Below are 270120 nucleotides of genomic sequence, written 5' to 3'. Positions count from 1 at the left end.
CGCCAAACAAAGCGGCAGGGCTGGAAGGAGGGGCAGACTGGATGCTACAAAAGGGGATTATCCTTCCAATGGAAATGCCGGGTTGGCCCCTCGATAAAGAGGATGCATCCCGTCCTCAGAGTCCGAAAGGAGCAGAGCAAAGCCATTGGCCTCTGCCAATCAAGGATGGAGGCAAATCCCGTCTGAAGGCTGGGGCATGACAAGGCTGATGGGATGAGAGGGCCTTGGCATTGTGTGCCACTCTGGGTGGCTCCCTCGCTACTGAAAGTATCCTTGTTTCCCAGCCAAAGGATTGATAAGTGCCTGGATGCATTTTAGGTAGAGAAGGAAGGAAGGAGGGGGGTTTCATCCTCCTTTGGGAGCGAGCTGATGGATGGCAAGAGGCTACGTATTGGGTTTCTTTGGAGATGGCCTCATTCCTCCAAACAAAGGCAAGTCGGAGGTCAGGGAATGGTTTAGAGAGGGAGTTCTCTGCAGCCTGGGAAAGGACGGCAAGGGGAAATATCAGAGGGACAGACGCCCCAGATGACCGAGGAGGAGGGAACAACGGCAGGGGGAGAAGAAAGGCCTTGTTGAATAGGCAAAGGCAGGCCGGGCACTTAGAAAAGCAATGCACTTGCCTCAAAAGAGGGGGGGAAGGGGTGACCTCTCCCTGGTGCCATGGGAGGAAATAGAAAGAGGCGACCAAGCAGAACCAAACTAGCCCTCCTCTGTTCAGAGATGGGGAGAAAGGCCAGCAAATAGAAAGGAGTCATTTGGATTGGAAGAATTATCTACGTGGATGATTCATTCAAATTGCCAGCTCTTAAGAATCTCTCTGGGTGCATCTACACTGTCAAATGAATGGAGTTTGATACCGTTTTAACCACTACGGATTGATACTATGGAATGCTGGAAGTTGCACTTCTGCGTCATCTTTTGCCTTCTCTGCCCAAGAGTTTTGGTGCCTCACCAAATTATACATCCCAGGATCCCAAGCAATTTTCCAAATGCATCATTTTGCACCACACCAGGAGGAAACAGAGCATCCTTAGTTGGAAAGACAAATGCACCTGGAAACCAATATCCTGTGGCTCTATTTTAGTCCATCCTTGTGGCAAAGTGAGAGGATAGTCTCCATGGTAAGGACAAAATGAGGCCGAATGCATGCATAGAAACTGATAGCAAAGGGCCTAGGGTGCGTTATCAACTGCTGCCTAGGAGTCGGAGATAGACGTCACAAATAGGATGCAGGAATAATGAGCAAACAACCTCCTCTTAAAGGTCTAAAGGCTCTTACTGATCATAATAATGTATTATTATTATTATTATTATTATTATTATTATTATTATTATTTAGCCAGCCCTCTGTATCCACACATTCTGCCACTCTTTATCCACAACTTGAAAATATTCAAAACAAAAAGTCTCAAAAGCAAACTTTGATTGTGCCATTTTATACAACGAATGCCATTTTACTATAATGTACATAATGGGGATTTGGGGATCCAAATCACAAGAGATCCTGGAAGCAAACTCCAGCAGATATCAAGGACTTTATTGTGATCGAATAATGCAATATAATATCACGTCTAATCTGAACATATATGTTATCAATGTGTATCAGAGACAGGCATCATGCAAGCCCAAATGTTGGGTAGTTTGCAGAGGCCTTTGCAGAGCTCAAAAGTAATGTATTTCCAGTTCTCACCCCATTTTGGGGCTCACATGTCAATGAAATAGGACACCTGAGCACCATTTGCAATGGGGCACACAGCTGGCTACTGCTCAGATGTTGATGGCATCAACATATATGTCCAGAGGTAGAGAGCTCTCTGTTGTAATAAGGCATTTTAGAGAACTTTTCCTTTTGCATTCATGACCGAAGTGGTTCCTGCAGATCAGAGGTAGCCTGCAATCCATATACAGTACTTCCTACTTTCCTTCTGCAACATTATCCACATTGAAAGCCTTCCAAGATACATTATCCACATTTCATTCCCAACAGTGGAAGAAGGGAGCCCTCTCCTGGAGAGATGGACCCTTGCTTTATGAACCTATCTAATAAAAGCAAAGGCGAGCCACTGCGGTGCTGCAAGTGATCATGAACTGGAGGACCTAAAAAGTCCTAGAGAATCTTTCAACATAACTATAGTAACTTCCAGCAAAAATGTTATTTCAATAGGTTTTGCTATTATAATCAGTTTACCCCAAGGTTTGAAGTATATTATTTGTATTGAGCTGACGGCCATTGGCATTACAGCAAATGCAAGACAATTTGTGTCATTTGCAAACCAAATGCAATCCAATCCAACATAAAGACTTCCTGATTCTCATACTATAAAAACGGATTTGTTTGTAAAGTGCCTAAAACATCGCTAGTGAGTCTTAATTTTGGTATTTTCTGCACTTTGCCCAGGATCTATGAATTTAGTCCTCCGATTTTAATATTGCATGATTCATGCTCATTTTAATGATTGTTTTTATTGATGTTGATGTTTTTATTGGGTTAATTGCGTTATGGCTTTGTGATTGGTTTTTTTATTGTTGTATCGGGCATGGCCCCATGTGAGCCGCCCCGAGTCCCTTCGGGGAGAGGGGCGGGGTATAAAAATAAAGTTATTATTATTATTATTATTATTATTATTATTATTAATTCATCTGGGAATATTGGCGGTTAGCTGGGCTCACCAGACACAAACTTTCAGTATCTGCAGTCCTTAGATTTTTAAACTTCAGCCATAGCTCAAAGCTATGGAAACAAGATGGTTTTAGTTTGGTGAGTCACCAGTACTCTTTGGCAAAGAAGGCAAAAAAATCTGGTCAAACTTCAGCCTCTATGATTCCACTGCATTGAATGAAATTGGAGTCAAACTGCATTAATTTGACAGTGTAGATACACCCTAAAAGCTCTCCCGTTGTCAAACCATTTGTTTGTTTTTTGTAGGCCAATGGGATAAGATTAGCTGCTGTTTGTTTCTTAAGTGGATCACAAAAGGAAAGTGACATAAAAGGCACACAATGGAGGAATGGTGGCCAAAGTTATAAGAGATGACTAGTTTTATTGGGTCTCTGAAATCAGGTTATTGGGTGCCGCAAAGGGGATTTAACCAGCCCAGCTTTGTGCCTAAGATAAAAGAGCCACAGATAACCTTCGGATCGTCCCAGGAAGGAAACAAGAGCAACTGGAAAAACAAGAAAGACATCCAAAGAACAATGATGAGCGACAAACAGCAATGTCAACCCGGCTCCATGTGAGAAACACTGATAAAGAAGAGAGCATATTTACTGAGAAAAGACCAATGCCAAAGGCATTCAATCCTCCTTGGCAGAAAATGCGCTCATCTCCGAATGGCGGAACTGAGGGTATAAAATGAAATTTTAAGGTGATCCACCGAGAGCAGAAACATAAAATATATGCTAACTTTCGTATGCTGTAGTAGTTTAGATAAGGAGTCTGGGAGGTTTTGAAGAAGAAGTTGGATGGCCATCTGTCGGGAGGGTTTTAATTGTATTTTCCTGCATAGCAGAAAGTTGTATTGGATTGGGGGTCTCTTCCAACTCTAGGATTCTATGAATCCCCACTCAGCCCTTATTGTTGTTGTTGTTATTATTATTTATATGCCACTTTTTCTCCTTAACGGCGACTCAAAGCTGTGAAGTGATAAAAGCAATACATTAAAAATATAAATCTGAAAGACTCCAAGCACTAAAATAGAATTAAACTAGATATTATTATAATATTTATGTATATTATTATTATAATGATTAATTGCTTTTTAACATGTACATACAGTTAATTTGTAATCATGTTTCTTGTCAATGTTGTGATGTGTATTCTGGGGAGAGGATGAGCATAAAATATATTCATAATCTCTGGAAAGTGATACAGGCTAGGCTGAATTCTATTTAGGGGATTGCATCTACACTGTCAAATTAGTCCAGTTTGACACTACTATGGAATCATGGGAGTTGTAGTTTGACAAGGAATCCCACTGTTCCCATTCAGATCATAGGGTTTGTTGTCCAACGTTTATGGAACGTGTCAGGATGGGTTAAGCCACTGAAAAACTACATGAAAAAGCACTTCTGAAGGAATTGAGAAAAATATTACACTAGAGGGCAACAGTGGCAACCCAATAGGCCAGTCTCTGCAATGCTATAATTTGCTCAAATATTAAATGTTTAATTAAGAAATTCAGACCAACACAACCAATTAAATCTCCTTGAGACAAAGGACATTAGCAATGTTATTCTCCATCAGATCATAATATGGCTCCACTTCCTTTGTGGTTAAAATTGCCAGATCTCAGAGCCGTTTTCAGGCTCGAGATCAGGGTGCGAATTATGCAATTCGAGGAGCCTCAGCTTCAGAACAGAGCAAATCTCAATTTCAGCTATTAGCACAGCAGCTTTGCTAGAATTGACTGATCTGTTGCTGCAATTTGCAAAGAGACTTTTCAGGAGGAGTGTCTTTCTATTTATTTAGGTAGCTTTCTCCATTACTCCATCACTGTGATGCCAGGACTCACCCTCCACTCTTCTCTGCATCTGGCTAGAAACAAAAGGACAAATGGTGTGTTTACACTGTAGAATTAGTGGCGTTTGACCCCACTTTAACTGCTTCGGCTCAATGCTACGGAATCAGCACACTTGGGAATATAAGGCTCTAGACTTGGTAAAACTACAATTCCTATGATCCCAGAGCATTGAAGCATGGCAGTTCAAGTGGGTCAATCTGCATTCATTTGACAATGTAGATCAGTCAAATATTCCCAATTAAATGAGACATAATAAAATTATTTTTTTATTTTGCACCTAGATCTTGATCTGGCTTAATGCTATTTTAGTGTTTATATGTTACAGGTTTTTAATTGTATTGTTTTTAGCATTGTGAGCCACTTTTGAGTGTCTTTTTAAGAGAGGAAAGTGGGATATAAATATGATGAGAATAGATCTGAAAATACCCACTTCTGCTAACATTTCTCACTTACTTTCCACAGAGGAAAACATGATATTGTGTATCACTCATGTAGATAGATATTTTCAATACATATGTATCTGTGTTTAATACTTAAGATATAGTAAAGTAATTAATGACATAACAAGGAGTCATTGCTATTGCCTAGTGTTTGGCCTGGAAACCTAAGGCATAGGTATCTATATCTATTATAATTTATGAGCAAAACTCATGGCAGTGAATGCCAGTAATTCCATGTACTTTGGTGCCCAGGCTGACTAAATCTCCTGTTTATTCCCATCCTAGCAACAAAACAAAGCCCTCCCCTTTGCCAAAATAATACCTAAAATAGAGCAATCCCTCTCTGCAGATAGATTGAAGGGCTCCAGGCCAGCCTTGCTCTTGTTTATTTCCACTTTTGACGCTCAACGTTACCATCTATGGTAAAGAAGACCAAAGTGGGCAGGAAGTGGTGGTTAAACAACAAGCCAGGCAGCCTCTCCGCTGTCTCCTCCTTCCTGCAGGAAAGAAAAAAAATAGAATTTTCTCCACTCCTTATTTGCTTAAAAAAAATGTCTGTCTTCAAAGGTTGGGAGATTAGGAAGGAAAGGGACAGCAAAGGAATGCAGCCGTGGCGCCTGGAAGGCAAGGAGCAAAGATTGTGATCAAAGCCTCCCAGGCTGGATCCACACTGCCATTTAATGCAGTTTCAGCATGCAAATTGACTGCACTGGACTGTATTCTATGCTAGACTCCTATCATCCAGGTCAACGCATTCAGAAATTGCATCATATGGCAGTGTAGATGGGATCCCAATGTAGGTTTTCAAAACTTATTTTGGAGACAAAGAACAGACTTCTTAGAAGATTGCGTCCACACGGTGGAATGAATGCAGTTTGACCCCCCACTTTGACTGCCATGAAATCCTGGGAGTTGTAGTTTCCCAAGCTTATTGACACCCCCCTGTCAAATTATATTACATTCTCTTATATTATTATTATTATTATTATTATTATTATTATTATTATATTTTGATATTTTATTATATAGTATTATATATAATATAGTGAGATATATATAGTATACATATATAGCATAGTAATATTTATATAGTAATATAATACAATATTATTATATTATATTTTAATATTTAATATTTTTATTTTTATTATAGCCATACCAAGAAATTATATAATAGTAATATAATTATTATATAATTGTTATATTTATATTGTTATCATTATATAATAGTGACATAATTTTATACTTTATTATTTTTATCTTCCAGCCAAGAAATTATACAGTACAATATGATATATATATTATATCTTTTATTACTATATAATTGTAATATATTACATTATAGTATTATTATATAATAATATATATTATTTTATAATGTAATATTATAATACTAATATATTACAGTATGTTAGTATTATATAATAGTAATATAATATATTGCATTATATTATTATTATATAATAGCAATATAATATTAATATTATTATAGTAATATAATAGTAATATAATATTACATTATATTATAGTGCAACTATTATATACAGTAGAGTCTCACTTATCCAACATAAACGGCCGGCAGAATGTTGGATAAGCGAATATGTTGGATAATAAGGAGGCATTAAGGAAATGCCTATTAAACATCAAATTAGATTATGATTTTACAAATTAAGCACCAAAACATCATGTTATACAACAAATTTGACAGAAAAAGCAGTTCAACATGCACTAATGCTATGTAGGAATTACTGTATTTATGAATTTAGCACCAAAATATCATGATGTATTGAAAACATTGACTACAAAAATGCGTTGGATAATCCAGGACGTTGGATAAGTGAGACTCTACTGTATATATCTTTTATTAGTATATAATTGTAATATATTACATTATAGTATTATATAATAATATATCATTATATTATAATAATGTAATGTTATAATACTAATATATTAGATTATTAGTAATATATTAATATTACTATTACGGTAATATAATATTACATTATATTATAATGCAACTATTATATATTACCATTCTGTTTTGTGATGTTGTTGTTATTATTCTCATGCCAAGAAAGACTGCGGCATTGAAGCTGCAGCCTGACCTCCTTGGTGACCGTTTTTACCGTTGCTGCCTGTCAATCATCTTTTTCAAAGATGGCCACGCCCCTTTCGGGCGAGGCTTGCCCCAACCCAGAAGCCACACCCCCCTCGGCCTTTCCAAGGGCTCTGAAGCGCCTCAGCCAATCCCAAACAGCAAGGGGCGTGGCTACGTTGTCGCCCCGCCCCTTTCTCCTCGGGCGCCTTCTCCTTCCCCGTCTCTCGCTCACCCGAGCTTATTTCCGGTGCCAGGCCGGAAGTGGAGCGGGGAGGGTTGCTGGGCGTCTCCAGGCGGAAGTGGAGGAGGCGAGAGCTGGGCGAGAGGTGAGGCGGCCACTCCCGTGAGGCTCCGGCTGAGGTGAGGCCCAGGCGGGGGAGGGAGGGGGCTGCACGCCTGAAGGGTGAGGAGGGAAGGCGGCCGGAGCAAGGGGAGACCTCCGCGGGGTTGACATGGAAACACCATTCACGTTCTCACTCAGGAATGGTGCAGGTTGGACATCCCTGACTAGAAATCCTCCCAAACCAACCACATGGGTGGCTGAGTCTACACTGGAGAATAAAGACAGTTTGACTCTTACTCCAATTGCCATGGCTCAATGGTATGCCATCCTGGGCTTTGCACTTTGCCGAGGCACTTGTACTCTTTGGCTTGGAAGACTACAAATCCCATCATCCCACAGCATTGAGCCTTGGCAGTTCAAATGCCAAACTGTATTCCCTCCACAGTGTAGATCAGGCATGGGCCAACTTCAGCCCTCCAGGTGTTTTGGACTTCAACTCCCACAATTCCTAACAGCCGGTAGTCCAAAACATCTGGAGGGCCTAAGTTGGCCCATGCCTGGTCTCGATGCACCCTGCGGCAGTAGTATGCCAGACTGGGCTTTGCACTTTGCCGAGGCACTTGTACTCTTCGGCTTGGAAGACTACAAATCCCATCATCCCACAGCATTGAGCCTTGGCAGTTCAAATGCCAAACTGTATTCCCTCCACAGTGTAGATCAGGCATGGGCCAACTTCAGCCCTCCAGGTGTTTTGGACTTCAACTCCCACAATTCCTAACAGCCGGTAGTCCAAAACATCTGGAGGGCCTAAGTTGGCCCATGCCTGGTCTCGATGCACCCTGCGGCAGTAGTATGCCAGACTGGGCTTTGCACTTTGCCGAGGCACTTGTACTCTTTGGCTTGGAAGACTACAAATCCCATCATCCCACAGCATTGAGCCATGGCAGTTCAAATGCCAAACTGTATTCCCTCCACAGTGTAGATCAGGCATGGGTCAACTTCAGCCCTCCAGGTGTTTTTGGACTTCAACTCCCACAATTCCTAACAGCCGGTAGTCCAAAACATCTGGAGGGCCTAAGTTGGCCCACGCCTGGTCTCGATGCACCCTGGGGCAGTAGTATGCCAGACTGGGTTTTGCACTTTGCTGAGGCACTTGTTCTCTTTGGCTTGGAAGACTACAAATCCCATCATCCCACAGCATTGAGCCTTGGCAGTTCAAATGCCAAACTGTATTCCCTCCACAGTGTAGATCAGGCATGGGCCAACTTCAGCCCTCCAGGTGTTTTGGACTTCAACTCCCACAATTCCTAACAGCCTGTAGTCCAAAACATCTGGAGGCACTAAGTTGGCCCATGCCTGGTCTCGATGCACCCTGGGGCAGTCCTACCTTTGCTTTTTGAGGGTTTCAATGTATACCAACGTTTGCTTCATACACAGAGTTATTATTTAAATAAATTGTTCATTGAGTCACCTGGTTATGTGTACAATAAGGTGTCTTATGACATATTTTGATATATTTAATATTAATGTGTGTGTTAAATTTGAGTCCCATCTCCAAGATATCTCAGTCTGTATATGCAGATACAGCAGAGTCTCACTTATCCAACATAAACGGGCTGGCAGAATGTTGGATAAGCATATATGTTGGATAATAAGGAGGCATTAAGGAAAAGCCTATTAAACATCAAATTAGGTTATGATTTTACAAAATAAGCACCAAAACATCGTGTTATAAAACAAATTTGAAAGAAAAAGTAGTTCAATACGTAGTAATTCTATGTAGTAATTCCTGTATTTACGAATTTAGTATCAAAATATCACGATGTATTGAAAACATTGACTACAAAAATGCGTTGGATAATCCAGAATGTTGGATAAGTGAGTGTTGGATAAGTGAGACTTTACTGTATTTCAGAATAGGGCCAAGTCACTAGTAAAGGCTTGGCTGCAGATGCGGAGGGACATTTAACATTTTTTTCTCCATGATTTTTCTTTATTTGAAAGAGAATCAGATAAGCACATAGTGATCAATTGAGAGATTGCATGTGTCTTCAGTTTTTATGCATAATCTTTTCAAAGCTAGGACCTTCGTTTAAGATTGAAAATATACATGTACACCTTTAGGCGTGTTAATATAGGGTAGTCAGTAAAATTGGTACCCTGATACAGTTGGGTGGCAAATATTTAAAAAGTTTTATTCCACAAACAATATATAGCTCATCAATTGTGCCTAGTAAGGTGTTTAATAATTTCATGTTGAGACTTGGCTCTCATCTGCAAGGTATTTAATTGTGTATGTACAGATATTAAAAAACCGAAAGAAAATCCATAATTGAAAACACTTCTGTTCCCAAGAATTTGGATAAGGCAGACTCTTACAGTATCCCTCCCCACCATCATTCTTGATAGTCTTATTTGTCCTCGCAAGGGACAAGACACGGCTTGACTGCAGGTGGGGAGGGATATTTAATATTTCCAGGTGCTTATCTGACCATGGGGCGTGCATACTCCGGAGCAGGTACCCATTGCACTTGTTGGGGCTCTCACTGCAGCCTTAGAATTGCTGTGTCAGGAGCCTCCTTGACATGGCAAGTCTCCAAGTTGTGCAGAACGCTTCTTTTTCTCTGGTGTAGTTGGGTGTCCTTTCTCGTGCGTTCTGGACCAGTTGGCAATAAGGTTATCTAAACACTGCAAGGATTTCAGATTAGCATGCCATTGGTATGGCAAAAAATGTGGACAGAGGCTTTAAAAATAAATTTTCTGGCAATATATAAGGCTTTCTCTGAGGAAAAATTACCTTGCTTTGTAAGAACTGCAGATATTTTCCTGTCTGCGCTGTGCATTCTTTTTATACATTAAGACCAAAATCCATTGCCACTGCTTACAAATGGTGTGGCTAGAGTTAAGTAGTTTTTGTATGTATGCCTTAGGGTGCCTGTGGATGTTTAGGTCATATATATTGCCACGTTTGTGCTGATAGGATGGAAGCATGGAAGACAATACATGAGATTCTATTGGAGAGAAACCCTTTTGGGTAAAGAGCATCTTTAGAGACCTTTTTCAGAAACTCATATTAGGATGGTTACCTTATATACTAAGTAGATTGAAGGTTTATAAATATACAGTATATTACATTAAAAACGAGATTTTATGTCCTGGGAGAGGAATGCAGATCTTACAGCCGGTATTGTACTAGTAATTATCAACTGCTGACAAACATAGACATCTAAAAATAGCCAAGTATAGGCATTTAAGATTAATCTTTGGATCTGGTTTCCTTTACTGTTATGCAGTTGTCAAAGTGAATAGAAGAGAAGGTGATAGTGGATGGGTAGGTCAGTTTTGGCAATAGTGACACAAAGGAAGGTCTTTATCCTTTCCAAATAAAAATTTGGTTGCCGTTTGTATGTATTAGTGATATGACAGTCTACACCAGTGTTTCTCAAATTGTGCTCCTCCAGATATTTGGACTTCATCTCCCACAGTTCTGATCAGCTGGTAAGCTGGTTGGGATTTCTGGGAGCTGAAGTCCAAAACACTGGAGGAGCACAGTTTGAGAAACACTGGTCTACCCAGAACCGGGATAGGATTGGGTTGATTTGGATATAGTGGCACTTTGGACATTGAATGGGAAATAGTTCCTTATGATCGTGGTGGTTATGTGGGATGGCTCTGAACTCAGTTGCCTTGAAGGGATGTGTTTGCCTGTATGTGTATGTGAGGTGACTAATGACTACATGAGAGAAATCTGCAGGCTCCTCATGGTTTGCATATCATTAAATTATCCATTTCTGTTACTGAAGAGCATAAGATGTATTTGCTAGCATTAGCGTAATAGTATTGCTAATCTGACTAATAAGAATTAGTTGTACACTCCAGAAGCCTACCTTCACCCCCTCCTGAGCTTTAGGGACCTGTGTAATGTTCTAGCTGCCATATCTGTAATTGTAAAGAATGTTCATTTATAATGTTTGTGTAGATAAAGGAAGAAAGTGCACCATTCGACTTGAACTTACTGATGGAAAAGCAACAATGGAAATATAAAGAATACTGTTAAGTTATATTCATTTTGCTGTGGACATAAAGTATAGTTAGAAGACACTGTAGCACATGTTAACTGTTTTCCCTGTAGTCCAAAGGTACAAAAATCTATAATATTTTATATAGGGAAGTCAGCAGGATGATGTATATTTTATCTGCCAGTCTGCTTGGCAGATAAAATATATTGAATGTGATTTCCTGCTTCTTGGCAGGGGCTGGGACTGATGGCCCATGAGGTCTCTTCCAACTCTACTATTCTATGATTCTATGTATCAGTCATACAGGAAGGGAAAACACTTCTCCAAGAGGACAGATCTGTATTCAACTAATGGAAGAGTGAACATAATGAGCTCTCCCTCATTTCCCACTTTACATACTATAAGCTGATTTTTATCATAGTCTATTGCAGAGTGTTTCAGATGGACCCAATTTCAAAGTTGTATATTTTCCGATGGCAATATGTAACAATTACACAAATAATTAGAAAACGATTAATATGTTATCAAGTTTTACTAAATAATGTTGAGCCAGAAACAATTTTAGAATTTCTTTGCAAGTTTGTCATATGGAAAGGAGCTAGGTGGTTGCCAAGTCAGTTTTTTCAAAGGTTACTAACCTTTATTGCTGTGTTTATGAGGCTAGTGTGATTAATTTATGAAAATTCCTTCCACAAGATTTAGTGATAGATAATAATCTTAATAGTTTTGACTGTGTGGAGTCTGTGGTCTGTTAACTGTGATAAGTGTATGGGCCTTAGATGCCCAGGGATAGTACTTTGTACTTGAAGATTGGATACTGAAAGCAAAAGGGGAGAGGATAATGATTTCAGTCGTAGCCTACTTGTGAAATTCCTGATGCCATATGCTTTCTCTCTGATGAAATAGAATTCTGGATTACCTGGCTCTAGGTCTGGTCCAGTGTAATTGTTATTAGATTATCTGCTCTCAAACAGGCACCATGTCCCTACAGATGTGCCTTCTACTTCTTACTATACAGCATTTTGGCACTTTGCTTCTCAAGCACTTTTTGTCCCAGTTACTTTGGAGCTATGAGAAGAGGGCCGTTTCTACTGAGTCATGAGTTGAATGAGACAGATGTTCCAACATTTGAGCATGAAAGGGTGAAAGAAGGAGGCAGTATTTGTTTCTCTTTCTTGCCTAGACATAACAACCAAATAAAAGCAGGTAGCAGAAATGCCTAAGAAGCAGTAACTATTCCCAAGTGAGCTTATCCTGCTGAACCTCGGAGTTTTGCATCCAGATGTGCTCCATTAAACAGGAAATGGCCCCCAACTCTATTCTGACAACTTCCTGAATTAATGTTTGGCAGTAAGCAATAAAATGTTTTTGCAATGCGTCAGAGTGGAATATTTTAATGTGAATGTTTCTGCACTCTCTTCGTAGAGGGAATGCTCATTAGAGCACAAGTTAAACTTGGGTAACCTCTGTTCAGCGATCCACAGCATCAAGAGATTGGCTGGGGGCAAAATCAATTCTGCTGTTTGTGAAAACTTGGGCTTTCTTTATAGCAGCTGCCCACATTGGATCTCACCCCTCAGGCAGGCACATCTGGGCAGCTCTTTCCAAAATCGCAGGAATCTTTCAGCTTTGGAGCAGCTGAAATGTTTCATGCATAGCCTGCATGAAATCTGCTTTTGATTTGTTTTGAAGTCTATGTGTGTGCGATTTAAATTTGCATGCTACCGCAAGGGAATTTTGACTGAGCTCGTTCTCCATTCGTATCCCACAAACATGAACCTTTTAAAGCGATCTTGTACCCATTGCTTCCTCTTAGTGTGGCTTACCTCACAGGGCTGTTAGGAGAAAATGAAAGAGTGTTCTGCTGCTTCTTGAGGAGAGGATGTAACAAATAGCAGTGCCAGTATTGTAAGACTACTTTTTATCTTCTACAGAACAGGACAGTTTCTTTGGAATTCTGTAGACCCCATCCGCTAAAACCATTAATGCCTTCCTGAAATCATTTATCTTTCTTTGTGTGCTTGGAAACTCTCTCCTACAACTGCAATCTCCTTCGTTTCTCTTCACATCTACTATGAAAACATTCCTTTTCCATGAAGAAATTGACTGACATTCTCAGATTCTATCCCTAGTTGAAACCTGTCCAGAGGATTTAGAACTAGAGTTAGCTCTACACTGTATTTCCTCATATATATGCCGTACATCTCCCTCTCCATCTCTTACTATGTTCGAATATCACAATAAGCCACAGTACTTGGGGGTAGGTTCCCTTCACAGCCAGGAGGATTTGTTTCCATTTTGTGTTGGCTATAGCTTGTTGAGTCATTCAAGTTGTGTCGAACCATTAACCAAATTATGGCTTGTTAAGTATAACCAAACTTCAGATTGTAGCTTGTGGAACTGGCTCAAGAAACCAAAATTAAGATTAGCTGCCCTCTGAGGTTCAAGCATAATAATGAGAATAAATTGCCCAGTCACCCGACAGTCTCATGACACAGTGAAGAAACTGGTTTATCATGATGTCTGAACACAACCACTGTTTTTGCCATGTTTAAAGTTTAGGCTGTAAGTTCCTGAGAGCAAGGAATTTTCTTTTTTAAAGTGTAAAGCACCAGAGGCGCATTGATGAGAAGCGTGTTGAATGAACATCTCAAGCAAATTGAAGTTATAATGAGAGAGGCTAGTTTGTCTCATTTAGATACTGAATCTTGGCTCCAGTTGCAGATCCGGTAAAACACATGGCTTTCACACCGAAGAGACAAAAGGAAGGCTCAAGTAATACCAATACTTATACCATTCAGATGTTCCCATCCCACCTCCCTCTGAGTTTTAGTTTCATCTTACCATTCTCCTGTTTCTCCATTATTCCTTCTTGCTGCCAGTCACATCTTCATCAAATAAGCATGTTTTTAGTTTATGTTTTTGGACCAAAGTATATACAATAGTCTTCCCCAAAGGGGTTATGTCTGAAGGGGGGGGGGGGGTAGTCTAATGGGTTTAGGTCCCATTAGGTATTGTGTTGATAGCTTATTCCAGAGAAAGAAGGACCAAGCTTGTTTCACTGGTCTGTTAGGATAAAAGTGATAGTTCCTGTCAGATCTTGAGATCTAAAATACTTCTGAGCATCTCTTTATGTGCCATGGTTGTGTATTTGAGAGATTTAGCTGTACAACTTGGATGTTATTAAACATTTCTTCTAAAAGTTGCAGTATGACCAAAAATACCAAAACAAACCCCAACTTGTTTGACCACCTCCTTGCCCTGTGGCGCTTAAATTCCTTCCTGAGACATTGCTAGTCTACGTTGCAGTAGCTTTTGCAACAAAATGTACCAGAATTTGAGTTCTTTTTTTAAAAAAGATCTTGTTTGCTGTCTCTTGTAATCAGTACTTGAAGAACATTTAAGTGTTTGAATACTCCATATCTGAGAACCACTTAGCAGTTACTAGATATAGAAATGAAAAGTAATTCTTAGCAAAGGACTGACATGAAAAGTTGCTGAGAAAGAATGAAATAGATCAACTCTACATCAAACCACTTGGTCCATGCATGTATGCAGATATATTTAACAGGGTTTGTTTTGTTTAATTGTTTTTGTCAGAGGGGAATTTTTTGCCTAAGTCATCATTTGGGAATGTCCTCAAATGAGCATAAAAATATTGTCTTGAAGTGTTTGAAAAAAATGGCATGTCTTAACCACTGCTAAGGTAATTCCTGTAGCCCTCGACTTACATGTCTCATGGCTGTCTATGTTTACTTTCTATGCTGCCATGAAACTAAACTCTAATTTCCTTGTGCTTTCGAGATCTTAACCATGATCTGTTGTCTTGATATGGATGAGTGCAAACCATGGTTCTATGACACTAGATATAAGGGTGCATGGCTATGCCCTTGCAAGCTGGTTGACTTCCTACTAGTGCTTGCATTAAATTGGTTGTTACTGTCCTTTAAACATAAGGAGGCCCTTCTTAATTATCCATAGCTATAGTCTGAGAACTGGCCTCTGATTCTGTCGGTGTGCGTGTGTTACAAACTGCCTCTGTCAAACCACGAGAGGAAACTAGGGAAGTCTGGCATTCTGCAGGCCGGCATGGGCTTCCTGGTGTTCAGGAACTATCTCCATAGCAGCTCACAGCTAAAGAGGCTCCATGTTCCACTGCAGGCAGGCTTGCAACAGCTTGTCAGATTCCTCGGGGTTGGAAGGCGCTCTGTGCCTGAGCTTTCAAATTGCAAATAATCCCTGTATCTGAAACTCAATCAAGTCAGAGGGCAATGGGGCTCTAATCCGATCAGTCCCATATGGAATGCAGCGGGGCTCACTAGGGGCGAATGGCACCTCTGGTCTGCTCCATTAACCAGAATCCACTTAGGAATTGGTTTGATGAAATGCACATAGAGACTTTGAGTAAGAACAGGAAAGACCCAGAGCAAAGGAGTATGCTTTCTGTTGTCATCATATTCACAAAGGTGATGAGGAATATGAAGGATTGTCACCTTGATTCTAAAATTCTCCCTTATTGCATGTTTTAATAAGATTATTCTTAGAGTAGAAATTTCAGCTACTGCACTAGTTCATGACATGTAGATATGAAACCCCTTGAGCCTGTAAATATGAAATGCCTTTATCAGCATCTGAGTTTGCATCTCTAGATATGGATCTTGGTTGTCATGTTTTGTTGAAAGCAAGAATGGATTAACCCTGCCTTTGATGCTCACGTTTACATGTGCTTTTGTGCCATCTTGCATGCAAACAGTCCAGATCACTGAAGCCTCTTCCAAAAACAAGGAAACCTTTCTGCTTCTAGATTTGACACAGCCCCGGCCTTTGAGAAAATTCTTATTGCACTGCCTGCCCACACATAACTATTTTAAACTTTTGCGGTCTAAAATGATAGGGTTAGAAGCCTTATTTGCTCACTCACTACAGGAAATCAGGTGGGAGGAAAACCTGATCCTTTGTCTTTCCAGCACTCCCACGAGTAACTGGATTCTAAGAGAATGAATGTTGCAAAACCACCTATCTAAGTCATCATGGAATTGGGTTCCTTGCAGTATTGTGACAAGAAGTAGGGAAAAGGACTGGGTGAGTGGACCAAGGTCTTACTTGATAGCTTGCCGTCTTCAGGGTGACACGAAGCCTTTGTCCATCTAGCAGAAAGATGGCTAGGATGAGAAACTATGGCCTTTATGCTGTTTGCGAGTATTTAAACAGCAGCTTGCCATGTGACTTCAATGTGCTTGGCTGTCCAGCATATGAACAGGCAGAAATAAACTAAAAGGCAATTGGTTGTATGTTTCAGGCCGTTCAAGTAGAAATGAGCTAGCAAAGATTTTTGTGGCTGGGATTGGAAATCCTTGCTCTGAACAAGTGTTCTGCAGGCCTTCCAAGTGAGTGTGGAAGACTACTTACTTTCAGAAAAGATTCTCCCCTTCAAATTGTTGATAATTTGGCCTTTCCGTACTTCATTCTTGTACTCATACAACTCTGATGGGCAACTTTTCCTCTTTTGTATGAACAACTCAGGAGAATGTGGAAGCTAAGGCTTATTGACATGAGGTAGTATCACCTTTGAGTTTGTTAAGTCTTTCTGCAAAGGCTGCTCACCTTCCTGCAAAGAAGAAGTTAAGAATTGCTGTGTCTGTTCCAGGAAGGAAGTTGTCTTTTTCTTCTTGAATTTCTGGGCATGTGATAAGGGGAAGCAGCACATTGCATCAGGTTGTGGTTGTCTCTTTACTGGCTTTTGTGGTGCTTCTTAAGTGGCAGAAAAAAGTGGGGAGTAATTTTGCTTGTCTACCTTTCAATTTTGTGTGAAACATAAATTCTTGGTGCAAACTGCAGTCAAGTTATCATGCTTTCTCGTCTCTACTGGTCTTTCCTCATTGGTCTTAGCCATGTGGCACTACTTATAAGAGGTAGGGATTTGCATCCCAACGCATTGCTGCTCCACTGACATGACAGGTCAGAGCAGATCACCCTAAACCTCACCCCATCTGTGTTATTGAGCCAGTGGTTGCTGGACTATTTGCTTGAATGTTTGAAATGGGATTGCATGGTGCAATGATTTGAATGTTGGACTAGAATTCTGGTTCAAACCCTTCTCAGTCATAGCAACCCATGGGTATTCTTCGTTAAACTATAATTTTGCAGCTTTCAAAAGGAAAGCAGTGACAAACCTCTGAATAAATGTTTCCAAGAAAACCTGGTGATAGGATCACTGTAAGTAAGAGTTGATTTGAAATTAAATTACTGGGGAAGCACAACCCACACTCAGACTATGACTTTTTTGCTGTGCAGTTAATTTTTTTCCCTCTAGAATCTGTGGTGCAAGAGAGCCTGAAGCATTGCTCCATATGCTGCCTTTTTCCTCTTCAGGCTCCACGTCTTTTACATTTCCTGGTTTCGCCTTAGACTTTCAAGGCAATATAAGGGAGTTTTGCTCTCAGCCTGGAGTTGTGATTCATGCTCCAAATGACGGGCCATGATTCATTGTGCAAATGATTTAACTGATTAGAAAGTCGCTGGCCAGTGGCTCCTGGCATTCTCCTAGCATTTGCTCGAAGGGTGGTGAGGGGGCAGGCGAACTGTAAATGACTTCCCTTTTAGTGGGCTCAGGGCAGGCTTTGTGCTCCTCTGAGGGAGGCAGCGAACAAAACTTGTGTGTGGAGATCTGTTCTTTGGCATTCCTTGGAAAACGAGATCCTGTGCAAAAGCGTGAACAGGAGTGCCATTGTCCGTCGTCTTGGGCAGCTGCTTTTCCTTGGCAAGTGTAGTAAGACTGGCATGCGAATTTGGCCTGTGCAGGGCTGAGCGAATTAGCTGGTATGGCAATTGCTTTTGGAAAATTTGGTCTCAGGTAAGTTAAATGTCTCTCTTTGGCTGTTCCTGGAGAAGCATAAGAAATACTGGGAGGAGTCATAATAATTTGAAGACAGGGATCTGGGCGGGAATAGCCCTCCAGATGTTGTTGGGCTGCATTTCCATCAGACCAGCCAACATTGCCAGTGGTGAAGGTAGTAGGAGCTAGTCCAGCCCTGTTCTAGGATTAGATTTAAATTTTAATGATCTCTATGGAAGTGCTTCTCATAGGTCTGGTCCATGGCCAGTGTCAGACCTTAAGCCATTGGCTGCCAGTCTCTGACATATGGAGGCAGGATAATGACAATGCATAAGGCACTTGAGAGACTCCTCTATTATTCTTGGGGGTTTAAATTGTCTTTCTCTTGCAATGTCATCTTTGTCATTTGCTTGCCCATTGTATAGCAGAAGAATAGAAGACACTTGTTAGTAGAAGTCAGTATAGAAGTGGACACGTTGCTTTACAGGATGTATAATAAATGTTTGGGAATCACTACCATGAACTGATGGATGCTTACTCAGTTAGCTGTGAAAGAGAGCTAGATGTGGTAGTTAGCTAATGTTGTAGTTACATTAACCTGCTGTGTTGTTCTGATATGTGGCATAAACAACTCTGAAGAACATAGAGGGACAAACCATAAAGGAGACCTGTTTCTTTCATATTCTAGTATAGGTTCCTAAACATCAGCCACAAATGGAAGTTGGATGCTGAGTTAGAGGGATCATGCTCTCGTTCCCCTAGAAATAGCATTATCTTGACCCGCGTGTCCAAAATAATAAGCATTTGCTTATGCCTCTTTGGCTGATGATGATTTGCAGACTTGATATAAGTTTCTCAGATGAAACAGTCATTATTAGAGCAGCTATGACTGAAACTGGTTTACTTGTCCAGGGATGTGCATCATCCTTATAGAATGCAAACCATTGTGATGTTGGGATCAGGACCTTTATAGACTGAACACTCATTTGGCAGCAGTATTTTCCTTGTGGCGCTCTGAACAAAATAATGACACAAAGTGAACAAAGCAGAGCAATTCCTTTATTTATTGTTGTTGCGTGGTATACATTTGCTTTCTGGCTGGGATCATTTTTTTTGTAGCAGAAAGCTCTTGCCAAAATACAGTCAAGAATCTGTAAATAGTCCTGGTTTCGGTCATCCACTCTCATTTCAATCATCACCTTACTTTTTGATTATTATACGATTGTCTGTAGATTAAGTCTGTTGGAGTATTGGTTGCACTTGCTGTCTTTTTAATATGTGGTCACACTTAACAGGTGCTGAGAGATGACAGAGCTGCAGAACTTAGTCGAACGGTTGGAGAGAGCAGTAGGACACTTGGAGATGATGTCTTATAGTCCCGGTGGACACGGCGGCTGTGGGGATAACCCCCAGAAAGGTAAGATCCCTGCATTCATTATGAAGTATTTTCGAATATTTAATCATGTCTCTCATGTCCCTTCTTAACCATCTCTTCTTCAAGCTAAACATCCCCAGCTCTGTAAGCCACTCCTCATAGGGATTCATGGTTTCCAGAACTTCGACCATTTCTCTGAACATGTTCCAGCTTGTTCATATACTTTTTATCACTGTACTTCTTGCAGTTACTGCCATCCAAATGCATCTGCCACCTCTGGAATCCCATCCTCTACTTTCTGTCTTCCCCTTGCAGGACTAGCTGCATATGTACAAGCCTTCGACGAGCTTTTGGCAGGTCCAGTAACGGAATACATGAAGATAAGCAAAGAGATTGGTGGTGATGTCCAAACGCACGTAAGGCTCCGACTTCCTGATTCCTATTTTTGCCAAACATGCAGTCCTGGCACTTAAACCCTGGAGTTTGGAGAACTGCCACATGAGTCTGTTAGCGTCCCCCAAAAGAGTTGGAACAAATACAGTGATGCTGCAATAAAGAACGAATTGTGTGCCTATTTCCTCCCCAAAAAGTCTCCATTCATGCATTTTGCAAGTTTTTTTTTTTAATATGTGTGTTTGGGAGGTTTTTTGGCAGTGCCTGAAAGATCTTGTAAATCTTATTTGTCCAGAGACTGTAGTGAGAGAGCGGAAACATGAACTTGCCACGGGCACGATGACTTGGATATACTACTTTGAGGATGGGGAGAGTATATTTCCAAGCTCGGAAGTACAGTTTGACCCCCCTTATGCGTGGATTTATATCCATGGTTTCACTTAACCGTATTCCAAACAATATCCTGCCAGTTCAGATGTGTTTGTGGGCCTCTCTAGTTCGTCGGCAATGCAATTTTGTGGTATGCTTCAATGACATTCCCACCACATTCTCCATTTGTTTTGCAAGAGCACTTCGGAGGCCCCTGCACCTGCCTTCCCTTCCACAACAAGGCTCCTGACCCTTGTACTTCTTTTTCTCAGACACATGCCCCAGTCTTTGTCACTTTGATCCCATTCAGCCCTTATCTCTACCTCTTTAAATGTGTCTCCGTGTGATGGATAACTTAAGCTGATAGCTGTGCAGGAGCGGATCATTCTTAGCCATTTATGTAGCATTGGAGAATATTCAAAAGATTTCACATAGGTACACAATCTCACTAACCTTTTGAAAAAACTCAAAGTCACACAGCGCTGAGTATATTGGCTTTCCTAAAACCAGCCAATGAACTTGTGGCTGTCTTTGGGTGAAAACAGTACTATATATTGTCTTTTACTTATGTTAATATCTGGAGAGGTTTTTTGATAATACGATATGGGCCAGTCATATGTAACATTGTTCCTTTGCTATTTGTGAAATACAATACATGTATAATGCTTTACCTTTCCTTTCCCTGCCTCCCATTTTCAAGGCTGAGATGGTCCATGCAGGCTTGATGACCGAAAGAGCTCTTCTGGTGACCGCATCACAGTGCCAGCAACCTGCAGCAGTAAGTGCGCAAAACCCTTTAGTATTTCAGCAGTGGAGCTCAAGAGCCAGCTGTAAAAGACATTCCTTTTCCTAGAAGATGCCTCCCATATTATAAGTGCTTCTGCAAAGTTGCTGTTCTTGTTTGGCTGTCCTGATTGAAGGAAAGTTGGCCTGGAAAAATTATTCATACAGAGTTGTGATGGATTCTTGGGCTTCTGTGTCCCAGTCTACATAATCCTGATACAAACAGAAGATGAGGGTTTGGGGAAGAGAATTGTGTATATCATTATTAGCTCCTTGGAAGAAGACAATTGAATGAACATGGCTGTCACCTCTTTAGAACTCCATTATATGGGTGCACTGCTGGGCAAATGAATACTAAGTAGACAATTTAATGAAAATGAAAGGAAGAGGGACAAGGGACAATCTTGTGTGTAGGTTACTCAGGCATTGTTGAACTTCCTTTGCTCTTGCAGAACAACTTCTCATCCCTACTGAAGCCAATATCCGACCAGATCCAAGTAGTCCAGAACTTCCGTGAGAAGAACCGTGGCAGCAAACTCTTCAACCATCTCTCGGCGGTTGGGGAGAGCATCCCTGCACTAGGTTGGGTTGCCATGGTAAGGGCTCCTGGACGCTTCCCTATCCAAGTTATTGATACTTTTCCATCCAAGACAATTCTGTACTTTTAAAGCAATGTGTGAGAAAGAGGTCCGTCCTGAAAATGGGTTGGAACTTTAAATGGAGCTGCCCTTTACCCTCTGTGGATATACTAACTGGGTACGGGTAGATACTATTGTGGATATACACATCCTGTATGCAGTAGTATCTACTGACAGGATTGCCCAGCCTTTTTAAATCTCCATGTTTCTGCAGGAAACAAGAAGTATAATTCAGTGCAATAAACAAAAAACTTCCTTTACCATCCAATTCTTTAAGGCAACAGACTTCAACTCGCCAAAAAATTTTAGGCTCTTCCCTTAACCACTTTTGAGAAGGATGATGGGAGTTGATGTAAGTCCATTAACAACTGGATGGCAGATCATTATGAGAGTTAAAATAATGCAAAGCCAAGCCAAATTCCAGTGTGTTTTTAACATGTTTTGAATTTCCTGACAGTTCATTCAGTCCTGCTTCAGGTGGAACTAAAGACCTTCCTTGCTCTTTTCTAAGGAACTTTCAGATTATATTGCAACATGATCATAAACTTAAATTCAAGAGATCTTCTTCCAGACTTTGCTAACAGACTGTGAGTTTGTAATCTGATGTGCATTCTCTTCTTGCAGGCCCCCAAACCAGTCCCCTACGTGAAGGAAATGACAGATGCCGCCATGTTCTATAGCAACCGAGTCCTCAAGGAATACAAAGACGTGTAGGTTGTGTTTGACTCTGCAAATCTATGGGGCGGGCTGCAGAGGGGTGTGACTTACTCTGATGCTTAGTAACAGTAGTAAATAAAAGTTTATTTGTATACCGCCCTCTCTCCCGAAAGGGACTCAGGGCGGTTTCCAATATAAAGACCTAGCCAGCATTTTCTATGTTCTCTAAGGTTACTTAGGTTTTACTGCTGAAGGATATGGGAACAAGCCTCAAATATGTCGGAAGTAAAAAGAATCGGCAATTACCAGAGACAGAAAGTCAAGCTCTGTAAATAGATGCTGAATGCATTGTGGGGCTGCCGTGGCCTGCAGTGCCATTTGTCCACCTTGGGTTTAGTAATACAGGAATAATTCTACTGAGCAGTGATATTGTTCCGCTTTGTAAAGTAAATGCTGGGGTGAGGGTGCAAAGAATGTAGTATTGCGAAGATATAATACAATATTATACTTATAATATAATATAATAATATTAATTATATAATATATATTCAATGTAATATTACTAATAATATTACCATATAATGATATAGTACAATATAGTAATTTAATGCTTATATTGTGCTATGCTAATAATATATTGTATGTACATTTGATTTGTAAGCCGCTCTGAGTCCCCTCCAGGGTGAGAAGAGCGGGATATAAATGTAGTAAGTAAATAAATAAATGGGAATACTAGGAACTGCATCATAGATAGATGGGAGCAGAATGGAGGTTTCATAGAGAAAGGAAGAAGTGGAATACAGCAAGCAGAGAGAGGGAATGTTGGGTTTCTTTTTAGGGAAGCTTGAGTAATCAACTTTTGTAAAATTTTACCTGGAAACTGGAGGGGGGACGGGTAGGACGTCTAGGGCTCCCGTTTCAGCCATCGTTTCAAATATCTCCCTTGCCTCGACCAACGAGTCTGCCCGGCTCCTCTTTCTCCTAGTGATAAGAAGCATGTGGACTGGGTGAAAGCTTACCTGAGCATCTGGACAGAGCTGCAGGCATACATCAAGGAATATCACACCACGGGCCTGTCTTGGAGCAAAACGGTGAGTGCAGGCTGGGCCTCCATCCTCAGGGTATCCCAACGCTCTTGATTTTGTTGGTTCTCGGAGTATGCTTTTCCTCCCTAAATATATATTTTCTCTCTCTTTCCCCTCAGGGACCAATGCCCTCCGATAAGGCAAATGGATCTCAAGCCCCTTCTCCCGCTTTCTGTGGGGGCCCTCCGCCACCGCCCCCTGGACCCCCGCCTCCTCCGGCTCCAGCCCCCGCCGGCTCCGTTTCCGATGACCCTGCATCCCGCTCGGCTCTTTTCGCTCAGATCAACCAGGGAGAAGGCATCACTTCTGGTAGGTGAACGCAACAGGCAGGAGACCAAGTAGCGCCCCCAGGAACATGAATTTTGCTTTGAAATTAGTAATCAAGGACATTATGGTAATGTCTTTGCTGGTTCATGTAGTGCAGGGGTCCCCAAACTAAGGCCCGCAGTCCAGATCCAGCTCTTTTCCCTAGCCTTCGCATGCTCCTGCCCCCCACTACTGCCCCTGCTGTGTTTGCTCTGTTGCGCATACCAGCCCTGAAATTGATGACCTTTCCAAAAATTTCTAGAAGAAGGCACATTCCCCCTTATGTCTGCTGTAGTGTCTTCCTTGCCTTACTTACCTATTCCTGACTATTAGAACAAGGACATTTTGGAGCGAGTGTGAATACAGCCCTGCAATGGATGCACTGCATGTCCTGCAATGCAGTAAGCCAGTGTTGAGTTGTCACTGGCAGCAGCTACTTGGAATGCCTGCCAAACTGTTAGGAACTTGAATCTGCTTCAAAAGATTTTGTATTAGACGCTCTGTTGGCTTGTATCGCACAGCATCCATAGCAGGCTTGACAAAAGACTTATGACCTGTCATGTGCCATTTGAAGCACTGTTTCTCCTTCTTGCCATCTGAGGAAAGACTTTTATATTGAGGACACTATTTCAGGAATGTCTTGTCTCTAATGCAACTGGATTTGATCCTTAAAATGTAGCGATCCTTCCCACTCCGTCATTGCCTTCTTGCTGGCTGCCTGCCTAGTTTAGCAGCAGGTGAAGGGGCGGGAGCCAGTCTTTGCATCGTGAGACAGCTTGACTTTTGTGTTTAAATTGTACTCGGTTCTCCATCAAACCAAAGGCATAATTAGAGAGAGCTTGCAGTCGCATTCTATTCATGCGAGAGCTCTGTGGCATGCCAGAAGCTGAGAGCGACTTGGGAGTGAGGTTAGCAACAATGGCAAGTGGCATTTGAACTCAGCTTTCCCTGTTCCCAGTCTTTGCTCACTGGGACTATCCCACACGTTCTGAAGATCTTAGGAGTGGAAGTCCCAAGGAGGAACGGCTGGTGCTGTAAGAAGGAAGGATTGAGGCCAAAGAGTTCTCTTTGTCAAGATTCAGAAGACCCCTGAAAGCCCCCATCCCTTCATTCTGTTTGAGAGACCTGGACACTTTAGTTCTGGCCAGAGCTGGAGGATGAGCACTACAACTCAGCCAGACTATGCTGATGATTATGATAATGATAATGATGATGATAATAATAATAATCAACAACAACAACTTTATTTTATTATTCCGGTGCGCTTTTGAATCACCTAGTCCCCATGATCAAAATCCTAAAAATTAATGCACCATATTTCGCACTTTTCCACTCTCTCCTAGATTTAACTGGCCGTTCTACCTCACCCCAGTGTTGAGATTGCTCACACTTTGTCTCCTTCGCCCCAAAGCACCTTATAATACATCATTGCACCTTAGTTTAATTGCCCTCCCTGTCACTCCTCCCTTTAAATTGGTGGTCCTTTTTATCTCATCATTTTATGTTCCAAATTGGTTTTACTGTTATTGTCTTGCATTTGCATTGGTGCCTGATTTTATTGTGTCTTATGTGTTTGAGTATTCTGTTTTATCTGTTTTATTGTTCTTGGGCATTGCCCTGTGTTAGCCGCCCCGAGTCCCTACGGGGAGATGGAGGCGGGATAGAAAAATAAAATTATTATTGTTGTTGTTGTTGTTGTTGTTGTTGTATGACACAGCAAACAAGATAGATATGCTGGATTTCGTATCACAAAATCACAAGTCGAACACTTCCCAAGTGTCTAGGACTGTGTGATGTATTTTCGGATGATGCGCGCAGATCCCAGTAGGGTGACCTTTTGCAGTTGGCAGATCGTGATTTTGTCAATGTCTATTGTTTCCAAATGCCGGCTGAGATCTTTTGGCACGGCACCCAATGTGCCCATCACCACCGGGACCACCTGTACTGGTTTCTGCCAGAGTCTTTGAAGTTCGATCTTGAGGTCCTGATAGCGGCTGAGTTTTTCCTGATGTTTTTCCTCAGTGCGACTGTCACTGGGATGGCGACATCAATGATCCAAACCTTTTTCTTTTCCACAACTGTGGTGTCTGGTGTGTTGTGTTCCAGAACTTTGTCAGTCTGGATTCGGAAGTCCCACAGTATCTTTGCATGTTCATTTTCCATTACCTTTGTGATCCCACCAGTTCTTTAATGCTGAGAGGTGATACTTGAGGCATCATCATTGTTATTATTTATAACTCACTTCCATCTCTCCAAGGGCACTCGGAGTGGTTCACATTGGGTCCAAGCCCAATCAACAGATAAAACAATACGACAACAGCATATGCAATTAAAAAAAAACAGTAAAATATCATTCATAAATTACATAGCAAGCATCATGCCTAAATGGCGGGGCTATTAAGAACTGCTTTTTGGAATAGTCTTTGGAGTTGTAGTAAAAGAAAACGATATTCCTGGTTTCTCTAATTTGTAATGCTCTCCCCCCCCATCCCAGTCTTGCAAATAATCTCCCTAACGCTACCCTTCCAATGTTTCATCAAGCAAGACTTGGAGCTGTGTTTAACAGTAGGAATGTTCTGAAATGCTTCCAATTGTGTGGGGGTGTTCTTTTAGTTCCCTGGTATTACTTGCTGTATAAAAATAGTGCTAACTTGAGGTGATTCTAAGCCTGTTGGGTAAAATCAACCTAAGTGGTACCAGGCTGAATAAGCGTACAAACGTACCAAGAGCCAAGAAGTGTGTTGTTGCCTGACCTGGAGAGATTAGTTCAGGACAAGCCGTTGGGGAGACGACTTGCAACAATGAGCCCTTGTAGTCTGATCCTGACGCTGCTTTTGGGGTCAGGGAGGAAATATGGAACTGCTGGAGTCATACTAGATCAGGCGTGGGCAAACTTGGGCCCTCCAGGTGTTTTGGACTCCAACTCCCACCATTACTAACAGCCTCTAACGGCATCTTCAAGAGGAAAGTTAATGTCTTGTCCCCCTCCTAGGCCTAAAGCACGTGTCCGATGACATGAAAACCCACAAGAACCCCTCGCTGAAGAACCAAGGAGGCCCAATGCGGACGGGACCAAAGCCCTTCACCGCCCCAAAGCCTGCAGGTGATCGGAACACTTTCCAGAAGCCTCCTGCAAGGAAGGAGCCCCCAATTCTGGAGCTGGAGGGAAAGAAATGGAGAGTGGTGAGTGTTGAGAGCATGAGGGTCAGAAGCTGAAAGCTGAGATCCTGCATCGTCTCAGCCTGGCATGGATATCTCTTGCTGGAGTTACACTCTTAGATGTTGGCAATACTAGATAGCAGTGTAGTCAGACCCCCACATTTGTGAATATAAGTTTTGCAGATTTGAGTAATATGTTCTCTCTAAGAATCTGTAGCTCCTCCAGCAGGATTCTATGATCCAGTTCCCTTGCACATGCGCATGGACACATTCCCTAGGAGCATTATTGTATGTCCAGCTTAGTTTCCCAAATGGAGCACTGCTTCTGCCTCTTTTAATTTGAAATGTCCATGCTGCTGAACCAAAAGATTCATTCTGTATGATTTGCAGTTTATGCCTGTATATGTCACTGGATTCAGACCATTAACGTTTCAGACTAACCATTCTAGCTAGTGGATTCTGGGGGTTATAGTCAAAACTCCAAGCTTTCCTTGAGTACCAGTTTCTAGAAAGGAATCATGTTATAAATAAAGTGTCCAATAAGGCACTTGCCATAAAGAAATTCTCAGCTCGTCATTCACGAAATGGTCAAATAATTGGCAATATTTCAGGATGAGTGTAGAATACTTTTGAAGCAAGTGGCGTGTTTGGGTTAGCTAAAGAGCCCTTTCTGTTGCAGTTTTTAGAAGTACAGTAGAGTCTCACTTATCCAACACTCGCTTATCCAACGTTCTGGATTATCCAACGCATTTTTGTAATCAATGTTTTCAATATATCGTGATATTTTGGTGCTAAATTCATAAATACAGTAATTACTACATAGCATTACTGCGTATTGAACTACTTTTTCTGCCAAATTTGTTGTCTAACATGATGTTTTGGTGCTTCATTTGTAAAATCATAACCTAATTTGATGTTTAATAGGCTTTTCCTTAATGTCTCCTTATTATCCAACATATTCGCTTATCCAACATTCTGCCGGCCCGTTTATGTTGGATAAGTGAGACTCTACTGTACTTTGTCTTGCTTCCCTGATCATTGGAGCACTTCTGCAGTGTATGAAATATTTTAAGAAAGGTTAAGTATTGCAGTCCTGGAAGGAGAAGGAGGGATGCAGGATGGCTGCTCTAATATCAGTGCAGTTGCTCATCTTTATCTGCTGTTTCTGATGGACTCTGCAAACAGCGAGAATGAGCAGCTCTTTCTCCCCTCTTTTAGGAGAACCATGAGAACGCCTCCAACTTGATGATCAGCGACACAGAGCTGAAGCAGGTGGCCTATATCTACAAGTGTGTGAACAGTACGCTCCATATCAAGGGCAAGATCAACTCCGTCACGCTGGGTAGGTTTCACTTGGCTTGCCATGGATGCTCTCTTACGACTTCCCCCCTAAAAGCAGGAATCCATTGTGTTGGCACTTTCAAATTATAATCTCTACATATCAGTGGGGACTGCTCTAGTAATTCGCTTAAAAACATTAAGTGAATTAATAGCAGAAATAAGAGGTACTTAGCTTTCCTTTCTGAATAGCCGTGCTCAAGGTTGCAAGGTGGAAACACTTTTGGTTCCCTCTTTTCTGTTAGATAACTGCAAGAAGGTTGGCCTGGTGTTTGATGATGTGGTGGGAATCGTGGAGATCATAAACAGCCGAGACGTTCAAGTTCAGGTAACAGGCTCTCGTTCTCTGCAGCATTGTAACAACCATCAACTTGCCTTGACTTTTTCAAAGGGTGAGAGCAATATGAAAGCAATATGTAAGAGATTTTTCCATTCTTGAAATCCCTTCATTAGGGAAATGGTGTATCTCCATATAGTGTGAGACTATAGTTCTCATCCTCTTATTGCTCAAATTGCTGGTCGTTGCAGTGTCATAATATCTATAGCGCTTCATGTTCACCATCTGTGCTGCAACAGGAAGTCTTGGTTATGATTCTGTCCTGCTTTCCAGTCCTACCTCCCAGAGGTAATTTAGAAGTGTCCACTTCAACAGTCACCCAAAATGTAAAAGAGGAAGAGGCCATTATCAGATTGGGATGGAGGTTTAATACCAGACCCAATAGGATAAAATGCACGCCAATAACAGCAAAAAAGCATGGACAGATCAAAGGTTCTTCGTGTGGTTCTCAAAACATATATATTAATCTGTACCAGATAGGGAATGCATTCCAAAAAAATGACTACTTGCGACTTTAAAGACCAGCACTTCAAATGATACCTGAAATTTGTTGTTTCTGAATTGGCACAATCCCAGTCAGCAAAGTAGCAGTAATATTTTGTATTTGTTCACTTCCTGATCCAAGTCCGTTGCATTTAGAACATGGAAAATCAATATTTTTTAGTTTATCATGGTCTGACACCTTTGCCTTTATTTCCAGGTAATGGGTAAAGTGCCAACCATTTCTATCAACAAGACAGACGGTTGTCATGTCTACCTGAGCAAGGACTCCTTAAACTGCGAGATTGTCAGTGCCAAGTCCTCAGAGATGAACGTCCTCATTCCCACGGAGAGCGGTGACTTTGTAAGTGTTTTTCTGGTCACTTGAGAAGGTGATACATACAGAGGTGGGGGTGGTCATGAGGCAGGCAGTTGGAAAGAATTCTTGGAGTCGCCAATCTCTTGCTGAAACTGGGTTGGAGGGCTGTGTTGCCAACAGGTCCTGAGCTTGTTTTCAAATACATTTGGTCTGTTGTGAGCAAACAAGGATGCAGAGTTCTTGCTCTAACCCACCACAGCTCTTCCTGTGCTGCTATAAGACATTTAAGGTGTAATTCTTACTGTTAACATTTCTGAGACTAAAGCAGTTTAAAGGCTACCTAACTATCTCCAAATGCCTAAGAGCAGTGCTGATTCTGGCGTTTTCTTCCCCCAGAACGAGTTCCCCATCCCAGAACAGTTCAAGACGCTGTGGAACGGGAAGAAGTTAGTCACCACCGTGACGGAAATTGCCGGATAAGCTGACCTGGCAACCCAGTCGCCCTCCTTTCGCCCCACTGTCACAGTGGGACACAAATCTGCTTTCTTGGGGATGATTTTTAGATTTCCTGTACCTTTTCCGCTCTCCGTCTGCTTCTGTCTTTTTGAAAGACTCGCCTACCTTCCTTCACTGAAAATACCTCAGGCTGGGATTTGGGGTAGGGTGACAGGATCTTTTCCTTCACTCTGTGGAACAGCAGGAAGGTGTGTGTTTTCCTCGCGGTCGGACAAAACCACATCACCAATCACGTTTTGTCAGACCCGTTTGTGCTGATTGGAGCCAGGATCAGTGGCTGGCTTCTAAGTGTTCTCTTTTTTTCCCCTTCTCTTTGTTTAAGCAAAAAAAAAACCCCCTCTCTCCCCTCTTGAAACAAGTATCAGGGTATGGAGTCCCCAGTCATGTGTGTGTGAAAGTGTCTATGGCAGGTATGGATTGGGGAAGTACAAGGGAATTCACTAATTCTGCTAAACTAATTAACCAGGAGTGTTTAAAAGGAAAAGGTTAAACTGTTTCCAGGAATGGCTTTGCTGGACCAAAGGCTGAAGACTGGGATGTGTTCGCATTCCTCCTTCTCCCCCATAATTATATTCCTTCCTGTGTGCTCAGTGTAAAATTCTGTGTTGTGCCATGATGTTGGGGGAGACATCATCTCTGTTACAGGTGCCACAAGACAACCATGGGACAGACCTCTCCCTCTTTCCAGGGAGTCCTTCCAGCGGCTTAGGAAGCTGCCACTCGCCCACTTCCATTTAAGGCCTCCTTTAAAGGGAAAGTTGTGCCCAAAGGGTCCCTCTTCTGAGCAACTGAACATTGTTCGGTCTTCCAGGACAGTTTGTTTTCCCCCTCGGAACCCATCCCTTGTTTTTTCCAGGGAGGGATGAGTTCTCCATTCCAAGTCCAGTATTTAGTTCTCCGTAAGCACAAGTTCATTGCAGTTGGTTTGGTCATTTCATCCAAGCTTGTTGGCGTTGTGTAATAGAGGCTGGGGTGCGTTCCTTCTCTGGCTGTCCCTTTCCCTTGTTGCTTGGCTTCTTCTCTGCTGAAAGTCTGGTGTGCGTTCACCTGGCGCCACAGTGGTTGCGTCAAAGCCAAAAGGCATGGTACTGTACTGACCCACCAAAGGGAGCTGCCTGTGCGCCTGAATAGTAGTGTCTCGGATAGCATACACATATCTTACTTCCCTCTTTGCCACAGTTAATGAGGTTTCCTTCCACTAAAAAAAGAAACGTAACAGAAAATATGCAATTCCTCTTTTTATTTTGAAACTGTCCTGTGACTTGTACTTCTCTCCTGAGGCTTGTGGAAATAAAACCTTTCTTATGTACTTAAAATTATACTGAAGATAGAATAAAGTTAATGCCAAGTTGCTCATTAAGGAGGTGCTCCTTTGTTAATCCCCTCCGTGTCTTCAGAAACCTTTCTTTGCTTCAGCCAAACAAGAATCTTTACAGTAACCATCAATCCTCTGATCTCACTCTGTAGCCCAAGGCTCACGTCATTTGTCATATTCAAGATATTTTGTCTTGAAGGATTAGGGCAAGTGCATACACGCTGCTTGAACATATTGGTGCATGCCACAGTAGGGGGAATTATATAATTATTGCTTTAGAAGTGTGCTATCCTATTCAAGGCTATCACTAATGGATTCAAGTGATAAGAAAAGATGCCCCCCTAAGCATTAGGAAGGAATTCTTTATTGTAAGAACCATATTTGGCCATGGAATGGACTGCCTTGGAAGGCGGTGAGATCTCATCCTTTAAACTGAGATTGGATCGGTTTCTTTCAGGAATGCTTTAGCCATGTGTTTCTGTGTAGCAGAGGGTTGGACAAGTCTATAATTCTGCAAGTCCTGGAAGTTCATCCCCTACAACAAACGACACATCCTGCTTTCTGAGTGCAGATTCTACAGTCACACTCCTAATCATTCGTTGACTGGGAAGAAGATTCAATTAAATGTCTAAAATCCTCTGAAGGTGTCTTAAGACAAATTATGATACCAACACCATGATCCAAAGTTTTTTACTGGAATGTGTCAAGTGGCAACACGTTCATATGGTGCTCCTTGTTAAAACATAATACAGAAAAGTTAAAACTACAACATCTGAACAGTATACCCCACCGTTTTCCACACACTGCTCTAAGTAGCTTTTGCACCTAAGATAGAGCTCTAGTTTAACTTTGTCTTTCCTGCATATTTAATCAAATGCTTCATGTCTCAACCTTTTATGTCCTGCTTTCAAGTTACTCTCCGTATCACCTAAGGTAATGTATACTAACCACCCAAGGCTCAGTGCAATTCTCCTCCCTCGAAAGAGATACTAGCTATCTCATCCCCGAGTATTCTACAAGATTTAGCAGGCTACATTAGATTCACTCTGCTCAGCCTAAGTGTTTGGATTTCTTTTTGCTGACAAAACAATGGAAGTCACACCAAAAAGCACCACATAAGGATTTTTCCTCTGCAGCAAATTAATTGGGCCTTGTTTTTGGCACACAGGGCAGAAGTGCCCTCAAACAAATACTGAGATGAAGCTTAAAGGGTAATATTAGCTGGTGCCTCATTTAAAGTTTATCACTTTGGTGCCTTATGCAGGCAGTAGGATTAACAACTACAATCCAAAAGGAAGGTTTATGGCCTAGGAAACCTCTGGATGAGGGAGGGGAATATAGAACTTTCCAAAAGCTGGACTGCAGCTGATAAGATCCTGCCTCACAGGTTATGCTGGCTAAGGTTAATGACAACTGCAGTCCAAAGCCATCCAGAAGCCACTCATAATTCACTATTCTAAAAGTAAGATCGTTTTGTGTTAAAGCAGTCGTGGTGCGTAGTTTAAGTAAAAATGTGTTAATGCTTAAACCAGCATCTAGCAAGTTAGTGGCAATGCTTTCTCCCTCTAGGCAAGACAAGATGAAATGCCAGCTAGGCCCAAGATGCCACAAAAATTGCTGCCAACAAGTGACTTTCTTAGAAAATCCTAGATTCCGTCAGCAGTCCATCAGCTTCACTGTAGAAATGGCAGAATGTTTTTGTAGAACCAATCTTTCGAAAAGTGAAGGTGGTCGCCTTCCACTCCCAGGAACACCAGCTTTCCTGCCTGGTCCATTTCCATCAGGCCCAAGCGATCCTAAGGAAAGGAACATGGAAGTGTAAGTAACAAAGGAATCTTGTCAAAAAAAATCACACAAAAATGTCAGACTAGTACCAAACGTTGCTACTTAGTAAGTTTGCAATTGGGAGCATTTTGGAGTAAATTTTTAATACCAGATTACAACTCACTTCACATTTCTATCTACAGAAAACCTTTGCCTTAAAAATAAGTGACTTGTAACACTCCTTCCACAGATCTTGGGCCACTGTTACTTTGCCATCATAAATTTTTTTTAAAAAGCTTTACTGTCAGACAATGTATTAACTGAGGTGTGCCTGGAATCTCCTGCATGTATATGCTGCTTCCCAACCTGGCTGCTTCTAAATGTGTTAGATTTACAGTCTGAGCCACCCCACGCATGCAATAGTCATGGATAATGGAAGTGGCACCCTGGCATTGAGAAGCTACAGCTTCCCCATTCCTATTGTAAAGAATGCACTCAGTTTTCCATTCAAAAATGAGAGAATATTAAATCCATGCTTCAGACAGCAAAGTGAGGCCTTCCCCAGTACCATGAAACCTGTCTGGCTTCTTTTCTAAGTTATAGGAAGTAGTGCTTAGACTTCCCTTCTTTCTGGTTTCTTATAGTCAGCTCTGATCAGTGGAAACAGGTTCTCTGATTACACTAAACATACACATAGATGAAGAGATATAAAACTTTTTTTTAAAGAAGCTAGGTTCTGCTTTGTAGGAAAAACACTGTGCAGGATTGTTACTTACCTCTGTGTAGAGTAATGTCTCATTCAGGGGGATGGTTTCTGTAGCCTGGTTGCTCCGATAGTACCCAAACCACTGTGGAAAGAGGAGGGGGGAAAAAGAAATGATTGAGAGTCTCCATCTCTGTAGTCAGGGCACAAGGCCAAACAGCATGTTGTGTGTGGATCCAGGATTGTTTTTCCTCATGAGTCGCTCGGGGTGAGAAAGACTCAAGCATACACATTTGAGCTGATTATCAAAGGATCAAGTAATGCATACCCCACTGACATGACCCTGCCTTCCTTTAGGCTGGGATCACCTTCCTGGCACAATACCAGGCATTAAGAACTAAAAAATGGTTGAAAAAGAGGATCGTTGAAAAAGACAACATATTTATTTTTTCTGAGTGCATGGAGTTATCCAGAAAAGAAGCGCAGAGGAATGTGTTTCTTTTTCCCTTTTATTATTTTAACAGATTGGCCAGATCAATTCTTTTTTTCAGCAGATTCCTTAGGGGTTTTTAAAATTGCTTTTTCCTTTTAACATAGAGATGCACCAACATACTGTGTTGCTTACCTCTGAGGCAGGAGGGTCAACCATAGTGTCATTCAGGAACTTCACCATCACAAACTTGTTCAAAGACATCAGGTTTTTCTTGTAGGTTGTGTTGACAAACTGAGAAGAGTAGAAGGGTAGAGAGAAGGAAACAGTAATAAAACTCCAGATGAATCCATGTGAAATCTTGTTCCAAGACTGCATCAACAGCTCTTCTTAGGTTTGAGCAGTGGAGTAAAAGCCTCGCCCCAAACCAAAACGACCAAAAAAATGGACTTACTCGCTCCTGATTGATGTCAGCCAAGAAAAGGCTCTTCTTTCTGTATTCCTCTTCATTCAGTGGATCATGCCAATACTGAGCTTGTACTAGACTGTAGCAGAGAGGAGGGAAAGGAGCGTTTGAAACACAGCAAAAAGAGGCCCATCCCAGTCACATCTCTTTGAACCATTTGTCTCTTTCAAAAGCTGAACTCACCGGTCCTGGACCTCCTTGGTGTAGGCCCCAAGATCAAGCATCTTTCGGATCCAATCACAGATGTGTGAACTCTCACCAGGACAGCGTGGAAACCCATACACACCTGTGGCAGTAAGGTGTCCATTAAGTCCCTTCCATTTTCAGCTTGGCACCAAGTGTCTTGGTAGAAATAGTCCGCTGATAACACAGGTGAACTATTTTTGCTTGCCTGTTTAGGTTACCCAGGTACCTGGAAGCAATCATTGCCCCTCACAAACCAGGGGCTACCTTTTGGCTATGCCCTGAATTGGAGTTACTACACACAGGGAAGGAGAAGCCTCACACTGGGGATGGAGGCTCTTCCCAAGATATGTGAGAGTGTGCTCTGCAGCTGAGCAGTGGCCGAGAGTGAGGGTAGCTGTGACCAGGAATACACATCTTAGCTACTGTTGTATAGTAAGGAGAGGGGAAAAAGAAGCAACCCCACACACTCCCAAGAATGGCACAATTACACTAGGCAGAGACTTCTACTGGGCTTTGGTCAGTGCATGTAAAAGAAAACACTGACACTATTCACACTGCAGAGTGACAATAAGTACTTGGATTGCAATAAGCATCTGATTGTTATTTTGTTATTGCACCAAAGAAGTGTGCTTAAACCCATTATCTGTAACATCCAAGCCAAGCTCCACTTTAATCATATCCTTTCCAGTTTACTGTATATTCATTTCCATTCTTCCTTGGATAAAGACTGGGTAGGTCAGGCAGCACCTCACCCAACCGCTTACACCTACTCTATCTGGGGAAATGATCAGGTATGCCAAGAAGCCACTTCATTAGCTTATGCTGCAGAGGAACAAATCACGCCATCCATCCTATTGAGAGTTTAAGAGTCAAGCTGAATTTGAAGCACAATGGAATCAAGCAGCATAGTGGCCAAAAAGGGATAAAGCAAAGGGACGAGGCTCCAAAGGAGAAATGTGAAGGTAGGCCAAAAGCACCCCACCACAAACATATGAAAACAAGTGGGATTTCATGTGGAATACATCACTCCTAGACAATGTGGTTACTGGCATGCTGATTTGGGGTGATGGGATTTGCAATTCAACACTTTTGGCAAACCCTGAGTCTGAAATTATAGAGCTAAACTAACACTACAGAATAATGCAGCAACGAGAGATTACAGCAGACCACAGTATGAATAAAATACCATTAAAAGTTTACAGCCAAAATTTGAAAAATGAAAGCACTGAGGACTAGAAAAGGTATGGGGGAACCTCCCCCGCCCCCAATACTGGATGAATTTTGACAAGAAAGAAGTATGTGCACCCAAGTTAAATCCATGCTCCTGTGATGGCATCACTTGCCTAAATTTCACCGGCCAAGAATGTTTCAGATGTCTCACCTTGATGCTGACCTCCCACAGAAATCAGATTGATTATTGGGGGAGTTGGACATCTCTGTACCACGGCCCGCCTGGGAACGGGATGAAGAAAAAGCAATCACTAGCAAAATCCACATGGACAGAATAGTAAATCCCCCTCTGTCCTACTCTGACTGGCAATGCTCTCCAAGGGGCTTTTGCCAGTACCCTGCTGTGACTAGAGTCTAGAAATACTTTTTGGGCTATAACTCTCAGATACTGCAGCCAGGACAATCTTTTTGGCTAGGGTTGCTGGTAATTTGAAAAATAGACCTTCTGCGTGTGAAGTGGGGGCTCTATTACAGTCCCATCCAAGATGCCTCCCCTCTCATACTTTCAACCCCAAATCATTCCCCACCTTGAAACACTTACAGGAATTGTCCTCCCTGGGAGAAGCCCATGGCATTGTAGCCGCCTTTCAGTTTGGGGTCTTTTGCGAGCATATCACACACAAGTGTCACCTGGTCATTGACATTCTTAAAGAAGCTGTTCTCCATGTCCTGCGAAGGGTAAGGGGGAATGGAGGTGACAAGAGAGTTTTTCAATTGTAAACATTTTAGTAAGCACACAGGCCTTCGCCTCTTCCCTTGTTTTGCAGAAGGTATACATAAAAGAGAAGTCACCTTGTGCCTATGTGCAGACTTTTTTCTTTCAATAAACATGGATCTCTTAGTAACTCCATTTTATCACTAAGGCTAAACAAACACGAAGGCTGTCCTTCTGGCTTCCCCATATCCTTTACCCACATAATATTATGGAATCAAGTAGGTCAGTGTTACTCCTCACTTCACTGTTTGGAGAACGAAGAGAGAGCATCAATGTGGCCAGAGTGGGAAATGGATCTTAACTGCAAGTTCCACCACACAATCAAAACCACAAGAGTGGAAGAGAATGAGCTCCCTTATCAATCTCAGGACTAATGACAGCAGCTTGTGCACAGACTAGGCTTAAAGGAAGCCTAGCCAGATGCAATCATGGTTTCAAATAGCTTATAAGCAGATCTGTGTCTAAATCCAATTATTGTTTAGGCTTTAGCAAATCCCTTGGGGTTACTCCACTGTATCACGGAACGAGCTGTCAAACCCAACCCATTACTTATGTAGTTGTTGTTTTCAGTAAGTGTATAGTATACCCTGTCATGTTCCTCTCAACACATAACTGCCCCTCACACCACGTATGCCAGGAGTGGGAACAAATTTGTTATGCCTGAAAAAGAAGAAATGTTTAGTTTGTCACCAGCCACCTGTTTGTTTACCTTGCTAAATCCAGCCAAGGCATGTGAGGAGGATGAATTCCACCCAAATTGGGCTCTGGGCATCAACACTGGATTTGTGTGCCTCCTTCCTCAACATCCCAGCCCACTGGGGACAAAAGAACTACTGCTTACTTCCACAACATGTATCGGGAGCAACCCGTGATCTTTTAAATGTTGCCAGGCTACAACTTCCATCAGTTCCAGTCAGTACAGACAATGATCAGGGGTGATGGAAGGTGTAGCCCAAAAACATTGGAAGGATCATATGCTCTCCAGCTCAATTCTAATTTATATCCCGATGCACAGTTTTAGAAAAACGCCAAACAGCAACCTCTCCTGTTTTCTTCTGGTGGTGCTGGATCTGTGGCCCTGTCCACTCCTTTCAATAGCTGCAACCAGCTATCAATTCACTACTAAATGCTAGAATCTGCATGTTCTACTTTAGAAGGGAGGGTTCCCATTCACATAGTTCCTTTCAAGGTATTCATGTTGACCTACAAAGCCCTATAAGGATGGAATCCAGATAACTAAAAGACTACCTCCTACTTCATAAGCCTGCCTGGTATGTGAAATATTCAGTGGAGGCCCTGTTGAATGTTCACCTATCCATGAAACTGAGTTGGTGAAAACACAACACAGGGTTTTCCATAGTTGCACCCGGAGTATAGCAGTCCTTTCCAAGTGAAGTCACTCTAGCTGCATCCGTGTTGAACTTCTGACAAGTAGTGAAAACCAGATTATTTCACCTGGCTTTGATTAGTTTTTTTTTAAAAAAAATTCATCTTACAATACATGACTTTGGTGGGCAGAGAAGTAATGTATAAATCCTAGTTTAACAGATACTACATAAAATTTGATGAACACCAGGTCAACTTCTCCACATAGTGAACACATGAATAATAAAAATAAAGTCACCTCAATCAAAGTACTGCCAATCTTCAGAGAAAGAACATAAATCCCTGGGATTTTCTTCTCCACTATTTTTTTAATGTAACCCATGCTTTCGGGATTGCAACAGCTATCACCTACAATTTAAGAAAAAATAAAGGGCAAGAAGATTATTAATCATGAAATCAGTCCCCTTTGGACAATTCTGACAGCCTAACATTTTATTTCAGAAGGGATAAAAGTTTTCATACAGCCAACATAAATAATGAATGTAGACACAATTCAATTCATGTACAATTGGGATGCAAGGCAGTCCCGTTTCTGAATTCCAACTTCTGATAGTAACCAATCTGATCAGAGAATGAACTTTTGGTTGCTCTTTCTTACAACATCAAATGTTTAGATTGAAATGAAACCTTGATGTCAGAAAGCACCCTCATAGATGCCTTCATGAGATACTTAAGGAGTTGCTGCAAAGAAAAAAAGGGAAATTATGCCCAACATCTTCAGCTCCTTGGAGGAAAGACAAGGATATGAAAGTAAGAAACACAGCAGAAGACGTTCTGGCCTCTAGACCAGAATATGGAGAATGGAAGACTTTGGAAAGAAACTCAAATACTATCTTTATTTCCTATAGGTTTGTCAATCATCTTAGTCATAAAGATCCTGGGGCAATTTAGATGGAAACTAAAGCATTATCTAAGTGGAAAAAGCCACTTTGGATATAAAATAAAACAAACAAATAAAATTCATGAGTATAATTTCCACTGTATGACACAGCCAAACTTTTTTTTATACTTTATATCAATGGCTTTGGAAAAGAACCAGAAAGTCTGCTGCCTCCACTTTCTGCATTGCTAATACTATGCGCATGACATGAATTTCAATCACCAGCTACAGAATATTAATGGCAGCAGAGAAAGTATCTCCCTAAATCTAAATTCCTGAGAATTTACCAGGAAGATTCAACTAAAGCTAGCAACAAGTATCCTATGCAGAAATATGCTGCCAGTCAGAATTCGTAGCCCTGAGATAGGCAGACAAATGATCTGACTCATTATAGCCAGCCCTCCACATTTGCAGGTTTCATTTTTGCAGATTTGATTAATATGTTCTCTATAAGAATCTCTAGGTTCTCCAACAAGACTCTATGGCCAAATTCCAACATGAAGTTGTGTGTTAAGACCTAGAGCTTTCTTGACAAATCATTTCTCTAGGCATTTGTTAGGACTTCAGCATGATTCTATGGTCAACATCTAGAAGAGATGTTATCTCCAGTTCAAAAAATCTGATTTTTTGTGGTTTTCCCACATCTATGGGTATCTTGTATCCCAAATGCCAGCAAATATGGAGGGCTGCCTGTATATGGCAGCTTTCTATATCTGTACATACCTGATCGTTTGTGTCTGCATTTTCAGCAGCAAGTGGGTGTACTCAAGTGCATCTGCATCTTAACATTAAAGTGTTTGGAATACTTTAGATGGGTCTTGAACACCCAGTTTCATCCCACTGCAATGATTCAATTTTCCCCCTTCATGATCCAATTATAGTGAGTCAGGTGTAAAGGGCAGACTGACGCCAGTTCAGGTTTCAAGAAGCCTCTTCCTGTTTTTCACCACCTAAAATATTCTTCCCAATTAGCTTAAGTCCAGGAAGAGGAGCATGGGAATTATTTTCACTTTAAAATTATAGTCTTTGCTCCTGCTCTTCTAATACTTTCAAGTGTCCCTTCAAAATACTGCCTTACTACTGCTAATAAGAGCACTGATTTTCTATTTATTTATTTATTATCTTCTAGAATTTTTATTATGTATACAGATGTGCCTTCAGGTTGCCTGTCAACTTATGGCAATTCCATGAATTTCATAGAAGAATCTTCAGAAGTGGTTTTGCCAGTTTCTTCATCTGTAATGCAGCTGGTAATTCATTGGCAGCCTCAGTTCAAATCCTAACCAGAGTTGACCCTTCTTAGCTTCCAAGATATATTGAGAAACAAAGGAGTTTATGAGTTCAGTTGTAGTACAGATCTTGCACTTCGAGATATTTGATCACATGATAAGAGACCATATGTTCCTTAATTCTCATGGACAGCTACCAGCCTGTCCCACTATTTTGCTCCTGAAGATTTCACAAGCCTGAAGTAGACCTAACTTCACTCTAGACTGCAACAAAAGCAACGAGAGACTGACTTGGTAGGAAGAAAGTTATGTAAATGTCATACATCTTGTCACTTCCATTCTGATAACAATACAGTATCTACTTTGGAAATGGGGAACCGAGAAACAAGAATAATAAATTTTATTTATATCCCGCCCCCTCTCCAGGAAGGGATTTAGGGTGGCTTACAGCAAGTAATAGTTAAAACAATACAAAAAAAGTACATAGGTCAAATTAACATAACTTAAAATAGGAGTGGTTGATGTTGAAACTCTTTGTTATAATGCTATTTGTCTGTATAACTCAGTGTGATTTAGTTATTTTATTGTTGTAATTATATGCCTTCAGGTCGTTCCCGACTTACAGCAATCCTGCCACTGGGTTTTCTGAGGCTGAGAATGTATGACTTGCCTAGGGTTACCCAGTGGGTTTCTGTTCGCTGAGGTGCAAACTGAATCTTGATCTCTCAGAATCATTATCAAAGCACTATGCCACACTTGCCTCAGGCAGACAAGAGTTCTTTCTCCCACCCTGAACATTGTACAGATATATAAACTCCACTTGCCTCGTTTCCAACATCTCACAACCTCTGAGGATGCCTGCCATAGATGTGAGCAAAGCGTCAAGAGAGAATGCTTCTGGAACATGGCCATACAGCCCAGAAAACTCACAGCAACCCAGTGATTCCGGCCATGAAAGTCTTCGACAACACATTATTATTATTTGCCTGCCAGAAGGCTGGTGACAAGAAATAAAAACCTGAAAAACCAACTGTTATTGTGCCAGCGTTGTGCAGGGACAACTATAAATATAAATATGTAACCAATTATTAATGTAATAATAAACCGCATAACCGGTAATTATAAAGATGCTTATGGTAAGAATTTCTGAGATGTTAAGTGTCTCAAAATGTTGTGGGGATTTGGGGGGGGGATCTTTTTTAACTCAAATGTTATATACAGCATGGTTCAACTCTGGAGTCACCCACCAAGGATAAATTTACCTTGTAGAATTAATGCAGTTTAGCACCACATTTAAGGAGCCCCGGTGGTGAAGTGCGTTAAAGCACTGAGCTGCTGAACTTGCAGACCGAAAGGTCGCAGGTTCAAATCCCGGGAGCGGCTTGAGCACCCGCTGTTAGCTCCAGCTTCTGCCAACCTAGCAGTTCGAAAACATGCCAATGTGAGTAGATCGATAGGTACCGCTCCGGCGGGAAGGTAACGGCGCTCCATGCAGTCATGCCAGCCACATGACCTTGGAGGTGTCTACAGACAACCCCGGCTCTTTGGCTTAGAAATGGAGATGAGCACCAACTCTCAAGACTTAAACGTCAGGGGAAACCTTTACCTTTACTTAGCACCACATTTACTGGGGTTACTGGATTCTGGGAGATGTGGTCTTGTGGGGCTCCATCCCTCTTGGGCAGAGAATGCTCCAGACCTTGTAAAACTGCAATTCCAACAATTCAAGAGCACTGAGCTATAGCAATTAAAATTGTGACAAACGACGTCCATGCTACAGCAGGCATGGGCAAACTTGGGCCCTCCAGGTATTTTGGACTTCAACTCCCACCATTCCTAACAGCCTCAGGCCTCTTCCTTTTCCCCCTCAGCCGCTTAAGCGGCTGAGGGGGAAAAGGAAGAGGCCTGAGGCTGTTAGGAATGGTGGGAGTTGAAGTCCAAAACATCTGGAGGGCCCAAGTTTGCCTATGTCTGTTCTACACCAAGTTTACCAGACTGGTCAAACTCTCAGAGCTGTCTCACAGGTTACAGAGTAAAGCGGTTTCCTGTATTTTAATTTCTAAAACAAATACTCCTGCAGAGGACAAAACGTGATATAGAGCCGTTGGCACTCACCCATGCCGTGCCAAATCACCAGAGGCACCGGCTCCATCCGGCAAAAGGCTCCTGAGAGCAGCACAAAAGACACAAACAGCCTGATCGACGCCATCTTGGGTGTATCACATGACCCACGCCTCAAGCCCGGGAGGACAGGGCGTCACGTGACCTCGTGGCTTCCAAAAAGGCTGTGCTTTGAAAGAGGCTGCAAGACTGCAATGTTTATGTCTGGCATTCTGGGCCCAAGAAGCAGAGGCAATAGGAATGGAGGAAGAAATGCAATGTCTTTGCAGGACTAAAGGCTTCCCATCCCTCTTTTTGCAGCCAGGCATTGCCAGATGGCCAGCTGGAGGAAAGGAAAGGGGGAAAGATATGGTGAGAAGGAAGGAAGGAAAGAAAAAGGGAAAAGGAAGGAAGGGAGAAGAGAGAAGAGAAAAGAAAGAAGAGGAAGGAAGGGGAATTCCAGACATGAAACAATCAGGACCAGCTAACACCTCCCAACAAAGGTGTCCCCCAGGCAGGAGTCAGCCAGGCTTTAAAGCTGCAATAATAATAATAATAATAATAATAATAATAATAAAAACAACAACAACAACAACTGCTTAAAAGTTCAAAAGACAAAGAGTGAATACCATAAAAACGCAATCCAGAGCAGAAGAGAAAACTGGCGAAAGAAGGCTCTCCATGGACAGTTCCTGGAAAAAATCGAGAGCCAAATTGACAAAGAAAAAACATGGCTGTGGCTCACAAATGGAACTTGGAAAAAGGAGACGGAGGGCCTGATCCTGGCAGCCCAAGAACAAGCCATTAGAACCAATGCCATCAAAGCCAAAATTGAAAAGTCGACGACAGATCCCAAATGTAGACTCTGCAAGGAAGCAGATGAAACAATAGATCCCATCCTCAGCTGCTGCAAGAAGATTGCACTACAGACTACAAGCAGAGGCATAACACCGTTGCTCAGGTGATTCATTGGAACATGGCCCACAAATACCATTTGCCTGCAATAAAGAACTGGTGGGATCACAAACCGGAAAAAGTTACAAAGAATGAACATGTCAAGCTACTCTGGGACTTCCGAATTCAGACTTCCGTTTTGGAGCACAAGACTCCTGATCTCACGATCGTGCCAAAAAACAAAGTATGGATTGTCGATGTTGCAATTCCAGGTGATGGCAGGATTGAGGAGAAACAACTGGAAAAGCTGACATGATATGAGGATTTAAAGATCGAACTGCAAAGACTCTGGCACAAGCCAATCAAGGTGGTCCCAGTGGTGATCGGCACACTGGGTGCAGTGCCTAAAGGCCTTGGCCTGCACTTAAACACAGTCGGCGCTGACAAAATCCCCACCTGTCACCTGCAGAAATAAAACCATCCGACTGGGATCTGCACGCATTATTCGCAGATATATCACACAATCCTAGACACTTGGGAAGTGTCTGATGTGTGATCCAATACAACAGCCAGCAGAGTATCTGCTGTGGACTCATCTTACTGTGTTTCTAATAATAATAATAATAGTAATAATAATAATAATAATTTATTCCTGTATCCTGCCACCATCTCCCTGAAGGGACTCAGGGTGGCTTACAACAGGGATGTGCCCAGCATAACAACATAACATCATAAATAAATACAGTAGAGTCTCACTTATCTAAGACTCGCTTATCCAAGGTTCTGGATTATCCAAGGCATTTTTGTAGTCAATGTTTTCAATATATCATGATATTTTGGTGCTAAATTCGTAAATACAGCAATTACAACATAGCATTACTGCGTATTGAACTACTTTTTCTGTCAAATTTGGTGTATAACATGATGTTTTGGTGCTTAATTTGTAAAATCATAACCTAATTTGATGTTTAATAGGCTTTTCCTTAATCCCTCCTTATTATCCAACATATTCACTTATCCAACGTTCTGCTGGCCCGTTTATGTTGGATAAGTGAGACTACTGTATTTGCCTCAGAGTTTGTGTGTGTAGGGAAATATTATCAATGGCATTTTAACATTCATATTACAGCTATATTTTTTAGTTTTGAATGGCGAAATAAGGACTCCAAGACCAGTCTTTCAATTGTTGCTCAGTCCTCGGTGCCTCAGAGTTTGTGTGTGAACGGAAATATTACTGGCATTTATATTACAGCTATGTTTTGGAGTTTTGAATGGCAAAATAAGGACTCAAAGATCAGACTTTGCTCAGGCAGGAATGAAGCTTGCAAGGCCATTAATGCTAATGAAAGGGATTAATTACAAACATTCACACTGGTCTGCAACTCACAAGAGTTCTTTCTCCCACCCTGGACCTTCCACAGATATATTATAAATCTCCCTTGCTTAGTTTTATATGCCTGCCATAGATGTGGGCGAAACGTCAGGAGAGAGTGCTTCTGGAACATGACCAGAATGCACAACAACCCAGACTTTGTTTGGTCCTCAAATCCCAATAAATATCACCAAGGAAGGCAACTATAATAGAATGGGTTCGTTATCACAACCTAGACCACCATGTTGTGAGGTGATTTGAGAAGAAATCCGGGCCTACATGGCCGTAGAAAGCCACAAAGGGCAAGTTACATTCAGGCAACAACAACAACAACAACAACAACAATAATAATAATAATAATAATAATAATAATAATAATAATAATAATAATAATACTTTATTCTTATATCCCACCCCATCTCTCCAAGGGGACTCGGGGCGGCTTACAAAAGGACCATGCCCAAACAATATAAAAATACAACAGTAAAAACAAATTCAAACACAGCAATAAATACATCAAAAAAGCATACAACAACAACAATTTTAAAACAGTTAAAACATGATCAATGCCCTGGCTAGAAACCCTTTTGAGAGGATTGCCAAAAACTGATTTTTTTGCACGTGACAAAGGAAAAGAGAAGCCCATGGCAAACCCCAATAAAGGCAACCATCATGGATTCATTATCACAATTTAGGCCACCATGTTGTGAGGTGATTTGAGAAGAAATCCGGGCCTACATGGCCGTAGAAAGCCACAATGGGCAAGTTACGTTCAGGTAATGGCTAACGTCGTTTGAGGAAACGTTTCTGAGAAACCCTTTTGAGAAGATCGCCATAAACTGAGTATTTGCACATAACAAAGGATAAGAGAAGCCATTTTATGAGGCACCACAGAGGAAGGAAGAAGGACCTCTCGTTGTTGTTTAAAGATGGCGGAGGGAGAAAAAAGAAAGGGCCCGAGGCTGTTAGGAATGGTGGGAGTTGAAGTCCAAAACACCCAGAAGGCCCAGGTTTGCCCATGCCTGATTTAATAACTGAATATAAGTTACATTATGGCACCATGAACCTTTTGCCTCACAATTGTGTCCGTTTTGGCAGTTGGAAATTTGAATATTACCTCAGAAATTAACACTGCAGACAATTCAATGCAGAGTTTTCAGTTTCTGGGGACAACTTACTCGGATCACATTAACTTCTTTGGCAAAAATATTGGCAAGTCTTACATCTGTATGAATGAGGGTGTTGTGGTTTGAACGTGGGGACGACAGCTCTGGAAACCATGGTTCGAATCCCCATTGCTCAGCCTGGAGGGAGTCACACTCTCTCAACCTCCAAGGAAGGCAAAGGCAAAGCCCGTCGGAACAAATCTTGCCGGGAAAGCCTCATAGGCTACCAAGAGGATCAAGTTCTCTTTCATTGACAGATAACCAGGGAAGATGTCCACCTCACTGATGGATGTCACAACATGCGAGCCGGCCGTTCTCTCTCCAGGTCCCTCTCGGGCCAGAAGTGCTGGATCTCATAGATGCCACAACGGGAAAGTCAGCCATTCTCTCTCCAGGTCCCTCTCGGGCCAGAAACACTGGATCCCATAGATGCCACAACGGGAAAGTCAGCCATTCTCTCTCCAGGTCCCTCTCAGACCAGAAACACTGGATCCCATAGATGCCACAACGGACAAGCCAGCCGTTCTCTCTCCAGGTCCCTCTCAGACCAGAAGCACTGGATTTCATAGATGCCACAATGGGCAAGCAAGCCGTTCTTTCTCCAGATCCCTCTTGGACCAGAGGCACTTGAACCTAATGGATGCTATGACAGGCAAGCCAGCCGTTCTCTCTCCAGGTCCCTCTCGGGCCAGAAGCTCCAGATCTCATAGATGCCACAACAGGCAAGCCAGCCGTTCTCTCTCCAGGTTCCTCTCGGATCAGAAGCACCGGATCTCATGGATACCACAACGGGAGAGCCAGCCCTTCTCTCTCCAGGTCCCTCTTGGATCAGAAGCACCGGATCTCATGGATACCACAACGGGAGAGCCAGCTGTTCTCTCTCCAGGTCCCCCTCGGACCAGAAGCTCTGGATCTCATAGATGCCACAACAGACTAGCCACCCGTTCTCTCTCCAGGTCCCTCTCGGACCAGATGCACTGAACCTGATGGATGCTATGACAGGCAAGCCATCCGTTCTCTCTCCAGGTCCCTCTCGGGCCAGAAGCTCCAGATCTCATAGATGCCACAACAGGCAAGCCAGCCGTTCTCTCTCCAGGTCCCTCTCGGGCCAGAAGATCCGGATCACATAGATGCCACAACAGGCAAGCCACCCGTTCTCTCTCCAGGTCTCTCTCGGATCAGAGGCACTGAACCTGATGGATGCTATGACAGACAAGCCAGCCATTGTCTCTCCAGGTCCCTCTCGGACCAGAAACACTGGATTTCATAGATGACAGAACGGACAAGCCAGATGTTCTCTCTCCAGGTCCCTCTTGGACAGAAGCACTGGATTTCATAGAAGCCACAACAGGCAAGTCAGCCATTCTCTCTCCAGGTCCCTCTCGAACCAGAAGCACTGGATTTCATAGATGCCACAACAGACAAGCCAGCTGTTCTCTCTCCAGGTCCCTCTCAGACCAGAAGCTCCGGATCTCATAGATGCCACAACAGGCAAGCCAGCCGTTCTCTCTCCAGGTCCCTCTCGGGCCAGAAGCACTAGATCTCATAGATGACACAACGGACAAGCCAGACGTTCTCTCTCCAGATCTCTCTTGAACCAGAAGCACCGGATCTCATAGATGCTACAACGGAAGAGCCAGCTGTTCTCTCTCCAGGTCCCTCTCGGACCAGAAGCACCGAATCTGATAGACGCCACAACAGGCAAGCCAGCCGTTCTCTCTCCAGGTCCCTCTTGGGCCAGAAGCATTAGATCTCATGGATGACACAACGGACAAGCCAGCTGTTCTCTCTCCAGGTCCCTCTCGGATCAGAAGCACTGAACCTGATAGAAGCCACAACAGGCAAGCCAGCCGTTCTCTCTCCAGGTCCCTCTCGGGCCAGAAGCTCTGGATCTCATAGATGACACAACGGACAAGCCAGCCTTTCTCTCTCCAGGTCCCTCTCGGGCCAGAAGTGCTGGATTTCATAGATGCCACAACGGACAAGCCAGATGTTCTCTCTCCAGGTCCCTCTCGGATCAGAAGCACTGAACCTGATAGAAGCCACAACAGGCAAGCCAGCCGTTCTCTCTCCAGGTCCCTCTCGGGCCAGAAGCATTAGATCTCATGGATGACACAATGGACAAGCCAGCTGTTCTCTCTCCAGGTCCCTCTCGGACCAGAAGCTCTGGATCTCATAGATGCCACAACGGGCAAGCCAGCCGTTCTCTCTCCAGGTCCCTCTCAGGCCAGAAGCACTAGATTTCATAGATGCCACAACGGACAAGCCAGACGTTCTCTCTCCAGGTCCCTCTCGGACCAGAAGCTCCGGATCTCATAGATGCCACAACGGACAAGCCAGCTGTTCTCTCTCCAGATCCCTCTCGGACCAGAAGCTCCGGATCTCATAGATGCCACAACGGGCAAGCCAGCCGTTCTCTCTCCAGGTCCCTCTCGGGCCAGAAGCACTGAATCTGGACAACCAGCAACGACGAAAGCTGTGCTTCCTCTTTGCCTACTTTCCACTTTCTTGTTTTTCATGATGACCTTGCCATTCTGGGGTGACCATTTCAGAGGGAATATTTGGTGCCCATTAGTTTTATTTGTTCAATATGGGTAAGTTCAATATGCTGCTGGTGGGAGAGAGGATTTACCCAGCAGTGCTACCCCAAGAGCTGTACTGCATGGTAGTGAGGCTCCTCAATTTGCGCAGCTATTGCTTGAACCATGAGAACAGTTGCTGCGGAAAGGAACTACAAGAGCGATAGGCACCATAGTAACATCTGGGGCTGAACTTTTCTGTGCAATACCTTATGAACAAGTGCCAACGAGAAAGATAATGGCTTCAGTTCTCTTTCAGCTACTGACAAACATGGCGTTCTCTCTCCAGGTCCCTCTCAGACCAGAAGCACTGAATTCAAACAACACTAAAACCTTGCTTCCTAACACAACACCTACCTTCCACCTTCTTGCTTTTTGTAGCCAAGGATGTGAACTTTTATTCACTGTTTGTTTATCCTGCACAGCAGCTCCTGCAGATAGGAAGAGTGCCATCCTCTGTCTCCACACTTCATGGAACTGAAGCATCTGCCTGTTCCCTATATCTTCATTGCCACCTTCTAAAGAATAAATGAAACCAAATGGCTGACAATCAATGTCAATCAGCAGCCTCCTAAGTAATAACAAACAAAACTGCAGTTGCCCTCCTCACTGAAGGATAGTTATCTCCTGCAACCTCACATCGTCTTGTTTCCTAGTGCAGCCTGGACAAACAATCCATTACCGCTGGTTTTCACTCTCACACTACAACCTGCGTCTTCCAGTCTTGGACTGTTGGAATGAAAGGACAAACAAAGCACCACCTCTACTTGTTCTAAGTCTCTTGGTGATCCTCAGAAGAAGTTACTGACGGCAGTAAAAGCCCCTTCCCAGACTTGAATTCCTGGTATCCGACTATTGGACTGCTACCTTGGCTACTGTTTATTCTTGCTCATGACTTGACACTGTAGTACTTAACTTGTCTGCATTAATGGGACATTTGATCTTGGCTTGTGTTCATCGTTACTCTGACTATATCCTGCAATTTTCTTTTGTTGGCCAGGCCTTGAAGGACTCTAGACTTTAGTTTTTTTTCATAAGTAAATATGATCTTGTATTACTTTGTGTTTGTTTGAATAAACCTCAGCCCTTGAGACCAGGTGAGCCCCGGCACACGACAACACCCTGAACAAGCTCAAGCAACATTTCTAGCAAGGCCAGTCTGGCAAGAATCCAGCAGAAATATTGCTCCAGCATGGCAATGCACACCCCCCACAAGTCTGAGAACCCAGGGACACATTGCCAAAATGAGCTGGATAACTCAAACACTCTACAGCCCAGATCTGGCATCGTCGGATTTCTACCCCTTTGGGTCTCTTAAAAATGCTTTGCAGGAAAGTCCTGATACAGTGAGAAAGTGGCAACATGCACACGGCAAAAGCTGGTGCCGACAACGAATACAGTAGTGTCTCACTTATCCAACGTTCTGGATTATCCAATGCATTTTTGTAGTCAACGTTTTCAATACATTGTGATATTTTGGTAATAAATTCGTAAATACAGTAATTACTACATAGCATTACTGTGCACTGAACTACTTTTTCTGTCAAATTTATTGTTAAACATGATGTTTTGTTGCTTAATTTGTAAAATCATAACCTATTTTGATGTTTAATAGGCTTTTTCTTAATCCCTCCTTATTATCCAACATATTTGCTTATCCAACGTTCTGCCGGCCCGTTTATGTTGGATTAGTGAGACTCTACTGTACATGCACTTGTTCCAAGCTGGTGTAAGACTGTACAAGCTGATGGAGGCAATGTAATACAATAGGACACATTTGTGACTTGGGGATTGCCTGTATATCCAATATGCATTTTTGATGCATGCTAGAATTTATCTGTGTGTAGTAGTGTAGCATCCTGTATGTAGTGTGTAGTATCCTATGAATTACCTATATGTAGCACACAGTTTTTGTTTAGGAGGTAGTGTTAAGATTGTCACCATGTTCACTCTCTCATACGTACATGTTGTGTTACTATTGTGTCTCTATTTTTGTACCTGCAGATAAAGAGCCATTTCAATATGTCTAATATTACTCCTAACCTGGTAGTCAGCAGCACAGCCTAGACACACCTTGGCTGCCATTGTGACATATTGGCAGCATCATCTTGCATTTCACTCATTTGCTTCTGACTTTGCCTATCACCCCAATTGAAAGTGCTAGACCTCTCTTTTGCTGTTCCATAGCAGAAAGAAAGCAGGTGCCCTGACCAGAATGAAGGTTTGGTTGCTGAGAAAGAAAGCCAAGAGGAGCATGAAGCAATACTAATGACCCCATTTTGGGAATGTATAGATATATCTTCTTAGGTTACAATCAGGGAACTTGCATGCATATCTCATTCTGCAGTAGTGGAATGCCAAGTCCCGCAAGGAGTGAAACAGGAGACAGTATGTGTCAATGTTTGATTTCCATTTTGAATACACATTCAGAATTGTAACAACTTTCAATTGTTACCAATTTTTGGCAGTCTTATGTTTTGTAATTTAATGTTGTGGAACACATTGTCTCGCTTTGTAACTTATCCTAAAAAAAAATAAACATGTTTGTTGACTAATGATGGAGTCATAATATTTTTGTTCTGCTGCTTCTGTATTGGGAAAGAGGCATTTTTTCACCAACCTCTGAGAATGGAGACTGATAAGGCTATACATGAAGCCCATAGCCAATGGGATGGAGTCACCGTGGCCCCTTCTACACTGCCATATAAAATCCTGATTATCTGCTTTGAACTGGATTATATGGCAGTGTACACTCATATAATCTAGTTAGTATAGTAGTGTAGAAGGGACCTCAAATTCCCCCCTTCTATTTACAGTGGCATTGATTCAGTATCTTCATTACAACAGGGAGGGGATAATAATAATAATAATAATAATAATAATAATAATAATAATAATAATAATAATAACTTTATTTTTATACCCCGCCCCATCTCCCCAGTGGGGACTCGGAGCGACTTACATGGGGACCAAGCCCGAAACATACAGCAATAAAACGATAAAACAATTATTCCAACAGTAAAACATCAATATCAATAAAACATCATAAAAATCATCATACAGCATAAAATGTTAAAAACAGGAGACTAAAACAAGGGGTTAGCATTAGCCCAAATTCATATAATGGGACAGATTAAAAGGACAATTGAGGTTGCTGTTCTTTTTTTTCCTAAAACGCATTTTCAAAGCATTTTTATACAGGTAAGTGCTTCACCCTTGAAGTTTTTTTCCTGCCAAAGTTTTGTCTGTACACTGTCATATAATGCAGTTTAAAAATGCAGATTAACTGCATTGAACTGTGTTATATGAGTCTACACTGCCATATAATCCAATTCAATGCAATTAATCTGCATTCTGAAACTGTACTGTAGATCGAACCTAATACATACAGAGGTTGGTGCAACCATAAGGTAGTGTTATAAGAAAGGGTCAACTTGTAAATAGGGACCTTTTCAGTCTGGGATGGAAAAGTATTAAATCCCAATATTCCTACTCCCTTGCTATCTGGTTGTTGGGACTTATACATGGGATGGACTGCAACACCCACCATCTTAGCATTTCTTACATTTAGCTGCGAAAGGCTCTCAATGGCAGGACGGTCTCTAATGGGTGATGCCAGGTCAAGAATGTTCACTCGCCGACATTCTAAGGAATCCTTTGAGCCCAACTGTTGAAAACGGGCAGTTGGTGAACAAGCACCAACCGCAGGCTTAGGTTACGGCAAAAGGAAAAGGTCTATGCTGGTTAATTTAAACCGGGATCATTTCAAACCAGAGCATCTAGAGCCGCCTCTCAGTTCCCTAGAAGTAGGTTCATTCAGTGGTAAGGTGTTTTTAAGAATAGTTCTTATACTAGTCCCCTAACATGGAGACTCCAAAATATACATCAAGACACTAATTATAGCAATTTGTATTATTAAGAGCAAGTCTAAAAGCAATGTTTGCCCACTGAAGACCCAGCCATGCCAAAATATTTGAGGATTTATTTTTAAAAATGCAATAATGTTTGGGAAATTCACATGAAGGTTTTCCAGGAATGAGATAGTTGAGGGAGCATAAAGGTGGTGCATTAATTCACAATCCCTTTTAATTCAAAAGTCTCCTCTTCCAGTGCATCATTATATTTAGTGGGACATGACTTTACCTTCACCATAATTCAACCATTTTGCATCTTTATGTTAACTTGCTATGGTGTTGAATTGAGTACAATAACACTACGTAACAACATTTGAACAAAAATGTTCCTGGTTTGAAAGTGTTATTTCCTATTTAATTGAGCTGTACTACTTACTCTGAAAGTAGTTGTTCTCCTCCAGAAACTTCATTTTGTGGCGTCCGCAAACTAGGTTGAATTGGTTAAGACTCAATGAGATATTCGCTGAAAAACTAGAGCAAAATGTGCTGCAAAATGTCCTACCAAAAAAAAAAAAACCCAAAGTTTTTGCAGTTTAATAAACTTTTCCGAAGTGTTTGTGATAGTGGTGAGACTCTGCCTTCAGATGTAATTGAATTGCATCATCCCTGTCCAGCAGAATTGATGCTAAGGAATGCTTAGAGATGCCGTTGAACACTATTTAGAAGAGTGCCCAATTCCCAGTCCTGCTATATATGGCCCTTTCCACACAGCTGAATAAATTCCCACATTATCTGCTTTGAACTGGCAATGTGGACTCATATAACTCAGTTCAAAGCAGATATTGTGGTAATTTTTGCCTTGATATTCTGGGATATACTGTGTCTGTGTAGAAAGGCCTTATTAAAAACTAGGTGCCCCTAACCATATCCTTTGTTCCTGCACTATTGTTCCTTTCTGAATGGCAAGGTGAGAAGCAACATCTGTTTATTTATTAATGTTTATTTCCATTTTAATGTGTGTGTGTGTGTGTGTGTGTGTGTATATAGAGTTTTAAATTGTGTTGGTTTTACTGCTTTGAGTCTCTTCTTTAGAGAGGAAACATGAGATATAAATAATAATAATAATAATAATAATAATAATAATAATAATAATAATAAAAAAAAAAATTTTCGTGTCAGGAGCGACTTGAGAAACTGCAAGTTGCTTCTAGAGTGAGAGAATTGGCCATCTGCAAGGACGTTGCCCAGGGGACGCCCGGATGTTTTGATGTTTTTACCATCCTTGTGGGAGGCTTCTCTCATGTCCCCGCATGGAGTTGGAGCTGATAGAGGGAGCTCATCCGTGCTCTCCCCAGGTGGGATTCGAACCTGGCAGCTTGCAGATCAGCAGCCCAACTTTCAAGTCACAAGCTTTTAACCCACTACTCCACCGGGGGCTCCTATAATAATAATAATAATAATAATCATCATCATCATCATCATCATCATCATCAGATTGACCCAGACATGTGGAATCCCAACTCCCATCATTCTGGAGGACATCAACCTGGAGATGTCTGGTTTCCAGTTCCTTGAGGCTCTGCATCAGTTTCCAAACTCGTCCTTCTGCTCTCTTCCAGATTCTATAGGAGTACAACCAGGCCCAGCCCCATCTTCTTCTTCTCCTTCTGCACCATGTCTGCCAAGAAGGCCAAGGAGATGGAGAAGTCCCCTTGGAGGAAGCCAAGCAAAGGGACCGACAAGAAGGAGATACACGATCGGCACACAACATGGTTGCCATCCAAAGAACCCACACAGGCAAATGTAGAAAATCCAGAGTGGCCACAGTTCCAAGTCCCCAAAACTCTGGTACATCCTCCAACTCCAGTCCCCTGGTCCAAATGGAGGGTAAAGAGGATGCAACAAGCTCCTGCAGGTAGACGCCTCCTGCTTTGGTTGATTCTCTTTGAAAATCATACCCTCCGCCGTACCAATTTGGCAAGGAGTGTTCTAGTTTCTCCTCTGCTATCCCACTTTCTCAGCCTCTTTTAAAATGTCCCAGTTTCTCTCTCCTCCTCCTCCTTTTCCCTGCCATCGTAGTTCATTTCAATTGCTGCAAATTGAGTTCAAACTGTGAAAGTAGTTTGCACTCAACTTGGGAGTGGAGAGGAGGGGGAGAGAATCCTTCCCAGTTGTGTAAAGAACTGATGGGACTTACTGAATTTTGGAGGAAAAAGAGAACCCCCTTTCACGGAGCGTGCAACAAACCCTGTCATGCTTCCAAAATGGCTTTCTTTTCCTGCAGGTGATGAGAAGGAGTCTTTATTCTCCACCTCTGCAAACATGTGTGAAGAAGCAAAGGCATCCACTGCAGCATCAATGGCAGGAGGAAGTGGAGACCACCGAACCTGGCCAACAGAGAGCAATACACAAGTCAAAAAGGAGGCCGCAGAGCTCCACTTAAACCCGGCATCAAATCGATTAGAGGCAGCCGATGTTCTTGAAACCTTTCTGGGTCAGCTTCTAACTTATTTGCACGAGTGCCCAGACAGACCCTATTTCAGCAACATGGAAGAACCAGCTCTTGGAAGCAGATACAGTCAGTATGAGTATGAGAAGGTAACAATCTGGTTGATGAATCTGTAAAAAAATATCTCTAGTGGTTGAACAGTGTCTTCCCAGTCTGAGTCGCACAGCTTCCAAAATCCCCTACTGTAATGGTCACCCTATTCTGCAACATTTCACAGATGAAAATCAGTATTTGTTTGGCCAGGCACCATCAGAGTGTGGTCAAAATGGGGAAGGTTGTTAATGAGAAAAACACACAAACTAGAAGAGTTGCAGCAGTTTGCCTTTGCCTGATTCTCCTGAGTTAACTGAGTGAACTCAATTTGCAGCAAACTGAGGATGAACTGGGGAGAAAGCAAGATGGAGACATTTTGATAGGAACTCAAAAACTGGGACGGCAGAGAATTAATCATTACTGATTGGGATAGAGTATGGACCTTTAGGCACACTGGTTGAAGGATTTTGGGACCTTAGTCCAAAGGTCTCTGATTGGTTGCATCTCAATCTCAATTCTCCTCTTGATGAAAGTGTATTGGGAAAATATAATACTTGTATTGAAAAATATATATTGAATGTAATCATGTTAAAAAAAACTAGAAATAAGAAAATATGTAATCACCAGCAGATTGTGTGTGAAGCCTTAAAAATACACTCTGCTCAGCAAAATAACTGTCTACCCATAGCAAGACCAAAGTTCACTGAGACATATGTTAAGTATCAACCAGAATAGATAAGCTAATGGACAAGAGACAAATTAAGGCTTTTTGGGATGTCAAGGTAAGACCTGGCACCATGAGGGGAGTGCTAATGGGTCTCTGACAGCTAAGATAAGTGGGAACTCCTTAATTAATGAGAACCCCTAATGGATGAGATGAGAATTCCAAAGATAAGGCTAATGGAGGATCAGGGGTCTTGAAAGTAGTCTATATTTTAGGAAAATGCAAAGATAGCTTTTTAGTTAAGTGCCCAGTAAGACTTTTTTGACACTAATTGGTGATTGATAATACCTGTGTGACATAGATAGAGGCAGACCAAAATAGTATATAAGGATCTGTGTTTCTTTGTAATTTTACCCTTTTTCCTGGAGACAGAAGGGTCTATATTCTCATTGCCCATTGAGAATAAAAACGTCATTTTTTCTACAGCCACCGGAACTCTCTTTGTCTCATTTCCTCAAACCTTTGTCTGCCATTTCACTCTCCCTCTTTTCTCTCTCAACTGTGTTGTTGGTTTGCCTTCAGATCCTCCATCCAGGCGAGTTCGAGGTGATGCTGAGTATTTCCCTTCCGGAATGCATTCAGTACACCGAAGTGGAGGGATACAACGGTCTCTTTTACACCCTGAATTTCCTGAAAAAGTCCCGCAGCTTCCCAGCGGCCCTTCTTCTGGAAGACGGGAGGACCATATCCCCAAGGAACGTCATGGAGGAATTCTGGAAGCACGTGGACCAGTTTGTGAAAACGTTTTATTCGGGTGAGGAAGTCTTTCTTTCTCTTCTTTTTTTCTCTTTCCTCCCTCCCTTCATCCCTTTGTGGTACTGGCAAACAAAGATACATACATACATATTAAATAGAAAGAGATTAAGCAGGTTGATTCTGTTCTTTTCGGTCTCTCAGTGCCTCTTCCTGGCTGGCAGGTGAAGCTGGAGAAGAAGAAGCCCAACTGTCCGGCCGTGGGCCTCCTGATGCTGGATCCCCAAGGGGTCAAGTTCATGTCGGTCAGCCTTATCCCTGCCTTGGAGATGGCCGGTCAATGGCCCTGCTTGAAGAAAGCCAAGGATATCCTAGAAGAGAGAGAAATGCTGCCCCTCATGAGGGTCTTTTATTTTGTGGCCAAACAATCTCCTGGAAGGCTCAACAAAGGTAACCCAGTTCTTCTCATCTGGGTTGCTGGACCACAGAGAGATCTTCTCCATCTGTGCAGTGCAATAATAATAACAATACTAATACTACTACTACTACTACTACTACTAATAATAATAATAATAATAAGACTCTGGCAGAAACCAGTGCAGGTGGTCCCGGTGGTGATGGACACACTGGGTGCCATGCCAAAAGATCTCAGCCAGCATTTAGAAACAATAGACAAAGGAACCATATTTCACAGTGTAAAAGATATATATTTCACAGTGTAAATGACATGTATCTCTAAAGAGAACAAGTGTTAAGTTTGGAACCATGTTAATATTTGGCAATGGATGATGTTTTATGGATATATTTTGTTATTTATGTTAGTGTACGTAACTATTTTCAGACCACCAGTGGAAGGCCTTATGCGGGGCCAAAACCGGTCGTGGCGGACTTATTCTTCTCGGCATTAGAATACACAACGCCGACTGCATTTCAATGTATATTGGACAATCCATTTGACGTTGTTTGTTATTACTGTGAATTTAAACAGTATAACTAATTTGCCAGACATATTGTTTTCTGAACTGGTTTATTTCCAATTGTGTATAGAGTAGGTCATTTGTGTTGAGTTGACTCAGGAACCCATTTAGATTGTTAAATAAGGATTGCCATGTATGCGTTAGATATTGCTCATACACAATATCTAATGTATATTGCTCTGAAGTTCTATAAAATACCGATGCTTGGCATAAACCCAGCTAGTTCTGTGAGTAGGTTGGACTTAAAGCAGTGCTGAGGCTTGGTGGATCCTTTGGCCAAAGTTATTGGCTGTGCTTAACTGTGTCTTTCAGAGACCTGGAGGATTTCTTTCTCGCACATAGAGAAAGAGATCCTGAACCGGCATAGCAGCTCCCAAGCCTGTCGTAAGTACCACAAGGAGGACTGCTGCAGGTAGGTATTTTGAAAAGTCACGTTCCTTATATTTCACGCCCTTTAGACCATGGCATCTTAAACATTTTCCATTCGCAACCTCTTTCCGCCTGAGAAATTTTGACATGACCCCTGGTATATAGGTCCATAAAATAGGTATAAAAGCCAAACATTTACTGATAACAAATCAGCATTTGCAAGGTTTGCTAAACAATATGTTTTTTGCTTTTTCTGAAGTACATCTGAAGCATCTTCGGCCGAATCTACTGTAAACACCAAACATTATTGCTAACTGATTTGTGCAAATGGATGGCACACATTTTTACAGACACTTTTTACCATTGCCATTTTTTTTAGGACCCCAATAATAAGCAAATATGCATCGCATTAGGGTCCGGGACCTACAGTTTAAGAAGCAGTACTTTCAGTCATAAGCCTGAGCTAAGATAATGGCCAAATTAACAATTTGCAAGGTGCTTTGGTAAACTTTCAATAAAATATGGGGTCACAAATGCAATACACACATATACATACAGGGCCCACAATGGGTCACACTTTCTCCATCACCACTTAAAATACTGTATATACTCAAGTATAAGCCTAGTTTTTCCGCCCTTTTTTAGGCCTGAAAAAGCTTCCCTCGGCTTATACTCGAGTGAGGGTCCTGGTCGGCTTCTATTCAGGTCGGCTTATACTTGAGTATAAAGGTATTTAGAATTGGACAGTCTTATCTTATTAAAGTATTATCTTAAATTACAGTTTTATATAAATATTCAAAAACATTTAACCTACTGATGCCTCAAATAATGCAATTTTATTAATATATATTTTTATTTTTGAATTTGACCGTAGCTGCTGCATTTCCCACCCTCATCTTATACTCGAGTCAATAAGTTTTCCCAGTTTTTGTGGTAAAATTAGGTGCCTCGGCTTATATTCGGGCCAGCTTATACTCGAGTATATACGGCAATTACAATGAACCCCACTAATATGGCGACAGACCTGGCGGAGTAAGTCTCTTTTTTGGTAAATAATTTTTATGAAGCATTTCCAAATAATAATAAAATAATTTCACTCTTCCAAGGGGAACTCTTCCAAGCTCTGCATGTCCATGCCAAACAAATAGATAGACAGATACAGTAGAGTCTCACTTATCCAACATTCGCTTATCCAACGGTCTGGATTATCCAACAAATTTTTGTAGTCAATGTTTTCAATACATCGTGATATTTTGGTGCTAAATTCGTAAATACAGTAATTACTACGTAGCATTACTGCCTATTGAACTACTTTTTCTGCCAAATTTGTTGTATAACATGATGTTTTGGTGCTTAATTTGTAAAATCATAACCTAATTTGGTGTTTAATAGGCTTCTCCTTAATCTTGCCTTATTATCCAGCATATTTGCTTATTCAACTTTCTGCCGGCCCATTTATGTTGGATAAGTGAGACTCTACTGTTGGTAGATAGATAGATAGATAGATAGATAGATAGATAGATAGATAGATAGATAGATAGATAGAGTTTGCCTGAGATGCTTGCATCAGTTGAAGGACTTGTGTTCTAGGAGGGAGTGTCTGAAGATGCTGGAGGACCTGGTGGCCGCTCTCAAGGCAGAATACCCCCAGATGCTGGCCCACCTGAGTTGTTATCACGCCCGGACCTCCTTCCTGCATTCGCTTTGGGAGTCGAAGGCTGACACCGACTGGCAGCCTGGCGAGATGGCTTCATGCTTTGAGCGGGTCTTGTCCAACTTCCTTCACGAAGTGGCTACAGCTCAACTGCCCCACTTCTTTCTGCCCAAATGCAACCTCTTTGGGGCCAAGTTCTTCCCTCCCACAAAGCTGAAGTTCCTGTGGTCCCACCTGAAAGAGAAGGAAGGGACGGCGAAGACCTTCACCGTGTCCCGCAAGAGGAGCTACCCCACTCCACTGTTGGGTCCTGACATGACCTGGCCTCTCATGGTCACCCTCGGCCTCATTGGTTTGTTCTCCCTAGTTCTCCCTCATATGACAACTTAACTCCATTGACATGGTTAAACTAGCCTCTCATTTCAACTCATTGTCATGGCTCCATCCTACAGAATCAGGGGGTCTGTAGCTTGGAGCAGTACTTAGAATTTTCTGATCGATAACTGTTGTCTGAACTCTGTTTCTCAAAGCGTTCCAATTCTATTCCTTCTAAAGGAATCTTGGATGGCATAGATCTGGGGAATCCACAACAGCCATCCAGCAGAGGGATCTTAAGTACCTTCCTAAACTAGAGATCCCAGAATCCCAATGACAATTAAATTAATACCATACCCATTTTGTAGAAGTTACTATACTTGCTGTGTTTACACTGAGAAGGAAATATTGCTAAGCACTTCCATCTAGTGGCCAAGAAAGTCCTGATGTGACTTGATGTAACTTTTTACATCTGCAAGGACTGATTTCCTCCGAAGAAAACATTTGAGAAAATGGAACCCAGGATTGGAAAATCCATACAAAATGTATGCAAAATATCTATATCTATATCACAGTTCCCATTACCTCTGATGACTGGCCTTGCTGGTTGGGGCTGATAGGAGCTGTAGTCAGGAAGGACTGGAGATCCAGAACATGAAACATGGCACACGTTTATTCCTTTTTGCTTTGATTATATTTTCCTAATGGATTTGGGGTGGTCTTGAGAGCACATCTACATTTTGGCTTCTAATACCATGTCCTTTTCAAGCTGTTTACAATTTTTCTTAGTCTCTGCTGAGTCTATCCCTAACATCTTACCTGTAGCCTTCCCCACATCATCTTACTTCCCAGTGTTGGACTACAACTCCCACGATCTCGCTGCCAAATAGAATGGGAATTATAGTCCAATACATTTAATTTTGCTTTGGGGCTGTTTTGCTATTTCGCTTCCATTGTTTAAACCCTCCACATCTCTCGAAGGTCCTGTTCTCACAATCTGAACATTTTCTTCTTCCATGTGTTGGATTTGGAGTGGGAATGGGAATTATTTGCCCTTCGTTTTTTCATTGTTGTGTTGTTTGATGAGTTGTGACATTGTGAGTTTTCTTGTTTCTGAAAAAGAAAGAAAATAAACATACTTCAAAGATGGATCTGATGTCTCTTTTGCTTGTTGGCTTTTACATTTTGCCCATTCACTAAGGCATATGTGTGTGTATGTTACTTATTTATTTATTTATTTATTATTAGCGACATTTATATCCCGCCCTTCTCACCTCGAAGGGGACTCTGGGCGGCTTACAAATTATATATACATACAATATATTATATTATTAGTATAGCACAATATAAGCACTATATAAGCATTATATATTAATATATTGTACTATACGACTATATTGCAATATTATTAGTAATATTGCATGTAATATAAATATACAATTATAATCGTGTATTATTATTATTACATTGTATTACATCATAATATTATTATCAATATTATATGTATATACAATATATTATAATAGTATAGTATATTATGAGTATTATATATTATTATATTGTTAAATTGATACAGGAAACATCGTGGAAAGATGTCTTCCTAGCCCCTTGGGACTCTTTCTCTGTCTCTCTCTCTATATATATGTGTGTGTGTGTGTGTGTATAATCCCACTTTTCCTCCAGTATGTAGACTCAAGGCTGCTATATAGGGGCTAGATATAATGTAATTTAATTAAAATACAGTACATTTGCAAAATGACACAAAGTATTGCCTGTTTTTGTGGCTCCCAGTGGGCAATATCTATATACAAACACATCTGGGTGACCCAAATTCTAAAATCCCAGACAGATTATTATTATTATTATTATTATTATTGTTGTTGTTGTTGTTGTTGTTGTTGTTGTTGTTATTATTATTATTATTATTATTATATACATTTATATCCTGCTCTTCTCACCCCAAAGAGACTCAGAGGGGCTTACAAATCAAATGAAGATACAATATATCATTATCATAGCACAATATAAGCATTAAATTACTATATTTACTATATCATTATATGGTAATATTATTAGTAATATTACATTTACTATATAATATATAATTAATATTATTATATTGTATTATTAGTAGTATAATATTGTATTCCATTATAATATTATTATCAATACACAATATATTATCTATATATATAAAAGGGTAATGAAATTTCGGCCTAGGACAAAACAACAAAACTACACATCCCAGAAACACTAAACTTGGCAGCACAACCCCTCATCCATGCCTCTACGTTCATACAACAAAAAGCTCCAGCTACTCCAGAAAACGGCCAGGCTTTGAGACTGCAAGGCTATTCAGTGCTATTCCATCTGGCCAACAAAGGATTCCCATAAGCCACAGCAACGCGTGGCTGGGCAAAGGTAGTAGATTTATAAATACCAATAAATACCATGTATAAATGCCCAAACATGCATTGGCTATCTATCAATCTAATCTATCAGTCTAATCTAATCTATCTAATCTATCTAATCTATCTAATCTATCTTATCTATCTGTCTGTCTGTCTGTCTGTCTGTCTGTCTGTCTATCTATCTATCTATCTATCTATCTATCTATCTATCTATCTATCTATCTATCTATCTATCTATCTATCTATCTATCTATCTATCTATCTATCTATCTATCTATCTATCTATCTCTATCATGAGGACAGTGAGAACTCGCCTTGCAATGCGCCCCTCCTGCCTCCAGGGGGCAGCGGTATTCTCCTTTGGCCCTCTTTATTTCCTTCATCTCTATTGGCCGCCCGGCACGACTGGCCGCACAAGATCCCGTTCCGGACCTCTCGCGATCTTTTCCACGGCTCCAACATGGCGGTGAGTAGCGGCCTCCAGAAGGGCTCCACCGGGGGGAGGCCGGGAATCTGCCGCCATCCTGCCGCCACCGGGTCTCTTTCGGCAGGGTTTTCCTTCGGAGGGACGGGAAGGCGCCGGGAGAAGGGCGGGCGACCTTTAGTAGCGGGGGAGAGCCATATTGGCCAAGGATGGCGCCGGGAAAACACTCAGGCCTTGTGGGGCCTTTCAGCCATTGCTGTCCAGGCTCAGTAGTCGAGCTCCAATCTCTCCATTTGGGATCCCACACCTCAGTTTCCATGCATTCTGTATCTTTGGGGAGTCCCGTCCGTATGGGTGGCACAGGGGGTATCTACACTGTAGAATTGATGCTGTTTGATCCCACTTTAACTTCCCTGGCTCAGTGCTTATGGGATCCTGGAGTTAGGAGAAGGATCAAGACCTTGCTAAACTACAAATTCCATGATGCCAAACATGTCTAGAACAGGCATGGGCAAACTTGGGGCCCTCCAGGTGTTTTGGACTTCAACTCCCACAATTCCTAACAGCCGGTAGGCTGTTAGGAATTGTGGGAGTTGAAGTCCAAAACACCTGGAGGGCCCAAGTTTGCTGATACCTGGTCTAGAATTATTTCTTTAAGGCAGAACTGCAGAACCTGTGACCCTCCAGGTGTTTGGGCCTTCAACTCCCAAAAGCCATATCCAGTTTGTCCAGTGGTCAGGAATTTTTTAGACTCTGAACGCACCAATCAGCATATTTCTAAGTGTATTTTTATTTTACTGGTGGTGGCGCAGTGTGTTAAAAGCGCTGAGCTGCTGAACTTGCAGACCGAAAGGTCCCAGGTTCAAATCCCGGGAGCGGAATGAGCGCCCGCTGTTAGCCCCAGCTCCTGCCAACCTAGCAGTTCGAAAACATGCAAATGTGAGTAGATAAATAGGTACTGCTCCGGCGGGAAGTTAACAGCGCTCCATGCAGTCATGCCGGCCACATGACCTTGGAGGTGTCTATGGACAACGCTGGCTCTTCAGCTTAGAAATGGAGATGAGCACCAACCCCCGGAGTCGGTCACGACTGGACTTAACGTCAGGGGAAAACCTTTTTTTTTACCTACCTATTTTTATGAATGTCTAATGTAATTAATTTTAATTGAATTGCAGTATATTGTATTATTTTTATATATGTGCTTTTATTGTAAGCCGCCCTGAGTCCCCTCTTGGGTGAGAAGGGCGGGATACAAATGCTGTAATAAATAAAATAAATAAATTCTGGGAGCTGGAGAGCCATAGGTTGTGGAGGCCTGCTTTTTAAGGTATGAAGTTTTATGTTGACATGATGTGAATCTCAAACAGGTGCTAGTTAAGGAGTAGCCCCATACGTAGTTCCTCCATGTCATAAACCAGGGGTCCCCAAACTAAGGCCTGTGGACTGGATGTGGCCCTCCAAGGTCATTTGTCCGGCCCTTAGTTTTAGACTTAGGCTCGCCCTAAGTCTAAAATGACTTGAAGGCACACTACAACAATCCTAATTAACTTGACTATCTCATCAGCAAGAAGCAGGCCCACACTTCCCGTTGAAATCCTGGTATGTTTATGTTGGTTAAAATGGTTCTTATTTACAATATTGTATTGTTCTTTCATTGATTTTTTTTTTTGCACTACAAATAAGACATATGCAGTGGGCATAGGAATTTGTTTGTATTTTTTTATTTAAAAAAAGTCCACCCCGCCAACACTCTGAGGGACCGTGGACTGGCCCTCTGCTTTAAATGTTTGAGGATCCCTATCATAGACTGTGTACAATGTTATGTTATCTCTGTATCAACGGTACTTTGTTGCTTCATTTTTGTGCAGCAACAGGAGCAGGTTGAGAAGGAGAACCCCATGCGGGAGCTGCGCATCCGCAAACTCTGCCTGAACATCTGCGTTGGGGAGAGTGGGGACAGGCTCACCCGAGCTGCCAAAGTCCTGGAGCAGCTCACGGGGCAGACCCCTGTGTTCTCCAAAGGTAAACCCGTCAGGAAACTATCACGAAAGCTTCTAGTGAATTTCAATGCCAGGGATGCAAGAGTTTCATTAAAGTTCCTCAGAATTCACTCTCTCTCAAGCTCCATGTTCCATTTCAGGTGTTACATATTGCTTTCCAGTTTTTGTGACTTTCAAAGTAACAGGAGATTATAAGCAGAAAAATTGAGTGTCCATAAATATATTTTTTAGGAAATCATTTTTTTTTGCGGTTAAGGTAGAATATAAGATAGAAAAAAGATAGAGAGCCACTCTTCTAGAAAAGAGAGTGAAATGCTATTTATTAATTTCAATAACCTGGATCTTAGTTGTGTCTAATTTATGTTTTGAATTGGTGTTATCTTGTCTGCATATGATTTGTATCCAAATGTAGACCTTCTCTTTGCATGCTGCTGTCTCTTGCTTTGGGCTGACTGTTAGGGAGACTTTTTATCTGTTTCAGAATACAGCAATGTAATCCTCCTCCTGCAACTTCATTCAAACTGACTAAAATTTTGCATGTCTTGCAGCTCGATACACTGTCCGCTCCTTTGGGATCAGGAGAAACGAAAAGATTGCTGTCCACTGCACTGTGCGCGGGGCTAAAGCTGAGGAGATCTTAGAGAAAGGCTTGAAGGTGAGCTCGTCCCTTCTGGACAAGTTCCTCACAGAACTTGCCATCATTTGAAAGGAGGGCAAGCCATAAAGCTGATGTCTCTGTTTCAGGTGCGGGAATACGAGCTAAGGAAGAATAATTTCTCCGACACCGGCAATTTTGGTTTTGGAATTCAAGAACATATTGATTTGGGTATAAAATACGATCCCAGTATTGGTATCTACGGCTTGGACTTCTATGTGGTTAGTATTCTCAGTTTATCTTTTTGCATTGTTGACGGTAATCTGGGGTCTTACCTAGTTATGGCAAAGGGGGGCAGAGTACAGGCCTGGTCTCCTGAAGGCTTTTTACACTCCTCAGCCTCTCCATATCCCCCACTCCAATTTCTATCCCCCTCTTTGTTGTTAGTTTCCGTGCCATAGCCTGTTTAGTTTGATATTAGGTAATAGTGGGTTTTTTAATCTCCGTTTTTATTAAAAAGTCATCTCTTCTTGGAGATCATCAGGCATAAAGTCAGTTGTTGTTGTGTGTTTTTATGTATTTTATTTCACTGTTTGTGTGTGTGTGTGTGTGTAGAGGCAGGTAATAAATAAAATGTATTATTACTACAGTCTGTAGATTTTGCACATAATATGGGGGATTTGTATGTGGCTTCGCTTGCTTATGGGATTCCAGTGGCCTTGTTCATTTTGCTTTATATTTTGATATCCATCTGAAAGACAAGGATTTGCAATGGGGGACTTGCTGATGGTTGCATCAGCTTCTTCCTGAAGGAGAAGGTAGAAGCATCTGCTTTGTGTTCCAGTCAGAATCTAAATGGACCTCCTTCACCTCATCCAGGGGTTGGCTCTTAGTGGATTTAGGGCACGGGGAGGTGCTGGCTGTTAAGGTGGCCTGTGTTACCATAGGATCTGTGTATACAGAGCAGTCATAAATGACAAATTTTAGAGAATTTTAGTAGAGAGTATAAACCAAGTTATTTATTCTTGGAGTTGCACTACATCTAAATTTAATAGTAGTTGCTATGGTATACTGGTTGTCTCCGTGAGAAATTGTATCATCTACTACTTGTCACCTACCATATCAAACACTCAGTTCTCTCTTAAGCTCTTCTAGTGCCTTCTCGATTACCACTTTGACATATGAGAGAATATAGCTGGAAAGGTTTAATAAAATGGACTTCCAGTAGTAAATAATAATTATTGTTAACTGCTGTAGGTTCTGGGCAGGCCTGGTTTCAGCATTGCTGACAAGAAGCGCCGAACTGGGAGCATTGGGGCCAAGCACAGAATCAGCAAAGAGGAAGCTATGCGGTGGTTTCAACAGAAGGTAAGTCCTGTTGGAAAGAAAGATTTTGCTCAGCTTTGATGAGCTGCATCTTAGTAAAGCATGTCTAAAGATGAATTCTTCACTTCTCCAGCAATGCTGTGATCACTCAGGAACATTTCCTTAAGCGTGTTAGAATTCCAGTAAAGATAGCAAGGAATTCCTGAAGTTGTCTGTAAAACAGAAGTGTATTTCCAATGGCCTTCCAGATGTTTTTGGACTACTCCGTTACCTGTCTGAGGCCATGACTGTGTTGGTTGGTTTTTGGGACAAATTTTCCCTACCCCTAGTTGTTTAAACCATATATAAGATAGGTTTCTACTGAAGTAAAGAGTTTTGAGCCACTTTCTGGGGCTAAATTCACATGAATTTTTGTTGTGATGTCTCATGAGATGTAGATAATATTTGAAAGGCTACTCAGCACATTAAGAGTGGCATTTATAAACATCTCTTCTCTAACCATCCTGTAGTATAAGCAAGCCTGCTTTTGGGGGGCACAAAAAGCCTGTTTTAACAGTTGAGGTAGTAAAACTACATCCATGCTTCCCACCTTCCCTGTTCTATGCACAAAACATCATTCTTCACACTACTTTGCCCTTCTATTGCTTATAGGGATTGGATGTGAAGATATTTACACACTTTATTACTTACCTCTGGTATCTTTCCTCTCTTGCAGTATGATGGCATCATCCTTCCTGGTAAATAAATGGTTTCCTCTATTCAAAAAGAGCCAATAAACTTTTTCCACTGTTTCACTAGTTTGCTGTTGTGCGTTTTGTACAAAAACCGGTGCCTTTCCCTGAAATAGCCTGCTTTTTCCTAGGGAGTCCTGTTGTGCATTTAACAGGCACTGCCTCTCCAATTACACAAGTATTAAATCCCCTGAGTTTGAACCAAATAATTGCGAACATGTTCAAGCATATATCTCCCTTGTTTGCAGTAGTGGGGATAACTGCTATCAAGCACCCTGCAATTACCTGGCTTTCGTTCACCTCTCAGTGATTTTACCCCCAGGGAAGAAAGTGTGAAGTGGAAACTCAATGTATATAGATGATACATAAAATAATATTGCCTTATTGTGTAGTATGTCCTGGTGCAGGTTGTAGAAATTTGGGAGAAGTATTGCTGTGAAACACAGCATGAGGTCTATGACTTTAGGAATCAAATTTTGAAGAGTAAAGCTGGCAAGGACTGGGACCTGCCTTTATTACCAGCTATACAGACTTGTGTCAGAATGAAGACCTTGCTCTATCATCCTATGGCTTTTCATTCATCAAAGGTATGCCTACAGTGCTAAGACATGAACTAAATAAGGAAAAAGCTAATGCAGGTTCACCAGAAATGGGAGGTGTTAAGATTTGCTTAGGTACAGTATTCAAATCTCTTTTATTTGTTTTGAACGTTTGAGAGTCTCAGTAGGTTTAGTTAATAAACCAGTAATTGCTTAGCTTTCCCTTGCGGATTCTTCTCGCATATGGCACGTTTCTGGTTTTTTCCCGGTTGGGTTCTACTAATGTTGCTGAAGTGATATTATACAAAGTGGCTTCTTAATACATTTTATGGAGCACATTGATATTGAATAAAGGGAAACCGCAATTTGCATTGCCCAAAAAACTACTGCCATGGGTGTAAGCATTATTTTTATTTATTCAGAGTATTGCCTAGTTTTGTAGTTGGATGCGATCTAGACTGACTGAAACAGTTTGTATAATCAAGAGTTCTCAGAATACTGCAGAACATGCATTAAAATGCAGCAAACTATGTTCCAAGGCCTGATGACAGTTTTGGAACTCATCTCTGATTCTTTGGTGTTAACCAACTTAGCTCTGAAGAATCCCATTATTTTACAATAGGAAATAATTATATCTAGTAAAAGATATATACATACCGATATACAGCATGACCTCTGCCCCTGCATCCGAGAAAGCAGTGGCTGTCAAACTTAAAAACAGATCATGAAATTGCGTGACTTGATGGAAAAGACAATAATGCTGGTTAAAATGAAAAGCAGGAAAGAAAGAAGACTGGATTGATATGGAATAGTGGTTTGAGTGTTGGACTACAACTCGAGACCAGGTTCAATTCCCCGGTTGACCGTGGAAGCCTACTGTCTTATCTTAGGCAGGTCAAGTACTCTTAGCCCTGTTGTAAGGCTGCCATAAGTCAGAACTCATGCGTTTCACCACTACTAGGAGATTTTTTTCCTTTTTGATAAGAGGTACAGTACGTACATTGAACCATGGATAAGTGACTTGTTTTAGGGGCTCAATGTTTTGACTAGAATGTCGAGACTTATGCAGGAGTATAGCAGCTGGTTAGATACAATTAGAATGCCTTATTTCCTCAAAGCACTAGAAACTGACAAAAACGCACCTCTCTATATTCTTGTAAACCACCTTGGGGTAGTTATGAATGCTCCAACCCACCCTTAGATACTGACGGCTGCTGATCCAACAGAGCTGGCCCGGGACCCTCTGGTGCTGGTGTGCGGAAGGGCGATGGTGCAGCAAGAGACCCCCACGGTCCCTTCCAAAAGTTCGCCGTCCTCGATCCATTCATTCAGGTCGGGGTTATAGGCCTGGATGCCCTTCTGGTATTTCTTCATGCTCTCATTCCAGCCCCCCACGAGCAGGATTTGCCCATTGAGGGTGGCCACCCCAGCCATGCTCAAGCCAATGGGCAGCGGGGCCACGTGACTCCACTGGTTGGTGGAAGGGTTGTAACACTCCACCGGGATGACGTCCACCCTCTCCCCTCGGGGCCCCAGCTGGCTGCCCCCCAGGACGTACCCACGATCCCTTAACGTGGCACCACCGTGCCACCCTCTTGGAGTGCTGAGCCAGGTACAGTCCCTCCAAGTGTCTGTGGCTGGGTTGTAGCTGCACACAGTGCGGGAGTAGGCATTGTTTACGTAGCCGCCTGTCACCAGGATCTCGCCTCCCAGGATCATGCTGGCATGGCAGCAGCGTGGGAGCTCCATGTTGGTCTTGGCTTGCCAGCTGTTGGTGGATGGGATATAGCATTCGATGGAGGTGAGGGTCCCCTTGGCATTGCGTCCCCCTATGGCATAAAGGTGCCCGTTGAAGGTGCTGAGGCTGAAGTGAGTTCTTTTGTGGGCCATGCTGGCCAAGTGGAGCCAGGTGCCAAAACGTGGGTCGTACCTGGGGAGAGAACACAGTTGTCATTCAAGATTTCACCACATTGACATGAAACCTGATTTCAGCTTGTGCATTTCAGAAAGGCTATGATGGAGAAAAAGGGAGAGAGAAATTCTAGTGCTAGTATGTGTTTATACATTCAACCCTCTGCATTTGGGTTATCATGATTGGCAAGTTGTAAAGCTACACAATCTTTCCCCCCGCCCCCCGAAATGATGCATATTCGAATTTTCAGAGAATGAGAATAGTTCCCATTTAGAGCAATACATATGTTAGTGTCCAGCACCAAATGAATTATTTGGGAGGTCTAGAATACTATTTTCCCCAAAACACTCATCCTTAAAGCCTTGCTTTGTATTCGCATTACCTGCACAGATTGTTAATGGCGTGCTTGGCTTGGTTGCGGGCATCGTTTTGATCTTCTCCTCCCGCCACATAGAGGAATCCATCCATGACTGCCACACATTGGTTGAAGCACTTGGTTGGCATCTCTGTCAGCTTGTTCCAATTCCCATCCTGATCTCTGTGACTCACGTCTTTACTAATGGCCTTATCTGCGGCGCATGGGCGCCCGCCAACCACCAGCAAGACCTTCTGGCTCCCTCGAATCTTGGTCCTTCTGGACTGGAGGTCATTCTGCTGGAAAGGCAGCAGGTGGTAATTCATGGCGTCGACCAGCAGCCTGTGGCATTCTGGGTTTTGCATCATACACGGCACAGGCTGGACATAGTTGATCAAGTCATGCGCTGGGATGGTGCCGAACCGGACGTTGTTCAGGAGGTCGGCAGCATGTTGGACTCGCTTAGGGTCAGATTCAAGCCACTTCATGGCAATCTGGAAAACCACTACCTCACTGGGGAACTGAAGGTCATCGTCCATCAGCAATTCGTTGAGTTGGTCAAAGGTGAGCTTCATGAACTGCTCGGTCTCCGAGAACTCAAGGAAATGTTCCCGGATGAACTTCTTGGCAGCATTCTTTGTCTGGTTGAGACTGTAGGTCTCGGCCAGGTTGGCCACATACGTCCAGTTCTCCACATTCATCTCCTGGATGAGAAAGTCTGTGCATATGTTGAGCAGGGCAGGCATCTGCAGGTAGCTGGCAGTGGAAATGGTGCTTCCAATGGTGTACAGAGAGAGACTCACTCTCCCTGTGTAGGCGTAGGTTATGATGGTGGCCAGGCCCAAAGGAGAAATGTCTACAAGGTCCACTTGTTGAAGGCTGGGGTTCTTCTTCAACAGGCTTCTGAAGTAGTCACTACAAGAGGACATCACCAGCTTATGGACATTGAAGGTCTTTGTTTTTGTGGCAACGGTGAGATCGCAAAGGAAGTGCTCCTTCTGCATACGGTGCGCCTCCTCCAGGGTGTTCGCTCCGTGCCTTGGGTCTAAAACCTCGTTGGCTGTGCAGAGGAACCCATCGGAGCCGTTTTCAAAGAATTCATCCAGCTGTTGATGATGGTCGATGTCAAGGGAAGGCTCTTCTACCATTGTGAGGTTGGCAGGACCATCTTTCTTCAAAGGCTTGATCTTCTTGGGGGCTTTCTTTTTGGGGGCCATTGGGGCAGAGGGACACCTGCAAGGACATATGAAGGGAGAAGTTCCTTGTTAGGGCATCCCGTAGGATAGCATATAACAATCTGCACAAAATCAAAAGAGATTTGAAAGAGATGAGCAAGATCTCCAGAAAAGTATTTTTGGGATATGATCCTAATTTGTGCATAATTCCTTTGAGGATTAATCATTGCAGGTTTGATCTATCTGCCCACTCAATAATAGGATGCCTGGCCATTATTACCTTGCACTTTATTGACTTTTTTAGCTATGAAACTACCTCTCCCATGTTGAAGTTTTCTGCACTTTGGCCAGATCTGTGTTTTAGCCTCTCGTTTTTAACATTTTATGCTGTATGCTGATTTTTATGATTGTTTTACTGATGTTGATGTTTTATTGATGCGATATTTGTTTTATTGTTTTTTATTGTTTTATTGCTGTTATTGTATTGTTGTGTCGGGACTCCGAGTCCCTCCGGGGAGAATGGGGCGGGGTATAAAAATAAAGTTGTTGTTATTATTATTATTATTATTATTATTATTATTATTATTATTATTATTATTCCAATACCAGTGCCAGTTTTGCAAGCATACAGCCCTAATTCCATCCATCTGCTCATCCATCCATCAATTTTCTCAATCTGTCAAGACAGAGCTTATGGTACGGTACAGTATGGTGTATAGTATCAATTAGGCCCGTTTTAATAATAACTCTCAAGCAACCAAAAGTACACTTAACCAGGATCTATTACTCCCTATGGATGCCATGGGTTAACGACTGTAATGGGAATCTGCACCAACTGTATATCTGGTCAAGGCAGGTCACTAGCTAGTATATCTACAGAGATAATACATCCAAATATTCTTCAATAAGAAACGTTGGGTCCACTGCAGTCTGCCACGTGTGGGCTTCCAGGCCTGGACACATGTCATGCCTGCGGACAAGGCCCCGACGGGGGTCCCAGCTGCTCCTCAGCTGTTTCTGTCCACCTCCCTTTTGCTGTGGCGGAAAGAGATCCGAGTCAGCCGGCCACAAACCTGTTTGCAGCAGACCAAAAATAGCCACTCAAATGCCTCCATCTTCCATCGCTCTGAGTGAGATGCAAATATCATGTTTCTGGAAGGTTAAGCAATTGGTAATTCTAAGAATAGGAGAGGAAGGGGGTAAGGGATGAACGTGGAGCAGGTTATCAATGCCAGTCCAGCTGAAGGTTGACAATGGCATTAGATTCTCAATTCACCGGAACACAAGCAGATACTAAAACTGCATCTTGCATTAACAAAGCCGTTTTTAATAACAGTACATTAAATTACTTTACATTTGTCTTAATTTGCTTTTAACTGCTGTATTCCAATATTCCTATCTATTCAGTCTATTATTAACTTGTGTTTTAATTATGTTATTAAGTTTGCTATTTTACCTGTATGTGTAATGTCTGTTTTTATAATTGTACATGTCTCTGTACATTTGATGTGTTTTATATTGTTACTGTTTTTATCTGGGTTTGACCCTTGTAAGCAGCCCCGGGTCCCTCCAGGGAGATGGAGGCGGGGTATAAATAAACTATTATTATTATTATTATTATTATTATTATTATTATTATTATTATTATTACAGTAGAGTCTCACTTATCCAAGCCTCGCTTATCCAAGCCTCTGGATTATCCAAGCCATTTTTGTAGTAAATGTTTTCAATATATCGTGATATTTTGGTGCTAAATTCATAAATACAGTAATTACAACATAACATTACTGCGTATTGAACTACTTTTTCTGTCAAATTTGTTGTATAACATGATGTTTTGGTGCTTAATTTGTAAAATCATAACCTAATTTGATGTTTAACAGGCTTTTTCTTAATCCCTCCTTATTATCCAAGATATTCACTTATCCAAGCTTCTGTCGGCCCGTTTAGCTTGGATAAGTGAGACTCTACTGTATTATTATTATTATTATTATTATTATTATTATTATTATTATTATTAAAATCAATATAGAGTTTTTGGGTTGCTGTGAGTTTTCCGTGCTATATGGCCATTTTCCAGAAGCATTATTTCCTGATGTTTCGCCCACAAGTGCCATAGATGTGGGCAAAATGTCAGGAGAGAATGCTTCTGGAACGTGGCCATACAGCCCGGAAAACACACAACAATCCTGTGATTCTGGCCATGAAAGCTTTCGACAGTCTATTGTATTTTGTAGTTAATAAATAATAATAAAACTTTATTTATACCCCGCCACGGGGACTCGGGGCGGCTCACATGGGACAAGGCCTGGTCAACATAGTTCACAAAAGTAACAACATGAATACATTAGCACAATATACACAGGTTAAAACACAATAAGTTAATAAAACAAGAGGTAATACATCAGTAATAATATCAATAGTTGTGCCCTTAACGGGAACTGGAAATACAAAGACAGCTACAACACGGCAAATTGAGTCTAATGGGCTCCTGGGCATGAGTTCTATAATCTTTGGTACCAGAAATAAGGTGAAAAGAATACGGATTGTTTTTTCTAGATCACAGAAAAAAGGAGCAATTCAATATATCACAACAAGCGTTTTATCCGTAGAATCGTTTTTAGCTTCGGGTCCTCTTTGGAGCCGATGCCCTAAAACACAGCTGCAGACTCATAGGATTCCAGTGTTATTTATAGCATTCATTTATGTGTGTAAATAACTGCGGGGAACTTACAGAGGTACACGGTCCTTGGCAAGCAGCTCTCAATTATAAAACCAATTACGACTTAACTAAACGCCGGTATGGTAGGATGGCCTCTTTGTGATCCACAGGAGATACGTTACGGAGTTCATGCAGATAGTTGTAACCACCCATAGCATTGAGATTTCCTCCTAAGCCTTCTGTGTATCGTGTATGGCTTGCAGTGCTTTCCAAAGAAATAGCCGTATGATAAGAGAGTTCAAAGCAGGCATGGGCAAACCTTGGCCCTCCAGGTGTTTTGGACTTCAACTCCCACCATTCCTAACAGCCTCAGGCCCCTTCCTTTTCCCCCTCAGCCGCTTAAGCGGCTGAGGGGGAAAAGGAAAGGGCCTGAGGCTGTTAGGAATGGTGGGAGTTGAAGTCCAAAACACTGGAGTGAGGGCCCAAGTTTGCCCATGCCTGCTTTATAGTGTTGTTTTTCTTTATTGATGCTTTAGTCTGTTAAAAGTGTATTATTATTATCATCATCATCATCATTATTATTATTATGACATAATGCAGCTGTTTGCTTTTGCCAGCTCTGGTGAGAGCGAACGGCTGCGTTGTGTCCCAGCTAAGTCGGAAACCTGAGTCTTATGCCATCTGTTCCCGGTCCTTTCCCCGGCTTGATGTCCATAAGAAAGACCTGCTTTGTTCGGTCCTGGATCCGAAAGGCTCAAGTGAACTGGAAACTGCTCTGCAAATATTGACATTGGAAAGATCCTGGGAAAGGTAGAAGGCTTACCTTTGTGCCGGGGGTTTAATCCAATGGGGGGGAAAAGGTGTCCGAAGCAAAGCCTGGGAGGCAAAGAGGGAATCCAAACACAGCAGCAGTTCCCTTGCCCTCCTTCTCTCCCTTCTTCCCAAAGCGGACTGGGCAGCTGACCCTCCTTGTCACATTGAGCCCAATGACGCAGAGAGATGCCTTGACAGCTCTGGAAATGGAGCCCATGCAGGACGCAGAGAAGGTCAAGAGCTGCCAGGGTTGCAGCCCAAGGAAAAGTGCTGCCTGAGGAGGAAAGAAGAAGGAAAGTGTGAGGTCCTTAATAATGTGTCATACTATGTCTTAATGTCAATAATAATAATAATAATAAACTTTATTTATACCCCATCAACATCTCCCCACGGGAACTAGGGGCGGCTTACATGGGGCAAAGGCCTGAACAACATTGACGAAATAAACAATTTATACAATTCACAGTATAAAAGATAAAAACAGTAATACAATGTAAAACAAGAATAAAACTGTTGATAGTATCAGTCAACCACCAGTTCCTTCAGCCATCGCAAAGATTCTATGCCATTTTTCTCACCTTGAGACTTACAAGAACAGCTTGCATTCAGCCCCAAGGCAAGGCCAGCCCTGATGATTAGTTAATAATAATTCATGGAAATTACCTTTAATTAAGGTAAAGGTAAAGGTTTCCCCTGACGTTAATTCCAGTAATGTCTGACTCTGGGGATTGGAGCTCATCTCCATTTCTAAGCCGAAGAGCCGGCGTTGTCCGTAGACACCTTCAAGGTTATGTGGCCACTGGCATGACTGCATGGAGCGCCGTTACCTTCCCGCCGGAGCGGTACCTATTGATCTACTCACATTGGCATGTTTTTGAACTGCTAGGTTGGCAGGAGCTGGAGCTAACAGCGGCTGCTCATGCTGCTCCCAGGGCTTGAACCTGGGACCTTTCGGTCTGCAGCTCAGTGCTTTAACGCACTTTGCTACCGGGGCTAAATAACTAAATAACATTATTTAATAATGAATATTATTTAAGCCCCGGTGGCAAAGTGTGTTAAAGCACTGAGCTGCTGAACTTGAAGACCGAAAGGTCGCAGGTTCAAATCCCGGGAGGGGAGTGAGCGCCCGCTGTTAGCTCCAGCTTCTGCCAACCTAGCAGTTCAAAAACATGCCAATGTGAGTAGATCAATAGGTACTGCTCTGGCGGGAAGGTAACGGCGCTCCATGCCGTTATGCCGGCCACATGACCTTGGAGGTGTCTATGGACAACACTGGCTCTTCGGCTTAGAAATGGAGATGAGCACCAACCCCCAGAGTCGGACACGACTGGACTTAACGTCAGGGGAAACCTTTACTTTAAAAATGTAAATATACAATAATATAAACAGCAATACATCGAAGGACACACAAATACAAATAAAAATACACAAACACAATTACACGCCAATAGTAACACACACAGACAATAATAGACAAAAATCAAAATGCTCAAAAATTCAGCCTGCTTCATTTGATTAGCCCAACAAACTACTATTGAATGACTAATGAGAGTAGTCTTTTGCCCACAGTCAAAATGGCAGCCAGGGGGTTGTTGCCCTTCTTCAAGATGGGAACGCTCCAAACGCCTGTTTTCCTCCAGCTGTTTGTGAGCTGTTCCCCCCTCCCACCTTCCACCTTGCCCTCTTCCAAAATGACAGCCGTTAGCCTCCGCTGCGAAGCCTTTTCCAGCTTTCAAGATGGAGGACGAGGCTCTCTTCGGAAAAACGGTGCGGGGGTTACCTCTGTTTCCGTGCTTCCTGGGTTTTTGCCCGGAACAAACATGGCGCCGGAGGAGGAGCAAGAAGAGAGAGGAAAGTGGGCGGGGCGAAGAAGGAGCAGAGCCGTTGGGAAGGAGAGGGAGCCGCGAGGGCTGTCGGGTAGAGGCGTTGAAGCCGCGGGCCCACTTCCGTCGTGAAAGCGGCCTCGCCAGCAGTCAAAATGGCGGAGTCGGTGCTCGAAGTTGTGGGGAAGCTGCAGTCGCGGCTCTCGGGCGGCGCGGAGCCCAAGAAGGTAAGGAGGCGCCTGGAGCGAGGAGAGGGAAGGAGGGAAGCCGGAGAGGGAGCGGGATCGCCGGGGAAGAGGGCCTTGGAGGGGAGGGGAGGCGGGGGAGGCCCTTTGGGTCCCAGGGAGGGCGCCCCAGAGGCCATCCAGGCCCACCCCCTTCTGCCAAAGCACAATCAAAGCCCTCCCGACAGATGACCATCGAGACTCTGCTTAAAAACCTCCAGAGGAGACTCCACCACAATCAAATAGCTCTTGTATAAAATACTAAGTGTTGGAAGGGTCCCTAAAGGCCATCCAGTCCAATAGATCAGTTAAAACACATTGCAATACAAACACAGTAAAATCAGCAGTTATACAAAACAGTTACCTTAACCAAAACAATACAGTAAATCATAAAAACTAAGTTAACATATAAATCAGTTAAAAATAAAATAAAATAAAATGGGCTACCAGGTTGGTGGAGGAGAAGACACAGTCAAAGCCCTCCCGACAGATGGCTATCCAGTTGGAAGGGAGACCCAAAGGTCCTCCAGTCCAACTCCCTTCTGCCATATAGGAATAAACCATCTAACCCCCTCTGACAGATGGCCATCCAGTCTCAACTTACTTGGATTCCCAATTAGCAGCATATTACACACTCCGCAAAATCAAGGCAAAATTAGGTACAATAGAGTCTCACTTATCCAAGCTAAATGGGCCGGCAGAACCTTGGATAAGCGAATATCTTGGATAATAAGGAGGGATTAAGGAAAAGCCTATTAAACATCAAATTAGGTTATGATTTTACAAATTAAGCACCAAACCATAAGTTTGAAGGAACTTAAAGGCACACAACAACAATTCATGGCTCTTTGAATAATGGACGGAAAGACTGAGCTTCTAGAAGGCTTCCCTCCAATTCCTTGCAAGTCAATTACTGTAACATTTTGCAACTTCTGAATGCTTTGTCGTGTCCTTTTCATTGGACTGATTTGAAGGAAAGATAGGAAGAGTGAACAGATGTGCCATGCTTTGTTTATTACTTGAACATATATTAGTGCCGGGAAGAAAGCACCTTATCTCTGGCACACTTCCTTGTGATATCAAATCAGTCAACAAAGAGACTCAGTTGCTGAAAGTGTGGTTGCTTCCTGTTTTTAATGGGGATTTGGTTTTATGCAGCTTTCACGGAATGATTCTATGTTGCTTCTGCCACCTCAACACCTTCAAAATCAGATGATACTGTATATTCTTCTGGAATTCTTGAAATTCTAATACCATTGTTACAATAATTTGGAAGAATACAGTGTTATAATTTGGTATCACTGTCTGTGCTTTATGGAGTTTGTAGTTTGGTGAATATTTTGAGAAGTGCCCTGAAAAGCGAGGTACTGTGAATTTATGATGGTGTATTGACTGCTTATTGCCTGTTTTGTTTTGCACTTGTTGTATTTTGTGTCAAACCTTGAGTGTTTCGTGAGCCGCCCTGAGTCCCTCTGGGAGATGGTGGTTGGATATAAATAAATTATTATTATTATTATTATTATTATTATTATTATTATTATTTTATTATGACACAGCAAACAAGATAGATGTGCTGGATTTTGTATCACAAAATCACAAGTCGAACACTTCCCAAGTGTCTAAGACTGTGTGATGTATTTTCGGATGATGAGTGCAGATCCCAGCAGGGTGACCTTTTGCAGTTGTTGTTATTATTATTATTATTATTATTATTATTATTATTATTATTATTATTACAGTAGAATCTCACTTATCCAAGACTCGCTTATCCAAGGTTCTGAATTATCCAAGGCATTTTTCTAGTCAATGTTTTCAATATATCATGATATTTTGGTGCTAAATTCGTAAATACAGTAAATACACCTTTTATATTTTGGATTTATTTATTTTGGATTTTGGGGTACTGTGTTTACATTTACTTGTGTAATCTTGGAGATGGGACTCGAGTCTTAAGTATGGAATTAGTTGATGTCTCACCTGTACCTTGTACACCTGTCCATCTACAGTATCTATCAATCAATCAGCCAACTATATATAGAAGTAGTTTCTATAGTGTCTGTCTGTTATACTTACCTATTTACTGTAACTATGTGTCTATCTCTTCACCTAGCTACAGTACTTACCATCTATCTACAACCCCATCTATTTACAGTATCAATCTATCTATATACAGTAGAGTCTCACTTATCCAAGACTCGCTTTTCCAAGGTTCTGGATTATCCAAGGCATTTTTGTAGTCAATCTTTTCAATATATATATATATATAGGTGCTAAATTCGTAAATACAATAATTACAACATAACATTACTGCGTATTGAACTACTTTTTCTGTCAAATTTGTTGTATCACATGATGTTTTGGTGCTTAATTTGTAAAATCATAACCTAATTTGATGTTTAATAGGCTTTTCCTTAATCCTTCCTTATTATCCAAGATATTCGCTTATCCAAGGTTCTGCCGGCCCATTTAACTTGGATAAGTGAGACTCTATTGTATTATTATTATTGTGGTTGGTGGGTGATGGAGATTCCACCTCCTTCACCAAACTACAAATCCCAAGATTCCACAGGGCTGAGGCATAGCAGTTAAAACCCACCTGTGATCTTACTTGGGAGAACAGCTGCTTTTTTCATTTGGTGCCGGAAAGACCAGTGCTCATATCTGCCGGGTTTCCAAGAAGTGAGCTGAGAAATCCCTCTTGAATCTCCATGTGTTACACTTTTAGATCTCAGTGGTCAGGTAAATGGACATGGAAGTGCTAAGTGCCGGTCGGATATAACAAGTATGTATGCCGCCTTTCCAGAATGCCAATTCTTGCAGCAGCTTACTGGGGAGAAACTGTGACTGCATGAAAAATCCCAGCTCTCCCATCCTGTTAACTGCATGTCCGGCAATTCATTCTTGGGTTGTAATCTGTGTGTATTTGGGAGAAGGAAGTAGAGGATGCTTGGTGTGCTTAGTTTGAACTGGCTGTTTGCTCCAGGAAATCGTAACCTGTGACACATCAGCCAGATGTGGCCCTCAGCCCAATGCTATTCCTTCATCCGTCACTTCTGCCACCAATACAACTGGATAACTGAACATTGGAGATGGCTGCAGGGTATCTGAAGAACTGTTTGCACGTTTAGAATTGTGCTTCCTTGGGATATTTACCCTAGGAAAGCTCTAATGATAACTTTGAATTTGCCTGGGGTAAGTGGTAGTGTATCTAGTTGTTATTTCAGACATCTTATGGCACAGTGCATTTTAGCAGTGGAAACCATTCAGTGGAAAAAAATTAGTAGCAGATCAGAAAAATCCCAATTGAAGAAAATATTCCGCTCACAATCGTGTGGGTGGAGGCGTAGCTGGTGTAGAGCACAGAGAGAAGACTGGTTGGATTTGCAAAATGAAAGCAATCCCAAGGCTTGTAGAATCATTACAAGATATTCTGAGTTTTTCCTTTGCTTTGGATTTTTAAAGATTCCTCCTTTTTGGATTGTACCTCCCAAAATCCACTTTTACCTACTTGGCTCAGCGTATTCGAGCCAGCGTGCCTTATCTTTGACCTGACTAGACTTGATCACTAGCGTGATTTCAGGTGCCAATGTTATTGATTCTGGATCAGGCAACTGCTTGAGTTGGGCTGCCAGTTGTGTCACAGCCCTACAAATATACAGGTGAGGAATCTTTAGCTTTCCATATATTTTGGACCACAGTTCCCCCCTTCCCTTATCATTGGTTGTTCTCCGGTAGGTCTTATGAGAGTTGTAGTGCTCTGTGACTAGCAGCCTGATGGGTTTGAATCCACCTCTTGTATTGTAAAGAAAACACCCTTCACTTAGCAAACATCACAATTCTGTGTCCTTTCATTTTTGCAGTTGATGAAGAATTTGAAGAGGCTATCCGAGTTACCCATCACTGTTGATATTCTTCTGGTAAGAGCAATTTTGTCATGCTAATCTTCCTGTTTAGTTGCTGTGGTAATTCTGAGGATCACCGAGAAGATGGCAATCCTGTGGGTTGGGAACGCTGCACACCTGGACAGAGGTATGCAACTTGTTATGATATAGAACTGCGGTCTCCTGAAAAAGTCAGGTATGCAGTTTGTGGGTGCTCTTGGACTTGGCCATTTCAGGGGACTAGTCAAGAGGTTACATGCATAGAAATATGACAGCAGCCAAATCCTTGTCATTGACTGTGCTGGCTAGGACTTCTAGGAGTTGTAGTCCCTTTTGGACTACTGCAGGATTCCCGACTCCTGAAGGACAGCTCCTGTCAGAACCTGAGAATGATGGGAGTCATAGTCTAGAAATATCTAAATCAGAGATTGGAAAAATTACTCTGCCAGCCACCAGGTCAAAGGTTTGGAGAGCCATCGTTTTTAAAAAATAACTTTTCCAAGTTCTCATCTGAAGGGACACAGGTTTGTTCCACTTGATTGAAGGCACAATACTGGCTTGACAATTCCTGTCATATTTCTATGCACATAACCTTTTGAGCCATGCTTGTCGAGCTTTCCTTGCCCATAGTGTACACACAGCCTTTCTTACCTGGTCTCTAGTTAAACCAGTTTTGCATATCTTCATGGCATTTGCCAACAGAAAAACGGTCCAAATCCTTCAATCTTGTAGCAAACCCTATGGCACGCAAGAGGTGAATTTTTTTAGCACGCCTATTAGATATCACCTATGGAAAGAAACCTCTCCTTTCCCTTTCGCATTTACTCGTGTGTTGATTCTGCTCTTCCATGTACAGATATTATTTCAGTCCTCCACTGTAGTTTTCTTTATCCCATTATCTATTATTTACTATCTATTATAATATCTATATATCTTTGTTTTTATGTTTTTGATTAAATTGCATTTTGAAACTGTAATTTTGACAACTTTCTGCTGTATCACTCGAGCCTTTATAGGGATGAAGGGTGGACTACAAGCCAATAAATAAGCAAGGGATTTTTTTAAAAAAGTAAATAATTGGTTTTTTTTTAATTGGGTGGGGGATAATGTTATCTACTTTTCAGTATAAGACGTGATACATGCATACTTAAAGGAGATCTGATGCCATCTGATTTGGGTTTCTGCAGGAAACTGGGGTAGGGAAGACGGTGAACGGTTTACGGAAACACGAGCAGGTTGGTGATTTTGCCAAGAACTTGGTGGCGAGGTGGAAGAAGCTGGTGCCCGTCCCACCAGAGGCCGAGCGGTGAGCCCCTTTTCACCCTTGGTGGAATCTGAGTGCTGGGTTGGTGGCTTTTGTCCACACAAAACTGTAGACATGTCTGTGAATTGATGCACAGTTCCTCAAACCTGTCACTGAAGGCTGGGATATTGCATAGATATGTTGATAACAAGATGGCTATATCTTCAGTCCTAAAGACTAGGACTTTTGTCTTCAAATTTAAATGCAGGTTGAGCATCCACTACCTAAAATGTTTGGTACCAGAAGTATTTTGAATTTCAGATTATGTTTTTCAGATTCTGGAATATCTACAAAAAGTGGTATTTGGTGTGAATCCACATGTCCGTCATATCATAGATCCTTATATCTCTCTCTAGCCTTGTGCCTCTTTCCAGCTTTTCATCTTTTCCATTCACTATTTGGGTTGTGCTTGGGACAAGAGGCTGGAGAGAGACTGAGGATCTGAAAGATTATGGATATAAGGGACTTGATACCTGTATTCAGGTCAACAAATACAATGCATTATGTACAGGTGACTTTGCAAATGAACGATTAAGAATACTGCAGCTGCCGTCTTGAAAGTGGAAACAGCCAGCATAGGTGGCAAAAAGTTTTGCATTTCTGGATTAGAGGCGCTCAACTTGAATAGACTATGTGAAAACTCAGGAGTCAGTGTTGCATTCTGGTTCTGCCTTATTCCTTGAATTGTATAGTTGGAAAAGATCGCAAGGGCCATCCAGTCTAACTCAAGGGGCTAGAAATGCCCAGCCTCAGTAGGAGTAAGATTTTCTTTCCATCATACATAAGTTAGACTACTCTTTCTTTCTTTAAGGCACAATCATGAGCCTGCAGACCGCAGCTATGACCGAAGCATCCAGAGGAAGCGGCAACGTGATCCTTCCCCCAAAGAGGAGGAAGAAGTTGAGCAGGACTACACAGAAGCCTACCAGCCCTCTTGCAGCCAGTCCTACCACCTGGAACATGGGGCAAAGAAGACCAAGAGATACTCAGAGCCTGAGAGAGCCCATGAAACTGTAAGCTATGACATCCCGGAGGACAGGACGTGGGACCGAGAGTCCCCGGTGCTCTCCGACCAGGAGGGCTCTGATTACGGACAAACGGCCTCCCCTGAGCCAAGCGACGTCCCTCAGGAACTGTACGTGGACTTCTGTAGAACTGAGGAAGAGGAAAGGGAGCAGAAATCTCTTCATAGGAAGGCCGCTAAGGGCCACAGCTTTCAGGATAGGCAGGAGGGGAACCACAGTAGGAATTTCAGTGATGCCCAGGACAAAACCGGCTCGGGTCGGAGCAAGGAACACAAGTCTTCTCACAAGGAGAAGCAGCGGCTAGAAGCCAAGGGCGAGGACAGGGCGCCTGCTTTTGGCCTTGAGCGGATGCACAAGAGTTCCTCCAAAGAGTCCGCTTTGATGGGCAGCAGCAAGGAGAGGCCCAAGGCCTTGGATAGCTCCAAGCGAGAGAAGAAAAGAGAAGGTGGCAGCGCCAAGAAGGAGAAACTGCACCTGGACTCGGAGGAGGCGCTGGACGATCACGTGAAGAAGCCAAAGCACCCAGATTCAGATAGAGCCAAACCCGAGAAAGTGAAGCTCGGAGACCGGGAGAAGGTGAAACCCGAGGGGGATTCCTCTACTAAGAGCAAAGAGAAGAAGTCTTCTGGCAGCTTAAAAAGCTCGGAGGGCAAACCCAAAGCCCCCGATTCGCACAAACGAACAGCCGCCTTCTCGCCTCCAAATCCTGGGGAGGGAGAAGTGGAGGACGTGTATGAGCGACCCACTATGTCTTTTGAGTCCTACCTGAGCTATGACCAGCCCCAGAAGAAGAAGAAGAAGGTGGTCAAGCCTCCACCTCCTGTCGTCGAGAAGGAGAAGGACAGAGGACACGGCAAACAGAACGGTTCCAAGGCAAGTGCCAAGAGCAGTGACACCAGCCAAAAGCCCCAGAAGCAGAGCAGTGAAAAGAAGGCACCGGGGGTGTCCAAAGCAAAAAAGGTGAGTCTGACGCCATGGGGCTGCCTCCATTTGAAAAATAAATACAGCTACTTGTCCAGAATTTGGAAATATTTACAATATGAGGAGTAAAACTGTCAGCTCAGCAGGATTAGTGACCGTATTGGCTACTGAATTCTAAGCCCAAGCTTTCCAAGCTTTGGTGCCATTGGGATACTACAACACTCAAATGGGGAGCTGGAAACTAATTGTTGTTGGTCCTCTGGTGTCAAGATGTTGGGTTTCCTTTTTGAAACTCCGGAGACGTTTAGGCTTTGCTTGACTACCACATAAGGGAGTTTTCTCCTGCATCACTCCCACATTGTGGTATGAACGGCCAGAGAGGGCTAATCCCTCTTTCTGCTTTTAGGACCTCTTACCCTGGTACTTGAAATGGTTTGAGCTGTATTGTTTTTACTATTGCATTCCTATTGTTTATATCTGGGGGGATGGGAAAATACAATATTTGTAAATCTCCTCTCTTTCAAGAGCGTTCTCAAGTCTCTGGGGCTCCCACAGCTTCACCCCTTTTAACTTTTTAGTGCATTAATGAAGTTTTCTCCATGCCTTTGAAGGGAACGAGGGGAAGTTTTGCCTCATGAGAGAAATAAACCCAGAAGCAGATATGATTCCTTGTTAGTCTTGCAACTCTTGGTCCCCTTTTGCCTCTGTTTCTTTCTCTTTCTCATTTTTTTCTTCCCACTCCATGAAAGGTACGTTTTGAACTCCTTGAGTAAGAGACTCTTTTGCTCATGTGACCAGAGCAGATTTTACAAACTGAAAAGAACTTGCACTACTTTTCTCTCCCTTCCTTTTAGGCCATCCATGGGCCACATAAAAGTAGCTGCAATATGTGCAGTAAATATGTAGTATGTGCTCACTTCTTCTTTCCTTTCCTCTAGATTCCCATTGACGTGGTGCCAACGCTTCCCGACATCCCTTTGCCTCCAATCCAGGCCAACTATCGCCCTCTTCCTTCGCTTGAATCAATTCCCCTTGCCCAGCCAAAGAGGAAAGGTAGGTCAGAAGCCAACTGCGCCAAATTCGCTTGGAAATGTCCCTAATTCTTGTTGATATTGTATAGACTCTGGCAGAACATTTTTTCCTGTGTGACAGATATCCAGCACTAAATGAATTCTGTGAATTCATTGTCATTCAGCCCCTTGCACCAATGTTCACCTGGCTGCTTTCTGCCTGGGGTCATTGTTTGTCGGGAGGTGTTAGCCGGCCCTGATTGTTTCTTGTCTGGAATTCCCCTGTCTTCTGAGTGTTGTTTATTTACTACCAGGCTTTGAAACTGCAAGGCTATTTAATACTAATCAAGCTTGCTAATTGCAACATTCACACTTACCGCAAACATACTAGAATTCTTTCTCCCACCCTGGACATCATTCCACAGATATATCAACCCCACTTGTCTAGTTTCCAACAGACCTCACAACCTCTGAGGATGCCTGGCATCGTTGTGGGCGAAACATCAGGAGAGAATATTTCTGAAACATGGCCATACAGCTTGAGAAAATCACAGCAGTCCATTGAAAATTTATTTATTTTATTTACAGTATTTATATATTGTAATACAATATAATAATAATGCAATAGAGTAATGTTAATTATATATTATATATTACATGTAGTATTAATAATAATATTACAATATATTGATATAGTACAATATAGTAATTTATTGCCAGTGTTGTGCTATGCTAATAATATAATATTGTAAAGTTAATTTGTAAGCTGCTCCGAGTCCCCTTCGTGGTGAGAATGGTGGGATATAAATGTATTAAATAAATAAATAAATACATACATATTCCACTCTTCTCACCTCAAAGGGGACTCAGGGCAGATTACAATGAACATATATATGGCAAACATTCAATGCCTTCAGGCAAACTACATACAGTATAGACACACACAGAGGCATTTAACATTTCCAGCTTCATGAGGGTATGCTCGATTCCAGCCACAGGGGGAGCTGTTGCTTCACCGTCCACTAGTGACACCGAGTGCTGTACTTCCTCATTCCTTTCTGCTTGGTGCTGGCAGTTTTATGGTGTTGTAAATTAGTTAAATTAACCTCCCGCATAAAGCATGCCTAAATTTCCTAGTTGACAGATGCAACTGTCTTTCGGGCTGCTTAGGTAAACAGCAAGCCGGGCTATTTAATGGTCGGGGGCTTAACCCGACCCGGGCTTCGAATTCATGACCTCTTGGTCAGTAGTGATTTATTGCAGCTCGTCACTAGCCAGCTGCGCCACAGCCCGGCCCAAACAAACATTTAAAATCCCTAAAACTGATTAAAAACATATTCAGAACTAAAACCACAGAACCAGCTGACTTGATCTTAAAAACCTTCTTTTTTAAAAGCCTGTCTGAATAAAAATGATAAAAGGGGTAGGGCCGTTCTAGCTTCCCTGGGAAGAAGGGTCCTGGAGTATGTAGTCATCGTTAATAGTTTAGTCTTTGAGTTTTTCCCCTCTAATCCTTTCTTAGTAAAGATAAAGGTTTCCCCTGATGTTAAGTCCAGTCGTGACCGACTCTGGGGGTTGATACTCATCTCCATTTCTAAGCCGAAGAGCCGGCGTTGTCCGTAGACCCCTCCAAGGTCATGTGGCCGGCATGACCGCCACTACATCTCTGAGTAACAAGCATCACCGTTGAATTCTGTCCCTTTTGTCTCCCTGAATCTCTGCCATAGAGACCTCACCTTGGCGCCCTTCTCTCTCTGTTCTTTCCCTGGCTCTCTAGCCCTATCTTCGCCCATCGAGGAAGATGAGGCCGGCTTCACGGGACGCAGGCTGAATTCGAAGATGCAGGTCTACTCAGGCTCCAAGACCGCCTACCTTCCAAAGATGATGACTCTGCACGAGCAGTGCATCCGGGTCCTGAGCAATAATATCGACTGTGAGTCCTGTTTGACCACATTGAGCTATCTCTGGGGTGCTTTGTGGTTGTCCACTTCTGTTAGTTCTCACATTCTTAGAAAGAAATACAGTAGAATCTCACTTACCCAAGCTAAATGGGCCGGCAGAACCTTGGATAAGCAAATATCTTAGATAATAAGGAGGGATTAAGGAAAAGCCTATTAAAAATCAAATTAGGTTATGATTTTACAAATTAAGCACCAAAACATTTATTTATGTATTTATTTACAGTATTTATATTCTGCCCTTCTCACCCCGAAGGGGACTCAGGGCGGATCACATTATATACATATAGGGCAAACATTCAATGCCCATATACACATAGAACAGAGACAGACGCAGAGGCAATTTAACCTTCTCCTGAAGGGATGTTCGATTCTGCCCACAGGGGGAGCAGCTGCTTCATCATCCACTCTGACGGCACTTCCTCATTCCAACGTTGTAAATTAGTTAAATTTGCCTCCCCACTTTATAAGTGGTACCTTATTTCCTACTTGATAGATGCAACTATCTTTCAGGTTGCTAGGTTAGCAATGAGCAGGGGCTATTTTTTTTTTTAATTGACGGGTGCTCACCCCGCCACGGGCTGGCCTTGAACTCATGACCTCTTGGTCAGAGTGATTTATTGCAGCAGGCTGCTCACCAGCCTGCCCCACAGCCCGGCCCCCATCATGTTATACAACAAATTTGACAGAAAAAGTAGTTCAATACGCAGTAATATTATGTTTTAATTACTGTATTTACGAATTTAGCAACAAAATATCACGATATATTGAAAACATTGACTACATTGGATAATCTAGAACCTTGGATAAGTGAGTCTTGGATAAGTGAGACCCTATTGTACCAACTTTCCCCAACAGTAGCCTGTAAAATAAGTGTATATGTTACCCTCTCTTTTGAGATTGGAACTTGTAGGCATGAAGACAATATTTTGAACAATAGGTTCAAAAATCCGATATGATTTTAAACCCTGGCTCCTCTTTTCTCCCCTAACCTTTTCTTTCTCTCGTAGCAATCTATGAAGTGGGGGGTGTCCCTTACTCTGTCCTGGAACCTGTCTTGGAGCGTTGCACCCCAGAGCAGTTGTACCGCATTGAGGAGTGCAATCACGTGAGTGTCCTAAGAAGGGGAAAGAGGGAGGCAAAGGGCATTTCTGAATGTAATTTTGAGGATGTCAACAATCCTTTGTGATTGAAGCCTCAGTGTGAAGGAAAACTAGCGCCATAGATAGGCTTGGGTGTTCTGCCATATATGTCAATATGCCTCCCTACCACTTCTGTTTCATGCAGCTTTGCCAAGGCCCTAAGTTCAAATCTCACGTGTTTTGATATTAGGAGATGGCTTCAAACAGCCAGTTTTTAATTTTCAGGCTAAACTCACAGCAGAAAGTCACAAGATGCAAACTCTAAATATTAGATTACAAAACATAGCCTCATGATCACTAAGAGACAGAACCCATGACCCTCCAGATACTTTTGGACCATAATTATCAACATTTCTGACCATTGTCAGACATTGGGCCCCTGGTGGCACAGTGTGTTAAAAAGCTGAGCTGCTGAACTTTCGGACCGAAAGGTCCCAGGTTCAAATCCCGGGAACGGAATGAGTGTCCGCTGATAGCTCCAGCTCCTGCCAACCTAGCAGTTCGAAAACATGCAAATGTGAGTAGATCAATAGGTACTGCTCCGGCGGGAAGGTAACGGCGCTCCATGCAGTCATGCCGGCCACATGACTTTGGAGATGTCTATGGACAACACTGGCTCTTCGGCTTAGAAATGGAGATGAGCACCAACCCCCAGAGTCGGTCACGACTGGACTTAATGTCAGGGGAAATCTTTACCTTTACCTGACCATTAGGCTGTGGGTGATGGGGGTTGTAGTCCCACACTGCTCCTAAGGCACCAGGTTAATGAAAGCTGCCTAAAAATAAATACAAATGTTGCCTATATCTTCTGTTTTCCTGGAAATCTGAATCTTTTAGAACATGATAGGATAAGATTCCCAAGACTTTGAATGATAGGATACTGCATGCTAGTGATCAGCTATTGTTCTAAATGGGTCTCTGGAGTATAGAGGGGGGGGAAATAAGAACTTTAGTAAGCTTTCAGAACTGCATTATTTTTTGTTAAGCTCTTGGGGCTCAATCCTTTTTGCTCTTGCCTGCCAGGTTTTAATTGAGGACACGGATCGGTTGTGGCACATCCACTGCGTCCGCGACTTCAAGAAGGAGAAGCCGGAAGAGTTTGAGTCCTGGAGGGAGATGTACCTGCGCCTGCATGACGCCCGGGAGCAGCGGCTGCTCCTGCTGACCCAGAACATCCGATCAGCCCATGCAAATAAACCCAGAGGTAGAGGGGCAGATCGGGGGGGCTGGCTGGATAAAGAATGAGATTAGAGAACCCTTGTACTCTGTTTTTCAATCTGAATGTCCACCCTTTTCAGAGTCACAGCTCTTGTGTCTTAGCAAAGAACTAAGAGTGATATAGCCCCGGACTCTGCAAATATTTGGGTTATCCTGAAGCAAACAAGTCTCGCTTATCCAACGTAAACAGGCTGGCAGAACGTTGGATAAGCGAATATCTTGGATAATAAGGAGAGATTAAGGAAAAGCCTATTAAACATCAAATTAGGTTATGATTTTACAAATTAAGCACCAAAACATCATGTTATACAACAAATTTGACCGAAAAAGTAGTTCAATACACAGTAATGCTATGAAGTAATTATTGTATTTATGAATTTAGCACCAAAATATCACGATGTATTGAAAACATTGACTACAAAAATGCATTGGCTAATCCAAAACGTTGGATAAGCGAGTCTTGGATAAGTGAGACTACTGTATTTAATTCCATTTTCCAGGCTATTTGAAGCAGAGGTAGGCTGTTCCAGTGGGTTAAGAGTGCCATTTTGGGGTTTTATGTATGCCCATTGTTTTTCTGAAACTAGAAATGCTCACAATACTGCCTCTAGACCAATAATATCTGGGTGTCTTTTTGCAGAGTGCTGTGGCTGTAGAGGAAATCACAGGGATCATTCTGCAATTTTCTGTGGGGAAAGGGATGGTAGGACCATCTGCTGACTTCCTTCAGCAATTCCAAGAGGCCTTTGAGAGCAGGATATCTGGCAAGTTTCTCACATTGCCCCACTGGCCTCACCGACTTCTTTCCCTTGTTTCTCCTTTAGGCAGAGTAGCGAAGATGGCGTTTGTCAATTCAGCAGCCAAGCCGCCCAGGGATGTGAGGCGAAGGCAAGAGAAATTTGGGACTGGAGCAGCTGCTGTTCCAGAAAGGATCAAGTGAGTTTTCACACTATTTTCGCTCAGGTTTGTTATTGAAGGGGAGTGGGCACAGGCAAGCAGCAGGGAAAAGATATACCCGTATATACTTGAATATATGCTGACCCGAATATAAGCCAAGGCGCCTAATTTTACCACAAAAAAACTGGGAAAACATTGACTCAAGTATAAGCCAAGAGTGGTAAATTTCAGAAATAAAAACAGATACCAATAAAATTACATTAATTGAGGCATCAGTAGGTTAAATGTTTTTGAATATTTATATAAAGCTCAGATTTAAGATAAGACTGTCCAACTCTGATCAAATCATTATTCTCATCTTCAATGTAAATGTGCTTATGTATCCTTTTAATAATAGAGTAAAATAATACATGTAATAATAGAGTAGAATAATAAATATAATAATAATATCAGAGTGAAATAATAATGTATTAATAATAAAAAATAGAGTACAATAAATGTAATAGTAGCAACAATAATAGAGTAAAATAATAAATGTAATAATACCAATAATAGAGAAAAATAATAAATGTATCATATATTCTTGAGTGTAAGCTGACCCAAATATAAGCCAACCAGGATCCTCACCCGAATATAAACCGAGGAGGGCTTTTTTCAATCTTAAAAAAAGGGTTGAAAAACTAGGCTTATACTCGAGCATATACAGTAGTTTGGATTTTCCAGTCACCTGGACGAATTTTAGGATTCCCCTCCGCAATATGCAGTGACTGCTAATTATCAAATGAGATAGTAGTACCAACTCCAGGTTTAAAAGGAGCTCTCTGAAGTGCTGAACTGATGCAGGAATATGGTTCAGCATATTCCTGGAGAGTTTGTTTAAAGCTAGTCAAAACTAGGAATGGATCCACCATTCTTAGTGGTTGTTTTAATATCGCTGATATGGTGCAGGAGGGAGTATCCAGGCAGTGTGATGTAATTATTAGTGTTGGATTAGGACTGGAGAAAGGATTGAAGATTTCCTGTACGCATCCTAAGTGCAATTTGTCAACAGTTATGGCGACTCTTTTCTCTCCCCATTAGGATCAAGCCAGTATTGTACATGCCGATGAAAAGCAGCCATGTTCCTGCGGAAGAGGAGCAATCTTACGACGGACCCAGCACTAGCAGTGGACACTCCGGTCCATCCATGGGCAGCACCTCCTCAGTGAGCTACGACCCCAGGAAGCCCCCTGTAAAGAGTAAGTGAAGGAGATAATTTGGGGAAGGGGGCATCATCTGCTTGGTGTTACCTTTTCTGGGCCTAAAATTGGCAACAAAAATGTATATAGCATCTCAACAAGAGGGGGACAGAGAAGCACATCTATACCATACACACATCAGTTCATTAATGGGGCTGTGGATGCAAACTGTTCTATAATAATAATAATAATTTTTTATTTTTATATCCTGCTCCCATCTCCCCCAGGGCGACTCGGAGCAGCTCACATGGGGAACAAGCCCAATGTCACATATAATAAACAGTCATACAATAAAACCAATATAAACAATAAAACCAAATAACAGCATAAAACAGGATAAAACAGCATATCGGAACAATGAGTTTGAGCATAGAACAATATATAGAGAGAGGCAAAATTATACAGGCTCAATGTAAGGCTCAGGATAAAATATAGGGTGATCAGGAAGAGTAATTTCATTTAAAAATAAAATCAACAAGAGAGAAAAAAATGTTTTTTTGGTACAAAACTTGGAAATCTTAGGGTTCCCATAATTTCTGAGACCATTACGACTGACTGTGGGTGTTAGTCCAAAAAATAAATTTTTCCAAACTGGAACTTCAGAAGCTGAGTGATTCTGCAGTGAAGAAAGGAAGAGCAATAGCAGGGATCCCTGAAAGGTGGCACTGATTTTTCCTTGCATAGGTTGTTAAGGCTCAATACACCCTGGTTATGCAGAGTCCTGAATCTGAATAATGGTGCAAATCAAAGTGTCTGATTATTATCAAGAATGGGTTGCTGTGAGTTTTCTTGGCTGTATGGCCATGTTCCAGAAGCATTCTCTCCTGACGTTTCACCCACATCTGTGGCAGGCGTCCTCAGAAGTTGTGAGGTCTGTTGGAAACTAGGCAATTGGGGTTTATATATTTGTGGAATGTTCAGGGTGGGAGAAATAACTCTTGTCTGCCTGAGACAAGTGAATATTTCAGCTGGCCAGCTTGATTAGCATTGAATAGCCTTGCAGCTTCAAAGTGGGCGAAACGTCAGGCGAGAATGCTTCCGAAACATGGCCATACAGCCCAGAAAACTCACAGCAACCCAGTGATTCTGGCCATGAAAGCCTTCGATAACACATTATCAAGCCTGTTTCTCTGCAAATGGTTCAATGTTTCTGTTTCCTCTTTCAGAAATCGCACCAATGATGGCGAAGACTATTAAAGCCTTCAAGAACAGATTTTCTCGGAGATAAGGGCACCCTTCCTGGGAGCGCAAAGGGAGCTCTTCCCTCTTCGACAGCAACCAGTGCTAACAGGAAAATTAAGCGGGATGAAAAGGCGGCCTAGAATCTCCGAAACCCTATTTGAGGCCAACAGCACAGTATTGTTCAAAGCAGCCTTCCAGCCCCTTCCCTGACTCCCAGTGTTTTTAAAATGTGAAGTCTTGGCGTGTGCTGAGATCCGAAGGTCCGTAGACCATTACTCTTTCTTCAGCCCTTCCTCTCTGAACTATGGAATGAAAAGGAATGCCTCCTTCTCCCATCTGCAGTGTTTCGTCTTCAGTCTTTCTACATTAAAAAATACTATCCAGATTTCACTTCGTGTGGAGGATTCCCCCCCCCCTTTTTTTTTTTTTTTTTGCAAACACTGTTACAAAGACAAGTACTTTAAGGAGACTTTGGTGACTGTTTTTCAAGATTCTAGAGCACGGCTGAGGATTCCCATCCTTCTGTCCAGTCATCTCTGGAGCAGCGCTTCCTCCTCTTCTGCTATGCTTAAATCCCAACTTTCAGCTCTTTCTTCCATTCCTAAATTCCTCACACCAAACATACATCAACTTGGCGCTTCTGTGGGATGACACCAGAATCTTCTGAAGATGCTGTTTTGTTCTTCCTTCTGTCGGTTAGATGAAAACAACAGTAACAACTAGACAACCTCTGCTCAATTCTCCTTTTCTACAACTCATAGGAAAAATAAAACAGCACAGAAATGTGAAAGGAGAGGCACTCAGGAGGAGAGGGATACGTTTCACTTTGCACAGACCAAAATTTGTTTTCAATTGAAACCTGCCTCTATTATTTTTTAGGAATAGTCATAGTTTATCATTTTGAGGATTCGGGTTCGCTTCCCCTCGTCCTTTGTGAACAAGAGGCCTGCCGTATTGTTTTTTTTCCTCCTGGTTTCCAGCCCACTTTCAATCTCGGTGGAAGTCTTTCCTGGCTTTTGAAAACACAAACAAAACAAGTGGCACTTTAACTCACCAGGGCCCTGCAAAGAACGTCAGTGAGACGGAGTTGTTTTACAACCCGTTGTGAGTGTTGACGTCGAGCTGCTTGATAGGAAAAGGATGGTGCAAAGCCTATTTCTGTGTCTGTCTTTCTCTGAGTCCTGAGCACTACCTGCTCTTAGAAGAAAAATGGAGGCGGAGGCTTTTGTTTGTCTGAGAGCAGCATCTTGGGGAACTGAATGGGGTTTGGCAGAACTTTTCAACAAGAAGCACGGTGCCGTTGCAACTGTCTGAGCTGTCAGAGCAGACTTTTATGTCCCTGGATTTCTTTGTGTACTGCTGTTTAAGCACTACAAGGGTGGAGAGGAGAAAGGATACTACAAATACCATTTTTGTGATGATCCATTGTGAAGAGGAGGAGGAAATGGGTGTCGGGATGCTTGGATGAACCTTTGACATCGGGGAGGTTTTGAAGGAGTCCGGCCTATTTTTCCTCCTGACCACACAGAAGGGACATCCTGAGCCTCCGAAACAGACTTCCTATTACCACTCTTCCAATCTCTAGCCTTTCGTTGTTGCTCCACCAGCGCATGATGGGTGATAGTAGCCTTCACTGAACAGAACCTACTCCCTTTTTAATAAACTGGGAATCCCTCAAGACGTGGGGCTGGAGGGGAAACCGCAAAGTCTGTGCCATGCCGGGCATGAAAAACAAGAATGTCATCTGTCCAAACGGCGTTCCCTTGACGTTCCAACTCTCTTTTTAAATCTATATCTACACACAGAAACATGTAAACAGTTTTTTTTTAAAACAAGGATGGTGTTTGAAAGATGGGATTCTCCTTCCCTGTCACACTGTTTGGAGCTGATTCCCCGCGAGCTTTAATGACATCGTGTAGCAGTTCAAAGTGTGTTGTGATGTTGGGTTACAAACAAACAAACAAAAAAAAAGGAAATCATGCTCCTCTTTGTTTTTCTGTATTTAATTTTTTGCTGTATTGATGATTTAGTTAATTATATAAGTAACCTTCTGCCAACCGTTGTACTTAGTGTATTGTCTCCTTATATAAACGGGCGTAAGTGTTCAGACGGACGGGGAAGCGGGGATGGGAGAGCACTGAACCACTGAAGAAAGAGTATGGGAAGTCTCCAGAAAATTCCCGATAAATCTTGAGTGTCTGGCAATGGACTCTAGAAATGCTTTTCTACCCACATACAAAAGGGGAACACTATCCGATCCCTTCATCCCGTCTTTTCTCAGCCACGGAGCCATCAAATCCTTGCAACCCAAACTCAGCCTCTTGGTGATGGTTGTTTCATGCCAGCTTTCCCCAACTGGAGACAATATAGATGTGTTGGGCTATGTTTATCCCTAGCAACCTTGGTTCCTGATGGTACTGGATGAAGATGACTGTCACCCCACATATTTGGAGGTTCCTGGCTTGGGGAAAGACAGTGCAAATGCAATGTATCCCACTCTCATTTCACAATATAGTGACAATATGGGCTGGCGTATGAAATAGCTCATTTGCTTCTGAAAACAAGGCAGTTGGGTGGGTTTTTGCCCTAAAAACCCAGGTTGCTATCCCTATCACTGCTTCTATATTGGTTGGGGGTCAATGTGAGAGGATTGGGAAGGCTACCCAAGGCATTATTGGTACTGCATTCAAAAAGGCTGAGAATACTCCAGGATGCTTTACTTGACAATTCCCCCTCCATTTGTAGGCATTGTGGAATAATAATAATAGTCTTTCCAATTGAAGCTGCAGCGCCCAATGACTTGTAATTTCATGGTACTGGGAGACATGGCTTTCACTGGTAAAAAAAAGCGGCACGTGGCCCAAGCAATCCCAAGGCGTGTTGGGAACCTTTTTAAACATAATGTGGGCAGAGGAAAACTGATCCGGCTTCCGATCCCTCAATGAGCATTTTAAAGTCTCGCTCATTTTAAAACGGTGCAATTTTCAGTGCTACATACACTACTCACAAAGGAACCAAATGGAAGGGCCCCTTCCCATTTTTGTGTACATCGCAAGGTGATGGTGATGCCGAGTCGCCTCTGCCCTTGGGTCCCCTAATTTGTAAATAACAGTTTTCTATTTTCCTTTTTTTTTTGGGGTGGTAACTGTATGGAGATGAATATTTTAATTAGATAAGTTATATGAAAGGAAGAAATTTGTGTCTCAATAAAAGCCAAACACTGGAATTTGATCTCTCTGGTCCATTTGTTCCCCATTAAGGGATGCTTCTCTCAGGGCTGTGTAAGTCCTTATACCAAATTTTGGGTTTTTTTTACTCTGACACTAAACTAACCTCTTTCATAAATGACAAATGCATATTAATTAATAACAAAATCTATTGTATTAAAATGTAAAACAAAGCATTTCCTCACTATCATTAATAATTATTATTACTATATTTATTTATATTTATATCTTGCTTTTTCTCTCCATACGGAGACTCAAAGCAGCTCTCCAAACTATTAAAATTTATTTATTTACTACATTTATACCCCGCCCTCTCTCACCCCAAAGGGGATTCAGAGTAGCTTACAAGTTATATGTACATGCAATATATTATATCATTAGCATAGCGCAATATAAGCATTATATATTACTATATTGTACTATACTGTATTATTAGTAATATTACATTTAATAATTCTTTTTCTAAACCCACGTCCCTCTCAATATAATATATACTCAGTATATTATATTGTATTATTAATATTATATTGCACTACATTATAATCTTAGTATCAATATTATATGTATATACAATATATTATTACCATAGCACAATATTATTATATAGTACTATGTTGTTAGCATTATATATTAGTATATTGTTCTATACCACTATACTGTAATATTATTAATATTATATGTAATATATAACAAATATTATTATATTGTACTATTATTAGTATTATATTGCACTACATTATAATATTAATATCAATATTATATGTATATACATTATATTATATTACTACTATAGCACAATATTATATCGTATTATGCTGTTGTTAATCAATATATTATATTGTATTATTACTATTATATTGCATTACATTATAATACTAGTATCAATATTATATGTATATACAAGATATTATATTATTACCATAGCACAATACTATTATAGTACTATGTTGTTAATCGATATATTGTGTTATTATTAGTATTATATTGCATTACATTATAATACTAGTGTCAATATTATATGTATATACAATATATTATATTATTACCATAGCACAATATTATAATATATAGTACTATGTTGTTGTTAATCGATATATTGTATTATTATTAGTATTATATTGCATTACATTATAATACTAGTGTCAATATAATATGTATATACAAGATATATTATTACCATAGCACAATACTATTATAGTACTATGTTGTTAATCGATATATTGTATTATTATTAGTATTATATTGCATTACATTATAATACTAGTGTCAATATTATATGTATATACAATATATTATATTATTACCATAGCACAATATTATTAGTAGTATTATATTGCATTACATTATAATACTAGTACAGTAGAGTCTCACTTATCCAACACTCGCTTATCCAACGTTCTGGATTATCCAACGCATTTTTGTAGTCAATGTTTTCAATACATTATGATATTTTGGTGCTAAATTTGTAAATACAGTAATTACTACACAGCATTACTACATATTGAACAACTATTTCTGTCCAATTTGTTGTATAATATGATGTTTTGGTGCTTAATTTGTAAAATCATAACCTAATTTGATGTTTAATAGGCCTTTCCTTAATCTCTCCTTATTATCCAACATATTCACTTATCCAACATTCTGCCGGCCCGCTTATGTTGGATAAGTGAGACTCTACTGTATCAATATTATACGTATATACAATATATTATATTATTACCATAGCACAATATTATTAGTATTATATTGCATTACATTATAATACTAGTATCAATATTATACGCATATAACAATATATTATATTATTACCATAGCACAATATTATTAGTAGTATTATATTGCATTACATTATAATACTAGTGTCAATATAATATGTATATACAATATATTATATTTTTACCATAGCACAATATTATTATTCGCATTATATTGCATTGTATTATAATACTAGTATCAATATTATATGTATATACAAGATATTATATTATTACCATAGCACAATATTATTATTAGTATTATATTGCATTATATTATAATACTAGTATCAATATTATACGTATATACAAGATATTATATTATTACCATAGCACAATATTAGTATTAGTATTATATTGCATTACATTATAATACTAGTATCAATATTATACGTATATACAATATATTATGTTATTACCATAGCACAATATTATTAGTAGTATTATATTGCATTACATTATAATACTAGTATCAATATTATACGTATATACAAGATATTATATTATTACCATAGCACAATATTATTATTAGTATTATATTGCATTACATTATAATACTAGTATCAATATTATACATATATACAATATATTATATTTTTATCATAGCACAATATTATTATTAGTATTATATTGCATTACATTATAATACTAGTATCAATATTATATGTATATACAATATATTATATTTTTACCATAGCACAATTTTATTATTAGTATTATATTGCATTGTATTATAATACTAGTATCAATATTATACGTATATACAATATATTATATTATTACCATAGCACAATATTATTAGTAGTATTATATTGCATTACATTATAATACTAGTATCAATATTATATGTATATACAATATATTATATTTTTACCATAGCACAATATTATTATTAGTATTATATTGCATTACATTATAATACTAGTATCAATATTATACGTATATACAATATATTATGTTATTACCATAGCACAATATTATTAGTAGTATTATATTGCATTGTATTATAATACTAGTATCAATATTATATGTATATACAATATATTATATTTTTACCATAGCACAATATTATTATTAGTATTATATTGCATTGTATTATAATACTAGTATCAATATTATACGCATATAACAATATATTATATTATTACAGTTATATTATATTATTATTATATTATTAACGATATATTATATAAAATCACCTGGAGCATTGCAGCACAGCAAAACACCTGCAGGAAAGGCAAGGAGGCGTGCCCCGCCACGTGACTGGTATTGGTGCGGAGGAGGGCGAGAGCGCATGCGCCCCGCTCTTGTTGACATCCGGGCCTTCCAGGGAAGGCTCTCTCTCTCTCCTCCGAAGCGATGTCTCACGGGCACAGCCACGGCGGGGGCAGCTGTTGCCATGGCGACGACGACCACGAGGAGCCCGCCGAGCGGCGCGGACAGGCCTGGGGCCTTTACTTGCGCATCGACCGCCACCGCCTTGAATGCCTCAACGAGCGGCGGGAAGGCAGCGGGGCCCTCGTCTTCCGCGCCTGGGAGGACCGCGGGGACCGCCAGAAGGTTCGTATCGGAGGCCCCTGAACAGGGAGGCCTTCCCTTGGGCCTGCAGGATATATTGGAGGCCTGGGCCAACTTAGGCCCTCTCTTCAGCTGTTTTGGACTTCAACTCCCACCATTCCTAACCGCCTCAGGCCCTTTCCTTTTCCCCCTCAGCCGCTTAAGCGGAAAGGGCCTGAGGCGGTTAGGAATGGTGGGAGTTGAAGTCCAAAACACCTGGAGGGCCCAAGTTAGCCCAGGCCTGGCCTACACTGTCAAATGCTGTTCTTATGCCACTTTCCCTTCTTTGAGGCTCCCATTTGGTCCAATCCCATCAAAACACCTTTCCTGTTTGGACTGTCTTCCATCTGCGACTCTTGCCTTCACCTGTGCGCTTTATTTATTTATTTACTACATTTATATCCCGCTCTTCTCACCCCGAAGGGGACTCAGAGCGGCTTACAAATCAAATGAACATACAATATATTATTAGAATAGCACAATATATGCATTAAATTACTATATTGTACTATATCATCATATGGTAATATTATATAATATTATATATATATATATATATATATATATATATATATATATATATAAAATAATATTATACTATAATATATATATATATATATATATACTATATATATAATAATATTATACTATACTAATATTATAATACATTGTATATACATGTAATATTAATAATAATATTATGATGTAATACAATGTAATAATTATTATAATTCACTATTATAATTGTATATTTATATTACATGCAATATTACTAATAATATTGTGATATAGTTGTATAATATAATATATTGTATTTATATATACTTGTAAACCGCCCTGAGTCCCCTTCGGGGTGAGAAGGGCGGTATATAAATGTCGCAAATAAATAAATAAATAAATAAATATTAGTAATATTACATCTATATATATAAAAGAGTGATGGAATCCCGGCGACCGACTAAACAACAAAACTACAGACCCCCCAACCTCGAAATTTGACAACACAACCCATCATCTACGCCTCCAGGTTGATACAACAAAAAGAAAAGAAAAATAAAGTCCTAATTAGAGAGAGAGGAATAATTGCTTTTATCCAATTGCTGCCAGTTAGAAGGCTAAGCTCCTCCAACTTGGTCTCCTAGCAACCCAATAAAAAATAATAAAAAACACTAAAAAATAATTAAAAACATTAAAAAATTAATACAATAAAATACTATAATAACAGAAAATAACTAAAAATAATACAAGAATATAATAAATAAAAGGATAACTTACAATAAAATTAATTAAAAAAATACAAATAACATCAAATAAAAATTACACAACAATTTTTAACCAATACCACCACCACTTTGCCACAGCAACACGTGGCCGGGCACAGCTAGTCTATATATATAAAAGGTTAATGAAATTTTGCCTAGGATAAAACAACAAAACTACACATCCCAGAAACACTAAACTTGGCAGCACAACCCAAGGTGCTCATCTCCATTTCTAAGCCAAAGAGCCGGCATTGTCCGTAGACACCTCCAAGGTTATGTGGCTGGCATGACTGCATGGAGTGCCGTTACCTTCCCGCCGGAGTGATACCTATTTATCTACTCACGTTTGCATGTTTTCAAACTGCTAGGTTGTCAGAAGCTGGGGCTAACAGTGGGCGCTTACTCCGCTCCCTGGATGCAAACCTGCGACCTTTTGGTCCACAAGTTCAGCAGCTCAGCAGTTTAACACGTTTTGCCACCGAGGGCTCCTAAGCATATTAAACGTTAAATTACGTTATGATTTTACAAATCAAGCACCAAAATATCATGTTTTACAACAAATCGACAGAAAAAGCAGTTCAATACACAGTAACCTTATGTAGTGATTACTGTATTTACGAATTTAACATTAAAACATCGCAATGTATTGAAAACATTGACTACAAAAATATTTTGACAACTAAAAGGCAGACTGCGTTGGATAATAGAAGGTTGGATAAGTGAGACTACTGTACTTTATAACTTTATTTTGCTACTTTTATTAATCGTAAGGCAAATATCTGATATGCAGGGTGTATTTTCATTCACTGGATGGAATGTAAAAACTTGCTGTATTGAATCCAGTTTTATTTTATTGTTTTCTTTTCCAGTTCGTAGAAAGCGACGATGATGACGAAGAACTTTTATTTAATATCCCGTAAGTGTCCCATCCTGCACACATTTGTGATTGGTTGGCATTTAGGATTCCACTCTTTTCTGATTTGTAAATACTGAGGCGTATAGGGGAGGACCTGGTTGGAACTCAAGTGGTGGCAGGTGATTTCATAGAATCATAGAATAATAGCATTGGAAGAGACCACATAGGCCATCTCGTCCAACCCTGTCATGCAGGAAAGCACAATCAAAGTATCCTGACAGATGGCCATCCAGCCTCTGTCTAAAATTTCCAAGGAAGGAGCTTCCACCACACCCTGAGGCAGAGAGTTCCACTGTTGAACAGCTCTTAGAGTCAGGAAGTTCTTCCTCATATTTAGGTGGAATTTCCTTTCCTGTAATTTGAATCCATTGATCCGAATCCTGGTTTCAAGGGCAGCAGAAAACAATACTGCTCTCTCTTCCTTATGACACCCTTTCACATATCTATACGTGGCTATTATGTCTCCTCTCAACCTTCTCTTCTTCAGGTTAAGCATACCCAGTTCTTTAAGGTGCTCCTCATGGGGATTTCTGTGACTTTTCATTCTATCCGAGTTTAGCCACCGTTTATTCCCATTGGAAGCCAACAAAAACAACAAAAGCTAATATATATAGATATTTGGCTGGAGTTGCACTTAAAAAAATGGGGATGGCCTGTATAGCGTTTCCTAAGTATGTCAGCCCACAGAAAAAGCCATGTTGATTTCCAGAGTCTCCTGATCCAGAAATACATGTTCAGAGTAACCCAGCCACCCGAAAACTCAGTGCTGTCTCTTCTGTTGCAGGTTTACCGGCAATGTGAAATTAAAAGGAATCATTGTGATGGGAGAGGATAGTGACACACATCCCTCAGAAATGAGGCTGTAAGTGGGCCTGAAGGAGAGGCCATTGGCTATTATTTACCATGTGTTATACTTGGTTTGTAATTACGATGAATATCTGTAAGCCGCCTTGAATCCCCTCGGGTGAGAAAGGCGGGGTAAAAATGCTATAAATAAATAAATATCTGAATGATTATTCTTCATGTTTGCCTAGTAGTGGTCATTGGGCCAATATGGAGTAGTCGGTGGGCTGTCTTTTAGTTAATTTGAAATAGTTACAGTCAAAAACATACTGGAACTCAACCACATTCTGCACAAGCTTGTAGTCCTCATTGAGGACTTCAATAGGCAGATGAATTAGTTGGCAGAAGGCTAATGCGATATTGTCCTCTTTGCAGTTTCTACATTACTGTTTCAGTCCTTGGCCTGTCTTCTCTTTCTCCCCAGGTTTAAGAACATTCCTCACATGTCTTTTGATGATGCTGCCAGAGAACCGGATCAGATGTTTAGTCTGAATCGTGATGTCACAGGAGAACTAGAATATGCCACCAAGTATGTCCCTGTTTGCTTAACCTTCACTGATGTGGAGAATTATCTTATTTTGAAGTTGATTGACTGCAACCCCCAATATATGTACATTATGACTTTATTGTAGTCTCAAACTATAGCAGTTTTGGAGACAGTGAAAAGTCCAAAGGAATCTGGTGTGATTCAAGTAGATTTAAAAAGAAATATACAGCAGAGCATTTCAAAAGTATAGATTCGGATCAGTGAGTCGTAGGACCCTCCCATAAAAGCAGTATTCTTATTTGTGGGCAGAATAGCTCTAAATTATTAAATGAGTTCTACAGTTCCGGAAGGCAAAGTATTTCAGGATTGGTCAGTTCTTGAAGATGCTTCTTGTTCACAATGATTTTAGATGCAACAAAACAGGATTTTCCTGGGGCCAAGTCATACTCATAATTATAGGGCTTTATTCCACTTTTAACTGCCAAATTTGCCTCCTGTGAAATGCTAGGATTTTTAGTTTGTTGAGGGACTGGCATGTGTTGGCTGAGAGTTCTTAATGTCCTCTCTAAAGTGCAAATATAAAACCATGGCAGCTAGAGTGAAATAATAGTAATAATAACATATTTGTTACCCACCTCCAAACACCTGGAGGGCCCAAGTTTGCCCATGCCTGCTTTAGTGTCTGGGAACTGGAATGTAATATATGTCTCTATAATGAATTTTACATATAGAATGCTGTTTTTCTCCCTCTTCCAGAATCGCTCGCTTCTCAAACGTTTATCATCTCTCCATCCATTTCTCCAAGAACTTTGGTGCTGAGAGAACAAAAATATTTTATATCGGCCTGAGAGGAGAATGGACAGAAGTAAGTGCACGAACTGAATCATCAGGCATTACTTTGGGTGATGCTGCTTTTAAAACTGATGTCCTAGATCCATGAAGCTGAAAAGGGCCACTGAATATGCTGCTCATACTCTTCAGTTTTGTTGCAAAGTCCATAGAAGTGGGAAAAGGGGGTGATATGGCTAAATACTGCGGGGGAGGGAGTATTAGGTGATTGTTCTGGTGTTTCAAGACATTAAATCTTACAGAATAATCCTCTTGTTTCTGCGCAGCCCCATCGGCACGAAGTGACCATCTGCAACTACGAAGCGGCCGCAAACCCGTCTGACCACAAAATCGATCAGATAACGCCGCAGACACATTTCATTTCCTAACTGCAAAAATCTCATGTGACGACCAGGATAGCAGGGTAGCTTCGGAAGGATGTGGATACTTAAGGCTACAAACGCCGTAGCTTTCTTCCTTTTTCTTTTTCTTGAGAATCAAAGCACCAAATGCCGGGCAATCATGGTTTGGGCCTTAGAAGTATCCCCAAAAGAGGCCATGAAAATACTGCCTCAGCGTTGCCTGTCTTAACTCTTCAGATGTGTTTGGGGCAGGCACTTTCTGAACTGTTTAGTTGCTCCTTTTTGCTACTGATACGAATCTTTTAGGCAGCTTCATATGGGGTTGTTTGCAGAGTTCTGGCTTCCGAATGTAATTTGTATCAGGGAGAAAATAAGGAGACATTGATGTTCTAAGTGGGTTCTTGGCTAATATCCAAGTGTATTAATGGAACCTGCATACGGCATTTTGACTGTGCGCCAAAGTACTGCATGCCTTTCCACAAGCATCATTTTCTATGTTTATCTCTGATAATTTAACCTTCATATGTATGTCTAAAACCTGGAGACTTATTTTTGAAAAACTGGGCTTTGTCTCTTGTAGGCAACATTTCCTAACTAGTGTGGCTTAGCTTTTCCAATAAATACAGCAAAGAAAGTGGGTCTCCCTTGTTTACAACTTTTTTTTACCCTTCAATGGAATGCTGTCAATGTTAGGAAAGTTTAATGTTCTCACATTAGATTGTCTTTTAAAATTACATGTTTATCTCACGTTTTTCCCCCAAGAAGCTCAGGTCGGTGAATATGTTTTCCCGATTTTATACAAACCGCATTGAGGCAGGTTAGTTTGAACAATTGTAACCCATATAAAATCATTGAATAGGCTTCATTGGGAATTGAATCTGGATGTTGCTAACCATAGTAAGACCACCTCCACACTTTTTCACATAACAGTCAGCAACAAGGAAATCCCCCAGGCAGGAAGCAGCCAAGCTTTGAAGCTGCAAGGCCATTCAATGCTAATCAACGTGGCCATGTGCAACATTCACACTTACCTGAAACAGACAAAGAGTTCTTTCTCCCACCCTGGACATTCCATATACATATAAACCCCACTTGCCTAGTTTCCAGATATATAATAATATATTGTATATAAATATAATATTAATAATAATATTATACTATACTTATATTACAATATATTGTATATACATGTAATAATAATAATAATATGATGTAATCCAATGTAATAATAATTATAATTCACTATTATAATTGTATATTATTTTACATGCAATATTACTAATAATATTGCAATATAGTCGTATAGTACAATATAATAATATATCATGCTTATATAGTGCTTATATTGTGCTATACTAATAATATAATATATTTTATGTATATATAACTTGTAAGCCGCCCTGAGTCCCCTTTGAGGTGAGAAGAGTGGGATATTAATAATAATAATAAATAATATAATATAATATACAGTAGAGTCTCACTTATCCAACATAAACGGGGCGGCAGAATGTTGGATAAGCGAATATGTTGGATAATAAGGAGGCATTAAGGAAAAGCCTATTCAACATCAAATTAGGTTCTGATTTTACAAATGAAGCACCAAAACATCATGTTAGACAACAAATTTGGCAGGAAAAGTAGTTCAATACGCAGTAATGCTATGTAGTAATTACTGTATTTATGAATTTAGCACCAATATATCACGATATATTGAAAACATTGACTCCAAAAATGCGTTGGATAATCCAGAATGTTGGATAAGCGAGTGTTGGATAATATAATAACTGTAATATAAACCCCACTTGACTAGTTTCCAACAGACCTCAGAATTTCTGAGGATGCCTGCCATAAATGTGGGTGAGAATGCTTCTGGAACATATCCAGGCAGCCCAGAAAAGTCACAGCAATCCAGTGATGGCCTTCGACAGGGGTCCCCAAACTTTTTAAGCAGAGGGCCGGTCCACAATCTTTCAGACTGTGGAGGGGCCGAATTATCATTTGAAAAAAAAAATACAAACAAATTCCTATGCACACTGCACATGTCTTATTTGTAGTGCAACAACAACGAAAGAACAATACAATATTTAAAAATGAAAACAATTTTAACCAACATAAACCTATTAGGATTTCAATGGAAAGTGTGGGCCTGCTTCTGGCCAATGAGATAGTCAAGTTAATTAGGATTGTTGTTGTTGTGTGCCTTCAAGTCATGCCAGACTCTGGCCGAGCCTAAGTCTAAAATTATTTATTTATTTACTGCATTTATTTACTACATTTATATACCACCCTTCTCACCCCGATGGGGACTCAAGAGCAGCTGTATGTACATACAATATATTATATTATTAGCATAACACAATATTAGCATTATATATTACTATATTGAACTATACCACTATCTATATATATAAAAGAGTGATGGCATCACGGCAGCGGACAAAACAACAAAAGTAAACACCCCACAACCTCGAAAATTGACAGCACAACCCCTCATCCATGCCTCTAGGTTGATACAGCAAAAAGAAAAGAAAAATAAAGTCCTAATTAGAGGGAGAGGAATAATTGTTTTTATCCAATTGCTGCAAGTTAGAAGGCTAAGCTCTGTTCACTTGGTCCCCTAGCAACCCACTCAGCCCAGGGGACCCTTTACCTTAACTACCACCAATTCCTCAATACTTTATTTCCCATACCACCAGACTTCGCCACAGCAATGCGTGGCCGGGCACAGCTAGTACTATTATATAATACATAATATATAACATATAATTAATATTATTATATTGTATTATTATTAGTATTGTATAACATAATATTATTATCCATATTATATGTATATACAATATATTATATTATTAAAACTGATATAAAATATTATATTATGAAACTGAGGGCGGGGGCCAGGTAAATGACCTTGGAGGGCCGCATCCGGCCCCCGGGCCTTAGTTTGGTGACCCCCTGCTTTAAAACATTGAAACATGAAAACTTCCCAAGTTGGAAGCTTTGAAGATGGCGGCGCCCGCAAGGGCACCGTTTCCGGATTCCGTACAAAAGCCTCGTCTGTGCCGTACTTTGTGTGATGCGTCATTTCCGGCGGGAGGAGGCGGCTGCCTGGAGACGCCGCTCGCTCGCTCCGTCCCTCGCTCGCGGCCCCGCCCACCGCGCTGGCTGTGTCGGCAGCGGAAGTTCCGGAGCGGTTGGCTGAGCGCGAGCCGGGCTGAGTTCCTCTCAGTCTGAAGAGCAGAAGAAGCCGGGAAGGAAGGAAGGACGGAGGAGGTGAGGCCGAGGAATGAGGTAAGCCAGGCATGGGCCAACTTGGGCCTTCTCTTCAGGTGTTTTGGACTTCAACTCCCAGCATTCCTCACAGCCTCAGGCCCTTTCCTTTTCCCCCTCAGCCGCTTAAGCGGCTGAGGGGGAAAAGGAAGGGGCCTGAGGCTGTGAGGAATGCTGGGAGTTGAAGTCCAAAACACCTGAAGAGAAGGCCCAAGTTGGCCCATGCCTGTCTTAGAACGAAGGGCTCGACTTTATTTACAGCATTCATATTCTTATTTCTATTAATAACAACGGTTCGTGATTTTATTTCAATATTTTAAATTTTAATATATTATTATTTCATCCATATTACTTCTTTTAATAGGTTATTGCCTTACCTGTATTGATTTTTATCGTAGTCATATCTTATATTATTATTATTTATTTATTTCCCTCATTTCTATCCCTCCCTTCTCACCCGAAGGGACTCAGGGCGGCTCACAATCTGGCAAAGATTCAATGCCAATATACAATATTTATTTATTTATTTGCAACATTTATACCCCGCCCTTCTCACCCGAGGGGACTCGGGGCGGCTTACAAAAATTGGCAACATTTAATGCCCAAGTTGCAATCCTAAAAACCAAAACAATCTAAACAGATCTGTTAATAACATTGTTAAAACACATTATAAAAACCTTAAAAACGTATATATAATTAATTCCATTCATCCGAGATCCTCATGCTTCATCCTTAAATCAGGCCATGTCAACTTTGTCATTTACTCATCAAAAGCTTGGGCACATAACCATAGAAGATAAAACATAAGCAATTAAAACAATTGAATAATTTAACAAAATAAAATAAATACATTAAAAACCATACAGTATAAAATCCTTGAACCATTCGTCCGCAAAACCTTGTACGTAAACCTTAATCCAGACCGAGTCAAAGCCAACAGAATTCACTCATCAAACGCTTGCCCACAAAGCCAGGTCTTCACTTTTTTCCTAAAACTCAGAAGGGATTTTTACCTGTGTTATATCTTTTCATAGGTTATTATATATTTTTAAAAAATATATAATCTTTATTAAAGCTTTTTTTCAATATACAGCTTAAAAAGAAAATTATAAAGTATGTCTTAGAAAGATAGATAAAAGAAAGTGGATAGGGGAGGGGAGGGGGGCACGGGGTAGGTTATTACAATTTTATAATAGTAATAATAATTTTATTTCTTGGATTGAGGAGGGTCACAAAACAATAAAAATATATAAACACAGAAAAAACACTACAAACACACACACACTGAAACGTACTGCCATAAAAGTTACATACCAAAATGTATCTTTATTTTTATTTATCGTGTCAGAAGCGAATTGAGGGTACAGTTATCATGTAGAGTCTCACTTATCCAAGACTCGCTTATCCAAGATTCTGGATTATCCAAGGTATTTTTGTAGTCAGTGTTTTCAATATATCGTGATATTTTGGTTCTAAATTCCTAAATACAGTAATTACAGCATAAGATTACTGTGTATTGAACTACTTTTTCTGTCAAATTTGTTGTATAACATGATGTTTTGGTGCTTAATGTTTAATAGGCCTTTCCTTAATCTCTCCTTATTATCCAAGATATTTGCTTATCCAAGGTTCTGCCAGCCCGTTTAGCTTGGATAAGTGAGACTCTACTGTATTTAAAAGCAAAGTGAAAAACTTGGCATTGTACTACATGTCCTTTGATCAGAAGTTGGCCACTTGGGGTGCCTCTGGTGTCTGTAAGAAGGGTCCTCCATTGTGCATGTGGCAGGGCTCAGACTGCATTGTAGTAAGTGTAGCAAGTAACCACAAACTACAGAACATATCTCTATGAAATATACATATTAAAACAAGAGATTAAACAAAGGACATGCATTAAAACTCATGTTTATGTTTAAAGACTGTCTTTTATTTGTATTAATGTTACTGTATTCATTTTATTTATTTTATCTATTAAATATGTAATTATCTATTTTATTTTTAAATGTTATGTTGAAGGTTAATTGTGTTAGTCTGTTGGATAAAAATAATATAATGTCTTGTGATATTAACAGATTATTTTTACTATCATATATTTTGAACCAAGGGTAATTTTATTAGTGCTTTATTAGTTTTGGTGTATTTTGAGTGCCTTTATAAACAATTGGTAGCTGTTCGCTCACCTTGTGCTACATTTACTGTGAAGAAGCACATAGCATTGTTGTCAAACATAATGCACTGGGTACACTTGATATCATTTACTTATTTCATAAGCAACATCTCTTTCAAATGCAGACTATTTATTATTAAAAGCACATACATGCTGCCTTTTCATTGAGTAAAAATCCGTCTCTTGCAGCTAGCTCAATAAAATATCATAAGCGATAGAATAAATAAGCTTGGACAGCAAACGTGGGTGGCTGTATCATGTCTTAGCTGGGCCCAGTGGGTTTGAAACCAAATAGCTTTTGCAATATTATACACACTGTGAAGCATACTGGGACTTTTGCTATCACACATCCAAGTTGATCTCTGCATTAATAAAGAATAGAAAATGAATTGTATCTCATGAACTTGGATCCGCATTTCAGAGAGAGCAAGATGTTTGGTTGGATGCTGTTAACAGCTATGATGGTTGTAAGTCCTCAAAAGATCTCCCAATACTTCATTTATTTATGGTCTGGTCTTAAGCTTGTTGACTTGGAAACTCCCAGAAGTCATATTTTGCATCGGCATTTTGAGGAATGCTGCGAATTATGGCAGGAACATTATGGAAATTATATTCTGGGTTTTAGCCAATGGCATAATATTTACAACATGAGACGTGCAAGATCAGACCATAGTCTTCCCAGTCCAGTATTCTGTCTAAAGTAGCAGTCAATTAAACCCCATCTCAAGATTTGTGAATAGTGTATGAGAGCCACAGCCCTGATAATTTACATATATTTATCATTTGGTACTCAGTTACTTTACATAATGTAGATATTCCCATCATTTTGTGCCTCTCAGTATGAAGGTTCTTTTGAGCTGTTTTGACGAGCAGCTAATCTTAATCCAGTTTTCTTTGATTTTGTCTGGTCCGCTTTCAAAACCATAGTCAATTTTGAGAATTAATTGTGCCTTGAGCAGACAAAAGAGTGCTGCTATCCCAGGAATATTTAAAATCTATGAGAAAAATTTGAAGGAAAGAAATAATTTTCATTAATCTCAATGAAATAGTATACATAATTTCTTGGTATAAGGGTTAAATTCCAAATATCTTCCCACTTCTTAAATTAAATGCTTGTCAGAATTGTGTTCTATTGCTATTAAAAAGAAGGTATCTAGAAGAGAGAAAACTTAAAATCTGTGCTGTTTTTGGGGGGTGGGAGAGGGCTTGCAGCTAAAACATCAGTATTAAGAAAACATCAATTTATTTGTTTAGGGAAACAAATTGAATTGTTGCCCCCTGATTTTCAGCAAATATCTATGTATGATATTCTCTCTGGGAGATTTGAGAGCAGGGCTTCCCAGTCCTCAAAAGTTTGGGAAATTCTCTAGAGATACTTTTTGTATACCATCTGATAAAAATGGAAGCTACTTTTATTAGTACCAGCTAAAATGCACATAAGTACTTGACTAAGCTTTTGAATTGGAAAGAGTTAAAAGTTTGCTGACTCCCCATTTTTGTTCTGTTTTAATTTGCTGTAATGAAGAGTCTGCTGCTGTTGCTTTTTAACTCATGTGTTTTGGAGGCCAGTTGAGGCTGTATTGGTCTGCGACAGGCTCCTCTCTGAAAGTGCTGTCATTAATGTATAAGCATTATGATTAATATTGGATGACTTCCCTTTGTTTAATATGGAATGAGCAGAGAACATTGTTGAAATCTCATTCACCATCTGAATGCCATTCAACCAGCTCCCATTCCTTCTCTATTATTCGCTCAACCATGGATAGAAAATGGTTAATTTTTTCCAGTTTGTTTGATGTTGTCATTCTTATAAGGGAATGCAAAATGTCAGAATACAGCATTGTCTAACAGGATCTGTCCAAAATATATCGATGCTGTGCAGTGGGTCTGAGTCAATATAAGGTAGCATTTCTGTCCCTCTGTCCACAAAGATACGCTCTGTGCAGTCCTACATATATTTTGAACTGCTTTTCTCAGATTTGCTCATCATTGTTTAGGGTTGCTTAGATTTGCCATTCATCCCTCATTGACAATTCCTCGTGGCCCATAAATCTTATTGTCTTCCAGGAATAGCGTCTTTGTGATAGGTATGTGAGTATGGAGACCTTTTCTGGATTCGCATGGTTTTTCTTTCATAATGAGGACATCGATTTGAAGATGAAAGGTGGTCCGGAAAGGGTTTGCTTGACATGCTTCTTCCCCCATTTCTCCCTTTCTCTGTCCATTCATGCCTCTTTGGAATTCACAGCACTGTTGGTAACAGCTGACCTCCTGTTAGACACTTGAGTGCTAGGACTTCTCAGTTCCTAGTATTGATGCCATATTTTTTAAAGTTAGCTTTAAGCCCATCTTTATATCTCCTTTGCTGTCTAGCAACATTCTGTTTTCTGTTCTTGAGCTGAGAGTAAAGTAACTGCTTTGGGAAACAGTGATCTTTGGGCATTCAGACAACGTGACATTTGGTCCAGCAATGTTGATGGTAGAAGATGATCTCTTCAATGCTGGTGGTCTTTGCTTCTTCCAGAACGCTGACATTTGTCCGCCTGTCTTCCTAAGAGATTTGCAAGACTTTTTTTGAGGCAACACTGTTGGAATCTTTCCAGAAATCTAGAGTGATGTTTGTAGATGGTCCATGTTTTGCAGGCTATCAACAGAGTTAGAAGGATAATAGCTTTACAAACAAGCATTTTGGTGTTCTTACGAATGTCCCAATCCTACAAACACACTCTGCTTCATTCAGCCACATCTGTAGGAACTCACAGTTTCCATCCCTTGCTTTGGAAGCTCATAAGCAGGACATAGCAAGAGCTCTCTGGAGCAACTGCTGTGACCTCTTGGCATGGAAGTTCAAGTTAGCAATCATGGTTCAAAATTGATAGTCCAGTTCCTTTTTCTAAAACCCTCATAAATTATTTGGCTAAACACAAAATATAGCAATAAATTTCATGCAATTCATTAAGAGTGTTTTATTATGTTCTTTCTCTTTTCTAATTTTGTAATTCTAATTATGGCAGAATCCCTGGATAGTTGTAAAGGCATTGTAACGATGTGGTATTTCATTGTCAAACTCTTCCTTTAGGGTTTTACCATCTCAAGTACAGCAACATTCCTGTCACTGCCTCATTTGTTTGCCACGGCTCCAGATAATTAATGAATGGTTAAACAACAGAATCCAGAATTGGGCAGGGAGGTAGTTTATTTCCTGCCATTGTGAAAATTGGCAATGTGTTTCTACTGTCTTTCCTGTTTTAAAACTAGTGAACCTATCCACCAAAGGACCTGTCTGCATCTCATCACTACCCGGTTTTCCTCAGGAGCCTTTGTGTGGCATGTCCCTTCTTTTCCAGACCACACATTTGCCAGGGTGTCCATGGCTACACTAATAGCATCTTAATAATAGGCTGTGATTAACAACTTCGGCCTGTAATAAGCCTTTCAACCAGTGATAGGGTCAGCATTTTTCCTAATTAGTCTGTAATCTCAAATTAGTCAGCTTTTTTGATGGTTTTATATTGGCTACCTTCCAGTTCTCTGGTAAGAAACCTGATTTCCATGACACTATAAGTTTCAGAGCTGAGTGAGCTTAAATCTTAAATTCAAGTCAAACTCTCCCTTTTCTTGAAAGAGTCCATGACATATTCAGAGCTTAGTGTTGTGTAAAATGTCACCCCTTCTTCCAATTTTAGTTTTGACAGATTTGAAGTTTTGACTTAAGTATGGTAAGCCCTCCACAAAACAGCTACCACAGTTCCTTTTTAAGGGGAGATAGGATGTGATTCTGATCGGGCATAAAGTGCAAAATTGGAGAAAAAGCTAATGAAATAAAAGGTTTTTCATAATGTTGGACTATTAAGTCCTATCAGATATATTTCGTCTAGCTGCAACTGAAGGATGCTGAATGTTGTCATCTGGCAAATATAATTATAGGGATAATTGGTGAAGGAACACATAATTTCTTCCTTCTGCTGTAAAGAGGTGAAAATAAGTTCTGAGATGCCTTGTGTCTCGGTTTATTTCATTTCGACTATATATTCCTCCTGATTTTTTTTTGCATAAGATGACATCCATGAGACAGAGGTTTTGCCATGTTCTATTCAGCTTTGTATGCCCCTGTTTCCTGTATTCGGTTCACAGCCCAACTTTGTGTTCGTCTTCCTGAAGTCTATTATTTTTCATTGGATTGAAATACTCCTGTCTCTTGCGTAGTCTTGTGACCTTGATTTTTGACATTATTGATTTTTGGCCTTGAGTATCATATTGTGCAATCGCTTCCTTCTTACCGTTTGGTTAGACTCCAAAATGGTGGCTTGGAGTAAATGAACTTGGCAGATCCTACTCAGTTTCAGCTCAGATTGTTAATCAAACATTTATATGTACAATGTTGTAATAGGTATCCTTGTCAGAACCATCCAGTTTAAATGCAGCTTTGTCTGCAACTTCTTCCAAGTGGAGGAGAACTGGACTGATGAGCTCATCTCCTTCCAAATAAGTATTCAAATGCCAATAAATAACAGTGGTGCAAGGAAGGCTTAGCTGTTGTATGTTGCAGACACTTGCCTTGTAAGAGTTGTGTGGCTTTTCAGATCAGAGGACAGCTTAGTGTATCATTTGATGCACCTTTCTTTCTTTGTGTGTGCACTGACACTACAAACCACCCTTTGCTTCTTTACCATAGAGCAACATAAGCAAAGGAAGCCATGTGGTGACAGAATAAAACGACCCACAAGCAGTTTTGGGTTGCTCAGAGAGATATTTGACTTTTCTGCTGAGAGAAATAAAATCCTTGTGAGCAATAATCGTACACATTTGTACTTAACACAAATCTTGTGCAAACTGGCCATATGAAGGTTTTACTTTGTCTTATGAGTGCTTTGTGTTGAATTTCCTATAAGACCATAGGGATCACAAAAGAGCATATGCAAGAAACTCTAGGATGTGGCTGTTGTGTGTCTTCATGTTATTTCTGGAGGTTATTTCAAGGGTTTGTGATTTTCATTTTGCAGGTGGATATCTGAAAAGTCCAGTGTTTCTTGTTTGCCTGCTGTTGACCACTAAATGTCTGTTTGCAAAGCTGGCATGATGTGGAATATATGTGTACAAAGTGGGAGTGTGTCAGGGAGTTGTTTTCACAGTCAGATGTTTAAAAACCCTGTTTTGAAGCTGCAACTATGACCCCAGAAATGAGAGCTCCCATTTAGTATTGGGAATGTTTAAATTTCTGTGACTCCTTAGCTTTTTCAAGAAAAGTCACAATGAATATGTTGGACCACAAGGCTCCTTTGTTGCTTCTGCTGTAAGAGCCAGAACAGCCATTCCTCTGGAATTTTTCTCACCTGAGAATACATTTCTCATGCCAACTTTGTCGCTGTTTCAGGGCTGGAGGGAGGCCTCCAAGCTCCTAACTCTTCGGATGGGAAAAAGCAGGCGCCGGGAGGGAATGTCCTCCTCCATTGTTTGAGCTGAAAAGAATAGAAAGACAAAACAAACATTCCCGTCTGTAGCCCACTCCCTGCTCAGTCACTTTTGGCATAATGTGGGTCTAGGGGTTTTAATCTGTTTTGTACTAAGCCCTATTGTGAGGGCTGGCTAATTTGCACTTTGCGTTCAACATGAAAAATGCATTCGGCATGTTGTGGGAAATGACAGATAAAGCATTATTGAAGGAAAATACTTCAGAGTTGGGAGAGGGAAAACCTCTAATTTTGCCTGATTTGTTCTTATCATATTATTTCTTGGTACTTTTTGTACTGCTCCTCATCTCCAAAACCATTAGTGTTGGAATCACAAGGTCTTACTTTTTAAAAAAACTGAGGATTTTGTCAGTTCTCTAACTCCAGTGCTATTTCCAAAATGCTTTGAAGAACTCCATGCCGCCTATCTTTGCACTCCATGTTTCTGTCCCAGTGACCCTGTCTGCTCTTCTCTCGCCGGGCCATCTATTTCCTGTCAACATCACAAAGCCGTTCTTTTTGTCCTTGGGCTCTTCTGAGGCTTTTCTTATCACAACTGATCAGAACAAGGGTCTTCATCTTCATTCAGCTGATTTTATTCCATTTGGCACAGGGAAAATTCTTATGCCATTCTGACTGATGCCTCGCTAATCTTGTTCTCTTAAGACAACTTTTTCTCTCTTTGCAAGGGGCACCTTCACAAATCTATGCAGCAGTCTTTCCCTAATTATATAAGGAGAAAGCCATGCATATTAGTGTGAGAAATATGTCAAAAATTTACCACCATCCACTGCAGGGTCCAGATATAATACTTTTCTCAAATGGAAGTCCATCCTTCTGAGCGAGTCAAACGCAATGTGAAATGTTCCTATGTCCAGATTATTAAAATACCATTCTTAATCTGGAATATTCTGCATTACATTGCCTCCTCTGAATATTTTAACAAACATTTTAACCACTGGAGTAAACTCCTAGTCCTCATGTTTTTATTTGGTGCAGGGAGGAGAGAAACCTAGGAGAAGGTTTGTGAGAGGAGTATGAACATCTTGTATGGATTAGATGGGATGACTTTGCATGTCCTTAGCTTTGTTTGGTGACTTTTTCTTCCATGCCTCTCACTGCGGGTGGACCACAAGGACACCAGTCTTTGATGCTTGGTACACTGTAAACATAAATATATTTTCATTTTTCGCTTTGTTTCCTGCAGGCCTGAGCAGTTGAATCCTTCATTGGTGTATGTGCGGTAACAACATGTCTGTCCCCCTCCTTGCTGATGCCGTGACCATTTCAGGGGCAGAGCGGGAGACTGCAGCGGTAAGGCGGTCCTCTTTCCCTAGGTTTGCCATCTGTCAGGATCCAGGAAGATTAGGGGAATTAATGGTGTCTCTCTCTCTCCCTCCCCCCCCCCCCCCCATGCCCTCTGCCCTGCCGCTACATGCAGAGGCAGAAATGTCCCCTTGAAACCAACATTAGCAGGGGGGAAGGTGTCAAGAAGAGATCAAACCATGGTATTGTTCCTTGCCAGTAAACCCCACAAATGTTGTTTGTGTAGGACCTGCACACAGAGAGCTCCCTTTCCTCTGGCAGGTAATTATTAGTCCAAATTGTGTTGGCCTCACAGCTGATTCCCCTGCACTAACACGGTAATACATGGCCCAGGCTTGCTTTCCTCCTCCTGATGCAGAGACAGAGCCTGGCGGCCTTCTGCTGGCTCTGCAGAAATAGCACTTGACACCTCCCTCATGGGGCTTTGGAGCCCCGTTAATCCCCGACTCCTTGCCGGCCTTGGCTGTTTTCACACCATCAGTTAGTCCCAGTGGTTTATTCTTTGCCTCTGCAATGAACTGCATCTGCCCCACTTCACAGGATCCAAACTCTACACAGAAAATGCATTACAGGAGGCACACCTGCTTACCTAGATAAGACTAAGTCGTATCATTCTTCTTGAAGAACTTGGTCTCCCAAACAGTCAGAGATGGAAAGTGAGGCATAGGTGGAGTATTAGCAAGCAGACTTGGGCATTTTTTGTGATCTGATTGTTTTTTTAATCTTTGCCAAGACATCAGTTTGGGTTTATTCCTAAGGACCAGTAGCCTTTTAGAAAAAAAAAAAAACAAGGATTTGTATTTCATTCTGCAATATATATTATGTTATACTTTTTGTGGCTTTTAAACAGACTCCTTCTTTCCTGAGTTGTACTAGTCACTTCAAACTCAGCATTCAGAAGCCCCCTATTCCAGAACTGGAAAACCCCTGCATTTGTTCTGAGCTGCAATGCAAATGTGGACATGTGCTTAATTTTTAGCCGTGTTTTGACTCAACTCTTTCCCCCCTTTTTAAAGGGACACAATTTGTGTGTGTGACCTAAAATATTTCCTTTCTTACCTGAGGTTGGATTCTTCTTGCTTTTCACCTTCCTGCATAATCTGCCTTATTTATTCTTGCAACTAATTGGCCTCCCTGGCGGCTGCTTTTTCTTGGGATTCACCAACACTTTCTCAGTTGCTGTGCTGACTAATGGGTTTCTTTTCTGCTTGACTTCACAGGTCATTTTTTTACATGGGCTTGGAGACACAGGGTGAGTATTGGGATGTGCCATCAGATGCATGAGGGATACGGAGAGGAGGCATACTGAGGAAAGACTGAGCAATGCACACTGAAAATAGATATTATTTCTAATGGGAAGCATTAGAGAGCTGTGAGGTGTAAAGAGGAAGACGGCTGCAGGATAGGATTAGACAGAGTGAACATCTGCTGAGAGAAAGAGGCTATAAGTTGCCGATCCAAAATATGATGTCACATTGGAAGGAATCTGGGAAGGTGCCTTGCACAGAGCTATAGTCCATCCAACTCCTGTCAGCCTCTCTTGCCCAGGTAGTTGTTGCAGTCCATAAAAATGCGTGGAGAGCACTGTGCTACATGCAATTACTCTTCTGGACTCCTTAAAACGAAGTATTCCAGAGAAAGATTTTTAGTCATATGCCATTGCCAAGTTTGGCAGCTGTGGGCATGTCTTGCATACCTTTCCAGTAGAGAGGCTTCTTCAAAGGCAGATCAGATGGGCAGTGAGGAGGGCTTCATTGACGTGCTGCATCATGCAAATTCTGATCTGTATCCTCTCTCCCTTTCCAACTCCAGGCACAGCTGGGCTGAAGCCCTGTCTGCCATCCGGCTCCCTTATGTGAAGTACATCTGCCCTCATGCGTAAGTTTTTCTAGCACTAGACTGGAGCACTAGACTAGCATTATACCTGAAACATTTCTAAACTACCCTTTTCCCCTTGGACTCCAGGGCAGAGTAAAATTGACCGGTAATATTAAAATAAAAATGGTATCAAGCAAAACAAAAAGCAGTGAACACAATAAGCTTATGAAACAGTTCAGCCTTTAAAAACACCTAAGTAACATGAAAGTCTGCCAGTTGGTGTTTGGAAAAGAACTCCCTAGTTTTAAGTATAAGTACATTAAAACTAGGGAATTCTTTTTCAAACACCCTGTAATTTCTGAATTGGGGTACTACTGCATTAGCCAGTTAAAACTGAACTGTGGGTCTTCCCCTTTTAAAGCCTCCATCCTCACTTTTCCTTCCTTAGGATTCCTCCTAGTTACTGAATTCCTTTTTTTTTTTTTTTTTTTGACAGAGCTGCCTTCGCTTTAGCAGTTCTCAGCCTGCCCCGCAGTGCTGATTCCACCCAAGGAGGGTTTTTAATCCCATTCTGTTCACTCATGCAAAGTGGACTGTCAGCATTTTGACAGCGTTGCCCACAAGGGATTTGCAGCTTTCCATATCATACGCTGCTCCCAGGCTCAGAGGGAGTGTGACATTTTTAGGACCTACAGCGGTTTGCGGTTTGTCAGAGAAATTTTGCTCTTGGCAGAGAACCGCCAGTGATATGATTGTGGTTATTTCCATTCATGAAGCTGGAAAGAGCCCAGAAGTTGTGGCTAGCCATCCGCATGTTTAATATCTCAGTTCCCAACACCTCCCATAATATACTCAGCCGTCAGCAGCAAGGAGGAAGCCTGTGTACCAGGAGTAAAAATCTAGAACCAAGAAGGTATGATGTCCCATTTCAGAATGGCTTCAGAAATTCAGCCCAAAATTTGGGATACAAAGGGACACAGCTGCAGCTATTTATCCCCCACCTCAAAGTACGAGAAGGAATGTAATGTCTACTAAACATCTAAATATGAAACTAACGGTTTTTAGGGGTTGATTGCCTTGTACGATTGTCTTTCATCTTTGACATAGTTACAGTATGACTAAACAGGAACTTGGGTGCAAAATGAAGAGCAGAACTTGGAAGAAGTACCATTTAGAGCTCAAGTTCTCAGAAATCCACAGGCAGTATGGCTTCTAATTGTGCTGATTGGCAGTTTCTGGGAGTTGTAATCTAAATAAATAATAAAACATGTATACCTGCCGGATTTTTACAGCTTGCTTTGCCTCTTCCTTCGTAGGCCCAGGATCCCAGTCACTCTCAACATGAAGATGGTCATGCCATCCTGGTGAGTATAAAACCGTTAAAATAGTTCTTGAATCACCATCAGGTATGTGCTGTTTTTTGCAACAGACTGCACGTCTTGGAATATAGCCATTGGAGATGGAAGTGCAGTAGCCATGAGAAAAGATATGGATGAAAAAAACAATGAGGTGGGAGGGGCAGAGAAAAGGCCACATGTCTGTAGAACATGTTTGACAAGAGCAAGTTGTCTGGGACATATTACACAGAGCACATGCCATAGGTATGCCTGTTAGGGTTGGAGTATCCATTTAACTTTGCTGAAGAGAGAACCTGGGCCTTTTAAATAGGGATAGGCAGGTGATCTTGCACCCTCAAACGTTCTGTATTCTTCTGTAAGCAGTACTATTTGCTTTGCCAGCTGACTTTTGTGGCCCAAGGCATTTGGAGGGCAAGAGCACCAACTTGCCTTCTGAGCCATGGAGTGCCCACCTAATAAATAACAAGAGTGGTCCAGAATTCACAAATAACTGTTTTGTAAGACACTGATAGGTGCACATATCCTTTAAATGTCTCTTGGTGTCACTTAATTGTTTGGTATTATTTATTTATTTTATTTACCCCATGACTTTTCTCCTTTTTCCTTTCCTCCCAGGTTTGATCTGATGGGCCTCAGTCCAGATGCACCCGAAGATGAAACTGGGATTAAAAAAGCTGCTGACAACAGTAAGAGATACTTCACCGTTTGCGGGTGGCCTATATTTCTTCAAGTCATAGCTGCCACCATTTGATAATTTGGCAGAATTGATGAGTTTCCTTTTTCATTCAGCTCTAAACTTGTGAAGCAAGTAAAGCCAGGGAGCTGTTCAGGGAAAGTTAGCATTCTGAGGGCATGGAAGCATCAATCTGAGACGTTTCAGTCAGGTTGGCTCCCCTGTCTTTGGCATATCATGAGTTGCCTCCAGAACTTCCTACCTTCTGCTGCCTCTAAAATATTATTTGCTTTTTGTGTTAACCATAGTTCTGATATGCTCTGACACCAATAGTCGTTCCAATATCACATAGAAATGGAAATCAGCGGTGGCAGGAAAAACAAGGAAAGGAGTCATTTCAGTGGGAGGAGGAGGAGAATGAGTGTGTGCTCCCAGGGCTCACCTGCTGACATACAAACGCCTGACACTGTCACACTGTCTGCTTTCGTGTCACATTGAGTGAAGGCGCAGTCTATTCAGCTTGCAAGACTTATACCGGCTCTCTCTGGAGCTGGTGTGACACTGTGGCTGTGAACTGGAAGACTATCTTGAGAAAGAGGAGCAGGCTTGTTTTCTGCTGCCCTAGACCGCAGTGGAGCCATGGGTTCAAATGACAGAAAAGGAAATTCCACCTGAACATTAGGAAGAACATCTTGACAGTAAAAATTGATGTTCAACAGTGGATCTCACTGCCTTGCAGAGTCCAGTGGAGGCTCCTCCTCTGGAGGCTTTCAAGCAGAGGCTGGATGGCTATCTGTCATGTGGGCTTTGATTGTGCTTTTCCTGTATGGCAGAAGGATTGGACTAGATGGCCCCTATGGTCCTCTGTGATTTTATGAAAGGCTGTGGGCAAGGTGCAGATTCAGCACAGCAGCTATGTCGATCTGTTGCCACAAATCCCAGAGTGCCATGGCTCACGAGGACATTAGGACAGCATCAGTCTTGATATGGCAGAGTTGATCAGATGTAGGAGGAAGGCTCCAGGGCTCTCTGTTCCTTGCTGTGACATATTACCCACCGCCTCCTTTCATGTGCCAGTCCTTCCTCCTTGATCCCTGCCCCACAGGCCTTGCAGAGGTTTTAAAAAAACCCAAGCTTTTTTAAAAACATGGCATTGAGAAGCAGAGTCAACTGAGTTTGTTTTCATAATTTATTGCGCATGACTACATTGCATTCATAACCAAGTATGTAAGGCCTGTGATACTGTCTCGGTGAACAACTGGCTCCTCTCTCTTTCAGTTAAAGCAGTTATCGAGCATGAGATAAGGAACGGCATCCCAGCCAACCGCATCATCTTGGGGGGCTTTTCACAGGTGAGGGGGGAGCTGGCTGGCAGCGTTTTGCTTGAAAGGGGCTGTCCCTGGCTTTGTATACTTGTGTATGAACGACAGCATTAGGAGAGTGGGACATCAGCATAAGTGGCACATACAAAGGTAGCTGCTGCCGCCACCACCACTGTCTTTGCAGTGAATAGCCAAGAAAATGTCTCACTAGAGCCCTTGTGTTGGATTATGAGCAACGCTACTAAGACCAGGGAGGAAGCATCCCATTTGAAGACCTCACAGCACTGTTTCATTATTTATTTTATTTATTTATTTGCAACATTTATATCCCGCCCTTCTCACCCCGAAGGGGACTCAGGGCGGTTTACAAGTATATATACATACAATATATGATATTATACGACTATATTGCAATATTATTAGTAATACTGCATGTAATATATACAATTATAATAGTGACTTATAATTATTATTACATTGTCTTACATCATTATATTATTAATAATATTACATGTATATACAATATATTGTAATATTAATATAGTATAATATTATATATTATTATATCATTAAATTGATACAGGAGACATGGTGGAAAGATGTCTTCCTGGCCCCGCCTTCTTCATTCTGCTCCAGAATGGCCGTTAGACCTAATGATCTGCATTATGTGGCCTTTGAAGCTGTGATTTGACTTTTCCCTCTGTCAAACACATTTGTAGCCTTTATGGCTGGAGGAAATACAGTTATGGACTCTGAACACAGAATTTGAGATCTGGAGACTAATTGGTAAATACAGGACAAGACTTTGGACACAAATTGGCCTCATTTCTTTTGGGACGGTAGAGGAATCCATACATATGCATGCCATATGTTCAAGTGGTAGAATGCTGGGTATATTTTGCAAGTCAAGCAGTGGATTGGTGAGGGTGTCCTGTCGTTGTGTTTGGGGAGGATGTCGTCAGCACAAGATATCTCTTCTAAGAACCAGAAAGGACTGTTGTTTCATACATGGCGGGGAGGGAGGGCAGCTGAGGCCAAAGCAGTGAGGCTTCTGTGTGGCCCTCCTTGTGTGGAGGGCGCCTTGGAGCAGCCTCTGACCCGCTCTCATCTCTTTGGTGCTCCAGGGTGGTGCACTGTCCCTCTACACGGCACTCACTTGCCAACACCAACTGGCCGGCATCGTGGGCCTCAGCTGCTGGCTCCCCCTGCACAAGACTTTCCCTCAGGTACCGTGACATCCTTTCTTCCTAAATTGTCCTCTCCACAGGGTGGGGCAAGAGATGTGCTCTTCCTAAGTGGGAAAAGGACTACCTGATAGAAGGGCTATCTCCCAGCATGCAATGCAGTTCTGCCTGGATCGGCCACATCTTGGTGCTTGTGCCCTATTGCTACTCCTTTTCCCCTCCTTCTTGCAGGCGGCAAGTAACAGCATGAACAAAGACACCCCCATCCTGCAGTGCCATGGGGAGATGGACCCCATGATCCCAGTACGCTTCGGAGCCCTGACCTCCGAGAAGCTGAAGTGTATGGTGAATCCCAGCAAGATCCAGTTTAGAACCTACCCAGGAGTGATGCACAGCTCTTGCCCTCAGGTCAGTCAGTGTCTATCAAAATCCCTTCAGTTTCTCCCTAGTTGGTTTCCGCTTTTAGCATTTGGGGCCCAGGTGTTTTGTGTGTTGGCGCGGGAGCCCTTTTCCTAATGAACCCCCAAGTTGATGGTCTGGTGATGGTTTAGGGTCCCTTCTGACCCCTAAAAATGTTGGAAATAGCAATCTTCCAAGCCTTTCATTACTTGTTAATGTATGTATTTACTAAACCTGTATTCTACATGTATGTTGATTTGCCAATTTGACTTTCCTCTTTGGTGTGGGAGGGGTTATAGACATGTGATTGTACTGAGCATGTTCAGGCTCAGGACTCCATTTTGTATTCAGTGTGTGCTTTACACCTCAGTGGAGGTGGATCCATGTTTGCATCAGACCTAGTGGAGGTGGATGCATGTTGTTGTTTGGACTTCAATAGAGAAGTATGCTTATGGACTTCAGTAAGTACTTAAAGATTTTGGACTATGGACTATTGATAAAGAATTATGCCCTGTGCTCTCAACTTGGAGAGGAACTACAGCCTATCTATAACTGAACTTTTATAAGAAATGTGCACGTATGGTGAATTAATACAAGATGTTTGTGAGTAAACTAGATATGTTATTTTTCAAGTGCATATTTTAAACTAAGAGGTTTCGAGGGAGTGTATATCTTTTGGGCAATTGCAACTTCAAAATAACAACCATCTTCTGCTAAGCAAATATATTTTTGTATTGGCATGCCTTTATCTTTGGCAGTTTATAGACATGGTTCTTTAGTTTAACAGCTGAGTTACCTGTGTGCCATTACATGAATGCGTATGAGTATCACTTGTTCAAAGGGTTGACTTCTAACAAGATCATGCTTTCCTCGAGTAGTTTTCAAAAGGTGGTCTCCACATGTTTATGGAGATTCACATTGGCCAAACTGATATGACATCATTTGTACCTTTTCAGTAAGGTTATGGTTGCCATTTATTTCCAAAGGGATATATGCCCAGAGACTGGGTGCAGTTATTTCCAATAGTGATGAAGGTTTTGGGTCTCTTTTGACCCCTAAAAAGAGGAGAGAATGCCTTGTGGGTTTGTTGTAACCTCAGGCCACTACAACCATTCTCACTTTCAATCCGTGCAGGAAATGTTGGCTGTGAAAGAATTCATGGAGAAAGTCATCCCCAGGATTTGAATGGAACTCCTCAAGACTGTTGCAGGGAGAGATGGGGGCGGCCACCAACGACCTTTCACCCTTCACCTGGCGACAGCAACAACAGCAATGGAAAGCCATGGCAGCCACTTCCACTCAGCCGGTTTCCCTCCTCTGGCCTTGCCCCCTCCTCCTCTGTGCCCCTCCTGTGCCAAGCGAAGTGGGCGCCCCTCTCTTCTCTGCACAGGACGGTGGTACAGAGTGGCTTTAAGGTACAGCTGAGACCCCAAACATGGCTGCCTCCGTACAAATGAGTCTTTATGGTCATCTTGATTTCCGACTTTTCCTGCTCTCCCCTTTCCTCCCTTTTCTCCCCTTTTCCACCCCAGAAAAAAAAAATTGGCTGCTGCGAAATGAACTGGGTGGTAGCCAAAGGCTTCAAAACACAGGTGTTAGGAGACTGTTACAGTATTGGCAGGGAGAATCTCAGCAGCAGCCGAACTCCCTGATGAGCTTGCCATTCTACCCACCCAACACCACCCCTGCCCCCAGTGCCCTGCCTCCTTCCTCTGTGACCCACAATCCACTGGAATCGGCTGAGGGGCAGCGGCAAGATCAGAGCCCTGCCTTCAAGCCACTGCTTGGCTTTCTGGAGTCTGGAGGCAGGGGACCCTCTCCTGGCCAGACTGGGCACCCATTCCACTGAGCTCCCTCCCTTAAACCCTTGCTCTGAAGTCCAATCAGTCTGCCAGGCCCAAGGGAGCGTGTGCTGCCAGGGAGGGAGAGCAGAGGGGAGTTGGGTGCCAACCTGGTTGTCCTCCGCCGTCCCAGTCCACCTTGGGGCTGGCTCCTTCCCTGCACTGTTGGCGCACACACAACTCACAGGTTGTGCTGTTAATTGGGGCTAGTGAGGGGAAGACTCTCCCCAACCGCCTCTGCAGGATTCAATGCAATGTTGTGTGTGGTTTGTGTTGTTTTTCTTTTAAAGCAACCCTTTTGTTTCTTCTACCGTCCTCTCCGCTCCCCTTGTCTTCAGCCCGCTGGGTCTATCTTGGCCAGTGAGCATACGTCAATCTATCTTTTGGACGTCTGGCCCTCAGAATCTGCCCCATTGAGCGGGCAGTGGTTTGTCTGGCTCCAGGCTGCTGCTTTTGGACCTCCTCCAGAGCCCCTCCTTGTACCAGTTTCTGATCATATCGAGCGGCTTTCCTCCCTTTATGCATCCGAGCGCAGTCTGTCTTTGAGCCACCTCCCCATCTGTTCAGTCTGCCGAGCGCGGCGGCTCCTCTTAGCCCTGGTGGCTGGCATCCTCCCAAGTCCTCGTGCCTGCCTTCCCCCCTCCCTGCAAGGCTGCCCCATTCAGCAGGAGTTGGGCCCCACTCTCATTTCTAGCAACGGGGTTTGCTGTTGAACAGCAAATGTGCTCTGTAACCTCTCCTCCAGTATCAGCCTCCTGTGTGGACCGATACAAGAGCTTAATTCTCTTTCTTTTTCTTCCAGCGAATAGCTATTGTTGCTTCCCATATTCTGGCATCTCCTTCATTGTGTGGACTTGGTTGGTTTGCTTCCTGCCCACTTGAGGTTGCCAGTAGCAAGGAGAGGGATCCAGTCCCCTCCCAGAATTTCCTCTAATGGCAGGACTGGATGGCTGGCTGTCCAGATGTTGTTAGACTGCAGCTCCTATCAATCTTGCACCATTGGCTGTGCTATCTGGGGCTGATGGGAGTGGCAGCTCAGTGGCATCTGGAAGGCTGTGGCTGCCTACAGCTGGCTTACAGGATGCAGCTAATGCCCAGCAAACAGGATTAAGGCCAGATCCTAATGGAAGCAGGAAGGGCGCTTCCTTCATCCAGAACACAATGCCACCTTTGTGGAGCCCCATAGGCTCTCCTCTTCGTGCTTTCAAGGAAAAACTACCCTACTTGTTCCTCGTACAAGTCCTGCTGCTGCCTACGCTGCTGCTTCCTGCAATGCTCGCTACTCCTATCTGAAGCTTGAACTCGCAGGGAGAGTTGACTGTGAACAGGCATGGCTCCTATGCGAAGCCTTGCCCCTTTGTCCGCTTCTCCTGTTAGTAGCCGAGGACTCAGGACTAGTAGCCGAGGACTCCAGGAACTTTGCGAATCCCAGTGAGGCCAAATATCTAGTTTCAGGCCAGAGCTGCTCACATTCAAACAAGCAAAGGGAGAAGCAGTGTGGAAAGGGAGCAGATTAGAGTGTTTATTAGAGTTTCTTTGTCATCAGAGGAAAGCAATAATCATTCCATTAACTGACAGTCATTCTAAAGGAGAGGCTTTGACAACGAAGCCGTCTCTTGCTGGGAGGATTGCAATCCTTCATTTGCATTTCTGCGTTTGGACATCCCAGTAGGTGGGAGAACTCCGGCCTGGCCTCACTCAAGCAAGGAAGTAGTAAAATCCTGGATCAGATTAGTTATAGCACTTCATGACTTCACTGTGTGCATGTGTGATTTATGAGTATTGCTCTGTATTTAACAACAAACCGAAATCTTTGCAAGTAGTTCCATCCGGCCCCCAAGGAGTTTCGAGACTACTCTCCTCCATTTCCCACTAGCTTCCTAATTGCAAGTGGAGCGGGACACATTTATGTTGGACCTTTTTGGCACATAGTCAGAAGCTGTGCCCTTCTGCCACACCTATGGGCCAGGTCTCTGCTTCCTTACGCATTGAAGTAGGATAGGTGAGTAAGCAGGCACAAAGGACTGGCCTCCAGGAACATCTGGCTGGCTCTTGTGCCTCTCTTCTTCTTCAAGGTCTGTGGCTTAAACCACGAACTGGATTGTTCCACACAGTCGTGGCACAGAGAACTATTCTCTGGCCATCGCTGCACTTGCTGCCGCTTCCATCCCGGCTGGACCTTTTCCAAAGCAGTCCTCCAAATGGCTGGCACATCATCACGGGTCTCTCTGGGGGAAATGTGTCAAGACTAGAAGCCCGAGGAAGAAGGCGGCTTCTTTGTTTCTGCACATGCCCCTTCCCCCCGAGCCCCTCCCTGCCCCCTTTCCTTTTGTCTTCCTCATATGTCCTTTTTATTTTTTGTGTTCCACTGATGTATTAAAACAAACACAACCATCATGGTGTCACTTGGTTGTTTTGTTTTCTGTAGTCAATGCAGGCTGGCCTTTCCTGCAGTTGTGTGTGTGATGCTCTCGTGCAAAAAGCAAGCAAAGATGAATGGAAGCTTGTGTGGGAAGCAAAGGAGATTTCTCTTAAATGCTGGCTATTTGAGGAAAGAGTGTCCCTTCCATTGCCATTTCTGCACTCATACACGCTGGGATGTGGAGAGGGAGATTCCCAGCCCAGGAATGTGAATAAATGGAAATCTAATAAGTTGGATACAGGTTTTTGTTTTCTGTGACAGGAGGTTCGTCTCAAGGAGGAGGTCTCCGACCAATCCTCCGGTTACTCTCCCTTTCCTCAAAACCAACATGGCTCAATTCACAATTTTTCCTTGATTCTCCATGGAACGTTCTCAGAGAAAGGCTGTCTTAGGGAAGAGTGAGCACGAAGAAATAGAAAAGTCCGTTTTCACCATCCCAGATGTCCTTGGCTTTGTCTGGATTTGGCCCGTTCGCCTCTCTATAGAACAGCTTGCAACTGAAGGTGAGCTTTCCTTGTCTTTGGGAAGGAAGGACGTGGAATATGAGGCACACTTTTGCGTCTCTTTAGAGATCAAAACATTCTAGTCTTCATTTTTGCAAAAATGGAACTTTCCATAGTTTATATTAGCAAGAAAACATTTTGGAACCCAAGAAGAAAACTGGGTTTTGCTTGCATCAGTTGCAACAGTTTATGAGCTTGGGCATAATGACAGACTCTTCTGTTCAGGTAGAAAAAAAACCCCCCGGGAAGAGTTTTGTTTTTCCATCCATTTGCTTTAGTACTGGCTTCAACGTTTAGCTCTGTTTCCAGGGGTTGACCTGGGACGTTGCTTCTGTAACGGTTTCTCCTGAGGTGCCACCATGTCTGTCCAGCCATAATAATATACCTATTGCGATAGCTTTGACTATTGGTCCAATACATGAAGGTATTGAGAACTCAGCTAAAGTCTGGTTGAGTAATTGGAAGCAAAAAGTAGAACGCTCATGGTTATCAACAGCTTTTTTTCAAGAAACTGCTTTTGGGGGCAGTGGAGTACTAATCTCATGCTACTCTAGTTTGAGTGCATTAGCCAAGGCTATGGGGCAGGAAGTTGTAACATTCTTGTCCAAAAAGTCCCACTGAAGTCAACAAGCACTGCTTTTCTTTCCATGTTACTCCTGGTGCTGTAATAAAAGCTAGGAATTTCCTTGTGAAAATGCAGCACCATCCAACCATTTTATGCTATTAAGCTTTGAATTGCCCTTATGTCTTCTGGGAAATGTTTGAGTAAATGCAAACACATTGGTTCGACTGAGAAACGTCTGAGATTTGCAATAGTCTGAAAGGTGAAGTGGGAGAACTTCAAATCCTTAAGAGCCTTGGAATTTCCAGTTCTCCAAAGCCCTAGCCATAAAGGCCAGCGATGAAGGATTATGGGCGTGGCAGTTCAGTCATCTCAGAAGTCAAGATTCCCAACTTTTGGCATAAAAACAATTACAGTAGAGTCTCACTTATTCAATACTCACTTATCCAACGTTCTGGATTATCCAACGCATTTTTGTAGTCAATGTTTTCAATATATCATGATATTTTGGTGCTAAATTCGTTAATACAGTAATTATTACATAGCATTAATGTGTAATGAACTACTTTTTCTGTCAAATTTGTTGTATAACATGATGTTTTGGTGCTTAATTTGTAAAATCATAACCTATTTTGATGTTTAATAGGCTTTTTCTTAATCTCTCCTTATTATCCAACATATTCACTTATCCAACATTCTGCTGGTCCGTTTATGTTGGATAAGTGAGACTCTACTGTATTGACCTTCCCTTGGCTTGAAGACATAACCAGGAGCCACTTAGAAAGTAAATGATTTAATAAAATGTTTCATAATTGGAGGAGGGGACCGAAATGCTTCTGACCTTGAGGTTTACTATAGAACTAGGTGATGAATTTGATTTTTGGGAAATTTGGAAGGTCCAGTACCATACTCTCCTTGTTTTCTTGCAGTTCCCCAAGGGTCCTTCCAATTCATTTGAAAACCTGCCCATTCCAGAAAGAGCAGCTTCATTGTCCAAGGTTGTCGGTCTTCGTTTTAATGAAGGAAATAATAATGGCTGGAATTCAGCATGAGACTTGTCTCTTGATAGGTAGACTTAGATGGTTGGGATTGGACCTGAATAGTTTTGCAACATTTATATTTACCTGGAGACAGCAAAGTCCATTGCACAATGGTAGCCAGTAGAGTGCTTCCTATGCATCCAGGCACTGGGTGGGAATTTTTGGGGTGCATCATAAACTCCCGATGCAGATTGGGAAACCCTTGCCAGTGCCTGGATGTACATCTGGAATTTGGTGGAAATTTTAAGCAGGCTAGAGGGCCATCTTTTGGGAGTACTGTACTTTGCTTATGGGTTCCTGTCAGGCAGGAAGAGACCCTTGGGGTCTCTTCCTTATCTAGAGTTCTGTGATCTTTGCAGTTCATTAGTAGAGTTTTATTGCATTTCTGCTTCTATCTACAGGTTCATAAAGTTACAAAACATAGACCGCTGTGTAGAATTTCAGCCCACATTACTAGCTAAAGGGCAAGGTTAAGGTACCTTGTTTCAAATATTTAACCCAAGTCCATTTGAGGGCCCTTCTACACAGCCATATAATCCAGAATATTGAGGCAAACAATCCCACAATATCTGCTTTGAACTATGTTATTGGAGTCCACACTGTCATATATTCCAGTTCAAAGCAGAAAATGTGGGATTTTATTCAGCCTTTGCCCCTTTAGGATTCTAGCAGGACTTTCAGCTGCTTTCCAACTCCATGAGGAGTTGGATGTACTTCTCTCCCACTGTCATTTTACTTATTAATAATTTAGAAACAGGAAACTGAAAGGGTAATGATAAAGGGTCGAGGCCCAAGCTGCAACAGTCTACCCAGCCTACAGTCAGCATCTCCCAGTCCCCATTTTAGTAGCTGAGCTTCCAACTAAGCTATTTCCATCTCAGAGCTGCAAATGATAAAGAACCAGCTGTGGAAGTTGGGTTCCAAATAGTAACCGTCATAAAACCTTGGTCTACAAAGGATGCCATACAGGGCTGTCCTACTGTCATTTTTCATTTACACTTTGGTCCTTGTCCTGTACGAACCTGGCTGTCAGGAAAATGAGGGGAATGGACAATGCAGGAGGGCTATTGGTTCCACCTGTCAGCTGCATATCAATCATACAAAAGGGAGGGAGTGACAGAGGGACAAAAGCAGGAGCAATGGCCTTCCCTGAGTGAGAAGCTACCCAGTCCTTGGCCTGGCACTGGCGCAGCGAGGGCTGTGCTAACTTAGGAGCGGACACCCTCTTCCCGGGGCTAGTTCTTGCTGAAGCCTGAGGGGTTCTGTGACTGCCACCTCCACAAATCCTCACCTGAAAGGAGAAGAAAAGGAAGCAATGGGGACATTACTAGGAGAGGTGGTGGGTGTGTGGGGTCTTTCTTATGTTTCTCAAAAGGGGCTGCACAATTGGGGATGGACTAGCTGGAGGTCCTGCATTGAGCAGGGAAGACTCAATCGCCTCACTTCCAACTCTATGGGAGCAATGCAGTCTTCATTATTTTATGTCCATTCTCCAACTAGTTTCCTTTGGAGACTCAATACACAAGGCTGGAAGGGAAGGCGGATTGGGCCAGGGACTGTGTGGCTCTACTTACACATTCTGTCCAGGTCGAAGACCGCTTTCCAGCCCAGTTCCTCTTCTGCCAGGGCTGGGTTTGCAAAGCAGGAGGCAATGTCTCCTTCCCGCCGTGCGATGATCTTGTACTTTATCTAAAACAGAGGGGAAAACGGCCAAACTGTTCAGCTATTGGCAAATCTCATGAGATAGAGTCAAGTGACACAGGATGGGGCACATGAAGTGAATGCAGTCTGTGAGAACCATGAAGGCACTTGCATGCCTTAAATCAGGTGTAGCTGGGGATGATAGGATTTGCAATACAAGAAACCTGTCTTTGGTGTTTGGATGACTTAAACAGAGGTGGCCATGCCTTCATCTCCCCTTTCTGAAGACACCAGGATTAAAAATGGAGAGGGGTCAAAGTACCTTTTATAGGTTGCATAGAAGATGGAATTGCATTGTATGTTGCTTGTTACCAGGTTGCATCACAAGTTAGTCTGCTGAACCATGAAAAGTACAGCAGCCCTCTCCAATTTCCAATCTTAAGAACCCATTCCCACTCCCCATACCTCCATGGGCTTGTTACTATACCTCCTTTCCTGACGCCTTTTCCATGGCTTTCACCATCTGCAGGACTGAGTAGCCAGTACCTGTCCCCAGGTTGTAGATCTGTAAGAAAGCACATGCAGGCTGGCATTTCACTTGGGACTTCATAAATGGCCTTATACATGCACAGAATTGAACCAAGTAATTCTGCAAGTCCATATTCATGGATGTAGTACCTACAGTGCAATAGTAGTCCATGCAGTGAAGTACCCAAAACAAGGGTTCCTTGAAGAAAACCAGTGCTTGGAATCCAAGCAGGGCTTCCTACCTTGCAGCCACAATTCTCCTTGAGCTTCTTCAATGCTGCGATGTGTCCCTTGGCAAGATCCACCACATGGATGTAATCCCGAACGCCTGCCAGAGACAAGGAAGAGAGTCAACCAACATCATGTTCAATCTGTCTGAGCCATTCTTCACCCAAGTTCAACCAGCAGTGGCTTTATTTTCAAGCTAGAGCAATCACAGGCAACCCACCTGTCCCATCCACTGTACTGTAGTCATTCCCAAATACGTTCAGGTAGTCTCTGCGTCCCACAGCCACCTGGGGAGAAAATTAAAGATAGGCAAAAGAATGGAGTTAACAGAAATATCTCATCATTGTTGACTAGATGCTCTCAAGAGTGGACAAGTTTGGTACCTGGGCAACATAAGGCATCAGGTTGTTTGGAATCCCTTGGGGGTCCTCTCCAATTTTTCCTGATTTGTGAGCTCCGATGGGGTTGAAGTACCGCAAGAGGACAGCATTCCAGTCCTGAGAGAATGAGCACAGAGAGCAACACGCTTGTGTTCTATATGTTTATATTATATACAGAGTTATATAAAGCAGCTCTAAATACCCTAGAGGCACCAAGTCTACGTCTGATCTTGGACTGGTTAGCTCTGAATTTGTCAGACCTAGAAGTCTCTCATTCATAGGGTTAAGAAAGCCAGCTTGACAGCACATAACAGCAACTACAATTATATACAATCGGAGGAGGAAGGCACTGCAGGAATGCCGCTCTGCTTTCTTACGGGCTCTGCCTTGCACAAGTCTCGGATCATCTCTTCAATGAAATACTTGGATTTGCCGTAAGGGTTGGTACAGCCTCCAACTGGGTGCTTTTCGTCAAGGGGGAGGTAGGCCGGGTCTCCATAGACGGTGGCCGAACTGCTGAACACCAAGTTCTTGACTCCGTGCACTTTCATAGTCTTAGGAAGGCAAGGAAAAGAAGGAATAGCAAGGTTCAGTCTTCACTCTCAAGCATTCTCTCCCAGATGTGCCTCGGTCGCAAGCCACTCACCTCCAGCAGCCGGATGGTCCCAGTCAGATTCACCTTGTAGTATTCCAGCGGCATTTGGACCGACTCTCCCACAGCTTTGAGACCCGCAAAGTGTATCACTGCCGAGAAGCGATGCTGCAGGAAACAGGTGTTAAAAGGCATTGTCATCCTTGTCATGGCAATGCAGAGCCAGAAAGTGCATTTTGCATTCCCATTCCTTCCATAGTGTTCTCCCCGAAAGAAGTCAACATCCTATTAGGGACTTACACAGGGGTTAAATTGTATTGGGTGCACATAGCACTTTCCTTGGGCAATGCACAAGGTTAGCATCCAGATTACAATGACATGAGTAGGTGGGACCATTGTGGATACAGAAGCACATTAAAGTACATAGAAAAGTGTGTGAATGGATGTTGTGTTTGGGCACCACAATTGCTCAATGGGTTGTCAGCCACTGGTTCACACACATTGTGTTTTCTTGGTACTCGGCACAGGTGTTGCGTGGTAGAGGATCTCAGTTGAGAGTTGGTTTGGAAGTAGACAATGAACTATGGTTGTGTCCAGCTGCTTGGTGGTCAAAGTGAAGCTCCACTTGCAGAACTTCATGCGCAACAACACTATAACGTTCAGAGAGCAGTGTACGTGGGCACTGCATTAAGGCGACTGCTGGAGGCCAGTGTGCCTGGATGGACAATCTTGATGCACGATCCTGCTCCTTACCTTCTTGAACAGGTTCTGGAGGCCCGTCTCGTCAAGAATGTCCAGCTCATGGAATGGGATCTTTTTCCCGACGATTTCTTCCACCCGCCAAATGCTCTCGGGAACCGTGTTGCTCCCTGGGGAAAGAGCCTGCTTATGATGCTGCACCGAGGGGTCCTCATTCCCAACCACCTTGAGAAGGGCTCAGACTCCGAGGCCTTCTGTGGCTCCACAGAAAACTGGACAGTCCACTAGTGGCCTAGCAAGTGCTAGATGGACTTACCTCGAATGGCATTGTGGAAGTTGTCGATGACCACGGGGGCAAAGCCAGCCTCGACCAACTCCAGCACACAGTGGCTGCCTATGTATCCGGCTCCGCCCGTCACCAGGATTTCTTTGGCCATGGTCCCCTGAAAGGGAACAGAGAAACTGCTTGAGGAAAGAGGATTGGGCTGAAGCAGACTTTCTGAGAACCTCAGAGACACAGAAGTAGGGTTGTCCCCTAGGACTTCAAGATCTTTTTCACATGAGCCAGGCGTCTCACATCCTGTCAGATACCATCAACTTGGTGAGAGCCGTAGCCATGCTTAATCCTCCCAATTCCTAAAACTCCTGTCCCTCATGGCTTCCGTTGGAGACCGGTCACAGCTTTGCAATCTAGTCATAAATCCCCCTCAGGCTCATGGCATCCACGACATCAGTCGCTTTATCAATACTACTCCACACACGGCCACTCGAGTCCCGATTCCCCGCGCTCTTCGATCTCCTTCAATATGGCTACTTAAGCTGTTTCCATTTGAGTCCCTTTTCTGCCCTTTTACGTAACCTCCAGGTATGTATAAGTATATAATAAAACATTTATTGATAACAAATCAGCATTTGCAAGGCTTTCTAAACAGGCTGATTTTCCTTTTTATGAAATACAGATGAAGCATTTCTGCAGAATCAAGAAGGTAAGCAGGTAAGGATGATTTTGGCAAGGAGACCCATAGGCATAGGGACCCTATCAGTATATTGACAAAGGCACATAGGAGTTTTTCCTGTTGAGATGCACATGGGTAGGCTTTCATTCTTTAAGGCATTCACCCAAATAATATTAAAATAGCAACCCAATACAGTAAAGGTAAAGGTTTTCTCCCGACATTAAATCCAGTCGTGACCGACTCTGGAGGTTGGTGCTCATCTCCATTTCTAAGCCGAAGAGCTGGCATTGTCCGTAGACGCCTCCAAGGTCATGACTACATAGAGCATCATTACCTTCCAGCTGGAGCAGTACCTATTGATCTACTCACATTTGAATGTTTTCGAGCTGCTAGGTTGGCAGAAGCTGGGGCTAATAGTGGAGCTCACCCCGCTCCCTGGATTCGAACCTGGCAACCTTTCAGTCAGGAAATTCAGCAGCTCAGCGGTTTAACCCACCGCACCACTGGGGGCTCTAGCAACCCAATACCTTTCCCCTAAAAGTGACCCCCAAAACAATGGTAGCATACAAGTTTCCCTTACTATCTCAGTTCTGCCTGTATCACATCCCAAACCAAACCCATTGGCTTTGGCCCCAGAAAATAATTTTGCCAAATATAGCATCAGGACACTGCTGTTTTGTTTGTTTTTCGTAATCTCTACTATTCGCCAAAACAGGAGCTCAAATGGTTATTAGCGGCTCTGAGGCTTTTCCCCTGGTCCTTCCTCCTGGCTGGACGGACAGACCATCTGCTTGGGAGGCTTTTTTGGAGGGCAGCCCGACATAACCTCCGCTGATGCTCTGCCCAGAATGGCTCAACCGGAGTCCAAACACAGCCCTGAAATGCATTTTTGGTTTCCTTTATAATCCGCAATCTTTGCTTTAGAATGATTAATTCTGAAAGCTCCCTCTGCCAGGACAAACAAAGGATATCTAATGCTTCCAACTATCGGGGATTTCTAAGCTCCCTTCCAACAGATTCACCAGATAGATAGATGGATGGCCAGACAGGTTAGGTAGGTAGTGAGATAGGTAGGGTAGATAGACAGAACAGATACAGTAAATTAGTAAAGAGACAGACAGATACTGTAAATAGATAGGTATGACATACATGAGATAGGAAAATATTGTAGATAGATAGTAACTGTAGACACATACATGGTGAACTGATAAGATACTGTAAATACAGTAGAGTCTCATCCAACATAAACGGGCCGGCAGAATGTTGGATAAGCGAATATGTTGGATAATAAGGAGGGATTAAGGAAAAGCCTATTAAACATCAAATTAGGTTATGGTTTTACAAATTAAGCACCAAAACATCATGATACACAACAAATTTGACAGAAAAGGTAGTTCAATACTCAGTAATAGTATATAGTAATTACTGTATTTACGATGTATTGAAAACATTGACTAGAAAAATGCGTTGGATAATCCAGAACATTGGATAAGCGAATGTTGGATAAGTGAGATTCTACTGTAGAGAAAGACAAACAAGTAGAAACTGCAAATAGATAACCGAGAGATAGATATAGACCAATGATGGGCAACCTTTTGCGCTTGGTGTGTCACTTTAGGTGGTGTGTCACTTTGAGGGGAAAAAAAAACAATTTCGCAATATGTATAGTTTAAATAACAAAAATATATAATTGTAATATATAACTGTATTTAATAAATCAAAAACTATTTACTACCATTATTTCCATGTACAACAATCTATGGTACCTCTTGCAGTTTCCACGCTGATTTCTCTCTATTCTAGTTTCAATGTAGTCATGAGAAATGAATAATATAATAATAATATGATAATATACTAGATAATAGAATAATAAAAGAAATTATATATATATATATATATATATATATATATATATATATATATAAAATATAATGTGCATAATTCCCATGGAGTAAACAACAAAACCACTGGACCAAATCACACCAAATTTGGCCACAAAATACATAGTCATCCAATCAATCTGCATGCGGCAGCGTGTCAGCAAAAATGGCTTGGCGTGTCAGTGCTGACACGCGTGTCATAGGTTGGCCATCACTGATATAGACAAACAGACAGATACTGTAAATATGTAGATGATTGGTTGATACTGTAAATAAATAGGTTTGTAGAGAGATGGTAGATATTGTAGATAGATAAAGGGATAAACACATAGATACAGTAAATAGATAAGTATAACAGACAGACACTATACTTCTATATATAGTTGGCTGATTGATAGATACTGTAGATCGACAGGTGTACAAGGTACAGGTGGGACATCAACTAATTCCATACTTAAGACTCGAGACCCATCTCCAAGATTACACAAGTAAATGTAAACACGGTATCCCAAAATCCAAAATAAATAAATCCAAAATATAAAAGTTGGCAAAAGTTACGACAGGGAAAGACATGACTTAGGGTGCATCTACACCAGGCATGGGCAAACTTCGGCCCTCCAGGTGTTTTGGACTTCAACTCCCACAATTCCTAACAGCCTACCGGCTGTTAGGAATTGTGGGAGTTGAAGTCCAAAACACCTGGAGGGCCGAAGTTTGCCCATGCCTGGTCTACACTGTAGAATGAATGTAGCTCAGCATCACTTGAAACTGCCCTGGCTCAATGCTGTGGAGTCCTGGGATCTGTAGTTTGGTGGGGCACAACCCTCTTTGGCAGAAGAGAAGGCTCCAGACCTTGCAAAACTCCAGGATGAGCCCAAGCGGGGTCAAACTTCAATCATTCCAGAGTGAATGGACCCAAAATGACTGCTAAGAGAGCTATCCAAGATACCGTAGGAATATTTAAAGGCTGATTCACACAGGGAGTCTGTTTGTTCGGCAAATACACACATTGGCCACATCAGCAACGGCACACCTTCCAGGATCTGAGAGCCATTCCGACAAGTCCTGCTTGGCTGGTGGAAGACAAGGTTAAAAATACAAGAAAGGTATTGGGAAAAGCCCTTTCGCATTTTCTCTTTTGCTCCTCATTCAGGCTTCATGCCAGAACATTGCAAACCGCATATGAAAAAGGTACACAAACACATGTGTGTAATGTCTGACCACAGAAAGACATCATGCAAAGGAAAATATGAAAGGCAAGATGGAAAAAAATCTGAGGGGTTTATCCCCAAGATGCCTCGACACCAGCCATGGGCCAACTTGGGCCCTCCGGGTGTTTTGGACTACAACTCCCACAATTCCTAACAGCCTCAGGCCCTTTCCTTTCCCTCCTCAGTCGTTTAAGCTGTATATGTGTATGTATGTGTATATAATAAATGAATATATACTGTGTATATACATACAGTTGAGTCTCACTTATCCAAGACTCGCTTATCCAAGGTTCTGGATTATCCAAGGCATTTCTGTAGTCAATGTTTTCAATATATCATGATATTTTGGTGCTAAATTCGTAAATACAGTAATTACAACATAACATTACTGTGTATTGAACCCCTCCTTATTATCCAACATTTTCGCTTTGGATAAGCGAAAGTTCTGCCGGCCCATTTAGCTTGAATAAGTGAGACTCTACTGTAGATACATACACACACACATATATATACACACATACAGTAGAGTCTCACTTATCCAACATAAACAGGCTGGCAGAAGCTTGGATAAGCGAATATCTTGGATAATAAGGAGAGATTAAGGAAAAGCCTATTAAACATCAAAATAGGTTATGATTTTACAAATTAAGCACCAAAACATCATGTTATACAACAAATTTGACAGAAAAAGTAGTTCAATACGCAGTAATGTTATGTTGTAATTACTGTATTTACGAATTTAGCACCAAAATATCACGATATATTGAAAACATTGACTACAAAAATGGCTTGGATAATCCAGAAGCTTGGATAAGCGAGGCTTGGATTAGTGAGACTCTACTGTATCATGATATTTTGGTGCTAAATTTGTAAATACAGTAATTACAACATAACATTACTACATATTGAACTACTTTTTCTGTCAAATTTGTTGTATAACATGATGTTTTGGTGCTTAATTTGTAAAATCATAACCTAATTTGATGTTTAATAGGCTTTTCCTTAACTCCTCCTTATTATCCAACATTTTCGCTTTGGATAAGCGAAAGTTCTGCCGGCCCATTTAGCTTGAATAAGTGAGACTCTACTGTAGATACACACACACACACATATATATACACACATACAGTAGAGTCTCACTTATCCAACATAAACAGGCTGGCAGAAGCTTGGATAAGCGAATATCTTGGATAATAAGGAGAGATTAAGGAAAAGCATATTAAACATCAAAATAGGTTATGATTTTACAAATTAAGCACCAAAATATCATGTTATACAACAAATTTGACAGAAAAAGTAGTTTAATACGCAGTAATGCTATGTAATAATTACTGTATTTACGAATTTAGCACCAAAATATCACAATATATTGAAAACATTGACTACAAAAATGGCTTGGATTATCCAGAGGCTTGGATAAGTGAGGCTTGGATAAGTGAGACTCTACTCTGTGTGTGTGTGTGTGTGTGTGTGTGTGTGTGTGTGTGTGTGTATATATATATATATATATATATATATATATATATATATCTCGTATATACTCGAGTATAAGCCGACCCGAATATAAGCCGAGGCACCTAATTTTATCACAAAAAAAACCTGGGAAAACATTGACTCCAGTGTAAGCCAAGGGTGGTAAATTTCAGAAATAAAAACAGATAGCAATAAAATTACATTAATTGAGGCATCAGTAGGTGAAATGTTTTTCAAATATTTACATAAAGCTCAAATTTAAGATAAGACTGTCCAATTCTGATCAAATCATGATTCTCATCTTCTTCAGTGTAAATGTGCTTATGTATCCTTTTAATAATAATAGAGTAAAATAATACATGTAATAATAATACAGTAGAGTCTCACTTATCCAATCCTCGCTTCTCCAAGCTTCTGGATTATCCAAGCCATTTTTGTAGTCAATGTTTTCAATATATCATGATATTTTGGTGCTAAATTCGTAAATACAGTAATTACAACATAGCATTACTGCGTATTGAACTATTTTTTCTGTCAAATTTGTTGTATAACATGATGTTTTGGTGCTTAATTTGTAAAATCATAACCTAATTTGATGTTTAATAGGTTTTTCCTTAATTCCTCCTTATTATCCAAGATATTCACTTATCCAAGCTTCTGCTGGCCCGTTTAGCTTGGATAAGTGAGACTCTACTGTAGTAATAATAAATACAGGAAAATAATACATGTAATAATAAATAGAGTAAAATAATAAATATAATAATAATATCGGAGTGAAATAATAAACCTATTAAAAATAATAATACAAATAGAGTAAAATAAATGTAATAGTAGCAACAATAATGGAGAAAAATAATAAATGTACCATATATTGTGAGGTTGTGAGGTATACTGGAAACTAGGCAAGTGGGATTTATGTATCTGTATGGCCATGTTCCAGAAGCATTCTCTCCTGACGTTTCGCCCAGATCTATGGCAGGCATCCTCAGAGGTTGTGAGGTGTGTTGGAAACTAGGCAAGTGGGGTTTATGTATCTCTAGAATGCCTAGTTTCCACTTGCCTAATTTCCAACAGACCTCACAAACCTCTGAGGATGTTTGTCATAGATATGGGCGAAACGTCAGGAGAGAATGCTTTTGGAACATGGCCAGTCAGCCAGGAAAATTCACAGCAACCCAATTATTATTATTATTATTATTATTATTAATCCAATATAATTAAAATACACAGAGAAACATAAGACCATTAAAACACATGCATTAAAAGACATAGACCTAAGATTAAAACACTCTAAAATAAAACCTTGGCATTAAAACACACACTAAATTTTTGAAAATATGTAAATATAATCAAAGGAAGCTGAGATTTCAGGGAGACCTTTCTGGTGCTTCAATGTTTTCCAGAATTTGCATAAAGATCCCAAATGCCAAATTGGATAAGGAAGGCCCAACATATGCTCATGAATATGCAAATGCAACCACACATACCTGGCTGGCTTACCTGCAGCCCCACCGGCTCCGCCTTGGCAATGTGGCCTCATTCTGCCGCGCGGCCCCTTTAAGAACATCCCCTTCCGCCACGCCCCTTTTAAGGGCCTTGGCCACGCCCCCAGACCGTGGCGCGGCGGTACGCATTCTGCGCCTACTTGGAAACGTGTCACTTTGGCCACACCCCCTTGCGCTACGGAATCCTGCGAGGAGCAAAAATAATCCAAACCACCACCAGTTGCTTTCGCTTTTTGTTTCTATTGTTATTGTGGGAGTTGCAGTCGAAAACACCTGTAGGGCCCAAGTTTGCGCATACTTTATATATAAAATTTGAATATCCTTTACCTGGAATTCCAAAATATATATTATATTAGGTTGCTGTGAGTTTGCTAGTCTGTCTGGCCATGTTCAAGAAGCATTCTCTCCTGACGTTTTGCCCACATCTATGGCAGGCATCCTCAGAGGTGGTGAGGTCTAGGTCTAACCAACTAGGTAAGTGTGGTTGAAAGAACTCTTGTTTGAGTCAAATGTGAATGTTGCCATTGGGCACCTTGATTAGCATTGAATGGCCTTGCAGCTTCAAAGCCTGGCTGCTTCCTGCCTGGGGGGAATCCTTTGTCGGAAGGTGTTAGCTGGCCCTGATTGATTCCACATTCCATAGATATGTAAACCCCACTTGCCAGATCTCACAATCTCTGAGGAAGCCTGCCATAGATCTGGGCGAAACGTCAGGAGAGAATGCTTCCGGAACATGGCCAGACAGCCCGGAAAACTCACAGCAATCGAGTGATCCAGCCTTTGACAACACGATATTTATATATATATATACACACACACACACACATATATATGATAATAATATAATGTAATACAATATTATACTAATAATAATATAATATTATAATAATAATTATATATTATATATTAAATGTAATATTACTAATAATATTACCATATAATTATATAGTACAATATAGTAATTTAATGCTTATATTGTCCTATGCTAATAATATATAGTACGTTCATTTGATTTGTAAGCCATTCTGAGTCCCTTTCGGGGTGAGAAGAGCGGGATATATAATATTATGTTGTAATACAATGTAATAATAATTATAATTCACTATTATAATTGTATATTTATATTACATGCAATATTACTAATAATATTGCAATATAGTTGTATAATATAATATATTGTATGTTTATATACTTGTAAACCGCCCTGAGTCCCCTTCGGGGTGAGAAGGGCGGTATATAAATGTCGCAAATAATAATAATAATAATAATAATAATAATAATAATAATAATAATAATAATATAAATGTAGCAAAGAAATAAAATAATACATATATAATAATATAATAATTGGATATTATATATGACACGTCATATTACTAATAATATTGCAGTAGAGTACAATATAATAATATATAATACTAATATTGTGCCATGCTAATAATATACTGTATGCAAAATATATAAATAGTACACCTCCATTTCCAAAGTTATTAAAGATATTATATCAAATGACCCGCAGGCTATGTGTATTGCATGTATACGCACATGTAAATAAATGTCATACACAAGAACGTTCATATGATATATAGAAAATCCAACTTGTAATATATTATATTGTTATATCATATGATAGTTAACTAATAATATGTCTACTAACCCATCTCAGTTTTCTGGGATGCTTTGCTCAATGGTTGTGGCTTCGCTTCGACTATAATAAATATATATATGATTGATAGATATAGAAATATATAATATATAAAATATATGTACACACACACACACACACATATATATACAGTACATATTATATTAATAATAATATTATGATATAATACTATGTAATAATAATATACCCATTTAGCTTGGATAAGCGAGACTCTACTGTGTGTGTGTGTGTGTGTGTCTATATAAAATATATGTATACACACACACACACACACATATATAATATATAAACGTTTTGGTGGAGATCCTATAGGAAATTGCTTCCGTCTGTGAAAAACCCATTCTCATTGTCTCTCCTTGACTCAATGGCATATCTGATCCGCTTTGAGTCTCATTAAAAGAGAAAAAAAAGTAAAATAAAAATAAATATAATAATATAATATTAACATTAATGATAATATCTGAAGGTATCCCATCCAAGTACTAACCACGGTCCACCCTGCTTAGTTTCCAAGTTCAGGCATTATCTGCTCCCTTTAGTTTAATAATATAATATCAATAATATTAATGACGATGATGATGGTATTTGAAGATATCCCATCCAAGTACTAACCAGGGTCCACCCTACTTAGTTTCCAAGTTCAGGCATTATCTGCTCCCTTTAGTTTAATAATATAATATCAATAATATTAATGACGATGATGATGGTATTTGAAGATATCCCATCCAAGTACTACCCACGGTTCACCCTGCTTAGTTTCCAAATTCAGGCATTATCTGCTCTCTTTAGTTTAGGATATTTATTATGGTCAGTTATTTTATAAGCCTACACTGCCACCAAGTGGCCATATTTATGAACTGCATCAACACTTATTTTACCCTTTGATTAAGGCTGGATCTATACCCATACCTGATCTATACTGTAGAATCAATACAGTGTGACACCAGTTAATGCTATAGAAACCTGGGAGATATAGTTTTATAAGATCCTGGCACCTTGCAAACTACAACTCCCAGTGGTCTTCCCTGAATGTTGCTGGAAAGGAATCGAGCACCTTTCCTTTGGCCGAAATGGCAACCAAGTCACACAAATCCCCTTGTGGACTAGAATCTTGGCTGCTCCTTGTGGTTTTATTGATTCATTGTAATTTTTATAGAATGGTCGATTTCCCAAAGATCGACTGTAAGAAATCATCAAAATTCAACAAGGCTGTTGTGATTGGGGCAGATGCAGAAAAGGCCCTGCTAGGATACCATCAAGATAACTTCCATCTGTATGTTTCCAATGTTATCCTATGGATCCTAGAGCTTCGGGGGGCTCGGCTTTTTTGCAGCCCCAATGGCTGCCCCAGCGCTGGCCGTCGCCGCAGTCACCCCGAGTTTGGTGCTCAGTGCGAGTCCCGCTGCCCCTGAAAGACAAGCAGAGCAGCAGTTTAGGATGCTGGGCGCCTGAAAACACAGGATCTAGGGGTCTGTGTAGATCTCAGACTAAGCATGAGTCGACGGTGTGATGCAGCGGCTAAAAAGTGTCAGGGTATTGTGTATTGTGAAATGTTAAAATCAATCTGAGTTGTTAGAAATGCCTTCTGTGTTAGTTTTCGGCAAGGCATTCCAGTAGTTATGGAGTTAATGAGAGCCTGCTATGATTGACGTATCACAGGACCAATGGGGTCAAGTTTGTTTGACCGGGACTTTCTTCTTGTCCTGTGGAATGCAGAGGAGTGTCTTCAGAGTGTGTGAGTGGGTTGCTTTGGCGTGAGCACTCACGGAGGAAGGACTGAATTGCTCTATTTGTATATAGTTATGTAAATAAAGCTTTATAACCGTTGGATTTTCAACTGAACCTTCGCCTGCTGGAGTGTGTTTGACCAGTGCTGTTTATCCACATGGGAAGACAGTCTGGAGAAGGAGGTGAGACCGGGATGATGATTTTGGAATACACTCTGCTACCCATCATCCTCTCCCAACAAAAAAGCCAATATGATCCTAGGCTGCATCACTAGTTTAGTGTTCAAATTGAGGAAAGTCCTAGCCCCACTCCCTTCTGCTTTGGTCAGACGTCCTCAAGAATAATATTATGTCCTTTTCGGCAAAGCAACCCAAGGAGCTGGATGCTTGCAAGTCACTTATAGCAACCCTAAGGTCATCCTATCTATCTCTTGACCAGTGGGTCTCCATCTATCGACCCATCTATTTTTCCAGTCTGAAACTCTAAGGCAGCTATCTTCCTGTTGTTGTTTGCCCTTCAGCTTGTTTCCAAGGCCTTCATGTTGACCCGAAGGAAAACCTATGTTTCTCTGAGGCTGAGAGTGTGTGACTCCAATTGGGTCTCCATCTCTCCCTCCTTTTCCCCAGCCTTTCTTCCTGCTGCTGGTGTTTGCAAGTTTCTGGTGACCCTAAGTCAACCTTATCATAGGGCTGGCAAGATTATGTGCCTGCCTCCGAGGCTGAGACAGTGTGACCCATTTACGAGGGTTGAATGAAAAGTAATGCCTCCACCTTCGTAACTCCTCAACAGATGGCAGTCCTGGTCTGCGGCAGGTATTGGCCTGTTCAGTAGACTCTCCTCTACAGTTCCATTTGGCGGGAAGCCTTAGCATTGAACGGTTGTGTTGTTAAAGCGGGAAGTATGGAACCCTGCGCAGACGGAGAAGACTTAGCATTGAACGGTTGTGTTGTTGAAGTGCGAAATATGGAACCCTGTGGAGACAGGGAAGCCTTAGAATTGAACGGTTGTGTTGTTAAAGTGCAAAGTATGGAACCCTGTGGAGACAGAGAAGCCTTAGCATTGAACGGTTGTGTTGTTAAAGTGCAAAGTATGGAACCCTGCGCAGACGGGGAAGCCTTAGCATTGAATGGTTGTGTTGTTGAAGTGCGAAGTATGGAAGCCTGCACAGACGGGGAAGCCTTAGCATTGAACGGTTGTGTTGTTGAAGTGCAAAGTATGAAACCCTGCGCAGACGGGGAAGCCTTAGCATTGAACGGTTGTGTTGTTAAAGCGCGAAGTATGGAACCCTGTGCAGATGGTTGGTCAATGCGACTTAAGCAACGTGCAGTCATTGAATTCTTGACAGCAGAAGGTGTCACCCCAAAGGAGATTCATCAGAGAATGCAAGCTGTTTATGGTGATTGTGTTGTTGTTGGGCAAGTAAAGATGTTGAGGTGGGAACATCTGACTTGCATGACCAACAAAGAGTTGGACGTCCTGTGACAGGAACCACTGAGTTTCACAAGTGAAAGGTTGTCAAATTGATTCAGGACAAGCGTCGTATCACTCAAGAGAGAAATTTCTAGCATAATCGGCATTTCACAAGAACGTGTGGGTCACATTATTGCTTTGCTTGGCTATCGGAAGATCTGTGCACGATAGGTTCTGTGAGATGCCGGTTGCGGAAACAGAGTGTCGACTTCTTCCGTGACAACTTCAGAAACCTTGTTCATCGTTGGCAGAAATGTATCCAATTGTCTGGTGATTACGTAGAATAGTAAATAGTGGTAGTTAAAGAGCACATTCTAAGGATTATTTCTGCATTTGATTTATTAAAATATTCTTATCCAAACCCAAATAACGAAGGTGGAGGCATTACTTTTCATTCAACTCTCGTAAGATCTCCCAGGAGATTCAAATCTGGTTTCCCTAGTTATAGTTGAAACACTCAAACCACGACACCAGGCATGGGCAAACTAACGGCTATTATGAATTACGGGAGTTGAAGTCCAAAACACCTGGAGGGGCAAAGTTTGCCAAGGCCTGCACTACACTATGGCTTCTGGACTTTGGATTCCCAGTCCAGCCTTGATTCGGCTCAACTAGCAAAGGCTTACCAACGGACTGAAGGACAGCCACTGGGCTTCCGGCTGCAACCGCACCGCCGCTGGCAATCGCTGTGGCCGACATCATCTTGGCGGCAAGAGAACCGGCCGCGATCCCTGCGCCGGTGAAGCCCGCGGCTCCGAGCACCAAAGGGAGCCCCACGACGGTGAGGCCTGGAGGGTGAGAAACAAAGGAGTACAGTATTTGGAAGTACGCAATGCATTGGGAAGTACGCAAAGTATTTGGAAGTATGCAAAGTATTTGGAAGTATGCAAAACATTGGGAAGTATGCTAACTATATGGAAGTACGCAAAGTATTTGAAAGTGTGCAAAATATTTGGAAGTACGCAAAGTATTTGGAAGTACGCAAAGCATTGGGAAGTGTGCAAAATATTTGGAAGTACGCAAAGTATTTGGAAGTACGCAAAGGATTGGGAAGTGTGCAAAATATTTGGAAGTACATAAAGTATTGGGAAGTACGCAAAGTATTGGGAAGTATGCAAATTATATGGAAGTACACAAAGTATTTGGAAGTATGCAAAGTACTGGGAAGTGTGCAAATTATATGGAAGTAGGCAAAGTATTTGGAAGTACGCAAAACATTGGGAAGTATGCTAATTATATGGAAGTACGCAAAGTATTTGGAAGTACGCAAAACATTGGGAAGTATGCTAATTATATGGAAGTACACAAAGTATTTGAAAGGACACAAAGTATTTGGAAGTATGCAAAGTATTGGGAAGCACGCAAAGCATTGGGAAGGACACAAAGTATTTGGAAATACACAAAGTATTTGGAAGTATGCAAAGCATTGGGAAGTACGCAAATTATATGGAAGTACGCAAAGTATTTGGAAGTGTGCAAAATATTTGGAAGTACGCAAAGTATTTGGAAGTACGCAAAGCATTGGGAAGTGTGCAAAATATTTGGAAGTACACAAAGTATTTGGAAGTATGCAAAACATTAGGAAGTATGCAAAGTGTTTGGAAGTACGCAAAGCATTGGGAAGTACGCAAATTATATGGAAGTACGCAAAGTATTTGGAAGTGTGCAAAATATTTGGAAGTACGCAAAGTATTGGGAAGTACGCAGTTTTTGGAAATACGCAAATTATATGGAAGTACACAAAGTATTTGGAAGTATGCAAAGTATTGGGAAGTATGCAAATTATATGAAAGGACACAAAGTATTTGGAAGTATGCAAAGTGTTTGGAAGTATGCAAAGTATTGGGAAGCACGCAAAGCATTGGGAAGGACACAAAGTATTTGGAAATACACAAAGTATTTGGAAGTATGCAAAGCATTGGGAAGTACGTAAAGTATTTGGAAAAACACAAAGTATTTGGAAGTACGTAAAGTATTTGGAAGTACGCAAAGTATTTGGAAGTACACAAAGCATTGGGAAGGACACAAAGTATCTGGAAGGACAAAGTATTTGGAAGTACGCAAATTATTGGGAAGTACGCAAAGTGTTTGGAAGTATGCAAAGTATTGGGAAGTATGCTAAGTGTTTGGAAGTACGTAAAGTGCTTGGAAGTATGCAAAGTATTGGGAAGTATGCAAATTATATTGAAGGACACAAAGTATTTGGAAGTACGCAGAGTACATGGAAGTAAGCAAAGTGTTTGGAAATACGCAAAGTCCACTTCATAGACTCTTAAACGCTTACCGATTCCTAATCCCGCTCCGATCATGGCTCCTTTTCCTGAGTTGGTCAGTCTTTTAAAGGCCCCTGCAAAGAGGAATATGATCATTTTTAAAAAATGTACCCAAGGCCTTGGCATAATAATAATAATAATAATAATAATAATAATAATAATAATAAATCTTTGAAACCAGTGCAGGTGGTCCCGGTGGTGATGGGCACACTGGGTGCAGTGCCAAAAGATCTCAGCCGGCATTTGGAAACAATTGACATTGACAAAATTACGATCTGCCAGCTGCAAAAGGCCACCCTACTGGGATCTGCACGCATCATCCGAAAATACATCACACAGTCCTAGACACTTGGGAAGTGTTCGGCTTGTGGTTTTGTGATACGAAATCCAGCATATCTATCTTGTTTGCTGTGTCATAATAAAATAATAATAATAATAATAATAATAATAATAATAATAATAATAATAATAATAGGCTGAGATGGTGGCACCTTTTATTTCCGATGGCACACACACTTTGATGCACACAATTCGTATTAAGAGGGAGTATGTATAAAAGGGAGCCCACAGTGGCGCAGCGGATTAAACCGCTGAGCTGCTGAACTTGCTGACCAAATGGTTGCCGGTTCGAATCCGGTAAGAGGAGTGAGCTCCTGCTGTCAGCTCCAGCTTCTGCCAACCTAGCAGTTCGAAAACATGTAAATGTGAGTAGATCAATAGGTACTGCTCCGGCGGGAAGGTAACAGCATTCCATACAGTCATGCCAGTGTCCACATGACCTAGGAAGTGTCTATGGACAATGTTGGCTCTTTGGCTTAGAAATGGAGAAGAGCACCAACCCCCAGAGTCGGATACGACTGGACTTAATGTCATGGGAAAACTTTTACCTTTACCTATGTATAAAATGACTTTCAGGTTATGCCTATAAGGCAGGTGTGGGCCAACTTGGGCCTTCTCTCCAGGTGTTTTGGACTTCAACTCCCATCATTCCTAACAGCCTCAGGCCCTTTCCTTTTCCCCCTCAGATACTTGGGGGCAGTGGAGGTTTATAAAACAACTGACCATAATAAATACCTTAAAACAGTGATGGCCAACCTATGACACGCATGTCAGCACTGACACGCCTAATCATTTTTGCTGATACGCTGCTGCATGCAGATTGATTGGATGACTATGTCTTTTGTGACCAAATTTGGTGTGATTTGGTCCAGGTCCAGTTGTTTTGTTGTTTACTCCATGGGAATTATGCACATTGCATGCATATATATATATATATATATATATATATATATATATATATATATATACACACAGTAGAGTCTCACTTATTCAACATAAACGGGCCGGCAGAACGTTGGATAAGCGAATATGTTGGATAATAAGGAGAGATTAAGAAAAAGCCTATTAAACATCAAATTAGGTTATGATTTTACAAATTAAGCACCAAAACATCATGTTAGACAACAAATTTGACAGAAAAAGTAGTTCAATACGCAGTAATGCTGTGTAGTAATTACTGTATTTACAAATTTAGCACCAAAATATCACAATGTATTGAAAACATTGACTACAAAAATGGCTTGGATAATCCAGAAGCTTGGAGAAGCGAGGCTTGGATAAGTGAGACTCTTTTATTTATATATATACATTCTATTATTATTGTAGTATATTATCATATTATTACTATTATACAGTAGAGTCTCACTTATCCAACATAAACAGGCCAGCAGAACGTTGGATAAACGAATATGCTGGATAATAAGGAGGGATTAAGGAAACACCTATTAAACATCAAATTAGGTTATGATTTTACAAATTAAGCACCAAAACATCATGTTATACAACAAATTTGACAGAAAAAGTAGTTCAATACACAGTAATGCTATGTAGTAATTACTGTATTTACGAATTTAGCACCAAAATATCACGATGTATTGAAAACATTGACTACAAAAATGCGTTGGATAATCCAGAACGTTGGATAAGCGAGTGTTGGATAAGTGAGACTCTACTGCAGGGGTCCCCAAACTTTTTAAACTGGGGGCCAATTCACAATCCTTCGGACTGTTGGAGGGCCGGACTATAGTTGGCCACCAAGCAATAATAATAATAATAATAATAATAATAATAATAATAATAATAATAATAATAATAATAATAATAATAATAATGATGAGGGTTGGAAGAGACCCTTTGGGCCATTGAGTCCAATCCCCTTCTGCTTTTGGGCACCAAAAGCACAAGCAAAGCACCCCTGACAGATGGCCTCCCAGTCTCAATGTTAATAAATAATAATAATAATAATAATAATAATAATAATAATAATAATAATAATAATAGTTGGAAGAGAAGAAGAGAACCCTTGGGTCATTTAGCCCAACCCCCTTCTGCCTTTGTGCCGTGGGGGGCCGGATAAATGGCTTCGATGGGCCGCATGTGGCCCCCGGGCCTTAGTTTGGGGACCCCTGCTCTACTGTATATGTATTCTATTATTATTGTAGTATATTACCATATTATTACTATTATATTATTTTTATATTATTCATTATTCATGACTACATTGAAACTAGAATAGAGAGAAATCAGTGTGGAAACTGCAAGAGGTCCCATAGATTGTTGTACATGGAAATAAGGGTAGTAAATAGTTTTTGATTTATTAAATACAGTTATATATTACAATTATATATATTTGTTATTTAAACTATACATATTGCGAAATTATGTTTTTTTCCCCCTCGAACTGACACACCACCCAAGTCATGCTAGGTTTTTTGGTGAATTTTGACACACCAAGCGCAAAAGGTTGCCAATCACTGCCCTAAAAGGAAGGACCCAAGTTTGCCCACGCCTGCTATAAGCATTTTGGAGAAGAGAGACCAAACTCAGTTGAAACAAAAGTTCCAAAGAGCTTGGGTTTCCTACCTTTAAAGCCCCCCCCCCCCTTTTTTTTCTGTTGGGATTGTCTTACCAGGGTTTCCATTGGCCTTTGAGGGCATCTCTGCTTCTTTCTTGGGGGGTCCTGCCATTAGTGGTTGCAGCTGGCTTTTTGCAAACTGGCACCTTTAAGGAAAAAGGAGCAGGAGGAGGAAGAAGCCCAGATTTAAAGGGACAGGACTCTTTTTCTGAGTCACAGGCTGAGGATAAAGAGCTGGCAGACTGGGAAGGGCAAATGGGAACTCTAAGCACTTTCATTTCCTTTTGTAAAATCTTAAGGAGTTGGAAGAGACACCCAAAGGTCATCCAGTCCAACCCTATTCTGCCAGGCGGGAGGACACAACCGAAGCCTTCCCGACAGATGGCCATCCAGCCTCTGCTTAAATAAAATTCCAGAAGAAGAGACGTCATCCTCCTCCTCATTATTATTATTATTGACACAAAGACAGAGTATGACACAGTGAATGAGATATACACACACATAACGTACATATTTTTATTATGTGTATAGATTAGCTTCGGTACTCAGGTTAGGTCTTTTGTAAAGATAAATATTAGAAAAAGTCATTGTTTAGTATGGATCTGGCTTCACAGGCCTTTTTGCATGTGGGCGGACTGCAACTCCCATCATGTTATCGCCCCCCCTCCAAACTCTGCCAGTACTTAAAGTTGGTCATGCTGGCTATGTTTGCCAAGTGTGGTCCAGATCCATCGGTGGTGGGGTTCACAATGTTCTTTGGATGCAAGGTGAACTATAACTCCCATCATCCTGGGTTTATATTCCCCAAACCCTGCCAGTTTTTTAAGTTGATCATAGGGGCTATTTGTGCCAAGTTTGGTCCAGATTCATTTTTTTTTTCTTGTCAGGGCGACTTGAGAAACTGCAAGTCGCTTCTGGTGTGAGAGAATTGGTCGTCTGGTCCAGATCCATCATAGTGGGATTCACAAAGTTATCTGGATGCGGGTGAACTACAACTCCCATTATCCAAAGTCAATTCAAGCACCCTGTATATGCTGGACTATTATTATTATTATATTTCTGGACTTCTCTTGTTTATAGGGTTGCTGCTTTGTTGGGATTGGGGTGAGCTGTATACATAAAATTATTATTATTATTATATTGTATGACACAGCAAACAAGATAGATATGCTGGATTTCGTATCACAAAATCACAAATCGAACACTTCCCAAGTGTCTAGGACTGTGTGATGTATTATTATTATTATTATTATTATTATTTTATTATGACACAGCAAACAAAATAGATATGCTGGATTTCGTAATAAAATAATAATAATAATAATAATAATAATAATAATAATAATAATAATAATAATAATACATCACACAGTCCTAGATACTTGGGAAGTGTTGAGAATTATTATTATTATTATTATTGATACAAAGACAGAGTATGACACAGCAAATGAAGCAGCGTGTTTGAAAAAGAACTCCCTAGTTTTAATGTAATTTACATTAAAACTAGTGAGTTCTTTTTCAAACACCCTGCTCATTTGCTGTGTCATACTGTCTTTGTATCAATAATAATAATAATACAATTTAATTTAATTTACATTAAAACTAGGGAGTTCTTTTTCAAACACCCTGCATATCTCATTTGCTGTGTCATACTGTCTTTGTATCAATAATAATAATAATAATAATAATAATAATACAATTTAATTTAATGTAATTTACATTAAAACTAGGGAGTTCTTTTTCAAACACCCTGCATATCTCATTTGCTGTGTCATACTGTCTTTGTATCAATAATAATAATAATAATAATAATAATACAATTTAATTTAATGTAATTTACATTAAAACTAGTGAGTTCTTTTTCAAACACCCTGCTCATTTGCTGTGTCATACTCTGTCTTTGTATCAATAATAATAATAATAATAATAATAATAATAATAATAATAATACAATTTAATTTAATGTCATTTACATTAAAACTAGGGAGTTCTTTTTCAAACACCCTGTATATGCTGGACTATTATTATTATTAGTAGTAGTAGTATTTTAAGTTGGTCATGGTGGATATTTATGCCAAGTGTGGTCCTGATACATTGCCGGTGTGTTTACACTGGAAAACACATACAAACATAGATACATACAAACATATTTTCACTTTTATTATAGAAGACAGATATAGATATTGGCATCCCAAACTTTTCTCCCAGGCAGAATGAGGGAAGGCTGTCTTAAGAGCAGGTCACTTTAGGAAGCCATGGATTTGGATTAAACCCAAGATTAGCCCTTTGAATTTCACCAAATCGGGGTTACAGGGGCACGTCTTGTTCTTCCCCCAAACAAAGCCCATGATGCTCAGGAGCAAAGCTGCCACCACCAGGAAAGGAAGAGCCCTCTTCCAAGAGGCCCAGTCTCTCTTTTCACAGTGAGATAGGGTTTCCCGTCTTCCTTTCACCTCCAAGTGCGGACACCAAATGAGTGCTTTAAATAAAGTCGGGTGCGAACGGAGCACAAACCGGGCTGCTTCCAGAGTGCCTTGGTTCTGCTTCCGCAAAGTCCGATGAAGGCACGGAGCTGATTCAGAGTTTGCAGGAGGCCTGGGCCACTTTGGAGTTCGTCCTCCGGTTCAGGGCTTTACAGATAAAGGCGCCGGCTTCAAGGAGCTTGGAGAGATCCACGCCCTTCACAAGGAAAAAAGGAAGGAAATGATTCACTGAGGACGTGGCTGCTTAATTTGCAATTTAATTTAAGGTCAAACTTCAGGTTCATGGAGCCCGTTTTGCTTCTCCCACGTCTGAACTTGGAAAATGTGTTTTTGGATTATATTTCTCTTAATAATCTCTCAGTCTGCATGGCCAGCGTACATTAAAGTTGGAGGATTTGGATTTTTAGGATCCAGAAAGTGGCCTTTCCGATCGAGAGACCTCATATTCCCCTATATTTTTTGAAATACTGGCCCTTCACTCTGCTACATGCAAAGCCCATAATCTACCCATATGAAAGAGTTCCCTATCTATTCAACATGAAAGTATTCTTGAGATGGAGGATCCATTACGTGATGAGTCCCTTTGACCATCCAAGAAAGTAGGACACTGGACAAGTAAAACACATATCCGCCATGCCCACATGTGGCTGATTTAGCCAATGAAATGACATTTTAAACCACTGGGTCTGACCAGGGAGGGCACACATTTGTGAGATTTGATTTTTATCCTGATGTATTATCAGATCAAGAACCAAAACCTCCCTTCTGTCAAGCTGTCGCTTTAGCGCAGCATTTATTTATCAAATGGCAAAGCTTTCCGGCAATAATAATAATAATAACAACTTTATTTTTGTATGACGCCTCTATCTCCCCAGAGCAGCTTACATGGGAACGAGCCCAATCGACATCATAACATCATAAAGTAGTCAATTTAAAACACATACATCATTACATAAAACAGAATAATCAAACAGCAGTTTAAAACAACATAAAATTATAAAAGCGTTAAAAAAAGCTTTACTAGTGGTATCACTACTGGTGCTACTACTACTGCTACTAGTAGTTGTTTCACTACTGGTGCTACTACTATTGGTATTATTACTGGTGTTACTATTACTGCTACTACTGGCAGTATTACTACAGGTGATACTGCTGCTACTGGCGCTACTACTAGTGGTATTACCACTGTTGCTGCTGCTACTACTGGTGCTATTACTATTGGTATTATTACTGGTGTTACTATTACTGCTACTACTGGCGCTACTACTAGCGGTATTACTACAGGTGATACTGCTGCTACTGGCGCTACTACTAGTGGTATTACCACTGTTGCTGCTGCTACTACTGGTGCTATTACTATTGGTATTATTACTGGTGTTACTATTACTGCTACTACTGGTGCTACTACTAGCGGTATTACTACAGGTGATACTGCTGCTACTGGCGCTACTACTAGTGGTATTACTACTGTTGCTGCTACTACTACTGGTGCTATTACTATTGGTATTATTACTGGTGTTACTATTACTGCTACTACTGGTGCTACTACTAGCGGTATTACTACAGGTGATACTGCTGCTACTGGCGCTACTACTAGTGGTATTACTACTGTTGCTGCTACTACTGGTGCTATTTCTATTGGTATTATTACTGGTGTTACTATTACTGCTACTACTGGTGCTACTACTAGCGGTATTACTACAGGTGATACTGCTGCTACTGGCACTACTACTAGTGGTATTACTACTGTTGCTGCTGCTACTACTGGTGCTATTACTAGTGGTATTACTACTGCTGCTACTGTTACTTCTTACTTCTGAAATGCATGTATAACCAACTTCTTCTCTTCCAAACGAGACGCAAAGCAACGTAGAGAGAGCACTTCTCTAAGCATTTGATAGGTTTCCTAGAATTTTCCTTAAAGCTGTTTGCTAATCAACAAAACCACATTCAATGAACTCATGTAATATATGAATCTGCTGTCTCGCTACTTACTGTGTGAATGCCAAGGCCGTGGAGCATGTAGACCATGTCTTCAGTGGCCACGTTCCCAGATGCGCCCTGGGCATAAGGGCAGCCCCCGAGGCCCGCGACAGAGGAATCGACCACACTGACGCCCATCTGGGGACGGAAGCAAACCCGGCTCAGAAATGCATGCCATGCTATTCCCCAGTCCAGCCCTTTGCAACCTTATTTATCCTAGAAATAATTTTCACATCTCAGTGAACCCCTGCATCAAACTGAATAGGGTGCACCATCGAGCTCTGCTGTGGTTTGGTTACAGGACAAACCATGACAAAATCCAAAAAGCAAGCCTTAATTTGATCACATATTAAGATACATAAGCGCACAGAAAGCATGCAAACTCTGAAGTTCCAGAAACACATGGGTGGCCAGGAAACATACCTGAAGGGCTACCAGCGTGTTGGCAAGCGCCTGCCCGTACGTATCATGACAGTGGACGGCAAGGGCCCCGATGGGCACCTCTTTCATGACGGCAGAAAGCATCTCCCTCATGTTGCCAGGAGTCCCAACACCAATGGTATCGCCGAGAGAAATCTCATAGCATCCCATTGCGTACATTTTCTTTGACACCTGCCGCAGAGAACAGAAGAATTAGAGAAAAGCATTTCAGAATTGAAAGACCTCTACAAGGAGGAGATGCATGCCAAGAATTCATTTTGGGTGTTCATTTGATGTTTTTGCAAACCCTGAAATGCTTTTGGCTGTTTCACAGGTACACAGGCATTCAGAGTTGCATTAGGCACATACTAGACATTGCAAAATAATTTCCCGATTATACACAGGAGCTCACCTCGGCCACTTTAGCGGGAGCAATCTTCCCTTCATACGGACAGCCAAGGACGCAGGAGACGTACCTGCAAGTAAAGGGAACAAGCTTTACTACATATCTATTTTTCCTTCAAACCTACTGGCTTTCTCCTAACTAAGTTCCTATTACTACGGTGTTAATTTGCCTGCTTGTCGCCAAATTAATACATCATTTTAAGGCTTACCCTCGGACAGGGATGTTGGCTTCTTTTGCAGCCCGCAAGACGTCGCTAAACCTCTCCAAACTTTCATCTATGGAGCAGTTGATGTTCTTCTTCGTGAAAAGTTCTGATGCAGCGCCAAAGATGGACACCTCCTTGGCTCCAGCCGCTACCTGCCAATTCAGGGAAAGGTATATTTTGAGAGGGACTACAGAGGAAAACATCTGCAAAGAGCAGGAGCGGCTTGTCCTTCTAAACCTGAGGTGGGCAAAATGTCCTCAATGGCCTGAGTGGTAAAATGCCCCCCAAAAGACCTCTCTTGGGCCTAAAATACCCCCAAAGCATGGTGAAAAATGACTCCTGCTTATATGTTTACCCCTTCAAAACTTTAACAGCAACAAACTCAGAACTTCTGCCCCGAATCTTATTTGTTTTATCATTATTATTTATTAACTGTATTATTTCTTCCCCGCTTTTCTCCCCATGGGGACTCAAGGTGGCTCACAATAACATGGACACAACCCAATTAATGTAAAAACACGGGCAATATTTGTCTCGTGGATATAGGATACAATAAAAATACTCATACACTTAAGTTTACATTTTAAACAAACAATCCTCCCCAAGCCCCACAAGGCTTCTCTTACCGCTGCTTGGAAGCCCTTGAGGTTTGGGGTCAGAACTGGATAGCTGATGCCAGGGACCTTCTGGATGCCTTGCATGACTTCGGCATGGTCGGCCATCTAGGACGCAGAACAACAAATGAGATAAGATTCTAAACCTTTAAAGTCAAGGAAAGCCCTCCTCCTCTCCAAATGGTTTAATCTTTTTCCTTTTTCGTTTTGTTTCTTTGAATGCTTATTACTTTGATTTTAAATTAGATTGGTTGCATTAAAATTAGTAAAGAAAATGTATCAAGAAAAACAAGTGGCCCCATAACCTATATTGAACCCTCATGCCCACAAGAGACAATTCACCCCTTTTTCGGCTTAGGGAATGTTTGATACCGGTCATATAAACAACTAGGAGCCATATGATGATGATTGTGATGATAATTTTATTTCTCTCCCCTAGGCAGAGCACAACATAGTCAAATCACATCATCATAAAACATTATGAAAAATACATATATTAAAATGTAATTCTATGAAATACATATATTAAAATACACAAAGCAGGCGTGTGGCTCCAGGGCCAAACTTTCAACATGTTTGTTGAACAAGGAATCACAGAATTCTAGAGTTGGAAGAGACCCCAAGGGCTATCCAGTCCAACCCTATTATGCCAGGCAGGAAGGCACAACCCAAGCCCTCCTGACAGATGGCTATACAGCCTCTGTTGTTGAAACACTTCCAGGAACATCTGGACTGACCTGTGGGACCCATTTGGGAGAGACAAAACTGGTGGCTTCTATGACCGAAAGACCTGTTTCTGACAGCCGGTTAATGAAGTCGATTTTCACCTGGGTGGGGACGATATTCTACAAAGAGAGAGAGAGAAAGAGAAGGAAACAAATCCACTGATATATTTATATAACAGATGTTTTGACTTTCAACTTTCCAATTAAATTCTTTTCAATGGTAGAGCGACAAAGGTTAAGGGCAGTCGCTGTATTTGGGAGATTGAGGAGCATGAACTAATGGTCAAAAAGTGACTCTTAGCACAAAGAAGAGAGCAAGAGGTAAGTCATAGATGCTCTTCTAATAAAAAAAAGAAAAAATAATAATTAACAGAATTCAGATCCCATTTCTTTCACTTTTATAATAATAATACTTTATTTTTCTATCCCGCCTCCATCTCACTGAAGGGACTTGGGGCGGCTAACATGGGGCCATGCCCAAAGAACAGAAACATAAACAAAATTAAAACAGATAAAATAAACAAATTAAAAACACAATAATACAATATAGCACAATAATAATATAACATGATAAATATAATTTTACATTCTAACTGTCTTATCTTCAAGACAAGGAAAACTAATGATACTAAATGATTAGTGTATAAACAATCATGAGTTTTGAAAGCCAGCCAAGGGCAAAGGTTGTCACATCTTTTGCAACTTCCCAGGGCTTTGCAATGAGTCAACATCCAAGTCCATCTTAGGCAACCTGGCTGCAATTCTGCCTGTTTACAACAGACCTTCCCTCTGTCCTTTCTTGGGTGACAAAGGTAGCAAAGACATCAGAACCTGTGGGTCTTCCTCTGAACAAGAAGCCCAAGGGGTTTTCAAAGCTCAGCCAAATAAATATAGGGAAAAGGTAAAAGCCGCAGGACTTTGAAAACATTAGCCAACAAATAGAAGGAAAAGGTTAATCCATGTTTACTGGTATTGAACTTCTATTAAAATAATCTGTGTTGAACCAAAGATGTACTTGCATGCCTTTGAACCAAAGATGTACTTGCATGCCTCATTTCTAATTTATGTTGATCCTAAGGCAAACCTATCACAGAGCTTTCTTCAGAAGGACTTGCTTTTGCCTCCTTCCTCTGAGGCCGAGAGTGTGTGACCTGTCCAACGTCACCCAGTGGGTTCCCAGAGCCAAATAGGGACTCAACCCCTCACCTCCAGAGGTATAGTTTAACACCAAAACCACTAAATCATGGCGGTTTTCTTTGAACCAGAGGCACAAAAGTATTAAAATATACACCAGGTTTCTGTTACAAAGGACATTCAACAGAATTCCTCTTACCTTTTCGTTCTGCAGCCCGTCTCGCGGGCCGACTTCAACGATTTTCACATGTTTTGGGAGGGAAGTAGCTGCCGCTGTGCTGAGCTATATAGGGAACAGAAGTTTATAAATGATCAGAACCAAGTAAATAAAGACCTTTTTGACGTCTTCTTTATCAGGAAGCATGCCTGACCATGGCAAAAGGAAGAAAAGAATAATTCTAAACTGGCACATTCGACAATATCGATGCATCTTCAGAACCAAAAAGAGTCATCTAAAATTTTGGAGAGCTGCTAACAGAATGCGTCAACATAATAATACCAACAACAACAACAACAACAACAATAAAACTTTATTTATATACTGCCCTATCTCCTCAAGGGACTCAGGGCAGTTTCCAACAGAGCAAGGAAACCATAGGTAAAAGGTAAAGGTTTCCCCTGACGTTAAGTCCAGTCGTGTCCGACTCTGGGGGTTGGTGCTCATCTCCATTTCTAAGCCAAAGAGCCGGCACTGTCCATAGACACCTCCTAGGTCATGTGGCTGGCATGACTGCGTGGAGTGCCATTACCTTCCTGCCAGAGTGGTACCTATTGATCTACTCACATTTGCATGTTTTCCAACTGCTAGGTTGGCAGAAGCTGGGGCTAACAGCAGGTGCTCACTCCGCTCCCCGGATTTGAACTACAAACCTTTTGGTCCGCAAGTTCAGCAGCTCAGCGCTTTAATACGCTGTGCCACTGGGGGCTCCTACAATAATAATACAGTAATAACAACACAATAACAATTTTATTTATATACTGCCCTATTTCCTCAAGGGACTCAGGGTGGTTTCCAACATAGCAAGGAAAACATGCAAAAATTTAAAACCATACAACAACAAAACATAGTACTATAATGAGCGTAAGTACACTAAACATACAAATCAATCAATTAACTACAGGCTTAAGAAATAATAACAAAATACTCCATATCAACAATACTGATCTGGACAAATGAGAAATCTCATTCTCAGTAATGTGGTTTTTTATACCTTGAAGATGACTGGATCAAGAAAATTCTACAAGCCATGCTGTATTATGCACATTACAGTAGAGTCTCACTTATCCAATACTCGCTTATCCAAGGTTCTGGATTATCCAACCCATTTTTGTAGTCAATGTTTTCAATACATCGTGATATTTTGGTGCTAAATTTGTAAATACAGTAATTACTACATAGCATTACTGTGTATTGAACTACTTTTTCTGTCAAATTTGTTGTATAACATGATGTTTTGGTGCTCAATTTGTAAAATCATAACCTAATTTGATGTTTAATAGGCTTTTTCTTAATCCCTCCTTATTATCCAACATATTCACTTATCCAACGTTCTGCCGGCCCGTTTACGTTGGATAAGTGAGACTCTACTGTATGTGGGAATTGAAGTCCAAAACACCTGGAGGGCCCAAGTTGGCCTATGCTTGGCATATAACACACACACACACATATATATACAGTCGAGTCTCACTTATCCAACATAAACGGGCCGGCAGAACCTTGGATAAGTGGATATGTTGGATAATAAGGAGGCATTCAGGAAAAGCCTATTAAACATCAAATTAGGTTATGATTTTACAAATTAAGCAACAAAACATGTTAGACAACAAATTTGACAGAAAAAGTAGTTTAATACGCAGTAACGCTTTGTAGTAATTACGGTATTTACGAATTTAGCACCAAAATATCATGATATATTGAAAACATTGACTACAAAAATGGCTTGGATAATCCAGAACCTTGGATAAGCGAGGCTTGGATAAGTGAGACTCTACTGTATGAGTATATATACGTTTTTGGTACTAAATTGACTAAATTAGACCCTCACCGGCCTCAGCGACGCCACCAGCCTCGGAATGGCCCGATTCGCCACCACCATGGCGGCTTCTTCCTCCTTCTCAGCCCAGCTGAGAAGCCATTTTGTCCTGTCACGTGACATTGCCCGTTGGGCGGGACCTCCCGTCTCGCCCTCCCCTTTCTTAAAGGGGAACACACACTCAAACAAAGCTTCTTGTCTCAGAGATGTCTCTAACTAGATAGGAGAAATTTTGGTTGTATCTCAATGTGAAACTTGTGCCTATTATTATTATTCCATCTCTTCTGGCAGAAGGCCTACCTAGACACCTCTCAATCATGAGTTTTGATTTACATTCTATTGCTACTATCTGTCAATGTTGTATCTGTCTTTGGTGCATGTTTTTGATATTTTTGTCTCTTTATCTATGTCATTGATTTTATATATATATACACACACACACAAAACTCTTCAACTATTAATATGCATTAAGCCTTTAATTTATTTGTATGGTTTTTCGGCTGTTCGAAGTTATTATATTGGATGCTACGCGGAGATGCTTTGATGGGATTTTATTGTTCTTGCGTCTGTATATATATTATATATGTGTGTGTGTGTATGTGTATGTATGTATATATTCTCCCATATATGTGTATGTCAAACATATAAATATTGAAATAATAAATTGGTGATGGCTTGAGGCAAAGTCAAAAATGCATGGACATTATATGTGTGTGTGTGTGTGTATACACACACACACATACATATATAAATAATAAATATATAAATAATAATAAATTAAAGGCTAAATGCACATTAATAGTTGAAGAGTTTTTTGTATGTATAGAATTAATGTATTTCAATATTACTTCAACAGCCATGCGTCCATGCTATTTGATCACAGGAGTTGTTGTTTGACAAGGTCTTTAATCGTCTCTGCCAGAGTTCTGGTCTTCACCAAACTACAGCTCCCAAGATCCAATTGTATTGTGCCATGGCAGTTAAAGTGGGGTCAAACTGCATTCCTTCTGCAGTGTAGATGCAACCCATAAGAGAGGATCTCTTAAACATCATACAGATGTCCAGATGGAGACACACTTAGGTTCTATGCACACTTATCTGGAGCAATCCACTGAATTTAGTGTAGTTTTTTCCCCATAGGAGTTTACTTAAGGTTGGAATTAATTTTAGATATTGGTGACGCAGCATGTTAAAGCGCTGAGCTGCTGAACTTGTGGAGCGAAAGGTCGCAGGTTCAAATCCAGGGAGCGGAGTGAGCACCCACTGTTAGCCCCAGCTTCTGCCAACCTAGCAGTTCGAAAACATGCAAATGTGAGTAGATCAATAGGTACTGCTCCGGTGGGAAGGTAACGGCTCTCCATGCAGTCATACCCATAGCCACATGACTTTGGAGGTGTCTATGGACAACGCCGGCTCTTCTGCTGAGAAATGGAGATGAGCACCAACCCCCAGATTCGGACATGACTGGACTGAATGTCAGTGGAAAACCTTTGCCTTTACTAGACATCAGAAAACTGTGGCTTGATCTATTGTGGGAAGAGGTTTCCCCTGACATTAAGTCCATTCGTGTCCGACTCTGGGGGTTGGTGCTCATCTCCATTTCTAAGCCGAAGAGTTGTCTGTAGACACCTCCAAGGTCATGTGGCCGGCATGACTGCATGGAACGCCGTTACCTTCCCACCGGAGCAGTACCTATTGATCTACTCACATTTGTATGTTTTTGAACTGCTAGGTTGGCAGAAGCTGGAGCTAACAGCGGGCGCTCACTCCGCTCCCCAGGTTTGAACCTGGGACCTATTGGTCAACAAGTTCAGCAGCTCAGCGCTTTAACACACTGAGCCACCGCAGGCTCCTGGTCTATTGTATCCCTTTTTAAAAAGTGTCCCCTTTTTCAAAGCCACATACCTGGCCGATCAGGCTTCCTCTTCGTAAAGGCCCCATTTCGGTGCGTTGCAGTCTTGGGAGCGTTTAGGGCTGGTGCCGCTTGATCGGTTGAAAAGGAGCATCATGCTGCGTCATGTGCACATTTATACCAGCTCCTGAATCAACAGAAGGACAGGGCTCTACTATTGAGATATTGATTTTGGCTCCTAGATACCAGTCTCTTTTCTTTTGGCATCAGACACTGATTGCATCGGAAAGGTCCGTGATGAAACAAAAGAGGTGTGCCACCTCGGCATCGTGGCTCTGGCTCTTCTTCCAATGTGATGTAAGGAAGGATTCCTGCCAAAGGGATGCTCAAAACGACGATGGAATGCTTGGCGAGTGTCGAAAGGCTGATGACATCAGCGGTGTTTTCCTATGATCTCACTGGCAGGGATTTCACTCCGACTCTGGCGCTGTATGCTGAACATTATTGCACAGTTTGCAATTAATGATTGAGCCGCAGTGTTCCTTGGCCGCCATCCTTCTCTGTACATGGCACCAACCATCAAGGCCACGCGTGTTAAGAACGGATCCAAAAAAGAGAGCGATGTTTCTGAAAACAGCTGCAGTGGGAAGGCAAGAGGAGGCAGGTTTAAATTCTAATTGAAAGACTGCAATGAATGGAGGTGGGCCCTGAAAGTGGACATCATAACGCTCCAGGCTGTAGTTAAAATATATTAATTCTAAGTGAAAAATTCCCAGTTGATAGTGATAATCCCAATTCCAAACAGTTGGGGTTGTTCGGCATATGACTTTACAGTAATAATGGTGGTCATTATATTTATTTCTACAGATTATTTATTTGAAAAGCCTGGGCCCAAAAGAGTTTGGGATTTCCCCCCCAGATTTTGGAAAACTTGTATTAGCATATACTTACATAATTCAGTATCTTGGAAACGGGACCAAAATTGGAATACAGAATTTGTTGGATACTTTACACACATATAACCTGAAGGTAATTGTATACATTTTAAATAATTTTATTACACTGGACCACCAGAAAGTAAAAGTGCCACTATCTCAGCTCTGCATCTTCAATTTATGTCTATTTATGGCAACTCCATGAATTTATTAGGGTTTTTCTTTTTGCAAGGAGTACAGAGAAGTGTTCTGCCATTGGCTTTCTGATAACATGCCTACTGTGTTCCTTCTAAGTACTAAACCGCCCTGGTCCTGCTTAAGTCCCAAAAGCAAATGGAATCTATTGCCTTCATAGTATTTAGGGGATCTACTTAATCTAAATTAGAGACTAACATAGGACACTTCTTCTTACATAAGTATTTAAGTATACCTGCAACATGCATATCTTTTGTCCAGTCAAAAAGTGAAACTCGTTGGGCTAACAACTGAGGCCCATTTTGAGTCTTCTAAGCAAATGTTTTTCCTGAAAAGTGTTTCTTCTGAAGCAACTTTACAAAAGGCATTGTCCTCAATGATCGATGCTACTTTTCCATATAGTCCTGTTACATCTGACAGCCCAGTCCTCATAACTGAAGGTCACCTCCAACACCAGCATTTGCCCTGTTTCCAGGACTCGTGGTTGCAGTGCCTTGCATACAAATCAATGCAATGTTCTTATTCGGATTCAAGTTTTTATTTATAAAAAGCAAGTGACATGAAATCAGGTACAAAAGTGAACAAAAAAGGCACTGCGATTGATATCCAGCAGCAATGTATACGAGAAGGACAATTTGCAGTTTGGTTCAACCAAGCTGTTTTAGAAAAGAATCTGAATGAATTTATGTTCATACATGCAGCAGTGTCATATTTTATTTCTCGAAATCTGTCCATGGGCTCTCCTTTCTGTTTCGCCTTTCCTGCCCTAGAATAACCAGCCATTTAGTAGCAATCCAAACATTCTTAAGCAAGTGCATACTTTCTCTCACTACAGCATTCCTGGATGGGATAACTGTACTGATCAAGCTTTCCTTCATAATTCATGGCCACCAGTCTGCATTCCACACGAAAAGCAAATAACCAGTGCATAATCTCCTTGCAGTGTCAAAACTGAATGCCAAGTCCCCTGCATTTTAATCCAATACTAGATGATGCTGTAGCAAAACTGAAAAAAATTATATCAAAAATTATAGCTGGTCCAACTATAAGAACATATTCCAAGGGACAGAGTACAAGTGCAAGAACACATATTGTGTGTTTGATTATCTAAAGGACAGTTCACATTATGAAAGAATAATTCACAAAAGGCAAATGAAACAAGAGTCATTCATAGGGAAAATATTTTGTGGGAGACATGCCTCTGGAGAAGGTTTGATGAAAGGTGCAAGTTAAAGAAATAACATAGTATTATTTATGACAAAATGAATGTTGGATCATTCAAGGCAGTATACCTCATTTGACTGTGTGAATGCATAAGAAAGCCAAGAGATATCTACTCTACAGGCTACTCAGCTGGACACTTTGCATTCATTTGTTAATATGTCGAGATTTCATTGGATGTAATCCTCATAAAAATGTCTCATTCCTTACCAAACAAGTCATCCTGATCATTTGGGCTCTCTCTCAACTTGCCTAAGCAAGCTTGCCCAATGGCAGACTCCTGGCATTGGACGTCATAACTTCAATGTTTCCCAAGAACTATGTTGTTTTTTGTTCCCATCTAGTCTCCAAAACGAAATGCTTGGTATTTGAGTATTTGCTCTAAAACTGTGATGGCATGCCAACAGCAACCTGAATGGACTCTGTGATCCCTTCCCTTTGGAATTCACCTGTTAATGACTCTGTTTCCAGGCTTCTTGTTTTATCTTGACCAAAAACTCTGTAGGATCTTTCACAATCTCAGGTAGAAATAAGAAAACTCCCAACTCCACCAAAGCAGATTGGAAGCCAGAGTTGAATGATGGATTTTTAAAAAGGCAATAAACAGCACCACAATGGTGGTCTCACAACAGTCCTAGAGAATTCTCTTGAAATCTCTAGAGATGGTTCTCGTTCCATACAAGCAATAGTTCATATATTATGGCAGTTTGGAAATGTGCTCAAGGCAAATTAAATCATGTTGGAAGACAGTTGCTTCTTCAATCCTTCCTGATTAAAACGCAACACTAGAGGACGGTTAACATATAAAGCTTTTGCTTCATTCAACAATGATTTGTTTAAGTCTTAATCCTGTTTGTGCCACTAATCACAGTGGCATCTCTGGGAGTGCCTTGATTCTCATCCTGCTTTGCCATCAAGAGACACCAACCAGTTTCAGAGACCAGCCACATTGCAGAGGAAGCAGGGAAGGGATGGTCAAGGGCAGAGCCACCTCCAGACCCTTGTCTGGCAAGGCCTGCCATTTCAATGGGTCAGAGAGCCCCAACATTGTCACCTGCAAGGGATAAAAAACAAGAGCTGCTGATCTGTTGCATTATAGAAAACATTAAGATGTAACTGAACTGATGTATCAAATTATTTCCTGTTAGGGCAAAAGCAATGCTCAAAATGAAGCACAGCTTCAAAAATATCCTCTGAGGTATAGATCTTCCAGGGAAACAAAAAATATTAAAGTCTTCAACTTATCTGGGGGAAAAGGGTTGGCTTCTCAAAAATCACAAATACCTTCTTAACAATTATGCCGGAGCCAATCTATCAGCAACTCCTGCAAGACTGATGTTGGCATCTACCTTTTACAAAAGCCTCAGCCATTTCAAGCTTTTCAGTATTGCCAGCATTACCATCATGACCTATAGAATGACCTCCAAAATGAGATTCACCATACTCTAAATTTTAGGATTTCAGGTGTTTGTTAGAAGCTGTCTTTCTTTTGTGTCTTCAGTGTCAGTTTGGGGGGTGGGGTTATGAGTTTCTGTTAAAGGGGCTTATTACACAATTCGTTCTGATTTAAGTACATTTTACAGCTGCAAGATGTTTTGAATTTCTTGGTGCAAAATACAACTCAATGTCACCAGATCTTAAACCAGAATATTTCCAAATTTCTCCTTACCTGAGTGCTTGCAGATGGGACAGGGGATGAAAGCGTCAACATATTGTTTTCTGGCCAGGTCAAGAAGATAGCATAGACTACTGCTTCCTTTGAAGTATACCTGGGAGAAGACAAAGTGAAGCAGTGAAATATGAAGAACAGTTTGATAATTAAAAAATAGAACATCTGCAAGGCTTCAGGTTGAATGAGGGGTGATCTATCCCATTGAAAGTGTTCATCCTTCAATGGAACAGAGCACCCATGGCTCAACATGAAGCCTTGCCACATTTGACCAGAGGTGATGCTGAGACAACAGGCCTCTGAGGTTTTCTCCCACACTTCATCTGTCCTGCCAAGAGGGCTGATGAAAGGCTCAAAGTCAAGTCTTGCATTTACTCTGAAAAAAGCAAACATTGCATTGCAATCTGTCCTCCCTCCCAGCAACTGCTGACGTCAATAACAGTGTTGCTTGTATCCAGGAGTCTAGACGAAACTTTCCATTCACTTCCTTGCAAAGGACTGCCCTTTCAACTGCTCTCTATGATATTAAGAGATGCAGAATTACTATTATCTCACCCCATTTCTTGGTTTTTAACATCACCAATTAATAGATAGCTTTTGAATTGGAAGAAGATATATATATATTAATGAAATAAAATAAGAACGTAAAAAGGTCCTCAATTCTTCCACTTCTCCTTCGACCTCAAAAAGTCAATCAAGTAAAGGTCTAAAGCTTTTAAAAAATAAACTGGCCCCCTCCAATCTGACATGCTCTAAATGTATCATCATTTTATTTTATTTTATTTTATTTTATTTATATTTATATCTATCTATATATATATATATATATATATATATATATATATATATATATATCTCCCCCCTGCTTTTTCCCCTCTAAAAAAGAGATTCAAAGTGGCTTACAGTAAAACCAATACAATACAATTTAAAACCTAAATGAATACAAATATTAAAATAGAATTAAATATCAATGGTATTGAAAATCAAGTTAAAACTCTTAAAACTGATTAAAAAGCCATTCATAGCAAAAACTACAGCATTCACTGACTTGATCTTATTATATTGAACTACAATACCCAGAATTCCTGAGTAAGTGAGTGTGTGGTTTGTTATTCAATGCACCAGGAGGACACCAAAGGTAAATTAAAGGAAAACAGGAAAGCACTTTGTAGCTTCAGTTGCTGTTACCTGTTCCAAGCCTTCTGAATAGGTAAAATATTTTAAATATAGCACAACAACGTTAACTTTGAAAAAAAGCTTCTGTAAGCTCTGCATACGATGTAAGTAAAAAGCTTGGATTCATTTGATCATACCAAGTGCTGTCACTGTCATTGTCCTTTTGGACTCTCCATGGTTTTGATTCGTAAATGGCCTCTCCATTAATGCTCAGCCACTTCCCAAGAGCCAGAAGCCGTTCCTGAAAGACTGGAGCAATCACCCCTTCCTTTGTGGGTCCGATGTTGAGGAGATAGTTTCCTCCATAACTCACAGTTTGCACAAGTTCCTGAAGTGGAAGCACAAAATGAAACATAATCACAGAGAGATTCCAAGTCAGAAGGAGAAAAACTCATTTTGAAAAAGAATCATAAAAGAGGAAGGACCTATATGCTTGAGATCTCTAGCTTGGTTCTTATACTGAAGTAAGAATCTCAACAGAAACTTACTGATCCAGCAGTTTGACTGAATGATCACCTTTTTGCCTCTTCTCTGTCAAGCATTTAGAAGCTGGAGAATGAAAACACTTTTGCTTCAGATATCCAGTTTGTCAAACATATCTAGAGTGTTTTCTCCATCAACTGGTTTCATACTCTTATTAAATCCAAGGCCTAATTAAATCTTTCTTGCATTGCTGAACCTCTTTAGCGACGTCTCACAAGACTTTCGAATCTGCTTCAGAATTAACTTGCAACTTTCCCACTGCTCACCGTAATGATGCTGGTCTCATCCATAAGCTCAGAGATTTGCATGTCACTTCGATACCCCCAAGACCTCCTGTCAATGGAGCTGCACATCTCCCACTTGTGGCTGGGCAACGTGCCAGGCTTGTATTTGTCTTGACAGTTATAGTAGCCTCCGTGATGGCAGGAACAATTGATGCCCCATCGATCATTCACCACCACAGTGTCCTACCAAGACAGATCCAGAAGAAGAGTTGAAGTGGCACTTGTGGCTTGAGGAGGGAAAGAAAGGAATTTGGAGCTGTCCTCACTGATGCTCAAAACAAACCAGAGCTTAATGCCTCTGTAGACACAGTATATTACTTATTGCTGCACCATCTGGCAGTTAGATACTCTTGCCATTTCTATGTTCTCAAGTTTGGAGATGGCAGTCACAAGTAACACCTATTTCTATTTTCTGCGCTTCTTTACAATACTTAAAGTGGAGTTTGTATAGTGCTGTCACTGTCAGCTACATGCTCAGCTTACGTCAAGAAAAACCTGTAGGTGCCACCGCAGAGGTGACTCATACATTTTGGACATTCTGAAGAACCACAAAGACCATCACAGCCCAAAATATCTAAAGCAGCACTCTAAAGGCTTAATCTCAAATGCAAACAAGTAGGAAAAACTTGCTGGGTTTTCAACACTCATTAACTGCCCCAATTTGAAGCAAATTCAGATACCTTGACTGGACTATCGTTGTAAAGCCAGGCAAGGAAATTAGTTGAGTTCCAGTATGTATCTGGAGCTTCCCATTCTCCATCAGACCAGATGAGATCCGGCTTGTACCTTAGATGCAGATTAACAAAACCAGAAAATTTACCAGTACAATTGTGTCTTAGTTCCTGCTCATTCTGTTGAGATGGGCTATTAGTGACTGGTCTGCACCAAGATTAGACTGTTGTAAAACAAAGTGGACAATTTCAGGAGGGTAGGGAACTTCACATTCTAAGGACTAGACATATCTTGCTAGCTAATATTAAAGTGAAGGAATATTAAAGATAATAAACCTTCCCCCTTAAAACCAAGCACATGAAGAGTTTGTGTTTTTTTCTGACGAGAGAGCAGGGCTTCTTAAAAGCTTTTCATTCATGACCCCTTTTTGCCCAAGATATTTTACATGATCCAGGTATATAGGTAAATATGTTTTGTATCTCAAACATTCTAGGGTTTTTTTATGGTGTTCTGCTCTTACCTTAAAACAAGGTCAAAAAGCTCTGGCATAGTCTTCTCAGAGACAAAAAATTGACTCTTGAATCCATTGTTTTTGTCCAGCAAATAAAGTGGATGAAACCATTCATAGAGGGAGTGATACAGCCCATAATGTATGTTCCTAAAGATTAGAACAAAAGATCCACAAGTGATTAGAAAGCTCCTAAGCACAGCCCCATGACTCAACCTTTGAACCCACATTCATACCTTTTTCGGAGGGCATCTCCCAGTTCTCCCACCAAGTCTCTATGGGGCCCTGTATCTACTGAGTTCCAGTTCCAGGACATGGGGGAACCCCAGTTGGTGAAGCCTTCGTGATGCTTTGTGGTCAGCACCACATATCTATAGGCAAAGGGAGAGTATAAAGTCAGGAAGGAGAACTCACCGTAAATATACCCATATTTAAGAGATAGCAAATGGGTGGGAGAAGCGGCACCCCCGTCAAACTGGCTGGCAAACTCGTCCGTTTCGGCTTGGGACATGACTTCCCAACTGGCCTCATTCTGGGCCTCAATGTATCTGAGTGTTGTTTTTTATTTACTATCCTGATTTTAGAGTTTTCTAATACTGATAGCCAAGATTTTGTTCATTTTCATAGTTTCTTCCTTTCTGTTAAGATTGTTCGCATGCTTTTGAATTTCAATGGCGTTTCTGTGTAGTCTTCAGATGGCGGTTGTCAGAGTGGTCCAACACTTCTGTGCTCTCAAATAATATGCTGTGTCCAGTAAATAAAGAACAACACTCAGAAGACAGAGGAATTCCAGACAAGAAACAATCAGGGCCAATTAACACTTCCCAACAAAGGATTCCACCAAGCAGGAAGCAGCCAGGCTTTGAATCTGCAAAGCCATTAAATGCTAATCAAGGTGGTCGGTGGCAACATTCACACTCGCCTCAGACATCTTCACAACCTCTTGGATTTGTTTAAAACATTGGATTTTAAAAAAAGGATTCACTAACTTGGACATATAGATTTGGACTTACAATTAGTGATTTATACAGTCCTCCGTGTGGAACATGAACTCTGGTTGTCATTGGACTCACAAACCCTGAATATAAGAGTTCTGCTTTCTATGAATGTATGTGTGTTTGTAACACATTGATTATATTTTGCTTTAGAGACAGGTTTTTTGAATAATTTAGTATATTTTGAATCTCTATCACCCTTGTTTGTACAATGAATGTTCTATGACAATAGCATATATAAGAAATACTGTTTTATAGTTTATATTATTAGATTACATTTCTGGTTATAGTGACCTCTTGCCTTAACATTCACACTCGCCTCAGACATCTTCACAACCTCTGAGGATGCCTGCCATAGATGTGGGTGAAACATCAGGAGAGAATGCTTCTGGAACATGGCCATACAGCTCGGAAAACTCACAACTCAGACAAGAGTTCTTTCTCCCACCCTGAACATTCCACAGATATATAAACCTCACTTCCCTATTTCCAACAGACCTCACAACCTCTGAGGATGCCTGCCACAGATGTGGATGAAACATCAGGAGAGAATGCTTCTGGAACATGGCCATACAGCTCGGAAAACTCACAACTCAGACAAGAGTTCTCCCACCCTGAGCATTCCACAGATATATAAACCCCATTTGCCTATTTCCAACAGGCCTCACAACCTCTGAGGATGTCTGCCACAGATGTGGGTGAAACATCAGGAGAGAATACTTCTGGAACATGGCCATACAGCTCGGAAAACTCACAACTCAGACAAGAGTTCTTTCTCCCACCCTGAACATTCCACAGATATATAAATCCCACTTGCCTATTTCCAACAGACCTCACAACCTCTGAGGATGCCTGCCACAGATGTGGGTGAAACATCAGGAGAGAATGCTTCTGAAACATGGCCATACAGCTCGGAAAACTCACAACTCAGACAAGAGTTCTTTCTCCCACCCTGAACATTCCACAGATATATAAACCCCACTTGCCTATTTCCAACAGACCTCACAACCTCTGATGATGCCTGCCACAAATGTGGGCGAAACATCAGGAGACAATGCTTCTGGAACATGGCCATACAGCTCGGAAAACTCACAACTCAGATAAGAGTTCTTTCTCCCACCCTGAACATTCCACAGATATATAAACCCCACTTGCCTATTTCCAACAGACCTCACAACCTCTGAGGATGCCTGCCACAGATGTGGGTGAAACATCAGGAGAGAATGCTTCTAGAACATGGCCATACAGACCGGAATACTCACAGCAACCCAGCCTCCCGGCTGTTAGGAATTGTGGGAGCTGAAGTCCAAAACACATGTAGACTGAGGGTCGCCCTCCGCCGGAAATGACTGGAAGACACACAACCCCAACAACCCCAATTCCTCCCGGCCCCGTTTCCTACCTGGCGCCGGCCTCTTGGAAGAGCTGGGCCCAGGCCTCGGGCTGGAAGTCCCGGGCGGTGAAGCGGGGCGCGAGGTCGGCGTAGGTGGTGCCCGGCGGGAAACGGGCCTGCATGAAGCGCTCGTACTCAGGCTGCTGCTCGCCCCGCCAGTGCCACCAGAACCACTCCGAGCCCCAGGCCGGGACCGAAAAGACACCCCAGTGCACGAAGACGCCCACCTTCGCCGCGTCGAACCAGCCGGGCAGCGGCCGCGAGTCCAGGCTCTCCCAGTCCGGCGTGTAGCGCTGAGGAGACGCGGCCGCGACGGAAAACACCAGCAGGAGCATCACACAGGCCTCCATCTTGGATCCCTTCTGAGAGGAACTCTTCCGCCGCGCCCATTGGCTCGCTGAATCACGTGAGGGAGCCGTCTCGACCAATGGCAAGCCCGCTCCTTTCGAAGCGAGGAAGAGGACGGAGCCACCCGCCTCGGCAGAGTCATTTGCCGACCCGCTCGATGGAGTCACGTGAGGGGGGCGTGGCAGCCTGCTTCAAAACTCAAGGTTTTAAAAATTACTGTATGTACAGTAGCATTATTATTGTTTGTATATTATATAGTCCAATATAATTATATAACCATTGTATATTATATATTATTTATTTATTTGCTACATTTATATGCCGCCCTTCTCACCCCGAAGGGGACTCAGAGCGGCTTACAAATTAAATTTACATACAATATTATATTAGCATAGTACAATACTGGTAATAAATTACTATATTATACAGTATCAATATATTGTAATATTATTATATTGTATTATTAGTATTATATCGTATTACAATATAATATTATGAATATTATATATACAATATGTTATAATTATTATATATTATTGTAAATTATATTGTATATATAAATATATATATAAACACACACGTTATTACGAATAATATTGCAGTATAGTGGTATTTAAATCTATTTAATATATTTAAAAAAAATTTTTTTAAATTTTAAATCTATTTAATTGCTTGCGTTTTATTCTTTTGTATTGTTGTGTATTGCCATTGAATTCTGCCAGTTTTGTAAGCCGCCGTGAGTCCCTTCGGGTGAGAAGGGTGAGATAGAAATGATGGAAATAAATAAATAAATAGTCTATGATGTGAGAGGGACCCAGGAGTCTTAGTATTTATTTACTACATTTATATCCCGCTCTTCTCACCCCAAAGGGGATTCAGAGTGGCTTACAAATCAAATGAACATACAAGATATTATTAGCATAGCACAATATATGCATTAAATTACTATATTGTACTATATCATTATATGGTAATATTAGTAATATTACATTTAATATACAGTAGAGTCTCACTTATCCAACATAAACGGGCCGGCAGAACATTTGATAAGTGAATATGTTGGATAATAAGGAGAGGTTAAGAAAAAGCTTATTAAACATCAAAATAGGTATGATTTTACAAATTAAGCACCAAAACATCATGTTATACAACAAATTTGACAGAAAAAGTGGTTCATTACACATTAATGCTATGTAGTAATTACTGTATTTACGAATTTAGCACCAAAATATCACAATGCATTGAAAACATTGACTACAAAAATATGTTGGATAATCCAGAACGTTGGATAAGTGAGACTCTACTGTATAATATATAATATTATACTGTATTATTAGTAGCATATTTTATTCCATTATAATATTATCAATATTATATGTATATACAATATATTATATATTTATAACTTATTAAAAATTATATATATATATATTTATATATATATAAATTAGCATAGCATTGTTGCTATGGCACAGGAGACAGGGTGGAACTATCTTCCAGGCTCTCTTAGTAGGCCACAGGTTGAGCCTGAGCCAACAATGTCATGCTGCAGCGAAAAAGGTCGATGCGATTCCAAGCTGTATGTATTTTATTCTGTTTTATTTTAATTATCTGGGCTTGGCCCCATGTTAGCTGTCCCGAGTCCCTTCGGGGAGATGGAGACGAGATACAAGAATAAAGATGTTTTTGTATAGTACAATATAATAATATAAAATACTAATATTGTGCTATGCGAGTAGATATTATAAACAGAAAAGGAAAGGGGTGGGGGAGAAACCATTTTGCCATCTATTCTTTATAATTTATTGTAATATATCATATATAGGAAGAGACGTCTTTGCCCAGATAAATCCAAAGGCTATCTAGTCCAACCCCCATCATCCAGGAATGTATAACAGTATAAAGACATAGCCATATTAATCTGGAATATCGGTGTGCAAAGGGATTTTGTCATACTTTAGGCTTACACTGCTATATAAGGCAGTTTAACCCGCATTATCGGGCAGTGTAGATCCAGCCTATGACACCGAGAACAACGTTTATAGCATTAGCTTTCATTGACTAAGGCTGGTTCTACACAGTAGAATTGATGCAGTCTTACCACATTTTATCTACCGTGGCTCAATGCTATGGAATCATGGAAGCTAGAGTTTGGTAAGGCTCCAGCATTCCTTCAGAAAAATCTACAATTCCCGTGATTCTAGAGCATTGAGCGGTGTCATAAAAGAAGACGTGGAAATGGCAGCAATCCAATATCCCTGCAGCAGAGCATGAATATATACATGTGGAGATAAGGTGCAACAGTACTATGTAATCCTTATTCAAAATAGCACTATTGCACAACATCTATTTACTAAGTGCTTTTGTACAGTGTGAAATGGCAATCTGCAATGTGCAACCACAATGAATGCCATTGCCTTATGTACTATCCCGCATCCACCCGTCAGCAGCATATGTTTAAAAATTCACTCTATGTCTATATTGTGACTAATGCATGTACATTTCACTACCAAGATGCTAGCCAGCTATTGTCTTTCCTGGAAACACCCAGCAGCGACAATTTACCATTTTAAAAACGTTTACAGGGTAGGGTGCTTCTGAAAGTTTAACATCAAATAGTACCAATTTCTCCAAACCAGAAGTTGACTTCTGGCCACTTTCAGATTATTTCCTCTTCCATATTTTGGCATTTCTACAATCCATGCAGAATGTCCGAGGCAGAATATTCACCCCCCAGTTCCACCAGATAGGCAGAAAATAAGCTTGGGAGTCTCTTGAAATGGGAAGAGAAAACATCAATTTCTACAGTGCTTCCATGTTGTCACCTTCTGAAGCTTGGATCTTTGTGGAATTGCCGACAAATCGGTCACTGATGTTTTCTAACGGCAAGGTCCTCTGGGTGCTTTCTGCTTCAGGATTGCTCTCTGAGATGTCAGCTTTTCTTTTAAAAGAGGTGCAAATTTTCCTCAGAGCAGAGCTCAACTCCCTGCTCCGTAGGGCATAGATGGCCGGGTTCACCATGGAGTTAACCAGGCAGAGGGTGCTGCAGAAGGCAAACACTTTCTTCAGGTAGGTGTCCATTTTGAAAAAGATGCTGTACGTCACGAGAGCCATGCCCGGGGTCCAGCAGGTGATGAGGACAAGCAGTACGATGGCTAAGGTCTTGGCCAGCTTGATGTCTAGCCTCATCTTGGTATTGGTTTGGCCGTTGGGTCTGTGGTGCTTCTCCATGTATGCAACATGTTGCCGGGCTTTCCATAAGACATGTCCGTAGGCATAGATGATGGATGCCAAAAGGACTGCCACAAAGCTCGCCCAGCTCAGAAGGTAACTGTTGTCCACAAAAGGAAAGAGCTCTGAGCAGGGAGAGTTGAGTCTGCAGCAGTTCCATCCAAAGAGAGGTAAGGAGGCAATGAGCGCGATGGAGAGCCACAGGACCACCAAAGCCACCAGGGCTCTTTTACTGGTCACCAGGACTTTGTATGTTGAGGGTTTAAGGATGCAGATGTATCGGTCAAAGGCCATCAACAAGAGGCTGCCGAGGGAAGCCGTGAAGGTGGTGTTGACGCCTCCCAGCTTGAGCAAGAAGACCACCTTGGAGGAGTCAGCCCCACTGAAGACGTGGAACTGGAGGAAGCTCCAGACGAAGATGAAGCTGGCCAAGGTGTCGGCCAAGGCGAGGCTGCCAAGGAAGAGGTAAGAAGGCTTCCTACGGATCTTCGGGGAAGAAAAGATGAGATAGAGCACCAAGGCATTCTCCAAGACACAGAGGGTCCCGGCAGTGCAACACAATGTGGCGATGAGGGTCTGCGCTGTGTTGTTGAGCACCAGGTAGCACTCCATAGGCACCACATTGGAGTGGCATCTCAAGACGCCAGCAGCCGTTATGTTCACCTTGCATTGCTCCATCGTCTGTCTTTGGAAAGAGGTTGGCAGTCTTGGCTACAGAGTAATGGGAACTAAAGGAATGTAAATATATATCAATGAGGACAATGTGCAGTACTGAGTACCAATATGATCATATGCTTTACTCCCTTCTAAGCTGGATGTATTGCCAAAAAACAAAAAAAACAAAAAACCCAACAACAATCTGTCATACTCTTCAACCTTCCTCATTTGGCATGGACAGTCCTAACTAATCTTCTGGCATCCCAATTTCTCAGTTGCTTTGAAAATATTTCTTTTTTTCCTCCTCTAATTTCTCCCCTTAGTTCTTGGTTTATGTAAATTGCACAAACTGAGTTCAAATCCAAACATAGTCAAATCATTCTTCAGGGAGGGAGAGTGGCCACCACTTTTTTCTCTTCCCCTCCTTGTTGACATGCTCACGAGCGATTTACATCGTGGTTTTCCTTTTTTGGCCAATGTTCAGTCTATTTTTGGTGTTTGATGGAGGAGATCCTGTGTTGCGAGGACCTTGTGGATATAGGAGGGGAAATCACTGGGTTTGATCAGAGCTTTGATTTAGGAGCACAATAGCCAACAGAGCTAACGGTCATAACAGCTGGAAAAATCTAGGAGTGCAAATGCAAAAAAGTAACTTTTCCAAGCTCTCTTTAAAGGGGGCAGTGTGTCATATACACTGACTGTAGGGAACTGTTAGTGGCGGAAAAACAATACAGTGACTCCATAGAAACAAAAGGTGTTCTAATGGGGAAGTGGCTGCTATTTCGCATCCTGTTTTCACAAGTTCGCTTTTTTCAAACATTTGTGAAAAGTACCATAATTGGGGTACTTAAATTAAGAAAACTTATCATCCTTTTAGGGAGCCTACAAGCAATTTAATAGGAACCCACATTCTAAACCTTGGGTGCATCTATACCATCATGAGCCAACTTCGGCCCTCCAGGTGTTTTGGACCCACGATGTCCAAAACACCTGGAAGTAAGTGTTTACTAAATATTAGTTACTTGTCATGAATTCCTTCTGGTTTATTTACTTGCATATGTATTTGTGCATGTGTTGTATGCCTTCAAATAGTTTCTGATACTCACACCATTACACCTCCTTGGCATAATATTATTTTTGTATGCTTTTAATTGAAACTTATTTTAAGGCTGTGAGCCACTTTGGGTCTTGGTTTCCAGAAAAAAGTGTGGTAATAATAATAATAATAATATTAATAGGAAATAAAATATATGGGAACATCATAATACCACTCATTAGCACTACAATTTCTCGCTAAATTTGCACAAAGATATCATAACTGATGTTTTAGGAGTGCTTCTGTCCAGAGTAGTTGGATTGCATATTCTGAATCCATATTGCATGCCAGAGGGTTGGACTGGATGACCTTTGGTGGGGACCCTTCCATCTCTTTGATTCAATTCTGGAGAATGTGACTTCCCTTTCATGGGTCTAGCAATGCTTGTTTGCAGACTGCTGCTCAACCTTACATGAATTACTCACGAGAGGCCAAATAACTTGCAACAGAGAAACAAAGACAGGAACCAGATGCTGTGGCAGACCCAGATGCCAATGAGGTTGCCATGCAAACTATGAAAACATCATTACTGGAGGAAAGGCTTCTGCCATTTCTCCTCGTTTCACTTAAGGTGAAGCCATGCTTCAGTGCTGCCCAAACTGCCTGAGGATCTACAGATCCCCCTGAAATTGTCTGAAGAAAATAGACCATGGTTCCTGCAAAGAAAAGCTGATTATATTGGGCACATATACACCGTAGAATGAATGCAGATTGGCACCACTTGCTATGCCATGGCTCAATGCTATAGTATCCTGGGAGTTGTAGTTTTATAAAGTCTTCTTTGCCAAAGAGTGCTGGTGCCTCATCAAACTACAAATCTCATGGGTCCACAGCATGAAGCCTTGGCAGTTAAAGTGGTGTCAAACTGTATTTATTTGACAGTGTAGTAGATGCATCCTTATACAGGTTCTAAAAGAGCCAAAATTATCTCTTGTCTTGGAAGCCAGCCCCGGTTAGCACTTGGATGCGAAGCCACCAGGGAATCCCAAATGCTGGAGGCTGCATTTGGGAGGAAGGGACTGGCAAACCCACCTCTGAATATTCTTTGCCTTTAAAAAGCCCTATGAAAAGCATAGGGTTGTCATAAATTAGGAAGGAACTTGAAGGCACACGTGTATTTCAGAGGAAGGAACTGGCAAAACCACTTCTGAGTATCCCTTTCCTAAGAAGATCCTGAGAAATGCATGGTGTCACCATAAGCTGGCACATGACTTGAAAGCACATGCACCCAAATAGTAGGTACCAGTGGTTGGATTAAGACTCTGCAAGACCAGGATTCGAATTCCCACACAGCCACAGAACCCATCGGACAAAACTTTAAAAAGAGTGCTGTATGTTTTGTTTTTTAAAATGTATATTTTAAACACTGCTTTTAGATTATGTTTTAAATTGATTTCTTCTGGTTGTTTAATTCCATTTTGACTTTCTACACATTCTTAACTGCATTGTCGTTATTTAATATGTAAGTCACAGACCCTCCAAATTGAATGAACTGGGACAATGAATCCTCTGTGGTCCATTTTCCCCTATGAAAGTTGTCGTTCAATAAAGGGCCAGCTCAATTGGGCAGAGATAGCTACATCATCATTAAAGTTGGGTACAAAGGATGGTATTATTATCATTGTAGAATCAATGCAGTTTGAAACCACTTGAACTACCATGGCTCAATGGTGTGGAATCGTGGGAGCTGTAGTTTTACAAGTTCTTTGGCAGTGCTGGGCTTCACCAAACTACAACTCCCAGGCTCCCACAGCACCAGGGCATGGCTGTTTAAGTGGTATAATGCCACAAGAATGTGAATATATATTATTGCTGTTTTCAAACTGTTTATTTTATGATGTTTCATACTTATTACCGATGTATAACTGATGTATTTGGAGTGTTGTTTACATGATTTTAATATACTGTAAGCCGCTTTGGGTCCCATGAGGGAGAAAAGCGGGATATAAATAAAGATTTATTATTAGATTTATTATCATACACCATGCATTCTACGGTGCAGGTGCACCTGTGGTTTTCAAATCCACTTCCAAAACCTATGAAGTTTCCCTTATATTCTGTGCATTCGGTGATACTTTGCAAATGCAGAATTATGTAACTTCTTTGTCATTATGTGACTTCAAGTCCTTTCCAGTTTATGGCAACCCCAAGCTTTCAGTAGCTCCCTTGTAAACTATGCCATGCCCCAAAGGACTTACCTGTGTGACTTCATGCAGTTCCCTCACCTGTCCCAAGTTGCAGGAAAGCTGTCCAGTTGCAGGACGAAAAGCAAGGACCTGTGGAAATGGACTGTCTGGAGAAGGGAGACCACAAAGCATCCGCCATGGTGGGAAGGAGAACCGCAGGAGGCCCGGTGGATGCTGAATCACCGTGGGTGCGAGGCCTCAGGGACACAGAGCAAGACTGGCCGCGTCTGCCTGTCCTGGCTGCCTTCGATGCTGGAGGTTTCCCAAGAGTTGCATCTGGTTCGTGATGATGCCTGGCTTCCTCTGAGCGAGGGAGGAAGGCGCAAGCCGCTCTTGTGACAAGGCAAGGAACCGAAGAAGCAGAAAGCTGTTTGGCTGGCATCACAAAGGGCATGGAAAGGAAGAAGAGGATGAAGATCTGATAATGATGATAATTACCACCATCTGCTTGGAAAGGGAGATGATGATGATCATGGTGGCAATGAAGATGGAAAGGGATCATGACAATCGCCACCATCTCCAATGCCATGTCCTTTGTGATGCCAGACATGCAACCTTCTGTTTGGAAGGGAAGATTATGAAGATGATGTTGGAAAGGGATGATGATGATCACCATCTCCCTTTGCATGCTTGTTCTGATACCAGCCAGGCAACCTTCTGTTTTGAAAGGGAGATGATGATGATGATGATCATCATCTCCCTGTCCATGCTTTTTGGGGTTCCAGCCGATCAATCTTTGGTCCTCTCTCTGGTCATAATTGATGTTATTTCATGTATAGCCTGCTTTTCTCCCAGAAGAACAGCAAGTTAAAAAAACATGCATAGTCATCCCTCCCTATTTGCAGTTTTGGCTTTTTCAGATCTGATTATTCAGATTTGATTAAATATGTTATATTGAGGAATTTCTACCCCACCAGTGCGACCTGATTAGATATTTCTAGAAGAAACATCTCTCTAGGAATCCCTGGGTCTTTAAGTACAATTTTATGATCAGTTTCAAATGGAAATTAACCAGGGAGCTAGGCTGGAAGATCTAGAAATTCCTAGAGAGATGTTCTCTGAAGCAAAAAAAATAATTAAAAAATAGCATTTTAAAATTTTTCCCTTTTTCCACTTCGACAGGGTCCTGTGACCCTAACCTCCGTGAATGTGAAGAGATGTCTGTATTGCACAATGCAAAACAATTACAATTTAATGAGTTTGCTCATTAAACAGTTTCCATCACAAGAAAGTGACATCTTTGCTTTTGGATGGTTCACTGCATACAAACATTGCTTTATACACAAAATTATGTCAAATATTGTGCATAAAATGACTTTAGGGCTACGTGTCTAAGGTATATATGACACATTAATAAAATCAGTTTTTAGACTTGGGTCCCATTATGTATAGACACGCCTATGGTAAACTTCTGGACTCAAGCATCTTAGAAACAGGATGCTCAACCTGTTTACATACAGATAAAAATATGAACAAGCTTCCTGATTGTATTATTAGACTTGGGTCTCATCTCCAAGATATCTCCTTATGAATGTATATCCACATACCGGGATTCCAGGATCCAAAAGACTTCTGACCCCAAGCATTTGAGAAAAGCAATACACCGATAGTTGCTGAAAAAAGGGGAATTTATGTTGTAAGCCAAGAAGAGAGGTGATTTCCTAACTTCTGCCTATTTTGACTTCTTCCCTCATGGGTGTCACTTAGGAAATAAGTCTCTGGTTTCTTTTTTATGTGTTTTTTTTTTTTTTTGCAGAGACCTCAGCAATGTGGTTAGGCTGGCATTTAGTTGCAATATCACCTTGCTTGGTTCCCGTCCTTTGTAATGGGACTTTCCAAGGCTGCTGTGCTTTGAACTTCACTAATGTCATATCATGCCCCTCCTACCCTGCTTCCTCCAATCCAAACAACTGGTAAGCTGGCTAGTTCTGGGAGTTGAAATCCAAAACACCTGAAGGACCAAAGATTGAGAACCACTGGCCTAGAGCTAATAATAATAATAACTTTATTTTTATATCCCGCTCCCATCTCCCCAGAGGGGACTCAGGGCGGCTCACATGGGGACAAGCCCAGTTCCAAAATACAATAAGGGTTAGTTTAACTAGGCATGGATATATACTGCAACATTTTGTCACATGTCTTGCTGTTTAATGATGAATACAATAACTGGGCATTGGCTTCTTGTCCTATATTTCTAACTTGCAGGTAGATTTGTCTTATGCAACCAAATATGTAACAGCTCAGTTTCTTTCTAGCTCTCCTTTTCAATTTCATGCTGTGATTCATTCACTACCTTTGAACCATATCCTTCCTTCGAAACTAGATCAAGGCAGTGGCCAAGTGTCACCAGCACATTGTGAGTCACTGATCTTAGAGGATTATTAACTACATTTCCTGCATCGGCAGGGCTCAGGCTGCATTGTAGTCAGTGGTCTGCTCCTCTCTACACTCACATGTCGTGGATTCCACTTTGTGGCTCCATTTCTTAAGGTTAGATTTGCATCTCGTGGTCCCACAGCTCAGTCTGTTCAGTACCTTCCAAATCACCCAGTCCTCTGTGTGCCCAGGAGGAAGTTTCTCATCTGGTATCAGCCAGATTGAGGTTTTGGATTTTAGCCTGCCACTTTTGGACTCTCGCTTGCTGAGGAGTTCCCGTGAGTGTCTCCTTAGATCTTAGGAAGCAGTTTCTTGATTTAAGAACTTGGCATGCTGGCTGATATCCGAACAGAGGATGATCTGGAGATGTTAATGCCTTGGTCCTTTCATTGCTAGCTGCTACTTCCTGATGGATATCAGGTGGTATGACGCCACCTAAATTCTCCAGTGATGTAGGGCATAGACATCCTGTGATAATGCAACATGTCTCACTGAGAGCCACATCCACTGTTTTATTATGGTGAGATGTATTCCACACTGGGCATGAATATTCAGCAGCAGAGTAGCCAAGCACAAGAGCAGATGTCTTCACTGTCTCTAGCTGTGATCCCCAGGTTAGGAATACTATAATAATGCTGTTGCCATATTGGGTTGCTGTGAGTTTTCTGAGCTGTATGGCTATGTTTTGGAGCATACTATCCTGACGTTTCACCCACATCTAGGGCAGACATCCTCAGAGGATGTGAGGTCTGTTGGAAACTAGGCAAGTGGAGTTTAAGGTCCAAGGTGAGAGAAAGAACTCTTCTCTGCTTGAGGCAAGTGTGAATGTTGCCATTGGCTACCTTGATTAGCACTGAATGGCCTTGCAGCTTCAAAGCCTGGCTTCTTCCTTCCTGGGGGGATCCTTTGTTGGGAGGTGTTAGCTGGTCCAGATAGTTGCCATATTGTGCCTTCAATGGTATCATGTTTACATTGTATTCCCATCAAGATTTGTTGACATCTTTGTTTGAAGCCAAATTAGGCCTTATGGAGCTTTCAATACTAATACTTGATGTTACTATCCAACTAGCATTCCACTATCACCTCAGCATCTGGCCCACTTCCGGTTTGCCTGCCCTATTAATATCCCTCATTTTCCCGGCATGCCCCTCTCTTGCGGGGTTTTAAATCCGACAACAACAACGGCTTTTAAAGCCCCGCCCATCCCGAAGCGTCCCTCTCCTCCTTTTTCAATCTCTCCGCTCTCCCTCCTTTCCCTAGCAACAGGCAGGCCTCTTTTTTCCCTATTGGCTCTCCTTCCCGATGCACTTTGTTTTGATTGGCCAGTCCGCTCCGAAAGGGGCGGGGTTATGTGGAGTGTATTTCTTCATTCCGCCTCCCAGGTTTCTTTCTCGCTAGGGAGATTGGACGCCATTTTGTGTGTTTGGTGGAAGGCGAAGGAAGGGCGCGGAGGAGGAAGAAAGCGGAGAGAAGCGAGGCGGGTGAGGCGTCTCATAAGTAAAGGAATAGGGGCAGGCTGTTTTTTGGAGCGCTGAGGGGAAGGTGACAGTTGAAGGGAGGTGCTGGGGAGGGGGAGGCTTTAGCCGCGCCGCCATGTTGTTTGTTTGCCCTGTGGGAAGTGGGCCTTCCCTTCGCAAAGGCTCCTGAGGGGAGAGCAGGAGAAAGCCACACGTATAATAATATGGTACAGAAGGAGGGGAAAGAAATCTGTATCTGTGGGGAAGCTTTAAGCGATTGTGAGAAAATCCTACGTTTCCCCTGACGTTGAACGAGTAAAAAATTCTATCATTTCCTTTTTTGAGAGGTCGCCAATGCAGTTTCACACACATCTTGAAATGTCGTTGTATATTGTTATAAGAATAACATATTATTGTTGTATTATATATACAGTAGAGCAGGGGTCCCCAAACTTTTTAAACAGGGGGCCAGTTCACGGTCTCTCAAACCGTTGGAGGGCCGGACTATAGTTTTTTAAAAACTATGAACAAATTCATATACACACAGCACATATCTTATTTTGAAGTAAAAAAAACAAAATGGGAACAAATACAACCTCAATGTTAATCATCATCATCATCAAAATAATAAAGGGGGTTGGAAGAGACCCCTTGGGCCATTTAGTTCAACCCTTTCTGCTTTTGTGCACCAAAAGCACAAAGAAAGCCCCCCTGACAGATGGCCACCCAGCCTCAATGTTGTTGATAATAACAATAATAATAATAAATCAGAGTCCTAAACGCTTGGGAAGCATTCGACTTGTGATTCGAAATCCAGCATATAGATCTCATTTCCTGTGTTATACTATGTCTTTGTGCCAATAACAACAACAAAAACAAAGAGTTGGAAGAGACCCCTTGTGCTATTTAGTCCAACCCCCTTCTGCTTTTGTGCACCAAAAACACTAGCAAAACACCCCTTAATAATTAATAATTAATTAAATAATAATAAAAATGCCATTATAAATAAGCAAAGCTTTGGAAGGCGTGCACCAGGTGAAGGAGGAGGAGGGAGCTGCTACAGCGGGGGCCGGATAAATGGCTTGGATGGGCCGCCTGTGGCCCCCGGGCCTTAGTTTGGGGACCCCTGCAGTAGAGTCTCACTCATCCAACATAAACTGGCCAACAGAACATTGGATAAGTGAAAATATTGGATAATAAAGAGAGATTAAGGAAAAGCCTACTAAACATTACATTACATTGTGATTTTACAAATTAAGCACCAAAACATCATGTTTTACAACAAATAGACAGAAAAAGCAGTTCAATACACGGTAACAATGTAGGAATTACAATGTTCCCTCACTACTTCGTAGTTCACTTTTCGCGGATTTGCTGTTTTGCGGTTTTTCAATTAACTCTAAAATACTATTAGAAATCATACAAAATTACAATTTACAACCTGAGGAAGGAGAAGCCAAAGGGAGAGAAAAGGAGCCCAAGTGGCAACGGGAGGAGAAGGAGGCGATTTATCAACACACGATTGGTTGATAAAGACTTAAAACAGTGTATAACTACTAAAATAATGTATGAATATTAAAATAAATATAGTGTCCCTACTTTGCAGATTTTCACTTATTGCGGGTGGTCCTGGAACCTAACCCCAGTGATAACTGAGGGAGAACTGTACAGTATTTAAGAATTTAGCACTAAAATATTGTAATGTATTGAAAACATTGACTACAAAGACATTGACTATTAAAAGGCCGACTGCATTGGATAATACAGATCATTGGATAAGTGGAGGTTGGATAAGTGAGACTCTACTGTATACTGTTTATTATTATTATTATTATTTCTATATCTATTTAATACTAATAGACTTTATATCCTGTTCCCTCTCCACAAGGACTATGGGCAGCTCACAACAAAATCAAGACAATACATACATGAGCAGAAACCAAAAAGACAAAAGACATCACATATAACCAATAATCATAAACAAAAAAATGATATCACAAGAAATAAATATACAGGTTAAAATTGTACTGGGTTTTAAAAAATACTGCGCCGTGGAGACATGGTAGTACACGCCTTAGTCACATCCAGGCCAGATTACTGTAATGCACTCTACCTGGGGTCTACCCCAGAAGAGTGTTCAGAAACTTCAACTGGTTTAAAGGTCAGGAGCGGGATATAGAGACAGAACTACTCTGCTCCTGAAGCAGCTATCTGGCATTACTGGGGAGTCTGATGTATGTAGATATGTAGATAGTATGTATAGATCACAGTGACAATGATACATATACATTCTCTGTAAGCAATGTTTCAACTAAGGCATCATGGGTGTTAATTTTTGGCATGATAGGGAAAGGATCATTTTTAGCGATTAGGATTAGAAACTGGTAGAGATTAATGAAGGGTGGAAAGTGGCTGCTTGCATTGTGTGGAAAGCAGTTTCTTTCCTCTGATTCAGTCCAGGAAATTCCCCCTTGTGATGGTGTGTTTCAAGAGGGTGACAAAACTGGGGCGGGGAAGGAACACAGTGGTAATAAGTAATAGATTATTGAAGATGATGCTGCTGGCTTTGGAACCCGGGACCTATGATCATAGCAGAAAAGATTTTTTTAAAGGCATGTAGAACTCTGTGCCATTGAGTAAATGATTTGTTTATGGAGTCGTGATGTACACATTTTGTGAATGCATCAGGGGGTCATTTAGCCTTGGAAAGTGTGTAAAAGGAATTGAAGAGTCTTGCCTTTATTTGAAAAATAGATATACGTCTTTCTCTTACTGTGGGAGTATGTAGTTGAGCATTCGGAAAATGTTTTATCTGAACTGTGGGAAATTTCTCTTGCTATGCAATCTTGGCTAGGAGGAGTAATGTTTGCAAACAAAGGAGTTCAGATTAATTCTGGCATCCCTATTTTTCATAGGTTATAATCCTAGATTAAAAAAAAACCCCACTAGTTATGCTTACAGTTTTTTAAGAGATACTGGTACATTTCAATCTCCTCTAAACTATGTTTCTTACTAGAAACCATCTCTTGACTTTTGTTTTCAGACTTCTGCTCTTGAAGCCCGTGTGCCAAGAATCCGATGTTGGGCTCGGTTTCCTGGCAGAAAACAGCAAGTCATCCCATGAGAACTACAATTTCTAGCCAAAGGAAGGGGTCCAACAGGAATCAGCATTTGTTCTTTCAGGTCTGGCAGCAGGAAAGAGCGCAGGAGGTGGAGTCTGTTGAGTCTGAAAAGAGAACTGAAAGGTAAACGGAACAAAATTGTGTTGGAATATGACAAGCAAACTGAAAGTGCTGCATCCTGTTTCGTCAAGCTTTCGGAATCCTGCAAGTCGTATTGTAGTGAGGGACTGGAGGTCCACTGTGTACAGTATACAGTATATTTCAAACACGTGTTCTTGGAAGTAATGGATCAAAATCCTTTATTAAGGGTACTTTAATTGTTGTAAGTTTTTGTAATAGAATATATGTATTATATAAGGGCATGCTATATTTTTATGTGACCTGGAAAAAAAGAATGTGCTAGAAACGACCCAAGATTGACAAAAACTGAATAAAAGAAAAGGGTTTGGCGGTTTAGACATGACCTGATGACTCCAGGAGTGTTCTTTTGATTAAAATGTGTTCTGTGGCAATTTAATGTCAGAAGTGTCTTATTTGCAAGCCATTCCATTCTGTTATACTTTGAATTGGATGTATATAGCAATTGGTTACCAGCTGCAGCTTATCAAGCTCCTTTTAACTAAACCTTAAGATCACAAGGACCATAAAGCCATTTTGATTGTTTTGTTTTCAGATGGTATGTATTAGGGCTGTGCAATCAATGAAAAAAATTTTCAACTTACTACAAAATTAGGGGGTGCTAGTGTTTAGTTTCCAATATATCATTAGTGAAAAATTCCTTACTATATTGCTCCCTCATTTTACAGCTATTGGTGTAAAACTTGCTGCAATGGTAGTACACATTTACCACTGTTAGCACACCAAGTTTCAGAACATTTCACTTATCCACTAGCTGGCTGCTACTACGAAGGGTCAAATCTCTCCTATCCTGATTGGAGCGTTTCAATGCTGAGTAGAATTCTGGGAAATGTAGTTTAGGGCAGGGCCTTTTGAATTTTCTGGCATAGGGCTCCTCTCCTTCCCAAACTACATTTCCAAGAATTTTTTACTCTCTGTCTCTTTCCCAACTCATTCAGCTTGTCCTGCGCTGCTGCTTTCCTCTCCTCATGGCAAGAGGCAGCCTATCTCTTCTTAATTTAAAGAGGAATGGTAGCCTTTTTGGCTTCCTTGCACTGAAAATAAAACTGACTTTGGGAGGCTTCTGAGATTTATAAAATGCAAACGAAAAAGTATCAAGTTTTTTAAAATAAATTTTTGGAGCGGGCCATTCAGGTGCGTCGGATATTGCATTGTAAGTACAAATTGAATACAATTTACAAAAAAAAAGCACACCACTAGTATGTATAATTTAATCTCTTCTAGAAAAGGTTTTCCTTACGATACTCAGTGTTTCTTCAGGTAAAGCTTTGATTTTCTTTGGCATTAACCTCTGCTCTTCTTTCTCCCCTTGGTAGGTGACACTTAAGTTGGAGATGGGCGGTGGGGAAAGGTTCAACATTTCATCTAGCCAGCCCAGAAATGCTACCAAGAACCATCAGCAATTGAACAACAGGAAAAAAAGCAAAGATCAAAATTCCCAGATGAAAAAGATCCACAAAAAGGAGAGGGGACACGGATGCACTCCATCATCTGTGGCATGGCAGGCCATGCAAAATGGGGGAAAGAACACAATACATTTCCCAACCAACCAGACTTGGAATCCAGCTTTATCCCACTCACTCTTCATACCTCAAGCCAATCAGAACTACGCTGGGGCGAAATTTAGTGAGCCACCATCTCCAAGTGTTCTCCCCAAACCGCCAAGCCACTGGGTGTCTGTTTCGCTTAATCCCGCTGACAAAGAAATCATGACTTTTCAACTTAAGACCTTGCTTAAAGTTCAGGCTTGAGATACCACATTAACTGTACATTGGGAAAAATGGCACACATAGTTTTATATCGCACAGGATGTATCCAGTGGTAGTTTCCAAAATGAATACAGAGGCACATCTTATAGAAATAGGTTAACTGTGTTAGTAGGTGGTTGAATTATGGATGATGGGAAGAGCCCTTCCCATTGACTCTTTGGTCAATGTATGTGTGCAAGTGTGTGTTCGTTCAGCTTAGTTTCCTGTTCTCTTTGCTACTGCTGCAGTATCACAAATCAATATAGTCAGAATGTGTCAGGCCATCATTTTCGGGTTTTTTGACCATTTAAATTTCAATTGCTTTTTGTCTTCAAATTGCTTCATTGTGCATGCCTTTTTCAGGAGACTTGAAATCAGTGCCAGCCAACCAAATTTCTAGCCATTGCAGTGCAGTACAGTTGCAAAATAGATTTAATTTGCCCACATACTGTGAAATAGTGTAAGCATTAAATGTCAAATTAGTATCCTAATTTCTTACAACATTTAGGTTTTTAAAAAGTATAAGACACCTACATTTATGCTATCTACATTGTAATGTGTGTGTCTTAGTTTACGAAACACAGTGAGTCCTCTTGATCCGTGATTTCCATCAGATCATCATGCCTCATGTTAGTAAGTGATGGTGCATTGCTGCCATTTAATAACATTGGGTATGATCATCCAGTTTTTATTTCTGTGGCAGGTCCTGGAACAGAACCCTTGCGGATAAGGCAAGCACTTTGTAACCCATGATCCCCTCACTTGGAATGGCAGTTTGGGCAGGCATCTATCTTATCCAAAATGTGACTAAAATGTAAAATACTTACATTAGGAAATTTCAGTCTGTTTAACATTTCTTGAGTAAGAATAGAAACGTGGGCATGTAGTTGATCTCTTTGTTTTTTTTTACAGCACATGCCTAGATATGTATTATATTGAACACAAGCAGCTTATGTGTGTGCCAATTTGAATAACCTTTCTATCTCCAGGTGACTGCCAAAAGCATTTTAAGTGTTTTACTAAACAGAGAATTTCACAGAACTGTGTTTGAAACACATTTTGTGTTCTGTATCATCTGCTGAAGTGTTGAGGCCAGTCTGAAATTGAAGAGCATGTAATATAAGCCTGTTTAGCAAAAGTGAAATATTTTAGATATGGAAGAAAGAGCCATGTAAATACATGTAAAACTTGTAGCATATGTAAATATATGCTGGGCTTTCCTGCCAAAATAAAATATTTTTAGTATAAAATTGCTGAATGTAAAAAAGACCATGCTTAAATGTATGGCACGATGGTTTTTTTTTTAAAAAAACATAATTTTGTTAAAAAAAGCAAAAAACCGAAAGCACATGTTTGTGCCATTGCACTTCAAGTACCAGCAAAAGTACATGCCCATTTATAACATAACTGATAAGTTGGGCTTTAAAGTCAACTGGGTATGGAAAACATGTTTTAAAAAGGTAAAACAAAAACAATTTTTGAAATTTTATGGGTGCATTACCCTGCTTACTTAACAGGAGCAAAACTCTGTGGAGCTGAACAGTATCCTCAGGTTTCAGCCAATACCCTTTATTTGAACACCGGGTTTTTTGGATTAAAGTAAATCTTAATGTTTAGACTGAAGCAAGTACATCGATTGCTCTTTATTTAATTGTAACTTGAATAGAGACAAATGAATATTAAGAAACTTCAGTGTCCTGGATGCTAAGATTCCGTCTTGTTTTTGTGAAGGCTTATTCTCCTGTGACTCCTATTGGATTTTATATTTAGGTTTGAAGTATGAATTTTATCTTTGCACTTTTCTTGGCAGTTTTGTATAAGGTCACTCGATTGCCTTGTAGAAACTGTTTCTTGGTTTGGTCATCTTCTAAACTTTGGTGACACCCATCTTTAAAACATGGTGACATCTGAAATGTTTATAGTGCCTAAGTATATCAGTGGCCTGAAGACACTAAAGCTCTTCACAGTGAATTACCAAATGGCAGTACTAATAATTTCCAATGGTAGTCCGTCTCAGGCATCCTATCTTAGCTACTTATATATTTGAATTTTTTGCAGACAGGATTTTAAAAAGCATTCCCCAAGAAGCCAAATAAATTGGATATTTTACTCAAAATTATTTTGTCCTATATCCCAGATTTTTTCCTGATATTTTAAAATTGCTATATCCCAGATGTAATTTCGATGTTCTAAATTTTGTATTTTGATCTACTGCTCAGATATGAATTGGAAACAAAATTTAAATAAAATCCCTAACCTTTTCTCCCCCTACAATGTGTTGTCTTATTTAATATATGGTGTACCTCTTTTATGTGTTTATGTATTCAAGCAGAAAACGTAACAGTGGAATTAACTCAATCCGTTTAAGTTGGATTGACATATTTTTTATATGGTATAACCAAATGTATTGGGGAATTTGGAGGATTATGGTAGCATTGATCTGTTTTGGCTGGCATAGAAGGGGAAAAACAGTTCTCATAGGCTCATATACAATCTATATTTTCCTTATGCCTGAGGCCATTGTAAATAAGATGCTCACAAGTAACTTCACCCCTGGAAGAACTGTTATCATGGGGAAAATGTCTCAATGGAGACTGTACTGTGTATATGGAAACTGGGATTACATTCAGAAAGTATTAATAAAGGAACTAGGAAGAAAATGCAATGACTAATGAAGTTTAAGAAATGTTCAAAAGTAGAATTGTGGCTGGTAAGGAACTAGATAAAAGTCAGGAGGGAAATCGGCTCATTTCAAATGTGGCACATTATGGACTGTTGAACAAATAAATGGGCGTGAAAGGAAACAAAGCCTAAAATCTCACTTGGAAGCTGAAACCCAACTTTCTTCCAAATACAAGCCTCCAGGTGTACTGGTGATTATCTCTTCAAGGTTTAGTGTTCATATTGTGGATCTCATTTAACAAAGTACATAGCTTTATTAACTGAGGGATCTCCAAAAGCAGTCAAGCTGAACGGGATAGGACATTTCTTCCCATCATGGATGAGAGAACCAATATTTATCCTTGAGATCAAAGACCTGGTTTGGTACAGCTGCCAATCTTTTTAGTGCTGCCTTTATTTCAAAGAGGAAAAATTCTAACTTGGACTCATAAGCAGCTTAGAGCTGTAAATATACTTCTGTAATTAACATAATTAACAGAAAGGGTATATGTGACACCTGATCGAGCTTGCTTTTTTAAAATGAAAGCAACTATCTCTGAAGAAAAAATGTTAAGACAACCAAGCTTCTGACTGAAAATTGTTGGTACACTAAGAAATATAACCTATCCCAGCCTTAGAAGACAAATGTTAAAAATGTATCTTTTACCCACAAAGATATACCTGTTCTGAATTCTTGTCAGTTAAAATTTTACTATTACAAGATTTAGAGTTTCTATTCCTTATGTTTATTGTAGCATGTTTGCCAAATTTACAGCAAGCAAAATAAACTAGTTCTTCCTTGATTCAAACAATTGATGTTTTAAAGCAGTACACAATATTTTTAAAAGAACATATAAAAATACCCCTTTAGAAGCCTCTATAAGAAAGGAAATACAAAGTTTATTTCCACAACTTTCTTCTGACCAGAGCTGCACAGAAATGCTACAATTGTACAGTTTGTTTTCAACTATACATCAGGGAGACGTCTACAAAAAAGTAAAGAACACAATATGTAAGTGATTGCATAGCAGGAACACTAACATTAAACATGAAACGAAAGTTAGAAATATTATCAAATATACAAAGGTCCTAGAATCAACCCTCTTTAGGCATTTCCCACAACTAGAATTGAAAAAGCCACCTTTATTCTTATGTGGTTGGCTGGAGTTAATAAAACTTAAATTTTATACAGAAACCAACACTCAATTCTAGTGAACAGAAGCAAAAAAATATTTTGATATTGGCATCAATGTTTCAAGAGAAAAACTAATACAACTTTCTCAAGAATACTTTCAGATATGCCATGGCAACTTTTCGCATTTATAAAGCCAAAAGGAAAAGCAGCAGCTCTTCACATTCAGTGTAAACTCAGAAGACACGTGATACTGTAACTGGAGCATTATTTTTTTTGGTAATCTTCCTGAACAGAATCTTGTTCAACCTATGATAGGCCCTGATGTATGAACTCAAATTGTCCATTATGCTTGGAGTTTATGAATACACAAGCAACCAAATATCAAAGTATATTTCTATTTACTGCAGACACTATCATGTTTCATCTGCACTTAATATAATAAGAAAACCTAAGAAATTTGTGATCAACTGCTTGCTAAAACCTATGTTACACAGAATACAATGTATTCACATTTACTTAATTTATAAGTGAATATTTTAGCCTTCAAGGGTTAAGAGATTTGTCTAAAGGAAGCACCTGTATTCCTGACAAAATTCACAATAAGCTTTCGATATGGCCTTTTTTTTTGCTCCATTCTAACACTACCAGAACCATAACTTCAGCAATATCAACGAGTACCCAATTCCATGTTACAATATCCTGTGAGCAGGCCATCTTGGCTCAAGTCGGGATGGCAAACCCTTCCCTCCTTCATTCAAGTAGCTCATCTATATTTCACAGCAGTCACGGCTGCATAATAGCTGCTCAGTTTTCCAGCTGCAGGGGATTACTGGACATATTACATAGGGACTAGTTATCCTTTAATGATGATGTTGTTAGGACAATGGGGTCAATGAGGATGAAAGCCAAGGTACCGTAGATGCCTGAAGCATAAAAATGCAAGTCTTTTACAAAAATATACATAGAAACACCACAAGGACCTCATAGCTGCCCATTACATTTAAGAAGATGGACTCTTGTGTAAGATTTTTAATACTGTATTTTAATAGTAATAGACTCCTACAGGGGTGACAAAAATATTTTAAAGCAATGTTGCAACATCGTAACTCAACTGTGTAACTCTATAATAATACATGCCTAAAAAACAATGTACATGGTTAGTGGCCACTGCATTTGGGACTAGCCTAGGACCGGGATCTGGATTTTGATCTAGATCTAGAATGCGATCTCGACTGAGATTTGGATCTAGCTGGTTCTTTTTTCCTTGGTTCTTTTTCATATCTTGAGCTGGATTTATATTGTGTCTTAGAATCCATTTTAGAGGTGCCTCTAGATTTAGTGCGAGACGCAGACCTAGAACGTGACTTAGCCTTCATTTCGTTTTTGGGTGGTGACTTAGAGCGTGATCTTGAATTGGACTTTGACCTTGAAAAAGACCTGTTACGGTGTCTGAACCTATCAGAAAGAGGAAGATAATAAACTTGAATATGGACAAGCTGCTAACAGTTGGGTATTTTACATTTAAATGTCGTACTGTTGCAGGCACACACTGTTTGGATTTTGAATTTGTTATAGAAAAGAGTGTTTACCTATCATTATCTGAACGACTTCTGCTACGGCGGCGTCTTCCAGCAGGTCTATTGCTAAAAAGGTACATCAGAAAAAGTAAACAGTGGCTTATACCTTTACAATTTTTCACACACCCCAACTAAAGCTTTTTGAGAATTGCATTGGTCTTTTATGTTTCTTCAATGATACAACAATTTTTGATGGTTCATGCAAGGTATGACAACTCCCATGCATGTTATTACTAGGGTGATGATATCTAGATATCAGGCTCTCTCTTCTCCACTACATGGCAGCATAGGTCAAGCCAAGTACAACACTTACTTTCTAGGGCTATAAGATCTGCGATAGCTGTAGTCAAAAGAACGGCTTCTTGACCTCCTCCTTTCGTAACTGCGGCTTCTAGAACGCCTGTATCTGTCATAGTCATCGTAGCGGGAAGAGCTGTATACGTTTCTTCCTTCTTTTGCTTTCATTTGGTTTGGTGCTGCAGAAAAAATGTAACAGCAATTCTTTAATATTGTTATGTGGCTTCAAGTTGAGAGCGGTTTAAGTCAACCCTACTCTAAAATTCGGATACAGATTTATTCAGAGGTTGGCCACTGCCAAAAAGTGTGGCCCGCCTAAGGTTGCCCATGAAAGTAGACTAGCTACTACAGTATTCTTTCCCCACAGTGGACAATCAGATGGTTCCACAAGAGGATATCTGTGTGTATAATGTCACTTAGGCTCTTTAGCAAATGAATATTGAATTCATGGCCAAATTCATGGTTATGTGACAAACCTGTTGATGCAATTCATACAGCCCAAAATATTGTATTTTAAGACTCAATTTCCACTACTGAAGACTCTATTATAGAAAGACAGTACACATACTTTTCCGGTCTCCTTGAGCAAACTGGATTTCTATTTGGCGGCCACAAATCCATTTCCGGTCCAAATTATGAAAGGCATCCTCAGCATCACGGACGTCTTCAAATGTGCTAGATGTTAAGGTACTTGGGAATCTGAGGTATTTACATCTACACAGTTAGCAAGCTTTGGTTTTTCCAGTATGTCATCACACCCTTGTTTACCAACTTGTCGTCACTTTTTGGCATGTTCTATGGCATAACAAAAATTAGCTGACATTAACAGCGCCTATCTGATACTTTGTCACAAAAGGCAAATTTCAAGAAAAAATATTTATGCTTAATGAATGCCAGATTTCTATCATTGATACAAATGTTTCAAAAATGGTTCTCATCCTACAAAAATTACTTTATTTCCCTTAACTAAAGACTATGTTGCAGTTTGCTGATGCAGCTAGTACTAAACTGGAAGTCCCCTACATTTTTCTATGATTGGTTAAAATTAAATTAGTATAATACTTTTATGAGAAACACATTACGCTGACAAATTATTCTGAAATTAGATGTTTTGTTTTATTGCACACTAGCCAATTACTCTGCACTCTTCTATGTGACTTATACATGCCCTGATATCAGCAGAAATTTAGATATGCTCATCTTAAATCAGGAATGGCTTTATTTAAATGAGAACCACAATTTCAAATATTTCACTCATATTAAGCAAATTATTACAGGGTCCACAGCTAAACTAAACCATAAAAATGGATTGGTTAACCACTTACAGAGACAGCAAGAGGACAGTTCTTATTCTGTAGGATACATGAGGTATGGCTCCTTTTATCTTGGCCACCAGTCAACTTCATCTTGACCTTTAACTCTTTAAGTGCTTGTTAGAAGGACTTGTCATGAGATGCTTGGTCAAAAATGACAGATGGGCTTTATCTTTATACTTTGAAAAACCACCTTTTCCCCCATTTGCAGATAAAGCGAAGCTTTGTCTCTCATTATGGCTTGTCCTTCTTCCAGCTTTTCTTTATCTTTTCTTTTCCCAAACTTTCCCTCCTCTTCAAGCCTGATCCTTAAGAGGTCTTTGGCTTGTCTACTTGCCTTAATTCTTGAACTCTACTCTAAAGGTTCTTTCATGCTTTCTCTTTGGGGTCGCCATTACTGTACAGCTTTACACTCTGAGGCAACAACAGAGGACAGCAAATTAGGGGACAATAATCAGAACAAGGTTCTTCACCTCATTTTATACAAATCTGCTTTTGATAAAATTACTGTTTCCAAGAAATTAAAACAAAATATCAGCCACATTTTGCTAAGCACAAGAACAAGTTTATCACAAATGCCAGTTATATTAAAATTGCAAAGAAACACTTGGCGGCAGCAAATGCCATTTTAACATTAAAAGTACAAATCTGAATACGAAGCTTGCAACAACAAAGCACATTTTACTGAATATGGCTTAAATTCTAAGATATGAAAATGCATCATATATTAATCTGCAGGGAAAACAGTACACACACAATGTAACTTTACATACAACACAGAATAAAGTAGTTTTTTTTTTCATTTAGGGTTGTTACCTCATACACAAACGTGAATTTCAAACGTCAACACCCCTCACTAATCAGCCATCTGAGGAAAGGATATTGAACATAAGCAAAGCCTCTTGGACGACGAGTGTAGAAATCCAAAGGTACGTACACATCAACTATTGGACCATAACGACCAAATTCACGACGCAAGTCTTCAGACCTGAAACAAAACACTTCAAATTAGTTCCTTTTTAAAATAAGTTACACTCGTGGATTATGTGTTAAACTCTGAATTTAAATGTTTTAATTGTTTTTAATGCACTTTTTATTTCTATTTTAATATTTATTTATGAGTACATTGTGTTTTATGGCATCAAATCATTACTAGTATGTAAAGCCGCCTTGAGTCACCTTCGGGGTGAGCTAGAGGGGGGAAGAAATGTTATAAATAAAGAAACAAACAAACCCACTGCGCCACCGGGGATTGTTTACATCCATTTAAATCAACTGTAGGCAAACTTGGGCCCTCCAGGCATTTTGGACTGCAACTCTCACAATTCCTAACAGCCTGCTGGCTAATGCTAATATTGTGCTATGCTAATATAATACATTGTATGCACATATTATTTGTAAGCCGCTCTGAGTCCCCTTCGGGGTGAGAAGGGCAGGATATCAATGTAGTAAATAAAATAAACAAACAAATACAGTAGAGTCTCACTTATCCAACATAAACAGGCTGGCAAAACATTGGATAAGCGAATATGTTGGATAATAAGGAGATTAAGGAAAAGCCTATTATACCGTACATTAAATTAGGTTATGATTTTACAAATTAAGCACCAAAACATCATGTTATACAACAAATTTGAAAGAAAAAGTAGTTCAATACACAGTAATGCCCAGGCCCGGGCTGTGGCGCAGGCTGGTGAGCAGCCAGCTGCAACAAATCACTCTGACCAAGAGGTCATGAGTTCTAGGCCAGCTCGGAGCCTGCGTTTGTCTTCTGTCTTTATTAAGGCATTGAATGTTTGCCTTATATGTGTAATGTGATCCGCCCTGAGTCCCCTTGGGGTGAGAAGGGCGGAATATAAATACTGTAAATAAATAAAGCTATGTAGTAATGACTGTATTTACGAATTTAGCACCAAAATATCATGATATATTGAAAATATTGACTACAAAAATGCGTTGGATAATCCAGAACGTTGGATAAGTGAGTGTTGGATAAGGGAGACTACTGTATACGTATTTGTTATTGGGAATTCCAAAATCCGAAATACTTTCGGAGTCGTAACTTATAATGATATATTTACTTTCATTTGTGGGTTTGTTTATTCCTCTCCTATCATATTAAAGAAGGAGCCTGAGGTAGTTAGGAATTGTGGGAATTGGAGTCCAAAACACTTGGAGGGCCCAAGCTTGATTTAAAAGAAACCCGGGAAGCAGAGGACGGGAAGATGGGCCTCGTGGTCGGAAACGGCGAGGCCTCCAAGGCCTTCCCAAGCCTACTTCCCCCCTCCCTCGAGGTTGGGCCTAGCGCTCCCACTGAAGCCTGCCTTTCCTGAGTCCCGCGGCCGCCTCCCGCTCCCGGTTCCCTTTCACTTACACGCACCTGGTGTCATCGGCAACGTTGCGGACGAACAGCGAGGTGTTGGGAGGCCGCAGGTAGCGAGACATGACGGCCCTGAGGGAAAAAAAAAAAGCCCGCCGACGAGGCCTGAAGGAAGGCAGGAGCGAGGAAAGCAAGCCGGCGCGCCACCAACCGCCTCCTGGCGCGCTCGCGCACTCTCGCGAGATTTAACCCCCCTCCCCACACAATCACAATAGCAGGCGGGAAGCCTTGACCAAGGCGCATGCTCTAACCCGCTTGATTGGCTTCCTTGCGCAGGCGCGCGGGGCTGCCGCCTCTTGACGCATGCGCACGCGGACGCTCTTTTCCCGCTTTCCCAGCGCGGGTGCTGCTCAGCCAATGGGGAAAGGGTTGCCGGTTGCTATTGGCAACCAGTGTGAATGTTTCCCAGGCTTTGGGCCTTCACTACAAATGAGCATGGATCCGCTTTAAATCCGGTTTGCTGCAGAATTCTGAGGTTTGTAGTTTAGTGAGACCCAGAAACTCTCTGGCGGAGTATTTTAAAAGCCCTTAAACTACAAGTCCCAGAATTCCTCAGGTGGCAGAAACTGGATTTAGTGGAATAATATGGGCAAACTTGGGCCCTCCAGGTGTTTTGGACTTCAACTCCCACAATTCCTAACAGCCGGTAGGCTGTTAGGAATTGTGGGAGTTGAAGTCCAAAACACCTGGAGGGCCCAAGTTTGCCCATGCCTGATCTACACTGTATTGTTAATGCAGTTTGACACCACTTTAATGACTATGATCCAATGCTATGGAACCTTGGGAGATGTAGTTTGGCAGAGAAGGCTGCAGACCTTGTAAAACGACAGCTCCCGGGATCTCAGATCATTGAGCCAAGTGGAATCAAACTGCATTAATTCTACAGTGCAGATTCAGCCAAAAGTACTTAGCATTTCGGTAAAGGAAACGAATCCAGACGATATCCATGATATACAGAGTACTTTATTATCCAAATATAAAAATATCGGTATCCACACCCAGATCCCTGGATGCTCAAATCCCATTATATACAATGGTGGAGTAACATGGTGTCTCTTTATAGGATATGGCCAAATTAAGGTTTGTTTTTTGGGTTTTATGTATATACAGTAGAATCATCCAAGACTCGCTTATCCAAGGTTCTGGATTATTCAATGCATTTTTGTAGTCAATGTTTTCAATATATCGTGATATTTTGGGGCTAAATTCGTAAATACAGTAATTACAAAATAACATTACTGCGTATTGAACTATCTTTTCTGTCAAATTTGTTGTATAACATGATGTTTTGGTGCTTAATTTGTAAAATCATAAACTAATTTGATGTTTAATAGGCTTTTCCTCAATCTCTCCGTATTATCCAAGATATTCGCTCATCCATGGTTCTGCTGGCCCATTTAGCTTGGATAAGTGAGACTCTACTGTATATATATATTTTCAAGCCATGGATGGTGGAATCAGTAGGTGCAGGATCTGTGGATACAGATGGTCGGCTGTACTAATAAACGGAGGCATCCTTCCTCTCTGCTTTAAACCTTCTTGCTTCTCCTGGTAAATGTTGCTGAACCAGATGTTATAGTCTGTGGAAAAAGAAGAAAGCTGTGTAATCTATTATTATTTCTAATTATTTATTAAACTTAGAGCCCCCCGTGGCACAGCGGGTTAAACCGCTGAGCTGCTGAACTTGCTGAACGAAAGGTCGGCAGTTCAAATCTGGAGAACAGAGTGAGCTCCAGCTGTTAGCCCCAGCTTTTGCCAACCCAGCAATTTGAAACCATACAAATGTAAGTAGATCAATAGGTACCACTCCGGCGGGAAGGTAACGGCGCTCCATGCAGTCATGCCAGTGGCCACATGACCTAGAAGGTGTCTATGGACAACGCTGGCTCTTTGGCTTAGAGATGGAGATGAGCATCAACCCCCAGAGTTGGACATGACTAGACTTAAGGTCAGGGGAAAACCTCCCAATACTATCCACGAACCCTGCACAGGGTCCTGCGCAAGTCTCCCTCTGCATATGCAGTATCTGTGGTTAGATTTTAAAGAAATGGCTATGTTTTATGTAGTTTTATGTATATTTATTGTTTGCATTGCTTTTATTCATAAATCATGTTTTAACCGAATGTTACTGTTGGGCTTGTCCCCATGTAAGCCGCCCCAAGTCCCTTTGGGGAGATGGTGGTGGGGTATAAGAATAAAGTTATTATTGTTGTTGTTGTTGTTATTACTTTTACCCTTATGAAACTTAGAACTGGAATGACTGCAGATAATCATTCATAGCACCTTTTCTCTATCCCATCCGGATGGAAAGGACTACATGTATCATCATTCCCAGTCAACATGGTAGACCCAATGGATGGGGATGGTGAGGTTTGTAGTACCAGATTGGGGAAAGTAAATTAGGAAATCAATGGAATGTGATCACAAATAGGAACAGAGTTAGGGTGCATCTACACTGTGGAATTAATGCAGTTTTGACATCACTTGAACTTCCATGGCTCAATGCTACGGAATCCTGGGAGTTGTAACTTTGTTGAACCACTAGCACTCTTTGGCAGAGAAAGCTCAAGACGTTATAAAACTACAACTCCCATGATGGCATAGCATTGAGCCTTGGAAGTTTAAGAGGTGCCAAACTGCATTAATACTATAGTGTAGATGTACCCATTAGTGGCAGAAGAAAGCCACACACCGAGGACAAGACAACGAGACGACCAGGACAGATAGCACAGCTGTTGATATCATCATCATCCTTTTTTTAAATGCCACACATTATTTTTTATTTAATATACACAATAATTAACAGATCTATGTTAAGAAAACTCTGCAACAGCTACAGGCAGTCTGGTGTTCTCCAGATGTTTTCGGGATGCAGATCCCACAACAGTGTAACTCAGGCATGGACAAACTTTGGCCCTCCAGGTGTTTTGGACTTCAACTCCCACAATTCCTAACAGCCGGTAGGCTGTTAGGGATTTTGGGAGCTGAAGTCCAAAACACCTGGAGGGGCGAAGTTTGCCCATGCCTGGTGTAACTAAATGGTGGGAGCTGCGGTGCTTGTAGAACATCTGGATTTAAAGAAATAAACTTTCTATTTCTTCTTCAGATTCACAAGATTTACATACCTCGACCATTTCGTTGCCTACTATTTCCTGTTCATGGACAAATTTATCCGATTTGGCGACCAGCTTCCCATTGACCAGGTTCACTGTGCACTGTTTGAATAAGGAAATAAAAGATGTTGTTGAACAATTGATTGAGCAGTGGAGATAAAGGGGGTAGTTATTTATTTTACTTCTTCACAGATTCCTTTCCAGTATCAAAAGATCCCAGGATGGCGCACATATTATTAAATTAATACAAAGGGAGAAGGATTGGAAAGGGAATGGGAACTTTACAGCCAACTGCCTTAGCCAGCCATTGTCAATGGGAAGCAATGCTGGGAGTTGCAGTCCAACAACATCTGAAGGGTTATATGATTCCCACTCTTGGACTAGACTGGTTTGCATTCATTGGTTTTCTGTATTGTTATGCATCAGCTGCCCTGGAAGACATCGAGCAGGGGTCCTCAAACCTTTTAAGCCCAGGTTCAGTTCATAGTCCCCAAAATTGTTGGTGGGCTGGGCTGTATTTTAAGAAATGAACCATTTTTATGCACACTGCACATATCTTATTTGTAGTGCAAAAAAACCCATAAAATAATACAATCTTTAGAAGCAAAAACAGCTTTCACCAACATAAACATACCAGTATTTCAATGGGAAGTATGGAGCTGCTTTTGGCTGATGAGAGAATCAAGTCAATTAGGATTGTTGTTGTGTGCCTTCAAGTTGTTTCAGACTTAGGGTAACCCTAAGCTAAAGTTTAGGGCGGGGGCCAAGGAAATGACCTCAGAGGGCCACATCTGACTTGCGGACCTTAGTTTGGGGACCTCTGACCTAGAGATTCGTAGAGAGAACATTTCTCTAGCCTTTTGTAGGTCCTCTAACATGGTTTGGTCATCGTGGAGAACTTAGAGATTCCTAGAGACGATTTTTCTAGGTATTCATAGGCTCTCCAACACGATCATATGGTCAACGTAAATGTGAGTTACCTTGACTTTCTTGCCGTCCATGGTGGTCATGTCCGCCTCTTTCCCCAGTGTGAATGAGTTTGTGACAGACTTGTTGGGGGTCTTGGAGGTGACGACGAAGGTGTTCCCCGTCTGGCGGATTTCAGTTACCGGCTTGACGTCTTTGGCGGCTTTGATGATATCATCGGGCAAAGCTGAAGAACAGAATCCCAAAAATAAGTAGCCATGCTTTTGGTTAGGCACTGAAAATGCAAGGATTATGGACATCAATGTTCTCCTGTTGGATTGGGCCAAAAATTCATTTAACTTCTTGGTCACTCTAGAATTAATGCCGTTTCGCACCACTAGAACTGCCATGGCTCAATGCTATGGGATCATGTGAGTTGTAGTTTTGCAAGGTCTCTAGCTCAGCGTCTTCGAGAAAACAGTTCCTATCCCTCAAAGATGAGGATGAGGAGACATGTTACCTATCTAGATGGCCTCAGTTTAGGGATTGGTGCTCTATGGAGGAATGTAATCCCCTTTGATAACATAGCCCACCAGTTGCTTACCAATAGCCTTCAGGAAATCTTCGTAGTTCTCCTGGGAATAGACCTGCCACGTGCCGTTGAATGCCATTTTGCCGTAATCCTGAATGTTAAGACAATGGAGTAGCCGGTAGGAAAAGGACAGGGGCATTGACTAAGGCGCCAGGTGCTATTTATAAAGATGTCCAAAGTGAAGCTGTGAATTATGAAACCCGGAGATATCAATCATTAATCTGTATTTTGTAGGAATAACCTCCCGTTCATTGTGCTGGAGAAACCCTTGATGGATTCAGGAACAGTCATTGCCAAATCATATAGTCAAGGTTTGGGGGACGAGCAACCAAGGCAGTAAGCCTCACATATTTATAGTCAAAACTCAAATATAATTTACTCATCTTGGTGTAGATGCACATTTGGAAATTCTTCCTTCAGTTTAATAGCAACATTAGGCATCTACAACGAAGAATTAATGCAGTTTGACATCACTTAAACTGCCATGTCTCAATGCTATGGAGTCCCAGAAGTTATCTAAATACATCTAAAATTCCCAAGATTTCATGGCATTGAACGATGGCAGTTCAAGTAGTGTCCAATTGCATTAATGGTAGATGTACTCCAAGAAAACCTTATAAAATTTATGGGATCGCCATGATGTGAAAGTGGCTACACACATCCAAGGAATGTCAGGTCCCAAAGGTTCATTCCGGTCCTTTGGGATTTTTGGTGCCCTTCCTCTTTATTTTGTCTTTTCTGGGCTTTGCAAAACCCTCTCCAAGTTTTTAATGCCTTGCTCATGGCAAGAGGACAATTGAGCTCAAACAGTCATCTGTCATTCCATCCCAGCAATGTTTTTCAGAAACAATACTACTCTTTTAATGAAAAAAAAGATTATCCACCTTGGAAAAAATTAGATCATCCTATACCATGTAGAACTAGTATCAGATCTGCAGTTGCTACTAGCTTTATACTTGATGGGAAAGAATTGATCAAATCCAACTCTGGTGGCCTCCCGTTTCACAAAGGCATCTATCTCCAGCATGGCCCTGAAGGTCTGAGATGAATCATCACTTGAAGCCCAACTATGGATTGTTATCTTTGGCATGGTCTTCATGCCGTTGAGCCTTGTTTGCTGTGCTGTTGCTTAATTTGCACATGGCCTGTGCCCTGGAGGTTCTGACCTACCTTGGTCAACATTGGTAGCCAAGTGACTGCGATGAGGATTCACAAGTTACAAATGTGTAACTTAGAGTTAGGCATCCATAACTCATTCATATTCACAACCCTTGCATATTCTTTAGCGTAAGAAATATAATGTCGGTTTTGTTGTTGGATGCCTTCTGATTGTTTCCAGTCTATATCATTCCTAAAGTTAACCCATCACAGGGTTGTATTGTTGGGCTTGTACTTTTTAACATTGTGTGTCTTGGAGGAGTAAAGAAGGTGTTTTTCCCTTCATTGTGATCCATTCAGTTACAGAACATGAATCATTTTTTGCAAGAGCTGTCAAAGACAAGACCAATAATTCAATCACAACCAATTCAAGTCACATTGATTTAGTCTACTCTAGTATGACTAAAGCAGGACTCAGTTTGAAAGATCCAGTTGTGTGCCTTTTAATTATTATAGTAATAGTTAATAAATTAATGTAGGCCCCTCCCACCAGTAACATGCTATGCTAATTATATATATATATATGTGTGTGTGTGTGTATGTATGTATATATACACACATAAATATATGCATATATCTATCTATATATATAAATGAGTGATGGCATCACGGCGAACGGCAAAACAACAAAACTACAGGCCCCCCAACCTCGAAATTTGACAACACAACCCATCATCCACGCCTCTAGGTTGATACAACAAAAAGAAAAGAAAAATAAAGTCCTAATTAAAGGGAAAGGAATAATTGTTTTTATCCAATTGCTGCCAGTTAGAGGGCTAATCACTGCCCACTTGGTCTCCTAGCAACGAACTCAGCCCAGGGGACAGGCAGACTTAGGCCTCACTTAGGCCTCTTCCACAGATTATCTAATTTGCACTGGATTATATGGCAGTGTAGACTCAAGGCCCTTCCACACAGCTATATAACCCATTTGTAATCTTATATTATCTGCTTTGCACTGGATTATCTTTACCTTAACTACCACCAATTTCTCAATACTTTATTTCCCATACCACCATACTTTGCCACAGCAACGCGTGGCCGGGCACAGCTAGTACAATATAATTTACAATAATATATACTATTATATTGTATATGCATATAATATTAATAATATTATTTTAATACAATATAATACTAATAATACAATATAATATTAATTATATTTTATATATTACATGTAATATTACTAATAATATTACAATATATTGATATAGTACAATATAGTAATTTATTGCCAGTATTGTGCTATGCTAATAATATAATATTGTATGTAAATTTAAATTGTAAGCCGCTCCGAATCCCCTTCGGGGTGACAAGGGCGGGATATAAATGTATTAAATAAATAAATAAATATTTAATTAAAATTTACATTCTAGTATTTGTCCTATATGTACCTATTGGCATGTATGCAACATATAGTCACATAACTCTGTAATGGTACTCATGGGGGATGATGGAAGTTGTAGTCCAACAAAGCAATTATTTTCTGAATTCTGTGCAGCAGAAATGTCTTTCCATCATTGCATCTGTATTGCACCTTCCTCTCTTCTTGTTTAATTTTCTAAAAAAAATTCTAACTTTTTAAAATGAGAGCTTATTTAATTTACCCTTAGATTGCTCTTTAATTTTATGACATGTTGATTTTTTTGTATGTATTTGATTTCGATTCCTGTTGCAATTGGCTTTTGGAAAAATAGATCCAATATGAAACAAAGAAGTGAGTAACTTGGAATAATATGAGATGTACGCACAGAAATATGCTTCGTTGCATTTTGGGGAGCAGTTCAAGTGCAACCAGGTTTCTTTCATGGAGCAGATCCATTTGACTGCACTTAACATTGGAGGAGGTCACTGGTTTTTTTGAGCAATTGTAGTGAACTTTGCCAACTCTTCCCTTGCTCTGACCTTGGGGAGCTAAAGTTTAAGCTGATGTGCCATGGATGTGTCCTGCATTAGAGTTCCTCTGAGCTGACCTGAGAAATTTGTGGTCTCCAATCCCATGGCTAATAGGGCTGGGGATGTTGGGAAACTGAGTCCCTACAAGTTGGGCTGTGTTGTTGCTACAGGCTGAATCTCCCTTATCCAAAATATTTGGATTTTTTCCAGACTTTGAAATATCTGTTCAGCTGACCCTCTGCATTTGTAGGTCTGACTTTTCGTGGATTTGCTTAATCACAGATTTGATTAAATGTCTAGATCTTCCAGGTCAACTTTTTCCAGTCAAGCTGGAGAACCTAGAGATTCCTAGAGTTTACAATATTTATATGGTGCACCTTACTCAGTCTACTTTTACAACCTCTCAGTTTTAATCCTTGTTTTTATTAGTTCTTGTCATTGGTTTTTATTGGCTAATGTTTAAATTTTTATAATTGTGCATGTCTTTTGTCTATTGTTGTTTTTTATGAACTGAAGACCTGGTGGTGTCGGCAGGTTTTTGAGTAATTATATTTTGGACTACCGCCGATTTCTGAGCCTGAATATATTGCATAAGATTTCCCTAGCCTAAAATGATACATTTTAATATATTGGGTTTATGGTTCCCGTCCCCTTGATCTGGTCATGTAAGTGTGATTTATTGTCATAATTGTATTATTTTACTTTGTTTAATAATGTGTATTATGTTGTTATGTAATGTTTGTGTTGCTTTTATGACTATAAACCGCCCTGAGTCCCATCCGGGAGATAGGGCGGTATATAAATAAAGTTTTATTATTATTATTTTATTATTTATATTGCTATTGTTTTTATTCGGGCTTGGTCCCATGTAAGCCGCCTGAGTCCCCTTTGGGGAGATAGAGGCGGGGTATAAAAATAAAGTTATTATTATTATTATTATTAGAGAGCAAACATTCAGTGGAAGTTGACCATAGAATTGCACTACAAATCCCAGGATACATGGGATGGAGCAATACCCTGTTTCCCTTAAAATAAGACATCCCCAGAAAATAAGACCTAGTAGAGGTTTTGCTGAATTGCTAAATATAAGGCCTCCCCCGAAAGTAAGACCTAGCAAAGTTTTTGTTTGGAAGCATGCCCGTTGAACAGAACACCAGAGCATGTAGGATCGGGAAATGTACGTACCATAGATTGTTGTACATGGGAATAATGGTAGTAACAAGAAATTATTGATAGGATTCACAGTTTGTTTGGTTATGATGGTTTGTGATGACAACTACTGTACAGTATATAATCAATGTTCATTTTTTTGTTCAACAATAAATGTGAATTTTTCTTCATGGAAAAATAAGTCTTCCCCTGAAAATAAGACCTAGCACATCTTTGGGAGCAAAAATTAATATAAGACACTGTCTTATTTTCGGGGAAACACGGTAGCAGATAAAGTGACGCCGAAAGTGCTATAGTTCTGCAGTGTGAATGGTCTTCTGAGTTTATGAGTGCAAAATATCAGTGTCAAGCCATCATTGTTTGGTTGTAATCTCCAAATTGATTTATTGAACATACACCTGAAAAGGTATAGAACGAACCACACAACAGCAAAGTATAGATCTTGGGGTTGGTTAAATGAGAAAAGACATGAATCAGTGGGATTTTCATGCATAGTTTTACTTTAGCTGGTGAATTGATTTACATCCTGGTTTCTACTCACTGTGCTTTGCAAATTTTTTAAGACGTGGGCTACATATGCATGGCCATTTCAATGCCCCATTTATAAATATTCAAGATTAACATGCACATGACTGCAGCATTTGCCTTTGGGTGATTGTGCCTTGGTATCCTCACATGTGTACAGAGACAGTCAAACCAAAAGAAGGCATCATGTTGTTAAGTACCTTCAAGTTGACTTCCGACTTACGGAAACCTAATTCTACAGGGACATCCCCATTAATCCATTGCTATCCCACCTTTTCAGCTGCCTTTCAAATGTCCCAACGTCTCTCTTTTCTTCCCACCTTCTTCCTTTGTCCTCAGCTTCTTTCCATTGCTGCAAAAGGAGTCGCTTGCACTCACTTAACTCATCAAAGAGGAAAGGAAAGACAAAATCCTGTCCTTCCCAGTTGGTTCAGGCAAATGCAAACTTCTGCAGCCTCTCCTAACTCGAGTGTTCTTCCTCTTCAATACATTTTGCCAGCTTCACCTCGACCCTGATGTTGCTTTGTCTCACGTCTGAAACGTTAGAGGATAGGGAAGGCACTTTCACACTACATAGTTACAGCACCATGATTCCACTTTAACTGCCATGGCTATCATCTAATGCAATCCTGAGATTAGTAGTTTAAGGGATCTTTGACCAGGGAACTGTGATGCCCCATAAAATTGCACATCTCAGGATTCCATTGGATGGAATCATGGCAGTTAAAGTGGAATCATAATGCTATGGGGGCTTTGGAGTAGAACCTTTCTGGCTCCTAGGTTTCTATATAGGCACTAGAACGGTTGGCTTTAGAATTTTAAGTACAGTTGGCCCTCTGCATTTGCAAATTTGATTATTTGTGGTTATTATTAGGATGTTTTCCCTATACATTTCTAGGTCCTCCAACAAATCCTCATGGTCAACTTCTGGAGGGAGACCTACAGATTTCAGTGGAGGACACAGTCACAGTGGAGGACCTAGAAATTCCTATAAGTAACACTTCTCTAAGCATTTGTAGGTCCTCCAGCATAACTTGATGATTGAGCATTGAGTTACACTGAAAGACCTAGAGGTTCCTAGAGCGTTTCTTCCTCAGGTGTGCATTTTTCCAATTTCACAGTGGTCTTATGCTCTAAACTCTGCAAATTGAAGAGTCTGCTGTATTCTTTCCTAAATTGCAAATTGGAGGGTCTACTGTTTTGCAAAACTAGGATTCTCCAGGATGGGACCGTGGCTGTTAAAGTGGAATCATGAAGTGCGAAGGGGCCCAAAGAGAGAGGATTGTGGTAGTTTCCAACTCACTGCCAAGTAAATGTGTTACTCTTGAGCAGGGGTCCCCAAACTAAGGCCCGGGGGCCACATGCGGCCCATCGAAGCCATTTATCCGGCCCCCACGACACAAAGGCAGAAGATGGTTGGGTTAAATGACCCAAGGTTTCCTATTATTATTATTATTATTATTATTATTATTATTATTATTATTATTATTATTATTATCATCATCATCATTGAGGCTGGGAGGCCATCTGTCAGGGGTGCTTTGCTTGTGCTTTTGATGCACAAAGGCAGAAGGGGGTTGGACTAAATGGCCCAAGGGGTCTCTTCCAAACCTCTTTATTACTGTTGTTGTTATTATTTTTATTATTATTATTATTATTAATAATAATAATAACATTGAGCCTGGGAGGCCATCTGTCAGGGGTGCTTTGCTTGTGCTTTTGGTGCACAAAGGCAGAAGGGGGTTGGACTAAATGGCCCAAGGGGTCTCTTCCAAACCTCTTTATTACTGTTGTTGTTGTTGTTGTTGTTATTGTTATTATTATTATTATTATTATTATTATTATTATTATTATTATATTGAGGCTGGGTGGCCATCTGTGAGGGATGCTTTGCTTGTGCTTTTGGTGCACAAAGGCAGAAGGGGGTTGGACTCAATGGCCCAAAGGGTCTCTTCCAACCCTCTTTATTATTATTATTGCTCGGTGGCCAACTATAGTCCGGCCTTCCAATAGTCCGAAGGATCGTGAACTGGCCCCCTGTTTAAAAAGTTTGGGGACCCCTGCTCTTGAGTATCAAGTACTCTCATCATCATCCAGAAAGTAAGGGGGCTGTAGAAGAAAGTGTTTTGGGTTAGACGTGAATACAGCAGGGGTGGGAATTATATTACCTTCCTGAAGTGATTGGACTACAACCCCCAGCATTCCTTATCACTGCAGGGAATTGCAATCCAACCATGTCAGGAGTGCAACATGATCCTCATCCCACCTGACAGTGGCTTCTTGGAGACGAAGGAAGGAAACACTCTGAACACAAGGAAAGAAAACCAGCCTCTTCTGAGTGATGCTTTCATGCGGGTCAGAGGATAAGCTCTGGGTTTCGGAGCTATGGCTTGGCTCCCTTGGCCGCCATCTCTTCCCGGACCTCCTTGGGCTCCTCGCCCCTCTTGTAGACGCTGACGGTCACCCTCCCCGTTTCGGAGCCCCACTTGTTCTTGACGTGGATGCTGAACTTCCCCGTGTCCTCGCTGCTGACATTCTCAATGGTGATGGTAATGACTGTCCCTTTCACATCCATCCGGTACCGGTCCTGGAAGGTGATGGCCTTCTCGTTCTTGTACCAAGTGATTTCTGGGTATGGGTCGCCAGAGATGATGCACGTCAAGCAGAGGGTCTGGGTGACAAATGATAACAACAACAACAGTGTTATTGTGGGAATTCTCATTTGGCCACTGAAAATATGAAAACATTTTTCACAGTTTTGGAAAACTATACATCAGTGTTATATCAACACTGATGCCTTGTTGGACTTAGGAGCTCCATGAAAGTCCAAAAAATGTATTTTTTTTTAAATCATGAAAATCTCTAAGAATTTTAGGTCCTCCAGCAACTCTTTGGTCAGCTTATTTCTAGGAATCTCCAAATTTTCCAGCACAAATCTATGGGCAACTTTCACCTAACGGGACCCCATGAAATTTTTCATAGGATTTTCTTAGTCAGCGAATAGTCAGAGGTGTTTTTTTTTCCATTTTGAAATACTGCTTGGTATTTGTTGTTGGTCTACTTTCAGTCGAAACCCGATGAAACTCCCATTCATGAAATCAGGCTTTAAAAGATATAATCTCTGATGGAACAGGGCAAAAAAAAAAGATAAATACATGCATCTCTGGCTCTATTAATGGCAAAAACTCTCTTGTGCCGATCGAAGTAATCTTATTAATGCTGGTAACAGTTTATTTTAAATAGTTTAGATATTTAATTCTATTTCAACTGTTTGCATGTTTTCTAAGGTTTGAATTATATATTATATTGCTCCTACTGTTAGCTGCTTTAGATAGCTTTTTGAGAGATAAAGCAGAATAATAATAATAATAATAATAATAATAATAATAATAATAATAATAATAATAATAAGATTAGTGTGGCCATAACCTTTTGTTGTTGTTATACGCCTTTAAGTAACTTCTGCGGCTATCTTAAGAGAGCAGCTTTAGCTTCGCCTTGCTTTGAGGCTGAGAGAATGTGACTCACACAAGGTCACCCTTCGGTTTCCTTGGTTAAGAAGGAAACTCTAACCCTGGTCTCGGATTCTGTGCTCAAACCACTGCACCACACTGTCCATAATCGCAGCCGTACCTTATTCTCCATGATGGTGGCAACATCTGGAAGGCCACGGACAACTTTGGCTCGGTCTGGAGGGAGAACAGAAGTTGTTGTTGCCATTATTACACCCCTTCCCTTTTAATGTACGACGTTGTGCAGTTGTCTTAGGTCATGTCATATATTTCCCCACATCTTAGGAGAGGAAGACAGCTTCCCAGAGCTTTTTGTTGTTGTTAAACTTGAAATAATGGAGAGTTTCAAGCTCCATTTTGCAGAAACCGCAGAGCAGTGTTGCTACAAGGGAATGGGAATTCTCAGCTGAGAGCAAAGGAAATTAAAAGGGAAAATGAAGGAAAATGAACCTAGGAACACTACATATGAGAGATTGCCCACTGTTTAGGAAAACATTGAATGTGTAACAGTACTATATGCAGTAGAGTCTCACTTATCCAACATAAACGGGCCAGCAGAACGTTGGATAAGCGAATATGTTGGATAATAAGGAGAGAGTAAGAAAAAGCCTATTAAACATCAAAATAGGTTATGATTTTACAAATTAAGCACCAAAACATCATGTTATACAACAAATTTGACAGAAAAAGTAGTTCAATACGCAGTAATGCTATGTTGTAATTACTGTATTTACGAATTTAGCACCAAAATATCACGATATATTGAAAACATTGACTACAAAAATGCGTTGGATAATCCAGAATGTTGGATAAGTGAGCATTGGATAAGTGAGACTCTACTCTGTATATATATATATATATATATATATATATATATATAGAGAGAGAGAGAGAGAGAGAGAGAGAGAGAGATGTATCCAAGAAAGAGCCTTGCATGCATTTTCAGATACTCACGCTCTTCCACAACAGCGGCTTGTCTGCAATGAAAAAGTGAGATAAGAATTAAATTGGGATTCCCATTGCGGCAATGTATTTCTAATATAACAGGTCGGCATATTACGCAAGGTTCCAGGACTCTTTGTGTAATACGATTTCCATGTTGAATTTGGAACCGTGCTTTTTGTACCCGTTATGAATGATGTTTTGGGTGTCCGACTGAAGCGTGCCATAGAGTTACTCCAGAGGTCCAATAAAATGCCAGAGAAGTATTCTCTCTAGACTTCCAACACAATTCTATGGCCAACTTCTGGCAAAACTTGCAGCTGAACTGACGGCAAAGTTGACCGTCAGCATTTTCTATGGTATTCATAGTATAACTGAAACCACATTCAATTATGTGGCATAATAAGTTGACATAATAATAATAATAATAATAATAATAATAATAATAATAATAATACTTTATTTATATACCGCCCTATCTCCTGGATGGGACTCAGGGCGGTTTCCAGTCATAACAACTTAATAACACATTATTAAGCAAATAATGATGACCTTTTATACGTTCTGTCAACATAAATCTCTGTTATTGGGGCTGAGCAATTGCATTGGTAGTGAGTTCACATTTTCGCTCCATTATGCACTTTGCATTGTTTAGGTGTCTTGGTACGAAAACGTGAATGTATTTTTGGCTAATTTTCAGCCTTTCAAATTTGGCACCCCAGTGAGTGTTTGGTTTGCAGGCTGCCTTTCCCTCCTCTTTTGCAATGTTTCCTTTTCCATGCACACAACAATCCTGTGAGGTAGGTCAAGTTGAATAACAGAAATTGATAGACAAAGCCTTTGCAGCTGGCCAAGGATTTCAACATGGGATTTCTTGTTCAGGTGCCCACAGTGTCACTACTACGTGCCTTTCTGCATGGAAAACGGGGTGCCAATGACATTAGAACAAAGAGGAAATATTTTTTTAAAGGAAGGATTCAGGGACCAAAAACTTACTTGAATTTTTGATGTTCAGCCAGTGCATCATCGAAAGCTGATAGAAAAAGAGAGAGACAGACATGGAGGTAAGTTTAAGCAGACTTAGGAATTGTTGGAGTTGAAGTCCAAAACACCTGGAGAGTCGTAGTTCGCCCATGCCTGTCCTAGTATCTTCCAAAGAAAAGAGCCATCAGTCGGCTACTCAGTGCTCACCTTTCCCAGACAAGTCAGTCGACAACTTGCGTGTCTCCGTCCCATCCGTTAACTCCAAATCGTATTTGCCTTTGTCAGATTCCTTGGGGTCCAGGATGTGGAGCCAGACTTGGTCCATGGTGGTCTCAGTTTTCAGTCTGTCCCCTCCTTCCACACGCTTGTCACTGAAAACAGAAAGGGACATTTTATAGCACTACTGAAATGTAGCCAGCAATTCCACCTAAACTGTCATGGCAACTTGCTATAGAATCCAGTTTAAGACGGAGTGTGTAAAACTCTCGCCAGAGAGCTTTAGTGCCTCTCCAAACTATAATAAGGTATAGTTGTACTCACCGAAGTCCAATACTTCTCTATTGAAGTCCTAACAGCAACATGCATCCACCTCCACTGAGGTGTTAAGCAGACAGAATACAAAAAGGAGTCCTGAGTCTGAACATGCTCAGTATGATCACATTCTATAATCCCTCCCACACCAAAGAAGTACAGTCAAACTGGCAATTCAACATACACATAGAATGCAGGTTAGCAAATATATACATTAATAAATAAATAGTGAAAGGCTTGAGAGGTTGCCATTTCCAACAAAGGGCCACCACGGTGTAGTGGTTCAAATTCTAGACTATGGGATGCTGAATCCGCTCCGGAGTTTAGTCTGAACTTTAACAGAACTATCCATGGTCCTTAAATTGTTCAGATTAGAACAACAAGCAAATTCTCTGTCCCTTTTGTCCCAGTGATTTAGAGGCTATGAGCCAATGCGGTGAAACTTGCAAACACAGCCTGTCCTCCACATTCATTAGGGTGAGGGATGTAGGACCCACAAAATAGTTGCCTCAGTCCCTGAATGCACATGCTTTTAATGCTCAGAACTTCCTGAATGATATACTGGAAAGACGTACTTGTGATCCCACGTGGCTTTCATGGCATCTGTGAAGCATTTCACCTCGCTGTCGATCTTGATGCCTTCTGGGGTTGGCTGGACTTTCAAAGGTGAGGCAGAAAGAACTAAAGACAGAAATTGGAGCATGAAGGGAACACTTGGCTGAGCCTCCGCCTTTTGTTTTTCAATTCCAAGAGACCCATTGCATTTCCTTCCAAAATGAAGATTACACTCATTGGCATCAGTAAGGTTAGAATCACTCTACTTAGTGACACCTGCTTAGTGCTATTACTTGCGTCCTTTATCAGGAAGGTCTTGATACAGTCCAATACAAGCTTCAGCACTATCACTACTACCATTAAATTGTATTAATATTACTAATATTAAGGGGCTGTGGTGGCGAAGCGGGTTAAACCGCTTAGCTGCAGAACTTGCTGACCGGAAGGTCAGCGGTTCGAATCCGCGGGACGGAGTGAGCTCCCGTTGTTAGCCCCAGCTTCTGCCAACCTAGCAGTTCGAAAACATGCAAATGTGAGTAGATCAATAGGTACCGCTCCAGTGGGAAGGTAATGGTATTCCATGCAGTCATGCCAGCCACTTGACCTAGGAGGTGTCTATAGACAACGCCAGCTCTTCAACTTAGAAATGGAGATGAGCCCAAACACTCAGAGTCGGACTCAACTAAACTTAATGTCAAAGGAAACTTTTACCTATTACTAATATTAATTACATTCTATTAATACTACGTATACTACAGTCTAAGCAGCCCCGAGTCCTTCGGGAGATGGAGCGGGGTATAAATAAATTATTATTATTATTATTATTATTATTATTATTATTATTATTATTATTATTATTATTTTGTTGTATGACACAGCAAACAAGATAGACCTGCTGGATTTCATTATTATTATTATTTGAAACACAACAAGTTGAGTCCACAGCAGACACTCGGCTGTTGTACTAGATCACACGTCAGACACTTCCCAAGTTGTTGTTGTTGTTGTTGTTGTTGTTATTATTATTATTATTATGCTAACAGTATGCAGACTTAGAAGAAAATGACTTACTGCTGAGCCTGGCAAGTTCTTTGAGGATGTCATCAAAGGCTGTCAAAAACAAAATTTAAAAAATCAGGTACAAAAGAAACAAGAAAGTGCAGCTAAAGTGGAATCATTGTGCTATAATCATGTTGTGTGAAAGGACATCTGGTCTATGAGAGCAAAGGAATGTGTTGCCCAATGAGGCCAGAGGGTTGTACCTTCCTTGGAAAGATCCAGTTGAGTCGTATCTTGTCCTCTGTCGTCAGAAACCACTGCTTTGTATATTCCCTTATCTGCTTTGGATATCTAGGAAATACACACACAGAGACCAATATATATTAAGGAATAAGAATGGGGATAGATCAGGCATGGGCAAACTTGGGCCCTCTGGGTGTTTTGGACTTCAACTCCGACCATTCCTAACAGCCGGTAGGCTGTTAGGAATTGTGGGAGTTGAAGTCCAAAACACCTGGAGGGCCCAAGTTTGCTCACACCTGGGATGCATAGGATGATATCCTACCTTCTTAATCCGTAGGAGTCCGGCACCTGTCTTTGGATCGTATTGGCCATCTGAGCGGTTTTTGTTATCCAAGAACCACTGAAAGACGCTGTCTTTCTTCATGTTTGCTGCCTGTTAAGAGGAAAAAGTGAAAATCAGGACGGTTCTCGTGTTTTGGGACAGCTGCCTATCTGACCATTTACACCTCTTTCAACCAAAAAAGAGGCGGGATGTATGCTTAAGTCAGCACTGGACAAAAGATGCATTTGACTACACTGAAGAGTTAATGCAGTTTGATACTACTTTGCTATGGCTCAATGCTAGGGAACCTTGGGATTTGTAGTTAGGCTGGCTGTTAGGAATTGTGGGAGTTGTAGCCCAAAACACCTGAAGTTTGCCAATAATAATAATAATAATAATAATAATAATAATAATAATAATAATATTGGGTGCCGTGCCAAAAGACCTCAGCCGGCATTTGGAAACAATAGATATTGACAAAATTACGATCTGGCAACTGCAAAAGGCCACCCTGCTGGGATCTGCGCGCATCATCCGAAAATACATCACACAGTCCTAGACACTTGGGAAGTGTTCGACTTGTGATTTTGTGATATGAAATCCAGCATATACATCTCGTTTGCTGTGTCATAATAAAATAATAATAATAATAATAATAATAATAATAATAATAATAATAATAATAATAATAATACATCACACAGCCCTAGACACAACAACCAGCAGAGTGTCTGCTGTGGACTTATCTTGTGTTTCAAATAATAATAATAATAATAATAATAATAATAATAATAATAATGCACAGACAGACTACAAACAGAGGCACAACTATGTGGCCCAAATGATTCATTGGAACTTATGCCTCAAGTACCACCTCCCAGCAGCAAAGAACTGGTGGGATCAAAAACCTGCAAAAGTATTGGAAAATGAGCACGCAAAAATACTGTGGGACTTCCGAATCCAGACTGACAAAGTTCTGGAACACAACACACCAGACATCACAGTTGTGGGAAAGAAAAAGGTTTGGATCATTGATGTCGCCATCCCAGGTGACAGTCGCATTGACGAAAAACAACAGGAAAAACTCAGCCGCTATCAGGACCTCAAGATTGAACTTCAAAGGCTCTGGCAGAAACCAGTGCATGTGGTGATCGGCACATTGGGTGCCGTGCCAAAAGATCTCAGCCGGCATTTGGAAACAATAGACATTGACAAAATCACGATCTGCCAACTGCAAAAGGCCACCCTGCTGGGATCTGCCGCATCATCCGAAAATACATCACACAGTCCTAGACACTTGGGAAGTGTTTGACTTGTGATTTTGTGATATGAAATCCAGCATATCTATCTTGTTTGTTGTGTCATAATAAAATAATAATAATAATAATAATAATAATAATAATAATAATAATAATAATAATACATTACACAGCCCTAGACACTTGGGAAGTGTCCGACATGTGATCCAGTACAACAGCCAGCAGAGTGCCTGCTGTGGACTTATCTTGTGTTTCTAATAATAATAATAATAATAATAATAATAATAATAATAATAATAATAATAATTTTGTGATACGAAATCGTCTTTAACGGCTATGGCTCAGTACAATGGATCTGTAAGAATTATAATTCGACACGGTCTTTAGCTTTCTCTGGCATCTCACCAAACTACAAATCCCAAGGTTCCCTAGCATTGAGCCATAGCAGTTCAAGTGGTATCAAACTGCATTCACTCTACAATATTATTATTGCCTTGTTTTAATTGACTGTTGTTGTTGTTTGTGTTTTTATGTATTTATTATGTTTTAATTTTTATTGGTTGTATTTTAATCTGTTGTTGTCTGGGCTAGTCCCCGAGTGAGCCGCCCCGAGTCCTATTATTATTATTATTATTATTATTATTATTATTATTATTATTATTATTAGATGCATAACGAGTCTGGTACATGCAATATGGAAAGATGGTTGAGACTATAGAAATGATGTTTTGCATTCTCACTCTGCTACAATGTTAGATGTTTACTAGCAGTCAATATTATTTATTTTGAAGGAAATTGCTGAGGCTATAGAAATAACGTTTTGCATTTTCGCTCTGCAACAATGTTAGGTGTTTACTAGAAGTGGATATTATTTATTATTTATCTTGAAGGAAGGAAGTTCTCTTCCTTGGTCACTTTCTGGCCTGATTCGATTTACCTTACATGTCAGCAAGACCTCGCAGTCCTCAGTAACCTTCCACTGCAGTTGCTCAATGAAATGAGGTCCTGCGGGGAAAAATTAGAAGTCATATTAGTCAACTTTCTACAACTTTGCAGACTTTTGTGCTCCACCTGGCGGTACATCATAGCCGGGCACCTTTGGGAGCAGACCAGCATGACGTGGCCAACAATGTAGCAGTAAATATTCCAGGATTGCTGTGAGTTTTCCAGGCTGTATGGCCATGTTCCAGAAGCATTCTCTCCTGAAGTTTCGCCCACATCTATGGCAAGCATCCTCAGAGGTGGTGAGGTCTGTTGGAAACTAGGCAAGTGGGGTTTACAGTATATATCTGTGGAATGTTCAGGGTGCTTGAGGCAAGTGTGAATGTTGCAATTGGCCAGCTTGATTAACATCCAATGGCCTTGCAGCTTCAAAGCCTGGCTGATGCCTAGAGGAATCCTTTGTTGGGAGGTGTTCGCTGGCCCTGGTTGTCTCCTGTCTGGAATTCCCCCCTCCCCTTTTTTTAGTGCTGCTCTTTATTTACTGTCCAGACAGGGCCAGCTAACACCTCTCAGTAAAGGATTCCCCAAGGCAGGAAGCAGCCATGCTTTGAAGCTGCAAGACTATTCAATGCTAATCAATATTACCACTCACCTCAAGCAAACAAGAGTTCTTTCTCCCACCTTGGACATCAATCCACAGATATATAAACTTGACTTGCCTGGTTTCCAACAAATCTCATAACCTCTGAGGATGCCTGCCATAGATATGGGCGAAACGTCAGGAGAGAATGCTTCTGGAACATGGCTACAGAGGCCAGAAAACTCACAGCAACCCAGTGATTCTAGTCTTTGACAACACAACATTACAGGAGCTTTTCATATCATACAGACAGATATTGCCAAGGTCTCTTACCGTGTTTTCTCTTCCAGTCTTTCTTTTTGGCATCGGCTTCGGCTTTCAGCTTATCAAAATCTAGATGTAGGCAAAGAAGCATTGGGTCAGCACACCATAGCAGGGAAGTACGATTTCATTCAAGGAGAATAATCATTTAATCTTGCAAGTGGATAAACTTTTCCCCTAATACATGAGATCTATGGAGTTCTCAGATCCAAGTTACTTTTTCGAAGCATAGCTCTGAATTGGTCCTGCTGGCCAGGGAAACCCGGGAGAAAAATATGTATGACTTTGGCCCCGTCTACACTACCGCATAATCCAGTTTCTGAATCCAAATTATCGGCTAGTTCAAAGCAGGTAATATGGATTCAGAAACTGGATTATATGGCAGTGTAGATCCAGCCTTTGACCCCATATAATGTATTTTGCAACTCATATAATGTAACTCAATGCAGCAAGCAAAAGTGTAATCATCAAGAGCTAATACAGGTTGAGTATCCTTATATGAAATCCAGAAATATTTTGGCTATTGCTTTTTAAAATTTTTGGAATACCTGTCTTTGCATATGCATACATGATGAAATATCTTGGAGATGGGCCCCAAGTCTAAACATGAAATTCATATATGTTTCATATATACCTTAGGCACATAGGCTGAAGATAATTTCATACCATATTTGTAATAATTTTGTGCGTGAAAAAACGTTCCTGTCCATCCAAAGCAAAGGTGTCACTCTCTCAGCTACACATGCAAACAATTTGGAATTTTGGAGTGATTTTGATATTTGAATAAGGGAGGCTTAATCTGGGTTTAGTTTTCTTTTCATTACAACCCAAATTGGACACCTTTGGCTTTCTGTTGAGCTTTCCTAGACCTCTGTATACATACCATCCCCAACCAGGGCCAAAGTGAACTGGTTTTCTGCCTTCCCGTCCTTCAGTTGTGCAGTATAAGTGCCTTTGTCATCTTCAGAGAAGTCCTGGATGGTCAGTTCCACCAAGCCTTTGGCTGGGTCAAAATTGATCTTATGGCTCTAAGGTCAGACCAAGCAAAACAGCCCATGAGAAGACAAACACCATCCACTCTTTCACACACACACCATTAGAGCACAAAGCAGCCATAGGAATAAGAAACATAGATACGAGGGTTGAATGAAAAGTAATGCCTCCACCTTCGTAACTCCTCCACAGATGGCAGTCTTGGTCTGCGGCAGGTACTGGCTTGTTCAGTAGACTCTTCTCTACAGTTCTATTTGGCAGGAAGCCTTAGCATTGAACGGTTGTGTTGTTAAAGTGTGAAGTATGGAACCCTGCGCAGATGGGGAAGCCTTAGCATTGAACGGTTGTGTTGTTAAAGTGTGAAGTATGGAACCCTGCGCAGACAGGGAAGCCTTAGCATTGAACGGTTGTGTTGTTAAAGTGTGAAGTATGGAACCCTGCGCAGATGGGGAAGCCTTAGCATTGAACGGTTGTGTTGTTAAAGTGTGAAGTATGGAACCCTGCGCAGATGGGGAAGCCTTAGCATTGAACGGTTGTGTTGTTAAAGTGTGAAGTATGGAACCCTGCGCAGACAGGGAAGCCTTAGCATTGAACGGTTGTGTTGTTAAAGTGTGAAGTATGGAACCCTGCACAGATGGGGAAGCCTTAGCATTGAACGGTTGTGTTGTTAAAGTGCGAAGTATGGAACCCTGCGCAGACAGGGAAGCCTTAGCATTGAACGGCTGTGTTGTTAAAGTGTGAAGTATGGAACCCTGCACAGACAGGGAAGCCTTAGCATTGAATGGTTGTGTTGTTAAAATGTGAAGCATGGAACCCTGCGCAGACAGGGAAGCCTTAGCATTGAACGGTTGTGTTGTTAAAGTGCAAAGTATGGAACCCTGCGCAGATGGTCGGTCAATGCGACTTAAGCAACAGATAGTCATTGAATTCTTGACAGCAGAAGGTGTCACCCCAACGGAGATTAACCAGAGAATGCAAGCTGTTTATGGGGATTGTGTTGATGTGAGTCTTGTACGTCGTTGGGTGAGTAAGTTTAAAGATGTTGAGGTGGGAACATCTGACTTGCATGATAAACAAAGAGTTGGACATCCTGTGACTACAACCACCGAGTTTCACTAGCAAAAGGTTGACAGATTGATTCAGGATGATCATCGTATCATTCAACCCTCGTTCATAAAAGAATACAAATTTGTCACTGCATCATTCTCTTTTTTCATTTACCAAAGGGATGCTGAGTATTATTTCTTTCTGAAAAGGGGAAATAGGCCAAATAAATTTGGGAACCTCTTTTCTAAATATTCCTAGAGGGATAGGATAATTAATACCAACAGATAGGGATAGAGATGCAATTCTTGCAGAAGAGAATAATGGAGAACTCACTGGGGTGCTTGAAAGCTCCTTCCCGTTGAAGATCAAGTGAAGCTCTGCCTCCGGAGAGAGCTTTTCGACCTCCAACCAAAGCCGAACCTCTCCTTTCTCCAGCACATCGATGTTCCATCCAGATATCAACTCGATCACTAAAGAGAAGATGACATAAATGATAACCAAATCCAAGACCGATGCCTAAATCTAATTGTTAGCCTCAACTACCCTGTTTCCCCTAAAATAAGACATCCTCAGAAAATAAGACCTAGTACAGGTTTTGCTGAATTGCTAAATATAAGGCCTCCCCTGAAAGTAAGACCTAGCAAAGTTTTGTTTGGAAGCTTGCCTGCCAAACAGAACACCAGAGCATGCAGGATTGGTAAATGTACTTACCATAGTGGAATTATTTCCATACATGGAAATAATAATAATAATAATAATAATAATAATAATAATAATAATAATAATAATAATTTTATTCTTGTACCCTGCCTCTATCTCCACGCAGGGCGGCTTAATAATGGTACAGTAGAGTCTCACTTATCCAACATAAACAGGCTGGAAGAACGTTGGATAAGCAAATATGTTGGATAATAAGGAGAGATTAAGGAGAAGCCTATTAAACATCAATTTAGGTTATGATTTTACAAATTAAGCACCAAAACATCATGTTATACAACAAATACGACAGAAAAAGTAGTTCAATATGCAGTAATGCTACGTAGTAATAACTGTATTTACAAATTTCTCACCAAAATATCATGATATATTGAAAACATTGACTACAAAAATGTGTTGGATAATCCAGAACATTGGATAAGTGAATGTTGGATGAGACTCTACTGTAGTAGCAAGAAATTCTTGATAGGATTCACAGTTTGTCTGGTTATGCTGGTTTGTGATGACAGCTACTGTACAGTATATAATAAATGTTCATTTTTTTTGTACAACAATAAATGTGAATTCTTCTTCATGGGAAAATAAGACATCCCCTGAAAATAAGACCTGGAGCATCTTTGGAAGCAAAAATTAATATAAGACACTGTCTTATTTTCGGGGAAACACGGTAGCATGGACCCACTCAATTAAGAGCTGATTTCCCCAGTTCCAATTGATGTCATTGGCACTACTAATTGGATTTATGCTTGAATGAGACTGAGGATATTAACACACGAGGCTGCTAATGCACAATTATGGTGTGACTTATGGCGATTGTCCCATTAAGTCGTATCTATTGCACTTGCTTTGTGATTAGCTTGTCTCTATTCATTGATGGGAAAACCCCGACAATGAATCAAATATCCTCCTTGTTCTATTGTTGTTCTCTACGTGAGCATCTTCTTCTGCTACAATTCCGATATTGCAAAGTGGAGGAAGGTCTCATAGGAATGCAGAAAATAAGGGAAAAACTCACAAATCGGATGTGTAGAAGACTGCAATAATTTGCATCAACAAAGTGCCAGGAACTGCACTGAGATGTGAAAGAGATCCTTCTAATATGCTTAAATAACACTGTTGTGATAACAGACTTGTGTGATAAAGTCCTCAGCAAAGGCTCAGCAATAGTAGCTTCATTCAATGTCTCACCTTTCTACCAACAACATAGGATTCAAGATTATAGCCTATAGAATCTGGTATTTGTTGACAGTGTCCCATCCAAGTACCAACCAGGACTGGCCCTGCTTAGAGTGGATCTGGTTTAGCAACACTTACAGGGGTTTCGGATCTCATGGCTGATCTTCCGGAGCTTGTCCAATTCTGGAAAAAAAAACACACAAAGAAGATATCTTAGAGATTGGAAGTCAGAAGCAAAGGTAAATTCTATGTTCATTAGCAACCCAACCTTTAGGTCAGCAGTCCAGCTGGCACAAGGGTTTAACCCATTGCACCACTGCGGCTCTTTATCCAAAGCTAAAATTATATATATATATATATATAAAAGGGTAATGAAATTTCGGCCTAGGACAAAACAATAAAACTTCACATCCCAGAAACACTAAACTTGGCAGCACAACCCCTCATCCATGCCTCTACGTTCATACAACAAAAAGAAAAGAAAAATTAAGTCCTAATTAGAGGGAGAGGAATAATTGTTTTTATCCAATTGCTGCCAGTTAGAAGGCTAAGCTCCGCCCACTTGGTTTCCTAGCAACCCATTCAGTCCAGGGGACAGGCAGAGTTAGGCCTCACTAAGGCCTCTTCCACACTGCCTATAAAATACAGATTATCTGATTTGAACTCGATTATATGGTAGTGTAGACTCAAGGCCCTTCCACACAGCTATATAACCCATTTATAATGGACTTAATGTCCTCAATACTTTATTTCCCATACCACCAGACTTCGCCACAGCAACGCGTGGCCGGGCACAGCTAGTATGTGTGTGTATATATATATATATATATATATATATATATATATATATATATATGGTGTTACACTTCAAAATGTATGTGGTCCGACTTACATAAAAATTCAACTTAAGAACAAACCTACATAACGTATCTGGTTTGTACTTGAGGACTACCTGTATAAACATCTATAATTTACCTTCTTCGGTTAAAACGTGACTGGCGGAGATGTCTTCATCAGTGTCAGTCACTTCCACTGAATAGGTTCCCAGGTCCCTTTCGGTGGCATATTTCAGGATGAGCTTAGATCTTAAAGGAAAGAAGAAAAATCGAAGCAAGAAAAATGAGATCCATTGAGAAATGGGGTACATTTCAAGGTTGGGCATTTGTCGCTATTTGGCAATAGCCAAGACAAGGCACAGAATGCAGTAGCGAATACATAATTCTGCTTGCTGAAAATGTGAACTTTCACTTGACAAAGTATTGCAGGACCATGAAAATCCCCAAGTTTCTGCTTACTGGGAAGCAGTTGCTGTGTTTGACAGGAGTCTGTTCCTCTATTGTTCAAGAAGCAGTTGACTGACATAAATAAAGATCCGGTAATATGTTTTGGAAGCTGCTTCCTGCTACATCAAAAGTTTTAGAAACTTTATTTTAAGATGGCCCTTGCATCTCACAGAGGTTCTGAAGCCTGGAACCTGGACTCACTTGTCATCTTTATCTACAGCTTGGACTCGGTCTGGTTTCGGAGGCCCTTCGTAATCCTTGGACCAGATAAATTCAGAGGTGTCCACCACTTCGGGGGCCTCAAAAGCCATGTAGATAAACCCTTCTTCGTCTACCCCAAGTTCAATTTCTTTAGTACCTACAAAAGAGGGTTTTTAGTGAGTAAGTAAGTAACTTTATTTTTCTACTCCGCCACCATCTCCCCGTAGGGACTCGGGGTGGCTAACACGGGACAACGGCCCGAAAACAGTAAATAAGTACAGTACAACAATTAAAACATATTACAATGAATAAAACACAGTAAAATCACAATATGCAAACAATACATTACATTAAGCATAAAAGCCCATTAAAACATAGAGTAGGTAAAAGTAAAATAAAATACAATGAACCACCAGGATGGTGGAGGGTGATAGTATGGAGTGGCCAAACTGAACTAAAGTACCATAGTAAAGTTATAAAGTGCTTTGGGGCAGAGGACAAAGTGCAATTATTTTTAGAAAAAGTTATTTTCCAATATGTAGTGAGCAACTTATCTCAAAGTAAAGCTGATGGGGTTTGAGTCAGAGAAAGAAACTCGAATTTTACTTGACACAGGGTTAAGCAGAATAGAGTGGGGCTATTACTTCCCTTGATCTAGATGCTATACTCCTGTTGACGCAGTCAACAATTGCATTGGCCTTTTTAGCTGCTGCATCACACTGTTGACGTACATTCATCTTGATTTAACATTGTGTTGTTTTATACCTGGTTTGGTTTTTACTGTGACGGGATCTGACGGCAAAGACGGTGGGCCGATCCCTGCTTTGTTCATGGCCCGCACTCGGAAAATGTAGCACTTTCCTGTCTCCAGATCAGAAAGCTGCAAAGGGATAATATTACAAGAAGGAGTAGGTCACAAACAGCAGCTGATAGAGATCACAGATAAAGCTGACGGGTGGAAAGTGTGACCCTGGAAGTTATGTCAGTAAATGGACTGGAAATAAGCTCCTCCTAAAAAAGAGATTTCTAAAATATATCTAGACTTTCCACGGCAACATTTGGTTGACTTCTGTTGGAAACAGGGTCCTGGATTGTATGGTGCCAGTTAAGTTCTAGACTTATTTGGACTCAAGCTAATTTTATGAGTTACTTCTGAATCACAAGGCAGTGATGAGAGTAGTTTTGAAATGCTGCTGTGGAATCATGTTTTGAGATCATTCTGGGTCTTTTATCTGCAGTCACTCATCTCCTATCTAATCTGAAGGCCTTTGAAGGCCATATGGGGATCCCCAGGGGACTGTATCAGTCTGTAGAACTGATGTTCCCGACTGTAAAGGATTAATAACAACTAAAGCTCTTTCAGACAGGGGGAATCTTTTTATCCCACCGCTGCCACCAATTTGCGAAGATGCAACCACCAAAGACTCAGAGAGGAGACCTTTTTTAAAAAAAATTCTTTCTTCTTATTATTCACTTTAGATGGTAATGCAACTTGGTTTATAATATATGCGACAGAGGCTTAGATGTTGGAGGAGCAATGACAAGTTTATTCAGGCACAGAGCTTAGTGGTTACAATGTTGTTTCTCACTTAGAGGCACTTTTATTAACAGTTACTAGAATGAGGTAAGACAAACTCCCTAAAGTGTCATTTCTTTTACTTAAAGTAGTTAGAACTGCTTCCCCTGCTACTTTTAAACCGCAGTCACCCTGTGATATACGATCACAGATTCTCTGTTCCTTACCAGGACACAGACTACATTAAATAAGTCACCAAACTTATTTTAAACTGACTCAAAAATGAACAATTGAGTCTCCTTGATCCCCTCAACCTAGGATCAATCTTCCCTGTGCCTCATCAGAGCACAGACTGAATCCCTTTTTTAAACTCTGCACTTTTTCATCAAAATGGCAGTTGGCTCCGCCTACTTCTCCATGGCAACCAGCCTCTGAGTGCTGAGAGGCAATAACTGTCATACTTACCCTTTTAAAACACAAACACACAAATAACATAACATCTGTAAACCAAAAATTCATACTTCATTACACCGACCTTATCCTTGCTGTAAGGAGAACTATATACCCATTGAGAGGAACTATGGCAACTAAAAATTCAGTTGCCCATACAGTTTTATGACCCGCCAAGCCAAGACAACCCACCCGAAAGTCTTGCAACCTGCCAGAAATTTGACTGTCTCTACTCTCAATCTCAATGGTTCTTGCCAAGAGAGAAATATAATGTAAATAAATGCCAAGGTACAGAGAACAACGCAACAGACCTTCATGTGGGTGCTGTTTACTGGCTCCTTGTTGAGTTGTTCCCAGGTGTCCGATCCCTCCTCGCAGGCCTCCACGAAATATCCAATGACGGGGCCTGCTCCGGTGTACAAAGGTGGCTCCCAATGGACCATGAGAGACGTGTCGCGCACTTCGGAACACCGTACATCATAGGGAGGACCTGTTTGTATGGAAGGATAAGATTTCAATGCACATAGTGCGCTTCTACACTCTAGAATGAATGCAGTTTGACACCACTTTAATTGCGATGGCTCAATGATGTGGAATCATGGGAGTTGTAGTTTGATGAGGTACCAGCATCCATTACAAGTTGACCATAAAGTTGCACTAGGGGACTAGAAGCGTTCATGGAAAGGTGTTGTCATGATCTCCAATCTTTGACATCTCCGGTCGGCTGACAAAGAACAGATGCCAGCCATAAAATAGGCCAGCCATAAAACCTCAGTTACCCTCTGATATGTGAGAGCCCCTATATAAATGGGCCAAAGAGAAGGTTCTGGTATTCTGTACAATAAAACCTGTTGGAATCTACCAGCGTGTGTCTTGGTGCTTTTTCTGGTGGAAGACGGACCCACAGCACAACTGGGAGAAGAGAACCCGACAGGTGTTCTCTTTTAGAGAACATCTTTCCATGAATGCTTCTAGTCCCCTAGTGCAACTTTATGGTCAACTTGTAATGGATGCTGGTACCTCATCAAACTACAACTCCCATAGTTTTTAAAGTCCCAGCTTCCCACTTTCGCAGCCCCTTCCCAAACCCTAAAGGATGTGGAGGGTTGACCATATGTGTAACCCTTAGCCTGCCTTTTGGGCTTTACCTGGCTCTGGCATTGTCCATTCTTCACACTTAAAAACATCACTTGGTTCAGATACGTTTCCAACCCCAACCACGTTCATGGCGTAACCACGGAACTCGTAGAAGCGCCCGTCGGTCAGGTTGTCAACCTGAAGAATTGCAAGATGCTTAGAACATTTCCCAAAACTTCATCTAAAATTATTGTATCCCCCTTCCTACTCCCAAAACTTAACCAAATGCAAATGCAAAATAAAATAAAACTAAACAATTGCAAAACTACAACCCGGGTTGCTGGCCCTGCAATGAATCTGCCCACATTTGATACAGCTATTACAAACAACCAAGACAGAGAAACGGCTAGTTTTCCTCTCTAGATTCTTCCTTGGAAACAAAATGCAAGTGTCCATACCGTGTAAACACGTTGCGGGATTGGCTTCACGTTGACCTCGTGCCAGTCGATCTCGGCCACATCGTGCTGATCCAGGAAATAGCCCAGAATAGTTGTGCCTCCTTTGCGTTTGGGAGGTTTCCAGCCAATGGTCATGCTGTTCTTCCCGCAGTTCAGCAAAGCAAAGTCCCGAGGAGGAGATGGACAAGCTGAGCGGGAAAGAAAGAAAACCCTAATCCAAGTCTGAGATCCAGCCTTGACATGCATCATGTGGTTGGGTCTTTATTTGCAAGTTGCGGGAGTTTGAAAACAAGAAAAGTTACAGCTAGTATTTCTCAACTAGCATGGCTCACAGTTGCAGTCTCCCAAAAAGGAGTGTTTCTGTTTTCTGGGATGGAACCCGTCCTTTAATAAAATATACTTACAGATGGCCTGTCTGACAAGGATGGGGTCTGACTCGGGGGAGCTGTCGCCGACTCCTGCTTCATTGACACATTTCACGCAGAAGACGTACTCTTTGCCGGTTTTGAGCCCCGGAACAACAAACCTAACCATCAAATGAAAATCCAAAATAGTAAACATAAATCCCTTCCTCTGATTGTGCCCCCCAGTCATAGATATTTATGAGGTCCAAATTATCAACTCAGGAAACTCAGAGTAGCATTTGTGCCTAATACAATGTTTTAGCTGATTATGTGTTGTGTGCAGATGTATTTATATGAGTTTTATATTTTGTATGCTGCTCTGAGTCCCACCCATGGGAGAAAACAAACAAACAAACAAACAATAATGATTGATTGAAGTCAAAAATCAGAAACTCCTCAAAGCACAGCAGACAAAAACCACTACAAGAAAACCGCACTACAAACTAGAGCTGACAGCTGGCACAACAAAACATTGCATGGAAAGTTCCTTGACAAAATTGAAGGAAAAGTTCACAAGGAGAAGATCTGGTTGTGGCTCATGAATGGGACACTGGAGAAGGAGACAGAAGGCCTGATCCTTGCAGCCCAGGAGCAAGCCATCAGGACAAATGCAATTAAGGCCAAGATCGAAAAATCAGCTGATGACCCAAAATGCAGACTGTGCAAGGAAGCTGACGAAACCATTGATCATATCAGCTGCTGTAAGAAAATCGCACAGACAGACTACAAACAGAGGCACAACTATGTGACTCAAATGATTCATTGGAATTTATGCCTCAAGTACCACCTCCCAGCAGTAAAGAACTGGTGGGATCACAAACCTGCAAAAGTATTGGAAAATGAGCACGCAAAGATACTGTGGGACTTCCGAATCCAGACTGACAAAGTTCTGGAACACAACACACCAGACATCACAGTTGTGGGAAAAAAAAAGGTTTGGATCATTGATGTCGCCATCCCAGGTGACAATCACATTGACGAAAAACAACAGGAAAAACTCAGCCGCTATCAGGACCTCAAGATTGAACTGCAAAGACTCTGGCAGAAACCAGCACAGGGGGTCCCATTGGGTGCCGTGCCAAAAGATCTCAACTGGCATTTGGAAATAATAGACATTAACAAAATTACGATCTACCAACTGCATAAGGCCACCCTACTGGGATCTGCGCACATCATCTGAAAATACATCACACAGTCCTAGACACTTGGGAAGTGTTTGACTTGTGATTTTGTGACATAAAATCCAGCATATCTATCTTGTTTGCTGTGTCAGACTATGTTGTGTCAATAATAATGATAAAAGGAGATAAAAACAAGATGGTATCCCCATTGGATTCCAGTACTGGAAGGTGAGGATTGCTTTGTGGACTCACTCATGACACTTAAGGGGCTTGTTGTTGACCGTCTGCCATTCGTCCGTCCCAACCTCCTGGCTGTATACGTAGTAGCCAAGGGGCTCTTCCTCACCCTCCTTGGGCTTGCTCCACTGGACAAGAACAGACGTGTTGGTGTCTCTGAAGGCCAGGACTTGAGATGGTGGAGGCAGGGGAGCTGAAGGGGAAGGAAAAGGATGGGAGAGAAATGGGACTCAGCTACGAAGACTAGCAGGTTTTGGAGCCTGTGCTAACTCATCTCAGGTTCTGGTAAAGGATAATGACAAACTTTTATTTAACTATATGACAACAGCCGTGAGGATCATCTATGCAAGAAACTGGAGCCAAGAAGAAATACCGGATGTAGCATTTAATGGCCCCGCAGATTCAAAGCCTGGCTGCTTCCTCCCTGGAGTCATCCTTAGTTGGGAGGTGTTAGCTGGCCCTGATTGTTTCCTGTCTGGATTTCCCCTGTTTTCAGAGTGTTGTTCTTTATTTAGGCTTTTCCTTAATCGCTCCTTATTATCCAACATTTTCACTTATCCAACGCTTTTATTTTTCTGTGATTGGTTTTGGGGGGGGGGGGGGGCAACATTCTGTTCGCTTACACTTGAAAATTACCTTGGGCCGGTCCTGCATGGAGTGAGCAAATGATATCACTTATGGACCGCCCAAAAGAACTCAGAGCAAATGACCAGACCCTGCTCACAAACCCATGCATCTGCTCACAAACCCATGTTATACAATCCAAAATAAACACATTACTTAAAATGAAAGAAAAACTACCTATTTTTTCTCCGGATGAGATGGGTTCACTGGGCAACGAAGGCTCGCTGACTCCATACTTGTTCACCGATCTCACGCGGAAACGGTAGGACTTCCCTTTGGCCAGGTCAAAGAGAGCCAAGGTTGTGGAATTGACCGGAGTGTCAAGATTGACCCTCTGCCAACTGTCGCTGCCCTCGATGGACTGAGGAAGGAAAAAAAGGGTTATGCAGTTGACGCTCTACATTTGCAGGGCTACATTTGCAGGGCAACATGCTATGCTAATTTTTATATATATTACCTTTTATATATATAATTTATAATAATTTATAAATATATAATATATTGTATATACATATAATGTTGATAACAATATTATAATGGAATACAATATTATACTACTAATAATATGATATAATAATATTAATTATATATTATATAGTAAATGTAATAATATTACCATATAATATAGTACAATATAGTAATTTTATGCTTATATTGTGCTATGCTAATAATATATTGTATGTTCATTTGATTTGTAAGCCACTCTGAGTCCCCTTCGGGGTGAGAAGAGTGGGATATAAATGTAGTAAATAAATAAATAAATAAATAAATAAATAATAAGGTTGCATGTAGGGTTGCATCAGAAGATGAACAAATACAGGAATCCATGCATAATTAGATCCACAAATGCTGAATCTGTAAATGACTAAGGGTGGCTAGATAACCATTCTGTTTTCCTTTCTGTCTGGGATCACAAATGTTTCTGAAAGAGGGAGATATATGTGGAAATAATACCCCGGAGGAGAGAATGACCTCTGTCATTGGCTTACCTTCTCTACAAAATAGCTCAGCGGCTCTTGGCCCCGGGGGTCCGGCTCGTCCCAAGATAGGATCACATAATCTTCCCGGACTTCGCTGGCATGGACGTTGGTGGGTGGCAGAGGGATCTTAATCTTTGCTGTAGGAGGAAGGAAAAAGTGATGCCGTTAGACAACACGTTCAAACCCCAAGATGAAGTTTCTCATACCAAGAGACAGAGGGAGCAAGGAATCTCATGGCAACTTGTCCAACAGGACACTTGTCAATCAATGATTCAAGGACCAAGTGACAGCCATCACAGCCCAAATGATTCATTGGAACGTATGCCTCAAGGACCACCTCCCAGCAGTAAAGAACTGGTGGGATCACAAACCTGCAAAAGTATTGGAAAATGAGCATGCAAAGATACTGTGGGACTTCCGAATCCAGACTGACAAAGTTCTGGAACACAACACACCAGACATCACAGTTGTGGAAAAGAAAAAGGTTTGGATCATTGATGTCGCCATCCCAGGTGACAGTCGCATTGACGAAAAACAACATCAGGACCTCAAGATTGAACTTCAAAGACTCTGGCAGAAACCAGTATAGGTGGTCCCGGTGGTGATGGGCACATTGGGTGCCGTGCCAAAAGATCTCAGCCGGCATTTGGAAACAATAGACATTGACAAAATCACGATCTGCCAACTGCAAAAGGCCACCCTACTGGGATCTGCGCACATCATCCAAAAATACATCACACAGTCCTAGACACTTGGGAAGTGTTTGACTTGTGATTTTGTGATACGAAATCCAGCATATCTATCTTGTTTGCTGTGTCAATAATAATAATAATAATTATTATTATTATTATTATTATTATTATTATTATTATTATTATTATTTTGCCAACTGCAAAAGGCCACCCTACTGGGATCTGCACACATCATCCGAAAATACATCACACAGTCCTAGACACTTGGGAAGTGTTCGACTTGTGATTTTGTGAAACGAAACCCAACATATCTATCTTGTTTGCTGTGTCATACAACGTCGTTGTGTCAATAATAATAATAATAATGACTTTATTTTTATATCCCACTTCCATCTCCCCAAAGGGACTCAGGGCTGCTTACATGAAGACAAGCTCGATCCAACACAAACCAAACATAGATTAAAACATATATCAATAAAATCAACAACATTATAACAAGACAATAACATAATACAGCATCATCATTTGATATCAAGATAAAGCTGCCTTTGAACTTACGCTCTAGTTCATCTTTGGAAACGGTGATGGTCCGCATCCCATCGTCATAAGGGATGTCTAAAGAGATGGAAGAAAAAGGCAGAGAGGTTAACAACGGAGACACATGAAAACAAAAACAGAACCCCAGGATTTCCAAGCAGTATGTCATTATTTGGTTAACAGAGAAATATAGAAGAATAATATAATGTGCATTTATGATAAGTCTATATTTCATTAAGGCTAAGGAAATCCTGACTATTAGTTTTACTATTATTATTATTATTATTATTATTATTATTATTATTATTTTATTTTCCAACTGTCGTACTGGAACAACAATGATTGTTTAGTTTAACTTTAACAGTTTTTGGCAGTTCTTTGTTAGAACATTACCAATGTCAGTTGCCTCTAACCTAGTGATTTTATTTGAAGTGTTTAATGCCAGTCTTAATGCTTTTTGCTTTTGCTTTTTGGTGTGTTTCTTTGCCAAGCACTTTTGCATTTTTATATCGCCATTTGTTCAGATTTTTTTCTGTTTTATATAAATATGGACATTTTGGCTTTGTTTCTGGTTTTTGAGTTTTTCTCTCTCTCTCTTCCTTTTTGATCCTTTTTAAATCTCAGTTTTCCTACTTTCTATACAATCAAATGTTCTCACTCTTTCGATGTTAATTTACTCTATCTTATAAGGTAAAACAGGGGTCCCCAAACTAAGGCCCGGGGGCCGGATGCGGCCCTCCGAGGTCATTTACCTGGCCCCCGTCCTCAGTTTTATAATATAATAAATTGTATATACATATAATATTGATAATAATATTATAATGTAATACAATATAACACTAATAATAATACCATATAATAATATTAATTATATATTCTATATTACATATAATATTACTAATAATATTACAGTATAGTGGTATAGTTAAATATAGTAATTATATAATCCTAATATTGTGCTATGCTAATAATATAATATATTGTATGTACATATAATTTGTAAGCCACTCTGAGTCCCCTTTGGGATGAGAAGGGTGTGATACAAATGTAGTAAAAAATGCAGTAGATAAATAAATAATAAATAAATACATTTTAGACTTAGGCTCGCCCAAAGTCTGAAATGACTTGAAGGCACACAACAACAACAACAACAACAACAACAACAACAACCCTAATTAACTTGACTATCTCATTGGCCAGAAGCAGGACCACACTTCCCATTGAAATCCTGATAAATGTATGTTGGTTAAAATGGTTTTTATTTTTAAATATTGTATTGTTCTTTCATTGTTCTTGTTGTTGTTGTTGTTGTTGCACTGCAAATAAGACATGTGCAGTGTGCATCAGAATTTGTTTGTATTTTTTTTTCCAAATAATAATCCGGCCCCTCAATAGTCTGAAGGATTGTGGACCGGCCCTCGGCTTAAAAAGTTTGAGGACCCCTGAGGTAAAACTTCAATAAAAATATATTTTTAAAAAACACAGAACCCCAGGAAATAAGGGAATTTCCTCCATATTTAAGAGGATTGTAGCACCCACTCTCCATGAATCTGAAATGGTTTGAACCCTGTAGTCCAGGCTCAAACCACAGTAGCATGCTAACTCTATTACTGATATACAAGAGAGTTAAAGACAAGGAGTAACTCTCCCTGATACTGGATGTCTTCTTTCACTGGTGGGTTTCATTGACTCTAAGACTGGTTTTAAGATCTAGAAAATCTTATGGAAAGGCTGTACTCATCAATCTTTTGGCCTCGTTGGGGTCGGTCATTGTCACTGGGTCGCTGGACTTGGACGGGTGTCCGATCCCCGTGCGGTTGACCGCCTTCACTCGGAATTGGTACGTCTTTCCTTCGGTGAGTCCCATAATGGGAGACCGGCAGGTTTTCACGAGCGCCTCATTGCACGGCACCCACTCGCCTGTGCCCAGCTCGCACCTGAAGCAAAGAAACACCATCATTGTTTTGATGGAGAGGAAAACTCTGGTCCAAGCATTCCTTATGAAAGGATGGATGACTCCACGGCTATTTTCAAACAAGCAGAGCTCCATTATCATAAGAGATATCATAGGGAGGGATGTCATAGGGATAATCTGAGGGAAATAAAATCAAATGCTTGGGTGCTTTTACCTTTCGATAAAATAGCCAAGGACAGGGCTTCCTCCGTTATCGCTGGGTGGGATCCAGGACAGCACAAGGCTGTTTTTATTCACATTGAGGCATTTCACACAAAGAGGTGACCCAGGAGCTCCAACAATTTCAGCCTCAGCATCTAGAAACAACAATTGAGATTATCTTGTCTCAGGCCAGGGAAAGACACCACTTGGATTGGTTCCTATCCTTGTTTGAGAGAAAGGGATGGAAACGGGTTTACGCAGACCCTTAGAAATCAATGGGACTTAAGCTAGTTGTGATGACAAGCCCCACTGGTTGCTATTCATCTTCCCTGAGTGTTTCTGAGGCTGAATTAACACTGCAGCAAGAATGCAGTTTGACACCACTTGAACTGCCATGGCTTTTTAAAAATCATGTCAGAGGCGAATTGAGGCAAGTCGCTTCTGGTGTGAGAGAATCAGCCATCTTCAAATGCCCAGATGTGTTCCCATCCTTCAGGGGGCTTCTCTCATGCCCTGCATGGGAAGCTAAGGCTGACAGACAGGAGCTCACCCCGTCTCATGGATTCGAACCTCCAACCTTCAAGTCAGCAATTCAGCTGGTACAATGGTTTAACCCATTGTGCCACAGTGGCTCCTGCACTGCCATGGCTCAATGCTATGGAATCCTGGGATTCGTCTTTTGACAACTTCTTTAGCCTTCTTTGCCAAAGAAGGCTTGGGACTCACCAAACTACAAATCCTAGGATTCAATCGCAAGGAGCCATGGTAGGGCCGGGCTGTGGCGCAGCTGGCTAGTAACCAGCAGCAATAAATCACTACTGACCGAGAGGTCATGAGTTCGAAGCCCGGGTCGGGTTAAGCCCCCGACCATTAAATAGCCCGGCTTGCTGTTGACCTATGCAGCCCTGAAAGACAGTTGCATCTGTCAAGTAGGGAAATTTAGGTACGCTTTATGCGGGAGACTAATTTAACTAATTTACAACACGCTAAAAAACTGCCAGCAAAACACGAGGAAAGGAATGAGAAAGTACAGCTACTAGTGGACGGTGAAGCAACAGCTCCCTCTGTGGCCAGAACTGTGAAGCTGGAAAAATGTTAAATGCCTCTGTGTCTGTCTATACTGAAGGTTGTTTGTCTGTTGGCATTGAATGTTTGCCATATATGTGTTCATTGTAATCCGCCCCGAGTCCCCTTCAGGGTGAGAAGGGCGGAATATAAATACTGTAAATAAATAAATAGTTAAAGTGGTGTTAAACTGCATTAATTCCACAGTGCAGAAGCATCCAAAGTCTGGGTCCATCTAAGAAATGAGAAAAGAATTCCATACAATGGCTTTTACTCAATGTGGGATCTGGGGATGTACAGACAGTCCTAAAGTTATGAAAAGATTGGTTCTGTAGGTTAGTTCTTAAGTTGAATTTGTATGTTAACTAGAACAGGTACATGTTTAAGTATAACTCCAGCCATATAGGTGTGTATGTTTTGGATAGTACAACAAACTTTTGTGGTGTTTGTTTTGCTGTCTGTGTCTCTGTTCAGAAGATTTCCCTTCACTTTCTGTAAATACCCCCCATACTCACCCCTAACGAAGACGTAAGCTCTTTGCTCGTTGTATCCTTCTTGCGTCGGGATCCGGATGCTGTAAAACCCTTCGTCCTCTTTGTAAGCACAAGGTACAGCCAGGGAAGCCTCGCGGTCTTCGCACCGGATTTTCCGCCGGTCCGAATCTTTCAGCAACTCCCCTGGATCCCAAACAGAGATGCATTTTATACACAAATTAAAACTTCAAAAATTATGTGGGAAAGGTTAGAAGAAAACCCCACATTTCTATTCGTCAGCACTGGGGATGCTTTTGAGGATGCTGGAGAGATAGAAACAGTCAGCAAGAAAGGAGAGCTAAACATCCCTTGCACAGACCAACATCGAAAATAAGGAAATATGTGTGTTGCATATCTGAAATAGCAAAGGAGTGGCAGATTATTTCCTCCAGTTTGGGGAGGAAAGTATGTTGACAATAATTTGAGTTCAAAGTCCGAAATACAGACCATATGGTTGTTTCTTAAATGGTAATAGACCTGATATTTTTCGGGTTCCCATGTCACCAGAGCAGTGGATTCAAATGATAACCCAGAGTTGAAGGAGCTCTCCAAGGTGCTGAATCTCGGCCTCAAAATAGGTTCAGCACTTTGGAGAGGTCCTCAAACATTATCCAATGCCTGGAATGGATTCATCATTGTGCTTACATAGGGTGCATCTACGCTGCGGAATTAATGCAGTTTGATACCTCTTTAACTGTCATAGCTCAATGCTGTAAGAGTTTTAATATGCCGAGACACTCTTGGGCAGAAACGCTAAAGATTTTGTAAACCTACAAACCTCATGATATGATAACATTGATGCATGGCGATGTCAAACTGCAATAATTCTGCTGTGTAGATGCATTGCTAATTAACCAGAAATACAAACCGTCTCTGAACCAGCAGACATCCTGTTGGTGCTCCAGCAAATCCATTGTAAAAGAACAGAAAAGTCTGAATGGCTCCTTCTCGCGGGAAAAGACGTGTTTCAAAGTGGTGGCAAAGTCTGCCTCTAGGCCTCTGAGTGATGCTGGAAAGGAAGATAACACCAGGTTATCTGGGGAGAGAGGGTGGTCTAGAAATAAAGATGATGATGATGATGATGATGATTATTATTATTTTATTGTATGACACAGCAAACAAGATAGATATGCTGGATTTCGCATCACAAAATCACAAGTCGAACACTTCCCAAGTGTCTAGGACAGTGTGATGTATTTTTGGATGATGTGCGCAGATCCCAGTAGGGTGGCCTTTTGCAGTTGGCGGATTGTAATTTTGTCAATGTCTATTGTTTCCAAATGCCGGCTGAGATCTTTTGGCACTGCACCCAATGCACCGATCACCACCGGGACCACCTGCACTGGTTTCTGCCAGAGTCTTTGAAGTTCAATCTTGAGGTCCTGATAGCGGCTGAGTTTTTTCTGTTGTTTTTCGTCAATGCGACTGTCACCTGGGATGGCAACATCAATGATCCAAACCTTTTTCTTTTCCACAACTGTGATGTCTGGTGTGTTGTGTTCCAGAACTTTGTCAGTCTGGATTCAGAAGTCCCACAGTATCTTTGCGTGCTCATTTTCCATTACTTTTGCTGGTTTGTGATCCCACCAGTTCTTTGCTGCTGGGAGGTGGTACTTGAGGCATAAGTTCCAATGAATCATTTGGGCCACATAGTTGTGCCTCTGTTTGTAGTCTGTGTGATTTTCTTACAGCAGCTGAGGATGTGATCAATGGTTTCGTCGGTTTCCTTGCACAGTCTGCATTTTGGGTCATCAGCTGATTTTTCGATCTTGGCCTGAATTGCCTTTGTCCTGATGTCTTGCTCCTGGGCTGCAAGGATCAGGCCTTCTGTCTCCTTCTTCAGGGTCCCATTCGTGAGCCAGAGCCAGGTCTTCTCCTTATCAGCTTTTCCTTCAATTTTGTCAAGGAACTTTCCATGCAATGTTTTGTTGTGCCAAGTGTCAGCTCTAGTTTGTAGTGTGGTTTTCTTGTACTGGTTTTTTGTCTGCTGTGCTTTGAGGAGTTTTTGATTTTATTATTATTATTATTATTAGCAATGACCTCACGCCATATACTTACTTTTGTATATCTCGGAGTCAAACCCAGACTTCTTCCCGTAATATTCTGCAAAACAGCCGAGGAGAGTTGATCAGGAAGAGAAAGACATGGGGAAAAATAGGAAAAGAAGAGAGAAACAGGAACATTTTAAGAGCCGATTTACACTCCGTACCGTCTTATAGGGACATCCCTTTCCTTCATGAACATTTTCAAGTGAGGAAGCTATAACGAAAACACAGCCAGAGCCAGAGATGTGGTTATTATGGGTCTAAGAAGAAGAGGAAAACATATCCCCAGACTTACTTCGGACAAGGACCGTAGCAAAGGAGTAAGCCTCGCCATATGGGTTTTTCACCTCAACGCTGTATTCTGCAGAATCGTCCAAGGAACACCTGAAAAATAATATATTTTTAATATATTGTTTATATATTAGTTTATATTATTTACAAAATGATACAGCCTTGAGAAAAACAAAGCAAAGCAAAGGCGGGGAAACTTTGTCCTTCCAATTTCAGACTAAGCAGTGCCTATTTACCTACTCACATTTTGCTTTTGAACCGCTAGGTAGGCAGAAGCTGATCTAAAGGCCAGGAGCTCACCCTGACCCCGACTTCGAACTGTCTATCTTTTGATTGACAAGATCAAGCTAGTAGTTTAACCTGCTGTGCTAAAGCCTGGCTCACTTCCCTTCAGCATTGGAGGTCTTTGCTAGACAATTCTAAGTACCATGAAACTGCAAATCCCAGAATTCAATAGAGTGGAAATTAACATGTTTTGCCATGTGAATATATCCAGTGTCCCAGTGCTGGCACTGAACATTTACTGGTCAAGGTTTTTTCTGGAATAAGCTTTTCAATACCTGTGAAGTCTTAAAAGATATATTAACCAATATTATTTTGCAAAGGCTGAATGTGTTTATATTATTTTGGTTGCCAAATCCAATTGATGTTTAAATAGTGGAGACTACTTGATATGTTTTGACTTTAGTTCACATTTAAGCCTTGATAATTACAGTTTCCTTTAAACATTACAGTCTGGAAGATACTACTGTGGATTATAACAGTCGACTGTACTTATTATTTCCATTATTGTTGTTAACTCTCAGGTAATATTGTATGTATATGGTGCTCTAAATTACATAGTGCAACTTATGTTTTGAAACTTTATAGTATTCGCTTATCTTTTTGACATAGAAGGAAGATAGCTCTATACTCAGAGAGGCCTGACTATTTCTGTGGCCTTTGCAAGATGCTCTAATATACACATCTCTTTTTATGTTTTGAACCTTCATAGTGTTTGCTTATCTCTTCGACATTGTCTATGTCAGAGCGCAGTGCTGCGCAGAGGAAGCGTGCTGGGCCCATAACCACTGTCAGAGCACGCACTCTGACAGTCTAGTATAGACATTTGTGTGTATTTATCATAAAAAAATAACCAGACATTTAATTTCAGTTATGTTACCTGCTAATGTCCAAGGTCAGCATCCCAAACTCATTTTTCATCTTGTATTTCCCGGCTGGACTGAAACGGGGGTCAATCCGAACTCCATTTTTATACCTTATCGGGTGCAAATAAATAGGCAGGACAGGAGTTTATTGAGGCTTGAATAAACAAGTCATGTTCCTATAAAGGCTACATACCATCTATCATCATATGGTGCCAATGATATTTTAGGGAATATTGTTCAACTGATTTCAAGTTCGGACTAGAACCCAGAGCGGATTCCCTCATTTGCTGCTGCAGACTCATAAACTGGAATCCAATGCTATGGAATTTTGGGATTCCCAATATGGGGAGGCCTTGTAAAACTATTACTTCCAGGATTCCATAGTATTGAGCCATGGTGCCTGAAGTGTTAAACTGCATCAGTTCTACAGGGCAGAGGCACCCATTGTGTTATGTAACAACATTTCAAAAAATTCTGTTCCTAGTTTGAAAGTGTTATTCCCTGTTTAATTATACAATATTTACTTTGAAAGTTTTTGTTATATTCCAGAAACTATGTTTTTATGGCTGCCACAAACTACTGTATATACTCGAGTATAAGCCTAGTTTTTCAGTCCTTTTTTTAAGACTGAAAAAGCCCCCCTCGGCTTATACTCGGGTGAGGGTCCTGGTTGGCCTATATTTGGGTCAGCTTATACTCGAGAATATAATAATAATAATAATAATAATAATAATAATAATAATAATAATAATAATAATTTTATTTTTGTACCCTGCCCCATCGAAGGGACTCGGGGCGGCTTACATGGGGCCAAGCCGAGTCAAAAACAATGAAATAACACCATAAAACAGATTAAAAACAATAAAAAACAAGTCATAAAAAAATCACACATCAGAACAAAAGATAAAATCTTAGATAAAATCAGGAGAAACCTGGGCCAAAGTGCTAGTTAGGGTATTTACTTGAAAATAAGTCTGGGTCTTACTGTATATACTCGAATATAAGCCTAGTTTTTCAGCCCTTTTTTTAAGACTGAAAAAGCCCCCCTCGGCTTATACTCGGGTGAGGGTCCTGGTTGGCTTATATTTGGGTCAGCTTATACTCGAGAATATATGGTACATTTATTATTTTTCTCTATTATTATTGGTATTATTATATTTATTATTTTTCTCTATTATTGTTGCTACTATGTATTACATTTATTTTACTCTATTTTTTATTATTAATACATTTATTATTTCACTCTGATCTTATTATTATTATATTTATTATTTTACTCTATTTATTACTACATGTATTATTTTCCTGTATTGATTATTATTATTATTATTATTATTATTATTACATGTATTATTTTACTCTATTATTATTAAAAGTATACATAAGCACATTTACATTGAAGAAGATGAGAATAATGATTTAATCAGAGTTGGACAATCTTATCTTAAATTAGAACTTCATGTAAATACTAGCTGTGCCCGGCCATGCATTGCTGTGGTGAAGTATGGTGGTATGGGAAATAAAGTATTGAGGAATTGGTGGTAGTTAAGGTAAAGGGTCCCCTGGGCTGAGTGGGTTGCTAGGAGACCAAGTGAGCGGAGCTTAGCCTTCTAACTGGCAGCAATTGGATAAAAAAAATTATTCCTCTCCCTCTAATTAGGACTTTATTTTTCTTTTCTTTTTGTTGTATCAACCTAGAGGCATCAATGAGGGGTTGTGCTGTCAATTTTTGAGGTTGTGGGGTGTTTACTTTTGTTGTTTTGTCCGCTGCCATGATACCATCACTCTTTTATATATATAGATTCAAAAATACTTAACCTACTGATGCCTTAATTATTGTAATTTTATTGGTATCTGTTTTTATTTCTGAAATCTACCACCCTCGGCTTATACTGGAGTCAATGTTTTCCCAGTTGTTTTTGTGGTAAAATTAGGTGCCTTGGCTTATATTCGGGTCGGCTTATACTCGAGTATATATGGTATGTTGAATCGGTTGAGACTCGGTGAGAGATTCATTGAAAATCGATAGCAAAATGTGCTGCGGGATGTCATGCAGAAAACAAAGTTTTTGCAGTTTAATCAACTTTTCCCATAATTTTGTGATAGAACCAATTAGGAAATGACATTCATAACCCAGGAACAAAAGTCGTGGTGCATAGTGTTGTCCTTGCTGATGTCCCATTGCTAGAAGGTCAGTTTCCAAAGGGATGCCGGAGAGGACGAGCCTGGCGGCCAACTTACCAAGTCACGGTGGGCAAAGGGGAGGCCAATACGGTACATTCCAGTTTCACGCTCATTCTTTCCCAAACGGCGTGAGCCCGGAGCGGGATCCAAAACATCGGCGCCCGGCAGGACAGCAGCTCCATGACCTCCTTTTCCAGCCGGGCCTTGGCTTCCGCCTGCGAGAAGGACAGATTTCAAGCCTTTTATCTCCATTCTATAAATACATCTGGAGGAATGGTGCCGACAACGCTTCCCCGTCTTCTGTTTTCGGAGCTTAATCAACAAACCCAACATCTCGGACATTCAGTGGCCTCACAGAGTCCTTCCCAAATACAATAGAGTCTCACTTATCCAACATTCGCTTATCCAACGTTCTGGATTATCCAACGCATTTTTGTAGTCAATGTTTTCAATATATCGTGATATTTTGGTGCTAAATTCGTAAATACAGTAATTACTACGTAGCATTACTGCGTATTGAACTACTTTTTCTATCTAATTTGTTGTTAAACATGATGTTTTGGTGCTTAATTTGTAAAATCACAACCTAATTTGATGTTTAATAGGCTTTTCCTTAATCTCTCCTTATTATCCAACATATTTGCTTATCCAACGTACTGCCGGCCCGTTTACGTTGGATACTGTATATCTTGTTTGCTGTGTCATATTGTGTCTTTGTGTAAATAACAACAACAACAACAACAACAATAATAATAATATGAAATCCAGCATTTGCATCTCGTTTGCTGTGCCTCCAGTGGTGCAGTGTGTTAAAGCGCCGAACTGCTGAACTTGCAGACTAAAAGGTCGCAGGTTCAAATCCGGGGAGCGGAATGATCGCCTGCTGTTAACCCCAGCTTCTGCCAACCTAGCAGTTCGAAAACATGCAAATGTGAGTAGATCAATAGGTACCGCTCCGGCGGGAAGTTAACGCCGCTCCATGCAGTCATGCCAACCACGTGACCTTGGAGGTGTCTACGGACAACGCCGGCTCTTTGGCTTAAAATGGAGATGAGCACCAACCCCCAGAGTCGGGCACGACTGGACTTAACATCAGGGGAAACTTTTACCTTGACTTTACCTTGCTGTGTCATACTATGTCTTTGTTTCAATAATAATAATAATAATAAACTTTATTTCTAGACCTCCGTCTCTCCCAGTAGGGACTCAGTAGGAACATGTAAGAAAGGCCTTATGTTGCATGTGTCAGAGCTGTATATAGAACGTTGTTCCTTTGGGAAAGTGTGGATATGTGACCATGCTCCAGATGGAGCTCTTTGCAGGTTTCTGAATCAGCCTCAGGCTCAGAAGTGGATCTGGGTTGAAGGTTATGGTGATGTTTGGCTGGAACGCCCTATCTGCGTGGAGCGACCTTTCGGCTGCACTTTACCCAGCTTTCCTTGCTAAGCTCATCATGTGAACCCAAAGCAAACATGTCCACAGGTCCAGTCTGCCTTTCCAAGGATCACCAAGACACACACTCGTCCGCTCACCTTTCTCCGCAAGGCTTTTCGGTCTGCCTTCACACGCAAGAACCGGCAATTGCGAATGACCTCTTTCTCCAACTTTTCCATGTCGTTCCCAAACCGGACCTGCTTGTGTCCCCTCTCGTCCAGCTTCAGGATGGCAGCTTCCCGTCTCATCCGGGTTTCCCTGTGAATGAAGTGCATCAGTATCAGTCATACAGTACAGGCCGTCCCCAAGTTACAGACATCTGACTTACAAATGAACCAATCTTGTTCGAAATTTGGGGACTATCTGACTCTAAGGTCCCATCTAAATCACCCTATATAATGCCATTTCATAGTGCAAATTAACTGCATTGAATTTTTATTTACAGCATTTATATTCCGCCCTTCTTTCTCACCCCGAAGGGGACTCACATTACACATATAGGCAAACATTCAATGCCTTTTAACATAGAACAAAGACAAAGAAACATAGACTCCGAGCTGGGCCTCGAACTCATGACCTCCTGGTCAGAGTGATTCATTGCAGTGATTCATTGCAGCTGCTCTCCAGCCTGCGCCACAGCCCGAGCCCGAATTGGATGCTATATTAGTGTAGGCAGGCACATATAATCTAGTTCAATATAGTTCAGTCTGTATTATATGACACTGGATCTACACTGTCATACAATCCAGTTTCTGAATCCAAATGATGCGCTTTGAATTGGATATCATGAGTCTAGTTCAGAGCAGGTAATCGTCAATCACATTTTATTGATTAGCCCATCGGCCGTATCAAAACATTTAGCACAGAGACATACATACAACATACAACCCGCGGTACAAAAGAAGTTAAAATAAACAAGCTGTTAACAAGATCCCGTTCAGGATTCTGGCCGGCCTTTTTTTTTTTTGGCAAAAAGATATAATGAAGTTTATTTGCCAAAAAAAGAAAAAAAAGAAACCCAGAATTAAAGTAAAATACATGATTGATGAAAGAAAGAGGGGAGGTCTAGCTACACCTGATTTAAAACTATACTATGAGGCAGCAGCACTATTGTGCGCCAAAGATTGGGCAAAACTTGAAAATAGCAAAATTTTGAATCTGAAGGGAATAGACCTGAGATTAACAGAGCAGGTAATCTGGATTCGGAAACTTGAGATACAATCTGCACTGCCCTATGATGCAGTTTGAACTGGATTAGATGGTCAATGTAGACTTGTAAAATGCAAACTGAACTGCACTGGATTGGATCATATGTGTTTACACTGCCAGTTCAAGCTGCAATATAATGGTAGTGCAGACGGGGCCTTAATCTGACCATATAATCCAGTTCAAGATGCATTTAGGATCGACTTGAGAAACTGCAATTTTATTGGTATCTATTTTTATTTCTGAAATTTACCACTCTCGGCTTATACTGGAGTCAATGTTTTCCCCGGTTTTTTTGTGGTAAAATTAGGTGCCTTGGCTTATACTCGAGTATATACAGTAATTTCTTCTTCTTCTTCTTCTTCTTCTTCTTCTTCTTCTTCTTATTATTATTATTATTATTGTTGTTGTTGACACAAATACATAGTATGACAGCAAACGAGATATATATGCTGGATTATTATTATTAGTAGTAGTAACACAAAGACATAGCATGACAGCAAACGAGATATATATGCTGGATTATTATTATTTTATTATGACACAGCAAACAAGATAGATATGCTGGATTTCGTATCACAAAATCACAAGTCGAACACTTATTATTATTATTATTATTATTATTATTGAGATTTTGTACATATTTATATGAAACTCTCTGTTCTTTAGGAAAATAGGAAGTGTTTATTTGGACATACCATGATACTTCAGACGTCAATGCAAGGGCGGATGCGATGGATAACTCTGAAGCTGTGAAGCCTTCCTCTTCCTCGCTGTTGAGAAATCAAAAAGGAGAGAATGGAAAATATCAGCAATTTTACCGATTTCAGAATTTTTCCCTTTGCTGCTACTGCCTCTGAATTGTCCGTAAGTGCATCTACACAGTGGAGTTAATGCAGTTTGGTGCCATGTTGCCTGCCATGGCTCAATGCTATGGAATCCTAATAGTTGTAGTTTTACAAGAGCTTTGGCCTTCTCTGCCTGTGAGTGCCCAAACTACAAATTGCAGGATTTAATAGCATTGAGTACTTGAGGCGCCATGGCAGTTAAAGTGGTATCGAACTGCTTTCTTTAACTTGTCAGCAACACAGAAGGAATATCTAGGTCTTGAACTCACCTTGTCTTGAATTTGGTTTTTCTTGTTCTGGAGGTCATTTGCAGATCTCGGTGCCGCTCTTCCTTTTGCTCCTCTTCCCTTCGTTGGAAAACGGTTCGGGTTTCCATGCTGGCGGGTGTTTTGGAATAATTTTCCCTGCCGGAATGACAACATCAAGATAATAAACAAATACAGCCTTTAAAAAAGTAGGGAAACAGAAGAAGAAGAAAGGGCAGGCAGTATGAGATCCTTAAGATAGTTTGGACTACAACTCCCATGTAACCCAAAACAGTAGCCCAGAATGATGGGATTTGCCATCTGATCTGGATGACACTAAAATAATAATAATAATAATACTAATAATAATAATAATAATAAATCCAGCATTTATTATTATTTATTATTATAATATTATAATATTATAATAATTTATTATTATATTATTATAATATGATGTATTTATTATTATTATATTGTATGACACAGCAAACAAGATAGATATGCTAGATTTATTATTATTATTTTTATTATGAAATCCAGCATATCTACAGTAGAGTCTCACTTATCCAACATAAACGGGCCGGTAGAATGTTGGATAAGCAAATATGTTGAATAATAAGGAGGGATGAAGGAAAAGCCTATTAAACATCAAATTAGGTTATGATTTTACAAATTAAGCACCCAAACATCATGTTATAAAACAAATTTGACAGAAAAAAGTAGTTCAATATGCAGTAATGCTATGTAGTAATTACGTATTTACAAATTTGGCACCAAAATATCACGATGTATTGAAAACATTGACTACAAAAATGCGTTGGATAATCCAGAACGTTGGATAAGCGAATGTTGGCTAAGCGAGACTCTACTGTATCTTGTTTGCTGTGTCATAATAAAATAATAATAATAAATCCAACATATCTATCTTGTTTGCTGTGTCATACAATATAATAATAACAAATACATCACACAGTCCTAGACACTTGGGAAGTGTTCGACTTGTGATTTTGTGATACAAAATCCAGCATATCTATCTTGTTTGGTGTGTCATAATAAAATAATAATAATAATAATAATAATAATAATAATAATAATAACCTATGCCTCAAGTATCACCTCCCTGCAGTTAAGAACTGGTGGGATCACAAACCTGCAAAGGTTGTGGAAAATGAATACTGTGGGACTTCCGAATCCAGACTGACAAAGTTCTGGAACACAACACACCAGACATCACAGTTGTGGAAAAGAACAAGGTTTGGATCATTGATGTTGCCATCCCAGGTGACAGTCGCATTGAAGAAAAACAACAGGAAAAACTCAGCCGCTATCAGGACCTCAAGATTGAACTTCAAAGACTCTGGCAGAAACCAGTGCAGGTGGTCCCAGTGGTGATGGGCACACTGGGTGCCGTGCCAAAAGATCTCAGCCGGCATTTGGAGACAATAGACATTGACAAAATTACGATCTGCCAACTGCAAAAGGCCACCTTACTGGGATCTGCACGCATCATCCGAAAATACATCACACAGTCCTAGACACTTGGGAAGTGTTCGACTTGTGATTTTGTGATATGAAATCCAGCATATCTATCTTGTTTGCTGTGTCATACAATGTCGTTGTGTCAATAATAATAATAATAATTTTATTTTTATATCCCGCTGTTGGGAATGGTGGGAGTTGAAGTCAAACAGACTTTACAACCTCTGAGGATGCCTGCCATAGATGTGGGTGAAACATCAGGAGAAAATGCTTCTGGAACATGGCCAGACAGCCCGGAAAACTCACAGCAACCGAGTCATTTTGGCCACGAAAGCCTTCAATAACACAATGCGCTTTCTATTTTAACTAGAGCCTATTATTTTGATGCTCGAAAGCAAGCAAGGGGTTTTAAAATAGCCCAAGGGTAGTAAGAGCATGAACACAATGCGCACAGGCTTAACAACACATGTGTTCCTATCACTCTTGAACTAGGAAAGGCTCAGATAGTTAGTTCTAAAAGCAAGGGAAGACAAACAAAGAAAACAATTATTTTCCTGGGTTGCTGTGTAGTTAGCACTCCTTGGCAGGGAAGACGAAAGACCGTGTCAAACTACAACTCCCAATATTCTATAGCAATGAGCCGTTGGAGCTAAAAGGGTGCCAAACTGCACTCATTCTACAGTGCAGATGCACATTAATGGAATCCTAGGAGTTGGTGAGGATCTTGTACAGACTTTATAAAACTACAACTCCCAATATTCCATAGCAATGAGCTGTAGAAGCTAAAAGGGTGCCAAACTTCGCCCATTCTACAGTGCGGATGCACATTCATGGAATCCTAGGAGTTGGTGAGGCCCTTGTACAGACTTTATAAAACTACAACTCCTAATATTCCATAGCAATGAACCATAGGAGCTAAAAGGGTGCCAAACTTCACCCATTCTACAGTGCAGATGCACATTAATGGAATCCTAGGAGTTGGTGAGGCCCTTGTACAGACCTTGTAAAACTACAACTCCCAATATTTTATAGCAATGAGCCATGGGAGCTAAAAGGATACCAAACTTCACCCATTCTACAGTGCAAATGCATATTAATGGAATCCTAGGAGTTGGAGAGGCCCTTGTACAGACCTTGTAAAACTACAACTCCCAATATTCCATAGCAATGAGCCATGGGAGCTAAAAGGGTGCCAAACTTCACCCATTCTACAGTGCAGATGCACATTCATGGAATCCTAGGAGTTGGTGAGTCCCTTGTACAGACTTTGTAAAACTACAACTCCCAATATTCCATAGCAATGAGCCGTGGGAGCTAAAAGGGTGCCAAACTTCACCCATTCTACAGTGCAGATGCACATTAATGGAATCCTAGGAGTTGGTGAGGCCCTTGTACAGACTTTATAAAACTACAACTCCTAATATTCCATAGCAATGAACCATAGGAGCTAAAAGGGTGCCAAACTTCACCCATTCTACAGTGCAGATGCACATTAATGGAATCCTAGGAGTTGGTGAGGCCCTTGTACAGACTTTGTAAAACTACAACTCCCAATATTTTATAGCAATGAGCCGTGGGAGCTAAAAGGGTGCCAAACTTCACCCATTCTACAGTGCAGATGCACATTAATGGAATCCTAGGAGTTGGTGAGGACCTTGTACAGACCTTGTAAAACTACAACTCCCAATATTCCATAGCAATGAGCCATGGGAGCTAAAAGGGTGCCAAACCGCACTCATTCCACAGTGTAGATGCACCTAAAGAAAGGCAGAAGTTTGGAAGGAGAGCATGTCTTACCTTGGATTCAAAAGGAGCAAATCTCCCGGCTGTAATGGCAATTCCAAAGGCAGGGAAAGGCAATGGTGCTGGTTCCGAGGAATGATCCACGGACAAAAGAGCGATGGTGTTGCCGTTCCCTTTCCGTGGCATCAAGGATGACAGTCTCCCCGCAAGAATGTGCCCAAGGATCAACTGCCCACCCTTCGCGGCCTGAAATATCGCATTATCTCATGTCACTTCAACGACAATGGAGAGGACCATCCGGGAGTTACGGTCCACAAACAGCTCTCTGCCCAGACAACCAAGATCATTTTTCCAAGGCCTGGGAGTATTTATGTCCATTGTCGGACCAGAAATAAGAAAGTGGAATGAGCATTGCCCCTTCCCGAAACCTTCCAACAAAGTGAATGTTTCTACTTTCCTATTCCTAACTTTGAATGTGGGTTGCTGTGAGTTTTCTGTGCTGTTATGTTCCAGAAGCATTCCTTCCTGACGTTTTGCCCATATCTATGGCAGGGGTTGTGAGGCCTGTTGGAAACCAGGCAAGTGGGGTTTATATATCTGTGGAATAATGTCCGGGGGGGAGAAAGAACTTGTATGTTTGAAACAAGTGTGAATGTTGCAATTGGCCACCTTGATTAGCATTGAAGAACCTTTCAGGTTCAAGGTCTGGCTGCTTCCTGCCTGGGATAATCCTCTGTTGGGAAGTGTTAGCTGGTCCTGATTTATTCATGTCTGTTTTCAGAGTTTTTCTTTAATTACTGTCTTGATTTTAGATTTTTTTAAAAATACTGGTAGCCAGATTTTGTTCAGAACTGACTCCTTGTCTTTGCTGGCATCCCACAGGCGATCTTTTTGCACATTGCCAGCTGGAAGGAACGCAGCAGTGGCCTTTTCGGACCGTCGGAATGGCATCAGCTGGCATGGGATCCCCCGGCGACGGCTCCGGAAAACATTCGGCATCAAGGGCTTGGAAGGCAGCCCTTGGCACCGTCCCCAGCCCTCCCTGTCATTTCACAGAAAGAGCAAACGAAACAGATGGCCAGCCCTTGAACAATTGCTTTGCGTGTATGTGTAAGTGTGTATGCGGCATGGAGGCAGGGTATAGCAACTGTCAGGGCTGTATGACCATGTTCCAGAAGCATTCTCTCCTGACGTTTCACCGACATCTATGGTAGTGGTTGTAAGGTCTTTTGGAAACTAAGCAAAATAATAATAATAAAAATAATAATAAAACTTTATTTATATACCGCCCTATCTCCCGGATGGGACTCAGGGCGGTTTACAGTCATAAAAGCAACACAAACATTACATAACAACATAATACAAAAGTGGGGTTTATATATCTGTGGAATAATGTCCAGGGTGGGAGAAAGAACTCCCAAGTGTGAATGTTGCAATTGGTCACCTTGATGATGATGATGATGATGATGATGATGATGATGATTATTATTATTATTATTGTTAACTTCATTTCTATCCTGCTCTTCTCACCCCGCAGGGGACTCAGAGCGGCTTACAACATACATTTAGGAAAAAATTTAATGCCTCATTATACAAAGCAAATAAAACATAACAAAATCAATAGAAACAACCAACATATAAATACAATTAAAAACCATTAACATTAAGATATTAAAACATAAAACAGCATCTAGATACACCCTACTAGCCCCTAGCCCCACTGCCCCAGCTAGCCCCCCCCCCCATGATCTTGAGGTCTTCTTTGAGGCTCCCTTGGATGGTGCTGGGCCTTTAAGCTTCAGAGCCTGGCTGCTTCCTGCCTGGGGGGAAAAACTCTAAAAACAGGGGAGTAAATAAAGAACAACACTCAGAAAATAGGCACAAATTCCAGGCACGAAACAATCAGGGCCAGCTAGCACCTCCCAGCAAAGGATTCCCTCAGGCAGGAAGTTGCCAGGCTTCAAAGCTTCAAGGCTATTCAGTGCTAATCGGGGTGGCTTCAAAGCCTGGCTGCTTACTGCCTGGGGGGAAAAAAACCTCTAAAATCAGGGAAGTAAATAAAGAACAACACTCAGAAAACAGGCATGAATTCCAGGCACGAAACAATCAGGGCCAGCTAGCATCTCCCAGCAAAGGATTCCTCCAGGCAGGAAGGCTGTCAGGCTTCAAAGCTGCAAGGCTATTCAATGCTAATCAAGGTGGCCAATGGCAACATTCACACATGTTTCAAATATGTTCTTTCTCCCACCCTGGACATTCCACGGATATATAAACCCCACTTTTGCCTAGTTTCCAACAGACCTCACAACCTCAGAGGATGCCTGCTATAGATGTGGGCAAAACTTCAGGAGAGAATGCTTCTGGAACATGACCATACATCTCGGAAAACTCACAGCAACCCAAAACCGATTTGATGAATCTATTCCATTTGAGTTAGGAGTAGGATTTTAACCTTGCGATACGACCCCCATAATTTCACAGCCTTTCAGGGGATTCTGGGTTATTGTTTCATTCACCTGAAATTAATTTTTTCCAATTAATTTTTTTTCTATCAGGGAACAAAGGCGTTTTCATTCCAACCGGACTTTATCTCCAATTTCGTGTGAGTACCATGCTTTCATTTCTTAAACAAACGGCTGCTGCAGATGATTTAATGGAAGGCTTACCACATTGTTATTATCATTATTATTAGTTTTATTACTCCTAGCTCCCTTGAGCACCGTATGGTGGAAATTATAGGTTACATATTATGGGCTAAATACACATTTAACCAGCGGATAACAAATAAAGCTTGTTCGCCGTTCTTCCTCAGATCTCTAATAGGTGAGGCAGATGGCTATTGACTTCTCCTTTTTAATGAAAGCTCTGTTTAATATAATGAAAAAGGAAGTTAATGGGAAGGAAAACATTGCAGGACACCTCCGCATCTTGCCAGAGCATGTTTTATGGTTCTGGGATTATCTGAAATCTGCTGCGAACGTCATGAAATATTCCCCGCGAAGCATTAGTCAGGGATTGTACGAATGGCGAGGTGCAGGAATCTGGCTCTGCCTTTTGCAAACTCAAAAGGAAACTTTGCACAAGGCTTGGAGCAAAGCCATTCCCATAAAACTCTCAATCTCAAGAAGGAAGGATTCCTGTCACGAAATCCTCCTTAGCATTAAACGTGTCCAAATATTCTGGTTGAACAGAACAGAATGGAAAAGAATAGAGTTGGAAGAGAACACCAAGGGCCATCCAGTCCAACCCCTTCTGCCAGGCAGGAAGAGTCAATCCAAGCCCTCCCGACAGATGGCCATTCAGCTTCTGTTCCAAAACCTCCGCATAGGGAAGGGGCCTCCAAGGGCCATCCAGTCTGACACCTTTCTGCCAGGCAGGAATAATAATAATAATAATAATAATAATAATAATAATAATAATAATAATAACAACCATATCCTCAGCTGTTGTAAGAAAATTGCACAGACAGACTACAAACAGAGGCACAACCATGTGGCCCAAATGATCCATTGGAACTTATGCCTCAAGTACCACCTCCCAGCAGCAAAGAACTGGTGGGATCACAAACCTGCAAAAGTATTGGAAAATGAGCACGCAAAGATACTGTGGGACTTCCGAATCCAGACTGACAAAGTTCTGGAACACAACACACCAGACATCACAGTTGTGGAAAAGAAAAAGGTTTGGATTATTGATGTCACCATCCCAGGTGACAGTCACATTGACGAAAAACAACAGGAAAAACTCAGCCGCTATCAGGACCTCAAGATTGAACTGCAAAGGCTCTGGAATAAACCAGTGCAGGTGGTCCCGGTGGTGATGGGCACATTGGGTGCCGTGCCAAAAGATCTCAGCCGGCATTTGGAAACAATAGACATTGACAAAATTACGATCTGCCAACTGCAAAAGGCCACCCTACTAGGATCTGCATCATCATCCAAGAATACATCACACAGTCCTAGACACTTGGGAAGTATTCGACTTGTGATTTTGTGATACGAAATCCAGCATATCTATCTTGTTTGCTGTGTCATAATAAAATAATAATAATAATAATAATAATAATAATAATAATAATAATAATAATACAATTTATTTATATTCTGCCCTTCTCCCCAAAGGGACTCAGAGCAGATTACAGTATATATAAAGCAGACAAAGGCAAACATTCAATGTCCTATTTACAAACACATACAGTGAGACAGACAACACAGGCAAAGGCAAAGGCTTCTCCTTTCATTTCCGGCTTTGGATGAGGTGCTCTTCTCCATTTTCAAGTCAAGAGCCTGCTTTGTTTACTCCTGGTTGTGTGGCTGGCGTGATTGCTTGGAGTGTCTTTTTTTTTGTCTTTTCCCGCCAAAGCGGTACCTATTTATCTACTCACATTTGCATGTTTTCAAACAGCCAGGTTGGCAGGAACTAGGGCTAACAGTGGTGATGAAGGTGTATTGGCAAAATATAATACTTGCATTGGAAACTATATATTGAATGTAATCATATTAAAAATAAGAAAAGGAAAAATGTAATCACAAGCAGAATTGTGTGCATATAGCCCCAAAATACACTCTGCTCAGCAAATAACTGTCTCCCCATAAGCAGGATCAAAGTTCACCCTAAGTGCCAGAGACATATGTCAAGTGTCAACAAGAATAGATAAGCTAATGGACAAAAGACAAATTAAGGCTTTTGGGATGTCAAGATATGACCTGGTGTCGTGTAGGAGTGCTAATGGCTCCCTAAAAGCTAAGATAGGGGGGAATTCCTTAATTAATGTGAACCCCTGAGAGCCTAGATAGGAAATTCCTTAGATAAGGCCTAATGGAGGGTCAGAGGTCTTGAAAAAGCCTATATTTTAGGAAAATGCAAAAGTAACTTTTAGTAAAGTGCAAAGTAAGACTTTTTTGACACTAATTGGTGATGGATAATGCCTAGATGACGTAGGAAAAGGGTATATAAAAACTTGTGTTTCTTTGTTCCGTACCTTCACTTTCCTGATTACAGGAGAAGGTCCTTTTTCTTATTGCTTATTCTCTCTGGCCACTGAGAATAAAACATCTTTTTTCTACAGCCACCGGAACTCTCTTTGTCTCATTACCTCAAACCTTTGTCTGCCATTTCAGTGGGAGCTCACTCCGTCCCACGGATTTTAACTGTCAAACTGCCGACCTTCAGATCAGCAGTTCTGCAATTCAGCAGCACTAGGGTTTAACCCATTGCGCCACCCATGATACAATCAAAACATTCCCAGCAGATGGCCATCCAGCCTCTGCTTAAACACCTCCAGAGAAGGAGGCTCCGATGGATTCTAAAGTAGCTCTTACTATCAGGATTTTTCCCCTTTGAATATTTAGGTGGAATCTCTTTTCCTGCCATTTGTACCCATTGCTCTGTATCCGAGTCTCTAGAGCAGCAGAGAGCTATCTGGGTTTAGTATTGGCTGTGGGTTTCGTATTCTGGGTCGTCCAGCTTGGGATAGTTAATTCCTTATGAATGCAGTGCTGTGTTTCCTAATAAACGTCTTCCTCTGTCCCGTGGTCCCACTGGATTTTCAGATCCAAGTCTTTGAAGAGGCCTGCAAAGAGTCCGCTGTTTGGAGCAGTGTCCAAGGCGTCCGCAACACTAACTGATTCGGGCTCGGTTTTTGATCCCTTATTTGCACAGTCTGTTGTTTGAAGGCCAAAAGAGGACCATCGGATAGTGTTTTCGGCAAACGACTCCCAGCCGTCCCATTGCTTTGCACTGTGATTGTGAGAGAGTTGAGCTGGTAAAAATAATGGTTGAGAATACGAGACGGAATCAATACCTATGGTAGCATTTGGGACGTTCCTCGGGGTGGCCTGCAACAGGTCCATGGGTTGCTTTCTATAGCTCCCTGTCATTCCCTCTGGAAGAGAGGAACGTTGTGATGGCATCACATCTTGGTTGTCTCGTTGTGGCTCCACGTTTTCTTGCATCAATGTTGGCTCTTCATTGGCCTTGTTCATCCAGCGCTGTTCTGGATTCTGCGCTTTGTAGATCCCGTTTATGGCGTCTCCGGCACAAGAAACAGGATCCGCAGCTCTCTGTGAGCTCACCTTGTTGGCACAACTGGTGCCTTGGATGCACAATCCGTAAGTCGAAGCCGAAGGGTTGCCATCCGTCACACATATTGGGCGGTGCTTTACGGTTTGCGGCGCATAAGACGCAGGAAGGTGATCCGCTGGAGCCACAGGTTGACTTATGTCCTCGAAGAAGGGCAGCTTGGCCTGTTCCTGGTAAATCGAATTGGTCAAAGCAAATACTTTTTGGTGCTTTTCCAGCTCTGCTAAAAGATTGGGGTTCGCCTCTCTCGCCAGTTGCATCTCTGGAAGATTTCGTCCGCATTTGGAAAGATTCTGCGGGATCAGGAATTGCTCCACTTTTGGCACCAGGGGTCGGAAGTGAGAAGTGCCCTTGAAATCCTGCCGGGAAGAAAATGAATTCATTAATAAATTAATGACTATATCTTGCCTTATGCCTGACATAGGAGCCAAGGTGCTTCACATCAAAATCAGATCAAGTCTTGTTATCATTTACTATACAGCCCAAACCAATATGTCTTGTTTTTTAGGCCTGTTCCTGGAGTTACTTGCAGCACCGATTCAGAAGAATGCATTAGATCAGTGGTTCCCAATCTATGATATTATTAACTGTTATAATATTCTCATTTTACATTGTATTACTGTTTTTATCTTTTTATACTGTGAATTGTGGTTACGTTGTTGTTTATTTTGTTCAATTACATTGTTCGGGCTTTTGACCCATGTAAACCGTGCCGAGTCCCCATGGGGAGATGGTGGCGGGATATAAATAAAGTTGTTGTTGTTGTTGTTGTTGTTATTATTATTATTATTATTATTTTATTATGACACAGCAAACAAAAAAAAATAAAGTTATTATTATTATTATTATTATTATTATTATTATTATTATTATTATTATTATGACACAGCAAACAAGATAGATATGCTGGATTTCATATCACAAAATCACAAGTCGAACTCTTCCCAAGTGTCTAGGACTGTGTGATGTACTTTCGGATGATACGTGCAGATCCCAGTAGGGTGGCCTTTTGCAGTTGGCAGATCGTGATTTTGTCAATGTCTATTGTTTCCAAATGCCGGCTGAGATCTTTTGGCACGGCACCCAACCAACATTTGGAAATTTATTATTATTATTATTATTGGAGACTAGTGGTCTCCAAGAACTAAAATATGGTCCTCGGCCTCACCGTTACTACATAGTTGCAGCGAGATCTAAGGCAATGGGGATGTTGGGAGGGGAAAAGTTGACTACCCACAAAAGGCGCGACAACAAGCCTCCTGACTCCTGCTTCTCCTCCTCCTCTCTCCCCCTGAGCGGAGCCGTTCCATGTGATGTCTGGATGTCTTTGTTTTTAGGCCTGAGGTAGTCTATCTAATGCAGTCCCCGGCCTTTTTTTTGACCAGGGACCACATTGACTACGGACCACTATCCAACATTAGTGCCAAAATGGTTACGAATCAGTTTTTGGTCAACTTTAGATTCAGTTTGGTTATTTGGGATGCTGATTCAGAAAATTGCATTAGATAGACCACATCAGCTCTAGATTATCAAATCTGTGGGCGAAAAGATGGCAACTACTGGATGGCATATGTCCTGTATCAGAAACGAGAGCTGATGTGGTTTATCCAGTGCAGTTTTCTGAATCAGCACCCCAAATAACCAAACCGAATCTAAAGTTGACCAAATTGATTTGTAACCCTTTTGGCACTAATGTTGGAGAGTGGTCCCTGGCCAAAGTGGTCCCTGGTCAAAAAAAGGTTGGGAACTGCATTAGATGGACGACATCATCTCTAGTTTCTTAGATATGGTTATTATAGTTGTCTATGGGCAAGTAGATGACAACTGGTAGATGCCATATGTACTATATCTCAAAAACTAGAGTCGGTTGGGGAAAATAATCCCCTTTCCTACGATAGGATAGAATAATCCTTTCCCTATTTGATACTGTACCAACATTCCCAGGAAAACAACAGTCACATAAACAATTGCAAGGATTTTCTTTGCTTCTTTGTTACTGTTAAACTATTATATTAAACTATTGCAACTACAATTCCTGGGAGTACAATAGGAGTACTTACTAAAGCTGTCGGCTGCTCCAAAGTGTACCGTTTGATGTACTTGTCAACCAAGTAGTACATGGTTCCAAAGCTCAACGCGATCATAAAAAGGATCACCACAAACAAATACGGCATCCAGGTGCGGTCTGCAAAGAGGAAAGAGGCCATCAGTGGTCATACTTGGGAACACCGCATTAATTCTATGGTAGCCTGTGTTGGAATTAGGAAACCAATTTGGCTGCATGCACACAACGGGTGTGTTTGGACGTCGCAACAAGTCAGAACTCCAAATAATTCCGGCGTGTTACGAACGTGCCAAAGCGTGGGCGCATCCTATCATTCCTTCCCCGATGGAAATGGGAGCAGCTCAAGAATTTAGAAGGCATGCAGAATTGACAGATGGCAAAACAGATAAACTACTTTAGCTGCTCCTTCTCAGAGAAACAAACAAACGTTGCGAGCAGTGCTATCTTTCACTGCGTTCAGTGCAAAACGGAACAATTGGGTCCAAACTTGGCTCTAGTTTTCATGTTGGTACCATCAGATAAGAGCTCCCAGTGGTACAGCGGATTAAACCGCTGAACTTGCAAACCAAAAGGTTCAAATTCGGGGAGCAGAGTGAGCTCCTGCTGTTAGCCCCAGCTTCTGCCAACCTAGCAGTTCAAAAGCATGCAATTGTAAAAGGCGAAAGATTTATACTAATCTGAAGAGAAACCAGAGTATACTGTGGATGCTGAAGCTAATGGACATCAAAAACATGGATGTATTAACACAAAAAATATCACAGAGCATCTCGTCAAGACAGTGGACTGATTGGAACAAACTGAGACAATATTTATCAAGAAGTGACATAGAACTTTTGCGATTTCTGTTCACAGAAATTCTTAGACTTCAGGTTAGACTTCAAGGCCCCATGTAAGCCGCCCCGAGGTATAATGGGGCGGGGTATAAAAATAAAGTTATTATTATTATTATTATTATTATTATTATTATTATTATTATTATTATATATGGTGACCTGCCGAAAATATTAAATGTAAAAGGTTGATTGACAAGGCAATACAGAGGAGCTGGAAGTGGATATAGGGTTTTGCTTTTTTTTTGTTTTTTTATTTTTTTCTGGGTTTTTTTTCTTTTTTTTCTTTTTTCTTTTTTTTCTTCTCTTCTCTTTTGTTTTGTCTATTTTTCCAACATGCTTCTTTTGTATTTTATGTACATGTTAAAATCATAAATATTAAATATTAAATGTAAAAGGTTGATTGACAAGGCAATACAGAGGAGCTGGAAGTGGATATAGGGTTTTGCTTTTTTTTTTTGTTTTTTTATTTTTTTCTGGTTTTTTTTTCTTTTTTTCTTTTTTCTTTTTTTTTCTTCTCTTCTCTTTTGTTTTGTCTATTTTTCCAACATGCTTCTTTCGTATTTTATGTACATGTTAAAATCATAAATAAAATATTTAATAAATAAATAAATAAAATAGAATTTTTTTTAAAAAAAAGCATGCAATTGTGAGTAGATCAATAGGTACTGCTCCAGCGGGAAGGTAACAGCACTCCATGTAATCATACCAGCCACATGACCTAGGAGGTGTCTAAGGAAAACGCTGGCTCTTCGGCTTAGAAATGGATATGAACACTAACTCCTAGAGTCGGACACAACTAGACTTGATATCAGGGGAAAACGTTTACCTTTACCTTACTTCAGATAACACACCAAGGTGTATGACTTTGGGTGTATCCACACTGTAGAATTAATGTGGATTGATACCACTTGAATTATATGGCGCAATACTATGGAATCCTGGATGTTGTAGTTTGGTAAAGCACTTTCAGTCTTTGAAAGAAAAGTTGAAAAGTAGAACTACAGCTCCCAGGACCGCAGAGCATTGAGCCAAGGCAGTGAAAGGGCTCGGGCTGTGGTGCAGGCTGGAGAGCAGCTGCAATGAATCACTGCAATGAATCACTCTGACCAGGAGGTCATGAGTTCGAGGCCCGCTCGGAGCCTATGTTTGTCTTGTCTTTGTTCTATGTTAAAAGGCATTGAATGTTTGCCTATATGTGTAATGTGATCCGCCCTGAGTCCCCTTCGGGGTGAGAAGGGCGGAATATAAATGCTGTAAATAAAAAAAAGTGGCATCAAACTGCATTAAGTGTACAGTGTAGATGCGCTCCGGGTGATTATACATCTTGATTTGAATGGCATATTGGACAGATAAACAGGCAGATAGAATGAAAACTGGTTAAATTAAGTTAGTTAGATCGGAAGTACAGTAGAGTCTCACTTATCCAACACTCGCTTATCCAACGTTCTGGATTATCCAACGCATTTTTGTAGTCAATGTTTTCAATACATCGTGATATTTTGGTGCTAAATTCGTAAATGCAGTAATTACTACATAGCATTACTGCGTATTGAACTACTTTTTCTGCCAAATATGTTGTATAACCTGATGTTTTGGTGCTTAATTTGTAAAATCATAACCTAATTTGATGTTTAATAGGCTTTTCCTTAATGCCTCCTTATTAACCAACATATTCGCTTATCCAACATTCTGCCGGCCCGTTTATGTTGGATAAGTGAGACTCTACTCTAGTTGAATGGGAAAATTAACCCGGTGAACAAGAGGAACGAAAATGGGACTCTTCTTGGGATATTATCTAAACTTTTTAACAGCCTTGGAAGTTTATTATTTACTAGCAAGTTATGGAAGCAGAGATAATTCCTTTGGCTTCAGTTTGCACATTGCTCCTTTCGACCTTGTGCCAGGTTTCGATTCGCTGGTAGAAGGTTTTGCTTTGTTTTCCATCCAACTTATACTATTTGAGAGGCAGGTAAGTCCTTGAAGAATAATATCACCTGTTGATGTCGTCAATGGTTACTGTATTTGCATGTGGAGCTTCAGATCTCAACTTGTGAGATTGCATTGCATTTCTGCACTACATCTCTAAATACATGTGGGCAAACCTGCAGGTTTTTGCATCGCAGCAGCGAACGCCCACTTGGGAAAATACCTCTGCACAAACACCTATGTACTACAGCTTCCTCATCCCCAGATGAATCCAAAGGAAACTTGCAAAACTTATAATCAGATCAGAAAGACAGGCAGCCCTTCACCTGGTAAAGTCCTCACTCGAAAGTGAAAGGGCTCGCTGGTTTTCTTGGACGTTTTGATGCGGATTTCTCCATTGTATTCGGTGTCTGCTTCCAAATCCGTGAGTTCAAATTCACCGACTTTTACAGTCTTGACCCACTGTAAAAAGAGAACGACAAAGGAGTGATGCAATGATGCAAATATCCAGATCTTTGGGATTCAGAAACTGGATTATATGGCAGTGCAGACGCAAGTGAGAATAATGCAATTGGCCACCTTGATCAGCATTGAATAGCCTTGCAACGTCAAAGCCTAACTGCAATGATGCAAGTATCCAGATCTCTGCGATTCAGAAGCTATATGGCAGTGTAGGTGCAAGTGGGAATAATGCAATTTTCCACCTTGATTAGCATTGAAGAGCCTTGCAGTGTCAAAGCCTGACTGCAATGATGCAAGTATCCAGCTCTGGGATTCACAAACTGGATTATATGGCAGTGTAGATGCAAGTGAAAATAATGCAATTTTCCACCTTGATTAGCATTGAACAGCCTTGCAACGCCAAAGCCTGACTGCAATGATGCAATGATGCAAGTATCCAGATATTTGGGATTCAGAAACTGGATTATATGGCAGTGTAGATGCAAGCAGGAATAATGCAATTGGCCACCTTGATTAGCATTGAACAGCCTTGCAATGTCAAAGCCTGACTGCAGTGATGCGATGATGCAAGTATCCAGATCTTTGGAATTCAGAAACTGGATTATATGGCAGTGTAGATGCAAATGGGAATAATGCAATTGGCTACCTTGATTAGCATTGAATAGCCATGCAACGTCAAAGCCTGACTGCAATGATGCAAGTATCCAGATCTTTGGGATTCCGAAACTAGATTATATGGCAGTGTAGATGCAAGTGAAAATAATGCAATTTTCCACCTTGATTAGCATTGAACAGCCTTGCAACGCCAAAGCCTGACTGCAATGATGCAATGATGCAAGTACTGTATCCAGATCTCTGGGATTCAGGAACTGGATTATATGGCAGTGTAGACGCAAGTGAAAATAATGCAATTAGCCACCTTGATTAGCATTGAACAGCCTTGCAATGTCAAAGCCTGACTGCAATGATGCAATGATGCAAGTACAGTAGAGTCTCACTTATCCAACATTTTGGATTATCCAACGCATTTTTGTAGTCAATGTTTTCAATACATTGTGATATTTTGGTGCTAAAGCCTGACTGCAATTATGCAATTATGCAAGTATGCAGATATTTGGGATTCAGAAGCTGGATCATATGGCAGTGCAGATAGAGCCCCCACTTATCACATGCAAGTGGGAATAATGCAATTGGCCACCTTGATTAGCATTGAATAGCCTTGCATTGTCAAAGCCTGACTGCAATGATGCAAGTATCCAGACCTTTGGGATTCAGACACTGGATTATATAGCAGAGTAGATGGGGCCCCCAAGTATCAGAGGCAAGTGGGAATAATGCACTTGTATTATATTATATTGTAACCTCCAGTGGGAACGTGTTATAGAGTCATTCATAGAAAATGCTTAGAAGGGACAATTATTTTGGATGCAGGTAGGTGAAACAGTGAGAATGGTGTGATGGAAGCACTCTTGAATGAACCACAATTGGAGAGATAGAATAGCCCAAACTGCCATTCCCTTGACCCCATTTCCATCTTACCTTCTGCTGTGTCTTTGGGGAGAAGACTATTATTTCATACTCGACGCTGGTGCCAATCTTACTGAAGATCTTTACCACGGTCAAGGTCTGGTTGTCTCCATCCCTCAGAGGGCTCATTGGTGGCTGGATGAAGAACTGGATGGACTGGGTGCTGGGGATGCACTTCACCTCTGGCTTCCCAATATTCGCTGAAGGGAGGAAGACGGAGGAGAAAGAAATGAGGGATTTTTCTTTAAAGGGCTGAAGATCAATGCTGTGTTTTGGTTTTGCTTCTTAAGCCATGTGTTAGGCCTTAAATGGCCTATAAGGTGTAAAAGTACGGTGCAATTGTCCTAGCTGTTCTGGCCACAGCCAGCTTGGCAAATGGTCACCAATTCTGGGAGCTGAAGTCCAAAACCAAAGTTTGGAAAACAAGACCAAGTGTCATACCCCAGCCACCTTTGGCTTCTGAACCTGATCCAGAAATGAACTTTAACTAGGATGAAGCTTATTCTGACTTTTTACCTAGTCCACAGAGCTCTTTTCAATTACAGCTGCCGGCTGTTGAGAGCTCGAGTGATTCCTTAATTGGGAAAGAAAGTGAAAATATTACTCCCATGGCTGAACCAGATGTTCTTAGTTCCCCAGAGAATGTGTCCTTCAACAGAAGGGAGTTTCTGCATCGCCAGAGATCTGAAAAACAAGGCTCCGCAGGAGTAACCGTTTGGCATCTCGAGGGGATAATAGATAGAAGGTTTTCCCTTGAGAAACTTTAGGGAGTTTGGCTTTCCTTGGTTATGATCAATTTGGGTTCCATAAAAGTGTTTTACACCGTGGACACTTTGCGGTGTCAATGTTGCTATTTCCTGAGAAAGGTTCACCAACTCTAGCTCCTGCTTCTTCCAAGCCAAGTTTCCAGATCTTGGCGGCCAAGCCGAGCCGCAACTCCTGAGAGTAAGTCTACTTTCTTGCCTTGTTCCTGAACCAAGTTTTGCCTCAGCTTCATCACGTTCCTGCTTTGATATCAAGAACTTTCTAGTGACTTTGGACTTTGTTATTCAGTCTTGCTTCCTTGTTGTTCCCCGCTCAAGAACTTTCCAACAGTTTTGAGCGTGTTTCGGTTTCTGGACTTTGGACAATAATATTGGACATTTCCCTTCAATTCTTTGGACTAATTCATACCTTTTCATAAAGGACTATTATATGCTCAACCTTTCCACCTATTCATTCCTGAATTTATAATTGTTTTAATAAAGATATTATATGATTATTGGTCTCTGTCTGGTTTCCCAGTGCTCACGCTGCCTTGAGGTGCAACACCAAGTTTGGAAAACACTGCTGTAGAGTGGTTTGATCCTCCAGATGTTTTGTGTGTCAACTCCCAAAATTCATGAACATTGACTATAGCTAGAGGACCAAAGTTTAGGAACCATTGCCTTGGAGGATATTATGGGGCAGTTTTATATCGCCAGGTCCCACCAAATAACTCTTGCAGGCCACCCATGGTCCACGGCACTTACTGTCCATCCCGGGGTGAAACCTTGGGGACATGGCCCAGTTGGAGGTGCAACAATCGGGGACGTGGGCCCGCACTTGGGCGTAGAAGCGCTCGGAGAAGTTCTCCGTCTCGTGGGTGAGGTCGCAGAAGAGCCGGGTGACGTTCTGGCATTCGCTTTTTTCCTGCCATGGCTCCCCGTACCTAAAACGAGAGACAAAGCCAGCTTCTTATAAAATGCCTCTTGTGTTGTATGAGGGCAGATCAGGAATATGATGGCTGAAAAGGACTTTATCGCACAAGGCAGGCAAATTGGCATTGCAGTTGGGTTTCAAGAGTATGTGGAAGTTTGGAATGGAAAACCAGTGTCATTGTGGAGAGAGGTGTGATATTGTCAGTGCTCAACATGAATGAGCTAATGTGACTATCGCAGAATAGTGGCTTGGTGTGATAAAGTCCTCAATGTACGGTAATTCATTTGTGTTGCAGCGGTGAACCAGAGGAATTGCGCTATTTGAGACGGGCTAATCAAAGTTGCGATATCAAAGGTGCTCAACACAAAATGTATCAATTCTCTATATTAATGAGAATATAGCAGAACAGCAGCTTGGTGTGAGCACTCCCCCCCCCCCCCCCAAGGTCTAACGGCCATTCTGGAGCAGAATGAAGAAGGCGGGGCCAGGAAGACATCTTTCCACCATGTCTCCTGTATCAATTTAATGATATAATGATATACAATAATATTATACTATACTAATATTATAATATATTGTATATACATGTAATATTAATAATATTATGATGTATTACAATGTAATAATAATTATAATTCACTATTATAATTGTATATTTATATTACATGCAATATTTCTAATAATATTCCAATATAGTTGTATAATATAATATATTGTATGTATATATACAGTAGAGTCTCACTTATCCAACATTCACTTATCCAACGTTCTGGATTATCCAACGCATTTTTGTAGTCAATGTTTTCAATATATCGTGATATTTTGGTGCGAAATTCGTAAATACAGTAATTACTATGTAGCATTACTGCATATTGAATTATTTTTTCTGCCAAATTTGTTGTATGACGTGATGTTTTGGTGCTTAATTTGTAAAATCATAACCTAATTTGATGTTTAATAGGCTTCTCCTTACTCTCTCCTTATTATCCAACATATTCGCTTATCCAACGTTCTGCCGGCCCGTTTATGTTGGATAAGTGAGACTCTACTGTACTTGTAAACCGCCCTGAGTCCCCTTCGGGGTGAGAAGGGCGGTATATAAATGTCGCAAATACATAAATAAATAAATAAATAAAGTCCTCTATGCCTTTCATTTGCATTGCAAGGAAGTGTGATAGCAATGTGCTCAATGCACAATGTATCCATTCTCTATCCCAGGGCTCCTCAAACTCTTTAAGTGGAGGGCCGATTCACAGTCCCTGAGACTGTTGGGGGGTTGGACTATGATGAAATAGTAAAAAAAATAGGATTGTTTTTGTGTGCCTTCAAGTCATTTCAGACTTAGGTCAACCCTAATATAAGATCTGTTTTTGCAGGGGATTGGACTGGATGGCCCGTGAGGTCTCTTCCAACTCAACGATTCTATGATTCTATGATTCTAAGACCATAGGTAAACAAAGAGACCTCCAAAGACCACCTAGATGGTCTCATAAGACCATAGGTAAGGAAAGGGACCCTCAATGGACACCTAGACGGTCTCATAGGACCATAGGTAAGGAAAGTGACCTCCAAAAGCCATCTAGATGGTCTCATAAGGCCGTAGCTAAGCAAAGAGACCTTCAAAGACCATCTAGATGATCTCATAAGACCATTGGTAAGGAAAGGGACCCTGAAAGGCCATCTAGATGATCTCATCAGGCCATCAGAAGACCATAGTTAAGGAAAGGGACCCTCAAAGACCATCTAGATGGTTTCATAAGACTATAGGTAAGGAAAGGGGCCCCCAAAGGCCATCTAGATAATCTCATAAAACCATAGGTAAGGAAAGGGACGTTCAAAGGCCATCTAGACAGTCTCATAGGACCATAGGTAAGGAAAGTGACCTCCAAAAGCCATCTAGATGGTCTCATAAGGCCATAGCTAAGCAAAGAGATCTTCAAAGACCATCTAGATGATCTCATAAGACCATTGGTAAGGAAAGGGACCCTGAAAGGCCATCTAGATGATCTCATCAGGCCATCAGAAGACCATAGTTAAGGAAAGGGATCCTCAAAGACCATCTAGATGGTTTCATAAGACTATAGGTAAGGAAAGGGGCCCCCAAAGGCCATCTAGATAATCTCATAAAACCATAGGTAAGGAAAGGGACATTCAAAGGCCATCTAGACAGTCTCATAGGACCATAGGTAAGGAAAGTGACCTCCAAAAGCCATCTAGATGGTCTCATAAGGCCATAGCTAAGCAAAGAGATCTTCAAAGACCATCTAGATGATCTCATAAGGCCATAAGTAAGCAAAGAGACCTCCAAAGACCAAGTAGACTTAGGTCAACCCTAAGTCTAAAGTTTAGGACAGGGGCCAGGTCAATGACAGGGGCCAGGTTTGGGGACCCCTGCTCTATCCTAACTCAACTAATGTTGGAGCTGATGGTGGCAGAATTTTAGTCTGAACTTGAAAGAAGCGATCCTCCAAATAGGTTCAGTACCTAGGAAAGCTGCCTTAAGATCCAGACTAAATCTTGGTGCAGATTCAGGAACCAGATGAGATGGATTTCATTGCAAACTACACCGACCACCAGTGAGAAAGCCAAAGCCCTTACTTTTTATACTGTACATCATACAGCGTCCCCGGAGGGGTCTCCTCACCACCTTTCCACACGAAGATGTTTTCAAAGTTTGTGGACTTAAATGTTGCCTCCAAAATGAGCGGCGATCTCTCCGTCTGTGACGTCCCTGCAGGAACAAATGAGAAATTTGATCAGAAGTGAACTACACCTCATCACAATCCATTTCATTGGGTTTTTAAAAAATTGCCTACTCAAACCTCATGGAAGTGGGTCTTGTCTTAGGTCCAAGGACAAGAGGTTTCCCACCAGAGTGGAAATCATCTATCGGACAGATTGAAAGGCAAAAGCAAGGTTACAACAAATTATGTTATAGAACTACAATATGCCGATGATAACGTTGCCTATGCGCATTCAGAAGAAGACCTACAAGCCACTCTAAACAACTTTGCAAAAGCATACGAGTTGCTCGGCCTCTCATTGAACATCGAGAGAACCAAAGTGCACCAGCCAATCCTTCTGTAGAGAAAGGCGGGGTAGAAATAAGGTAAATAAATATACCGTATATACTCGAGTATAAGCCTAGTTTTTCAGCCCTTTTTTAAGACTGAAAAAGCCCCCCTCGGCTTATACTCGGGTAAGGGTCCTGGTTGGCTTATATTTGGGTCAGCTTATACTCGAGAATATATGGTACATTTATTATTGGTATTATTACATTTATTATTTTTCCCTATTATTGTTGCTACTATTACATTTATTTTACACTATTTTTATTATTATTAATAATAATATATTTATTATTTCACTCTGATATTATTATTATTATTATTATTATTATTATTATTATTATTATTATTATTATTTTACTCTATTTATTACCACAGTGGAGTCTTACTTATGCAAGCCTCGCTTATCCAAGCTTTTGGATTAGCCAAGCCATTTTTGTAATAATAATAATAATAATAATTTATTTATACCCCGCCACCATCTCCCCGTGGGGACTCGGGGTGGCTCACATGGGGCAGCGGCCCAAACAACATAAGGACAAAATATAAGCAACATAATACAAATCACAATATAAAAAAGATAAAATAGTAGTACAATATATCAATTAAAACAACAATACAAGATAAAAAATTGCATTTAAAACACATAAATGGTATTTATTTGTAGTCAATGTTTTCAATATATCATGATATTTTGGTGCTACATTCGTAAATACAGTAATTACTACATAGCATTACTGCGTATTGAACTACTTTTTCTGTCAAATTTGTTGTATAACATGATGTTTTGGTGCTTAATTTGTAAAATCATAACCTAATTTGATGTTTAATAGGCTTTTCCTTCATCCCTCCTTATTATTCAACATATTTGCTTATCCAACATTCTACCGGCCCGTTTATGTTGGATAAGTGAGACTCTACTGTAGATATGCTGGATTTCATAATAAAAATAATAATAATAAATCTAGCATATCTATCTTGTTTGCTGTGTCATACAATATAATAATAATACAGTAGAGTCTCACTTATCCAACATAAACGGGCCAGCAGAATGTTGGATAAGCAAATATGTTGGATAATAAGGAGGCATTAAGGAAAAGCCTATCAAACATCAAATTAGGTTATGATTTTACAAATTAAGCACCAAAACATCATGTTAGACAACAAATTTGGCAGAAAAAGTAGTTCAATACACAGTAATGCTATGTAGTAATTAGTGTATTTATGAATTTAGCACCAAAATATCACGATATATTGAAAACATTGACTACAAAAATGCGTTGGATAATCCAGAATGTTGGATAAGCGAGTGTTGGATAAGTGAGACTCTACTGTAAATACATCATATTATAATAATATAATAATACATTATTATAATAGGCTTTTCCTTAATCCCTCCTTATTATCCAAGATATTCGCTTATCCAAGCTTCTGCTGGCCCGTTTAGCTTGGATAAGTGAGACTCTACTGTATATAAATAAATATATTTCAGCATGAATTCTGTCATTAGGAGTGTCAGTGAGAAAACAAACAGTTCCAAGTGCCATGGTGACCACTTGGAGAGGTGTATAGGTTTTCTGAGACAAACAAGACTTTCAAGTTTTAGGAGAGAGATCCGCCGTTGCCTTTGACCCATTGAACACTCACGGCTCTGTCCGTTGTTGCTCCACAACAGTTTGCTTATAAAAGAGAATAAAAGGCCTATAGAAACTCATGGTTCACAGAAAGGAACACGCTTCTCTGGGGTTTTCCCAGGGCTACATTGGAATGCAGCAAAGGCGGAACCTGGAGCCCAAGGTGCCAACTCCTTCCTTATGTTGCTTAAGACGTGTGACAACCAAAGACACTGAGACACATTCTGGGGTGGCAAACAGCAAAGAGTCACTTTCCTGTATCAATTTCAATCTTTCTTCCAAAAAAAAAAACCCAAAAACCGTAGAAAAGTGTCCATGGAGGTGACTGCACTGGGTGACATCGATCCTAGTGATGTTATTGGTCAATTTAGTCCATTATTGTAAACTGCAGTCCGGAAAAGTGACAATTCCAGATTCGAATCTGAGAGTGGAGTGAACACCCACTGTTAGCCCCAGCTTCTGCCAACCTAGCAGTTCGAAAACATGCAAATGCAAGTAGATCAATAGGTACTGCTCAGGCGGGAAGGTAACGGCGCTCCATGCAGTCATGCCAATGGCCACATGACCTTGGAGGTGTCTACGGACAACGCCGGCTCTTTGGCTTAGAAATGAAGATGAGCACCAACCCCCATAGTCAGACATGACTGGACTTAACGTCAGGGGAAACCTTTACCTATTATTATTATTATTATTATTATTATTATTATTATTATTATTATTATTATTTACCTTATTATTATTATTATTGACACAACGACATTGTATGACACAGCAAACAAGATAGACATGCTGGATTTCGTTTCACAAAATCACAAGTCGAACACTTCCCAAGTGTCTAGGACTGTGTGATGTATTTTTGGATGGTGCTGCAGATCCCAGTCGGGTGGCCTTTTGCAGCTGGCAGATCGTAATTTTGTCAATGTCTATTGTTTACAAATGCCGGCTGAGATCTTTTGGCATGGCACCCAATGTGCCGATCACCACCGGGACCACCTGCACTGGTTTCTGCCAGAGTCTTTGAAGTTCAGTCTTGAGGTCCTGATAGCGGCTGAGTTTTTCCTGTTGTTTTTCGTCAATGTGGCTGACACCTGGGATGGCAACATCAATGATCCAAACCTTTTTCTTTTCCACAACTGTGATGTCTGGTGTGTTGTGTTCCAGAACTTTGTTGTTGTTGTTATTATTATTATTATTATTATTATTATTATTATTATTATTATTATTATTATTATTATTATTATATGGAGCCCCCGGGGGCACAGTGGATTAAAACCTTGTGACTTGAAGGTTGGGTTGCTGACCTGAAGGGTTATTTATTTCGTGTCAAAAGCATTGGTACAGCAAATACATTTCAAATAATGGAAATAAAATAAAAAAGAAAAGAAATCACAAGCAACTAAATAGTTTTGGACCAAAAGCGGGCAACAGCAACCGCATTGTCTGTAGCTTTAAACAACTTTAAACAACAACACCTGAAGGGTGCCAGGTTAGAATCCAACCCGGGGAGAGTGCGGATGAGCTCCCTCTGTCAGCTTCAGCTCCATGCGGGGACATGAGAGAAGGATGGTAAAAACATCAAAACATCCGGGCGTCCCCTGGGCAATGTCCTTGCAGGTGGCTGATTCTTTCACACCAGAAGCAACTTGCAGTTACTCAAGTCTCTTCTGACTTCTTCTTCTTCTTCTTCTTCTTCTTCTTCTTCTTCTTCTTCTTCTTATTATTATTATTATTAGAAACACAACAAGATGAGTCCACAGCAGACACTCTGCTGGCTGTTGTATTGGATCACACGCCGGACACTTCCCAAGTGTTTAGGACTTTTATTATTATTATCATTCTTCTTCTTCTTCTTCTTCTTCTTTTTCTTCTTCTTCTTCTTCTTCTTCTCATTATTATTATTATTATTATTAGAAACACAACAAGATGAGTCCACAGCACACACTCTGCTGGCTGTTGTATTGGTTCACACGACAGACACTTCCCAAGTGTCTAGGACTTTTATTATTATTATCATTCTTCTTCTTCTTCTTCTTCTTCTTCTTCTTCTTATTATTATTATTATTAGAAACACAACAAGATGAGTCCACAGCACACACTCTGCTGGCTGTTGTATTGGATCACACGACAGACACTTCCCAAGTGTCTAGGACTTTTATTATTATTTTCATTCTTCTTCTTCTTCTTCAATTATTATTATTATTATTATTATTATTATTATTATTATTATTATTATTATTATTATTATTTTGCGAGGTCTTTTGCCTTCTCTGCCAAAAAGTGCCGTGCCTCGCCAAGCTACAAATCACGGGATGCATGGAGCCAGGGCAGTTTAAGTGTGTCAAACTATTAAGTGGTGTCAAACTATTTTCATTCCTCAGTCCACGTGCGTCGTCGAAGGCACAAAACTAAACTGAAAAAAGACTTTTTCACATTATGGAAACCGAAGGTGAGTTACTTACCCACTAGGGAACATAACACGCCAAAGATGAGAAGTTCCTTCATTGAGAGTCTGGCAGGATCAGTCTGCGAAGTGACACCTCTAATACCTAGTCCTGGATGTCTTGTTTATGGGAAGGTGCCGAATTCGAGTCCTGGTGTATGTCGGCTACTCGTTGGCTAGCATGTGGCCTCGGGTGGCACAGCAGCGCATGGGGCAGAAAGGGCACACCGGTGGGTGCGAATGCCGGCCCGCTTCCCGACGTGTGCGCCAGAGGCAAACTGTGGCACATGAGTCGAAGAGTCAGGTCTCTCCACGGCATTGTGACCCAAAGCCAAGTGCATTTCCTGATAAGGCGCTTCCTGCTTGCATTCCTCACAAGGGAGGCCAGTTTTTCTGGTCCGGTGGCTTTTTCTTCTTTTGCTTCCCCTACTTCAACTGGCAGAAGGAGAACTACACACCTTAAGCTGCGGTTGCCAAGACTTCTGCAATCCCGTTGCTCCTCTTTCAGGTGGTGGAAAGAGAAACCATTCTGAAAAAGCACTACCACGCTTTTCAGACGGCCTTCTATAGCCATTCCGTATTTGTTGTGTCCAAAAAGTCATGTATTTGTAACCACCAGATGAAATGAACTCTTGAGTTACCATTTGGAATAATAAATACAGAGGACAGGGCAAATCTCCCGTATCCAAAATGCTTGGATCAGAAGCATTTTGGATCTTTGAGGATTTTGGAATTCCTGTCTTTAGTTATAGATGTCTTGGAGATGGGACTCAGGTCTAAACGCACAATTCATTGATATTTCCTATACATTTGAAGGTTATTTGAGACAGTATTGTGCATGAAGCCAAGTTTGTGTCCACTGAAACATCAGAAAACAAAGGCATCACTATCTCAGCCACCCACAGGGAGCGTTTTGG

General features: G+C 41.0%; 18 protein-coding genes and 2 long non-coding RNA genes across 33 annotated transcripts; 7 read left to right on the top strand and 13 right to left on the bottom strand.

The window, feature by feature from the left end:
- Positions 1-2614: 2614 nt before the first annotated feature.
- Positions 2615-7143, bottom strand: LOC103280773 (uncharacterized). 2 transcript variants are annotated; one of them, XR_010000679.1, is made up of 3 exons: positions 6996-7143; positions 5283-5457; positions 2615-3164 (listed from the first exon to the last, which is right to left on the bottom strand). It is a non-coding gene; the product is annotated as an uncharacterized LOC103280773 (long non-coding RNA). The 2 variants fall into 2 exon arrangements; XR_507485.2 differs by lacking the exon at positions 2615-3164 and adding an exon at positions 4148-4534 and having other exon boundaries at positions 6996-7142.
- Positions 7144-7268: 125 nt separating this feature from the next.
- Positions 7269-31313, top strand: cap1 (cyclase associated actin cytoskeleton regulatory protein 1). 3 transcript variants are annotated; one of them, XM_008120801.3, is made up of 13 exons: positions 7269-7421; positions 19494-19615; positions 19889-19989; positions 21036-21113; positions 21571-21714; positions 22381-22466; positions 23399-23504; positions 23618-23807; positions 26797-26987; positions 28182-28305; positions 28547-28629; positions 29339-29482; positions 29834-31313. In XM_008120801.3, the coding sequence occupies exons 2-13, from the start codon at positions 19504-19506 to the stop codon at positions 29915-29917; spliced, it is 1443 nt and encodes a 480-aa protein (XP_008119008.1). In that variant the 5' UTR covers positions 7269-7421; positions 19494-19503; the 3' UTR covers positions 29918-31313. The 3 variants fall into 3 exon arrangements, with proteins under 3 accessions (XP_008119008.1, XP_008119010.1, XP_003227611.1); XM_008120803.3 differs by having other exon boundaries at positions 7304-7387; XM_003227563.4 differs by lacking the exon at positions 7269-7421 and adding an exon at positions 18033-18216.
- A 629-nt stretch (positions 31314-31942) lies between these two features.
- Positions 31943-42515, bottom strand: ppt1 (palmitoyl-protein thioesterase 1). The gene is made up of 9 exons (XM_003227562.4): positions 42373-42515; positions 38387-38496; positions 36589-36716; positions 36199-36269; positions 34815-34917; positions 34620-34710; positions 34361-34459; positions 33809-33880; positions 31943-33064 (listed from the first exon to the last, which is right to left on the bottom strand). The coding sequence occupies exons 1-9, from the start codon at positions 42464-42466 to the stop codon at positions 32942-32944; spliced, it is 891 nt and encodes a 296-aa protein (XP_003227610.1). The 5' UTR covers positions 42467-42515; the 3' UTR covers positions 31943-32941.
- A 9525-nt stretch (positions 42516-52040) lies between these two features.
- On the top strand, positions 52041-60647 carry LOC134293813 (cyclic GMP-AMP synthase-like). Of its 2 annotated transcripts, none has more exons than XM_062962602.1 (7): positions 52041-52174; positions 53842-54137; positions 54507-54820; positions 56011-56242; positions 56386-56631; positions 57471-57570; positions 59118-60647. In XM_062962602.1, exons 2-7 carry the CDS (start codon positions 53897-53899, stop codon positions 59569-59571), a joined length of 1587 nt encoding a protein of 528 aa, XP_062818672.1. In that variant the 5' UTR covers positions 52041-52174; positions 53842-53896; the 3' UTR covers positions 59572-60647. The 2 variants fall into 2 exon arrangements, with proteins under 2 accessions (XP_062818672.1, XP_062818671.1); XM_062962601.1 differs by having other exon boundaries at positions 52041-52190.
- Positions 60648-62282: 1635 nt separating this feature from the next.
- Positions 62283-67046, top strand: rpl11 (ribosomal protein L11). Its single transcript, XM_003227561.3, has 6 exons — positions 62283-62373; positions 64200-64353; positions 64880-64986; positions 65076-65207; positions 66184-66294; positions 66968-67046. The coding sequence occupies exons 1-6, from the start codon at positions 62368-62370 to the stop codon at positions 66995-66997; spliced, it is 540 nt and encodes a 179-aa protein (XP_003227609.1). The 5' UTR covers positions 62283-62367; the 3' UTR covers positions 66998-67046.
- Positions 67047-67918: 872 nt separating this feature from the next.
- LOC100564817 (kelch-like protein 31) lies at positions 67919-75145 on the bottom strand. The gene is made up of 4 exons (XM_008120800.3): positions 75018-75145; positions 74450-74713; positions 69817-71022; positions 67919-69452 (listed from the first exon to the last, which is right to left on the bottom strand). The coding sequence occupies exons 3-4, from the start codon at positions 71004-71006 to the stop codon at positions 68720-68722; spliced, it is 1923 nt and encodes a 640-aa protein (XP_008119007.1). The 5' UTR covers positions 71007-71022; positions 74450-74713; positions 75018-75145; the 3' UTR covers positions 67919-68719.
- A 1187-nt stretch (positions 75146-76332) lies between these two features.
- On the top strand, positions 76333-95487 carry eloa (elongin A). Its single transcript, XM_003227560.4, has 11 exons — positions 76333-76489; positions 80347-80403; positions 81555-81673; positions 82482-83655; positions 84555-84669; positions 86404-86559; positions 87595-87692; positions 88750-88930; positions 89769-89880; positions 90922-91079; positions 92246-95487. Exons 1-11 carry the CDS (start codon positions 76418-76420, stop codon positions 92305-92307), a joined length of 2304 nt encoding a protein of 767 aa, XP_003227608.2. The 5' UTR covers positions 76333-76417; the 3' UTR covers positions 92308-95487.
- On the bottom strand, positions 91255-98518 carry LOC134293876 (uncharacterized). The gene is made up of 2 exons (XR_010000855.1): positions 98442-98518; positions 91255-92950 (listed from the first exon to the last, which is right to left on the bottom strand). It is a non-coding gene; the product is annotated as an uncharacterized LOC134293876 (long non-coding RNA).
- A 28-nt stretch (positions 98519-98546) lies between these two features.
- On the top strand, positions 98547-104136 carry pithd1 (PITH domain containing 1). Its single transcript, XM_062962917.1, has 6 exons — positions 98547-98802; positions 100931-100977; positions 101762-101839; positions 102245-102349; positions 103064-103172; positions 103423-104136. The coding sequence occupies exons 1-6, from the start codon at positions 98602-98604 to the stop codon at positions 103522-103524; spliced, it is 642 nt and encodes a 213-aa protein (XP_062818987.1). The 5' UTR covers positions 98547-98601; the 3' UTR covers positions 103525-104136.
- Positions 104137-106618: 2482 nt separating this feature from the next.
- Positions 106619-126960, top strand: lypla2 (lysophospholipase 2). 2 transcript variants are annotated; one of them, XM_003227559.4, is made up of 10 exons: positions 106619-106770; positions 115589-115695; positions 116928-116959; positions 117520-117585; positions 118842-118889; positions 119499-119569; positions 120835-120908; positions 122003-122104; positions 122294-122470; positions 123596-126960. In XM_003227559.4, the coding sequence occupies exons 2-10, from the start codon at positions 115618-115620 to the stop codon at positions 123644-123646; spliced, it is 699 nt and encodes a 232-aa protein (XP_003227607.1). In that variant the 5' UTR covers positions 106619-106770; positions 115589-115617; the 3' UTR covers positions 123647-126960. The 2 variants fall into 2 exon arrangements, with proteins under 2 accessions (XP_003227607.1, XP_016852959.1); XM_016997470.2 differs by having other exon boundaries at positions 106640-106788.
- Positions 126961-128566: 1606 nt separating this feature from the next.
- On the bottom strand, positions 128567-140253 carry gale (UDP-galactose-4-epimerase). Of its 4 annotated transcripts, none has more exons than XM_062962456.1 (12): positions 139905-140253; positions 136742-136806; positions 133214-133340; positions 132952-133067; positions 132253-132366; positions 131984-132160; positions 131610-131723; positions 131447-131513; positions 131241-131326; positions 130958-131035; positions 130404-130518; positions 128567-130120 (listed from the first exon to the last, which is right to left on the bottom strand). In XM_062962456.1, exons 3-12 carry the CDS (start codon positions 133332-133334, stop codon positions 130065-130067), a joined length of 1044 nt encoding a protein of 347 aa, XP_062818526.1. In that variant the 5' UTR covers positions 133335-133340; positions 136742-136806; positions 139905-140253; the 3' UTR covers positions 128567-130064. The 4 variants fall into 4 exon arrangements, with proteins under 4 accessions (XP_062818526.1, XP_062818524.1, XP_062818525.1 ...); XM_062962454.1 differs by having other exon boundaries at positions 139918-140253; XM_062962455.1 differs by lacking the exon at positions 136742-136806.
- A 2446-nt stretch (positions 140254-142699) lies between these two features.
- Positions 142700-151218, bottom strand: LOC100564417 (interferon alpha-inducible protein 27-like protein 2A). Its single transcript, XM_008120798.3, has 4 exons — positions 150028-151218; positions 147071-147133; positions 145413-145574; positions 142700-142996 (listed from the first exon to the last, which is right to left on the bottom strand). The coding sequence occupies exons 1-4, from the start codon at positions 150083-150085 to the stop codon at positions 142890-142892; spliced, it is 390 nt and encodes a 129-aa protein (XP_008119005.1). The 5' UTR covers positions 150086-151218; the 3' UTR covers positions 142700-142889.
- An 890-nt stretch (positions 151219-152108) lies between these two features.
- hmgcl (3-hydroxy-3-methylglutaryl-CoA lyase) lies at positions 152109-162035 on the bottom strand. Of its 2 annotated transcripts, none has more exons than XM_008120797.3 (9): positions 161882-162035; positions 158143-158226; positions 156822-156929; positions 156097-156192; positions 155474-155622; positions 155272-155335; positions 154863-155051; positions 154452-154577; positions 152109-152652 (listed from the first exon to the last, which is right to left on the bottom strand). In XM_008120797.3, the coding sequence occupies exons 1-9, from the start codon at positions 161915-161917 to the stop codon at positions 152551-152553; spliced, it is 954 nt and encodes a 317-aa protein (XP_008119004.1). In that variant the 5' UTR covers positions 161918-162035; the 3' UTR covers positions 152109-152550. The 2 variants fall into 2 exon arrangements, with proteins under 2 accessions (XP_008119004.1, XP_003227616.1); XM_003227568.4 differs by lacking the exon at positions 161882-162035 and adding an exon at positions 159989-160277.
- Positions 162036-163474: 1439 nt separating this feature from the next.
- fuca1 (alpha-L-fucosidase 1) lies at positions 163475-171880 on the bottom strand. Its single transcript, XM_003227567.4, has 8 exons — positions 171369-171880; positions 169208-169342; positions 168984-169121; positions 168472-168577; positions 167774-167974; positions 167162-167352; positions 165849-165948; positions 163475-165233 (listed from the first exon to the last, which is right to left on the bottom strand). Exons 1-8 carry the CDS (start codon positions 171707-171709, stop codon positions 165093-165095), a joined length of 1353 nt encoding a protein of 450 aa, XP_003227615.1. The 5' UTR covers positions 171710-171880; the 3' UTR covers positions 163475-165092.
- A 504-nt stretch (positions 171881-172384) lies between these two features.
- cnr2 (cannabinoid receptor 2) lies at positions 172385-182496 on the bottom strand. Of its 2 annotated transcripts, none has more exons than XM_008120796.3 (2): positions 178890-182496; positions 172385-175666 (listed from the first exon to the last, which is right to left on the bottom strand). In XM_008120796.3, exon 2 carries the CDS (start codon positions 175614-175616, stop codon positions 174510-174512), a length of 1107 nt encoding a protein of 368 aa, XP_008119003.1. In that variant the 5' UTR covers positions 175617-175666; positions 178890-182496; the 3' UTR covers positions 172385-174509. The 2 variants fall into 2 exon arrangements, with proteins under 2 accessions (XP_008119003.1, XP_003227614.1); XM_003227566.4 differs by having other exon boundaries at positions 178917-182496.
- An 87-nt stretch (positions 182497-182583) lies between these two features.
- Positions 182584-189992, top strand: pnrc2 (proline rich nuclear receptor coactivator 2). The gene is made up of 3 exons (XM_008120795.3): positions 182584-182734; positions 185754-185955; positions 187287-189992. Exon 3 carries the CDS (start codon positions 187305-187307, stop codon positions 187719-187721), a length of 417 nt encoding a protein of 138 aa, XP_008119002.1. The 5' UTR covers positions 182584-182734; positions 185754-185955; positions 187287-187304; the 3' UTR covers positions 187722-189992.
- A 1110-nt stretch (positions 189993-191102) lies between these two features.
- On the bottom strand, positions 191103-197283 carry srsf10 (serine and arginine rich splicing factor 10). 4 transcript variants are annotated; one of them, XM_062962458.1, is made up of 7 exons: positions 197076-197278; positions 195518-195689; positions 194752-195115; positions 193957-194052; positions 193405-193567; positions 193104-193157; positions 191103-192969 (listed from the first exon to the last, which is right to left on the bottom strand). In XM_062962458.1, the coding sequence occupies exons 3-7, from the start codon at positions 194792-194794 to the stop codon at positions 192699-192701; spliced, it is 627 nt and encodes a 208-aa protein (XP_062818528.1). In that variant the 5' UTR covers positions 194795-195115; positions 195518-195689; positions 197076-197278; the 3' UTR covers positions 191103-192698. The 4 variants fall into 4 exon arrangements, with proteins under 4 accessions (XP_062818528.1, XP_062818530.1, XP_062818529.1 ...); XM_062962460.1 differs by having other exon boundaries at positions 193957-194183; positions 194714-195115; positions 197076-197277; XM_062962459.1 differs by lacking the exon at positions 197076-197278 and having other exon boundaries at positions 194752-195523.
- A 743-nt stretch (positions 197284-198026) lies between these two features.
- LOC100561857 (fatty acid-binding protein, liver) lies at positions 198027-201862 on the bottom strand. Its single transcript, XM_008120794.3, has 4 exons — positions 201705-201862; positions 201175-201347; positions 200207-200296; positions 198027-198661 (listed from the first exon to the last, which is right to left on the bottom strand). Exons 1-4 carry the CDS (start codon positions 201829-201831, stop codon positions 198611-198613), a joined length of 441 nt encoding a protein of 146 aa, XP_008119001.2. The 5' UTR covers positions 201832-201862; the 3' UTR covers positions 198027-198610.
- A 4537-nt stretch (positions 201863-206399) lies between these two features.
- On the bottom strand, positions 206400-247690 carry myom3 (myomesin 3). The gene is made up of 37 exons (XM_062962452.1): positions 247542-247690; positions 244287-244421; positions 243868-243942; positions 242062-242221; positions 240587-240744; positions 238360-238455; positions 237202-237290; positions 236920-236964; positions 235730-235870; positions 234844-235005; positions 233277-233418; positions 232885-233084; positions 231169-231225; positions 229928-230055; positions 229116-229299; positions 228330-228507; positions 226957-227078; positions 226553-226740; positions 226166-226292; positions 225329-225507; positions 223817-223931; positions 223052-223208; positions 222543-222652; positions 221706-221750; positions 220008-220144; positions 218518-218662; positions 217647-217706; positions 216729-216796; positions 214533-214643; positions 214231-214318; positions 214040-214078; positions 212989-213094; positions 212090-212253; positions 211895-211931; positions 210911-210933; positions 210078-210133; positions 206400-209115 (listed from the first exon to the last, which is right to left on the bottom strand). Exons 2-37 carry the CDS (start codon positions 244391-244393, stop codon positions 208828-208830), a joined length of 4287 nt encoding a protein of 1428 aa, XP_062818522.1. The 5' UTR covers positions 244394-244421; positions 247542-247690; the 3' UTR covers positions 206400-208827.
- A 3871-nt stretch (positions 247691-251561) lies between these two features.
- On the bottom strand, positions 251562-269541 carry il22ra1 (interleukin 22 receptor subunit alpha 1). Its single transcript, XM_062962476.1, has 7 exons — positions 269223-269541; positions 264660-264792; positions 261893-262071; positions 260394-260581; positions 258719-258854; positions 255629-255753; positions 251562-253927 (listed from the first exon to the last, which is right to left on the bottom strand). The coding sequence occupies exons 1-7, from the start codon at positions 269263-269265 to the stop codon at positions 252995-252997; spliced, it is 1737 nt and encodes a 578-aa protein (XP_062818546.1). The 5' UTR covers positions 269266-269541; the 3' UTR covers positions 251562-252994.
- Positions 269542-270120: the final 579 nt, after the last annotated feature.

This window comes from Anolis carolinensis, unplaced genomic scaffold, assembly GCF_035594765.1.
Source record: "Anolis carolinensis isolate JA03-04 unplaced genomic scaffold, rAnoCar3.1.pri scaffold_10, whole genome shotgun sequence".
Classification (NCBI taxonomy): domain Eukaryota; kingdom Metazoa; phylum Chordata; class Lepidosauria; order Squamata; family Dactyloidae; genus Anolis; species Anolis carolinensis.
Note: the sequence above shows the minus strand (reverse complement) of the source record. Positions and strands in the feature narration are given on the sequence as shown.

Coding starts and splice junctions, on each gene's coding strand:
- cap1 (XM_008120801.3), top strand. CDS start 19,504: ATGACAGAGCTGCAGAACTTAGTCGAACGGTTGGAGAGAGCAGTAGGA. Junction 21,715..22,380: donor CACTAGGTTGGGTTGCCATG/GTAAGGGCTCCT, acceptor CTCTTCTTGCAG/GCCCCCAAACCAGTCCCCTA. Junction 22,467..23,398: donor CTCAAGGAATACAAAGACGT/GTAGGTTGTGTT, acceptor TCTTTCTCCTAG/TGATAAGAAGCATGTGGACT.
- ppt1 (XM_003227562.4), bottom strand. CDS start 42,466: ATGGCGTCGATCAGGCTGTTTGTGTCTTTTGTGCTGCTCTCAGGAGCC. Junction 34,460..34,619: donor CTGACATCAATCAGGAGCGA/GTAAGTCCATTT, acceptor TACTCTTCTCAG/TTTGTCAACACAACCTACAA. Junction 33,881..34,360: donor TTGACCCTCCTGCCTCAGAG/GTAAGCAACACA, acceptor CTCTTTCCACAG/TGGTTTGGGTACTATCGGAG.
- LOC134293813 (XM_062962602.1), top strand. CDS start 53,897: ATGTCTGCCAAGAAGGCCAAGGAGATGGAGAAGTCCCCTTGGAGGAAG. Junction 54,138..54,506: donor GATGCAACAAGCTCCTGCAG/GTAGACGCCTCC, acceptor CTTTTCCTGCAG/GTGATGAGAAGGAGTCTTTA. Junction 57,571..59,117: donor CACAAGGAGGACTGCTGCAG/GTAGGTATTTTG, acceptor CTTGTGTTCTAG/GAGGGAGTGTCTGAAGATGC.
- rpl11 (XM_003227561.3), top strand. Junction 64,354..64,879: donor GACCCCTGTGTTCTCCAAAG/GTAAACCCGTCA, acceptor CATGTCTTGCAG/CTCGATACACTGTCCGCTCC. Junction 65,208..66,183: donor ACGGCTTGGACTTCTATGTG/GTTAGTATTCTC, acceptor TAACTGCTGTAG/GTTCTGGGCAGGCCTGGTTT.
- LOC100564817 (XM_008120800.3), bottom strand. CDS start 71,006: ATGGCCCCCAAAAAGAAAGCCCCCAAGAAGATCAAGCCTTTGAAGAAA. Junction 69,453..69,816: donor GCCATTAACAATCTGTGCAG/GTAATGCGAATA, acceptor TTCTCTCCCCAG/GTACGACCCACGTTTTGGCA.
- eloa (XM_003227560.4), top strand. CDS start 76,418: ATGGCGGAGTCGGTGCTCGAAGTTGTGGGGAAGCTGCAGTCGCGGCTC. Junction 80,404..81,554: donor TCACTGTTGATATTCTTCTG/GTAAGAGCAATT, acceptor GGGTTTCTGCAG/GAAACTGGGGTAGGGAAGAC. Junction 83,656..84,554: donor GGGTGTCCAAAGCAAAAAAG/GTGAGTCTGACG, acceptor CCTTTCCTCTAG/ATTCCCATTGACGTGGTGCC.
- pithd1 (XM_062962917.1), top strand. CDS start 98,602: ATGTCTCACGGGCACAGCCACGGCGGGGGCAGCTGTTGCCATGGCGAC. Junction 100,978..101,761: donor GAACTTTTATTTAATATCCC/GTAAGTGTCCCA, acceptor CTTCTGTTGCAG/GTTTACCGGCAATGTGAAAT. Junction 101,840..102,244: donor CATCCCTCAGAAATGAGGCT/GTAAGTGGGCCT, acceptor CTTTCTCCCCAG/GTTTAAGAACATTCCTCACA.
- lypla2 (XM_003227559.4), top strand. CDS start 115,618: ATGTGCGGTAACAACATGTCTGTCCCCCTCCTTGCTGATGCCGTGACC. Junction 116,960..117,519: donor CATGGGCTTGGAGACACAGG/GTGAGTATTGGG, acceptor TTCCAACTCCAG/GCACAGCTGGGCTGAAGCCC. Junction 119,570..120,834: donor TAAAAAAGCTGCTGACAACA/GTAAGAGATACT, acceptor TCTCTCTTTCAG/TTAAAGCAGTTATCGAGCAT.
- gale (XM_062962454.1), bottom strand. CDS start 139,984: ATGTTCTTAAAGGGGCCGCGCGGCAGAATGAGGCCACATTGCCAAGGC. Junction 136,807..139,917: donor CGGAGCCGGTGGGGCTGCAG/GTAAGCCAGCCA, acceptor GTCTTCCACCAG/CCAAGCAGGACTTGTCGGAA. Junction 132,161..132,252: donor GGACCATCCGGCTGCTGGAG/GTGAGTGGCTTG, acceptor TGCCTTCCTAAG/ACTATGAAAGTGCACGGAGT.
- LOC100564417 (XM_008120798.3), bottom strand. CDS start 150,085: ATGGCAGGACCCCCCAAGAAAGAAGCAGAGATGCCCTCAAAGGCCAAT. Junction 145,575..147,070: donor CGGAGCGGGATTAGGAATCG/GTAAGCGTTTAA, acceptor CTCACCCTCCAG/GCCTCACCGTCGTGGGGCTC. Junction 142,997..145,412: donor GGCTGTCCTTCAGTCCGTTG/GTAAGCCTTTGC, acceptor CTTGTCTTTCAG/GGGCAGCGGGACTCGCACTG.
- hmgcl (XM_003227568.4), bottom strand. CDS start 160,099: ATGTCACGTGACAGGACAAAATGGCTTCTCAGCTGGGCTGAGAAGGAG. Junction 158,227..159,988: donor TGGTGGCGTCGCTGAGGCCG/GTGAGGGTCTAA, acceptor TTCCCTATATAG/CTCAGCACAGCGGCAGCTAC. Junction 154,578..154,862: donor ACACGCTGGTAGCCCTTCAG/GTATGTTTCCTG, acceptor TTCCGTCCCCAG/ATGGGCGTCAGTGTGGTCGA.
- fuca1 (XM_003227567.4), bottom strand. CDS start 171,709: ATGGAGGCCTGTGTGATGCTCCTGCTGGTGTTTTCCGTCGCGGCCGCG. Junction 169,343..171,368: donor TTCCAAGAGGCCGGCGCCAG/GTAGGAAACGGG, acceptor CTTTGCCTATAG/ATATGTGGTGCTGACCACAA. Junction 165,234..165,848: donor TCCCATCTGCAAGCACTCAG/GTAAGGAGAAAT, acceptor TATCCCTTGCAG/GTGACAATGTTGGGGCTCTC.
- cnr2 (XM_008120796.3), bottom strand. CDS start 175,616: ATGGAGCAATGCAAGGTGAACATAACGGCTGCTGGCGTCTTGAGATGC.
- pnrc2 (XM_008120795.3), top strand. CDS start 187,305: ATGGGCGGTGGGGAAAGGTTCAACATTTCATCTAGCCAGCCCAGAAAT.
- srsf10 (XM_062962458.1), bottom strand. CDS start 194,794: ATGAAGTTGACTGGTGGCCAAGATAAAAGGAGCCATACCTCAT. Junction 193,158..193,404: donor AGATCTTATAGCCCTAGAAA/GTAAGTGTTGTA, acceptor GTACCTTTTTAG/CAATAGACCTGCTGGAAGAC. Junction 192,970..193,103: donor AGTCGTTCAGATAATGATAG/GTAAACACTCTT, acceptor TCTTTCTGATAG/GTTCAGACACCGTAACAGGT.
- LOC100561857 (XM_008120794.3), bottom strand. CDS start 201,831: ATGCCCCTGTCCTTTTCCTACCGGCTACTCCATTGTCTTAACATTCAG. Junction 201,348..201,704: donor AGATTTCCTGAAGGCTATTG/GTAAGCAACTGG, acceptor TCTGTTCTTCAG/CTTTGCCCGATGATATCATC. Junction 198,662..200,206: donor TAGGCAACGAAATGGTCGAG/GTATGTAAATCT, acceptor CTTTTTCCACAG/ACTATAACATCTGGTTCAGC.
- myom3 (XM_062962452.1), bottom strand. CDS start 244,393: ATGGAAACCCGAACCGTTTTCCAACGAAGGGAAGAGGAGCAAAAGGAA. Junction 228,508..229,115: donor CTCATCCGGAGAAAAAATAG/GTAGTTTTTCTT, acceptor CTTCCCCTTCAG/CTCCCCTGCCTCCACCATCT. Junction 220,145..221,705: donor CCATGAGATCCGAAACCCCT/GTAAGTGTTGCT, acceptor TCTTCTCTTTAG/TGATCGAGTTGATATCTGGA.
- il22ra1 (XM_062962476.1), bottom strand. CDS start 269,265: ATGAAGGAACTTCTCATCTTTGGCGTGTTATGTTCCCTAGTGG. Junction 264,793..269,222: donor CGTGTTATGTTCCCTAGTGG/GTAAGTAACTCA, acceptor TTGTTCCTGCAG/GGACGTCACAGACGGAGAGA. Junction 260,582..261,892: donor GTTTCACCCCGGGATGGACA/GTAAGTGCCGTG, acceptor TCCTCCCTTCAG/CGAATATTGGGAAGCCAGAG.